General features: G+C 42.2%; 2 protein-coding genes, 1 non-coding gene and 1 pseudogene across 20 annotated transcripts; 3 read left to right on the top strand and 1 right to left on the bottom strand.

The window, feature by feature from the left end:
• The first annotated feature begins 2,869 nt into the window (after window positions 1-2,869).
• CYRIB (CYFIP related Rac1 interactor B) lies at window positions 2,870-179,901 on the top strand. Of its 18 annotated transcripts, XM_063726268.1 has the most exons (15): window positions 2,894-3,172; window positions 49,042-49,094; window positions 108,438-108,483; window positions 116,655-116,741; window positions 117,898-117,936; window positions 141,811-141,893; window positions 149,810-149,931; window positions 158,986-159,091; window positions 165,615-165,751; window positions 167,014-167,091; window positions 169,098-169,214; window positions 170,465-170,544; window positions 172,005-172,131; window positions 174,556-174,626; window positions 179,164-179,901. In XM_063726268.1, exons 6-15 carry the CDS (start codon window positions 141,821-141,823, stop codon window positions 179,225-179,227), a joined length of 975 nt encoding a protein of 324 aa, XP_063582338.1. In that variant the 5' UTR covers window positions 2,894-3,172; window positions 49,042-49,094; window positions 108,438-108,483; window positions 116,655-116,741; window positions 117,898-117,936; window positions 141,811-141,820; the 3' UTR covers window positions 179,228-179,901.
• On the top strand, window positions 14,884-14,935 carry LOC112134783 (U7 small nuclear RNA; annotated as a pseudogene).
• LOC129047546 (cuticle collagen 8-like) lies at window positions 69,656-80,043 on the bottom strand. The gene is made up of 3 exons (XM_063726805.1): window positions 79,668-80,043; window positions 73,308-73,526; window positions 69,656-72,031 (listed from the first exon to the last, which is right to left on the bottom strand). The coding sequence occupies exons 1-2, from the start codon at window positions 79,994-79,996 to the stop codon at window positions 73,511-73,513; spliced, it is 345 nt and encodes a 114-aa protein (XP_063582875.1). The 5' UTR covers window positions 79,997-80,043; the 3' UTR covers window positions 69,656-72,031; window positions 73,308-73,510.
• LOC112134799 (small nucleolar RNA SNORA25) lies at window positions 152,563-152,689 on the top strand. The gene has a single exon (XR_002916150.1). It is a non-coding gene; the product is annotated as a small nucleolar RNA SNORA25 (small nucleolar RNA).
• Window positions 179,902-220,953: the final 41,052 nt, after the last annotated feature.

Genomic DNA, 220,953 nt, shown 5'->3' with positions numbered 1-220,953 from the left:
GACAGTGCTCTCTATAGGATGCTGGACTTCTGCCTACCATTGTCAGGGTTGACATCCCGGGGAAACAGAGCAGTCACTACAGACTTGCCAGAGGTTTCCCCAGGTATTATTCCCAGGTTCCCAATGGCTTGAATTGGTCAAACCTATCAGGATGAGAGTGAGCCTAGGCTCATGCTGTCAGCCTCACTGTATCCAGTGAATGGAGACTTTCTCCTCTGAGACACACACATCAGAGTTAGACTCTCCATCCCACGTATTTCAGAATTCAGTGGAGTGCAGGCTAGCAGGGATCCAGGCCCTGTTCTCACCTTCACCTATTTTCCCTGCTTCCAGGAACCCCCAAATTTGCATTCCATGTTACAGTCACATCAAACTATTTACAGATCCCAAGCTTGCCTGAAAGTTCCTTACCTCATGCCTTTAACAATTATTATGGTAGGCCAGGCGCAGTGGCTTGAGCCTGTAATTCTAGCACTTTGGGAGGCTGAGGCGGGTGGAACACTTGAGCTCAGGAGTTTGAGACCAGCCTGGGCAACATGGCAAAATCTCGTCACCACAGAACAATACAAAAATTAGGCTGGGTGCAGTTTTTGGGAGGCTGAGGCGGGCGGATCACCTGAGGTCAGGAGTTCGAGACCAGCCTGGCCAACATGGTGAAACTCCACCTCCACTAAAAATACAAAAATTAGCCAGGTGTGGTGGTGCACATCTGTAATCCCAGCTACCTGGGAGGCTGAGGCACAAGAATTGCTTGAACCCGGGAGGCAGAGATTGCAGTGAGCCAAAATTGTGCCACCGCATTCCAGCCTGGGTGACAAAGTGAGACCCTGTCTCAAAAAAAAAAAAAGTTAATTGTGACAGTTATGATAATAATAACAATGGTGATTGCTTTCTCCTGGGCCCTATCCATATTAGGTTCTATATATTAGCTATTTCATTTACCCCTCACCATAACCTATTGAAGTTATTATTATCCATTCCATTTCACAGATGAACAAACTGAGGCTCAGAGTGGCCAAGTGCTTGGGCTCTGGAGTCAGACAATCTAGGTACATATTCAGCTCCACCGCTGTCTAATCAGTGTGACCTTGGACAAATCTCATCTCTCTTCCAGCTGCAGTATCTTAACGCATGACACTGGGCCACGATAAACCTGCTTCATGGGCCTGCGCACATTTGGCGCCTGCTTAGTACTTTATAAATGTTCAGAATTGTTAATGCTCATTTTATAAGCAGCTCAGCTCTGCCTGCTTCCAAACCCTTTTCCTGCTTCTCCTCAAGGTCATAGTTCAGGACCCAGTGGTTTCCCACCTACTTCTCAGTCCCCACAGCAAGGTGGACATTAGTTCCCTTCCTTTAGGAATGAAGGCACTGGCGCTCGGGTAAGCTTAGAGAGCAGTCCAGGGAGTACTGCTGAAATGGCACCATCTCAGCACCCCCAGCTCCGAGAACTGGGCCTGGCCAAGAGAAGGCTCAAGGCATCTTTGTTAAAGAATTGGCGAGCTGGGTGTGGTGGTTTATGCCTGTAATCCCCACACTTTGGGAGGCGGAGGCAGGGAGGATCCCTTGAACCCAGGAGAAACAGGCCAGCCAGGGCAACACAGGGAGACCCACCTCTACAAAAATCTATAAAAATTAGCTGAGCATGGTGGTGCATACCCGTGGTCCCAGCAACTCGGGAGGCTGAGGTGGGAGGATCGCTTGAGCCCAGGAATTTGAGGCTGCAGTGAGCTATCGCATCACTGCGCTACCTAGCCTGGCCAACAGAGCAAAATCCTGTCCTAGACAAAAAAAAAAAAAAAAAAAAAAAAAAAAAGAAATGGAACAACTGGCTCCTAATCAGGTAACTCAGCACTGAGTATGATGTGAGCATACCCCAACCCCCCTATAGCTGGAGGTGGAGGTGGAAAGACAATGGAAGCTTTTGATGTGACCCTTTTGATACCCTGCTAGAGGACAGCAGAAAGATACTTGAGAGAACGTTGTCTATCTTCCCGAGAAATTTCTGGCTGAATGTCAAGTTAATGATAGGATGGGCTTCTGGGCCAGGGGAGCAAGGCAGAGGGAAGGAGAGTATCAGTTTCCTAGGCGCGTCCTGTTACAGGGAGAAAAACACAGTATTTTCCATTGTAGACCAGGGGAAAGATGAGGTCTCCCATAATACCTGAAACTGGAATTACGGCGAAGAGCTTTTTATGTGGGAATTTCTGTACTAAATTTAAAGTCCTTGGAGAACCGCTTAGGGCAGCACCGACAGCCCGCACCCTCCCCTCACCCCGCTTTATTTTTCCTCTGGCACAGCACTTAGCACCATCAGACCCATCAGATATTTACGGCCTGTTCCCGCTGCCCCTCCCGGGCAGGGATTTTGTTTTGGTTCGCAGCTGCAGCTCCAGGGCCTAGAACAGCCCGGGCACTTAGTAGGCCCGGTAAGTATCTGCGGGAGGGCTGAATGGGTGCGTGGACAGCATTTCTCTCATGACCCCGCTGCGAGGTGAGCCAGGCAGGGGCTGTCACCATTCTTGAAGTCCAGGTGAGGGGGAAGCGACTCAGGGATGGGAACCTGGCCGGCCCGAAGGTCTGGAGTCCGGGGTTCGAGCCCGAGCCCTGCCTGACAGGCCGTGACCTTGGGGGTCACCCCTGCGCCTCTCAGGGCCGGGTGTCCTCCTCGCACAATGAGGGCGATGACCCCCAACCGCAGCGCGCTCCGCGGTGACTTGCCCAAGGTCACCACCGTCCCGGGCCCGTGGCGCTCCGGCTCGGGAGGACACGGGCCAGGCGGGCGCGGGGTTCTGGGGTGGGGGCCGGCGCGGGGCGGTCCCGGGGCGCGGCGCGCGCTGACGCCGGGGCCCCGCGATGCGGCGGGGACTGGGCGCGGGGGGAGGCGCGTCGCGAGGCGAGCGTCCTCCTTTTGTGCGAGCGCCGGCGGCTCGGCTTCTCGAAGGTAAACAGCGCTTCCTCTTCCTCCTCGCCGCGCCTCTTCCTTTTATAGTTATTTCTCGCCTGGCACTCGCCTGGGCTGCTGCTGCTGCTGCCGCCGCGGCGGGGGCAGCTCGCAAACCTGTGGCGGTGACGTGAGCCCCGCCAACCCGGAAACGGCGGCGGAGGCACCGGAGGCTCCGAGGCTCCTGCGCTCCCGCGCCGCGCTCCCCTCGCCCGCCCGGGCCGCCAGGTACGTGCGGGGGCTCTGAAGGCGCCGCCGCCCGGCCGGCTCGCGCGCGCGCCCCTGGAGCCGATTTGCCCCCAGAGAGGGCGCGGAGTGCGGGGCGCGCGCGTGATCGGTGCGGGGAGAGGCGGAGGTACCATCCGGGCCCCCGGGCCGGGCGCTGCGGCGGGGGGACAGGGGGCGCCGCCGTGGTGGGGGCGTCCGGGCCGGCGGGCGCGGGGGTCCCGGGGGAGGCGCCTCGAGTGCGCGGGGGGCGGCGGGCGGACGCTAGGGGAGCGCGCAGCGGGGCCGCCGCCCGGGTCCACCCAGCAGCGGAGCCGGCGCCTTGTGCGCCTCGAGGCAGGGGGCGCTCAGGTCGGGGTGGCTGGCCCCGGGCAGACCCTTTCTGCGAGCCAGGTGTCGGTGCGGGGACTGACCCGGGGAGCAGCGCTGGCCCCCGGCCACCTCCCATCAGGGGCTTGGAAGGCCAGTCGCATTCGATTTTGAGGAACTAGAGGGGGGTGAACAAAATCTCCACTGGCCTCAAGACTTCCTCCTGGGGTAGCCACCGGCCTGTGTTTAAAGAGCACTTCCTCTTCGCCTGTTATCTTTTCATCATCTTTCTTTTTAAATGGAAGTTCAGTGTTAGCGGGTGGGTGCCCTTGCAGCCTGCAGGGCTTTCCTGGGGCTGTGTACACACACTGGGGGTGGGAGAAATCTGTGTGTCCTTTGAAACGTGTGTCCTGTGTCAGGAGTGGAAGGAAGGGGGAATCGAGGTCTTACCATGCTGGAGGTACTTGGGGTGTGCCTTTGCTACCCACCCTGCTGCAAGAGGTGGAGGGGTGCGGAGGGATAGAGTGGGAAGCCGGGGCTGCGGGGGAGTGTCACGTGCACTTTGCACCTATGTTTAATTCCTGGCTCTGCCGCTTACTAGCTGTGTGACCTTGGGCAAGTCGCTTACCCTCTCTGAGTCTTAGGGTCCCGTCTGTGAAATGGGCTGCTGCGAGTGGGGCCTTGAGAAAACGAGCGTAGATTTCCTGGCCTGGAGGGGGCGCAGTGATAGAAAGTGTCATTGCCAGTCACCTTGAATTTCTGCATCCCCAGCACCTAGAAAGGGTGCCTTGGAGCACGTGGGAAGCACCCCATAGATAATTGTGAGATGAACGGGTGGGTGGTGAATTTTGAGAGGTGAGTTGGTGTGCTTCCACATTTTAGCTTCCTTGCCCTGTAACATCCATCCACGATCCCCAGGGAGCAATTTTGCTATCTGGTTTGGATGGACTCCTCCCCTCTCTGAGAAAGACCATCTTGTGAAAATACTGACTCCCTTGTGAGAAAGGGCTTAAACTCTGACTTTGAGACTCTCCCATTCTTGGAAGATTGCACTGGGGAAAAATAAAAAGAAGGCGTCATTTTGATTGCCACTGCCAGGTGACTGGCTGAGGCCAACAGCCAAGACTGAGCCAGGGCTGACGGCTGGGATGGTTTCCCAGGCCTGGGGTTCCTGTAATATGGGGGAAGCCCGGAAGAGGTGGCTTTTCTACCTTGGTCGGCATGCAGAAGTGGTCAGCTGGCCTGAGTTTTCTTCCTGAGGAGGCACATTGGAATTTGCACTCTAGATCCTTGCTGGGCTCACAGCACGGAGAAGGGCAGAGTGTGTGATGCAGGAGGCTGAAGTGGGTTCTAGCACAGGGAGACTTGGAAATGGTTTTCAGATAAAGGCGGATATATGTTTCTGCCCTTCACTTTGGGAGATTTTCAAGTAATTTTGCTCTTTCTGACAGCCATCCCTTCTCCTTTCTCAGCTCCCAAAGTCTTCTGTGTGCCTCTCTTAGGATCCTTAGCTATGTGGGTCCCCCAACTCCCGACCCCCGTAAGTGCTACTATTATTTTTAAGAGACAGCGCAGACCCTTCTGTGCAGCAACATGCTGCAGTTTGAGCATGTGCAGATTCATTTTGTTTGTGTTTTGACAGGGTCTCACGGTATTGCTGAGGTTGAAGTAGTGCAGAAGTAGCGTGATCATGTCTTACTGCAGCCTTGACCTCTCAGGCTCAAGCCATCCTCCTACCTCAGCCTCCCAAGTAGCTGGGACCACAGGTGTGCACCACCATGCCCAACTAATTTTTTAATGTTTTGTAGAGATGGGGTCTCTCTATGTTGCCCAAACTCCTGGGTTCAAGGGATCCTCCCTGCCTTAGCCTCCCAAAGTGCTGGGATTACAGGTGTGAGCCACTGTGCCTGGCCCAGATTCATTTTTAATGACTGAACTGTGGAGTGGCCAGGGTTACCTGTAAAGGAGAGCTAGGGTTCTCGTTTTCCTGAGACTTAGAGAGAGTGCAGGACTTGGCTCAAGACCTTCAGTCAGGAAGGGGCAGATTGAGGGTCCTCGCCTAAGTCTTCGGCCTGCAGAGCTCACTTTTCTTCTTGCAGACGCTGAGTGGTCTTCGTGCTTCCTCTGGCACCTGACCTGCTGCCTGGCACATGCAGGAAACAGTACGTGTCTTTTGACAGAATGGGCAGAAGAATGATGGGTTCCCCTTTGCTCTTTGAGGATGTACATTCTTTTTCCATCTCAAGGTCAGCGCACTGGCCTGCAGTTGACCTTGAAATGGTTGTCCCGTGATTCCTCCCTATGTGGAATCCTGGTCCCTGACAGCTCTTATATCAGGATCCAGAGACCCATGCACAGGAAGCACAGGAAGGACGCCCGAGGGACGCGGGTGCCAGGAGGTTGTGGCCTCACCCGTGCTCAGCATTACTGCCATCTCGTTAATTGAAGAGACCGCGATTCATGTGGCTTTGGCGGTCTGGGACTTGGCTGTCTTCAGCGAAATCGTCCACCACTGAGCATTGTAAAAGAAGTGTTGTATAGCTGAAAATTCAGATTTTAAGTATGAATTTTATCAGATACACCTTCATTATCTCTTGGCTGTGCAGCCTTCTAGAGGTCACTACACTCTTGGAACCCTCTTTTCCTCATCTCTAAACAGGCAAAAGAATCCCCGTTGGTCTCCCAGGGCTCCTGAGTAAGAGAGTAAGATCCAAATTCATGCCTTGGTTTTCTTTCTCACTGCTTGTGTGCATGGAACCAAGTTTGTTCCGTTCTTGGAGCCTCAGTGTTCTCATCTGTGAAATGGGCGCATATGTCATGGAGTTGTGTTGCTCCTGGCAGTGGCGTAAGCGAAGCCCTTAGCATAGGCCCCTGTTCCCATTGCACACCCCGTGTAATAGTGATCACCATCCATGATTATTGTTATCATCGTCAACAACAGTAATAATCACTGTTTCCTCAGCAAGCGTATAGGCATCTCAAAGGCCAGATTCATCCCTCTGTTTTAGCTTGAATTGGAGCTTCTTGAAAGAAAGAAATTCGGGTGGGAGGAGTGAAGGATTGATTGTTTTTTTTTCTCTTCCCTAATGGGGATACTTGATAAAGGCCTGTTGAAGACAGATGCCTTGTGATCTTGTTTTTCATCCTTCTCTGGGCTCTCAAATGGATCAGGTCCTTTTGCTTCAGTAGAACTTTGGCAATTAAGTCTTTGATAGTCTTAAAACGGGTGATTGGCCTCACCAGGCTGAAAGAAAGGCAACTTCGTTAGCCTAGGATGCATGAGGTTAAGAGCAATATTGTTTTTTCCTCCCCTCCTTTTCTCCTTCTAGAGGCAGTGAAGGTTTTGGGGCCCTATAGCCTGGGTTCACATCCTGGCTCTGCCACTCACTAGCTCTGTGCCCTTGGCCAAGATACTTCCTTTCTCTTTGTCTTTCTCTTCATCTTTCAAATGAGGACTAACAGTCGCCACCTGGAAGTGTTGCTGTGACGATCAACCCAGAGGTTGTATGGAAAGTGCCCAGCAGAGAGCATGACACCTAGTAGGTGCTCAGCAATGTCTGTTTCTTCCCTCAGCCCCTGGTGCTCTTTCTGTCCCTCCCCTGGTCCCATCATCTGTCCCCACATCCAATATCTTGCCCTCCCCTGACAGAGCTTCAGTTTCCTTTGGGAATAGAGCCCTTGGCTGGCAGGTCATTCCTACATTAAACTTGGAGCCTCCAAGCTTTATGAAGTCCAAGTGTGCTATTTTAAACCAATTGTGGACTTTTGTGTGACGCTTCCGCTGAATGGAAAGATAATTGTACCAGAGCTTGTCGAGAAGAGTAAATGGACGAGTCATGGAGCTTACATTCTGTCCCATTGATTTTTTTTTTCCTTCTTTTGGAGGACTTACTAGCTGCCATCTGCTCCTTGAACATCGTGTTCATAAATATATAAATAATCGAAGTTGATGAGGAGGTTTGCTTAAAGAAGTGTTGCTGAGAGTGATTTTTATAAATATTTAAGATAATCTGAAATCATTAAAGGAATTGCGGGGTTTATTAAAAAACTGAAGACGTGTTTTGGAAAGGATCCTTTTCTTTACAAGCTGAATAAATGTCAAGAGTAGAGAAATGAGGGAAGAGAGCCTTCTGAGCGTGGACATGGGATCCGTGCAGGTGAGTGGGCAGCCAGTCTGTCTGACTTTGCCAGGCCTCAGCGTTTTTTTTTGTTTTTTTTTTTTTAATTATTTTTATTTTTGAGACGGAGTCTCGCTCTTTCGCCCAGGCTGGAGTGCAGTGGTGCGATCTCGGCTCACTGCAAGCTCCGCCTCCCGGGTTCATGTCATTCTCCTGCCTCAGCCTCCCGAGTAGCTGGGACTACAGGCACCCGCCACCATGCCCGGCTAATTTTTTTTTTTTTTGTATTTTTAGTATAGATGGGGTTTCACCGTGTTTGCTAGGATGGTCTCAATCTCCTGACCTTGTGATCTGACCGCCTCGGCCTCCCAAAGTGCTGGGATTACAGGCGTGAGCCACCATTCCTGGCCTAATTTTTATTTTTTGAGATGGAGTCTTGCTTTGTTGCCCAGGTTAGAGTACAATGGCATGATCTCGGCTCACTGCAACCTCTGCCTCCGGGTTCAAGCGATTCTCCTGCCCCAGCCTCCCGAGTAGCTGGGATTACAGGCGCGTACCACCACACCAGGCTAATTTTTGTATTTTTAGTAGAGACAGGGTTTCTCCATATTGGCCAGGCTGGTCTCAAACTCCTGATCTCAGGTGATCCACCCGCCTCAGCCTCCCAACGTGCTGGGATTACAGGTGTGAGCCATTGTGCCTGGCCGCCTCAGCATTCTTGAAAGCTTCCTGGGCTTCCTTGAGGGTCGGAGAGGGCCAGTGAGTAATGTGTGCCAGGAGGCCCCCCGGGGAGCACACATTTCAGATTCTGCTTGTGAGAGTCAGTGGCGGGCTTCTAGAAGGTTCCTAAGGCAGATCTCTTTTGGTTAATGACAGGCTATGTTTTAGTGAGACCTGCTAAGGCCTGCAGTTCTGTAGGCTTCTCGGTGGTAGAAGCAAGGGAGGGAGGAGTTGGAAGAGAACTTTCTGAACTTGAGTGTGCTGCGCATCACGTGGGGATTCCCTTGGAGGTTCTGAGCAGGGGCTGGGGCAGGCCGAGATGCTGCATTTTGAACACTTTTGCACATGATGTGATGCCTCTGGATAGTAGACCATACTTTGAGTGCAGTGGGCCAGGAGATCATCCAACCTGACCCGCTCCCCTGCATTCATTCAGGAGCCACGCTGACGCTGATGGTGCAAATCTGTACATGGCCCTGGAGGTTCCCAAGGTAGCTTAGTGGAGGAGGCAGGCATGCGAAAACACATATGACAAAGTGACGAAGGCCTAGGATGGACCTCAGGACAGGTGACAGTGGGAATAGGAAGGGGTGGGAGAGAGACCACCTTTGTCTGCCAGCAGGTGCTGAATAAGCCGAGGAAGGCCTAGATGCTGTGAGCCATTGAGATGGGGCTGCCTTCAGGGAGCAGGGGAGGAGAGGCAGTGTGAGCTGAACAGCTCCTCCACTTAATGGTGTCCTGTAAGGACTGAGCCGAAACCCCATACTCAAGAGTTTCAGGCCTAAGCATCCAGTACTCTAATTTTAACACACAAGGGAACTGGAACCCCCTGGGGGGAAGCATCTTGACCAAGAGGCACAGTCAGGACTGGAACCTAGGCCTCTGGCTCCTGAGCCTGGTTTTTGCTCACTGCTCCACAGTGCCACCCTCTGCATCCACTGCTATGTTTAGCAGTAAGGCTGTGAGAGCAGGAGGATGCTGAGGACTTTCCCTAGTTCAAAATGTACCTCTGCCCTTGACCTTCCTTCAGCAGGGGACTAGGCACTTAAATCCACAGTGAAAAAGAAGGCCCAACGTGGGAAAAGTGACAGCTTTGAAATCAACATAAACCATGCCAGAGACTAATCCTCTTTCTGTCTTTTCCCCCTCCCGGCACCAGCATCCTTTGATAAGAAGGTGGGGGAAGGACAGTGAGGGCCCCGTTGTGCAGAGGAGTTAAGGATGGGAAAGGCTTGGGCGGTAGGAGGAAGAAAAGCTCCATTCTTTTCCTCATCTGCCTAATAGAGTCTCCTGCACTGGCTCTGTCTGGCCGCTTTAAGCTCTTCAGAATTTACATCCAGTGCTCACTCAACAAAGCCTATTGCATGGCAGGGCTGATGGAGCCCTGGCCCTGCTTCTCAGCGCTGCATGACCTTGGGCAAATCACATCCCACTGCAGAACCAGAATTGTCATTGATGAAGCTGGGCTACTATCACCTGCTTCCCTGGAATGTTTAGAGGATTGAGTGGGATAATGTGTATCGAAGCATCTAGCATAGTCTAGCAGAAAGCCTCCATATACAGGTCCTTCTCCCATGGGGCACAGTCACAGGTGGGTGAGAGCTATATGATTTGTCCAGGGCTATCCTTCTGGCAGAGATGGGATCTGAATTTAATGCAGGGGGACAGTTTTTCATGATGCTTTTGGGCCGGGCGCAGTGGCTCACACCTGTAATCCCAGCGCTTTGGAAGGCCGAGGCGGGTGGATCACCTGAGGTCAGGAGTTCAAGACCAGCCTGGCCAACATGGTGAAACCCCGTCTCTACTAAAAATACAAAAATTAGCTGGGCGTGGTGGCTGGCACCTGTAATTCCAGCTACTTGGGAGGCTGAGGCAGGAGAATTGCTTAAACCTGGGAGGCAGAGGTTGCAATGAGCCAAAATTGTGCCATTGCGCTCCAGCCTGGGTGACAAGAGGGAAACTCTGTTCTGTCTCAAAAAAAAAAAAAAAAAAAAAACAAGAAGATGCTTTTGAACTCAGGTGGCTTTATGAAAAATGAAACACTTTGCCAAGTTAGTGGTTGGCACCTTTGAAAAAGGACAGTGGCAGGTTGAGAAGCAAGGATCTTGGAGCCAAGGAGATCTTTGATTCAGACCCGACTCCCTGACTGTGAGTCTTTTGCACATTGCATAACCTCTCTTGGCATCTCAGTGTCTGTTTTCCAGCTTGTTGTGGCTCTTAGGTCAGAAGATGTCTGAATATGCCTGACATAGGGTCTAGCATCAGTGGGTGCTCAGTAATTTGAGTCCCTGGTCTACAGAGCCTCAGTGCTGGGACTCAGGGAGAGGAACATGTAGACTAAGGGAAGTTTCTTTACCAGCCCCAGCTTTGCTCAAAACCAGAGTTGAAGTAGAATGCAGAAGACAACGTGGAAGTGAAACTTGGGCAATAACTTCCTAAAATGTCTGCTTTGCTCCCCTGAACTCTGGTTTTGTGTCTTGCCCTCTGCTTCTGGGACACCAGAGACCAACCAGTGTGTAGACAGATCAAACAGGCTTGCAAATGAAGGAATCAAATGGAGATTTCTATGTTTTCTGAAAAGTGGTATTTTACAGTCATTCCTAAACATGCCTTCATAACTCTCAAGTTTTCAGGTCTTGAGGGAGGAGTGAGATTCATCCTGCCATTCAACAACAGAACAGTCACTGAGTGTGCGCCTCCTGTGTGCTAGGCCCCGTGATGGATCCACGTGGGGAATGATAGTGTGCACCCCACAGTCACCCCACACATGTCCCTGAGGTCTGAGCAGCTTGGAGAATGAAGGAGTTTGGGTTTATTTCTTTGGGTTAACTTAAACTCAGCCCTTCTAGGCCCATTCTTCTCACTCAGGAATTGGATAAGCTTTTCTGAGGGGTTTGGAATGGGACGGCAGGGAGTGTCACCAGACACCATGAATGACAGGCCAGCAGGTTGATGGTGGCGAGTGGAGCAGGAGCTAGGGAGTGAGGTCACATTTCTGGACTATGTGTGCAGGCAGCTATGGACATGGCAGAAAGCCCCTCTATTTATTTATTTATTTAGAGACAGAGTCTCACTCTGTCATCCAGGCTGGAGTGCAGTGGCACGATCTCAGCTCACTGCAACCTCCACCTCCCAGGTTCAAGCAATTCTCCTGCCTCAGCCTCCTGAGTAGCTAGGACTACAGGCGCCCGCAACCATACCTGGCTAATTTTTGTACTTTTAGTAGAGATGGGGTTTCACCATGTTGGACAGGCTGGTCTTGAACACCTGACCTCAGATGATCTGGCCGCCTCGGCCTCCTAAAGTGCTGGGATTACAGGCGTGAGCCACCATGCCTGGCCTGAAAGCCCCTCTTAACAGGGCTCCCATCAGGATCACGTTGTGGGTTTCTGTGATTTTTTGGTCTCCTTTATGGCAATATTAACTTTCTTTTATGGCGCATGGAACAGGTGTCCTGTACTTTGTTGTTGTTGTTGTTGTTGTTTTTGGAGATGGAGTTTCGCTCTTGTTGCCCAGGCTGGAGTGCAATGGTGCAATCTCAGCTCAGCACAACCTCCGCCTCCCAGGTTCAAGCAATTCTCCTGCCTTAGCCTCCCAAGTAGCTGGGATTATAGGCCTGTGCCACCAAGCCCAGCTAATTTTGTATTTTTAGTAGCAACAGAGTTTCACCATGTTGGGCAGGCTGGTCTCGAACTCCTGACCTCAGGCGATCCACCTGCCTGGGCCTCCCAAAGTGCTGGGATTACAGGCGTGAGCCACTGCGCCCGGCTGTGTCATATACTTTGAATATTTTATTTCTTACTTGCATGGTAACTCTGTGAAGGCAGGTAATATTATTCCCATTTTACAGATGAGGCAACTGAGAAAACCTGGAGGCTGATAAAAAGCAGAGCTGGAATTCAAACATACCAGGCCAGCTTCAGTGCCCACCTCCTGTTTTCACTACCTCCTTTGGGGTGAACCTCGAATGTAACTGGAAAAGTCTATGAATGGAGTTGTGTAGCCGAGAGCAGACACTGCTCCTGCTGGACCCTGCTGGGAGAGGGCGGTGGTTTTCTCATGGGCATCTCATGACGACGGGCATCTCAACAGCCCTCAGGGCCAAGAACCACCTACTGCAAACTCGTCAGCCAAGGAAGCTCAGAATTTATAATTGCGGTTGTAAGTAGATTACTTGAGCTAATGTGAGCAGTGAGGTTTTTGGTAAAGTTAGTGTGAAACTGACTCATACTAATAATCTACCTCTTGATGCATTTGGTGTTGCGATTTGTAGCACTTTGCATTGTCTGCATACATGCATCCCCACAAGAAAAGATTTGGGGGAAAGAAAGGTCCTGAGACCATACACTCTGGGGGATTGAATTTGAAAGGAAAATTTCAATGTTTGGATGCTCGTCTGTGTAGACTTGAGCAAATGAGGTGCACATAGGATTTATATCTCTGCTTTCAAGTCTCCCCACCCATTTTCTATATGTGACCTTGCCAGCATACTCTATGCACGTGTTCCCTCTTCTGCCGGATTTCTTTAATCTGCTCATACCTTGGGTGTGCTTACGCTTCCTGGGTGGGAGGGTCCAGCTATATATATATATCTAATTTGTGTTTTTAGTAGAGACGGGGTTTTACCATGTTGGCCAGGCTGAGCTCGAACTCCTGACCTCAGGTGATCCACCTGCCTCGGCCTCCCACATAAATAAATAAATATATATTTATTTTATTTTATTTTTTGAGATGAGAGTCTTGCTACGTTGCTCAAGCTGGACTCACTCTCCTGGGTTCAAGTGATCTTCCCACTTCAGCCTCCCAGTTAGATGGGACTATAGGTACACACCACTGTACCCGGCAAGCCAGATTCTTTTTTTTCTTTTGAGACAGAGTGTCGCTTTGTCACCCAAGCTGGAGTACAGTGGCGTGATCTCAGCTCACTGCAACCTCTGCTTCCTGGGTTCAAGTGATTCTCATACCTCAGCCTCCCGAGTAGCTGGAATCACAGGTGTGGACCACCACACCTGGCTAATTTTTGTATTTTTAATAGAGACAGGATTTTACCATGTTGGCCAGGTGAGTCTCAAACTCCTGACCTCAAATGATCTGCCTGCCTCGCCCTCCCAAAGTGCTGGGATTACAGTTGTGAGCTACCGTGCCCAGCCTGGAGTCATATTTTTAATGAGCATTCTAAGTGATTCTGATGCAGAAGTCCCTGTCACTGGGTTAGAGAAATCCCTATTAGGGGTAATTTGCCCGTTGTCATCTATTCTGAGTGTGTTGGGCATGGGGTGGCTGGTGTGAGATGGAAAGGACAGTGGAGATCACCTAGTCCCATCTTTTCCAGCCTTTACATTTTTTTTTTTTTTTTTAAGAGATGAGGTCTCACTATGTTACCCAGGTTGGTCTTGAACTCTTGAGCTCAAGTGATCCTCCTGCCTCGGCCTCCCAAAGTGCTGGAATTACAGGTTCCCAGCTTTTAATTTTTAAGGCACAGATGGAGCTGTGAAAGAGGAAGCATCTCCCAGCTAGAGGTGACCCACCCGGGGACCCCATCACCCTAGATGCTGAGGAGGTCAGTATCTCACACAGTGTAACCTCTTGTTAGAATCTTGCATTTGGGGCTCTGATTCCAGTCGAAGGTGGAAGACTGTTCAGAGGCAGTGGAAGCCCAGAGAGGTGATGTGTGTTATCCAGTGTCACACAGGAGTGTGACAATCATCTAGGCCACTCTTCATTTAAAGAAGGAGGGACCAGGCCAGGCACGTGAAAGCCCGCTAAGGGACCTAGCAGTGAGGAGGGTGAGTTCTCTTGACCAGATAGCCTGTCCCTGGGAGGCGGGTTGTGAAGCCACAAGGCCCTGCCCTGGCACCCACCAGCCTGGGTCCTGGTTTCCTGTTCTGATCTGAGCTGGGCTGATTTTCTGCTAGTTCCTAACAGACAGACACATGCCCCCAAGACCTAAAAGCACCAAAGGAGAAGAAACTCTGCTCAATAGAGTCACATCTTCATGGTGAAGTTCAGAAGTCAGCACAGTAGGCAAAAAAAATAAAAAATAAAAAATTCTGTGAAGTTCAGAAGTCAGCACAGTAGGCAAAAAATAAAAAATAAAAAATTCCTGGCCAGCCACGGTGCCTCATGCCTGTAATCCCAGCACTTTGGTAGGCTGAGGCAGGCGGATCACGAGGTCAGGAATTTGAGAACAGCCTGATCAACATGGTGAAGCCTTGTCTCTACTAAAAATACAAAAATTAGCCGGGTGTGGTGGCACGTGCCTGTAATCCCAGCTACTTGGGAGGCTGAGGCAGGAGAAACGCTTGAACCGGGGAGGCAGAGGTTGCAGTGAGCCGAGATTGTGCCACTGCACTCCAGCCTGGGCAACAAAGCGAGACTCCATCTCAAAAAAAAAAAAAAAAAAAATTCCTTACAATCTCCCGAGTTGCTGCTGAAGGTTGGTTTTCCATGCACTGGTTTTGTGTGTGTCATGCTGTACAGGAACATCAGTGAGTCAATGCATAAAAGAAACTGCAGTAGACAATATATCATAAAGTACAATGCACGATATACAAAAAATAGGAAACAGAGTGCTATAGCTCTTTTAGAATTTGTCCAGCAGGCTTTCTAGTTTTCCCACACTAAAAAACAAAAACAAAAACAAAAAAACCCGTAGAAACAAATACAAATAAATACAATAGGCAAGATACACTTTTATATTATTTAAAGTTTTTAAAATGAAACAAGAAAAGCATTTGGCCCTTTGAGTATAGCTGAATTGGGCTCAGTGAAATGAGGGTATGGCTGGGTGGCACATGCCTGCCGTCCCAGCTACTCAGGAGGCTCAGGTGGGAGGATTGGCTGAGCCCAGGAGTTTGAGACCAACCTGGGCAACATAGGGAGACCCCTGTCTCTAAACAAAAAATAAAAAAGAAAATGAGGGTACAGAGGAATCCCATTGATTTGATGCACTGAGGGCATCTTCGGAATATGCGAAGTTGTCTTGATACCCAGTGGGGGTGTTACCTGTGTATGTGTGATTATCTCAGGGTCTCTCATGCTTGAGTGTGATAACCTTGGAGAGAGTTTCTGGATGTCTAGTTGTCTGCTGTGAGAGACAGAGTGGACAGAGGGAGACAGCCTTTCTTGACCTGGTGAGGCCAAAATAAATAAATAGATAAATAAATAAAGCAGAGTCTCTTTGGTTACCATAGCGCCTAGATTTAGGCCCCTTCTGACTTTGTCATTGTTCCTGCACATCTCAAATCTGCAGTTGAAGGCCCCATCCAGGAGTTGATCTGAAAGGGCTTCGGCCTCCTGGGCCTTTGGATTTGATCCCATAGTCCTTAAGGCCCTGCCTGAGGGGACCTGTCTCAGAATAAATGAGGAATAAACGAGGTATGACCTTTGAACGTCCCCCACTGTCCCCCATGATCATTGTGGTTGGAAAATGCTTCTCTATCGATAAACTCATCATTGTCCCAACACCCTGGACACCTAAAACCAAAAGAAGAGGAACCTGATCTTTCGTTTTCCCTGATCATCCCCAAATAACTGCTGGGTGAGGAGGGAGCATTTGATTCCACCTTGGAGCTTATTCTCGAATGCATTATGGAGCTCTCATTCAGCAGGGCAGAGCTGAAAAGCACCTGAGATTGTGCAGCTAATGTGCAGAGACCAGAATGTTCCATAAGAACTCACTCCAGAGAAAACCCAACAGGTGTCCCTGACCCTGCCCTGTGATGCCTGTGAAAGGTGTCACCCCAGTGAAGGTGCATGCATTTTCTTGCTGGTGGCCAACCAGGTCTTTGAGTGACCCTTCTGGACAACTGTTGCAATTGATGTCAAGAGCCATGAACATCTTCATAACCTTTGACCCAGGGAACCCGCTTTGGGAATCTTTCCTAAGAAAAACAGTGAAAAATATGGACAAAATGTTGCATAAAGATTTTTAGCTCAGCTTTATGTTGTTGTTGTTAAGACAGGGTCTCACTCTGTCAGCTAGGCTGGAGTGTAGTGGCACGATCATGACGCAGCCTTGACCTCCAGGGTTCAAGCAATCCTCCCACCTCAGCCTCCCGAGTACCTCAGTTTTCAATTCAATTGGGAACAGCAGTGGTTCCTTAATTTGATTCCATAGGCTTCCTCAGAATCCTCTGGAGTAACTACAGATACTCACATAGATTGGCAAGTGCCATCTCTAGAGGCAGAAGCTGGGACCACAGGTGCCTGCCACCACACCTGGCTCATTTTTTTATTTTTAGTAGAGATAAAGTCTTGCTGTGTTGCCCACACTGGTCTCAAATTCAAGCTCAAGCCACCCTCCCCGCTTGGCTTCCCAAAGTGTTGGGATTACAGGTGTGGGCCACCGCACCTGGCTAGCTCAGCTTTTTACAGTAACAAAATAAATTGGAAATAATCTAAGTGTCTGACAGTAACCACATACTTAAATCAGTTATGCTTTAGCCACATGGTGGAATATTACACGGCCCCTCAAAGTCAGGGCCATGGAGGCTGTGAGGAGACTTAGAAAACCATCTGTCATTTATAGGAAACAAGACTTTGAGGAAATAGACGAAAATGGTGTCAGAGGTTGTGTTAGGGAGATAAGAATATGGAGATATTCTTTCCCTTTCTCTCGTTTGCACATTTTTTTGTAATGTGATTATGTTACTTTTATTGTAAGAAAACCTTCCTTTCTCCCTTTCTTTTTTCGTCTCCACTAAGAGTCTCCTCTTCTTTTCTTCTCTTGTTGCCCAGGTTGGAGTGCTGTGGTGTGATCACAGCTCACTGCAGCCTCGACCTCCCTGGCTCAGGTGATCCTCCTGCCTCAGCCTCCTGAGCAGCTGGGACCACAGGTGCATGCCACTACATCTGATTAATTTTTTAATTATTTGTAGAGATGGGGTCTCCCTATGTTACCCAGGCTAATCGAGAACTTCTGGGCTGAAACAGTCCTCCTGCCTTGGCTTCCCAAAGTGCTGGAATTACAGATGTGAGCCACTGAGCTTGGCCTCTTTTCTTCTTCTCTAAGAAACCTAGAATACTGCTGCTTTCAGGAAAACAGAGAAAACCAAAGTTTAGATGACTCTTCAGAAAAGATATACAACAAAAACAGTTCAATTAATAAAACTTAGGCCTAGGCATCCCTGAGGTGAAATACGAACAGGCCTGATTAAAGAAAGACAGCTAGCAATTGCTGAATATAACAGCCACCACAGACCATCTCCTAGGTCGATGCAGAAGACGTTATTGTTGCCATTTTATAAATCAGGAAACCTGGGGTCAGAGGGAGGTCACAAGATTTTTCTAGAATCTCACCATTCCTTCCAGGCGAACAGCTGATGGGATTAAGGAATCTAGAGACATCCGCATACCAGTACCCATCTTCAGGTCCTATAGAAATTATTTTCAGGGCTGGGTGTGGTGGCTTGCACCTGTAATCCCAACACTTTTGGAGGTCGAGGCGGGCAGATCACTTGAGGTCAGGAGTTTGAGACCAGCCTGGCCAACGTGGTGAAACCCCACCTCTACTAACAATACAAAAACTAGCCAGGCGTGGTGGCGCACGTGTAGTCCCAGCCATTCGTGAGGCTGAGGCAGGAGAATTGCTTGAACCCAGGAGGCGGAGGTTGCAGTGAGCCAAGATTGCACCATTGCAACCCAGCCTGGGTGAGAGAGTGAGACTCAGTCTCAAAAAAAAAAAAAAAAAAAAAAAAAAAGAAATTATTTTCAGGGAAAGATAAGATGAATGAGAGTCACTGATGAACAGTTGCCAAGTGTTTTCTGTTTGGGGGCTTTATGTAATTTCCAAAGCGAAATGAACTTTGGTTCAGGTGGTGGGAGCTGTGTTCAGTGTGTTCTCAATGGAAGGTGAGCAACCTTACGGCTCCAAGCACCTGACCAATCTCTCTGCTCCTGCCTCCTGGACGTCCAGGGAGCAAGGGTGCAGAGGGTGCACCCAACTTCTCTTGGGGAGAGGGACCACTTTTCAGAGCCCTCTTCCTGTGCTCTGTGGTGGGAGGCAGGGGCAGAAGAAAAGGATGCATCTGCCTCTGAGAAGCCCATACGGAGCAGACAGACGAAGGCACCCCAGCGGCTGGCTGAGCTATAACCGTTTATGGGACTGCAAATTTCCAGACAGACTCTTATGGTGTGTGATGCAGCCCACTTGTCATCTTTGCCTGTGTTTTGGAAGGGTTTGGATTCAATGCTCCTCAGCCATTTTTTAAAGGGAGGCACCAAATATAGAAAGTACCTGGTAGGTAGGTACCAAACATATGTTTGATGAATGAGTATATGAGTTAATTTTCTACTTTGGGTGGACAATTATTTTTTTGGGAGGACAATTTTTTATTATTAGATTTTTTTTTTCTTTTAGAAACAGGGTCTTGCTCTGTTGTCCAGGTGCAATCATGGCTCACTACAGCCTCTAACTCCTGAGCTCCAGGGATCCTCCCACCTTGGCCTCCCAAAGGGCTGGGACTATAGGCTCTCTCCACTGTGCCTGGCTGATAATTTAAATTGACGTCTTTATTTATTTATTATTTTATTTTGAGACAGAGTCTTGCTCTGTCACGCATTCTGGAGTGCAGTGGCGCAATCTTGGCTCACTGCAACCTCACCCTCTTGGGTTTAAGTGATCCTAGTGTCTCAGCCTCTGAGTAGCTGGGACTGTAGGCTTGAGCCACCACGGCTGGCTAATTTTTGAATTTTTAGTAGAGATGGGGTTTCACTATGTTGGCCAGGCTGGTCTCGAACTCCTGGCCTCAAGTGATCTGCCCGCCTCAGCCTCACAAAGTGCTGGGATTACAGACGTGAGCCACTGTGCCTGGCCTAAATTGGCATCTTTAAAAATATTCATTTCATGCCCAGGATTTATCATTTTGATGTGTGCCTGTAAGTATTTCTGTGATTAGATGCAAAAGGGGGACATGTCTTAGCATCTCAAATAGGCATTTATTAAATGTCCAGAAAAAACCCTAGGTTTGCTCATTGTCTTCCCCATCTCTATCCCTTACCCCACCTTTCGCTTGTCCTCACATCCGGGCACTCTGCTCCTCAGCATCTGGGAAAGGAAGTGATAAGTAAGTCAGGTGCTGTGGCTGAAGGAGTGAGGAATGAACCCAGCTACTTGCTGAGCTGGGCCCTGGGCTCACCAAGCTGAGTCATGCTGAGTCATGCAGGCTCCTTGTCCTTACAGTTTCGAGGGTCAGAGGAAGAAAATGAAGGACTAAAACACAAGGGGGACACGGTAACAGTAGAGGTTTCTGCTGGGTGTACATCATCTCATTTAATCCTCATCAAAACCTTATGGTAGTCTGGGTGCAGTGGCTGATGCCTGTAATCCCAACATTTTGAGAGGCAGAGGCGGGAGGATCGCTTGAGTCCAAGAGTTCCAGAGCAGCCTGGGCAACATCAGGAAGCCCCCATCTCTACAAAAAAATAAAAATATTATCTGGGTGTGGTAGCAGTCATCAGTAGTCCCAGCTATTTGGGAGGCTGAAGTGGGAGGATTGCATGAGCCGGGAGGTCGAGGCTTCAGGGAGCCGTGATCGTGCCACTGCACTCCATCCTGGGCAACAGAGTGAGACTCTGTCTCCAGCATATTAAAAATACAAAAGCACAAAACTTTGTGGGAGATTCCATCCAACTTAGCCAATCGCTGGGGGTGCCCACCAGGCAGGAAGCAATTCTGGTAAAAGGTTTAGTTCTGGGAGGAGTTGGGGCCTGTGGCAGCTCCAAGGTTTTCATCACCTGAGGGTGTCAATTGCATCTGCTCCTTGGGTGTGTGGTGCACATGGGCCTCGCCTCTGCATCATGTCCCTAGCCCTGCCATTTGCTCACTCTGTGTTGCTGGTGGGTCATGTCACTTGTCTGAGCCTCCCTTCCCTTCCCTGTGGACAGGGATCCCGAGATGGGCCTGGTGGATGCAGTTCAGCATGTTTGTTGCAGGCCCTGGTATGTTGCGGGCCCTGGTGACTAGGGTCGGCTCCTCCCCACTGGCCATACCTGGAGGGTGTTGTCACCTTGCTGCTCTCTCAGAGGAGTGTGGCTGCCTACTCGGAGGCAGCTGGGGTCTCTTCTAGTCTGTCCCTGCTCCTCTGCCCCTCCTGCCTCCCACCCCCCGCCACGTTATTCTCAGAGCATGGGACAATTCCTCTGTTAGGGTGAATAATTGAGCGTTAACTCTAGGAACAGACGGCTATGAATAGATGTGAGGGAAGAAAGCGTTTTGCCAAGTTTGAGCTGAGCTGAGGATTGTCGGCGCTGAATTAAAGATGAGCTTCCTGGCTCTCTGTTCTACTTAGCATTGATCAAGCACCATGTCTTGAATTTTCAAAAAAAGAAGAAGGAGAAGAAAAAAGTCAGAAAGGGGTTTATATATTTCACTTGAGGTCAGGAGTTCGAGACCACCTTGGTCAACATGGCAAAACCCTGTCTCTACTAAAAATCCAAAAATTAGCCGGGTGGGGTGGCACATGCCCATAATCCCAGCTCCTTGGGAGGCTGAGGCACGAGAATTACTTGAAGCTGGGAAGCAGAGGTTGCAGTGAGCTGAGATCATGCCACTGCACTCCACCCTGGACGACAGAGCAAGACTTCATCTAAAAAAAAAAAAAAGAGATGAGTTTCCTTAAGACGTTGCAAAGCCAACAACCCTCCCCCTCCCCCCGGGGGAGCCAGATTAAAGCAGCAATGGGAAATTTCGTCAGCAGTGCTTAATCAAAGGCATTGATTGTTTTCCAGGCCCCACTGGTTCCTGTCCCATTGTTGTCCTTAATTGTGGAAACTTGTTCATTAGGGTTTCATTAAGGCTGGCCCTGGCTGTTACCCCTCCTTTGCTCTCTTTGATCTCTGCAAAGTCATCCGCTTCCTTGTGGAATCCTCAGGGTTCCTCAACATCTTTGCCACTCATGTTCAAATTCAGACCAGACCCCCATATGTTTCATAACAGGGTCCTCCTCTGTACCCAGGTACCTACTTGGAAGGACCTAGTGTGTGAGAAGCTGTTATTGGGAGGGACCTTAGCCAGCATCTGGTGCAGTGGCCAGATGTGGACACTGAGGTCGTCCTGAGATGAGCTGACAGTGCTCTGGAAGGGGCAGCCTCCGTTTCTGAGGTGTTTTTTTTTTTTTTTTGAGACAGAGTCTCGCTCTGTCACCAGGCTGGAGTGCAGTGGAGTGATCTCAGCTCACTGCAACCTCTGCCTCCTGAGTTCAGATGATTCTCTTGCCTCAGCTCCTGAGTAGCTGGGACTACAGGCGTGCACTATCACGCCCAGCTAATTTTTGTATTTTTATTAGAAACAGGGTTTCACCATGTTGGCCAGGATGGTCTCGATCTCTTGACCTCATGATCCGCCTGCCTCGGCCTCCCAAAGTGCTGGGATTACAGGCATGAACCGCTGCGCCTGGCCTGTTTCTGAGCTTCTTTAGGTGCCTCTTGCAATTTGAACGCAGTTTCTTCCTCCAAAGGCTGTCCCCAAGGAACCTGCACATCCACAGGATTTTTAAATGCAGTCTTGACAGGCTATGTGACAACCTAGTGGCAGGAGGGGGTGGGGAACCCACATTAGCTGCATCGTGATTCTCTGGCTCTGTCCAGAGGAACTTAGCACGTATCTCCCACCAGGGACTCATTAATTCTGCAGGAAGTTATGGTTTACATTTTCCCCTGGAAGCTCAGGCCCTGCACACATTTATGTGCCTTGGCCCTCAGAGCATCCTCCTGCAAGTTTTGTTTAATCACAGTCATGATTGAAAATGCACAGTATTTTCCCGTGATTTTATTAGCTAGTCCTTACCCACATTTCATCTGCTTTCTCTTAAACACTTTTTTTGGGTCTGTGTTTATAGACCCTGAATAAACACAAATCCTTGACTTTAATTAGGAAGCCAGCAATGGCCAAAAAAGGAGGCTCATTCTGTCTGTTTCTCTTCTACTGTGGATATTGAAAGGACAGTGAATGAGGACAGGGTATCCTGCAGTAGATAATAGAGTGGTCTTGGGGTGAAGGATTGTGTGGTGTCTCCTCGCCCCCAATAGACCATGTTCCGTGGGTGAGCTTAAGTGACGTCTTGAATAGATCACTTGGTGTTCCTTCTCCCTCCTTCCCTCCCTCCCTCCTTCCTTCCTTCCCTCCCTCCTCCTTCCTTCCTTCCCTCCCTCCCTCCTTCCTTCCTTCCCTCCCTCCTCCTTCCTTCCTTCCCTCCCTCCCTCCTTCCTTCCTTCCCTCCCTCCTTCCCTCCCTCCCTCCCTCCTTCCCTCCCTCCCTCCCTCCCTCCCCCCTTCCTTCCTTCCTTCCTTCCTTCCTTCCTTCCTTTCCTCCCTCCCTCCTTCCTTCCCTCCCTCCCTCCTTCCTTCCCTCCCTCCTCCTTCCTTCCTTCCCTCCCTCCTTCCTTCCTTCCCTCCCTCCCTCCTTCCTTCCCTCCCTCCCTCCTTCCTTCCCTCCCTCCCTCCCTCCCCCCTTCCTTCCTTCCTTCCTTCCTTCCTTCCTTTCCTCCCTGCCTCCTTCCCTCCTTCCTTCCTTCCTTCCCTCCCTCCCTCCCTCCCCCCTTCCTTCCTTCCTTCCTTCCTTCCTTTCCTCCTTCCCTCCTTCCCTCCTTCCTTCCTTCCTTCCTTCCTTCCTTCCTTCCTTCCTCCCTCCCCTCCCTCCCTCCTTCCTTCCTTCCTTCCTTCCTTCCTTTCCTCCCTCCCTCCCTCCCTCCTCCCTCCCTTCCTTCCTTCACAAAGGCATACCGGCTTTTGATAACACCATTTCGTGATGGTGTCTTAGAAGGCAGTGATTTTTGCCTGTGTTCACGCTGCTGTCTCTGCACTTAGAATAGAACATACTCTAGGTGTTCAGTAAATATTTGTTTAATGAATAAGTGAGTTCCTGCCATTCCATCGTTAGGAATCCTTTTCTTTCTTTTAATCCCAGGCTTCTATCTTCAGGGTATCTTAAGAAAATACCCTGGAGGGAGGGTACAGAATACATTAGATCCCAAACAGTAAGTTGGTCACGGGAAGAGAGATGGAATTCTGCGGGCTGTGGGGGAGGGAGGGCTCAAAGCTGTCTGAGATGTAGAGAGTTGGTTTGGAAATTGGTATGAAGAGAGTGAGTGTAGAGACCCAGCTACTTTACTAGCAGTAATATTGTGGGCAAGTCCCCCAAGCTCTCTGAGATAAATGTCCTAATCCACAAATGAGGAGGGAATGATAATGCCAGATTCTTACCTTGAGTCTCCCCTGCCCTTTCCCACTTGGCCTCTGTTTCCCCACGGCCCCTCTGTCCTCCTGGGTCTTCCCACTGGCATCTCCTCAGGACATCCGTTCTGCTTCACTGTGTGCCAGGCACTGTACCAGCTCAGGGGATGCAGTGGTGGATGGGGTAGGTGAGTCCCTTTTGCATCTAAACCAGGAAGTTTAAATAGAAAGAGACCCAGTGCTGACACGGGGAGCTGTGATGTAGGGAAGTCTGGGCTGCCGTGGGCCTGTGGGGTGTGAGGTGGGGGTTGGGGGACATTGATCCCAGCCTGAGAGGTTAAGGAGGGCTTCCCATAGGAATTGGCAACCAATCGGGTAGTGGCTGTGTTTAATTACTCTTTAGATTCTTAGCTCTAAGCAAAGTGCCTTGGTGTTCAATGAATGAATGAAGGAGTGGATGCCTGTAAAAGTGTCTTATAAACTGGAGTGTGCAGTGCAAATGGTAAGTGCTGGTATTATGATTGTGGAGGGTAGAGCAGGGGCACCTAAAACAAGGTTCATCTCCCAGTTTCCTGAGGACCAGCTGCTGACCAAGAGCTAAGGTCTGCCCAAGAGCACAGCCAACTGGCATGTTGGGGTCAGCCTCTGTGTCTTGTCTTCCACCCAGGGAAGCAGATAGTCATCTACCATGTAGACATCTTTAGCCTACCCGGTAGCCCGCAGCCCTTCCTAAAAAGACCTAGGTTTGCATATCCAGGCCTAGTCCTCTGGACCATGGTCCTAGGGCTGGTGGCTGACTAAGGAGGTAACTGACTGGGAGGAAGTGTGTGTGTGTGTGTGTGTATGTGTGTGTGTTTAGAAATGTGTGATGCCCAGCAAATGCTAAAAAACATCTGGAATGCATATTCACATCACTAACCTCTAACCCTCCGTGACAGTTGCCATCCCCAGCGAAGCCTTCTCTGTTGTCCTCTCCTCCAGCTTACTGAGCTTGTGGTCAGGCATGGCAACTCATTCATCTTTGTAACTCCAGTGCCCAGCACGAGGCCAGGCACATCTGGGTCTTAGGACAGTTTGCTGAATGAATGAACAAGCTTCAGATAGTGTTATTCACAATGTAGCTGATGCTGAATGGCTTCTAGGGTAGGGGAAGAGGGATGTTTCTGGAAATGACCTTTTGCTACTACTTTAGATGTTTTGCAATAGCAGATGCTTGAAATTCTGCTTCACACTTGTTCTCTGTGGTAAGAGATGAAGAAACACTTCCTTTGTTCACACTTGGCTCTGGGGCTGTGTAGACATGCAGAGGCCTCTCCCTCACTTCCGCCACCCTGGGAGCCTGAGTCCATTCTGTAGGTCTCTGTAGGACTCAGTCATGGTGTGATGGCACTCGGGGATCTACCTTTACTTAATTCTGCAGCTTGGTGGGTTGGTAGGTCTCATGGGTACTTTTTATATTTTGGGGTGCTCAGCATTCCACACACCTTCCTGGTTGGGGGAACCCTCAGTATGGAAGTCTTGGAGGGAGGCAGAGCCTCTTCTGCCAGTATGGAAGCTGAGGTGGACCAGACATTCCTTCTCACAGCCTGTGGCCTCAGCTTGGCCACATGACCACTGCCACCCTCTGCTCTGACCCTGGGCTGAGTACTGCACAGATGCAGGTGCAGGAAGAGGTTGTTTAGAGTCGAGGCCCAGTAGGAGGGGCAGTGTCTGCAGCAGACGTCCTGTGACGTGGCCTTGGCCACATTTTCCCCCTGCACAGTATCCGTGGTCCTTTGTCTGAGCGTGGCTCTGCACTTTGCCTGTTGATTCTGGGAGTTTCTCATATCTTCTCATCAAAATCCTCTATTCCATAAAATAGTCATAGCTGATTTCTGTTGTCGATGTTCCATAGCCCTGACTGGTGTGTACCGCCAGGCTGTAGCAAGGCGCCCTGTGCCTGCTGTGGGCCTTGGTGACATGGTGAGACGGGCAGCTTGGGTGTCTCTCTGCACCTGCCTCCCATTCTGGGAGGTAGACGGTCCCGCAGCCTGATGCCGTGCCTTGAACACCCAGGCTTCTGCGGTTCAGTTCCATAGAGGTGAACCCACCTTCTGTGTGACAGGCACTGTGCTAAGCACAGGCATACAAAGATAAAGAAACCTGTATCAGCTTCCCAGGGCTGCTTTACACATCTCACAAACTGGGGACTCAACAGACATCTACTGTCTGAGAGCTGTTCTGGAGACTGGCAGTCCAAGGCGAAGGTGCCGGTAGGGTTGGTTCCCTCTTGGGGATGTGTGGGAGAGTCCGTTCCATGCCACCCCCCCAGCTTCTGGAGTTTTGGGGGCAGTCTTTGGCGTAACTTGGCTTGTAGGTGTGACACCCTCTGCTCGTGTTCACGTGGCCTTCTCCCTGTGTGTGTCTGTGTCTTCACGTGGTTATCACATTAGGGCCCGCCCTACTTCTCTACGATCTCATGCGAACTCATTACATCTGCAAAGATCCTAAATCCAAATAAGGTTACGTTCTTTGACATTAGGGGTCAAGACTTCAGTGTATGAATTTTGGGGGACACAATTCAGTATATAACCAAGCAGTGATCTTGGACTTGAAGGAGCTTACAGTCCAGAGGTGGAGAGAGACACACAATTAGATGATGGTGTCCAGATGGTGGGAGAATTGAGGGAGGTAGGCAGAGGTGCTGTGGTGGCACAAGGACTCCTTTTTTGTTTTGAGACAGGGCCTGGTTTTGTCACCCAGGCTAGAGTGCAGTGGTGCGGTCTCAGCTCACTGCAACCTCCACTTCTTGGGTTCAAGTGCTTCTCCCACCTCAGCCCCACGAGTAGCTGGGACTACAGGTGTGAACCACCACATCCGGCTAATTTTTTTTTTTTGAGAGAGAGTTTCGCTCTGTCGCCCAAGCTGGAGTGCAGTGGTGTGATCTTGACTCACTGCAACCTCCGCCTCCTGGGTTCTAGCGATTCTCCTGCCTCAGCCTCCCGAGTAGCTGGGACTACAGGTGCCTGCCACCACACCTGACTAATTTTTGTATTTTTAGTAGAGACTGGGTTTCCCTGTATTGTCCAGTCTGGTCTTGAACTCCTGACCTCAAGTGATCTGCCTGCCTTGTCCTCCCAAAGTGCTGGGATTACAGGCGTGAGCCACTGTGTTCAGCCAGAGTTCTTTTTTTGTTTTTTTCAGGCAAAGTCTTAGTCTGTCACCCAGGCTGGGGTATAGTGGTGTGATCTCGGCTCTCTGCAACCTCTGCCTCCTGGGTTCAAGTGATTCTCCTGCCTCAGCCTCCCAAGTAGCTGGGATTACAGGCACGTATCACCACACCTGGCTAATTTTTGTATTTTCAGTAGGGACAGGGTTTCACTATGTTTGCCGGGCTGGTCTCGAACTCCTGACCTCAAGTGATCCGCCCGCCTTGGCCTCCCAAAATGCTGGGATTACAGGCGTGAGCCACTGCACCCAGCGGGGAAGATGTTGAGTTCTGTAATGAACAAGATGAACGAGAGGGTGCTTGCACCCACGGTTACCCTGCTGACCCCAGCCTTGCCCGTCCACAGTAGGCCCCACCTTTGTTTTGTAGAATTTAAAGGCAGCCAGGAAACGCTGTGCTACCAGAGAGGAAAGGTTGCTCTTCCTTCTTGCCATGTATTCCTTTCTTCCCTGGCTGCCAGGAAGCTCAGAGCCAAATTTGCGCTTAGTCACAGCAGCTGTCACCAGCCCGCAGGTTCAGGCCATTTGCTTTGTCATGGTTCCCACTATCATATTTTCTTCTGTTTGTAATCCTCATGGGTTCTTTTCTTGTTGTAAGCGATCTCAACTGTCTCTTGGAAAGAGGCAAGGTATAATAAACACATACATGATAAAGAAAGGTAGAGATACGAACAATGGGTGATCAGGGCTCTGGAGCTCTGCCCTCTTCCAAAAAGTATTGGTCTGAGTTAAATGCTTCTCTGGAAAGACTGGCTGATCTTGGAGATTAGGGATTTTAGGCTCTTAGAAAACAGGGTCTGTGTGTCCTTCATCTCAGGGTCTCCAGCATTTATCACAGCGCCTCACAGTGTTCGTTAAAGAGCAATGAAAAACAGTGAACTCATAATAATGATGGCTGAAACTCTGTTATCTTTCTGAGTGCTGTTCCAAGAGGTGGTGGCAGTAGGGTCATTTCTTGCTCTGACAAGTGGGCAGGGTCCTGAGGGGACATTTTCCCCACTTCCAATTCATTTTCAGATTGTATCAGATTTTTAAAAAATGTTTTTGTTTTATTTTTTATTTTTATTTTTTGAGGCAGGGTCTTATTCTGTTGCCCAGGCTGGAGTGCGTTGACTGCCTGAACTCAAGCAATCCTCCTGCCTCAGCCCTTCGAATAGCTGGGGCCACAGGCATGCATCACCACACCTATCCAATTTTTCTATTATTTGTAGATACAGAGTCTCTCTATGTTGCCCAGGCTGGTCTCAAACTCCTTGGCTTAAGCACTCTGCGTGCCTCAGCCAGGCCTCCCAAAGTGCTGGGATTACAGGCATGAACCACCGTGCTCAGCCTAAAAAGTGTTACTCGGATCATACCATACCTGTGCTTAAAACCCTTAATAGCTTCCTGTTGTCTCTTTTTTTTTTTTTTTTTTTTGAGACTCTGCTGTTGCCCAGGCTGGAGTGCAGTGGCGCAATCTCAGCTCAGTGCAGTCTCCGCCTCTCAGGTTCAAGTGATTCTCCTGCCTTAGCCTCCCAAGTAGCTGGGACTAAAGGTGCGTGCCACCACACCCAGCTAATTTTTGTATTTTTTGGTAGAGACAAGGTTTCACCATGTTGGCTAGGTTGGTCTCGAACTCCTGGCCTCAAGTGATCTGCCTGCCTCGGCCTCCCAAAGTGCTGGGATTACAGGCATGAGCCACCGTGCCTGGCCAGAAATTTATTTCTTACAGTTCTGGAGGCTGAGAAGTCCCAGGTGGAGGGGCTGCATCTGGTGAGTCTTTTTGCTGTTGGGGACTCTCTGCAGAGTCCTGAGGCTATGCAGGGCATCACATGGTGAGGGGGCTAAGCTTGCTCACATTGGTAGCTCAGGTCTCTCTTCCTTTTCTTCTACAGCCACCAGTTGTCCTCCCATGATAACCCTTTAATCCATTAACTCACCAACCCATAATCCATGAATGGATTAATCCATTCACAGGGGCAGAGTCCTTATGATCCAATCACCTCATAAAAGCCCTGCCTCTCAATACAGCCACATTGGGGATTACGTTTCAATATGAGTTTTGGAGAAGACTTTCAAATGTCCATTCTATTCAGCCAGTATTTATTGAGCACATACTTAGTGCCAGGCAGGCACTGTGTTAGGGCCTAGAGATACAATGGAGAACAAAAGACACAGTATTTGCCCTCCTGGAGTTTTCATTTCAACTCCTCAGCTTGTTGTACCTTTTTTTTTTTTTTTTTTTCCTGAGACAGGGTCTCGCTCTGTTGCCCAGGCTGGAGTGCAGTGGTGCGATCTCAGTTCACTGCAACCTCCACCTCCCGGGCTTAAGCGATTCTCCTGCCTCAGCCTCCCGAGTAGCTGGGATTACAGGCGCCTGCCACTGCACCTGGCTAATTTTTTGTCTTTTTAGTAGAGATGGGCTTTTGCCATGTTGGCCAGGCTGGTCTTGAAAAACTGTTCTCAGGTGATCCGCTCGCCTTTTGGCCCTCAAAAGTGCTAGGATTATAGGTGTGAGCCACCGTGCCTGGCCTTGTTGTACCTTTAAACCATGTCTTGGCTGGGCACAGTGGCTTGCAACTGTAATCCTAGCACCTTGGGGGCTGAGGTGGGAGGACTGCTTGAGGCTATGAGTGCAAGACAAGCCTGGGCAACATAGTGAGACCCTGTCTCTAAAAAAATAAAAAGGAAATTAGCTAGGTGTAGTGGCACATACCTGTAGTCCCAGCTACTTGGGAGGCTGAGGCAGGAGGATCGCTTGAGCCTGGGAGGTTGAGGCTTCAGGGAGCTGTGATCCTGCCACTATACTCTAGCCTGACAGAGTGAAACCCTGTCTTGGGGAAGAAAAAAATATATATATATATATACACACACACACACGCATGCACACACACACACATCATATTGTTCTTTACCTATTCATTTGCTCAGCAGCATGAAATATTATACATATTACATATATACCAGTCATTTACTGAACACCTATTATGTGTTATAGATGAAACATACTTTATCTAGATATATAAAGCATGCATATGCATGTGTGTGTTAAGACTACATAAAACAAGCGTTTATTGAATGCCAACTATATGCTACAAATAAACACGTTTGTATGTATAAAACATGCATATACAGTATATACATATATGTATATTCACGTGTTTATGGAGCACCTACTTGGTGCCCACACTGTGCTGGGCACCAGGGAGAGCACAGCCTAGTAGAAGAGATGGAGAAGAAAACTGTGCTTTCATAGATGGGGAAGTGCTCTAAAACTGAGAACAAGTTGGAGAGGTGGCCTTCTTACTGCCTCAGAAGTCAATGATGTGAAATAAGAAAGGGCACATATATACAGCATGGAATACTATTCAGCCATAAAAAATGATGAGTTCATGTCCTTTGTAGGGACATGGATGAAGCTGGAAACCATCATTCTCAGCAAACTATCGCAAGAACAAAAAACCAAACACCTCATGTTCTCACTCATAGGTGGGAGTTGAACAGTGAGAATACATGGACACAGGAAGGGGAACATCACACACCGGGGCCTGTTGTGGGGTGGCGGGGGGGGGAGGGATAGCATTAGGAGATATAACTAATGTAAATGACGAGTTAATGGGTGCAGCACACCAACATGGCACATGTATACATATGTAACAAACCTGCACGTTGTGCACATGTACCCTAAAACTTAAAGTATAATAAAAAAAAAAAAAAAAGAAAGGGCATCAGGCTTGTGAGGTCCTGAACACATCCTGAGGCTGGGGTGGGAGTGACTTCTGGTTGCGCTGCTCTGCTGCCTTCATGAGGACCCCCTCTGGCCATGCACCTGCTACCTACACCCCGGTCCCTGCAGAGGGAACGACTCAGAGTGCCCCTTACGTGTTGATTTAGGTGCTTGCCAAAATCAGAGATTGTCTGAGGAGTAACTTGAGTTCCTTCAAAAAAATCAGTGAGATGGAAACTTGAGAACAGCCTTGGTCCGCTTTGGGAAGTAGAGACCGCCTTTCATTGCTCAGTGGGCAGCTGCCATCTGTGCTGCTGTTGTTGGCAATATTTACGGGTAGGAGAGTGGGTGAGAGACCACGGAAAGTCTAACGCCTGGAAGGCTCCAGTCGTCCTGCTGGTAAACACGGAGACCCCATTTTCCAGAGACCCACTGAGAGGTGGTGCAAAGAGCAGAAAACACATATGCTTCTCTGTGGCTTCCATTCTTGAGTGCATAATGAGTGTTGTAATTAAGAAAAGTGAAAATGAAGATTCAGTTATTAATAAATGTTGAGGGGGAAAGACAGAACCTGGTGTTTGTCCTGGCAGGTCAGCCTCCTAGCTGTGTGATGCTGGGCGGTGATTTCACTTCTTGAAATTTCAGTTTCCACTTCTGTGAAATGGGAAGGTTGTACTAGAAGATCTCCAGGGTCTATTTTGAAATGAACTCTCCCAACGTTGTGATGATAAGCGCTCTCAGTTCATGTGCAGCGTTGAGAGAAGTTTTCTTTGTAGACTTTTTCTTAGGACTCTTGCTGAAATGTACACATCTGGTTGTTTTTCAATTAAAACAAGGAGGAAAAAAAAAACCCACCCGCCATAATTTACTTAACAAGGACGTATTGAACTCAGCCTCTTTCTGTCCCAGTGTGGGTGTTAGACAGCTTGGGGGATTATGGGCCTTGGTAATCACGGAGGGGAAGAAGCTATGTTTATGAGGTCCTTTCAATATTTATCCAACGCCCACAGGGAGCGGAGGCTTTGACCTCAGTGGACTGGATGTGGGTTATAGAACATGAGGAGTTACCCTCATCCTCAGAGAGCTTATGGTATAAAGTGGGCTTGCTAAGACTCCTAAACATTTGGAAACACTGTTCCTGTCAGGTGACACGTGCAAATGCCTGGAGGTGGGAAGGATCTCAGCATAGTGAGAACATTCACAGGTCCACGTGGCTGAATTAGAGGGTTCCTGAGTGTAAGATTCTCCCCGGGGCCTGAAAGCTTAAGGAGATGAATAACTCCTCCCTTCTCAGGCCCAGTCCCTGGGCGCAAGGCTACTTGCGTCAGCAGCGTCAGCAGCGTGCGTGAACAAGATAGCGGAATCAGGGAGAGAGCCGGCCGGAAGACACCTGCCCTGGCCGGAAGATACGTACCCCTGAAGATCGAGAAAGAGGCCATCCGGGTACCACGTAGCAGTTTCCTACGACTAGAAGACTTCTTGTTACAGGAGACTATGAAACCTTTGCTCCGTCCTCACTTGGGGCTGACGCCATTTTAGGCCTCAGCCCGTCTGCAACCAGGCGCTCATTAAAACAGCATGTTGCTCCACACCGCCTCGTGTTGTCTGTTGGCGTGCTCGCAGGGTTCCAACCGATACAAAAACTTTACATTGAAGACATCAGGGTCAGGTGATGGTGGCTTTGTAAGCTGTGTTAAAGGGACTTGCGTCCCAATCTGTAGGCCGTGGGAGCCAGCGGAGGATTTGTGTACTAGAAACGGTGGGGCCCCGGGCGCGATGGCTCACGACTGTAATCCCAGCACTTTGGGAAGCCGAGGCAGGTGGATCACTTGAGGCCAGGAGTTTGAGACCAACTTGGCCAACATGGTGAAACCCCATCTCGTCTCAAAATACAAAAATTAACTGGGCGAGGTGGCGCCTGCCTGTGGAATCCCAGCTACTCAGGAGGCTGAGGCAGGAGAATCGCTTGAACCTAGGAGGTGGAGGTTGCAGTGAGCCAAGATCGTGCCACTGCACTCCAGCCTGGGCGACAGAGCGAGACTCAGTCTCATAAAAAAAAAAAAAAAAAAAAAGAAATAAAAGGTGGGAGGTGGCAGATGAGAGAATGGAGTCCGGGGCCCACAATGAGAGAGGGATGGTGTGTTTGCATGAATGGAGGGCTTGGGGACGTAGCTCAGCCTCCCAGGTGCCATCAACAAGCCACAGTCAGACCCGAAATGGTAGCCAGGGTAGGAAGTGGAGCCTAGTAGCAACCAGCAGCCTCTCATTAACCCACAGAACATTGTGTCAGTCAGCGCTGTGTTGCAAGTGACAGCAACCAAACTCAAGCTAGCTTAAATCTAGAAAAGATCATTTATTGTGTCAAGTCACTACCTGGTTAGGCAGCTGATCCAGGGGCCCCAACTGTGTTGTCTCCTGTGTCCTGGCCCTGCTTTTCTTTCTTGTTTCTCAAGCAGTCTCTCCATTCAAGATGGCAAGAGGCCATCAGCTTGGATTCAGGTTTTTATCCACTCATGTTAGCAACCCTGTAGGGTAGGGGGAAGGTATCCCTTTCCTAGTGGCTAGAGCCAAAGAGTGAGAGAGGTCTCTTATTGTCCAGTTAGGGGCATATGGCTGCATTTGAGCCGTCTATGGGTTCTGGAGGTTCCGTGCTTCGACTGTCCTCCTCTAGGTAATGTGCCACCCCTGGAGCATGAGGGGAGGGTTAGGGGATGCCCCAGAGGAAGACAGTGCCGTTACCAGAAGGGGCTTGGAGGCTGGCACGCAGTGCTGGATTTGCTTTTGCCTGGTGTCTTGTCTGTTATCTGTTGCTTACAACAGAATACCTGAAACTGCGTAACTTATAAAGAAAAGGAAGCTATTTCTTACAGTTCTGGAGGCTGAGATGTCCATGGTTGAGGGGCTGCATCTGGTGAGGGCCTTCTTGCTGGTGGGGAATCTGTGCAAATTCCTGAGGCTGTGCAGAGCGTCACATGGTGAGGGGCTGAGAGAGCTCATGTGCTAGCTCAGGTCTCTCTTCCTCTTCTAAAGCCACCGGTCCCACTCCCAAGATAACCCATTAATCCATTAACCTATTAATCCATGAATGGATGAATCCATTCACAAGGGCAGAGCCCTCAGGATCTAGCCATCTCTTAAGGTCCCACCTCTGAACACTGCCACATTGGGGATTAAGTTTCAACATGAATTTTGCGGGGGACAAATGTTTAAACTGTAGTACCTGGCTAGGGAGACTTCTGCAGTGGTGACCTGAACTGGGATAGAGTGAGTGGCCTAGAGGAGGGAGGTGTGGGCAGTTCTGGGGCCTGTCCTCGGGGCCACTGAACTAAGACTTGAATCACTTTCCCTTCTCTCTCCACTTCACCTGCTTCCCCCTCTCTTCCTTTAGCAATCATTTATTGAAACCTTGTCCCTCTTCTGAATCCCCCAGAATTTCGTTTGCATCTTCATGCCCCTTACTGGTGCTCAGGGGTGATGGCCAGAATATTTAACCTCAGGCACAGATCGCAGTACTTTCTGGAAGCCTCTGCTGGTGCCCCGACACTAATTCTTTCCTTGCTGCATCCTGGAGGAGGTCTGGGAGTGCTGGGGGAGGGACACTTAGGGTGAGGACTCCTGGGGCAGCAGCTACTTCCCAGCCTGTGTGGAAGGACTCAGTATTTTAACAGCTGGGCAGCCATGCCGGTGGGAAGTGGCTGGTTTGAAAGCATTCAGGGTAGGGCTGGGGTAGACTGTTCTTCCCCTCCATCCCTTCCCAACCCCTGCTCACCCTCAGGGGCTTTTCAGTGGGCCTTTTGCAAAGTGAATGTTGCATTGATTTGTTGTGGAGGTGGAATGAGAAAAGTGGAGGGCGACTGCTCTGGGCTGGTGTGGTTGTTCAGGACCTGCTGCCCTGTACCCCGAGGTCCCACCAGACCACCTGTGCCACACTCACTCTATTTGCTCTGAAGCATTTTTTTTTTTTCTGAGAGCAATCAGGTTTATAGGCTTTGGAGAGTGTGCAAATATTTGATTTTAATTAAGGAAGTCTGGAATGGGGAATAGAAAAAGGTTACTTCTCGTTTACTATTTCTGGGGGGTGGGCGAGGATGTGGTACCTCCAGCCACATAGTGGGTCACCATTGTCTCCAGGGTGGACCAGGCACCTAAGAGGAATGGCAAGCGAGAGGCAGTGGGTCACCGGCTCATGGAGCCGGGGGAAATTTCAAGGGGGTGAATAAGGCAAGAGGGTGAGCAGTGTGGAGCTTTCCCGGGCCAGGTTGGAGCATGGAGAGGCTGTGAGAAAAACCGGCCTTCTGGATAGTGGCACCTACTGCCTGTTAGTACTTGCTGCCAGCTGCTGTGGTGCCCATCCCATCCACTCGATTATCTCACCTAATAATCCTCACCACAACCCTTAGTGGTAAATATTATCAGTCCCACTTTACAGCAGAGGAAACTGAGCCCAGAGACGTTAAGAAACTTGTCCCAGATCACCCAGCTACTGAGTGGCAACCCTGGTGTGTCAGGCTTCAAACCTGTGCTAAAAACCACCACTTGGGTTGGGCGCGGTGGCCCACACCTGTAATCCCAGCACTTTGGGAGGCTGAGGCAGGCGGATCACCTGAGGTCAGGAGTTCGAGACCAGCCTCAACATGGAGAAACCCCGTCTCTACTAAAAATACAAAATTAGCCTGGTGTGGTGGTGCATGCCTGTAATCCCAGCTACTCGGGAGGCTGAGGCAGGAGAATTGCTTGAACCTGGGAGGCGGAGGTTGCAGTGAGCTGAAATCGCGCCATTGCACTCCAGCCTGGGCAACAAGAGCGAAACTGTCTCAAAAAAAAAAAAAAAAAAAACAAAACACAAAACAAACCAAAAAAAACCAAAAAAAACCCCACCACTTGGTGGTTGGAGGGCATTCCTAGAGGACCCAGGACTATTTTGAGGAGGACAGGTGGGGTCCCTTGAATTAAAGCCCTAGTGTGTGCAATGAATGAAGTGTTATCCTGACTGGTAGAGCCTGCCTGTTTTCTGTAAGAGGGAGGAAAAAAGGTGTTGGGGGAGGGCAGGGCAGTGGCTGCATCCTGGGGTACAGGGAGGAGAATGAGACCTAGAGCCCAGTGTTCCTGTGCCAGCCCTGCCCCCAGTATCATGTGGCCTTGGGTGACTCATCCCATCTCTCTGAGCCGGCTTCTTTCCCAGTGAGATGAGGGTAGCAACCACAGTAACAGCAGTGACTGTGGGCTTCCTAAGTGCCAGGTGCATGGATTAGGCCTCCCGCACTTGGATGCTCAGTGGGTGGGGAAGAGGGCCTCCCTGCCAGCCCTGCCCGGGAGACACTGGATGGGGAGGTCCTGGGCAACTGGAAAGTGCTCAGCCATCTGCAAGGAGAGGGAAGCAGCTTGTGTCCCGTGTCTGGCTTCAGGCCCCTGCAGCCCTCTGACTGTTGTCCCTGCAGCCAGAGAGAGGCAGGGGACTTTTAAGGATAGGACTTCTTGCCACAGCCCTAAATAGCGCTTGTCTCTGCTGGTGGGCGGTGCTCCCCGCCTTGGCGGCTCAGCAGGATCACCTCCTCAGGCATTCAGAGGAAAAATACACAGAGGCCCCAGCTGTGCAGCACCATCACCTGGGAGCTGTCTGTAAACCCTGATCTCCGATTCTGAGGAACAATATTTTTAAAAAGCTCCCCGGTGATTCCAATCAGAGGCTGGCTTCTCCTAGGACCTGCTGCCGGTTCCTGCCAGTGGGATGTATTCATTAGGGCCTGGGAGGGGCCCCGGAGAAGATCGGCTTTATGGGGCAGCGCTTCGGCCTCTTGCACCCGCTTCCGCACCCAGCGGGAGGGAGAGGGCTGCGTCCTCTGCAGGCCTCGTGGAGCCCGGCGATGCGCAGGACGTGCTCCCGGGCGGTCCCCGGTGTCCCCGCATCCCCGCGTCCCCGCATCCCCGTGGCTGGTGCAGAGCGCACGTGAGCGCTGCCTTGTCCCTCCTCTGGGACTGGCCTGGATCCCTCCCTGCCCTGGATCCCTTCCTGCTGGTGGGGCTGTGTGGGGCCACACTCAGGGTGACCTGGCACAGTAACTCCCACCCAGTGCCTGCTGCCCAATGGTGTCTTCTTATTTAAAAACTTCTTTTTGTTGTTAATTTAGCAGGTTTAGAAGGGTATTTTTTTATATCTATTTTTTTTTATTTATTTATTTTTCATTTTTTTTGAGACAGAGTCTTGCTCTGTTGCCCAGGCTGGAGTGCAGTGGCGTGATCTCGGCTCACTGCAAGCTCCCCCTCCCGGGTTCTCGCCATTCCCCTGCCTCAGCCTCCCGAGTTGCTGGGACTACAGGCGCCCGCCACCACGCTCGGCTAATTTTTTGTATTTTTAGTAGAGATGGGGTTTCACCGTGTTAGCCAGGATGGTCTCGATCTCCTGACCTCGTGATCTGCCCGCCTCGGCCTCCCAAAGTGCTGGGATTACAGGCATGAGCCACCGCGCCTGGCCTTATTTATATGTTTTTTAATAGAGAGAGCGTCCTGCTGTGTTGCCCAGGCTGGTCTTGAGCTCCTGGGCTCAAACAATCCTCTCTCCTCTGCCTCCCAAAATGCTGGAATTACAGGCATAAGCCACTTACAAGGGCATTTTTTTTTTTTTTAACAGCTCTACTAAGGTATAATTGGTATATGAAAAAAATTGCACATATTTAGTGTATACATTTTGTATTGTTTGTACATTTGCATGTTTGTACCTAGACTGTGTTGACTGCGGTACCTTCTGAAGTGGCTTGGTGACAGCCAGCTGCAGGCCTGGGGACAGAAATTAAGATGTGGTGAGCCGAGCTGGACGGCCATGACAGTTTAGAATGAGAATTTAAAACAGGCAAGGGTTTTAGAGATCTGCTGGAAATGATGCTCATGCATTTGCTTTTTTGGTTCAGAATCAGATTTTTCTCGCATTTGTACATATATTTGGTTTAGTTGTTTCTAGAGAAATCCTATTTCTTGACGTTCTGCTATTAGCCAGTCACTTCACTTTCCATACATTGTTGGAAAGTAAGTTTGTGAGGATTACAGATGAAGAAACGAGATTCCCTAAGAAGTGCTGTATTGGTAAATGAGTCAGGACTTGGATCAAGGTCTGTCTGGCTTTAAAGTTCATTCCTGTGTGCAGCGATGGCACACTGATTCCATAAATGGAAAACCAGAATCGAATTGTCCAACAGATTAGCAACTAGCCACATGGGGCTAGTTATGTTTCGGTTAATTAAAATGAAATAAAATTAAAAATTCAGTTCCTCAGTCACAGTAGCCAGAGTTCAAGTGCTCAGTAACCACATGTGGCCCAAGCTAAGGTATTGGACAGTTCAGATAGAAATCATCTTCATCGAGGCAGAAGGTTCTATTGGACAGGGCTGAACTGGCGGGACCCCATGGCACAGACAGGGCTCTGGGGCCTGGGCTGGGTGTTGGAGGACGGTTAGAGAAGGGGAAAGTGTGACGAGGCTGTCTGATCCTGTTAATGTCACTACCAGTGACCAGCCATCTTGGTTGAGGGGTTTTCCAGGACTTGGGACTTGCATTGCTAAAGCTAGGAAATTCCCTGGCCAATGGGAACAAGTTGATCCCCTGTTCACTACACACAGTGTCCATGTGATGTCATTACTGCACTCAGTACCAGGACACAAAGAGGAATGCCCACTCGAGTTACTCTCAGTCCAGCGGGGAAGCTAGATGAATAGATGATGGTGTCCTTCACCTATAGCGTGAGGAATGCTCTGAGAGAGGGGGACAGTGGTCGGGTGGACCAGCGGGGGCACCTGTCTGGACAGCAGGCTCCCTGAACTGAGACCCGAAGCCTGGGAAGCAGTTCACCAGGTGAAGGGCTTTGGAAATGGGAGGAAGCTGAGTCAGGAAGCTTGGTCCTGGTCCTGCTCTGCTGTGATCCTGCTCTCAGGCCCCAGGCGTGTTCTTTTCTTGCAGACTTTAGATTCCCTCACCTATCAAATCAGGGAGTTGGACCAGATACCCAGAAATAATATTCTCTATCTCTGCAAATGTCACATTTTCAACTAAATAGTGACATACCTTTAAAAGTGATACATCCTTACGCTGGGGAAGTATTTGATAATCAGTTCTCCATTGCTTCAGAAACATCATTTTTTATCTTGCTCGTCTATTAGTGAGCTCCTGTCCATGTCTCCACTTAAAAAAGGGTGGGGCTGGGGCCAGGCACAATGGCTCACACCTGTAATCCCAGCGCTTTGGGTGGCTGAGGTTGGCAGATCTTTTGAGTCCAGGAGTTCAATACCAGCCTGGCCGACATGGCCAAACCCCGTCTTTACCAACCAACAAACAAACAAACAAAAATTAGCAGGGCTTGGTGGCATGTGCCTGTAGTTCCAGCCATTCTGAAGGCTGAGGTGGGAGGATGGCCTGAGCCCAGGAGGTGGAGGTTGCAGTGAGCTGAGATTGCACCACTGCACTCCAGCCTGAGCGACAGAGCCAGATCTTGTCTTGAAAAAAAAGGTGGGGGGTGGGGAGCTAACTCTATCTCTCAGTTTAACTGAGATGGTATTGGGATCTGGCTTTTCAGTACACAATAGTTCGTTTCCTTTCTCCTCTGTCTCCTTCCCATCTTCATATTATGTTGTTTTGTTGTTTGTCTTGTAAGTGTGTGTGTGTTTTTCTGAGATAGTGTCTCACTCTGTTACACAGGCTGGAGTGCAGTGGCGCCACCTCTGCTCACTGCAATCTCCACCCCTCAGGCTGAAGCGATCCTCCCACCTCAGCCTCCCGAGTAGCTGTAACCACAGGTGTGCACCACCACGACCAGCTAATTTTTTTGTATTTTTGGTGGAGATGGGATTTCACTATGTTGCCCAGGCTGGTCTTGAACTCCTGAGCTCAACGGATCCTTTCGCCTTGGCCTCCCAAAGTGCTGGGGTTACAGGCGTGAGCCACCGTGCCTGACCTCATATTATTATTATTATTATTTTTTTTTTTGAGACAGAGTCTTACTCTGTGGCCCAGGCTGGAGTACAGTGGCTCAATCTTGGCTCACTGCAACCTCCGTCTCCCAGGTTCAAGCGATTCCCCTGCCTTAGCCTCCCAAGCACCTGGGATTACAGGCGTGAGCCACTGCGCCCAGCGCATATTGTTTATTAAATCAACAGTGTGCTGAACTGGACTTCTTGAAAAACAAGACTATGTATTAAAGTACACAGTAATAATTAATGTTATTGGTTTAAACAGATGATTGGCCTAAAGAGTCAAAAAACTTCTTTTGAACATTTATCAACATGTTAAGCACCACGCTATGTAGTTGTCCTCCCCCACTGCAAAAATCAGATTTCTTGAAGGCAGATTTATCACTTGGACATAGAACTGCAAGTACTATGGCTGTTTTTTTTTCTTTTTTGAGATGGAGTCTTGCTCTGTTGCCCAGGCTGGAGTGCAGTGGTGCAATCTTGGCTCACTGCAACCTCCTCCCCTGGCCCATTAAAAACAATTTTAACTATGTAAGCAATAGATCATGATACTGTGGAAAAATGAAGATGTGTGTCTTAAGCTGTGATCAGCCTATGCCAGGAGTATGGTAGGCAAAATGTAGAAACTGTGTTTTTATTTTTATCATGCATCAGAATTTGTTCTGGAAGATGGTTCATGTTTCCAGAAGAGAATGAGTTTAAACTTCATTTTATTTTATTTTTTGAGGTGGAGTCTTGCTCTTGTCACCCAAGTTGGAGTGCAATTGTGTGATCTCGGCTCATTGCAACCTCCGCCTCCTGGCTTCAAGCAATTCTCCTGCCTCAGCCTCCGAAATAGCTGGGATTACAGGCGCCTGCCACCATGCCAGGCCAATTTTTTTTTTTTTTTTTTTTGTATTATTAGTAGAGACTGGGTTTCACCATGTTGGCCAGGCTGGTTTCAAACTCCTGACTTCAGGTGATCTGCTTGCCTTGGCCTCCCAAAGTGCAGGGATTACAGGCTTGCGCCACCACGGCCAGGTGGGAAATGATAATTAATAGACCCTCCTGCTGTTTATCATCTTTGAAAGAGAACGGCCCAGTATTATAGCAGTATCTCCCCAGGTCTTGGGCCCCAGTTCTGGGCGAAAGGTGTACTCTGGGCGCTGTTCTCACTTATCCTTCCAGAAGAAGTTTCTAGCTAATAGTGGTTCAACCTAAAAGGTTATAGTCTCAGAGAAGACAGTTTGTGAATAAAAGAACCTCTAATAGGCTTTATTCCTTCATATGTTAGCACAGCAAAATGTTACGCTACTATTGACAGAAAATCCAAGCCAGAGAATGTTTATAAACTTGTGGTGGAGCCAAGAATCAGTTATGTTATTTCCAAGGCATCCCAAAACGTGTATGGGATTTGCATCTTGGTGGTAAACATGCATTGAAAATCAGAAGTACTTTGTGTTTTCCTGGTATTAGGGTTGTAAAACATTGATATATTGTTTATTTATTTATTTATTTTGAGACAGAGTCTCACTCTGTCACCTAGGCTGGAGTGCAGTGTCACGATCTCCGCTCACTTCAGCCTCTGCCTCCCGGGTTCAAGTGATTCTGTTGCCTCAGCCTCCTGAGTAGCTGGGATTACAGGCGCACACAACTACGCCCAGCTAATTTTTTTGGTATTTTTAGTACGAGATGGGGTTTCACTATGTTGGCCAGGCTGGTCTCGAACTCCTGGCCTCAAGTGATCTGCCCGCCTTGGCCTCCCAAAGTGCTGGGATTACAGATGTGAGCCACTGCACCCGGCCAACATTGATATATTTTTAAAAAGGTGTGTGTGTGCGTGTGCGTGCACGTGTGTGTGTGTGTGTGTACACGCACTTAGCTGGTTAGCACTAGTTATGAATAGGAAATTAAACACCTGGGAATGTGTTTCAAAGGACACTCCCCAACCCCAATGTATTAGCATATTTTCTGAACTGCATACTTGGGAAATAATAATAATAACATACGTTGACGGAGCGGTAGAGAACCTGGCTAATATAAAAGGACATGTTCTGAATGGATCGAGAGATACTTTAGAAAACTCTAGCACAGGTGAGGATTCCTCCAAATGCATTCATTTTCGAGGTGCATCTTTTGTTCTGTATGATCCTGGCACATGCCTGGGGAGATGCTGCCCACAGCGCAAGGCTCGAGTCTCTAGGGATTCTCTCTAAATCTGTTACAGTGGAGGTTTCAGATATTGCGGTTTTTCCTACAAGTTCAAGTCAACCAAGACAAATTGGAATCACTTGTGTGAAACCTGCCCCACAACCATCTCACAATAGTCATTTAGTGCTTGGCTGATCGAATATTAAATGAAAACATAAGAAAGAGAAGTTTTATTATTCAGGTAATCTGGTTGTCTAGCTATATAACACACTATAGACAATTCAGTTAAGAGGATCGAAACTACAATTAGACTGGGCACGGTGGCCCACTGTGGCTTTGGGAAGCCTAGATGGGAGGATTGTTAAGGCCAGGAGTTCAAGATTGACCTGGGCACATAGCAAGACCTCGTCTCTACATAAAATAAAAAAAAATTAGGCATGGTGGCACACGCCTGTACAACTGAGTAGTACCCCAGCTACTCGGGAGCTTAAGGCAGGAGGATCTGTTGAGCCCCAGAGTTTGAGGCCACAGTGGGATATGATGGTGCCACTGCACTCCAGCCTAGGTGACAGAGCAAGATTCTATTAAAAATAAATAATAAAATTAATACTTCTACTACTGCTAATACAAGGTGTCCACCCTCAAGGTGCTTATGATCTCATTGAAAGAGTGAGGACAGGCCGGCATGGTGGCTCATGCCTGTAATCCCAGCACTTTGGGAGGCCGAGGCAGGCGGATCACGAGGTCAGGAGATTGAGACCATCCTGGCTAATATGGTGAAACCCCATCTCTACTAAAAATACAAAAAAATTAGCCAGGTGTGGTGGCGGGCGCCTGTAGTCCCAGCTACTTGGGAGGCTGAGGCAGGAGAAGGGCGTGAACCCTGGAGGCGGAGCTTGCAGTGAGCCGAGATCGCGTCACTGCACTCCAGCCTGGGTGACAGAGCGAGACCCTGTCTCAAAAAAAAAAAAAGAATGAGGACAAATATTAGGTGATAATACCAAATGGTATAGGATGGGAGTTGGCCCATGTGTGATCATTTTGTACCTTATTATTGACGTTTACATACAGAGACGTGCACATCGTTATTATTTTTGGCTGGGTGTCAAGTCCAGTTGATTTAAAACATGAAGTGGCAGACTTTGGGAGCTGGATGTCCTTAGGAACTGAAGCAAGCAGAGTTCATGTGTGAGCCATACGGAGGTCTACTGTGAACGAGTGTGAATCTTGAGCTGAACATGGCCCAGCTTCCCACATACCTGTTAGATGCCTTCTCTGTCTGGCACAACGCAAGAAAAGATGACTGGGGCAGTTTGTGCCAGCAAGGCAAGACATTTGGAAATGGCCTTAATAAAACCTCTTTGTTCTGGCCAGGCATGGTGGCTCACGCCTGTAATCCTACCACTTTGGGAGGCCGAGGTGGGTGGATCACTTGAGGTCGGGTGTTCCAGACCAGCCTGGCCAACATGGTGAAACCCCGTCTCCACTAAAAATACAAAAATTAGCTGGGCGTGGTGGCACATGCCTGTAATCCCAGCTACTTGGGAGGCTGAGGCAGGAGGATCACTTGAACCCAGGAGGCGGAGGTTACAGTAAGCAGAGATCGCGCCATTACGCTCCAGCCTGGGCAACAGAGCCAGACTCTGTCTCAATAAAAAAAAAAACAACAAAAAAACCCCCCAAAAAACCAACAACACATAAACACACACACAAAAACTCTTTGTTCTGATTCAGAAATTCTATTTCTTTTTTTCAAACAAATGTTTGGCTTCTCAGAACTGAGGGGTAATGTAAACATTAAGAATCACCTTCCAAATTCATGCTCAGAGAGGCAGCCGTAGGGAGAAATTGGAAGGAAAAACCACTTATAACTAATTGCTGTATTAGCCTCTCCAGGTAACTATGGGAACAGCTGAGCAAGGCCCCCTTGAATGGGAGATAAGTTCACCTGTGTAATGACTGCATTTAGTTTTTTCCCAGGAAATTATAAAAAAGAATTGCTTTGCTTAAAGGTCTGTTTTCTTAAGTTTGTTAAACATTGCCCTAATAATTTTTTACATTGTTGCTAACTGGTCCTAATAATGTGAAATAAATTTCAGTCTAGTTTAGAAAAACGGTCATGAATTCTGAATTAAAGTAATTCTGAATATCCATTATTATTATAAATAGCAGATGTTTATTGCATATTTGCTATATATTAGCCACTGTACTGGGGGAAAGCTTTATTAAATAAAGCAATAAAGGGTTGTTAGAAATATTACAGAGCTCTTGTAATTGAACAGGATTATAGGTATAAGTTTATCATTTTATTAACAGGGATAGAATTAATCATGGTAAAGAAAAAAACCAAGTGATAAACAAGCCAATAAAATAACAAGATGAATCCACTGAGGGGAAGGAGTAATTATTTAAATTATTATTTTTTGTTTAATTAACATTTATTGTCTTCTGGGTAACGGGCACTGTTAGGGACTTTTACATCTGCTATTTTATTTAATTACAAGAGTTCTTCATTTCCAGATAAGATTTCCCATGGGCTTCCTTTGACTAATGAGTTATCTTAGCCTGGTGCTTCTCAGTCCCAGCTGCACATGAAAATCACCTGAGGAGCTTTGGAGCAATATGGTGCTGGGGTGCTTCCCCAGAGAGTCTGTTTAATTATGCAGAGTGGGGACCCGGCTGCAGTGGTTTTAAACTCTGGCCAAACCAGAGATGTCATCTCACTTGCAGGAAAAATACAGCAATAAGCAACTGCTGCAAACTTCGGCAGTAGAGCATGCTATGCCAAGCAGAATAAGCAAAACACCTGTTTTCCTTTGTCTGTTTCCTATTAAGTGGGATGTGGAAAGTGTCAGAATAATTATGGAATGAAGCAGGCTAGAAAATGTTGCTTTAAAAGTCTCAAACCCAGAATTTCCAGGTGCTCTTAACTTGTAGCCTGGGTTTTGCTCCGTGGCGTTTATCAGAAACATGGTGCCAGTGACTTGCATAATAAAGTTTTTGTCTTTTTTATTTTTTAAGAAAAAAGGAAACTATTTAACAATCTTTTATACTAAAGGTAATGTGTTTTAATGAAATACATACAGATGTCCAGAGTACAGAACTGTGGATAAAAAAGTTTAGGAGGACACAGAATTGTAAGGAATTATTTCTTTTGGTAGAGGGATTATGGGTAGAAATGTCTTCCTTAAAAATCATTTGTTCTGGGCACAGTGGCTCACGCCTCTAATCCCAGCACTTTGGGAGGCTGAGGCGGGAGGATTACTTGAGGTTCCGAGTTCGAGACCAGCCTGGGCAATATGGTGACACCCTGTCTCTACAAGAAATAAAGAAAATTAGGCCAGGTGCAGTGGCTCACGCCTGTAATCCCAGCACTTTGGGAGGCTGAGGTGGGCGGATCCCGAGGTCAGGAGTTCAAGACCAGCCTGGCCAATATGGTGAAAACCTGTCTCTATCGAAAACACAAAAATTAGCTGGGCGTGCTGGCGGGTGCCTGTAGTCCCAGCTACTCGGGAGCCTGAGGCAGAAGAATCTCTTGAACCCGGGAGGCAGAGGTTGCAGTGAGCTGAGATCGCACCACTGCAGCCTGGGTGACAGAATGAGATTCCGTCTCAAAAAAAAAAAAAAAATTATCTGGGTATGGTGGCATGTGCCTGTGGTCACAGCTACTTGGGGGACTGAGGCAGGAGGAGCACTTTGAGCCCAGGAGGTTGAGGCTACAGTAAGCCATGTTTGAGCCACTGCATTCCAGCCTGGGCAACAAAATGAGACCCTGTTTCAAGTTAAAAAAAAAAAATCATCTGTGATTTTTTTTTTTTTTTTACTTCTAGTAAAGTTGTTTAATAGCAAAACATTTTAAAATAGCAAAACATTTTTAAAAACCAGGAAGGATCTAAGTGGTTTGGGAGGCTCAATTGTTTAAAAAATTATAGCCTTAGATCACATAATAGATAATTAACTTTAAAAATGATCCATAATCAAAAATATATCCAATCCCTAAAACAATTCCTGGTCACCTTTGTAAATAGATTTGCTTCAGTGGGAACTTTTTATTGCTGCCTAGAGCATCCCAGCAGTCATGAAAGTGTGGCGAAATTGGTCAGAGAAAGGAAAGCTTCCATTCGACTTGCAAACATTAAGGGTTTTCTTCTTAAAATAAGCAATGTTTCTGGTAGGGGTGATAGATAGGCTTCCATTTAAGCGATGTTTTGCTCCTTTAAAAAAACCTTATATCCCATTTGCTGAGAGACCTTGGGCAAGTCATATCATTCTTTTGGGCCTGAGGTTCTTTGTTGATAAAATGAGGGAATTAGACTAACATAGCCGTCAGTTTTCAAATTGGGATTCACAGGGCAGAGTCTCCTAGAGAGTGCTTGGGGGAGGATTGTTGGGTCGGCTGGATTCTGGGTCTCCCGCCTTGGCCTCAGACAAGCTGCCCTGTGGGTGGGCTGTGGGCAGTGCTCATTTGCAGGAAGGGAAATCAGTTTGGTTCTGTCTGCATTTGGGGGATTCACTAGACATCAGACATAGTACCAGGTGCAGGGGACACTAGGATGACCAAAACCTAGCATGAGCCCTCAGGTGGCTTAAAGCTTAAAGTCTCTTGGAGGAGCCAGATAAGGACACAGAGAAATCCAGCATTTTTCAGCTAGGTGAGGGACTGGGTGAGAGAAAGGAGGGAGTTGGTTAGAAGGCTAGTTGAGTATAGGAGCCCTGGGTGTTTTTTAATTTTTATTTTTATAGAGACAGGGTCTCACTATGTTGCCCAGGCTGGATTTGAACTCCAAGGCTCAAGTGATCCTCCTTTCTCAGCCTCTAGAGTAGCTGGGACTATAGGCGAGTATTTTTTAAAGAACTAAATGACAAATAGAGGACAGCTCCCTTCCCTGAGTCATCGTCTGGTCACTGCTGAGAGGAAACAAAAGAGGAAGGAGCAGGAGTCCACATGAGGTGGTTGGGACTCCCCTTGTCCTCTGGAGCCGACTTCAGCGTGCTGATGAAAAGGCTGTCAGGGAAGGAGAGGACCTGGGCTCTGAGAAGACGATAGAATCTGCCTTGAGAGCTGGGAGGGACCTTGCGGGGGCACCTGGCCCAGGCTGGTAACCCTGGCAAGCCCACCCTTGACATACCGAGGCCCATCCCTCTTCCACCTCCTGTGCTTAACTGAATGGACCAGCAGTCTAACCTGCCGGCCTTTGCCTGTGCCGAGAGCTCTGCCTGGATCCCTTCCTGCCTCTGGCCAATTCTAACTCAACTTTTACTTCTCAGCTTCAATATCACCTCCTTGGGGAAGCCTTTCTTCGATTATCCATCACTTTCCATCCCCTGCTGAGTTAATTAAATACCCTTTCAGAGATTGCCTCATCCCCTTTCCTTCAGAGCATTCATCTGCCTGTAATTGCTCCCCTAATCTTGGAGAGCTCCTGGGTGGCTGGGACGGTTTAATTCATGGAATTATGTCCATGGCCACAATGCTTGGCACACAATAGGTGCTCAGTAGCTATTGAGTGAATGAGTGTCCTCACTTTATAACAGAAGTTAAGTGACTCGCCCAAGTCAGATGCTCTGAAAGACTGAGAAGGGATGAGACCCATGCTATGAGGCTGAAGAGTGGGCTAGATCTGGTTTCTAGAGCTGTAGTCCAGGCTTTCTGCCTATAGCTTGGAAATGAAAAGAAGCCACACTTGTTTAGAGGCCCATGTTGTTTCTATCAGAGCCACACTCTATGCCCTGGATGTGCTGGGTGTGTGTCTGAGTGATGTGGGGTGTGTGTGTATGGTGTGCATGCGTGTGGGGTATGTTCCTGGGATGTGTGTGGGGTGTGTGCATGGGATGTGTGTACGGTGTATGTGTGGTGTGTGTACATGGAATGAATGTGTGGTATGTGTGGAGTCAGTGTGTGTACATACGAGGACATAGTTTGTACGTATGCAGTGTGCTTAGATGGTTCTTTTTTTATTTTGTTTGGAGACTTTATTTTATTTTGTTTGTTTGTCACCCAGGCTGGAGCACAGTGTACTTCATGGCTCACTGCAGCCTGGACCTCCTGGGCTCAAACGATCCTCCTGTCTCAGCCTGCCAAGTAGCTGGGACTACAGGCGTGTGCCACCACGCTCAGCTAATTTTTAAATTGTTTGTAGAGACGAGAGCTCCCTAAATTACTGGGCTCAAGCGATCCTCCCACCTCAGCCTCCTAAAATGTTAGGATTATGGGCGAGCCACCGTGCCTGGCCTAGATGGTTCTTAAATCCTCTTCTTGGCCACTGAGCAGTTCGGTGATTATTATTTAAAAGGGAATGTGAAACCACACTCATGCCATAACAAGAAGAACGACAGAAAGAAAACCTACACTGGCAAACAAAAAGAGAGCTGCAAAAGCAGCTGAAGTGGCTGAAATTATCAGCAGATAGGGTTCTCTCTGGACAATTAGACATGGCCCCTAAACCTTTTGTGAATAAAACAAGGCTGGTTAAGTGGCTTCCGGTAGTTTCAGCACCCAATGAAAAGCAAAGAGAAAACACTAAGGCAGCTAAAGATTTAATCAGAATAAAGGCCAGAGAAAAAGTCATCCTGTTTCTCTTCCATTCAATAGTAAGAGTGTCTAGACACTGCCGACTTCGCTCTGATCTTCACACTAACTGCTGGCGAATGCATTAAATAGGATGTTAACTGTGGTTTTATGAAAATTCTCTTTAATTCATCAGCTTTTGTTGCTGTAGGAGATTTTGGAGGGTGACAAGGCTGGCGTAATGTACCTGTTTGTGTTTCTCTGCAAAGTAGAAACCTAAAACAGGAAGTGATTCAGGGGACAGAATGACTAAGACCATTTTAAACTCAAGTTGAACTGAGCATTTTGCTGGGACCAAGACTTGATGCTGCAGCCAAGGGTCCCAATATCCTTTATACTAAATCTCCATGGATAGCCCTGCCCCACCATATATGCTCCTAAGGACAACACAGTCCAGCCAAACTGTCCTTCAGTCATAGGAGTTTGGTTTAGGTCTTTGTTCTTTACTTGCTGTGCAACCTTCAGCAAATTATTCAACTTCTCTGAATCTCTATTTATTTGTAATATACCAGACTGTTTTGAGCATTAAATGAGAAAACTGTTTGCAAAACAATTCAGTGATATAATGGACTGTACAAATGCTATCTGGGGCCGGGTGCAGTGGTTCATGCCTGTAATTCAGCACTTTGGGAGGTCAAGGCTGGCAGATCACTTGAGGTCAGGAGTTCAAGACCAGCCTGGCCAACGTGATGAAACCCTGTCTCTACTAAAAATAAAAAAATTAGCCAGGCATGCTTGCTTGAACCTGGGAGGCGGAGGTTGCAGTGAGCCGAGATCGTGCCACTGCACTCCAGCCTAGGCGACAGAGCAAGACTATGTCTTAAAAAACAAACAAACAAACAATCAAACAAACCAACGCTATTTGGAGTTGTTATTCCCAAACTGTGCCTCTACTATGGGAAAAAAACAATAGCTAGGATTTACCGGGGGCTTTCTGTGTACTGAGAACTGTTGTAACTTGCTTAATCCTTGCTATAACTCTTTTACAGGAGAAGAAACTGAGGCCTGGAATTTGATTAATTCTTTCAAGGTTACCCAGTTGGTAAGTAACAGAGCTGGAATTTGACCATGGTCATCTGGCTCCAGAGCCAGCACTCTTAACCACACTTCCTATGAGGAAAAATTAAAGTGGATGGTGATGGCTACAAGATGGATTTCAGTTGCATAGAAATAAGAACCTCCTACCTCTGTTGAAATCAGAATACATATACATCCCTTCATTCACTCTATGAATATTCATTCACTCCATGAACCTACAAGGTTTTTAGGTCAAATTATTAGTTTAAATAAGAACTACAGGCTGGGCGCAGTGGCTCACACCTGTAATCCCAACACTTTGGGAGGCTGAGGTGGGTGGATCACTTGAGGTCAGGGGTTCAAGACCAGCCTGGCCAACATGGTGAAACCCTGTCTCTACTAAAAATACAAAACTTACTAAAAATACAAAATACTCGCTTGAACCCAGGAGGCAGAAGTTGCAGTGAGCTGAGATTGTGCCGCTGCACTCCAGCCTGGGCGACAGAGCAAGACTCCGTCTCAAAAAAAAAAAAGAAAGTCAGTGCTCTTAACTAATGTAGTCTTGTCAACCCTATAAGGCCCTTCACGGAAAACCATTGACTCTTGGAGCCTGGGTGCCCTCTGTCTGTGACAGTGCACTTCCCTTTTCTACTTCTTTTTTCCCCTGGTTTCCTAGACTCCCTACTATCCTCACTGGTGAGGCTTAACCATAGGATGGGGACCTTTGGCAAAATACTGTACAGCCATTTCTACGTAGGCATGCTTTTAACTTTTATTTTAATCGAGCTGTCTCACATGCTGTAAAATGCACAAATCTTAATCGTACAGCTTGGTGAAATTTTGATATGTTACACCCATCTAACCACCACCCAAATCAGGATATACAATATTTCTAGAAAGTTCCCTCATGCCCTTTGCACTTAGTATTGCCCCAGAGATAAGCACTATTCTGACGTCTGTCAACATAGAATCATGCTTCCACCTTAGCTGTATCCAAATATACTTGCTCAACAAAAGCAAAAGGATAAAAACACCACTTTAAATAGTGTAGGTGATCATGTCATTCCACCCAATGGGCGTCTCTCTTGGAGTGGGTGTGAATGGCAGACATGGATCTGCTATTCCGTCTGTTGGTCTTTTGTTCTCATGGCTTTTTAGGATGTGAGCATCTTGTGCCACCAAGTATGTTTCTCATATTTGTGGATTTTAATTATCACACAACATGGCCCCTAAATCTAAGCTAGTTATTACATATGGTGCCCAACCCTAAGAAACCAAATCCGGTGCTGAAGGAAAGACTGGCTGTGTTGGACTTCATGAAAGATGGTTTGTTTGTCTCCAACCTGAGACCTTATTGTGGGATTTTTCAAGGGGAATTTTGGCTTCTTTCAATTTTCACACAACACGCTGGCTTTAGAAGCTAACCCTTGAGTAGACACAATTTTAATGTGGGCAGAACTCAAGTGTGGGTAAGTGGTTATATTAAATTTAGTGACCTGGAATACTTCTGGCAACATGGTGGACTAAGCTGACTTGTGTGAGTCCTTCCTGGTAGGAATACAGAATTGATGGAAATATAAGAATTTTATCTAGGGGAGCGCTGAAGAAAGGGAAACCTGCAAATGTCAAAAATGAGGATAGGCCGGCCGCGGTGGCTCACGCCTGTAATCCCAGCACTTTGGGAGGCCAAGGCAGGCAGATCACTTGAGGTCAGGAGTTCCAGACCAGCCTGGCCAACATGGCGAAGGCCTGTCTCTACTAAAAATACAAAAATTAGCCGGGTGTGGTGGCACATGCCTGTAATTCCAGCAACTCAGGAGGCCGAGGCAGGAGAATTGCCTGAACCTGGGAGGGGAAAGTTGCAGTGAGCAGAGATCAAGCCACTGCACTCTAGCCTGGGCGACAGAGCAAGAATCCATCTCAAAAAAAAAAAAAAGGAGGACAAATTTAAGCTAAATGGTGGCATGTGAGCTGAAGCCATGACTACTCCTGGGGCTTTTGCACGGAAGCTATAGAGCCTGGGGGCCAAAGTTTTAATGCCACAGTGGCTTTAGGAAGGAGACCTGGGCCCAAGGTGGAATTGAGTGCTCTGGAGCCTTGAAGGTCTGACTTTTTCATGAAAAGGGGCTAGAAAAACTTCAATAGTTGGAGAAATAGAGAGGAAGCTTGACTTGACTGGAAAAAAAGTTACCAGCAAGAACTTAAACACATGGGATTGTACCATATGTGGTTGTGGAATCTGTATTTTTTATTACTTATGAGGTATGAGACCCTTCAACCTGAAAAATTAACGTAAAAACTGGTCTAGTACTATGGAAACCTCTACTGCAAACACAAAATCATTCCATAGGCATATTTCAACAACCCATACCTAACAGCACTCCCACAGTGAAAATGACCTCTGAAGACGAGTTCACAATGAAAAACTCGTCTTCAGGAAACCATTCCAAGTTGGAAATAATAAAACCATTTATAAGAGACTATAAAAATGATATATTTAAAATGATTAAGATGTCTTAGTTTAGGTTCACAAGAAAAAAGAAAAAAAATGGTTAAGAACTAAAGATGATATAAAAAATGTAAAGAAAGATGGAAAAAGAATAGGTGGACTTGAAGAGCGCTGAATTGAAAGGAAAAATAATCATTAAAATTGAAATCCAACAAAAGAGTTAAATGACAGATTAGACATAGCTAAAGAGAGAATTAATGAGCTGGGAGACAATGATAGTTAAAATTTGTTAAGTGCATACATAGTACATGCCATTGTTCTGTGTACTTTATTTGCATTAACTCATTTACTCCTTAGAACAAAATTATGAGGAGGCATTATTATGATCATCTGAATTTTATAGACAAAGAAACTAAATAGCAGTTTAAGCCACTAGCTCATGGTCACATAGCTGGTAAGTGATGGATCTGGGATTTGACTCCAGGCTGTCTTGGGTAGCCTTGAGTCTGTGTTTGCAAGTATTATACTATGGGAAATCACCAAGAGTAGGCACTAAGCGATAAAGAGATGGGTATATGAAATAATGGTGAAGAAGTATCAATGGCACTATTACATCTACACAGAGGGACTAAGGGAGAGGCAGTATTAGAAGACATAAGGATTAGATGTCCTTTCAGACATCTTCCAATCCTTAGGTTCCAAGAATTTGTGACCAGATCACCATCGAGGGCAGAATATTCAAAGGAGGGTGGTATACCCTCAGTTTTCACTGTAGTCTACATTGGTGTGCTGGTAAATGTTTACAGTGATTTAAAAAGAAAAGAAAGCTGGGCACGGTGGCTCACGCCTGTAATCCCAGCACTTTGGGAGGCCGAGGCAGGTGGATCACGAGGTCAGGAGATCGAGACCATCCTGGCTAACAAGGTGAAACCCCGTCTCTACTAAAAATACAAAAAATTAGCCAGGTGTGGTGGCAGGCGCCTGTAGTCCCAGCTACTTGGGAGGCTGAGGCAGGAGAACGGTGTGAACCCGGGAGGCAGAGCTTGCAGTGAGCCGAGATCGCGCCACTGCACTCCAGCCTGGGTGACAGAGCGAGACTCCGTCTCAAAAAAAAAAGAAAAAAGAAAAAGAAGAAAGAAAAGAAAAGAAGCCCTAATTTGTAGCATTTGCTGATTCCTATGGTGTGAATACTTCTACCATGACCAATTTCAAGCTACCAACATGATGCCACTGAACACGGAGTTTGGAAGAAATGAACATGGTTAGGACTCTTGAGTCAGTATAGCCACCTTCCGAACACCACTGCCTTTGGCATTCATTTTATTTTAAACTCTGTTTGTTGTTGCTTTTTTATTTTTCAGATACGGCCTCTCTCTGTTGCCTGGGCTTGAGTGCAGTGAAGCGATTATGGGTTACTGCACTAATGTTTTAAAAAACACTCATGGATAATTTTTTAAAAAATGTATTTTCGTCTGTGCTTGGTGGCTCATGCCTGCAATCCCAGCATTTTGAGAAGCCAAGGTGGGAAGATCACTTGAGCTCAGGAGTTTAAGACCAGCCTGGGCAACATGGCGAAACACTGTTTCTACAAAAAATATATAAATTAGCTGGGTGTGGTGGTATGCACCTGTATTCCCAGCTACCTGGGAGGCTGAGGTGGGAGGATTGTTTGAACCCAGTTGGCAGTGAGCCAGGATTGGTCCTCTGCACTCCAGCCTGGGCCATGGAGTGAGGCCCTGTCTCAAAAAATAATTAATTAAAATTTAAAAAATAAAGTAAAATTTATTTTTTATAGAGGTTGGTCTTGAATTCCTGGACTCAAGTGATCCTCCTGCCTCGGCCTCCCAAAGTGCTAGGATTACGGGCATGAGCCACTGCGCGTGGCCTATTTTAAACTTTGATCTCTGGGTTTTGCATCCAGGGGTGGAATTTTTAAGGAGTAGTCATGTCATTTATGATATCACAGGGGCAAGAAGAGACAATGGGACAAGAGTGAGCTCTGCCTTTCTTCTTTTGTATTTAAAAACAAAACAAAACAACCTTTTGTGGCTGTGGTTGGAGAAACTGGCATACTCTTTCTACTACTGATGAAAGTGAAAATTAGTACAACTTCTTTGGAGGGCCATTTGGCACTGTCTACCATTTTAAGTGCACATACCCTCTGATCCTGCAATTCTGCTTCAAGGATTTTGTCTTATAAATTCTGTTTCCTATAGTTATACATGTGTATGAAGATGCATGTAACATATATTCATTGCAGCATTGCTAGTAATAGAAAGACTGTGGAAGCAACTTAATGTATGTCAATAAGGAATTGATTTAGGCTGGGCGCAGTGGCTCATGCCTATAATCCCAGCACTTTGGAAGCCGAGGTAGGCAGATCACTTGAGGCCAGGAGTTTGAGACCAGCCTGACCAACATGGTAGAAACTGTGTCTCTACCAAAAAATACAAAAATTAGCTGGGTGTTGTGGCCCACACCTGTAATCCCAGTTACTCGGGAGGCCGAGGTAGGAGAATAGCTTGAATCTGGGAGGCGGAGGCTGCAGTGAGCCAAGACTGCACCACTGCACTCCAGCCTAGGTGACAAAAGCAAGACTCTGCCTCAAAAAATGAACAAACAAAACCCCAAAACAAAAAGTAAGGAATTGATTGAATGTATATTCTTTTTTTTTTTTTTTTTTTTGAGACAGAGTCTTGCTCTGTCACCCAGGCTGGAGTGCAGTGGCACGATCTCGGCTCATTGCAAGCTCCGCCTCCTGGGTTCACGCCATTCTCCTGCCTCAGCCTCCCAAGTAGCTGGGACTACAGGCGCCCGCCACCACGCCCGGCTAATTTTTTGTATTTTTAGTAGAGATGGGGTTTCACCATGTTAGCCAGGATGGTCTCGATCTCCTGACCTCGTGATCTGCCTGCCTCGGCCTCCCAAAGTGCTGGGATTACAGGCGCCTGGCCGGAATGTATATTCTTAAAGTAGATTGCTCCGCCACTGTTTAAAATAGTAGGTCATATCTGCTAAGAAGGAATGATTTTCAGGATATATTCTTAAGTTTAAGAATGAAGCAATTTGCAGGAAAGTATATGTGGTATGCTGCCAGATGTAGGAAAACAAGAAGAGGGTATAAGTGTTTATACACACCCACCCACACACATACTCATGCTTGATTATGCCTAGGCGATTGCTGGAAGGACACACACACGCACACACACACACAGTGTCTGGGGGAATTCTGTATACCTCTTGGAAAAGCTTAGGGGATTGTGGGTCTTGGGTGGGTGGAAGATATCCTGCTATATGTCCTTTTATGTTTCTTTGAATGTTTATAGAGGAGATTTAGCAGGTCTTCTTGGTGGGGTTGCATATGGCCCATGGGAAACCAACATTTATTGAGCATTTGCCAAGCACCAGGCCATTACCTGTGTTATCTGCTCACAGGTAAGACAGATCACACAGGTGAGGATGTGAGGATGTGTCCTCACACATCCATAACACTGGAGTTCTCTCCATTGCCTGCTGATACTTGGACTACAGAGCTGCCCAGTAAATGTGTGATAAATGATAAATCTCATTTTCTTTTCCTTTTTCTTTATTTCTTTGGAGACAGACTCTTGCTTGATTACCCAGGCTGAAGTGCAGTGGCATGATCACGGCTCACTGCAGCCTCGACCTCCCAGGCTCAGCCTCCTGAGTAGCTGGGACTACAGGCATGTGCCACCATGCCTGGCTCATTTTTTTCATTTTGTAGAGACAGGGGTCTCCCTGTCTTGCCCAGGCTGGTCTTGAACTCCTGGGCTCAAGTGATCCTCCTGACTTGGCCTCCCAAAGTGCTGGGATTACTGTGTGTGAGCCACTGTGAGCCACTGTGTGAGCCACTGTGCTTGGCCCGATAATCCCATTTTCAAGAAAATGGTTGGTACCTTTGTTGTGCAAAGTCCTGTGGTGTGCAGGTAGGGGAAGGGAAATTCCGTGACGGCCTGCAAGGTGTTTTGGAAACAGGGGTAACCCAGCTGCTTCATAGAAATCTGAGTTATCTGAGAGGCATCTTAACTTTGTCTCTCCTGACACTAGTCCCTGGCACCTCTCTTGAGTCCACACGAAAGTATTCAGTCAGTACTAATTTTTCCAACTGTAAGATTCTTTGTTCTGGAAAGCTGTAGCTTGTGTTTATGGACCACATGAATTGCTGATGTATTTAGAAACAACAAAGGCAAGGAGAATTTGTCCTGCAATGTCCTCGTTTCCTGAATTATTTTATCTTTACAACTTTCCCGTTGAGTATGCATCATCAAAGGTCTAAGAGACAACAGCTTCTGTTCACTTAAAAAGACTGACCTTTAGGGGTCTTTCTTCTCAAAACAGATTTTCCCAGAGGTGCTTTTTATTGTTGTTATTGTTGTTTTCTGCAATCAGCCACATTTCTAACCCATCAGGAAATGTTTTATAGAACCAGAGGCTTTCTCTCTTCCCCTTCCCTTGATCATCTGGAAATAAATTCAGTAAGTAGGTTATTCATCTTGAAAGGGCTGTTTTGATGCTGTTGTGATGTGATCAACACACAAATGGACAAGAAATCCAAATGGTCAAGAAGACTGGAATGAAAATTTAAGCGTATGGAATCAAAATCACAAAAACTGACCTGGGTAGTATTTAAGAGCGTTCCATTATCTGCACAATTCAGATGAAACACTTGCAAGTGAGAGTTATTTGACCTTAGCACTTTGCTGGTCTCTTGAGACAGTATTTTGTAGGCTCAGAGAGAGCTGTTAAGAGCTTTAAGTATCATCGCCCTTCTGTGCAATGTGGGATGTAATGGTTTTAGTTTACTGTAAGATGAATGTGAATCAACAGTGTTATCTGACTCCTCCAACTAGTAATTCCATCTTCACTGCCTGAATAGAGAGAGGGAATAGGTTTAATCGCCATTGCTCTGTGCGGCCTTCCTGGACCCAGGTGCTTTGCTGTGCTCATATTGCACTGTGTAGTATTTAATTAAAGCAGTTATCTTATTGGCTTTAAATAACTGTAGTTGTTTGTAGCTATCTCCACATCAGCCTGTGAGTGCCTGGAAGGATGGTATGGATCACCTTGCTTCATCTGTGTATAGCCAGCATGCAGCATACACCACAGCACTTCGGATTTCATTAGTCAGGATTCTGTCGACCTTGAAACAGAATCTCGCCTCGAACTGGCTTCCGCAGAAAGGGGATTTGTTGGTTTATGTAATTGAAGAATCTAGGAATGAAACATAAGGCCTGGAGGATCCAAGGCTTAAAGTGTTGCCAAGGCTTACACAGTTTTTCACCATCTTTAACGCTGCCTCCCTTTTCTTTTGGATTGTGGTCCAAAATGGTTGTCAGCGGTTCTAGCAGGAGGTAAAAAAAGGCCACTGTTCCAGTAGTTCAACAAGTCTTAGAACTGAATCCAACTGTCTTTCTGATTGGTCTTTTCTGTGTAACATGCACAGCCCTGAACCAATCGCTGTGGCAGGCAAATGCGACGCTCTGATTGGCCATCTTGGATCAAATGCCCTCCCTCTGAGGGAGATTGGGTGCAGCCTGCACCTGCTCAGGTACAGAGACTGAGAATGAGGGAAAGCTTGCAGGTTTCCAGGGAAATGCGGGTACCGTTTGTGAATGGTGGGTAGGCAAAAGCCAAGGATGTCCAATATAGTAGGTTTTTAATCAGTGTTTACTCAGTGAATGAATTAACAGATGAATGAGCAAACAGGAGCGTGCTGCTGATTCTGCGAGCTGGTTATGCAATACCCCGAGTGGGGTTTTAACAGATGGAGCCTTTGCAGAGGGGAGGGATAGAAGAGGGCTCTGAAATCAAGTCATTTAAGGATACCATTAAATTAGCTGAAATATTTAACAAGAAATAGGAGACAGCGGAGACATATGATAGCTGTTTCCAAACGTAAAGAGCATTCATAGGGAAGGGACATTTTCTGGGTCCCTATTTTATGCCATAGATGCTGGGCTAGACACTTTAATTGACATCACCCCACGTTTATTTTTATTTTATTTTATGTTATTTTATTTTTTTGAGACAAGCCCTTGCTCTGTGGCCCAGGCTGGTGTGCAGTGGTATGATTCTAGCTTACTGCAGCCTCAATCTCCCAGGCTCAAGCAATCATCCTGCCTCCCTCCTGAGTAGCTGGGACTACAGGCACACATCACACCTAGCTAATTTTTTTTCTTTTTCTTTCCTTCTTTCTTTTGTTCTTTCTTTTTTTTAAAGCAGGGTCTCACTCTGTTGCCCAGGCTGGAGTGCAGTGGCGCAATCATGGCTCACTGCAGCCTTGACTTCCCAGGCTCAGGTGATCCACCTTAGCCTCCCCGAGTAGCTGGGACCACAGGCAAGCACCACCATGTGTGGCTAATTTTTTGTATGTTTAGAGAAGGGGTCTCCCATGTTGCTCAGGCTGGTCTCGAACTCTTGGGCTCAAGCCATCCTCCCGCCTCGGCCTCCCAAAGTGCTGAGATTACAGGCACGAGCCACTGCACCTGGCCGCAATTAAAAATTTTTTATTTAATCTTGATAATTGTGTTTGTTAAAGAAACTAGCTCAGAGAGTTTAGGAACTTGCCCGAGGTCATAGGCCTGGGCTCTGACAAGGCCAGAATTCAGTCTAGGTCTGCTAGTTTCAGAAGCCCCTTGCATTGCCTGGTATTTGATTTAGCTGCTGCATAGCCAGCAGTCTGTACTAAATAATAGAGTTTTGCCATAGTTCTTTTCTGAGATCTTGATTTCATCAATATTTGTTTATCCACTCATTCATCTTCACTCATGTACTCAGGAAATATTCCATTGATTGCCTACTGGGTACCAGAGATGGACCAGTGAATGATTCAAGCCCCTGCCCTCTTGGAGCTTACAGTCTGGTCAAGTTCCATATTACTTCTAAACGGTTAAACGACAGCCTCTAAGGTTGTACAGATCTATGATAATGGGAGTTGCACGAGTCCCACCCCTCTGTAAGGAGGCAACCAGCAAAACCAAGAAGCTGGATGGCCCAGTTTTATCTATGCTGTCTGCCTAGGATGCTGCTCCTAAAGGGACGGATGGATGTTGAGGTATGGGAGGCTTAGGGTGTACCTCACCTGTTCTCACCCTCCCTGGGCTGGCTCTGCTGGGTGATCTGGGCTGTGTCCCACCACTCTGTCCATATGATGACTCCTGTTTCTGAACCCCAGAGCAGAACCCATGGAATGAAGCAGGGTTAGCTGAACAGGGGGGAAATAAATATTTCTTGAATGAGACCTCCCCCTGGTTCTTTGACATGGCTCCTCCTGCCCAGGGAAATAGGTATTATTGTCCCTGTTTTTCGGGGGAAGAAGCCGAGGCTTATTTAGAGTCATGATTTGAGCCCAGGCCTGTCTGATGGCTCCAAAATCATATGGGCTTCCTCTTGACCCTCCTTTGATCCAGGTAGGTCTGGAGAGTAGGGCTTTCAAAGCTTCTGAAATGTGAGGTGATTCGTAAGTTTCCTAGTTTCTTTCTTTCTTTTTTTTTTTTTTTGAGACTGAGTCTTGCTCTGTCGTCCAGGCTGGAGTGCAGTGGCGTGATCTTGGCTCACTGCAACCTCCGCCTCCCAGGTTCAAGCAATTCTCCTGCCTTGCCTCCCGAGAGCTGGGATTACAGGCATATGCCACCATGCCCAGCTAATTTTTGTATTTTTAGTGGAGATGGGGTTTCACCATGTTGGTCAGGCTGGTCTCGAACTCCTGACCTTGTGATCCGCCTGCCTCGGCCTCCCAAAGTGCTGGGATTACAGGCATGAGCCACCATGCCCAGCCTTTTTTTTTTTTTTTTTTTTTTCTTTGAGACGGAGTCTCGCTCTGTTGCCCAGGCTGGAAAGCAGTGGCTTGATCTTGGCTCACTGCAACCTCTGCCTCCCAGGTTTAAGTGATTATCCTATTCTCCTGCCTCAGCCTCCTGAGTAACTGGGATTACAGGTGCCCACCACCATGCCCAGCTAATTTTTGTATTTTTAGTAGAGGCAGGGTTTCGCCATGTTGACCAGGCTGGTCTCAAACTCCTGACCTCAGGTGATCTGCCCACGTTGGCCTCCCAAAGTGCTGGGATTACAGGTATAAGCCACTGCGCCTGATCGTGATTTGTTAAGTTTCATTTCATTCATTTATTTAAAAAAGTACTTACGGAGGGCCTGTGTACAGAAACTCTGTTTGGCCCTGGGTGACCAAGATTGACCAGGGTTTCTGCTCCCAGGGAACTTAAAGTCTGAGTTAAATAATTGGAAGTGGTGCAATCTTTCATTCAGTGATTTATTCAGCCATGCACCAGGATGTATCAGTTAGATGCTTTGAATTGCAAGTGTCAGAAATCCCAGTTCAAATGGGATAATTGATAAAAGCGGTTAAGTGGCTCACATAACCAAAAATTGGAGAGGTAGGATAGGTCAGGGCTCCGTCTTCCTTTCCTTGTGATCCTCCCAGCTCTGTACTTCTGTCTGTGGCCTCTGTTCTCAGGTTGACTTCCTTTATAGTCGTGAGAGAAAAGAGCTACCATCTCTCCCTGGAGCCACTGAACAAACTTTCTGAACTTTGTCCTGATTGGATCATTTCAGGACATGCATTCATCTTTCAATTAATTGTGGTGGGAAATGGGATAATACTGACTGGCTCAGACCATTCAGGACCTGCCCTTGGAATTGGAGGTGAGGTGTGCTTGACTGAAGAATGCCTCTTGATGGGGAAGGAGTGGAGTAGATGTGGTAGGATTGGCATACAAAGATGGGTAAAAGTATTATCTCTTATTAGACACTCACCTTTTTCTTATTTTTTAAAATATTAATAATAGAGATGGGGTCTTGCTAAGTTGCCCAGTCTGGTCTCAAACTCCTGGGTTCAAGCCATCCTCCCACCTCAGCCTCCTAAAGTGCTGGGATTACAGGCGTGAGTCATCACACTGGACCAGAAACTCACCTTCTCTAGTACGGTTCCTGAGAAGGGCGTTCACCTAGTCTTAATTGAATGCTAGGTACTCTACATGTATTTTTCAGAGTAAATTCTCATAATATCCTTGTCAAATAAATAAATATTTCCAGTTTGCAGATGAGGAAACAGGTTCAGAGAGCTGGAGTTGCTTGCGGGCAGTCACACACCAGACACACCTAGGAGGCAAGTGGGGTGTGGCTGTGGCTGTGGCTCCTACACTACTTCCTCTGCTTTTTTGTGATGGGGGTAGAGAAAATAAATTGTTAATAGAGACCCTAAAAAGATTTGTTGAATGACTTTTCTACAATAAGCAGGGCCTTGGGAGTAGTTACTGCTTTTCATTTCAAGCTTTTATTAGAGAAATCCTGCCTGCCTTTTTTTTTTTTTTTTTTTTTTTGAGACAGAGTCTCTGTCGCCCAGGCTGGAGTGCAGTGCCATGATCTCGGCTCACTGCCATCTCTGCCTCCCAGATTCAAGCAATTCTCTGCCTCAGCCTCCCAAGTAGCTGGGATTACAGGCGCCTGCCATCACAGCCGGCTAATTTTTGTATTTTTAGTAGAGACGGGGGTTTCACCATCTTGGCCGGGCTGGTCTTGAACTCCTGACTTCGTGATCCACCCGCCTCAGCCTCCCAAAGTGCTGGGATTACAGGCGTGAGCCACCGTGCCCAGCCTCTTTTTTTTTTTTTTAAAGTGGTAGATGGGAGGAAAACTCTGCTTCCAGGTTCAGGTAAATAACAGAAATTGAATGAGCTCAAGAGAAAAAGCAGAACCATTGTCAACTGACAATGTCTCCAAAGAGATGATTGCATCAGATAATTTCACAGAAATGGTTTCTTTCTCCTTTTGACTTTTCTGCCCGAGGTTGCCATTAGGTTTTAAAGTAATAGAGTAGCCATTATGTAATTGTATACAATGCTTCCTTCCCTTGGGCCCATGTTAACTTGTGTCTTCAAAATACAGAATTCAGTTTTTTTGGTAAAGAGTTTATGTAAAGCCAGTGTGATTCCTAAATTAAACTGCCAAAATGAGGGCAAACAAGCTGGGTTTTCTGGTTTTCTCCAGATTCTGCAGAGACGTAACATCCGACAGATCAGGAAGATGATTTGCCAAAAGTCATTTGTGTGCTGGTGCAGAATGTTTTCACATTGCTCTGCCTCCAGTGTGTGTGTACACACTTCACTGCCCAGTGGAAAGGCCCTCTTTTCTTCATAGGTCCCCCAACCTCACCTACTTCCATTCCACCCCAGCAGATACAATTTTATCCAGGGAGAAATTAATAATTTTTTTTTTTTCCAGAGACAGAGTCTCACTCTTTGCCCAAGCTGGAGGGCAGTGGCACGATCTTGGCTCATTACAACCTCCATCTCTCGGGTTCAAGCGATTCTCATTCCTCAGCCTCCCAAGTAGTTGGGATTACAGGTGTGCGCCACCACGCTTGGCTAATTTTTTTTTGTTTTGTTTTTTTTTTTTTTTTGAGACGGAGTCTCATTCTGTCGTCCAGGCTGGAGTGCAGTGGCGTGATCTCGGCTCACTGCAAGCTCTGCCTCCCAGGTTCACACCATTCTCCTGCCTCAGCCTCCCAAGTAGCTGGGACTATAGGCGCCCGCCACCATCCCTGGCTAATTTTTTGTATTTTTAGTAGAGATGGGGTTTCACAGTGTTAGCCAGGATGGTCTTGATCTCCTGACCTCGTGATCCACCTGCTTCGGACTCCCAAAGTGCTGGGATTACAGGCATGTGCCACCGCGCCGGCCAATTTTTTGTATTTTTAGTAGAGACGGGGTTTCACCATGTTGGCCAGGCTGGTCTCGAACACCTGACTTCAAGTAATCCGCCCACCTCCACCTCCCAAAGTGCTGGGATTACAGGCGTGAGCCATCGTGCCGGCAATAAAAAAATTTGAAATTCAAATGGTGGTTGGTGACAAGTTGATAAATACGGTTTTCAGCTTAGATGCTGTGCTTTTTGAGTTCTTGTGTCTGCTTTTCTTCTAGGTTATTACTGATGATAACTGATTTAACTATCCAAATTTCTACCACATTGTGTGCTGTGTTTTAAGTCTTGGGGACAGAGAATTGAGCAAAGTACAGCCTTAAGTACTGATAGCCTTTAGTGGCCTTCCTCTAACCAGATTTCCCCTAAGTCTGTCCACATTGGTGTCATCTTTGGGTGCTGATTTACTCGGGGCCAGGCAAACTTTAACTGGACTTGGGGAAAGGTATGAAGTAGAAGTAAATAGAACATGAGAAAGGTCTGAGGATAAAATGCAGAGGCTTAGGCCATGCACGGTGGCTCATGCCTGTAATCTCAGCATTTAGGGAGGCTGTGGTGGGAGGATTGCTTGAGCCCAGGAGTTTGAGATCAGTCCTAGTAACACAGCAAGACCCTGTGTCTACACACACAAAAAGAAAATAGAAAAGAAAAGAACAAAAATCAGCCAGGCACAGTCGTGTGTGCCTGTAGTCCCAGCTACCTGGGAGTCTGAGGTGGGAGGATCACTAGAGCCCTGGAGGTCAAGGCTGCAGTGAACCATGGTCATGCTACTGCACTCCAGCCTGGGTGACAGAGCAAGAGCCAAGAAAGAAAGAAAGAGAGAGAGAGAGAGAAAGAGAGGGAGAGAGGGAGGGAGGGAGGGAAGGTGGAGGGAGGGAGGGAGGAAGGAAAAATAGGCTTAAACGTCAAGTAAAGACGGAAAAAGAAAAAAGAATAGGCTTAACTGTCAGGTAAAGACCAGAAAAACAGGGCTTCTGGGCTCATTGTGACCCTGCAGGGGTGATCAATTGGTTTTCATTAGGGATGAGATTCAGGGGCTCTGTTACCACAGCATAACCCAGCTCACCCTAAGTGATATAACCACTACTATCATACAGGGAGCACGATTCATGGAACTTGGGAGCAGGTGTGTGTGTGCGCAAACACAAAGACATGTATGTGTATATATGAATCTTGCTGCCTCTTGAGGCTGGTTTCCAAACTTGTCTACACTTTGGAATCACCTGGCAATCTTTTAAAATCCCAAGCCTAAGGTCATACACTAGATGAATTACTTCATAGACTCTAGGGGTGGGACGCAAGCATTAGTTTTTTTAAGCTCTCCAGATGATTCTAATGTTCAGGACAAGTTAAGTTCAGGAATCACTGCTCTGTGAGAATTATAATATCATTATTATTATTATTTGAGAAGGGGTGGGGATAATGGAAGTGACAGTGGTAGTAGCCATCATTATTATTTACTGGCTGCTACCTATATGCCAGGCAGCATTCTGGATGTTTTACAAAGATAATCACTGATTCTCACTGTGCTCCACGAGACAATTTTGTAGGTTGTTGGAGAAGGAAAGGAGAGGGTCATATCTTTCAAACTTACGTAAGCCACAGAGTTGGCTAACCAGATTGTCAGGTGAAAATGAGAAAGATGGGGCTGCTGGGCTTACCTTCTTGACCCCAGAGGGACCATTGTGGTCATCCTTAGGGATGAGATTTAGGTGTTCTTTGTTACCACAGCATAACCTATCCCATCCTGGTGGATGCAACCATCCTTTTAATAACCACAGTGGATTCAGGCATTGGTGCTCAGAAGCACATTTTGCAACATTATAAATTGAGGGTGAGTTTATTTTGGCTTGTGGCTTGGAAAGAGAAAAGAGTGCAGTAAACCAGGCTATTAATCTTGGGTTTGTTGGTTCATCTATCAACACCACTTTGTATATGTCTCAAGGAATCAGATTTAATAAATTAATAAAATGCTGCCTTGTGTTTTTGTAGCACTTTTCTCAATGGAATAGACAGTGCTATGCAAACCTCTTACTGTTGTTAGTCTTTTTGATACACCATAGAATGCCTGTAAGAGGTAAATAGGGCTGTTACCATAAGGTAAAATGAGGAAATAAGTTACCTTGAAATGCTTATCTAATATCTCTATAGATTTCTGATGTCTGTAGAGATTTCTGATGGGAGCCTTGATGTGTAGGTAGGAGTTTGGTTGGGAAATGTGGGAGTGTTGTGGAAGGTGTTCCTAGCAGAGGAACAGCATAGACAAAGGCAGAATAGTAAGAAACAGTATTTACATGAACTCTGTAAGCAGGTTAGTGTTGTGACCGAGAAAGATATCATTCCTCACTATTATGGATGATTGGAAAATCTCATAAAGCCTGCATTTCCACTTATTTCTTCATCATGCAGCACATACTCCTTTTTTTTTGAGACGGAGTTTTGTTCTGTCACCCAGGCTGGAGTGTAGTGGCACGATCTTGGCTCACTGCAACCTCCGCCTCCCGGGTTCAAGCGATTCTCCTGCCTCAGCCTCCCGAGTAGCTGGGACTACAAGTGTGCACCACCACGCCCAGCTAATTTTGTGTTTTTAGTAGGGACAGGACTTCACCATGTTGGCCAGGCTAGTCTTGAACTCCTAAACTCAAGTGATCCGCCCACCTCAGCATCTCAAAGTGCTGGGATTATAGGCGTGAACCACTGCACCCAGCCACAGCACATACATCTTCTAACATTTTGCAGTGGTGGAAGAGATTTGTGTGTTGTGTGTAGTAAGGGCCGAATAAGGACAGCAATTAATTTACGTACTTTTACCCTGAAAGATCACACCAGATACCATACCAAATGTTGCACACTGCTTGTTAGTATAGATATTTCACAGGACTTTACTGATGCCTCAGTGATGTAGACTAACCTTTGGAAATAAAGACAGTATAGACATAAATCCCTCTAATCTTCCCCCTGGGTCCAGAGTTCATGACTGGGGGATTGTGCCCCTAGGCAAGTTCCTTTACCATTTGGGCCCTGCATTTTCATAAGCAAAAATATTAGATTGAAGGTGAATTCCAAACTTTCTCCCACTTCTAAAATTAGTTGATTTCATCCAGAAACTCTGATGTAGGCACTTATAAGTACAAGCGGCCTATTAAATTAAAAAACTAGGCCAGGCGCAGTGGCTCAAGCATGTAATCCCAGCACTTTGGGAGACTGAAGTGGGCGGATCACCTGAGATCAGGAGTTCGAGACCAGCCTGGCCAACATGGTGAAACCCCATCTCTACTAAAAATACAAAAATCAGCTGGACACTGTGGCAGGCACCTGTAATCCCAGCTATTCGGGAGGCTGAGGCAGGAGAATCGCTTGAACCTGGGAGGTAGAGGTTGCAGTGAGCTAAGATCATACCACTGCACTCCAGCCTGGGGGACAGAGCGAGAGTCTGTGTCAAAAAAAAAAAAAAAAAATTAAAAAGCTAAGTAAATACTGAAATGGACTATAGACATTTTCTCCAAGTCTGTGGGTTGAGATAAGACCAGAGCTTGGGCAAGTTAACATTGTTGCTCTCTTCTGTGTATTACAACTTTGGGAGAGGGATGCATTCTCATTAAACCTGTGTTCTAACATGAAATCAGCACCAGGATTTTAGAACGGAAGCTTGCTAAACCAGTTACACTTCTTCTTAACTGGACCATTTTTTTTTTTAAGGCTTATGCAATATCTTTCCTTCTGTAGCCTTAAAAAGTGACTGTGAGAACCTAAGCTCTTTCAGACTTTTAGTTTATGTTTGACTTTTTCCTGTCATTCTGTCTAAATCTCTGTATTTCAAATACTAGGTTACACAGTAGTGACCTGATCATTTAGGCTAATTTTGGGTGAGGGTTCAATCTTACCTCCTTGTCTTGCTTATCTGATTCCCTGGTTCCAGCTCTGTGACCATGCTGGGGATTCACAGTAGCGTTAAAACCTAGGCCTGTGCTGATTCAGGCTGGACCAATGCCATCTCCTTGACCAGCTGCAGCTGTTTGTTGAGTGCATGCCTTGTGCCAGGCTCCATGCTCTCACTGGGGATATAGTGGTGACAAAACAGTGTGGCCACTACCGTCCTGGAGCTCACTTACAGTGATGGTGTGTGCTGTAAACAAGAAGCACAGAGGTTGAGAGCACCTGCACAGGGGATCTGACCTGGTTTGCTCAAAATGGCAAATGCATGGCCGTGATGAGGAACCCAGGCAAGCAGCTGGGGGCTGGAGGCATTAAGAGCAGCAAGTGATCTCAAGTACAAGCTGGGACCAGGTGAAGGGGTCAAGAGTCCACTCATGAACAGCACTAGGGTCCCTGTTACTGGATAAAGTGCAGGACAAGCCCTTCCCTGGACATCTCCCTGCCCCCTCTCCCCTGACCTTCCCAAGCTGGAAGGAACTCTTCTAGCCCTTTAATTTTACAGGATATATCATCCGTGTCATTTATTTTGCAGTTGTGTGTTGGTTTGTATTGGAGTAAGTAGTGTGCCTTTCATCCCCTGGAAGAAAAGTCTGTTTCCTACACTCTGTGTTCCCCCAAGTAGGTGGCCCTAGATGAAATGCTTGATGGATCAGTTGGCTAATGAAAATGCCTGTGGCATTCAGTTAGTCTTAGAATGTGGGCCTCGTTCTTCTTGCCTCCAAAGCAGCAGATCAACAGAAGGTTCAGAATGAAGAACAGTAACACATAACAGTTCCAAGTGTTCCTTTGTGCTGAAATTTACCAAAGCTTCTGTGGATTGAGGCAGTTAATGGGGGAAATTCTATCAACCTAGGAGTAGTTTAATAGATATTAGCTTGGAATTAAAAGTTCAAGGTAAATTGTCTTTCCTTTATCTACTTACTTTTCTTTCTGCCTGTGTGATTCTATTTCCATTAATAGAGTAACTACCAGCCATGAGCCTTCTGTTTGCTTTGGCCCCTCCTATCTTTCCTGATTTTTCTCCATCAGGTTCTCTCCCTTGGCCATGTGTGCTTCCTTTTCTCTTCCATCTTTCTCCTGTTCACACTCTTCCTTTTTAAAATGCCATCTTTTTGGACAAACAAAATGGTTCAAAATGTTAAAGGAAAATGAAAAAGAATATTATTTCATTCCCACATTCATCTTGTTATCACTGAGTTTTACCTTCTCTGATCCTCTCTATCATTTCTCCATGGGGTACATATTTTATATTAATTGTATATACAATTTTGCATTCTATTATGTATAACTTTATTACATATTTATTATATACATACATATACATGTAATATACATAATTATAAATGTAATTTTTGGCCGGGTGCGGTGGCTCATGCCTGTAATCCCACCACTTTGGGAGGCTGAGGTGGGCAGATCACCTGAGGTTGAGAGTTCGAGACCAGCCTGACCAACATGGAGAAACCCCATCTCTACTAAAAATACAAAATTAGCTGGGCTTGGTGGCACATGCCTGTAATCCCAGCTACTAGGGAGGCTGAGGCAGGAGAATCGCTTGAACCTGGGAGGTGGAGGTTGCGGTTAGCTGAGATCGCGCCATTGCACTTCAGCCTACACAACAAGAGCAAAGCTCTGTCTCAAAAAAAAAAAAAAGGTAATTTTTGCATTTTATGATATATGTAGTTTTGTACTTTGTTCTTTTAACTTAATATTCACATTTTTAAATTCAACGAATGCTAACTGAGCTCCTACTATATGCCAGACATTGTTCTAGGGGCTGGGGACACATTCGTGAAGAGACCAGCCATAAACTCCTACTGTCATGGGCTTAGGTCTAGTTCATGGAGAAAGACAATACACATAGTACAAATGATGTTAGGAGGTGACAGATGTTATGGAAACAAAGAGTAGGGTGAAAGAAGATTGGGAATATTAATTTATAAAATGGTTTCTTGTGTTTCTACCATTTTCTTTCTTTTTTTTTTGAGACGGAGTCTCACTCTGTCACCCAAGCTGGAGTGCAGTGGCACAATCTTGGCTCACTGCAACCTCTGCCTCCCGTGTTCAAGCAATTCTCCTGCCTCAGCCTCCTAAGTAGCTGGGATTACAGGCACGTGCCACCACGGCTGGCTAATTTTTTGTATTTTTAGTAGAGACGGGGTTTCACCATGCTGGCCAGGCTGGTCTTGAACTCCTGACCTCATGATCCGCCCGCCTCGGCCTCCCAAAGTGTTAGGATTACAGTCATGAGCCACCGCAACCAGCTGTTTCTACCATTTTCTTATGTCCTCAGTTGTATGTTGTCCTTGAGGTTGATGGATTTTAATTTATTGAGAACCTTAGGACTATATAACTTTATTATCATTTTTTTTGCTTTATTTTTCTTTTGAGATGGAGTCTCGCTCTGTCACCCAGACTGGAGTGCAATGGCACAGTCTCGGCTCCCTGCAACTTCTGTCTCCCAGGCTCAAGCGATTCTCCTGCCCCAGCCTCCTGAGTAACTGGGACTATAGGCTCCCGCCACCACACCTGGCTAATTTTTGTATTTTTAGTAGAGATGGGGTCTCGCCACGTTGGCCAGGCTGGTCTCAAGCTCCTGACCTCGAGTAATCTGCCTGCCTTGGCCTCCCAAAGTGCTGGGATTATAGGCGTGAGCCATTCTGTCTGGCCAGGACTATGTAACTTGAAATCATGAGAAGACGTGGGAGTCATTGAGAGCAAACCCTTCATTTCTGAGGTGAGGAAACAGGTCCAGAGAAAAGAAATGACTTACTCAAAATCATACTGCCCCCAAGTAGCAAAGCAGGGGCTTACATTGTAATTAAAGTGATTTTCATTAATTCTAAAGATGGTTCTTTCAGAATCCTACTATGCCCTTTCCCTACAGTGGGAAATTTAATTTGTGTCTGGCTTTTATTATAAATAATGCTGCAGTGGGCAGCTTTATACAAATAGCATCTTAGTGAAAGCAAGTCTGTTAATAAAAACAACAATAATAATAAATAATAGAAAATGTTAATATTTACTGAGCTCTTAAATTTTCTGTGCCCTGTGCTAAGCACTCTACATGAAATAATTTACATCTGACAATGAGTACCATTAGTTTCTTCATTTTTTTTTTTCTTTGAGACGGTCTTGCTCTGTCACCTAGACTGGAGTGCAGTGGCGCGATCTCTTCTCACTGCAACTTCCACCTCCTGGGTTCAAGTGATTCTCCTGTCTCAGCTTCCCAAGTAGCTGGGATTACAGGCGCACGTCACCACGTCTGGCTAATTTTTGTATTTTTAGTAGAGATGGGGTTTTGCCATGCTGGCCAGGCTGGTCTCGAACTCCTGACCTCAGGTGATCCGTCTGCCATGGCCTCCCAAAGTGCTGGGATTACAGGCGTGAGCCACAGCGCCCGGACACTTTCTTTATTTTATAGATGAGAAAATGAAGGGATTAAAATTTAAGCCTGACCAAGCCCAGGGTCTGACTGTCAGCTTCTATCATATACAACTTTGTGAGTTTGAATATTAAAACAGCAATCGTCAACAAAAATGGCCCAAACTCTCAAATTAAAAGAAAAAAAAGCAAATGTCAAAAGCCAAGATAATCAGGTACATACATTTATTTAAGAGTTTACCAAACATTTAAGTTTTACCCAAACTTTTACTGATTATGTTTCATATGTAATTGTTGCTTTTTATAGCCAAAGACAGTTGGAATTGGCAATTTCCTAAGTTCTACCTATTATTGTAGTCAGTGCTCACAATAACACAGTGATAATTGTGGCTGTCTTATAGATGAGTAGTGTAGTATTATTATTTTTTAAGATGGAGTTTTGCTCTTCTTGCCCAGGCTGGAGTGCAATGGCACGATCAACCTCTGCCTCCCGGGTTCAAGCGATTCTCCTGCCTCAGCCTCCCGAGTAGCTGGGATTACAGGCATGCGCCACCACGCCCGGCTAATTTTTGTATTTTTTTTTAGTAGAGACAGGGTTTCTCTATGTGTAGGTCAGGCTGGTCTCGAACTCCTGACCTCAGGTGATCTGCCCACCTCGGCCTCCCAAAGTGCTGGGATTACAGGCATGAGCCACCGTGCCCAGCCTTAGTGTGTCATTTCAGGTGGCGCTTGGACACTGAGGGATTTAGTTAATGTTTACAGAAAGGAAAACGGGGTGGGGAAGCAAGGCAGGTGTAATGATTTATGCAAAGCAGGGAGCTAAGACTTGGTCTAAAATCCTGGTTCACCTCCTCGTAGGTAGGTAACCTATGGCAAAGTACTTGAACTGTTTGTCTCTTCATTTTCTCATCTGAAAACAGGGAAGTAATAAAATATCTTTCATAATGTTGTAAGGATTGCATTATAAATGGTAGAAATCACTTTCTATAATACTGGCAGAAACTAAGCAATTGATCAGAGATATTGGTGGTAATAGTTCTGTCATATTTCACATTAAATCCTTTTGTCTTCTAATGATAGTATTTCTGTAAAACAACAAATCTTTTTTTAATGGCATTGATAAATTAATATAGTTTATCGATCTTTTAAAATGTCATTGAAAATTAATGACTATGGACACAAGAATTCTCTTTTTCTTTTCTTTTGAGACACGGTCCCACCCTGTCGCCCAGGCCAGAGTGCAATAGTGCAATCACGACCCACTGCATCCTTGATCTTGTGAGCCAAAGCAATCCTCCTGCCTCAGCCTCCCAAGTAACTGGGACCACAGGCTCACACCACTGTACTCGGCTAAGTTTTCTTTGTTTTTACATTTTTTTCTACATACAGGGTCTCATCATGTTGCCCAGGCTGGTCTCAAGCAATTCTGGGCTCAAGCAGTCCTCCCACCTTGGCCTCCCGAAGTGCTGGGATTACAGGCGTGAGCCACCACACCTGGCTGGAATTCTCTTTTTCTATAGGCAAAGATTTAATTCTGATGGTATGCTATGTAAGGTGGGTGGAAAAGCAGAGATGAACTAACCTCTCCATAGGTTTTGGGGTTACAGTGGGGCGAAGCTCAGAAATCAACAACCCACCCAGCCGTTTTTCTCCCTTCCGTTCCTCTGGAGCCATCTATGATTTTATGGCATCTTGTCCCTTCCTTCAGGTGGCGCCCTCCTGTGCCTGTGCCTTTTCCTGATGGAAGGAATGGGACTGTCAGCTAAACATGCCAAGTGAGCAGTCCTTCGTGCTGCTGAACCACACCAGGGGCTGAAAGAGCTGTTCGTGGAAGGGGTGGCACATTCTGAGCATGGCCTCTTGGATTTTTTTGCAGCCAGTGAGTCTGTAAATGGAGCCATGGGCTTGGTCTGCAAACTGCTTACAGCATCAGTCAGCATGGGAGGGGGGAACAGCCTATCCCTTGGGAAAAACCTCTCCTCAAGGGTAGGGCTTGGGAAGAAGTGAAGGCATGCAGAAAATCTTTTCCTCTTCTCCCTATTCAAATCTTGGCAAGAAAGCACACTCTTCATTTCTGTTTCCTGTATCAGCAGCACATTCCCAATTTGAACTTCAAGGCATCGTCCTTGCTTCGTCATACGTCAGCTTTTCCGGCTGCAAACAATTTTGCTTCTCTAGTTGACGAGGACTCTAATAACTCCAGGTGGTGAATGGGCGGTGGGGAATACAGTTCTGTAGAAATACAGCTCTAAAGCAATACAAACACAGAGGGAAAAAATGGGAAGCTTGGCAAGGGGGAAGTGCTGGAATAAAGCATTTTACCTTTATTGATATTGAAGAAACCTCCCTTCAGCTGAACTTCAGAATCATTCAACACTTCATGGTTTAGCTGCACAGCAGAGTATTATATAGCCTTTAACAGTGATGTGGCTGATGTTCCTTTATTAAGGAAGGTTGATAAACTGTGAGGTGAAAGACAGCAGATTACAATTCAGTAAATGAACCATTTTAATAAAATGTGCTGCCTTTATATAGATATAGACAGGAAAAACATTTGGAAGGGTATCCACTTGGTGTGGGTGGTTGGATCTTGGGTGTTTATTTTTTCTTTCATTTGCTCATATGTATTTTCAATTTTTTTTGCTGCAATCAATATGTATTACTCATATAATCAGGGTGAATAGTGCATCGGGGCACCTCATTTACTGCTCGGGTCCTCCCTTTTTTTATCCATTCATTCAACATATTTAGGGAGGCTCTCCTAGGGGCCGGGCACCATGGCAGGAGCTGCAGTAGGCACGGTGATAGCTCTGTCTCTGCCATCACAGCTGACATTGTAACAAGAGGTGGTTTTTGGTTGTTTATTTCTTTGGGTTTTTTTTAGTTAAAACATTTTTAAGCTGAAAATGTAAAATAATTAGAGGCTGGGCATAGTGGCTGACACCTGTAATCCCAACACTTTGGGAAACTGAGGCAGGAGGATCACTTGAAGTCAGGAGTTTGAGACCAGCTTGGCCAACATGGCAAAACCCCGTCTCTACTAAAAATACGAAAAAATTAGCTGAGCATGATGGCGTGTGCCTGTAGTCCCAGCCACTCGGGAGGCTGAGGCAGGAGAATCACTTGAACCTGGGAGGTGGAGGTTCCAGTGAGCCAAGATCGCACCACTGCACTCTAGCCTGGGTGACACAGCGAGATTCTGTCTCAAAAAAAAAAAATAAATAAATAAATTAAAAGAATTAGAGTTTGTGATAAGCGCTGTGAAGGAAAAACACCATTGACATGCTAGGGAATGAGTGAAGGTAGGTGGGATTCACCTTTGGAAGGGTGATGGGGGGGTTCACCTTTGGAAGGGTGATGGGGGGTTCACCTTTGGAAGGGTGATGGGGGGTTCACCTTTGGAAGGGTGATGGGGGAACTGATTTGAATCTGAAGGCTGACAAACAGCCAAGTGAAGAGACTGGAAAGTGTACTCAAGGTACAGAAGGGAACAGCCAATGTGATGCAGTGGGACCCTTTTTTCTTCCTGCAGGTCACCTGAAGGGCTGGGGAAATGAGACTTGGAGTTGCCCCACTTGTGAGAAATATGTTAGATTTGCAAATGTGATGGAGGCTCATAGATAAACCTTATAACTCGGGGGAAATATGGCCCTAAGGACAGTTTTATGGCTCCTATGAGACTGGTTAATGTTTTGCCAAATAACAGGAAGGTGTCAGTTTGATTGGTTGCCTTCTTACTTGGGTTCTTTTTGAATAGCGGCTCTGATGTCATCTTTCAATGCTGGATGAGCTTCTAGCCCTTCCCAGGGGATTCTCAGGCCTCTGTCCCCTGTCCTCTTCCCCTTTCTTCGTTAAATATCCATGGAGTCCTCAGCCCTAAGGCAACACTGGAGTCCCTGACTATGGTGGAAATGTTTGGAGCTGTCTGTTTTCTAAAGGATTCAGTGTTCATTCATCCTGTGAAAAGGAAGAGAGAAACAGTTGATAGAACTCCCTGAATGTTCAATTGAGGAGTGAGACTGGATACAGAGGCAGCAAAAACTATACTCTAGGTGCTGAAGCGTATTGAAAGATGTCTTTGAGTGAAGGCTGGCAGCAAAATATAGAGTCTTCTCTAAGGACAATTGGGCAATAACAAATCAGGAACCAAAACATTTTCAGATCCTTTGACCCGGTAATTACAATCCAGGGAGCTTATGCTGAGGTCAGAGTTTTTTTGAAGGGAAAAACAGAGAAAACAAAATGTCTCTAACAAAAGTTAACAGTCAATAATGACATAGTGCTTTGGAGCTTTGAAAGTATTTTCTTATACAGTCTTCATGAGAGCTTCCCAACATTTCTGAGAAGTAGATTGTCTTATCCCCATTTCACAGATACGAAGCAAAGATCAAGTGAGTGGGTCTAGTTCACTCTGGCACATTCAGGACCTGAGAGCTCCAGCTCATGGATGGCTGCTCAGTGGGTTTGGTCAGAAACTCAAGGTACAGCTGGGTGCAGTGGCTCACGCCTATATTCCCAGTACCTTGGGAGGCCAAGGTGGGCGGATCACCTGAGGTCAGGAGTTTAACACCAGCCTGGCCAACATGGTGAAACCCCGTCTCTATTAAAAATGCAAAAATTAGTCGGATGTGGTGGCTCATGCCTGTAATCCCAGCTACTCACTCAGGAGGCTGAGGCAGGAGAGTCGCTTGAACTCGGGAGGCGGAGGCTGCAGTGAGTGGAGATTGTGTCATAGCCCTCCAGCCTGGGGCGACAGAGCAAGACTCTGTCTCAAAGAGATAAATAAATAAAAATAGAAAAAAAAGCAACTCAAGGTACAGTGGTGGGAGTCAAAAAAGCATAAGGAGAAAACCAAGACTGAAAACGGTTATTGAGCTTAGTCTGTGCCTAGTTCAGTCCCCAGCATTTTACAAGTTTTCTCTGAGTTAACACAACAAACTTGTGGGGGAAACTGAGGCTTTCAGATGTTGAATAACTTGTGTAAGTTGTAGAGCAGGTTTCAGAGCCTGACCAGGTTACATCCAGAGCATAGAGGTGGTTTCAGCTCTGCTGTGTTGCCCTCTGCATTCACAGGAATGCTTTGTAGAAGGAGTGAATACATGAACACATGAATGAACAAATGGATTAGGGAGTTAGGACATGAAAACCAGCTTCTGTGGAAACCTGGACCTCAGGCTCCCCATGGATGACAGGTTCTTTTCCATAGTTCTGCATTTTCTACCTGCAATACAGCAATGCGGTTGCCCAGGCCCCTCCCAGGAGAGTTGCAGCTTCCCCGGAGGCCACACTTCTCCAACACCTTTTGCCTAAAGGCTCTTTTTCCCTAAAGGCTCAACTCATCCCTTGCAAAATACCCAAAGCCAAATGAGTCTAGAGGGTAAACCAGCCACACAGGATGTGGACCTTTAGCAACTGAAGGAAACTGAGGTATTTCAGTATGATGAAATACTCTGTAGTCATTAAAATGATAGATGTGAGTGTGTAGAAATATGAAAAAGTATTGGGAAAGAGTTGCACTTATCTGAAGAAACCAATGAAAGCAATGTGCATTTATTTATTTATTTTTGTTTTTTATTTTTTTGAGACAGAGTCTCACTGCATTGCCCAGGCTGGAGTGCAATGGTGGGATGTCGGCTCACTGCGACCTCTGCCTCCTGGGCTCAAGCGATTCTCCTGCCTTAGCCTTCAGAATAGCTGGGAATACAAGCGTGTGCCACCATGCCTGGCTAATTTTTGTATTTTTAGTAGAGACGGGGTTTCACCATGTTGGTCAGGCTGGTCTCGAACTCCTGGACTCAAGTGATCCACCTGCATCGGCCTCTCAAACTGCTGGGATTACAGACGTGAGCCACCGCGCCCAGCAAAGCAATGTGCATTTACATGGAGAAAGATTGGAAGATAAGAGGAATGAAAACTGTGTAAAAGTATTGATATCACATGGTGTCACCATCCAGTTTGTCTGCTAAGCCAGGAGCCTCTGGGTCATCCCGACAACCCCAGTCTCCTCTTCCCCCAGATTGAACTTGCAGATTCTGCATCAGTTAGCATCTTAATTCCGGTGCCTGTTCTTCATCCTCGCTACCAGTTTCCTTGAGCAGGCTCTCCTTATCCCTCTCCTGGACCCCACAGCAGCCTCTTAACTGCTTTGCTGGCCCTGTGTTCTCTCTACCACTGTAGTCCATATTGGACCCTGTGGTCAGAGTGATCCTGGTATAAAACATACCTGATTATGTGTCTCCCTTGGTTAGAAGCGTCTCTTTACTTGTTGTTGCCTTCAGAAGGCAAGTTCAAATTTCTTAGTATGGTGTATGATGTCCTTTACAATCTCAGTGTGTCACAGCACCCCCACAATCCCTGCCAACCCTTGGCCCCCTGCGTTTTCTCCTTGGCCCTTTCCCCTTCCCTTCAAGACCAAGCTAAGAGGTCTCACTTTTTTTTTTTTTTTTTTTAAATGGAGTCTCACTCTGTTGCCCAGGCTGGAGTGCAGTGGTGCAACCTCTGCCTCTTGGATTCAAGCGATTCTCCCACCTCAGCCTCCCGAGTAGCTGGGATTACAGAGGCGCGTGCCACCATATTCGGTTAATTTCTTTTTTTTTTTTTTTTTTTTTTTTTAGTAGAGATGGGGTTTCACCATGTTAGTCAGGCCATCTCGAACTCCTGACCCCAAGTGATCTGCCTGCCTCAGCCTCCCAAAATACTGGGATTATAGGTGTGAGCCACTGCACCTGGCCAAAGGTCCCATTCTTTTTGAAGCCTTCACAATTGTCCCAGGGAAAGCTGGTTCCTCTACCCTTCTGAATTACAACGAGTCATGCTTTGTTTTAAGTGCAAGATGACAGCCTGTCCTTTCACTAAACTCTCAGCCCCTCTGGAGCAGGGACTTGGTGTCTTACTCTCCTTCTTCCCAGATCCTCAGCTTGATGCCTAGGACCGACACAGTGCGGGGCGGGGTGGGGGGGAGTGAATCAATGATTGAGTGAAACCATTTATTCTCTATGGTGTTTTAAAACTGATTTAATAATAAATAAAAATTTCCAAGAAAACAGCACTGAAGGAAAGCCACAGGACCTTGTGAAATTTAAAAAAGTAGACAGAGACAATGCAGTGTCCATAGAAGCTGTGGAGTTGACAGATTGGGTTTGAATCCTGGATCTGTCACATACGGAGTTTCGGTTGCCTCATTTATAAAATGGGCCTGATAATAGTACCATATAGGATGGTTGTGAAAAAGCAAAAGAGGAAAACAAGTCAAGAGCTTAGAGCTTAGTACAGTGCCTGGCACATTGTAAGGACTCACAAAATACAGCTAGCCACAATGCTTAAATCATTAAGAGACTAGTGCTCTTATGTAAGCCCCTTTTTTTTTGCATCCTTTTATTCAATTTTTCAACATAAATCTTTGAAAGCTTTGACCTCAGCAAAAATGTGATCACATTCATGCAGAATGACGAAGAAAAGATTATAGAAGAATAAATTCAGCATTTCTCACAGGAGTCTTGTTTTCTGAGCCAGCTCCCCCTTTTAGGGAATTCCCACGTGGGGTAATGGAAGAACTTACTTGTGAGTTCTTGTACATGGCAGGAATGGGCCCAGGGCAGCTAAGGAGAAAGGTGCATCTGAGAGGGGATTCCATGTTCCTCACAGGACTCATTGTATGTTGTTATTATTATTATTTTTTGAGACACGTTTCGCTTGTCATCCAGGCTGGAGTGCAAAGGCAAGATCTCGGCTAACTGCAACCTTCACCTCCTGGGTTCAAGCGATTCTCCTGCCTCAGCCTCCTGAGTAGTTGGGATTACAGGCGCCTGCCACCACGCCCAGCTAATTTTTGTATTTTTAGTAGAGACGGGGTTTTACCATGTGGCCTGGCTGGTCTCGAGCTCCTGACCTCGTGATCCACCTGCTTCGGCCTCCCAAAGTGCTGGGATTACAGGTGTGAGCCACTGCACCTGGTCCAGTATTTTATTATTATCACTTCTCAGTGGACTGCTTCTTTGCTGGACTGTAAGCTCCCTAGGCCAGTGTCATGTCTATATTGCTCTCCATAGAGAAAATTAGGACCAGTGGATGAAAATAGTTGTGCATCAGATTTTTGCTTACTGTAAAAGAGGTTCCTCACAATCAAAGGCTGATGATTGCAGTAATGAGCTCCCTGTAGTTGGAGATATTGGAGCTGAACTAGATATTCATGTGTTGAAGATACTATGAAAGATTTCTGCTTTTGGTGGGAGATAGGGTTAGAGGTGTGTGGTTACTCAGAGCTCATATCTAAGGGACTGTGCACATGTATGAACTCCTCCTCCGGTTCACATTGAGGACAGTGGTCCATCTGGACCCAGGTTATCTGAGGTTGGATGTCAGTATGTCAGACAAGTGGACCAAGCTTCTTGGATTATGAGGACTTTTCTATCAGCATCAACATTTGCAAAACATCATCTCCAGCTGGGGGCGGTGGCTCACGCCTGTAATCCTAGCACTTTGGGAAGTTCAGGCAGGTGGATTGCCTGAGCTCAGGAGTTCGAGAGCAGCCTGGGCAACATGGTGAAACCCCGTCTCTACTAAAATACAAAAAATTAGCCAGGCATGGCGGTGTGCGCCTGTAATCCCAGCTACTTGGGAGGCTGAGACAGGAGAATCGCTTGAACCTGGGAGGTGGAGGTTGCAGTGAGCCAATATCGCGCCACTGCACTCCAGCCTGGGTGACAGCGAGACTTCACCAAAAAAAAACAAAAAAAAAAACAACTCCTTCAGTTTCATTGAAATTGACCAGAATTATAATAGCTACAATATAGAACCCCTGAATTCTCCTGAAGTATGATAATTAAGGTAAAAGTCTGAGGCCTAGGAATGTTGCCCTTAGTGTGTCCCTTGAAAAAGCCACTTCATCTCTCCATGACTCAACACGTTTCTAAGTAAATTGGCCCACCATGTTACATACCATTTGGTTTCTACATAACTCAAGAGGAAGACAAAAAGGCTAAGGTAAGGTCTGCCCTTCTGTGTTTTGTGGCAAGGAGTGATTTCTTGGCCCCATACAGTAAGGCGCAGATAGTTACTGGAACCTTAGCTCTTTGACTAGAGCTTCGTTCATACTCAGAAAATCAGAATTTCATGGATAGGCTCCCTGGTTGCATGAAACTCCTGAAATTTTATGCAAACGTGTGTGCATGTCTGTATTTTCCCGGGGGGAAAAATCCATACTTTTACGGTATTTTCAGTTGGGCCTGTGACCCCAAAATGTTCATAATCATTTACCTCCATCTTAGTGATCTGCTCAGCTGTCAAACTGAAAACAACCCTGGGAGAGATAACATTGTCATCTTTTACCCTTTAATGTTAATGAAAAAAAATCAGCTTTATAACAGGATTAGGAGAAGCTAGCTAGATGGGATGTTCTGTTTTTGTCTGTAAAGGGAAAGGGATCATTTATGTTCAAAGAGTGAAAGGAGAATTAGGGAAGTAATTAAGAGGCTGCGCCCTCTGTCACATACAAGTTTCTGCCCACTAGATATTTTTGCCCAGAGTCGACCCCAGAACAGGGGTCTGATTTATCTGAGAGTGTTGTAAGTGGAGTCTAATTGTTGTTCTCAGAATGATCATTTTTCACCTCCCAAGGGCGTCTCCGCGATACCATCGCAGGCGGTAACGGTACAGTCTCCTGGCGCTGGGCGCCTGCCAGGAACACGTGCCGCGCCGGGAATCGCGGGCGAGGCTCAGTACCTGACCCGAGGTGGAGAGGAGCGCCCGCAGCCTAGCGGTTCCAGGCGTGGGGGGAATATGGCAACTTCGCAGGGCTCAGCATCGAGTCCCGAGGTCCAGTTACTGCCATTTCCAAGCCCGCTGACAAGAGGCAGGTCACCGCCACCTCTGAACCTCCGTTTCCCATCTGTACATCTGGAAGGCTGGAACACCCCAACCCACTCAGAAGCTATCTCGGCGCGAAGGTGCTGCCCCTTTAAGGAGGCCGGGGGGTGCAAGGGGGGTGGCCACGCCTCCCTCCTCAGCACGCCGCGCCTGCCGACCACCTGTCTCCGGCTTCGCCCCGCCCCTTCGGGAGGGGCGGGGATGAGGGGCGGAGAAGATAGGCTAAGGATTTACCTTGCGGGGCGGGCGTGCGGCGCATGCGCACGGCCGGACAGGTCCGCGGCGCCCTCACTTCCTGGCATTCCCTCCTCCCCCTCCTCGTCGTTACCCTGTACATCCGGGTCACTTGCCCTCCCCTCTCGGAGCTGCCGCCTGGCTTGTCGCGGCTCCGCCACAGGGGCAGGTGTTGAGGGGCTCCCGGTCCGGCTGCCGCCGCTCCCCCGCTCCGGACCCGGGGCTCCCCCTAGCGCCGCTGAGGAGCCGCCTCTGCGGCTCGAGGAGGGCGCAGGAGCGGGACTGAGAGCGCCTGGAGGCTCGAGCGGAGGGTGAGTGGTTTTTGCCATTTTCCCCTCTTCCTTCACACTCCTAGCTTTCCTGCTCCGCGACCCCATTTTGGCGAAGAGGCGGGTACGGCGGGGCCCGCGCTGGCGCGGGGCTTCCTCCTTCCCAGGCGCGCTGGGCCCGCCCCCGGCCCCGCGGCGCCCGGGGGCCGCTTCCTCTCCGGCCCCGCGGCCCCGGCCTGCCCTCGGCGCTCATTCATTCGGGTCTTCCTTTCTTCCGCCCCCTTCCTTCCACTGGCACCTCCACGCGCGCTCTTGCCGCCCCCTCCCACCTCAGATCCTGCGCCCGCCAGTGACTCCTGGCTCGCCGGCTCGTCCCTTCCCGCGTCGGCGTTGTCCCCTACCCCCCAATCTTGGTTCCCACCACTCCTTCCTCTTCGCGGCCGCTTTTCCTCCTTCTCATCCCCTGTTCCCATCCCCAGCTCCACACCCCCTTCTCCCCCGGGCTTCGCCACGCCTCGCCTCGCCTCGACACCCAGCCCTCCTGGTCCCTGATGTTGAAGTTGGTGTCTTTATCGCTCCCCATCACTTCGCCTTCCACCTGCGCGGCCAGACTTTCCAACTTAGATACTGCGTTGTCCTTTTAATTAATGATCAGCGTTTAAAGTCCAGATTCTCAGTCTTAGGGTGTGGTCTTAGTGTGTTTCCAAACACACAATTTCTACTATAATTACCCAAATCTATAACTGTCAAACTCTAGTGGAAGTGGCAATTGCTGTGTGTGTGTGTGTGTGTGTGTATGTATGTGTATGTGTTTTAACCTCATGGCTATTCTGGGTCATACTGAGTACCTTTTTTATTTTTTTCATGGAAGACTTCTATGATGTATTAATTTCCTCTGAGTGTAAAATTTGGCAGAAAATTATTCTTCTTTCTACTCCTCTGGATTTCTCCTCACATGGTCCCTTGACTGATTTGCAACACTACTTGTTAATACGTTGCTGTAGAAATGTTTGTTGGTGAGACTTTCTTGTCTCATCTGTTAGCAGCATTGTTTGAGTACCTCTATGTGCGAAATACTGATGAAATGCCTGAATCCTTGGAGTACCACAAAGTGCCATTCTGGATAAGACAAAAGTTTTTGGAATTTGCTTACACGTTTTTTACTACTTCTGTGTAAGTGTATTGAGTTTGCCACCTTTTTACTCCTTAATCTCTATGTGAAAAATGTATGTCAATCAATTTTGTGTGTTTTAAGTCTTACGGTGTGGGAGATCGGCATTCCAGAGGAGTGTTTTATATAGCTAAAAGAATTTCAGTCACTCGGGTGTTTGGTGACTTACTATCGCAAATCATTTTAGACTAATATACCTCAAGAAAAACACACTGATCCTTTTAATTCTTTAATCGTATTTAGTAATAGAAGCTTTGTGTCTAGAACTGCTTGATAACTGGGGTTTATTTGATAGCCTGTTTGCAAAGTGTTGCAGTTAACTGAAACTCCCTAATCAGCATTCATAAAATGAAATGACAGCACTTTTTTTTTTTTATGTGACTTTCATATCCATAATAACGAACTCGAAGAGAGGCTCTTAGTCCTAAAGTACACCTACCTGCATGTCATTATGATGATGCTATTGCTGTCAGTATTTATGGCAGCATATTCTAACAGCTTCGTTTTTGGGGAGCTTGGTGTTAAAAAGGTACCTGGCTGTTTGTCCCCGCTTAGGTTTTGGATAACCATTTCAGCAGTAAGATTTCTTAACTCATGAGAGAGAGAGAGAGAGAGAGAATGTGTATTTGCAGAACAGTTTTGCTAGATAATAATCTTTAAGAATTCTTTAAAACTTTAATAGTGATGTAGCTGTTTGTGAGGAAACTCTTGCTTTGTAAAATGTTCTAGGATATATAGTATGAATTCTAGATTATATAATTGGGTAGAAGCTAGATTTTTGTCTCCCAAGAAAGTGGTTGGTTGATCAGAGGGAGGCGTGGTTAGTAAGTTAATTCTAGTTGCCCCAGAAAAAGTATAATTTCAGATGTTGAGTAAAACTAAGTGAATGCAGTTTATTTTTGATAGATTTTTGATTGACATTTAAATTAATCCAGTTTAAAATTTATTTCTCTGAACTCTCCAGGAATAAACGGGTTTTAAAAATTTACAGGTTAAATTAGTGTCCCTCTTGAGATTATTTGACTCATATTTGAAATGGTCATTTATCTTTACATAGTAAATAACAATTGATGGAGAAGTATAGAGGGGTGCTTATTTTACTCCAAGTCTCCATGGGGGAAGATACTGGATTGTCACTTATTTGAGGTTACTTGACTCTTACTAAGTATTAATGCATTCAACTGTGAGAACTTAGAATTTTCTCTTACATTGTTTAAGGAAAACAAGACTATAATAGTTGGAAATAGCTTAGTGGCATACCTCCTATTTTTGGTCTCTTCTTTTCTGTAACTACACCAGAGTTTAGCACAGTGCCTGCCTGGTGCATAGTGGATACTCAATAATTATGTTTTGAACAATTGAGTTAATGGCAAGGTCAAAGAATCTTAGACTGTAACAGCATTTTGTAATTATGTGGCAAAAAATTTTGAAAAAGATGTTGATTGCTCTGAGCTGTAGTTTTTTCAGGTATCTTGTATATTTTTAAGACTGCTGGCTGGGCGCAGTGGTTCACTCCTGTAATCCCAACACTTTGGGAGGCCGAGGCGGGCGGATCACAAGGTCAGGAGATCGAGACCATCCTGGCTAACACGGTGAAACCCCGTCTCTACCAAAAATACAAAAAAATTCCCCGGGCGCGGTGGCGGGCACCTGTAGTCCCAGCTACTCAGGAGGCCAAGGCAGGAGAATGGCGTGAACCCGGGAGGCGGAGCTTGCAGTGAACCCAGATCTCGCCACTGCACTCCAGCCTGGGTGACAGAGCAAGACTCTGACTCAAAAAAAAAAAAAAAAAAAAAAAAGACTGCTATATTGGATTATTTAATTTGCTTTGAGATCTTTGGGTGAGGAAGTATAGACATGATTTTGTGTTATACTTTAGTTCATAGAATGGATTTGTTTGCTTAGAATGGGCACTTGATATGTGTATCTTGTCAGCATTCATGAACAGCAGTGAATTCAAATAATTTCTTGGGCATTTAGAGTTTCTAAAATTATACATAAATGTTCTTGGATGTGTGAACTCATTCTATATTATGATCAGTTCACTAAATCCTGGCTCTTAATTATGCTGTAGTATTGAACACCTACTGTTTGCCAGATTCCTTATAACCATTAGGTTAGTTTTATAACAACTCTGTAATGTGTAGGTTAACTTTTATTTAATTCCTAATTAACATTAGGAAAGTAAGGCTTAGAGAGCTTAGGTTAGAGGTATGCCATTAATCATAATTAAATATTTCCAATTAGGTATACTTGTTCAAGTATGCTCCCAAGTGAGAGATGTTGAAGACTGGCATTTGAACCCATCACGTTTACTTAAATTGTATTTCAGCGTACTAATTTGAGGTCTTATATTTTATATTAAGTATTTGTAAAACATACTTAAAACAGCTCATCTCAAAACTTTTTCTTTTTCAGCTGCCAAGGAGGATGGATAATGTTCACTTGTTCTGTACTCTCCTGTAAGCATATACAGGATTGACAGCTAGCTATAGCTTCACCCCTTTCCCACTTATGCAAGTAATTAGAATGCAAATGAGTCACATTTGTAAACTTTTTAAACAAAGAAATCATTCTTAGAATTTTGATTATTTAAATATAAACATTTCTTGCAACACACCTTCACATCTGGATAATGGTACCATGGGTCAGAATGACTACTGTCAAAGATGTCGTGTGATTTTGTTTAAGTAGAAGACTTAATGCAGAGATATATTTTTGTAGCTATTTAATTCATTTTGAAAAGATTGATCATCAACATTAAGGTACTATTGTATGTGACACTGTGAAGCCTGAGTCCTGTACAGTTATTTTTTGCTAATGCAGTAATCTCTTCTTGGTATATTTTAGTTGATGCATTATGTATGATATATATTAAATTCTAGATTGATACAGACCCTTTCTACTGTGTCTAGAGCAGGGGTCCCCAACCCCTGGGCCGTGGCCTGTTTGGAACCGGACTGCACAACAGGAGGTGAGCGGCATTACTCCCTGAGGTCTGCCTCCTGTTAGATCAGCAGAGATAGCATTAGATTCTCATAGTAGCGTGAACCTTGTGAATTGTGCATTAGAGGCATCCAGGTTTTGTGCTCCGTGTGAGAATCTAACGCCTGGTGATCTGAGGTGGAACAGTTTCATCCTGAAACCATTCCTCCTGTCGCCCTGTCCGTGGAAAAATTGTCTTCCACGAAACCATTTCCTGGTCCCAAAAAGGTTGGGGACCATTAATCTAGAATATTTATTCCTTCCGGTCATACATTGGCATGTCTTCAGATAATCCAAATTAACCTGAATACTACTTTAGGTCAAGCATTTTCAGAAGACACTTGCTAAGAAAGAAATTATGACATAGTCCCGGATGTCATAATGTGACATAATATGTCATACTGTTTCTGGACCAAACTGAGGATCACTCTGCTATTTCTTGTGGTCCAATAACGAGATGCAGGTGAACTGGAGAGGAAGCGAGTTTTTATTTTCTGCAACCAGTTATAGGGAGAAGGCCTGGAAATTATTGCCAGACCAACTCAAAATTACAAAGTTTTCCAGAGCATATATGCCTTCTAAGCTATATGTCTATGTGTAAGTGTGCATTCATCTAAATACATAAGTGATTAACTTCTTTTAATCTATAACTAAGGTCTAAGTCCTGAAGAGCCTCCTCTGGACCCTCAGTAAGTTTACTTAATCTAAATGGGTCCAGTTGCTGGGGGTGATTACCCTTATGTTGTCTCCTGCGAAATCATGAAGGTTTGGGGAATTCCTTCGGACCCCCAGTAAACTTGTTAGTGAAGGCCTAGGGAGTTTCTTCAGACCCACGATAAAACTTGTTTAATGCTAAATGGGTCCTCTTAAGAATTCCTTCATTATTTTGTCATGCTTTAAGGCCTAGGAAAGGCCTAGGCAAAACTCGTGATGGGCTTTTGTTAATCCCAGGCTTTGTTTAAGGGCACTGGCTTTTAATATTTAACTTAACCACTTAGTCAGTACTGAAACAGTTGTTGTGGAGGCCTGCATTAGTGAGACCTGGTCAGCCGCAATATGACATAATATATCATAATATATATTATGACCTATCATATGACATATCATAATGTGATATTATAATTTAAGGATTATTTATGCCATTTCTCTGTCTTAGTGAGGATAGTAGAGAATTGAATGCACTAGTTTAAATGAAATCTGAAATCTGTGACTTGGGGTACACTTTTATAGTTTGTTGACTTGTTGACTTGACCTTTTGCCAAATCCTCTAATCAGTAAAAATCCTCTAATTGAGAGATTCTTCTCATTGTAACATTCTAGTATGTATGGACAAAAACATTGAATTTAATTTGACAAATTTGCTTTATGTGATAATATGAAGATCCTCAGATTATTAAATGGGAATAATGTCCCTCTTACATGCCTCACTAAACTGTTGTGAAATTTTTATGTTAATTTCAATTCAGCATAACAAGGAAGGCAGCATATAATTTTCCTAATGTATTTCTAAGTCAGAGATTATTAAACATAATTTTGTTTTTGATCACCTGGCACAATATGTGGTATATAGATTGCCATTAACTACCCAAGTAGTTATCGAGCACATAAGTGGGGTTATATCACAGTGAATAAATCATTTGTGGTTCTTCCTTACAATGAATAGAAGATACAGAAAGAGTATGAATTCAGTGATACATGTTACATGGGTACCTAATCTTTTTTTTTTTTTTTTTTTTTTGAGATGGAGCCTCACTGTCGCCAGGCTGGAGTGCAGTGGCGCGATCTCGGCTCATTGCAGCCTCCGACTCCCTGGTTCAAGAGATTCTTCTGCTTCAGCCTCCCCAGTAGCTGGGATTACAGGCATAAGCCACCATGCCTGGCTAATTTTTGTATTTTTAGTAGAGATGGGGTTTCACCATGTTGGCCAGGCTGGTCTCGGATCTTCGGACCTCGTGATCTGCCCGCCTTGGCCTTGGGTACCTAATCTTAACTAGTAAAGATAAAAGTCCCTGTTGTAATGTCATCTAAACTCTGACCTGAAGAGTAGACCAGTCAGTCAAGAGGGAGAGTTTACGTGGGGATAGGAAGAGAGAGTGTGAGCTAAAAAGCCTGAAGATAAGAGAAGTCGTGTTAGAAACTGATACTGGTTATAGTATGACAGCAATGGAGGTTGTAAAGGAAGAGTGGGAAAGAGGAAGCTAAAGAGGTGGAGGAGAAGTAAACCATCTGCATGAGTCATGTTAACAAGTCCCATTCAGTTCCAGCTGCAGGCAATGGGGAAACTATTATAGGATCTTAATAGGGGAGAGTAAAATACTCAAGTTGTCTTTTGGAAAGATTGTCGTGACTGCTTTTGGAGAATGTATTAAAGGTGAAGTGAGATTGGATACAGGGAGACAAGTTAAAAGGCTGTTGCTAAAGTCCAGGAAAGAATATTGATGATGTCAAATCTATAAGATGTGATGATTTACTGGATGTGGGCTTCATTGAGCCAGTAGCTTTGCCTCCAGTGGTAGAGTAGGGGATAAAGTTTTCCCCAAAGGGCTAGGTGCCAGCCCTTTTTCATGTAAAGTTGAGATCCTTCTTGGGGCTAAGCCTAAGCCAGGTGTGTTTCACATAAGCATTTTCCATTGATTTACCGCATTGTTAGTCATTGAGTGTAAGCTGACCCAACTCGAAATAGGATCATCAGGCTGGAGACTCCATGAGGCCTCCATGAGTTAGGCATTCAATTTCCACTGGAATCCAGAAGCAAGCTAATAGCTGCTTTTTGGAAGACGTAAACTTGATTGCTGTGTCAGGGGGGCAAAGCGTTCAAAACCCCAAGGGGCACCTGTAGGTGGAGGCTGCCTCCTTTTGCCAAATCCTCTAATCAGTGAAATCATGAGACTTATGGCTCAAAGTGATCCTTAGGATTGTGGGGCCCCAAAGGTACTAGTACACTTTTATACGTACAGCCCTTTCTGATTGGAAAAACCCTCACTAGCTCTTGAGTGAGTCTTTAAAGTACAAGCACATAACACATCAGGTTCTTCTTCTTCTTCTTCTTTTTTTTTTTGTGACAGAGTCTCACTCTGTCACCCTGTCACCCAGGCCAGAGTGCAATGACGCAATCTTGGCTCACTGCAACCTCCGCCTCCTGGGTTCAAGTGATTCTGCTACCTCAGCCTCCTGAGTAGTTGGGACTACAGACGCATGCCACCATGCCCAGCTAATTTTATATTTTCACTAGAGACAGGGTTTCATCACGTTGGTCAGGTCTTGAACTTCTGATCTCAAGTGATCCGCCCGCCTCGGCCTCCCAAAGTGCTGGGATTATAGGTGCGAGCCACTGCACCCGGCTTATCAGTTCTTACTATACATTATGATGTAGAGGCAACAATAAGCACATTGAATTGGTCCAAAACATCCCACCCATAAGTCACATTTATTTTCCTAACCATTGTAAACCCTGCCCAGACCCTGTTAGCTTAATCTGGGTGTCCATCTGACAGGACTAGATAGAATGGTTACCTGGGTGCCTATTTCCAAGAGAACCATAAAATTTTGAGTCTCTCCCTGAACTTCTCTGGGCAAACCTCCTTGTATGTCTGGCCTTCAGTCCATCTTGGGGACCAGGGAGACCTCAGCCCCATTCCTAACCATCTTTCTCATTAAAGCAGAAGAGTTTGGGGGTGGGAGCAGAGAGGGATCAGGGAGTGTGGAGGGGGAGAGAGCAACTTGGTGCTGGTAATCAAGGCTTTACATTCACTTTGGGTCGTTCTCTCGCAGTTTAATGTTTCTGGTCCACTTGAAGCTCTGTAGTTGGCAGCAAGGTCATCATTACTTACACCATTTCTTTTAGTTTAGGGGATTCCTTGGCTCAGCAGTCATAGCCACAGCCTTTCACGTGGGACCATGGGGCCTGTTGCCCTTATTGTTATGATACTCCCGTCCTTCCACCAGCCCAGAAGATAGTGAACAACTACCAGCCCACCATTTGGGTGGCTAATTTCAGCCTCACTTCTCACTGCTCAGTTTCTAAACATTAATTCCACCCTGTTCATTAACAGGTAAACAGGTGGGGGAGTCTTTATTCCCACCTTCTTCCCATCCACCACTAGGATCACTCTCAGATTCCAGGGTATCTTCCCTTGTCCCAGAACTCAGTCTGCAGGGCCTTTATCCTTTCTCTTAGAGAATTATGGCTATGTCAGCATCCCATCCTCTTTCCCCAGAACTGTCAAGAACCATGATAGTCTGAGATTTTATCCTACTTGCAAGCTAATAAGTTATCCTGCCACATTTTCATGGAATCTGGTAGCAGACGTGAAACTCCTGTGTTAAAGATCAAGGGCAGATTATTATTCTCTATAATAGTAGCAGCCAGAGTATCAGCATTTGTGCTGGTTTTCTGAGCCTCAGTCTACAGGATGACATGAAGAGGACCAGGTAGTATTTGTACACACAGTGGGCTATCTTGTTGGAGAGAAGCCCTGAGTTAAGGGAACCCAGATCTTTTCTAATGGGCAATAAGCATGCCTGCCCTTTGCTCTGGAGGGATACATTATATTTATTATACTGAACAGACAGTAAGCATGCTTGTCCTTTGCTCCAGAAGGAGATGCTATCTTTATTTCTCAAGACTGTTCACTCTACAAACATTCTTGAAAAGATAACTCTCTAGAGCAAAGGGCAGCTGGTACCTCTGCCTGTACTGTATGCAAAAGAGATACCTATGAAGCAGCCTCCCCAACATGGCGAAACCCTGTCTCTACTGAAAATGCAAAAAATTAGCTGGGTGAAGTGGCGAGCGCCTGTAATCCCAGCTACTCAGGAGGCTGAGGCAGGAGGAATCGCTTGAACCTGGGAGGTGAAGGTTGCGGTGAGCCGAGATCGCGCCACTGCACTCCAGCCTGGGCAACAAGAGTGAAACTCCATCTCAAAAAAAAAAAAAAAGAAGGTACTTATGAAGAATCATTTCCTAACATATATAAATAATACCTCATTAAATCTGACATTTAAAGAAGTGCCAGGCATACTGACGCACGCCTGCAATCCCAGCACTTTGGAAGGCTGAGGTGGACAAATCACTTGAGGCCAGGAGTTTGTGACCAGCCTGGTTGATATGGTGAAACCTTGTCTCTACTTAAAATACAAAGATTAGCTGGGTGTGGTGGTGCACGCCTGTAATCCCAGCTACTTGGGAGGCTGAGGCACAAGAATCACTGGAATCTGGGAGGTGGAGGTTGCAGTGAGCCGAGATCATGCCACTGCATTACAGCCTGGGTGACAGAGGGAGACTCCGTCTCAAAAAGTTCCTGGCATGTGATAAGAACACGACACATATTATTATTATTGGTGCTGTTCATTTTTTAATCTGTTTTTGAGGGCAAAGTTATATGTAATGACCTTGGTGGAAATTTGAGATTAATTTTCTCAAAGATGAGTTGGTCACTTTAATAACATTTACTCAAAAAGTAATGACTGACATGTTCATACATCTTTCAATTTGAAAGAGATCACAGGGTTTTGAGAATTTCAAGGACATTGAATTTAAGTGAAATATGAGAAAACCATCTTGGGATGCAAGGTATGAGATTAGTTTGCTTTCTTTATATCAAACCACAGTTCTCTACTTCAAATTCTGGCAAATTCCGACAAACTAAATGATGTTAATTAAGAACATTTTCAGGGAGGCTTCTTTCCCTTTATATGTATAGATTTAGGTAAATGAGAGGCTAGCATGGTTAGTGAAGGGAATGTTCAAATTCACAATTTTTCTTTGTTTTTTTTTTTTTAGGGGAGTAGGGCTCCATTTTATTTATTAGCATCTTATAAATTATCCTCCCAGTTATTTTCTGTAAACAAGTCTTGTAAAAATGTTATTTTGAAAGCTAACTTGCTGAAGATTATTTGTTGTATTTGAATTTATTTTGATTTAACTGTTAAATACTAAATGTGTCCTGGTATTTAGTAAATATATTTACCGAGTTTTTTTTCAAAAGTATGGAGAAGTCAGCTTCATTTATTCCATTCATTTGGGTTAAAGCATACATGAATTTAGAGACTTGGAAACTTAAAACAATCTTCTTGCTATGGAGCTAGTTCTCAGTTGCCAGTGGGTAAAAGCAGGTGGATCCCTGAAAATGAGGGATGAAGCATTTTGGAAAGTCTTTTTGATAATTGGAACTGCCTGTATTAAAATGTGAATATAGTTAAACTAAAGCTTTGTCTTTTTATTTATAGAACAGTATGTTGAAGCAGTAGTCAAAATATGTAGCCTGGTTGGCAACCTTTTGAAATGGGTGTGCCAGAGTTCCATTGTGGTATGTGCGATGGTGACAACTGGCCAGTGTTCAGTCTTTGGTATGTGGCACTGACCTCTTAGTAGTCTATTAACATTTTAAATGTGTATCTTTTAAGAACTTAGTTTTAGCAGATTTTCATTGTTCATGCCTTATAAGCAACTTTTAAAAATAGTGTTTTATTAAAATTAAGGTTTTTAAACCATTTTCAGTATGCCTAGTTTGGGTAGGAAGGTAGCCTATGGATTTAAATAATTTAAAAAATATATATAAGCACTTCACAATTCTTCCTAGTTGAGGTCTGCAAGTGGAACTTTTTGTGAAGTTCTTTTACTGCCCCTTGTCTCTCAGATCCCTTCTAGGATCTTGTTAGGGTCTCATAAGTAAGAGATGAATGAACAGTTTTGTTTATTTGTTTGTTTGTTTTTTGAGACAGAGTCTCGCTCTGTCACTCAGGCTGGAGTGCAGTGGCGCGATCTCGGCTCACTGCAAGCTCTGCCTCCCGGGTTCAAGTGATTCTCCTGCCTCAGCCTCCTGAGTAGCTGGGATTACAGGCACGTGCCACCATGCCCAGCGAATTTTTCTATTTTTAGTAGAGATGGGGTTTCACCATGTTGGTCAGGCTGGTCTCGAACTCCTGACCTCGTGATCCACCTGCTTTAGCCTCCCAAAGTGCTGGGATTGCACGCATGAGCCACCGCACCTCGCCAGTTTTGTTTTTAAAAGCATAACTGGTTAACTGTATTATAGAAACTATCCTATGTCATAAAGTAGGACTAAACAGGTACCGGTACCCTAAGACAATTTATTCCAGGTAGTTTTAACCACTGTATCCAGGTTACATTGCACATAAAGTCTTGTAACAAATTCCTGTACCTAATCATGACCCTTAGAAGTATTCCACTAAAAGGTAGAAAGTGAAAATCACTTATATAATGGGGATAAGTGGTATGTGTGCCATTTTGGTATGCTATTTTAATTTATGTTTTCATTTAAAATGTTTTGTTTTCTCACTGGTTTTTGGCTTTGGCATCTAGAGAAACCTAATCATTCCTTCAGTAAACATAATTATGTACTAACTTTTTTTCACCATCTTTTTAAAAACAATTTTATTGAGGTATACTTTATACACCATAAAATTCATCCATTTCAAATGCACAATTCAGTGATTATTAGTAAATTTATTCAGCTTTGCAACCATTACCATAGTCTAGGATATTGTCTGTTAACCCAGTAAGATCTCTTGAAATCGTATTCATCTTCCATACTACCCCCGCCCCAGGCATCCACTTTCCTATCTTCTAGCTCTTACACACCGCCCTTCCCTTCCTCTCCCTCTCCCTCTCTCTCCCCCTCCCTCTCCCTTTCTCTCTCTCTCCCCGTCTCTCCCTCTTTCCCTCTCACACTCTCTCCCTCACTCTCTCACTCTCTCACTTTTGCTTGATTATTCTTTCCTGGACATTTCTTATGAATGGAACATACAGTATCTTTTATGTCTGGCTTCTTTCATTTAATTTGTGGTTCATGCATGTTGAGTGTATCAGTAATTTGTTCCTTTCTATTGCTGAGTAGTATTCCATTCTGTGGATATGCCACATTTTGTTTATTCATTACCAGTTGATGGGTGTTTGGATGGTTCACAGTTTTTGGCTGTTATAAATAATGCTGCTATGAACATTTGTATGCAGATATGTGTGGACATATGTTTTCTTTTGCATAGATGCCTAGGAATAGAATTATTGGGTCATATGGAAAACTTATATAATTTTTAAAGAAACTGCCAAAACCAGACATGTCGGTGCTATTTTATGTCCTACCAGTAGTGTATGAGGATTTCAGTTTCTCTGAATCTTCCCAACACTTGTCATTATCTTTTTGATAATAATTACTCTACTGGGTGGGAAGTAGTATACATTGTGGTTTGAGTTTCCCTAATCACTAATGATGTTGAGCATCTTTTCAAGCCATTTTCTTCTTTTCTTTTCTTTTTTCTTTTTTTTTTTTTAAAGAAAGGATTTTACTTTGTCACTCAGGCTGGATTACAGTGGCATAATCACACCTCACTGCAGCCTAGAACTCCTGGGCTCAAGCGATCCTCCTGCTTCAGCCTCCCAAAGGGCTGGGACTACAGGTGTGCGGCACGAAGCCATTTTTTCCGTCTGTTTTGGTGAAATGTCTGTCAGGTCTTTTTGCCCATTTTTAATTGGGTTGTCTTGTTACAGAGTTGTAAGAGTTCTTTATATATTTTGTATCCAGGTCCTTTGTCAGACACATTATGTGCAAATATTTTCTCTCAATCTGTGACTTGTCCTTTTATTTTCTTAATGGTGTCTTTTTTTTTTTTTTTCTTAAGAGATGGGGTTCAGAGTTGAGGTCTTGCTGTGTTGCCCAGGCTAGACTCAAACTCAGGGCTCAAGTAATCCTCCTGCCTCTACCACCTTAATAATTGATGCTACAGATGTGCGCCACCACACTTGGCTGTTAACAGTGTCTTTTGAGGTGTAAGGGTTTTCACTTGGTAGACTCTAGTTTAACTTTTTTTTTTTTTTCCTGTTAAGAATGGTGCAGTGTGTGTCGTATCTAAGAAATCTTTGCCTAACCAAAGATTATGAGATTTACTCTTGTGTTTTCTTCTAAAAGTTTTTTAGTTTTGGTCCTTACATTTAGGTCTATGATCCATTTTTGTTAACTTTATGGTGTAAGTTACTAAGTTCAACTTTTTGCATGTGGATATCCAGTAGTCTCCGAACCATTTTTGAAAAGACTATCTTTCTTCTACTGAATTGCCTTCATATCTTTGTTGGTAATCAGTTGACCACAAATGTTTGGGTTTTTCTATAGACTTTTATGTCTGTTTCATTGATCTATCATTCTGCTAGTACCACATGGCTTGATTACTGTAGCTTTCATACTGTATTTTAATAATGGAAATTCTTGTAAACATACATGCTCATATTTATAAAAAAAATTGAAACAATATAGAGTAGTAAAAGAAAAAAACAAAAATCACCATCTAGGTAGTCGCTGTTTTGGTGACCATCTTTCCAGCCATCTTTATGCATATATATGTGTTAGATGACTACACATACATACTCTCCACATTTATTCATAGAGACACATCAGTATTTGCCTACGCTCATTGTTCTTGTGTACTTTTTGAGTGAATACATTTATTGTCAGCTTTAAGAGAGAACTGATTATTTTTCTTTCTGCGGGGACTTTTGTAATTTTGTGCATTTTTACTGACTTAAACTTCTCAGCAGACCGAAGCCTCTTTGAGCTAAGAACTATGAGTGCATTTTTCTTGGTAGCATGTTTAAATGGAATTTACTTCTCACTTCATCTGGTAAAAGATGACTTTAAAACTTTTTTTTTTTTTTGGGAGACAGAGTCTCGCTGTCGCCCAGGCTGGAGTGCAGTGGCGCAATCTCGGCTCACTGCAACCTTCGCCTCCTGGGTTCAAGCTATTCTCCTGCCTCAGCCTCCTGAGTAGTTGGGATTACAGGCACGCACCACCATACTTGGCTTTTTTTTTTCTTTTTTTTTTTTTGTATTTTTAGTAGAGACAGGGTTTTACCATGTTGGCTAGCCTGGTCTCAAACTCCTGATCTCAAGTGATCTGCCCACCTCGGCCTCCCAAAGTGCTGGGATTACAGGCATGAGCCACTGCACTTGACTCTAAGACAGTTTTTTAAATGTGTGCTCTATGAATGGAGCACATTATATGTAGAACTTGTAACAAAATTAATTCCCAAATCCAGTTTTAGACATTTAAAGTTTTTATAAATCTGCTCTTGAGTATTAGATTAACTTTTTGGCAGTTGGTGATAATGAGTGTGGAGCCAGTAGATACCATGTGTAGTGATACAGAATTTTATTTGCAATCATGTGAGGACTGATCCCCACTGCAAGCTTAGTTTTATCATGCTAATAAAGGAATAGCCACCTTTGTTCTTTTGCGTTTCAGAATTTGGTCCCAGTTCTTGTTGAAAATATCTCAGGATCTAGCTTCACTGAGGGGTTACAAGGTTGAATTCGCAAATTCTGAAATGTTTCTCTCCTGCTACTAGTGTAGGTCACATCGCATTATTAGGAACTCCTCTGACACCTGCATTTTTCTTGTAGTATGATTTTATATGGTGCATACATGGTTCAACATCATATTTAGAGATGTAACAGCTCTAGGAGACTGTGTAGATTACACTTTTTAAAAGATTGAAGTTTAATCTCTGGTAGGGAGCCATTAAAGGGTTTGGACTTCAGAGTGGCACAGTGAGACAAATTTTAGAAAGAGCAACACACTAATTCAGTGGAAATTTGATGCTTAAAAAAGGTAATGTGCTTAAATTAGGTGATAAACTGGATTGCTTAATGAAATTATATAAATGAAGTGTTATTGTACAAGGTTTTAAAAATTTAAACTTATATTTTTAAGTGGCATAAAGGGACAGTGTTAACAATGGCTGAGTGGTAAGGTTGTGGATTTTTATTTTCATCCTGCTTTTCATGGAAAATTTAGAAAATACAAAATATGAAATAAGGTGCTAAAACGGGTGGAACTCTTGTATTCTGAGTTTGACCCTAAGTCGACAGATGCATATTTCTAAAGTGAGTTTTAAGGACATCATGCAGGTGTTCAAAAGAGAGCCAGAAAATGGATCTTGTGACTTCTAATACATATCCATCTGTTGTTGTAAAAGGTTTCATTCAGAAAGTTGGAAATTGGAAAAGAGTTTTTGACGCATTGTTAGAAATTGGAAAAGTTTTTTAACCCAGTTGTTGGTATTCTAGGAGTCTTTCCTAACCTCTTTCCTCCGTCTTTGTGGGAGGGACGGAAAGTACTCCCCCTCCAGTAAAGATAGAAGGGCTTTATAGTGACCACTTGGGGAGCTTAATATGTAGCTCTTGCAATTTGGGGGACACAGTGGATTGATGTCTGTCTAACTCATACCTGGAAATTTTCAAGGGTGAAGGAGAGACTATCTGCTTTGGCAGCACAGCAAATAAAGCAAGGTTGCTGTATAGATGGACTGCCAGTGCTCCCAAAGTTTTTTGGACTAAGAGATCTGTGTTTCCCATAGATCACATGAGGGCCACCTGAGAGAAGTGAGACCACATAAGGGAAAACCCAAAAGAGTAGGGTATAAGGGGGACAGGATGGAGGCTGGATTCCCAGAGGAGATGCATTACAGGAATTGGAGTGAGAGCTCCCAGCTTTCAAGGAACCCCTGAAAGCATTCCTGAACAGAATCAGCTTTAAACTTTATTATCATTATTATTATTACTATTTTTTAAGATGGAGTCTCGCTTTGTCACCCAGGCTGTACTGCAGTGGCATGACCTTGGCTCACTGCAACCTCCCTGGTTCAAGCAATTCTCGTGCCTCAGCCTCCTGAGTAGCTGGGACTACAGGTGCACACCACCATGCCCGGCTAATTTTTGTATTTTTAGTAGAGGCGGGGTTTCCCCATGTTGGCCAGGCTGGTCTAGAACTCCTGACCTCAGGTGATCCATCTTCCTCGGCCTCCCAAAGTGCTGGGATTACAGCTGTGAGCCACCGCGCCTGGCCTAAACATTTTTTGAGTCATGAAGGTGTCTAAGCTCTCTGATAGCACATAATTGCCTCACCCAGGGTTAGCAAGGTGGAAAGGAGTGGAGTAAAAACGTAGTGCTCTTGTACTGTGTAGGGCTGAGCTGGGAAAGCAGAGAAACTAAATGAGAAAAATTTGACGATTATACTAAAGATCTTTCAGTCACTGCAGCCTCAACTTCCCAGGCCTGAGCGAGCCTCCCACGTCAGCCTCCTAAGTAACTGGGACTATAGGCATGCACCACCACATCTGGTTTTTTTTTTTTAATTTTTTTTTTAAATTTTTTTGTAGAGACAGGTTCTCCCTATGTTGCCCAGATTGGTCTCCAGCTCCTGGGATTGAGTGATCCTCTGTCTCAGCCTCCCAGATTGTTGGGATTACAGGTGGGAGCCACTATGCCCAGCTGGATCTTTCATTTTTAAAAGTCAGGTTGTTTTTATAACTTGGGAGTGACCAAAGTCATGATCATTAGCCTAAATGAAAGTTCAGGGACATTAACTATGGCTACAGAGTAACTTTAAAGGCTACAGAGTAACTTTAAAGTCGTGGACAAAAAATTATTTTTTATAGTTACATCCCACAGGTTCAGCTTGTTCAGTATAATGGTTACAATTGTTTTTCTAATAAACAAATTAACGAGAATGAATTTTTAGAAGAATGTGCTCATGGAGGCATTTTGTTGTGAATAAAGTGGCATCAACTTTGGGATAGGCAGATCTGTTCTGGAAACAGATCTACCCCTTATTGACACTGACCTCTTATTAGCACTGATGTGAGGTAAGTAACACCCCCCCACCTTTTTTCCTTTTTGAGGCAGGTCTCACTCTGTCGCTTGGGCTGCAGTGTGGTGGCATGATCATAGCTCACTGCAGTCTTTACCTGGTTTCAAGCAGTCCTCCCATCTCAGCCTCATGAGTAGCTGGGACAGCAGACACGTACAACCACACCTGGCTGTTTTTTTTTTTTTTTTTGGTAGAGATAGAATCTCACTTATTGCCCAGGCAGGTCTCAGATTTCTAGGCTCAGGCAGTCCTCCTGCCTCAGCCTTGCAAAGTGTTGGGGATACAGGCATGAGCTACTGCAGCTGGCCTAAACCAGTTTTTGAAATTCATTTTCCTCATTTACTTTTTGTAAAAAGGTAACATCACCGGTTTTGCAGTGTTTTACAAAAAAAATTATCGTCTATAGCAGAATGCATGGTACATACTAGATATTCACATATATTCGTACTTTTTCCTCCTTAAAGCAAATATTCCCTATTAAGTGTTTTTACTCTTTTTCATGTTTTACTTCTTCAAAATGTATTCCTTAAAAATACTAAATGGAGGTAGGGAGTTTAGTACATAAATGATGTACTATCAAGGATGTAAGAAATGTTTAATCTTTAGTATAGCCAAAAATTATACTTTTGATTTGAAATGTGAAAAGTTTTCAGAAAGAATGAAAAGTAGTTTTACTGACGTGTGAGGGAAGTGTATGAAATAAGAGACTAAAGGTAGACTTGGCCGGGTGCAGTGGCTCACACCTGTAATCCCAGCACTTTGGGAGGCTTAGGTGGGTGCATCACCTGAGGCCAGGAGTTTGAGACCAGCCAGGCCAACATAGTGAAACTCCGTCTCTACTAAAAATACAAAAATTAGCTGGGCGTGGTGGTGAGCGCCTGTAATCCCGGCTACTTGGGAGGCTGAGGCACGAGAATCGCTTGAACCTGGGAGGCAGAGGTTGCAGTGAGCCGAGATTGTACCACTGCACTCCAGCCTGGGTGACAAGAGTGAAACTCTGTCTCAAACATACATACATACATAAATGTAGACTTAGGTGGAGATTTTTTTCTTTTTCTTTTTTTTGAGATAGAGTTTCACTCTTGTCGCCCAGGCTAGAGTGCAATGGAGTGATATCGGCTCACCACAACCTCTGCCTCCCAGGTTCAAGCGATTCTTCTGCCTCAGCCTCCCAAGTAGCTGGGACTACAGGCATGTGCCACCATGCCTGGCTAATTTTGTATTTTTTTTTTTTTTTTTTTTTTCATTTGAGACGGGGTTTCCCCTGCTGATCAGGCTGGTCTAGAACTCCCGACCTCAGGTGATCCGCCCACCTCTGCCTTCCAAAGTGCTGGGATTACAGGAGTGAGCCACCGCGCCCAGCCAGAGAATTTTTTCATTACTGTTCGTAGTAGGAGTAGTTTGGAATGTATAAAACAAAGTAAAGCATCTTTTTTGTTTTTTTTGGAGATGGAGTCTCACTCTGTCGCCCAGGCTGGAGTGCAGTGGTGTGATCTTGGCTCACTGCAAACTCTGCCTCCCAAGTTCATGCCATTCTCCTGCCTCAGCCTCCCGAGTAGCTGGGACTACAGGCGCCCGCCACCATACCCAGCTAATTTTTTGTAGTTTTAGTTGAGATGAGATTTCACCGTGTTAGCCAGGCTGGTCTCGATCTCCTGACCTCGTGATCCGCCCGCCTCAGCCTCCCAAAGTGCTGGGATTACAGGTGTGAGCCATCGCGCCCGGCCTTTATTTGATATTTTTTAAATGATCTTGGTGTTTTGCCATTTTTTCTGGATGTTCTACTTTTATATTAATGTTCAAATTTTATGTTTTGAAACAAAGTTTTCTTTTTAATTATCCTGGGACCTCTTAAATATCTCAAAAAACTGTTCTATACCATCTTTAATTTTTGAATATCTTTATTATCTGTATTTATACTTCAGAGTTATATTTGTAACATAAATTCTGCTTGTTTGTAGGAATGGCTTTAAATTGGGAAGGAAATTACAGTTAGTTTTCTATTCGAGACCAGAATATTCTTTATAATTCATTAACGGGTCCTTGGTTGCAAATAGCAGAAACTGACTAGGTAATTTGGATATAAAAGGAATTTATTGGGATGATGACAGGTAGGTTACAGAATTGATGGAGAGAGTGGGAACCCAGGTTCACAAAATGAGCAATAACCAGAGGCAGATGAGCAGCAAGAAAATACGGCCCAGATTATGTTACCATAACAGTGTGGTTAGTGCACTGTGGCCACTGGTCTCTTACTGTTGCCACTGTGAACCATTTCAAGTGTCCTTGGTCTTTGGATACAAAGTCCTGGGGTGTAGATAAAGTATTTGTGATCTGACCTCTTCCCTGAACTCCATACTTCCGTATCCATCATTGCCTTCTCAACATCTTCAGATTGGTGGCTCATAAGCCTCTCAAATTTAACGTGTCCAAAACTGAACTCCTCTTCTTTTTTTAGTCTTCACACCTGCTCCTTTTCATCCAGGCAAGCTGTCTGATAGAAAATATTTCATAATCAAGATTTGTCTGCTTTGTTTCTTGATAAATAGAATCAGTTTATATATACCTGACAAGTTTATTACATAGGGTAATGTTGAATACATCCCGTTGCATTGCATCATCAGGCATATAATGTCTGTCACATTTTTGGTGATACTAAATTTTATCCCTCAATTAAGATGGTGTCAACCAGCCTGGGCAACATGCTGAAACCTTGTCTCTACAAAAAAAATACAAAAATTAGTTGAGTGTGGTGGTGTGATCCTGGGAGGTTAAGGCTGCCGTGAACTGTGATCGTGCCGCTGCACTCCAGTCTAGGCAAGAGAGTGAGACCTTGTAAAAGGTCTTGGTTTGGTGATACTTTCAAACCATGTGAATATCTGGTTGCCCAAAACTTTTCATTGAGTAGCCTAACATAGGAGAGGACAGACACTCAAATAATGGCTATTAATGTATATCTGAATAATAGCTATTAGTTATTATCAGGAAGTTAGGGAAGAAGAAAACCTTCCTGTTTTAGTTTCAGTTTGTAATAGTGTAGAGGAAAGATAAGTAAATTATTATGAATCTCAAATTCTGAAAAGAAGCATTAACAGTCATTCTCCAATATGGACTGCAAAGGTGACAAGTGATGGCTACATACAATTTAACTTTTTTTTTAATAGATAAGACTCATGTCTGAGTAAAAGGTACATTAGGAAGGAGGCTGAAAGAAATGGCTAAAATAAATATTGGTGATCTGTTCACTTCAGTGATCAGTACTTTCTCGTACATCATTTAGCATAGATCAACATTTTTCTCCATTTTTGTGGTTTTAGTACTTACAATTTTTTTCCTATTCTTGCACTTTAATATTTTTTCTGTTAATTCAAGGAAGCAAGGTCTACTTCCCAAATGACTGAAATTTTGTCTCGTTATAAGAAATCTATCTCTGTAGATAAAATAAATTCCTAGATACTGCAAATAGTAAACTAAACAGTAAAATCTAGAATACGGAAGTGCTCCTACATTTGGTGGAAATCAAATGAAAGGTGAAAGGGAGAATTTCTAAAATGTACAGGTTTTTGTAAGGTATTAAATTAGTGAATGAGGAGGGTAGCAGAAGGTAAAACATCCAGGATGTTATGAGTTAATGGTTTCAGAATTTATTTTAAAATCAAATTTTGTTTATCTTTTCCAGTCTGAAATACCTAGGTAAAAATTACTGATGATACGGAAGTCTGTCACATAGCAGTTGAAGTACAGTTATGGCACTCATTCTGTTTGTTGGTGACTATCTGTTAAAAATCATTTAAACTAAGATGTTTAAGTCTAGGAAATAAAGAAATAGCCAAAATCTGAAAATACTGAATGTTTTCTGCTTAATTATCTCTATGAAACTTCTAAATGTTAGGAAAAATAAAGTTCTTCTACTGAAGAATTATGAGCTCTTTTGAGAAATGAACCTATCTGATATGATATATTTATAGTTGTGTGTATTGATGTCTTGTCTGTTGAACCCATTAGATTCCATGTGGCTACTAATGAGCACTTGGGAGAAAAGCTCATAAGACATGTAAGGTAGTTTTTAAAAGAGGAGAAGATAGACAAGCACCACTTCATAGGACATTTAACAGGCTGGACTTATGTGTTTTGAAGATAAAGGTTTACTATATAAATATATACTCTGACCATGAAAGAGTAATTTTTAGAACTGTACATTTTTTTTTTGAAAGTGTTTTCCCCAATTTGGTTTGTAAGTTCAGACTTGATAGTCCAAATTTGGAATTATATAAGCTATCCAATAAGTAGAAATAACAGAAGGGCAAACAGATTAAGGTTCAAACATGGATAGCAAACGGGATAGAAATTATTGAAGAAATCAGTGCAGTTTTGTATTTATTAGGACTGAAAAATCTTACCTGGTGTTCTTCTGAATTCTTGGAGTTGTCTCAGTCTTAGTTTAATAAAGCCTTTTTCTTAAGGATTTTAGTATTATTTATAATGTTACCCCATTGTTAACAATCATAGGTAGTAATTAAAATGCTTTGTATAGGAGAAGATTTTCCTTTTCCGGTTTAGTGTGTATGCTAACATAAATCCTAAAATTAAGTTATTTGACTTAATTTGAAGCATATAAAAATGTCTTTGGAAATTGTTAGTAGTACTGGTGTTTTTTTAAGTATGTAAGGCACCCAGACATCTCACTTCTCTAGCTTTCTCTGACATTCTCCTCTAGACATAATGAAATTACTCCCTCATCTGTTTTCCCATAGCAGTTTAACCACAGAACTCCAGCATAGCATTTTATTTAATTGTACTGTATTGTAGTAATTTGTTTACATGTCATCTCATAGACTATGAGCTTTATGAGGACAGATCTTGTTTTTACACAGCATTTTGTACTTTGCCATACATAGAATGTCTGGCCTATTGGGAGTCTGTAACTGATCTTTGTTGAGTTTTGAGGACGTTTTTAACACTATGTGACAAAGTATTTTTCATAGTCTTAAAATCTATTGTTTTATTGCTACCAAGACATGCAGTAATATATATTACCACATATCAGATATATAGTATCATTCCAAAGTGGTTATCTATGCCTGTTGGTGCAACTGAGTTTTATCAGTCCAGAAAAACTATATCTATCTGTAGGCTGGGTGGGCACAGTGGCTCACACCCACAATCCCAGCACTTTGGAAGGCCAAGGCCAATCACTTGAGGCCAGGAGTTCGAGACAAGCCTGGCCAACGTGGCAAAAACCCATCTCTTAAAAAAATAAATAAAATAATTTAAAAACTGTATCTGTAAAACCGTGGTAGACACACCTTAGAGTATTTCATTTGAAGTCTCTTTATTTAATTTTTAATAGGAGAAATTACATATTTTTCTAAATTTTACCAGTTTTCTGCTAACGATACATTGACCTCTCCTTATCTCTCTTTTCCCCAAACAAATCATTTTAGCAGAATGACAGCCTTTTGGAACCTTAACTTTAGATGAGTTGCATTTATTCTAATGTACTTATATTATTTATGATGTTTGCTTATTCACTCATTCAGCATCTATACTTTGGAGACTGTGATGTTTCAGGCATTGTGCTTAGTGCAGAGCAGAGTATAATAACAATGAACAGCCTGTGATAGCCACTTTGAGTCATAGGAAAGGGTCCAGCGTTTTGATGAGTGATATGATGTGCTGTGAGGCCTACTGAGATTTTTAACTTACACATGGAATATACCTTTATCTCACACTGTCCTGTTCTCTAAATTTCTGTTGTAATTGTAGTCTGTAACAATACTTTGGTGTTGACAGAATTATTATCAATTTGTTACTTTTTATATATGCAAGTATTATTTCCACAGGAAGTCATTAACTGCTTTCAGAATAAAGATTGTTGTTTTCTTTTTTCAATGCTTAGAAAATGTAAAAAGCATTCTTAGTGTGCAGGTTGAACAAAAAGCCATGGGATTAGGCATGGTCTGTGGGTGGTTTGCAGACCCCTGCTTTAGATAGACAAAGCAATATTATCATATCTGGTCACTTTTCTATGTAAAGTTTCTTAATCTGTGATTGGGCAATCCTGGCTATATATTGGAAACATTGTGTGGCTTCTTAAAAAAACAAATACCATGGCGTACCGTAGACTTGGTGAATAAGAATCTGCTGTGGTAGCTCTGTGGCATGCATAGTTAAAAACAGGGTGGTGGTGTTCCATGGATGATTGTGGTGGGCAGCCATTATTGATAGTATGTACTGGCCAGTGGTCACTCGTAACACGTGAAAATGAAGGAATACGAGGTAGGGTGGATTTTCTTTTTCCAATTTTTTTGTTATTAAATCACTGCAGTAGTAGGGTAGATTTTCTAATAAAACTAGAACTGAGGTATTTAAAGAAAGAATTAAATTTCTTAAAAAGCTGCTTTAACAATACATAAAAAAGACTTTTTTTCTTTTTTGAGATGGTGTCTTGCTCTGTCACCCAGGTTGGAGTGCAGTGGTGTGATGTCGGCTCACTGCAACCTCCACCTCCCAGGTTCAAGCAGTTCTGTCTCAGCCTCCTGAGTAGCTGGGATTACAGGCATGCGCCACCACACCCGGCTAATTTTTGTATTTTTAGTAGAGACGGGGTTTCGCCTTGTTGGTCAGGCTGATCTCAAACTCCTGACCTCATGATCCGCCCGCCTTGGCCTCCCAAAGTGCTGGGATTACAGGCGTTGAGCCACTGCACCTGGCCAAGATATTTAAGAGAAATCTTGGAAATTTTTTTTTAAGAATTGAGTCAGCCTGAGATCTCTGTGTCCTATGCCATTACAATTACAGATATAGACTAATGGGAAGGATGATGTGTAGATATGTGATCAGGTTTCTGCATTAGAAGGATTATTCTAGTAACATTATGGAGAATTAGTTAGAAAGGATTAGAGATGGAGCAGTGAGACCCAAATAGGCTATAGTAGGAGTCGTGGCTTGAGCTGCTAGTTCAGTGGCTGTGTGAGTAGAGATCTTCAGGAAATAGAATGGTCGGGTTTTTCAGGTCTTACAGTACAGGTATGAATGATGACTGGTGTTTTCTAACTTGGATGGATGAATGGTATTGGTATGTATTAATACATAAACTTCTTTAAGATCAGTGCTTAAATCTTAAACAGTTTGGTATTTCTAGAACCTAGTACAATATCTGCCACATGGTGGATATTTAATCTGTGTTGCTAAAAATAGCTACAACTAAGTGAATGTTTGTGATTTTTCCTAAGCACTAAACATGCATTCTCATTGAATCTTATTTAATGCTTGCAGCAGTGCTGTAAGGTCTGTTAACTCCATTTGACAAATGGGGAAACTAATGCTTACTAGCTGTGTGATCCTGAGTTATGGTAATTGTCAGAACTAGGATTCAAACTGGTATTTGACTGGTTTCAAATCCTCTAGACTAAAACTTTTCTACCTATATATGCTATGCTGTTTCCCTTCGTTGTAAAATACTTAAGCACTGCATATTAAATAGGGAACAAAAGACTTGAGAAACAGATTTTATCTTCCCTCATTTATACAACTAACATCTGCAACCAGTGAGTAGCAGTGTACTATTGGATGAAAATGCTTTAGAATTATAGGGATTGATGTGGGCTGGAGTCCTCGGGAAAAGCCTGTTGTAAGTAGGAATAGCTTTAAATTGGCCTTTTAAGGATAAGAGCCTTTTTAGAAGGAAGAAAGGAATGCCTTTTTAGGAGGAAACAGATTTCAGGACTGGAATGGGCATAGGCTGTTAGGGGGCTCTGCTCTAGTAGCATGTTTATTAGGAGTAGCCTGAAATCAGAATGGGTATTCATTCCTAAGTGTGCCAGTTTGAGAATGTATTCTGAAGAGTATTGGGAGCTATTAGAAGTTTTTTTTTTTTTTTAATAGAGCAGTGATGAGATAAAATTAGTGTCTCTTATAGTGCTTGACTAATATTAGGTACTCAGGTATTTTGTGATAGAAATAAAGTGGGGAGAGAACTACAGAAGTAGGTTAACCGTTTAGGAGATTATTGCAGTGGTTAGGAGTGAGAGCATAAAAATCTGAGCTACGGAAATGACAAAGAATAAATATGAATTTAGGAGAAATTGAAAGCAAAGGAATAGAAGCCTTTTTAGAAGAAAGTTGGATAGAATTTCATTTCAGAAGAAAGTAGAATAGAAGATTTGCATTTTATTACTGACTCTGCCCAAATTTAACCTTTCTGGGTCTCAACTTTCCCATTTGTGAAATGGAATTGGGACAAGATATGATTTTAAATTGAAATCATAAAGCTTATTTTTAGCTTTAAAACTTTTGTCTCTATGGGCTTTTCTTTTGTTGAACTATTTCAGAGATCACCTGTATATCAGATTTCAAAGTTAAAATATAAATACGAATGTAATAGGATGTCTTGAGTTCTAAAGCTTGAGTGAGATAGTTCTTCTGGAGACTAGGCATTACAGAGTAAATACATACATTAGAGTAATGTGGATCTTGGAAAATGCAATTTCTCAGGCTTGACCCACAGAATTTAGTGGGTTGTGGCAAGCCTGAGAATCCACATTTTTGGCAGATGCAGATGGTCCATGGACCATTTTTAAAAGTTTTATTAAGCATACAGTTTGTTGAGCTTCAACATAGTTAATCACCCATGAAACCATCACCACAATCAAGATAATGAACATAATCACCTTCAAAGTTTTTTCCTGCCTGCTTCAAATCTATCCACCCTACCTGCCCCTAGACCCCAGTCAACCACCTGTGCCCTTTCTGTCATTATTAGTTTGCATTTCCTAGAATCTTACTTTTTTATTAATTAATTTTTTTAGAAACAGGGTCTCACTGTGTTGCCCAGACTTGACTCCTAGAATCTTATAATGAGGACTCATGCAATATATATTCTTTTATATCTGGCTTCTTCAACTCAGCATAGTGATTTTGAGATTTATACTTATTATTGGATGTGTCAGTAACTTGTTTCTTTTATTGCTGAATAGTATTCCAGCATATGGAAATACCACAGTCTGTCCATTCATTTGTTGATGAACATTTGGGTTGCTTGCAGTTTGAGACTACTACAAGTAAAGTTGCTATGAACATTAGTGTATGATTCTTTGTATGAACATAGTGCTTTCATTTTTCTTGGATAAATACCTAGATGGAATGACTGTGTCATATTGAAGATGTATATTTAACTTTTTAAAGTGGCTTTGCACAAGTGTATAGGAATTCATTTGCACTGTATTCTCACCAGCACTTGGTATGGTCATTTACAGTATTTTTTTAGCCACCTAGCATGTTTTCAGTTTGTATTTCTCTAGTGCCTGATGGTGTTGAGCATCTTTTCAAGTGCTTATTTGCAATCCATTTAGCTTTGGTGAATTATCTGTTGAAATCTTTTGCCTGTTTTTAGATTCAGTTGCTTTCCTTCTTAGGTTGTAAAAGTTCTGTATACAGGCAGTTCTCATTTTGTGCTGTGGAAGGTAAAAATACTTGTGCAGACTTAAATTTTGCAAAGCAATCTTAGAAATTGTGTTGTTCATGATTTTTAGAAATTTTCGTCAAAACATACTCTCATTGTTGCAAAATGTATAGGGAAATGGATAAAACAGTAAAACTAGTATTTACTTAGTACAGTGTAATTTAAACCTTGAAAATTAAAGTGTTTTATTTCTTTGTAAAAATCTTTTCAAGAGTAATTAGAACTGTGCCTGTTTTCTTCTTCCCTGTTGTACAGTGTGGAGTGAGCATCATTTCTAGGCCTTGGACAAGTTGTTAATACTTCTAAATTTGGATCAGCTTCAAACATTTTATCCATTACATCGTGAATATCAAGAAGTGTATGTAAAAGTTCCTTTAATATGAAGGTTTTTTGCTGGCGTGACTTCCTCTGAGACATTGTCCTCCTTTTCACCATAACCACTCTCTTCTTTTATGTTGCTCAGTTTACCTTCAGAAAGTTCCTCTGGCTGCATATTTAGTCTCCCTGTTGGCAGCAGTGTCAACATTCTCACAGTCAACTCTTTTGTGACTCCATTTATATTCTATTAGAATTTTATTTCCAGCATTATCGCTTTTGTTTCTTTGCTTCACTTTTGTCTTTGTTGGCAAATCTTCTCCTTCAGTTACCCATTTTAAAAAAAAGTATCCCATGGATTTGTCACTGGGGGACAGGGAAGTAACACAGCTACATGCTCTGCAGCCTGTACATTTGGTGAATAACAGGTGTGCAGTGACTAGTGACTGACTTTAAAAGAAGTGATATGATTGGTCATGAATCAGGATATAAAAAATTGGAGAAAAAGATAAAACTATAAAGAATTCTGTATTTTCGGTATCTTCATTTCTCATTACATTTAAAATAGACAAAAACTAGACATTTTAGAAAAAATGTATTTATGGTTATGATCTATACAATAGTAATAATGATAATAACATCAACTTTCATTTATAGAGTTCTTATTTGGCAGGGACAGTTTTAAATGCTAGACATATTCTTATTTAATCCTCATAATAACCCAGTTAGGTGGTAGGTATTAATATTATGCCCACTAGAGAGAGAGAAACTTTTCCAAGGATGAGCCTCACAGTTTGGCTCCAGAGCCCATGCTTTATTTATACTAGTGCTACTCAAAGTGCACTTTGCAAACCAGCACTGGTTCATAAACTGTTCACACGTTGTCTGTGAAGAATTGGAATTTGCATTTTGTAAGTTTTTAAAAATTAAAAAAAATTCTTTTTTTCCTCTGGTAATTTCTACAAAAACATTGGATCATAGTGGCTGGAAAATACTCTAGCAATGGCTTGTCATTGAAGAATGTGCTTTGGTTTTCTTAAAAAGAATTAGCTAATGAATGCACGTGTATGTATTTTAAATGTTTCTGTCAGTAATTGCAATTAATTGAACAACTTCTAGTTCTGATTATTATGGAAAAGCTTTTACTGTAATTACAACACTGTGGGGAAAGACAAGGTTTATCTCAAGAGCTTCTGCTTATGTAGGCATGATTTTGAAAGTGGAGCAGATTCCAGGGGTGGCTCATGCCTGTAATCCCAGCACTCTGGGAGGCTGAGGCAGGTGGATCATGAGGTCAGGAGATGGAGACCATCCTGGCTAACACGGTGAAACCCTGTCTCTACTAAAAATACAAAAAATTAGCCGGGCGTGGTGGCTGGCGCCTGTAGTCCCAGCTACTCGGGAGGCTGAGGCAGGAGAATGACATGATCCTGGGAGGCGGAGCTTGCAGTGAGCCTAGATCGCGCCACTGCACTCCAGCCTGGGTGACAGAGCAGACTCCGTCTCAAAAAAAAAAAAAAAAAAAAAAAAAGTGGAGCAGATTCCTGAAAGTCAAGGTATTGCATTGTAGGATTCACTTTTGCGCTTCGTATTTAAATTTATCAGCAAGTAGAGATAACTTTAACAGCAGTAGAGAACACACTTGTTTTCTGTCAGCATAAACATGACACACAGATTAGGAATTCACTGAATCATTTTACCTGAACCACTCTTTAATATGCCTTCAATAGTTCATCCTGTTGATTATCATATAGAATTGTTTGAAAAAAAAATGACTTGCAAGAAAAGAAAGCCCCAGCCTGGGCATCCTAATAAGACCCTGTCTCTAAAATAAAGAAATAAAGAAAGGCAAATTTAAAAAAACCCAAGTCTTTGTTTTCATTCAAATGCACCTTCTCTGTTCCCAGTCCTCCGCTTCCCGCAACCCCAGAGTGCATCTCTGCATCTTTTGAGGTAATTATATGGCTTTTTTCTTTTAATCTGTTAGGGTGGTGAAAACAGTAGGTATTCTGAACAAACCTTGTACTTCTCAGATAAGCCAAACTTGGTCATAATTAAAAAAAAAAAAAAAAACTTTGTAATTTCAGATAACTGCAGCATAGGACTAGGGGTGGAGAGAGTGGTGCTGGGGGAGTGGTGAAGCAAGGTGAGAAGCTGGAAGGAATGGTCATTTCAGTGCTAGTGCAATTTGCAACTTCAGATAATTTTGGAGCATATATATATATTTAGCAGGATATATAAATTCAACTATTTGATCTTTTATGAAATTGACCCTGGGGTAAATTTGGAGCGTGTATATATATAAACTGTAAAGCTTTATTTGCCTTATGTTATTACCTCTGTTTGTATTTACCATTCCTTTAAAATTATGTGTGTAAATGTTATAAGGGGGTTTGAACATGTGGGGTAGATTAAATGAACGCTAAAAACTCTATCTTTTCTTTTAACTAGCATTTAATTTTACAGAGTTTGAGCTTATAGAGCTGCAAAATAAGGTACTTACTTGTTTTCACAGAACATATCTTAAACCTGTGTTATCTTTAGGTTAGCACGATTGCAGCACCTGCCATCAAAAATGCATTTTACAGTCTCTCCATGGCTGTATGTTCCAAAACTTAGCAGAGTTGAAGTATCAGAAAAGTCCCATTGTAGATGGTCAGTAATCAGGGCAAGATGTTGACAGTAACCAGGAGATCCAGAAGTAAGAAGGTTCTGTATAATGTCCCCAAAGCCTGGTGAGCCTCTTAATCTAGCTCTTGCCTTTTAATTTAGCCCTTGCCTCAGGTTTTTCATAATTGAAAACAGCATAATTGCTGTTGTAGGTTTTGTTTGTTTGTTTTTATTTTTGTTTTTTTTTTGCACACCACAGTCGGCTAATTTTTGTATTTTTAGTAGAGACAGGGTTCCACCATATTGGTCAGGCTGGTCTTGAACCCCTGACCTCGTGATTCGCCCACCTTGGCCTCGCAAAGTGCTGGGATTACAGGTGTGAGCCACCAGGTCCGGCTGTGGGTTATTTTTTTAAAAGAATCATTTTTAATTTTACAATAAAAGAAGTTAGTGGAAAAGTAGTATTTGTTTTACAGGAAATCACATTTACAGAAAGGAATATTATAATAAATATTGAACAAGATTATTTCCTGAAAAGTAATTTTCTCCCTCTGTTCCCTTCCTCATTTCTGTCCCTTCCCCTCCTTTTCCCAATTCCTTACCCTCTAGTCATGACCTTGGACAAACTACTTAACCTTTTAAAGCCTCTGATTGCTCATCAATGAAAAGGGTTTAATTTTAACCTATTAGGTTCACAGGCTTATGTGAAATACATCGTGCAGTTCAGTGTCTAAAACACAGGAAGTACTTGGAAAAAGGCAGCCGAGTAGAAAGGGACAATTTTAAAAGACTGTACCTCATTTTATACATTTATATTGAGTATCTGATCAAGGAAGTTCAGATTTGATAGTTATTTCCTTAAAAATACATAAGGCCTTGATAGAAAATGGGAAGGACTAAGTTACACAATTGTGGAGAAAAAAATAGCTGGCCTCAGTAGTTAAGAAAACAATGGGAGAGAGGCCAGCGCTTTTGGAGGCCAAGGAGGGAGAACACCTTGAGGCCAGGAGTTCAAAGTTACAGTGAGCTGTGACTGTACGACTGCATTCCAGCCTGGGTGACAGAGCGAGACCGTGTTTCTTTTGTTTGTTTTTAGAATTAGGGTCTTGTTCTGTCGCCCATGTTGGAGTGCAGTGGCACTCATAGCCCACTGTGGCCTTGAACTCTTGGGCTTAAGCCATCCTCCTTTCTCAGCCACACATGTAGCTGAGACTACAGTTGTATGTTACTAGACCTGGCTCTTCATTTTATTTTTTGTGTGTATATGGTCTTGCTATGTTGTCTCGTCTGTTCTCAAACTCCTGGTCTCAAGTGATCCTCCCACCTCAGCTTCCTGAAGTGTTGGAATTATAGGCATGAGCCATTGCACCTGGCCCTTATTTCTTAAAAAAAAAAAAAGTGAAAGAAGGCACCACTTGTCAAGGATGCTGTGAAGTTGGCCAGTGCATCATTCTGATGGTAATGTTAATTAGAATATATCTTTGGACAGCAATTTGGCACTAGGTATGAAGACCTTGATGTATCCTAAACATTTTTAAGTTATTTCAACAAAGATTTATGTTCATAGCTAAGATAATTATTCAAGGTGTTCACATGGCCCTCTGCACAAGGGGTGCCACACCTGTGGGTGTATCAGGCATGAGATAGACATGTCACATTTGAGAAGATCGTGGGTGAGTGAAGGGATTCTGGGCCTTCTGGCCACATCTTGGAGCCAGGAGTTCCAGGTTACAGTGAGTTGCCTGGTACGTAAACCCACACTAGCACCTATGGCATGCAAAGACTCTGGAGAGCTCCTGTGCGGACACTCTGTCCATGCAGTTGGTTACAGCATGGTCTTGTCCAGACTGAGCTCCAGACTCCAGGCATCCCCTGAGATGATTTCTTTCGCTAACTTGCCCACCACTCCAGCCTGACAGAAACTGATCTGGTAGTCTCGTTTGAGACATTTGGGGCAAGGGTGCCTGGAGTCTGACAGAAACTGATCTGGTAGTCTCATTTGAGAAATTTGGGGCAAGGGTGCCTGGAGTCTGACAGAAACTGATCTGGTAGTCTCATTTGAGACATTTGGGGCAAGGGTGCCTGGAGTCTGACAGAAACTGATCTGGTAGTCTCATTTGAGACATTTGGGGCAAGGGTGCCTGGCACTGGCTTAGGTATGTTTATGTGCCTTAATGTTCAGGGATTATGTTTGTCAGTAGGCAAGAGTGTGACCCTTGTGTGCAGGGGCATGTGTATGCACAGCCAGGGTGTTTGCTTGCTGGGGTTCTTAAACCCCAACCCAGGCAGAGCTATATTGTGTAGTTGTTGAGGTTGTGTAATAAAATAATAGTTCATAAACATTTTTATATTAGACTGGGATAACTTTTTCTAACCTCACAAAGTCTTTATGTGCTTGTGGAAGTCTTGGGCATAGCATTGTTTAAAAGAGCAAAAGGTTAGAAAAACCTGAATGTCCAGCAGTGAGAAAATGCTTGAAAAAATGTGGTACAACCATGTGATGAGTTGGTATGTAAAGACTAAAAGTGGTATTTTGGCAGAGTTTTTAATGATGTGAAAATATTGCCCATGATATGAATGATAAAAAGCAGTACAAATAACAAAGAAATGGTGGTAAATTGTATAAAAATATACATAAAAGAAATTAGAAGAGAATAAATTGTTAAAGCTTTGGTTGTGGGATTATAGGTAGTGGTACTTGTTTCTTTCCATTTTCTTTATGTATTTTGTGTAGTGAGCATGTTTTACCCTTATAATAAAGGGGAAAATTAAGATTGTAAGAACTTTTTAGACTCTACAAAAATCAAGTCATGTTCTGAAAGCCTGGCATTACCTAGGCAACCGTTACTGGCAATTTACTTTTTCTTGGAGGTAATTAAAAAAAAACTTTAGAGATAATGAGAAATGTTGGTATTTCAAATCTTCTGGAGCATGGGTTTACAACAGAGATTAAGAATTTCTTGGTCAGGCATGGTGGCTCATGCCTGTGATCCCAGCACTTTGGGAGGCTGAGATGGGAGGATTGCTGGAGGCTAGGAGTTCAAGACCAGCCTGGTCAACATAGCAAGACTCCATCTCTATTTTGTTTAAAATCTTTATTAAAAAAAAGAATTTATTGATATTGTATTAATATTATTAATATTTGCACAATATTAAGATTTATATGTATCATATATGCATTGATATTTGTTTTTATATAGAAAATGTAGTTCTAGGTATATTAAGGAGGGAGGATCTTAATGTAACCATTGTGCTTTCTTCTGATCAAACTATTTTGTGATAGTGAGCATGGTGTAGGATGGCATAGAGGAATCCTCAGGTGTTTGAGTTCTGGTGCGTGTTAGACATGGTTTTCTTAAGAGTACTGTACTTGAGATTTAGTGTCAGTAGAGAGATACATATTATTGTAATTTTAATATTAAATACAAAAGGTAATGACCATGTTCAGCAAAACTAGCATTTCCATTAATCTACACATTTTGAGTTTATTTTTGCTCTTTTACAAAGGAAAAGGATGCATAGATAACCTAATTTAAATAAGTGAAAATGTGCATTTTACATATAAAGATGCTCAAATAATAATTTAAATAATTGGAAATGCAACCCAAGCCTATCTCATTTCAGAACCAGTTCTCTAAACCATTTTACTATATTTGCTTTTTATTATTAGGGAGTATACATTTTTTTCATAATTTATTGTTTTGCCTCCCTGTTACAAATTATCAAGTTTATTTTTTTCTGTTGTCTTCATGTGATTTATATACACTCCCATGAACTATTTTAAGACATTTTGGTATCCCTTATCTTTAATTTTTACATGATTGATTCATCTTTCCATTTTAAATTTCTTATAGTGCTTTATATTTTAGCATATTATTCCTCCAAAGATAAGTAAGATTCTTTGTTCTATTTTCTGAGATTTAGTTTTGAGAAATTAAACTCGAATCCATGTGTAATGTATAGTTTGAGAAGGGTCTGTCTTAGTTTTCCATGGAGTTATTTCAACACCATTTACTTATTTATTTATTTTTTGAACAGGGTCTCACTCTGTCACCTAGGCTGGAGTATAATGGCGTGATTTCAGCTCAGTGCAATCTCTGCCTCCCAGGTTCAGGCAATTCTTGTGCCTCAGCTTCCTGAGTAGCTGAGATTACAGGCATACACCACCATGCCTGGTTGATTTTTGTATTTTTAGTAGAGACAGGGTTTCGCCATGTTGGCCAGGCTGGTCTCAAACTCCTGACCTTAGGTGATCCATCCACCTCGGCCTCCACTTCTCAAACTCCTGACTTAGGTGATCCACCCACCTCGGCCTCCCAAAGTGCTGGGCTTACAGGTGTGAGCCACTGCACCAGGCCATCATAGGTACCATCATTTGAAATACTACAGAGCTATAAACATGGTTGACAGAATGGTCTGAAGTAATAACTCATGTCTTGCTGGAGACAAGTAAATTTTTTTCATATATATATATAGATTTCTTTTATTATACTTTAAGTTCTAGGGTACATGTGCACAATGTGCAGGTTTTTTACATACGTACACATGTGCCATGTTGGTGTGCTGCACCCATTAACTCGTCATTTACATTAAGTATATCTCCTAATGCTATCCCTCCCCGCTCCCCCCACCCCACAACAGGCCCCGGTGTGTGATGTTCCCCTTCCTGTGTCCAAGTGTTCTCATTGTTCAATTCCCACCTATGAGTGAGAACATGCAGTGTTTGGTTTTTTGTTCCTGCGATAGTTTCCTGAGAATGATGGTTTCCAGCTTCATCCATGTCCCTACAAAGGACATGAACTCATCCTTTTTTATAGCTGCATAGTATTCCGTGGTGTATATGTGCCACATTTTCTTTATCCAGTCTAACATTGTTGGACATTTGGGTTGGTTCCAAGTCTTTGCTATTGTGAATAGTGCCGCAATAAACATACGTGTGTATGTGTCTTTATAGCAGCATGATTTGTGATCCTTTGAGTATGTACCCAGTAATGGGATGGCTGGGTCAAATGGTATTTCTAGTTCTGGATCCCTGAGGATCTAGAAGACATTGTGGCAGACAGTGAGGAATCGCCACACTGTCTTCCACAATGGTTGAACTAGTTTACAGTCCCACCAACAGTGTAAAAGTGTTCCTATTTCTCCACATCCTCTCCAGCACCTGTTGTTTCCTGACTTTTTAATGATTGCCATTCTAACTGGTGTGAGATGGTATCTCATTGTAGTTTTGATTTGCATTTCTCTGATGGCCAGTGATGATGAGCATTTTTTCATGTCTCTTGGCTGCATAAATGTCTTCTTTTGAGAAGTGTCTGTTCATATCCTTCGCCCACTTGTTGATGGGTTTTTTTTTTTTCTTGTAAATTTGTTTGAGTTCTTTGTAGATTCTGGATATTAGCCCTTTGTCAGATGAGTAGATTGCAAAAATTTTCTCCCATTCTGTAGGTTGCCTGTTCATTCTGATGGTAGTTTCTTTTGCTTTGCAGAAGCTCTTTAGTTTAATTAGATCCCATTTGTCAATTTTGGCTTTTGTTGCCATTGCTTTTGGTGTTTTAGAAATGAAGTCCTTGCCCATGCCTATATCCTGAATGGTATTGCCTAGGTTTTCTTCTAGGGTTTTTATGGTTTTAGGTCTAACATGTAAGTCTTTAATCCATCTTGAATTAATTTTTGTATAAGGTGTAAGGAAGGGGTCCAGTTTCAGCTTTCTACATATGGCTAGCCAGTTTTCCCAGCACCATTTGTTGAGTAGAGAATCCTTTCCCCATTGCTTGTTTTTGTCAGGTTTGTCAAAGATCAGATAGTTGTAGATGTGTGGTATTATTTCTGAGGGCTCTGTTCTGTTCCATTGGTCTATATCTCTGTTTTGGTACCAGTACCATGCTGTTTTGGTTACTGTAGCCTTGTAGTATAGTTTGCCTCCAGCTTTGTTCTTTTGGCTGAGGATTGACTTGGCAATGCGGGCTCTTTTTTGATTCCGTATGAACTTTAAAGTAGTTTTTTCCAATTCTGTGAAGAAAGTCATTGGTAGCTTGATGGGGATGGCATTGAATCTATAAATTACCTTGGGCAGTATGGCCATTTTCACGATATTGATTTTTCCCCTATCCATGAGCATGGAATGTTCTTCCATTTGTTCGTATGGAGGCAAGTAAATTTTAACACTTGAAGAATCTCTAGGTTTGTAGATTTTAGGTGCCTGGATTATCCAATTTAAATATTAGTTAATATTTACTATTTGTGACCTGATATTTGATTTCTAAGGGTGAATACAGTTACAAGTGTTTTATTGTGTCTTGATTTATTAAGAATAAATAATTGAATTTTCCCTCATGGTTTTATGCGAAGTGGCACTGTTTTTTCTGCTGTGGTTTATAAAAGTGGTCAGTCAAGCCACTTGTTTTGTTTATTTCTGGGAGCCTTCAGGGGGCCTTAGGGAAGGAAGTTTTATCTTTGGCGGAAAAAGCAAAAAAAGTGTTTATTCATTTCACTTCTAGTAATATTGATCCAAGGCAAGCTTTTGAGAAAAACTAGAGCGGTTAGGCTTTGAACGTGACTCCCATTTGTGAACTAACTCAGAGAAAAGTGAAAGATTGTAATCCCAGCACTTTGGGAGGCCAAGGTGGGCAGATCACGACATCGGGAGATGGAGACCATCCTGGCTAACATGGTGAAACCCCATCTCTACTAAAAATACAAAAATTAGCGGGGAATGGTGGCAGGCGCCTATAGTCGCAGCCACTCGGGAGGCTGAGACAGGAAAATCGCGTGAACCTGGGAGGCAGAGCTTGCAGTGAGCTGAGATGGCACCACTGCACTCCAGTCTGGGTGACAGAGTGAGACTCCGTCTCAAAATCAATCAATCAATCAATCAATCAATCCAGCCTGGGCGACAGAGCGAGACTCTGTCTCAAAATAAATAAATAAATAAATAAATTTAATTAAATAATAAATTGTAGACAACGTGAGGTTCTGGAGCAGAAGTCGCAAACTGGTGGTTCATCCACGTATAGCCCTTAGACTGTTTCATTTGGCCTATTGAGTGTCTGACTTATTTCATTAGTTGCTAATGTCTAAAATCTGTTTTTACATGGATATTGAGCTCTGTATCACCTGTATTTTTTGCATGGCATGTTGATAGCAGTGGCACCATTTAGATAAACACACACATGTTTATTTGCCTGGTTAACACTTATCTAAGGTGGCCCCAGCCAGCCAACTCCATATGCATTTTTGCAACCTCTGTTCTAGTCTCTTCAATATGAAGTAGTAGTAGATCTGATAATGCTCAGGCAACAGAATCTTCTGCCTTGAATTAGTAGGAGATAGTAGGCACAAGGATTTTAGGTAGTGAGAATTTGGGTGGAATATGGGGTGTGCAAGAAAGTGTAGTCGAAATTAAGAAGGAGCGTCCAGTGAGGTAGGATGAAAAGGGATTATGGTATCGTGGAAATCAAGTGTCTTGACCTAGTTTCACTCCAAAAGCAGAAACTGAGACGGGTGCTTTCTTACAGGTAATTCATTTGCACACCTGTTAGCAAGAAGCAGAAGTTGAAGGACTGGAACAAGTGAACTAGGAAAGAGGGAACGCCAATCCAAGGGTGCGTTATTGAGCTGCTCACTTTTGTGAGCAACTGGGGCTTGATCCTGAGGAAGCCCTCTGAGAAAGCAATAAAGATATGCCTTTTGCTGGGAAGAAGGTGGTATTTATTTGCTAGATCCCATCTCTCATTGGTCAAGGGTTGCCCATGGTGTTAACACCTTCAAATTTTCAGGTTTGTTTATATCTCTGGATAGCTGAAGAATTCCTGTAGACGTCTCCTATTGCAAAGCCCCAGAGCAGAAAATAAACCACAGATAGTGCAATCAGGAGGAGGTACCTCAGCTACAGTGAAAACGTGAGGCTTTTTCCTGATAGAGTGATCCATACCTTCTTCTCCAAGGGGTTAATGTCTTTATTTGCTTCTTATAACCTTATTTGCAAAGTTATACTCATTCTGAAGATTCCATTTTACCTAAAATTGTGTGTTTGAAATAGTAAAACCAAGCCCGGCATGGTGGCTGATGCCTGTAATCCCAGCATTATGGGAGGCCAAAGCAGGAAGCTCACTTGAGCACAAGGAATTGGAGACCAGCCTGAGCAAAATAGCGAGACCCTCTCTCTACAGAAATAAATGAATGAATGAATGAGTGAAATAATAAAACCAATCCTAGAGAGGGCTTTGTGGTTCACTTGAATTTTGCCAAATGTGTCCCTGGCAAATAATAGGTTATCGTCACGGAATAAGGATTTTAATACCTTGAGTAAAACTGATTATTAATACATTGAAACTGAATGAACTTAAACTGTGATAAGAATATATAAATATGCCTCTTTTGATAGTTTTAGGCCCCTGCTGTGTAAGACTAAAGAGGAATTACTAACTTTCGTTTTCTTACCCTTTGCTTCATAAGCTATGATGAGAATTGCGTACTTGTCTTCGTACACTTTTTACTCTCTGAGTATATTGACGGTGACAACTGGGTTGTCTTACCTATTGTTGTTTCCAGGGCTTAATATGATGCCTTACTCTAGATAGGTCCTCCATAAATGGTAGTTGAGTTAATCCAAGGAAATAAATAAATATATGTGTGTATATATAAAATGTGCATGTGCATGATGGCATCCGTAAACTTTAAAGTTAACTGTAGTAAAAACTTGTTTTAAAGTATAATAATGTTTTAGACTTTCTTCCTTTTTTTTCTTTCTTTAAACAGATAGAAGGACAAGGACAGAATCACCAGCACTGGCTGAAGGTAAATATGTCTTTGGGGGAAATGATTATTCAAATATAAATGAAAAGTTATGATTTCAGTAAAAACTTATATTAACTATATATAATTTAAGGGAAATGTTCTATACACAATATTGAGTTAGGAAATATTGATTGTTTAGTTTTTGGCTTAGAATAGGACCTGGTGGGGAAAATGTAAATTAATTAGAACTTTTTTTAACAGCTTTCTTTCAATAGGAGAGGTATGTGTTTTCCTTTGAATTAAGTCATTTTAGCCGTCACCAGTATAGTTGATCAAGAAAGTTCTAAGCCGTAATTTTAATAGTTTAAAGTATATGTATGTACATATAATTTTTTTTTCATTGAAAACAGAAAGGAAGACACTTTACACATAATCTTAAGAATTCTATCCGTTACTGGTTTTGGTCCTTTTTAAAAAAAAATTTTTTTTAGAAACAAAGAATCGTTAGCGTAAAAGGTAGTTACTGTTAAAGGGTCCTGAGTACTTAAACATTTGTAATCCTGCAGTTGTTTTAATTATAACAAGTTATTAAGTATTCAAAATGTATTTTTTTTACAGACAGACTTTGTGTTCTTAAGTGAAAATGACTAGCTTAGAATCCCTTTCCGTGTTCTTCTTAGTTATAAACAGAGTATATTTTTTTCAAAACTAGCTCATCAGGCCGGTTGTGGTGGCTCACCTGAGCCTGGGATATCCTGAGCCTGGGATGTCCAGGCCGCAGTGAGCCAAGATTGCATCACTGCACTTTAACCTGGGCGACAGAGCAAGACCCTGTCTCAAAAAACAAAAACAAGGGTGGGCACGGTGGCTCATGCCTGTAATCTCAGCACTTTGGGAGGCCGAGGTGGGTGGATCACCTGAGGTCAGGAGTTCAAGACCAGCCTGGCCAACATGGTGAAACCCCATCTCTACTAGAAATACAAAAAATTAGCCAGGTGTGGTGGCGTATGCCTGTAGTCCCAGCTACTCGGGTGGCTGAGGCAGGAGAATTGCTTGAACCCAGGAGGCGGAGGTTGCAGTGAGCCGAGATCACGCCATGCACTCCAGCCTGGGCAACAGAGTGAGACTCTGTGTCAAAAAACAATAAAAACAAAAATAAAAATCCAGCCCATCATTTTATTAGAGCTGGTACAACAGTTACTACTATGACAGTCCTTCAGAATTGTTATCACCTTGCTTACTCTGTATTTTACAGTTCAGAGGTTCTTAACGAATATTTTTTGTGCCAAGGGCCTCTTTGGCAATCTTATGAAGCCTATGAATCCTGCCTCAGAATAATGATTCTAATAATGATTCATGATTGTATGAAGTAAGCTACATAGGATTAAGAAGGAAACGTTACATTGAAAAGCCATTAACAAATACTAAATACAAATTAGTGATAAGTAATATGTGTGCTTCTTACATTAATATGTGTGTTTCTCATGTTGGAGAATAAGCATTAGGAGTAAATATACTGTATATCATAATTTTAAATAGATGTTGTGTGCAAAAATTGTAATACGAAAATACCCATGGTTTCTATTAATGACAAATTCATAGGTTTTCTAATACTACTGTAGTTTGTTACTTATATTCTTGATTGAAGGAATTGTTAATTTTTGTGTAGAGGTTAGTGAAAAGGTTCCCATCCATATTCACAGATCCCTGAATTCTCTATGGACCTCCATATCAAGAACCTCAGTTAGTGAAAATTCAGCTAGACCTTTCTCCATCATACTTCAGTAAGTGTAGTTTTTCACATTCTATATGACTAATCTTAAAGAAGTAGTTACAGGCCGGGCATGGTGGCTCATGCCTGTAATCCTAGCACTTTGGGAGGCCAAGGCCGGTGGATTGAGGTCAGGAGTTTGAGACCAGCCTGGCCAACATGGTGAAACCCCGTCTTTACTCAAAATACAAAAATCAGCCAGGCATGGTAGCACCTGCCTGTTATCCCAGCTACTCGGGAGGCTGAGGCACGAGAATCATTTGAACCTGGAAGGTTGCAGTGAGCGAAGATCTCACCACTGTACCCCAGCCTGGGCAACAGAGCTAGACTCTGTCTCTCAAAAAAAAAAAAAAAAAAGGTATCCTAGTGGCGTAGGCTAGAAGTTTTGTGAAATAGGTTTGAAGAAGTCTCTATTTGCTGGTCCATAATAACAGAAACCCCATCTCTACTAGAAACACAAAAAATTAGCCAGGTGTGGTGGCGTGTGCCTGTAGTCCCAAATTTTGTGGAGAAAGAGAGTAGAAAATAAGTGTTAAGCCTTGGCGAGTGCCTGCCTTCAAAGAACATGAAATAAATATGTAAAAAACAAGTATCAGGGCTGGGCACATGGTGGCACATGCCTGTAATTCCAGCACTTTGGGTGGCCGAGGTGGGTGGATCACTTGAGGCCAGGAGTTCAAGACCAGCCTGGCCCACATGGCGAAATCCCATCTCTACTAAAAATACAAGCCGGGCATGGTTGTGCGCACCTGTAATCCCAGCTACCCAGGAGGCTGAAGCACGAGAACCGCTTGAGCCCGGGAGGCGGAGGTTGCCATGAGCTTAGATCATGTCACTGCACTCCAGCCTAGGTGATAGAGCAGGACATTGTCTCAAAAAAAACCGCCCTCCCAAAACGCAAATATCAGTATGAGACACCAAAATTTTAAGAAGAGAAATGCCATCATTGCCATAGGAAGGATAAGAATAGTAGTGCTCTGGTAATTGTGTTCTGAAAACAAGAAAAAGGTAGAGACTTGCAGAAAGGCACCAGCTGTTTTGCAGTTCCATCAGCAGTATAAGCTGTACGGTGGTAAGTTTCAGCCTGATCTAGAAAGAGCCTAGAATGATGTCCCCGAATCCCAGTGTTTGCCCAGCAACTGACACTGACTACAAATTGAATGTCAGGTCTGTTGAAGTTTGATTAACAGCAAAAACAGCATTAACAATCATTTTAAAGGGGACATAGTGGGGAACCTGACTTTCGTTTTTGTTTCCTTTGTTGTGGTGGTACTTGATTCTTTTGATGTGATCTGGCCCTGATGCCATGTTTTAGAGGTTCTCAAAAGCTGCACTGCCAGAGTCAGTGGATTAAGCCCCACATTTTTTTTACTCATTTGCTGCTTTGTCCAAGTCACCAAGTTTCTCTAGTCTTTATTTCCCTTCTTTCATAAAATTAGGGAGTTGAGCTCATTCAAGTCATTTCACAAACCCTTTAGTCTGGGCTCAGATTTTCTATCCTTTGTCATCCCCTTTCTCCGTTTTTTTCTCCCAGCAACTTTAGACATGTAGTAGTGAAAGTCTTCAGAATCAGAATGGAGTTACTAATGTTAAGGAAACCCAGGGAAGCTGTGTACAGAGCCAGGGAAGGCTGTGAAGAGAGTGTTCTCACACGTATGCCTGATAATGAAAGAGATTACAAAGACCATATCCTTACACAAAGGCCATCACCACCTTACACAAAATAATACTTCTGCAAGGACATCTGCCCAGCAACTGCCTGTTCAGCCTCCAACTAGTGTCACCTTTGTTATTGATCTTTGTAGCTAAGGATATTTATTTCAAAACTGTCATATAAACCTTGTTTTTTCTTTAAAAACCTTTGTCTTCCTTTACCTCCCTGAATATGTATGGCATAGTTTACTGTGTCATGCATATTCCTATTGCAATGCTCTGTTCTGAAATAAACATCTTTTCTTTGTGATCCTCTCTCTGTTATGTAGGTTGAAAGTAAAAATTCAAAGTCGTTTAGTGATTTGACCTTTGATTTATATAAACATTCCCTTTTTATATGCTTTGTGAAACTGGAAGCTGTAATAATTAATGGCATACTTAGTTAAAAAAATTTATATGATATGCACATACTGCATTTGGTCCTAATAATGATCTCAACATTTCATTTACAATTAGCTTATTCCACAGTATTAAGAAAACATAGGTTTCTTCCTATTTTGTATAAATCAGCCTTTAAAATAAAACAAACCAGCTTATGCAAAATTATTTACAAAGATACCTGGCCTTGTCATTTGTCATTTGAAAATAATTATGGGACCTGCTTTTTAAATTTATTGAGGGGGATCTCTTTCTGCTGTAAAATTTTACTTCTTTCTGAAGTAAAATTGTATTTTAAAAAATGATATAATGAAAGGCCAGGCACAGTGGTTCATGCCTGTAATCCCAGCACTTTGGAGGCTGAGGCGGGTAGATCACCTGAGGTGTCAGGAGTTCGAGATCAGCCTGGTCAACGTGGCAAAACCCTGTCTCTACTAAAAATACAAAAATTAGCCGGGCGTGGTGGCACATGCCTGTAATCTCAGCTACTTGGGAGGCTGAGGCACAAGAATCACTTGACTTGGGAGGCAGAGGTTGCAGTGAGCCAAGATCGTGCCACTGTACTCCAGCCTGGGCGACAGAGTGAGACTCCAAAAAAAAAAGAAAGGCAAAATAAAAATGTATATTCAGTTATAATTACCACCTCCTTGGCAACATGGCAACATCAGAATGTAAATGAATGACCTCTGCTGGACTCTTTTTAGCACTGTAAGAGATACTGATTTATTAATGTAGAAAATTATTCAAGTACATATCTTTAAAATTGTATTACCAAGAGAAGAAAAATACGCTTTTGTATTCTGTTTGGTTACGATAAGCCTGGAGGAGATACATTTAAGAGAATGATTTTAATTTTAGTTCAGTTAAATTAAGTTCAAGAACCAGGAAAACATTTGTGCCTTTTGTAATTTCACTTGTATTAAATTCCGTTAGTGTACAAGGCTCAAACAGAAAGACCTGACAAACTTGAAAACTATTTAAGAACATTTCTTAACATCCATCTTCTTTTCCTAATAAGCATACATTTTTCTTTTTTAAATTTATTTTACTTTTAGCTTCTGCATCCAACCGTCCATAACATACTTACTACTTTTCTTAAAAAAGTTTTTTCCAGTGATTTTTTTTTCTAACTTAGAAGTTTTAGTACTAATTTCTTTTAGGAACACTTGAAATTTTTCTTAATTGTTTTTGGATGAATTGTATGTGCCACAATAAGTGTTCATTTATTAACTTAACATTAGCACTAACGTCATGCAAAGCCCTCTGCAGGGTGCTTTGGAAACAGAAGTTAAGATCACAGGGAAAAAAGTTTCCACTGCCCTTGGTTCTTTAGCCTATAATGTTTAACAAGGTCTTTGTGATGAGTATTCCCTTAAAAAAAAACAAAAAAAAAACAAAAAAAAACAACTTAAAAAAAATTTTTAGATGGGGACCAGGCACAGTGGCTCACACCTGTTATTCCAGCACCTTGGGAGGCCGAGGTGGATGGATCACCTGGTCAGGAGCTCAAGACCAGCCTGGCCAACATGGCGAAACCCCATCTCTACTAAAAATACAAAAATCAGCCAGGCATGTTGGCAAATGCCTGTAATTTCAGCTACTTGGGAGGCTGAGGCAGGAGAATCACTTGAACCCAAGAGGCAGAGGTTGCAGTGAGCCAAGATTGCTCCACTGCACTCCAGCCTGGGCGACAAGAGTGAAACTCTGTCTCAAAAAATAAAAATTTAGATGGAGTTTCGCTATGTTGCCCAGTCTGGTCTCGAACTCCTGGGCTCAAGCAATCCTCCCACCTCCACCTCCCAAACTGCTAGGATTATAGGCATTAGCCGCCCACCATGCCTGTCCCTACCTAGAAAATCACTTATAAACTCTACTCAGAAGCTAAATTCTCGGCTGGCATTAAGGAGATGTCTTGTTTGTAACTTTGCAAATGTGAACATACGTAATCTGATGGGTAACTGTCTTTTGACCTCATTTGACTGTTGTTTTAAGATACTTCATATATTTAATGGTTTGTTAAGTAGCACAGGGATTGTGTTTAGTTTATTTCTAGGAGGCCAGAGAATTTAAACCAAGGAGGAGAAATTAACAAATGGGTGAATTTCAGTTTAATACAAGGATTGTATGGTTTTCGAGGGTAGAATTCATGTCTTAATTGTGCTTATTCAGTCATTGTCTTAAGTTTCTACAAATTTTTCTAAAAATTGACCAAAGTCTAAAATTTAAGTCATGTAGAGTATTTAAGCAGTGGTGAGATGGCTACTTGGTGTGGATATGTTGTAGAATAGATTCATACTAAGGTTAAATAGTCAAGGGTGAGTCTTCCATTTGACCGTGAACGGTCCCTTCCTGGTCTGAGATTCTCTTATTTATTGGTAATGGGATATAAAGCCATTCTGCCTGTTGTCTTTCACTCTTCACAGTGACTGTAGTGTTGAGAAGAGCCCCTAGTCAACCCCAGAAATTAAGGGATACTTAATTTCGGAGAATACCTTATCTTTTAACTCAAATTATGAGAGAAAGCAGAACAATTTTTAAGAATCTCTTATCCATTTCAGTCATAGTGAGATGACTAGGAATGACACTTTACTTCTATATGCCAAATTCTGGCAGATTTCCTTTCAATTGTAGGCCTCCTGTTTCCCGCACTTTCTCCTTTTCCTGTGAAATCTCCGAGGAGAAGAAAGAATGATGGACAGTTTATCCTTTCACTGCCACAAGGCCTGTTTACTTGGCAGTAGGTCCTTAAGTTCCTTGCTTTTTTGCTGCTGTTTGGTGACTGGAAGAGGCACCAGAGACTCTCACTCTGGGGAGGTGGGTGGCATGTTTATAAGAAATGGATGAGAATGTCTCTGTAGCCCTTAGTTATTCTCTGTGCAGAAACAGAAAACTAAAATTGCTACTTCTGAAGATGGCTGTTGGTCATCAGGATTTTTAAGGATTTGAACTCTCATTGCGATAATGCATAAGAACATGGGAAACACCATTGAAGATTAGCTCAGAGGTGGTAAAGAGTATTGTGGGAAAATATCATTGCTGTCCAGGCCAGCTTTAATGTTTTAGCAGTAAACCTTTGCTTGTTAACCTTGTCCTTGATTTTCTTGATGTTTATAGAGCTTGTATTTGAATTATCCCTTCGTAGGTAAGACTAAGGGATTATTCCATAAAGTTAGTCCCTGATTTATTAAGTTGCACTTTGTTTCATTTGACCTAAACCTACTCTTTTTATGGGATGCCCTTAGTTTAGGTATTCTCTTTTTGGATAAATAAGCTGCTTTTTACTTGAATTGTTCATTCATTAATTTGACAAATATTTATTGAGTACTGGCTATGTGACAGAATGTCTGTTAGAGGCTGGAGTTTCAAAAACGAAACAGATGTAGGCTTCTTAGATGTTTGGAAGAGCTTTCCTATAAAACTCACTGAGTAATTGACACATTGTATTGTTTATAAATGGTTCTAAATAATAGGAAAAGTCTATGTATAAAAATAGGCTTGACAGCAAAACCAGACGGGAACAGAGAAAAAAATTACAGGTCAGTCTTACAAAATAATCCAAGGTGAAATGTTAGCAAAACCAAATCTAGGAATATATTTTTTTAAATGACCAAATAAACCAGGCACAGTGGCTCACGCCTGTAATTGTAGCACCTTGGGAGGCTGAGGTAGGAGGTTTGCTTGAGCCTAGGTGTTCAAGACCAGCCTGGGCAACAGAGCAAGACCCTGTTTCAAATTTATTCATTCACCCTCATTCATTTATTCATAAATAAATAAATAAATAAATAACCAACCCAACTAGACTTGATCTCAGGAATGCAAGAATGGTTTAGCAACAGAAAATGAATTTATGTAATCTGTCATATTCATAGATTAAATGACAAAATGATTGAAATTATAGAGATGGCAATTATATATTTAATGCAAAATCAAATCAAAATCCCATCAGATTTTTTCTGTAGAATTTAACAATCACATGAGTGAATAAAAGGGCAAGAATAAGGCAATTTTGAAGAATTATTATTTAAACAGTAAGCACAGACCGTGAAGAAAAGATGAAAAACTGGACTGTTATATGACAAACAACACCATAAACAAAGTTAAGATATGTTAGAGCCTAGGAGAAAGTATCTGCCTTGTATATAAGCATTAAAAGGTTGGTATCCAGAATTTCTAAAGCTGCCAGGTATGATGGCTCATGCCTATAATCCCAGCACTTTAAGAGGCCAGGGTTGGGGAGGATTGCTTAAGGCCATGAATTTGAGACCAGTCTGGGCAACACGATGAGATCCTGTCTCTACAAAAAAAACAAGCAACAGCAATATTCCCCCTACCCACCCCCGCCCCCCCCACACACAAATTAGCCGAGCATGATGACACAGGCATGTAGTCCCAGCTACTCAGGAGGCAGAGGTGGGAGGATCGATTGAGCCAGGGTGGTCGAGGTCTCAGTGAGCTGTGAGCACACCACCACACTCCAAGCCTGGGCGACAGAGCAAGACCCTGTCTCAAAAAAATAAATTAATTAAAAAAAAAATATATATATATATTTCTAAAACTCAGTTTGAAAAAAGAAAGAGTGGTATGACAGTTGAAGTTAGGAAAACTTACCACTCTGGATATTTCAAACAATTTAATATAGAAGATTGGTTACAAAGATACTAGAAAAGCTGGAAGAGCAAAAGGAGCAAGGGAGAGAACAGAGTAGCAAAAATAAAATAAATTGTGATGCTGCTTTTACCAGAGACAAGCTGCTGCCACCACTAGGCTGGAACCTACAGGCTGCATCTGTCCCTAATTAGGGTATTGGATACTGTTCACACTGCTCCTACAACAACTGCTAGCCTGTTCTAATCAGTAACTTCTCTCTTCCTCCTGTCTTCTCACCTTCCAGTTCCTCCTAACAGGAACCCAGCTGGCAAAGATGTCTGGGAAATGTCATTTGCATTCTCAGCCCCAGCAGTGCAGGAAAGGTAGGAGTGGGGCTGTGAAACAACAGAAAAATAAGGACCATAGGTGGCAAAGGAAATGCATATACACTTCACAGATGGCCCATAAACATATAATACAAAGAGGTGCACATTTTTACTGATAAGAAACTACAAATTTAAACATCAGTGAGACATTTCAGACTCTAAAAATTAAACTTGACGTTTTGGAGGACAAGAAATAGGAAATCTTTCTACCTGTGGAACAGAATTGATGGAAGTACTTGGGAGAGCAATATAGCACCATGTAGTAAAGTTACAGTTGCCTTTTCATTTTCAGATAGCTGTCTTATAGGACTCTTGTACATGAGCTTAAGTATATGTAGTGTATGTATGTAGGTGTAAAGCATAACTGTTAATATTTAAAAGTGGAAAATAATCTCGTCAGTCAGTAGAGAAATGAATAAACTGGTTTCTTTGAATAATCAAATAGTATGTAATAGCTAAAATTTTAAATTTAAATTTAAAATTTAAAAATTAATTTAAAAATTAATAATTTTTAAAAACCATTGAGTGAGAAAATCCAGTTTTCAAAGAATATGCACAGTATATCATGTATGCAAGTTGAAAAGCAGAACAATACTGTATTGTTTATGATGAATATATACCTTTGGAGTAAAAAATCTTAAAATATGTTTGGCAAGGAAACCATGCTGGAAAAAAAAAAGGCCTAGTGTGATGGCTCATGCCTATAATCCCAACACTTGGAGTCTGATGTGGAAGGATCGGTTGAGGCCAGGAGTTCAAGTCCAGCCTGGACAACATAGCGAGAACCCATCTCGATCTAATAATTTTTTAAAAAAGATACTAATTATCTTCAGTGAGAGAGGAGGGGAGGGGAGGAAAGTTGATTGAAAGAGGTTGGGAGGTCAACTGCACACACAAAAAAGTAGCCCATCTGAAGCAACTATTGCCAGATTGTTATAGTTTTAATCTGGGTGACAGACTGTGAATAGTATTTTTTTATACTTTATGTTGGAATTACTTCCTAATTTAAATAAATAGCAAACAAGAAAGAATTAAGAATCAGCCCCTCTGGGAAGCTTTTATTTACTTTACCAAGACTGGGTTAGGTATTCCTTTTTCTATGTGTTCAGAATGCCCTTTGCTTTTTTCTTTGTGAAAGCATACCCACACTTGCTTGTCTGGTCTCTTCTACTTGTCTGTGAATTCCTCAGCACCAGATATTCAGTATTCATCATAGCCATTGGCAGACAGGTGCTAAGTAAATGTTGTTTGATTTAAAACAACTACCACCACTGATACTGTAAAAGCTAAATATATAGAAGTATCTGAGGCTTATATAATGATACATTTTAAAAAACTGATCATCCATGCATTGTAGCATGTGTATTAGAAAGAGGTAGGCACCTGAATTCCATTCTAAGCTTTTTTGTTGGGCATCTTTCAGTGAGACATACGTGTTGTTCTCTGAGCATCAATGGCTTTACATTTTAAAACATTTAAAATTACTGATTCATACAAGAGTGTGCATACTTCATTTGTAAATTGTGAAGCCTAAAAATAAACCTCCCACGAATCCACCACTAATTGAGGAACTAGAATAATTCTCAGGTCTTTAAAGTTGCCCAATCCTATGATTGTCTCCCCCTATATAAATAAGCAGTATCTTTAATATGGTGTTTGATGTAATGGTATTATATTGTGTACAGTTTTCTGATAGCATTATAGTTCTCTTATATTTATTGTATGTAGCTGGAGTTAATTTGTTTGCACAGTATTATAGTTCATTATGTGAATATTGCACATGAACCTCAGAAGGAATGTCAGATTAATTTCCCAAACTTGTCATAGTAGTTTACACTTCCACCCAATTGTGCCCATTGCTCTTGCGTTTTACATCAGCCTAGTGTAATTTTGAAATATATAATGAAATGAAACTTTTCTAAAATAAAATATTTCCAGAAGTAATCATTGAAACTATTGGCGTATATTTATTTTACAGCATGATATATAAAGAAAGCCATAGTTAAAAGCAGAATGCTACTCCACAAAAAAAAAAAAGTCTGACAATTTTGGTAATTAAATGTGACAGTGGACTTGTGTGACCAGGCTTTTCTTTTGAGTTGTTGACATGAAATAAAATTTATTTTGCATTCATAGATTTTAAAATAATGTTTGCAAAATGAATTCAGAATACTATATTTGTCTAATGATAACGTATTTTCAAGAGAAACTTTCATAGTAAGTCCTTATAAAATAGGTCATTTTGAGTTGTTTTGCATATTTCCATCATATTCCATTCCAGAAACTTCTGTATTACTTGCCTTGAGCCTTTGTACTAGCCCTTCTCATACTCTTTGTCTGTACTCGATGCAAACCATTGTAGCAGAATGTGTTTCTGTGCTTTCATGGTCTAAATATGTGGCTCTGACAGTAATTTGAATTGGTGGTTAAACTATTCTTTTTCCTACCTCCTGTAATACAGGTTTTTTTTTTAACATTTAATGGCTGGAATCATGGAAGAGTGCCAGTAATCTTTGAATCAGATTCAAAGATACCATGACAATCTGATCTAATACTACTTTATTGTGTTTCACTTCCATGTAAGGAACAGTATTGGTCTCCTAATTTATTATATCCATTGCACATGGCCCAACAGAAATAGGTGAAATAAGATTTTTCATTCTATAATATGAAGTCTAAGTGTATCCATCCACTAGATGTCAGCATTAGGCAAGATGGAGTGGAATGGATGTAGAATAATAGCCAGAAGCTCAGTAAGAGATTTAGTCTAACAAGTAAACTGACTTGTATAAAGTCACACATTTTATGATAGAGTCAGGACCAGAAATCAAGTCTCCCAATTTTTATTCCATTGTTATATCACATTTCTTTAAGTCAAGTGACTTAACTGCATGTAATTTAGTAGCTAAAATTAAAATATATGGATCTTAACATTTGCTAGGGCTTCATGGGGAGATTTTAGTACTAGTGTGTTGATATTAACGCTGGCATCCAGGAATACCTGAATCCTGTTGTACTAATCTCTCTGTCTCTTCTTTTACATTTCACAAAAGATGGAGAATCAAAGCATCACTTTATTAATAGCTAAACTAGTACTTGATAGCACTGAGTTAGATAGTGTTAGTAAGGTTAAGGATTAAGCTGTTCTCTAGAACTTCCCTGATATCAGTCAAATTCCAACCAGGAAAGCAGAAATCATTTTAAAACGAGGGATTTTAATATATGTATTTAGTTCACAAGTGTTGGAAACCTGAGCCAAAAGAGATTGCTGAGGTAACTTAGATATTAATAGAAACCACAAGAAGCAGCAGTTACTTTTAGGGCTGAGGGAACAAAAGAGAAAGATGGATTTGGGAGAATTTGGGAGCCTGAAGGAAGAACCCCATAGGCCTGGAGTCTCAGACCTTTGAAGGGGGCCAGATAATGCACTGCTGCTGGGAGTTCCACAAGAAGCTAGAGCTTGGAGCCCTAGCTGTCTTACTGCTGGAAGAAATTATGACAGGACTTGAAAGGTCCCTTTGTTTTTCTTCTTCCCACCTTTTCATTTCCTTTTGGTGACATTGCTTGCTTTCTCTTCTCTTCTCTTCTTTTATTTTTTCTTTTTTTAATTTTATTTTTTTTGGTACGGTCTCACTCTGTTGAAGAGTGTAGAGTGCAGTGGTGCGGTCTTGACTCACTGCAACCTCCGCCTCCCACGTTCAAAAGATTCTCATGCCACAGCCTCCTGAGTAGTTGGGACTACAGGTACGTGCCACCACGCCTGGCTAATTTTTGTATTTTTAGTAGAGACGGAGTTTTGCCATGTTGGCCAGGCTGGTCTCAAACTCCTGACCTCAAGTAATCTCCCCACTTTGGCCTCCCAAAGTGCTGGGATTACAGGTGTGAGCCACCGCGCCTGGCCTGCTGTCAAGTGATGGTACAGTTTCTTAGAAGCAGTTCAATAAGCAGACTTTGGGCAATGTTTGATGAGGGTGGTGCCTTGAATATTTTCAGAAGGGTTACTGAGATTATTGATATGATTTGTGTCTAAAAAACAGTGTACATACCTTAATTTAAAAATACTTTATTGATAAAAAATGCTGACAGTTATCTGAGCCTTCATTCAGCAGTTCTTAACCTTTTTGCTAGTGGAGGGTCTTGCCTGGATGTTAATGGCTTCAGACTGATCAAGGTAGTAGCTGCTGAAGGTTAGGTGGCTGTGCAATTTTCTTAAAATAAGACAAAAACGAAGTTTGCCACATCAGTTGACATTTCCATGAAAGATTTCTCTGTAGCATATGATACTGTTGGGTAACATTTCACCCACAGTACAACTTTCAAAATTGGAGGCAGTACTTTAAGACCTTGCCAGTGCTTATCAGCTATGTTCATGTGATACTCATTTTAACAGTCTAAATAACATCTTCACCAGAGTAGATTTCATCTCAAGAAACCATTTTCGGCTAGGAGTAATGGCTCGCACCTGTAATCCTAGCACTTTGGGAGGCCAAGGTGGATGGATTGCCTGAGCTCAGGAGTTTGAGACCAGCCTGGGCATTATGGTGAAACCCTATCTCTACTAAAATACAAAAAATCAGCTGACTGTGATGGCTTGCACCTGTAGTCTCAGCTACTCAGTAGGTTGAGGCATGAGAATTGCTTGAACCCGAGAGCTGAGGTTGCAGTGAGCCAAGATGACAAAGTGAAACTCTTGTCTCAAAAAAAAAAAAAAAAAAAGGAAAGGAAAGAAACCATTTTCTTTGCTTATCCATAAGAAGCAACTCCTCATCCACTCAAGTTTTTATCGTAAGATTGCAGCTATTCAGTCACATCTTAAAGGCCCTTCTAAGATGAACTTCTACTCTAGTTCTGTTGGTATTTCCACCACATCTGCCATTTCTCCAGTGAAGTCTTGAACCCCCCTCACAGTCATCTGTGAGAGTTAGAATCAACTTCTTTCAAACTCCTATTGATGTTTGACCCCTTCCCATGAATCACAAAAGTTCTTAATGGTATCTAGAATGGTGAATCCTTTCCAGAAGGCTTTCAATTTACTTTCTCAGATCCATCAGAAGAATCCATATCTATGACAGGTTTAGCTTTAAGAAATGTATTTCTTAAATAATAAGACTTAAGAGCCAGAATTACTTTGTGATCCATGAGCTGCAGAGTGGATATTGTGTTAGCAGCATGAAAACAACATTAATCTCCTTACACATTTCCATTAGAGTTCTTGGGTGACTAGGTGTATTGTCAGTGAGCAGTAATTTATTGAAACGAGTATTTTTTTTCTGAGGAATAGGTCTCAGTAGTGGGCTTAGAATATTGGGTACACCATGCTGTAAACAGATGTGCTGTCATCTAGGCTTTGTTGTACCATTTAGAGAGCACAGGCAGAGTGGATGTAGTATAATTCTTAAGGGTCCTAGGATTTTATTTTTATTTTTATTTTGAGACAGAGTCTCGCTCTGTTGCCCATGGAGTGCAGTGGTGTGATCTTGGCTCACTGCAACCTCTGCCTCCTAGTTCAAGCAGTTCTCCTGCCTCAGCCTCCTGAGTAGCTGGGATAACAGGCGCCTGCCACCCTGCCCAGCTAATTTTTGTATTTTTAGTAGAGATGGGGTTTCACCATGTTGGCTAGGCTGGTCTCAAACTCCTGACCTCAGGTGATCCACCCACCTTGGCCTCCCAAAGTGCTAGGATTACAGGCATGAGCCACTGTGCTCGGCCTGTCTGTTTTTAATCATGTATTTTTTCAGCAAATACTTATGAATACCAGCCACATCCCAGGCATTGTTCTAAGTGCTCAGGATAGAGTAGTGTACAAAACAAAATCCCTGCCTACTCAGAGGAAGACAGAGTAAATAGGTAAGAGTAATAGGAATGTGTGTTAGATGGTACGAACCATCAATTTGGGAAGGGGATAGAGAAGAGGATGGAAGGGGCATTTATAGATGGGTAGGTAGCTGAAGGATTCTCTCTGAAGAGGTGAGGCCTTACTGAGCAGCAGAAACTGCAAGCAGGCTTTTGTGGTTAGATGTGCATGTGTGCAGTGGAGAGTGAAGGGAGATGAGGCCAGAGTGTGTTGGGGCAGATTATGTAAGATTTTGTGGGACCTCTGTTTTAGTCTGTTCTCGCATTGCTATGAAGAACTACCTGAGACTGGGTAATTTCTAAAGAAAAGAGATTTGATTGGCTCATGGTTCTGCAAGCTGTACAGGAAGCATGGCTGGGAAGGTCTCAGGAAACCTTGAATGGCAGAAGACGAAGAGGAAGGTGGCACGTCTTACATGGCCAGAGCAGGAGGAAGAGAGATGGGGAGGTGCCCCACCCTTTAAAAGAACCAGATCTCATGAGAACTCACTATCACAACAGCGGCAAGGGAGAAGTCCACTCCCATGATCCAGTCTCCTCCCAGCAGGCTCCTTCTCCAACACTAGGGATTACAACGCGACATGAGATTTGGGCAGGGACACAAATTCAAACCATATCATTCTGTTCCTGGCCCCTCCCAAATCTCATGACCTTCTCACATTGCAAAATATAGTCAACCCTTCTCAGCAGTCCCCCAAGTCTTAACTCACTTCAGCATTAACTCAGAAGTCCACAGTCCAAAGTCTCACCTGAGGTGAGACAAGTCCCTTCCACCTATGAGTCTTTAACATCAAAATGAAGTTAGTTACTTCCAAGATACAATGAGGGTACGGGCATTGTTTAAATACTCCCCTTCCAAAAGGGCAGAATAGGCCAAAACAAAGGGGCTTTAAGCCTTATACACATCTGAAACCTAGCAGGGCAGTTGTTCAGTCTTAAAGCTCCAAAATAATCTCCTTTGACTCCATGTCTCACATCCAGGCCACACTGATGTAAGGGGTGGGCTCCTAAGGCCTTGTGCAGCTCTGCCTCTCTTGCTCTGCAGGGCTTACCTCCCATGGCTGATCTCAAGGGCTGGCATTGAGTGTCTGTGGCTTTTCCAGGTGCATGGTGCAAGCTGTTGGTGGATCTACCATTCCGGGGTCTGGAGCATGGTGGCCCCCTTCTCGCAGCTACGCTAGGCAGTGCCTCAGTGAGGACTCCAACCCTACATTTCCCCAGTGCACTGCCCTAGTAGAGGTTCTCCATGAGGGCTCTGCCCCTGCAGTGTACCTTCTGCCTGAACATCCAGGCATGTCCATACATCCTCTGAAATCTAGGCAGAGACTCCCAAGCCTCAACATTCTTGCTGTCTGCACACCTGCAGGCCTAACACCCATGGAAGCTGCCAAGGCTTATGGCTTGCCTGAACAGCAGCTTGAGACATAATCTAGGACCCTTTTAGCTGTGGCTGGAGCTGGAGTGGCTGGGATGCAGGGAGCAGTGTCCCCAGGGCAGCCAGGCCCTGGGCCTGGCCTATGAAACCATTCTACCCCCCTAGACCTCTGAGTCTGTGGTGGGAGGAGCTGCCACAAAGGTCTCTGAGATGCCTTCGAGGCATTTTCCCCATTGTCTTTGATTTGTCATTGAATTTGGGCAGAGACACAAATTCAAATCGTATCAACCTGGTAAAGAATTTGGATTTTATTATGGGTGTGTTAGTGAGTCATTGCATGGCTTTGAGCAGAGAAAGGATGATTTATATGTTTAAAAGAGTATTTTGCCTCTTATATGTGGAAGAGATTGTAGGAGGAGGCTGGATTGGAAACAGGGAGACCAGCAACCTTAGCAAGAAGTGAGGGTAGCAAGAAGTAGGGAGGTGTGGCAGTGGGGGAGGTGAGACGTGCTGTCCTTTAAGCTAATGATAAAAGTGTGTTGAGGAGGATGAGGGGAGTGTCAGGGCAGATGCTCCTGACAGGCAAGGTAAGGTGTAAGGGCTGAGTATTGACACTGGAGTTAGCAACGTGGAAGTTACCTGATGGCCTTCCCAGTGCAGTTTTGGTGGTGTGGGATGGGGATAAAAGCCACATTGCAGTGGGTTTAATAGAGAATGAAAGGAGAGAAATAAAAGATGCTGAGTGTTAGATTATTCCTTTTAAGGAATTTTGCTGCAAAGAGAAGCAAGGGAATAGATAGGGTGGGAGCTGGTGAGGGAAATAGAATCAAGGTACATTTCTGTTTATGTTTTAAGATGGAAGAAATAAATGTATGTATGCCAAACAGAAGGGTACTGAAAAAGAAAAACTGAAGTAGGAAGGAAACTCAAGATAATGTATTGTTCAGAATGTAAAATTTTGAAGAAAGTGTTTTCAGGAAGGCGTGGGTGATAACTGGGTCAAGAGCTGCTAGTTCAGTAAGTTGAAGTGTGAGAATTGTCCTTTAGATTTAGCCAAATGCAAGTTTTGGTGACTTTGACAGGGACAGCTTCATTGTAGTGGGCATAACAGCGAAACTGGAATGAGTTGAAAGAATAGGAGTTTGAAAGGTGGAGAGAAACATCTGCAGACAGTTCATTTGACAAGCCTTGCTATAAAGAGGACAGGAAAGATGATGTTGTAGTAGAGGGCACATGAAGTCCTTGAGGAGACAAAAGCAGGTGGGAGAAGTAGTGCCCCAGAGGAAAGGTTGTCCTTCAGGAAACAGGTACAGAGGGTGGGTGTATGGTTACTGAAGAGAGGGTGGTAGAAAAGATAGATGCTTCTGTGTTTTGTGTGTGAAAGATACAGTGAGGTCATTTCCTGCAAGTGAGAATGGAGGATGGGTTGTTGGGTTTTTGTGGTTTTCTTCTTCTTCTTCTTCTTCTTCTTTTGAAGAGATCATGAGAAAGGTAAGAATTTTTTTTAATGTGTGGAATAATCACCTGGGAAAGTGGGAGAGGAGATTGAGTGAGGTATCAAAACTGAGGGTGCACTTCAGGTTGGTGGTCATATGTTAAAAGCAGCAGCTTTCAACAACAGGCAGTTTTGCCTCCCAGGGGGCATTTGATAATGTCTGGAGGCGTTATTGGTTGTCACAGCTGCGAGCAGGGGTGATAAGAGGTATCTGGTGGGCAGAGGCCCAGAATACTGCTAAACAACCTACAAGGCACTAGACAGTCCCCCACAGCAAAGAATTGTACAGTTCAAATGTTAGTATTGCTGAGTTTAAGAAACCCTGATTTAAAATGAAGCTGCTTAGTGTGTTTGTTACTTTTCTTTCTTCCCCCTCCTTCTCACTGGCCACTCACAAATCTTTAATACGTTTATAAGCTGGATGTGAGGAAAACTGATACTAAACAATTAAGAGAAATTCAGATTGTGATAAATATGCTTAAGAAATAAGTTGGGTGAAGAGGTAGGTAGAAGATTATCACTAGAAGTTGCAACCGGTGCAACTCCTTTGAGGAGGTTGGCAGAGAAAAGCCTCTTCAAAGAGATGCCTTTTGAGATGAGCCCTGAAGGATGGAAAGAAGCCAGTCGTGGGAAAATCTTTGGGACTAGCATTCTAGGAAGAGGAGACAAAATTAAAAAGTACCTTGAGGAGGAAAAAGTAAGTGAAGTAACAGCATCTCTTAGGAAGTTTCTAGAAAGATAGAGGAAATATTATAGTAATTGTAGGGTATAGTTGTTTCTATTGGCTATTATTCTGTAAGGAAACTTCTTTTCAAATGTTTTATGGGAAAATGGTCTAATGTATTTAAGTGCCTTTTGTTAGCTTAAAAATACATTCCACAGACTACCGGCCAGGAAGGGCGTGTTGCTTTCCAGATAAGTTGTCAACGTGGAAACAAATGTCTAATGTAAGGGCTCATGGTAAAAAAACTCCACCAGAAGTAGGACAACTCCTGAGGTAAACCATGTCTGGTTTCTGTGTATTAAATTTGTGTTAAATTTATTTTTAACTTATTTAGTAAATACAATATTTAGTTTAAATCGAAGGATTACAATAAAAATAATTTGGAAGAAGATTCTTTAGCTTTTCCCTTCTAAATTCAGATAGTAAGACTTAGTTTATTATTCTAAATGATAATATTTGTTACCTCTAAAATATATCAATAGTGTTTTGGGTCTGCTTTATATAGTCTGCTTTAAAATCTTAAATCTGGCCGGGCCTGGTGGCTCACGCCTGTAATCCCAGCACTTTGGGAGGCCGAGGCGGGTAGATCACCTGAGGTTGGGAGTTTGAGACCAGCCAGACCAAGATGGAGAAACCCTGTCTCTACTAAAAATACAAAATTAGCCGGGCGTGGCAGTGCATGCCTGTAATCCCAGTTACTCGGGAGGCTGAGGCAGGAGAATCACTTGAACCTGGGAGGCGAAGGTTGCAGTGAGCCGAGATCTTACCATTGCACTCCAGCCTGGGCAACAAGAGTGAAACCCTGTCTCAAAAAAAATCTTAAATCCTTTGGTATCTTTCATATCAAATGTATTTATTCATCCGAAACTTAGAAATCTTACTAGTCTCCTTTAGATGGCAGAAATCCAACTCAACAGCTAAAAGGGGTATTGGTTTAAAAAAACTAGGGTATCTTAAAACCAGAGGAAAATCAAGCAACTGGACTGAGAGAAGTGACAGCTGGAACTCGGGAATGAATGGAAGGAAATTAATGACTCCAGGACACTCTTTGAGACCTTGCACTGTAATATTGGTTCATTCTCTTGTGACAGACTGCCATCCTCTAGGGCAGGAAGTATGACTGCCACATCCGCCCACGCCTCACATTCCATAAGTTCTGCTGCTGGGAACAGAGCCCCTAGTTAGGTTGCACTGACAGCTGCAACAGTGATAGTAAATAAACTGCCAGGTATGGAACTAAATGTGGTGCTTATATTAACCCATTTAATGATTTTAGGAACCCTCTGAGGTGAATATTATTAATATGCACCTTTTACACATGAGAAAACTGAGGAATGGAGAAGTTAAAAAACACTTGACTGAAGTCACAAAGTTTGGAAGTGGCAGAGCTGGGTTTCATACCCAGGCAGTCTGGTCCCACCTAAGCTGATGATTAACCACTGTCATATTAGTTGAAAACAGTCACAGTGAGAGGACAGCAGGGTTTTGTTTGTTTGTTGGTTTGGTTTTTGGCCAGGTTAAAATATAGCAAGATAGGGTTATGGTTTTAATTTTTTGTTTATTCTTATAAAGGATAGGAGAACCGATAATGTTATAATGGGACTGTTTTTAGAGCTTTGAAAACTTCTATGAGTTTTTGTTCAAAGAGACATTGTGATATGGGCTGCCTATGTAGCATCTGTTCTGTGTGCTATGTGGTAGAGCGAATTTTTGTGCTGGACAACAGTTGTTGTAGTGATTCTCAGTCGGGTGATTTTGCCCCCAGGAGACATTTGGCGGTATCTAGAGACATTTTTGATTGTCACAGCTTGTATGGCGGGTAGCTGCTGGTATCTAGTGGATTGAAGCCCAAGATGTTGGTGTATTTCCTACAATGTGAGACAGACTCCAATAACAAAAGAACTCCTCAGCCCAAAGTGTTAATAGTGCTGAGACTGAGAAACACTGTGTTAGATAAACTGAGCCAATTCCTTTTTTTTTTTTTTTTTGAGAGGGAGTCTAGCTCTGTTGCCTAGGCTAGAGTGTGCAGTGGCGTGATCTTGGCTCCCAGCAACTGCCGCCTCCTTTAGTAGAGATGGGGTTTCACTGTGTTGGCCAGGCTGGTCTCGAACTCCTGACCTCGTGATCTGCCCACCTTGGCATCCCAAAGTGCTGGGATTACAAGCGTGAGCCACCGCACCCAGCCAACTGAGCCATTTTCAAACTAAGTGTTTGTGTATGGGATAAATAGGCAAGAAATTCTCAATCCTTAGGAGAGCAAATAGGTCAGGACCAAGTCTGATGTAGTGGTCATACTCCCAAGTATGAGGAGGGGAGGATCACATTAGCCTCGGGTGCCTGGAAAGAAGAACCATATACAGAGGAAGAAGTTTACAGAATGAGCTGTAGGAAAATGGAGCAGACATACATGGCTAGTTCCAAAATTTTCCCCAAGGTTGGACTGTGTGCGTACAGGTAAAAAGGTAAGGAAACCTAATCTCCCTCTTCTCCATGCATACCTGATGATGGTTTCCTGTTAATAGAACTAATTTTAGGACAACATTTCAGCAATATTCTTGACAAATATGGGCTTCGTTCTGATTTATAACATTGGAATGTGTTGGTAAGGACTCAGGTTTATGTTAAAAGAAATAGAGCCATTATTCGTTTTAAAAGGTTATTTTGTGATATTTAGGTTTTAATTACAGCAACAGCCAATATTTATTAAATGTTTTCTGTGTGCCAGACACTAAGCTGAGTCAGTGCTTAATCTCATTTAACCCTCATAATAGGAATTTAAGATATTTACTATAATTACCTGTGTTTTACTAATCAAGAAATGAGTCCCCAGAAGGGTTAACTGCCATCCTTAAGGTCAAACAGCTAGTAAGCTAGAGTCGAATTTCTGGTTTGATTCCATAGATTAAACTCCTAAAACCAAATGGCAGTTTTCCTACTAAAAATAATTATAGTCCTTTCTCATGATATATTTTTCATCTGTAGTTGCAATTTTGATACCACTAGGTAATTTTTTGTGTATTTGGTCTCAGTTCTTGTTAGTGAGAAAATTTATATATGTTTGGATACAGTCATTCCATATATGTTGGAAAGCTTTTAAAAATTAAAGCTGTGAAATAATGCTACTTCCAAATGGTTTCTTCCAACATCTATTGAATAACTTTAGTAACCAATTCGAGATAATTATTTGGGTGTAATGATTTAGGAAAAATGTTTATCTTTTCCTTTAATATAAAAGCTTGGTATTATTAAATGTTTTACAATGTATAAGGTAATTAAGACGAAATATTAAATATTTCCCTCTTAGCTTAATGTCACCTAATCCACTTGTGTAAAGTATTGTACAAAATCAGACCATTGAAATTCTGTGTAATAGAAATATTAATATAAAAAGAAGATAGATCTCCACCTCCCCCATTGGGGGAATATTGTTTCGAAAGGGAAGAACCATTCAGTACTTACCATATATGAATAAATTAGATTGCTTTTAACATTTTATAAGAAATTTGTGTTTCCATACATCAGACTTTGACCTCTAAAGCAAATAGCTGTTTGTATTTCCTCGTGGGAAGCTTACAGTTAGAAACATGCTGATGTTGGAGAGTAGGTAGAAGAGGGGGATGCCACAGGTGACAGGAAGTGCTAACTTTTTTCAAGCTTCTTATAATGAGAGTGAGTGGCAAGTTGTCTTTTTTTCTTAATAAAAATATTGTTTTATGTTTTGCCTTATTTACATTTGCCAGCAACGGGATCTTTGGAGAAAAACACATAGCAATTGGAGGAAAAGTACAGCAGTTGGAGGGAGGAGGATGTGGGTAGCCGTGATACCATAGTTTGCCTCCCCTTTTTTTACTCTACCTTCCAGGTTTGAACCTGGTTTCCTGGATGTTTCTGACCCCACTTCCCACTTTCGTCCTCACTGCATTATGGAAATCTTGGGCAACATTTATGCCAATGCAGTATTTTCACTTTTTTTCCTCTGCAAACCTACTAAGTTGTGATAATTGTTGGCTCCCTATTGTACCTGTTTGCTGTGTTAACTTTTAAGTTCCATACATGGTATAGTTGTGTATAGTTGATTATTCAGTCTAAGAGTTAAATAATAAGTTTGATTAATCTTAGGAGATAGAAGATATCAAAAACATTTTATGTGTGGTAAAGTTTTTTTAGATGGGTCATTAATTGATAACTTTCTTTAGGCTTTAATGGTTAAATGTGGTTTGAATACTTTCTTCTTTGTATTCCCAATAGGATTTGACTCTGCAAGAAGGAAAATATCCCTATTATTTAAAAAAAATGGTTTCTATATTTACTTATTTGAGACATCTAGTTTTGCTGTTAATTTAAATTGAGAAATATATGCCTCAAAAATTTTAAAGGAGTAACACTAACATAGATAGTAATAAAATGTAAATATTGCAAGTTATATGTCAAAATCTAATCTTTTTTCCCATCTTGCTTTATGTAACTTTTTTGATATGTGGAAAAGAGGGACAGGAGCTATAAACTCAGAGCCAAATGTGCTTTTGTTGTTCCAAATTCTCAATGCCAAAAGCATATAAACCTGCACCTGTTGATAATTATGAGCAAGCCAGCCTTTGCCAAATCCCAGGCCTCTGCTTAAAATTTTTTACTGGAACTAAACGATGTTGCCATTTTTATTTTTAGGTTTGCTGGCATGGGTAATCTCATTAAGGTGCTAACCAGGGACATAGACCACAATGCAGCACATTTTTTCTTGGACTTTGAAAGTAAGTCTCTTTAGCCCTTCACAGCTGGTGCATAATGGTAAAGGTGAAAGATGAATTATACTCACCACAGTGAAGGCCAGCCAGAATATTTGTTAATTAAACATGGGAATCAAACAAAGGTTGCATGATTTTTTCTTAATCGTAGGCAAACATCACCATCATATGTATAATTTAGTTTTTCATTTGCTAAAATCATGTTGAGTCTGTAGCCAGTGCTGTCCTTTCATTAGTCCATGAAGCAAGTAGCCTTATGATGAACATTCTAATAGTATGCTTTAGTGACTATATCAAACAATATTCGCTTGTAATCCTATAATAATTTTATTTTAAAAATCAGAATTGTGCTGCATATCTTGAATCAGTAGTCTCCGTACCTCCACAAATTATTGACAATCCAAATTTGGTTAGAAATATATGCTTTATTTAACTGCATGCGGGAAGAAAGTTTTATACTGTTTTAAGATGAGATGCAAAGGTGAGACATGGCCAAATGTATTAATATTTGGCTTTGAAATAAATTGTTGTTTCAGTGCTATACTAACAATACTACATGTAAATAATTCTTGATCAGAAATTTCTTTTTCAGAATATTAGCACTATTGGAATACTTAAAGAATTTTTCATTATAAGGCCATTAATGAAACTTGTCTTGGGAGAATTTTGAGAAGAATTAGAGCAACAGTTGTGCCATTGTGTACAGGAAAACCACATTTCACCTCTAGGTCCTACATATCAACATCTTGAGAACCCGATTTGCTGTCTGCCAGAGCACAGTCTGGGTAACCTGAAGAATGAATTCATGGCCTAATGAACATTTTCCCTGTTACTATTTTTCTTTAAGTAAACTTCAGATGTTCTTTTTTATAAAGGGATATTTTCTCTTTTCTCATTCTTGTCTTGACAGGTACCTTAACATGGGGAATCTTCTTAAAGTTTTGACATGCACAGACCTTGAGCAGGGGCCAAATTTTTTCCTTGATTTTGAAAGTGAGAAGATGATTTTATATCTATTTCTCTTTGCCTGCAGTAGACTGCGTTTGTCTTGCACTAAATGAATGTTTCCACTTTGCCATCTTTTTAACTGCTTTGCATGACTGAGCTATGAATTGTTTGAGTAAATTTCTGGTGCCTTCTAGAACTGGAAGTCCTATTTTATAGATTAAATTGTGATGATAAAATGTCTTTGAGTTTTTATAAGAGATTTCATATCTCTTAGTTGGAGATTATTTTGTAATTTGCAATCTATTCTCTAATGAAAACATTTTTATGAAAAAATTTTGTTGGAAAGGACAAGTACTACCTCAAGATTTATTAATAGAAGCAATATTTGGGGAAAACTTATATTGTAGTCAAGAAAAATCGACCAGGTTTCAGTTATTCTAGGGTACATATTTAAGTATTTCAAATATCAATCTGTTCATGAAGGCCATTCAGAGCTCAGTAATTTGGGCATAATATTAAAAGGTAAGTGTGAACCTAAATTATTTAATCTTTGCAGATAATTTGAAAAGTTAAAAAATGGAATGTATTTATTTCAGGAATTTATTTTTTCTGACTCTAAATAAAAGGAAAAATAATGGGTTCACAGACCTTTAAGTAATTTGCCTTCTGTTTGTTTTATGTTGCATGACCTATTGTAATATGGTCTAAGAGTGGCAGGTAAGTGTCATTGACCTCGGTGCATGTTGCAAAGCTTTTGCTTTTTTTGGCTGTTGATATTGCTTTAGCTTGTCTGGTTGTTAAATTGAGAAGAATTATTAAATTGGTGTTTTAGTGTGAATGATGCTATTTTAACTGATCAATAGAAAATTGTTAGGAAAGGGTGAAGAGGTATTCCTTAGGTTTTTAATCACGTGATCTCTTATATTTTTAAGTGTTAGAATGTATTTTTATATACTTAAAATTTAAGATGTTTTCTGATTTTAAAAACAAAACAAATAAATCACTTAAAATAAATCCCCAGAAAGTCACTGCCTTTTCCTCCAACTTCAGTTTAGTTTTTACAATTTTATGTAATTCATTCAATTTTATGAATCATTTTAAACCATGGCAGTTCATATGAACACATCAATTTATAGCCATCTCCATTTTGTAGAATAATTTGTGGTCTCTGGTTATTTTCTACTTTTATTCCATTTCTTTAAAGGATCTGTTACAGTTTGGGTACTGTGTACAGGCTAGTAAAGAGTAGTAAATCAATATCAGGTCCATGGGAAATTGGGTTTCAGGGGAAATTGGGTTTTTAGGGGAAATACTATTAAATATTAGATGAATATTAGTTTTCTTGACCCTTCTCAACAATTTACCAGTGCTATGTTAAGTGCATGTTTAGCATGACTTTTAATCAGCTTGAGGATGTTGAGCAGATTGCTGACTTGAAGATATTCTTTCAGATGAGGCAACTTACATTAGAGCTGTATTTTAGTTTATTTGCATCTGTTTCAAACTTGGTCTTGTGTCTTTTTCTGCTATTCTGTCTCCCTTTTCCTCTTTGTCTCAAATTCCTTACATTTACAGAATCTTGACTTTGATAGTCAAGATCTTGTTCAAGACTTGGCACTTGATCTTTTTGTAAACCTAGCATTATGTTATGGTCAAGTGGGAAGCATGAATTTAAATGTAGTATTTAAAAGATTACTTGGTCTTGGCTTTCCAATCTATGGGAGTGTTTGGATCATTTTATACACACACAGACACACACACAGACACACACACACACACACACACACACACTTTTTTTTTTTTTATATGAGGTCTCACCCTGTCACCTAGGCTGGAGTGCAGTGGCGCAATCTTAGCTCACTGCAACCTCTGCCTACCTGGCTCAAGGGATCCTCCCACCTCAACCTCCAGAGTAGCTGGGACTACAGGCACATGCCACCAAGCCCAGCTAATTTTTCATATTTTTGGTAGAGATGGGGTTTCACCATGTTGCCCAGGCTGGTCTCAAACTCCTGAGCTCAAGTGATCCACCCACCTTGGCCTTCCAAAGTGCTGGGATTACAGGTGTGAGCTACTGCACCCAGTACATTATTATAATCTAATAATAGTGACAGGAAAAGGTAAAAATTGCAAACAACAATAATAACCAATAATGCAGAAATACATATAAAATGTTAACTGTAAAGGCAGATCTTGTTGCCTATATCAGCCAATGTAGATCTTCTGGCTTTATACTTGCTGGTATACTATAAATGAAATTTAGTGACAGCATACTGTATACCAAACTAGAGTTTACCCATTGTTATTTCTTATTTAGATTTTTAGATACATTTTCTTTTGATTCTAACATTGGCATTATCTTAATTTAATCTCTAATCCATTTGTATATTTTTCTTCTTTTTGGAAATACGCATTTGTAAAAGCTTACCTTATAAGCTACTATAGTGACCTTGGCCCATCAGATGGGTATTCTCTTAAACTGTTTTATACTGCTTTATACCAGACTCAAAATTGCCAACATAGTTATCTGCTGATTCTCAATAACTTAAAGCCACATTATTTTTGCTAGAGTAATTATTACTACATTGTTTATTTCTAGATGCACTTTAATATTCATGTCACCAGAGTAATTTAGTTTTACTGTTTTATTAATTTGATTGGTTAAGTCTATCCCAATATGTCTCTGCAGTTGGGTAACTATAGAAATAATTCATGCAGATTACCTGGCTATTTGTATCATACTATATACAAATGACATACTCTAGTGCATTTGAACCATAATTTAATGGAATCTTGTAGTTTACAAAATTAAGATTGTCTTTAAAGTAAATCATTATTCTTTTAACTTGCTCCTCTCATGACCCCTGTAACTGTTTTTCACTTCAGTTCAACATACATTTATGCCTTGCCTCCTGTATACCAGCCAGTAGGTGCTGGGGATGCAAAATAACTAAGATACAACCCATACATGCTGGGAGCTCTCAATCTAGTAGGAGAGGATAGAAACGAAAGCTCATAATTTTGTTTTGTTTTGTTTTTGAGACAGGGTCAGTCTCTGTCGCCCAGGCCGGAGTGCCGTGGCATGATCTCAGCTCACTGCAGCTTTGACCTCCCAGGCTGAAGTGACCCTTTCACCTCAGTCCCCAACAGTAGCTGGAATTACAGGTGCCCACCTGCCAGAAAACTCAGTTTTACTTAAATTATTTATTTTCAATGTGTAGCTCATGAAGATACTAACTTTAAATGGCAGTGAGTAGATTGAGAATCATCATGGAAGACCTTTTTTTTTTTTTTTTTTTTTTGAGACGGAGTCTCTCTCCGTCACCCAAGCTGGAGTGCAATGGCATGATCTTGGCTCACTGCATCCTCCACTTCCTGGGTTCAAGCGATTCTCCTGCCTCAGCCTCCCAAGTAGCTGGGATTACAGGCATGCAGCACCACACCCAGCTAATTTTTTTATTCTTAGTAGAGATGGGGTTTCACCATGTTGGCCAGGCTGGTCTCAAAACTCCTGACCTCAGGCGATCCACCTGCCTCGGCCTCCCAAAGTGCTGGGATTACAGGTGTGGGCCACCACACCTGGCCCATCATGGAAGACTTTCTGATGGTGATGTTTGAATTGGGTTTTGGAGAGTGAATTAGAATGTTTTGAACTAATATAGTAAAGGACAGTAGAAAGAAGGAACAACGTGGACAGAGACCTTAAGGCGTGAAATGTTATTCTGCATTCAGTCAAACGTTTAGTCTTGATAGAAGGATTTTTTCCTTAGAACAGATTACACCTATATGATAAGATTTTATTTTGTTTTTATTTAGTAATAGTTCAGTTAAAATATAATCCCAAAATTGCTCCATAAAATTTGGCAGCAGTTATGCTATTGACAGCATATAAAAAGCACTCAATCAAGCTAGGTGCAGTGGCTCATGGCTGTAATTCCAGCACTTCGGGAGGCTACAGCAAAAGGATCACTTGAGTCAAGGAGTTTGAGACCAGTCTGGGCAACATGGCAAGACTCTTATCATGGCAAGACTCTTATCTGTACAAAAAAAAATTTTTTTTTAAAATTAGCTGGGAATAGTGATGTGTGCCCTTGCAGTGAGCTGTGATTGCTCTACTGCACTCCACCTTGAGTAGCAGAGTGAGACTGTCTTTGAAAAAAAAAAAAAAAAAAAAGCACTGAATGGGGGCCTGCATAGCCTCTTCTAGTTGTTGGAATTTCCTATTTTATAACAACAGTGTTAATTTATAGCTTATTCTAATGACAAATCTTTACCCTCAGTAACTCCTATATCTGCTAGCTCACTAAATTCTAGTTCTTGGGAGAAAAGAGACTTTTATTTAGTTTTGTGTCCTTTCCCAATCTTAGCATAGTGCTTTTTAAATGATAGAAGTTCAGTAAGTATTTTTTAAACTTGACTCACTTACCTCCAGGGAAATCAAAATAGGAGAGTAAATAGAGGTAGTCGTTTGTTAAGGGAGAAATAGAATTTATTTTCTCTGATTCTGTTATAGTGCCTTTCCATTGAGTCATGCATTTCCTCTATAGTTCTTGTGTCCTTTGTGTTACTTGTTTCCCCCTTATCATTTAGAAATATTGGGACCTACTCTAACTTATTTTTTCATTTATCTCTTGCATAGTTTCAGTTGGTTTTGCCCTGTACTTTGAAATATCTTTATTCTGGTGTCATCTTTCTTATATTTATTTTTTGAAAATGATATAGGATCCTATTTATTCAGAGATCAAAAAGCATAGTAGTCTCCTTTAATTCATGCCAGAGGCTTATTTATTTATGTCTCTGTACCCTCTCATTCATTCAAAATGTATTACAGAAAATCTAGGTATTGAGTTTACATATGTACCAGTGGTACGTACTGTACATTCTGGTCTCTGTCTTGATGTAACTTACCGAGATAGATTGCATAGGTTTATTAAATGAATTAATGTAAAATTAAAGCAGAAAGACCCCTTATCACAATTATAATTTTTATGTTGACTTTTTATTTTTTCATTTCATAGTTAATCTTTGCTTCTTTTCATATTATAACGACTTCAATTTTAGCAGTTATATTTAGTGACTCTTTTTCTACCCTCCACCCTATAGGAAATTAGTGTGAAGTTACTAAAATTTTTAATTTACCTTCAATAAGAACAATTGAAACATGCCTTAATTTCCCTTGAACAGCTTTAAAAACTAAGCTTGATGAGTGATGAATATGTCTACTTTCAGTAGTAGATACATTATTTTGCAATTTTGAATGTCCTTTTGTAAGCTGACTAAATGGTACTTTTTTTTTTTTAAATAGTAAAGCCATTTTTTTCTATGGAAAATCAAAGTGACAAGTCTTGGTTGCATTATATAGTACCGTTTTTTGAAAAAAAAAAATAAAATAAATAAAAAGCTTTGTTTTATACAGCTTTTCCCCCTTCCTAGTATTTCACCCTTTTGCATGACTTGCTTTCAGTAAAGTAGTGCTTACTTGTTTGCTATTTTCTGTTTGTCTTTGTTTCTATAGCAGTCTTCAGCAGCTTTCAAAATTATAAATGTGACTTTCCTGTGACAGTCTAAAAAATGTTTAATCATTGTGGTGCTGGGTGTTTTTCTCACCCTAAAGGGAAACTTAAATCTTCTCCTCTATTTTTAAATTTCTTGGTAGTTATTAAACCTTTACTAGTTATTAACCACTTACAAGGTCTACTTAAGTCTACTTGATAATGTTTCGTTTGTATGTTAAGTCTCAGTGTCACATTTTTATGTTAACAGCTAGTCACCACACCTAAAATACATAGTCTAGCATTTTCAAACTTCACAGATACCTTTGATATATAATAGCTAAACTATTGTCCTTTGTCATGAATTCCCACTTCATGAATTCAAACTAAATACGTGTCTACTATTGATGTTATGTCTGTAGTTTCACAATTCCATATGAAAAAGTGTAAGATTGTTGTTTTTTGCATGTAAAACATATTTTTCTCTACTGCATCTGATGTAAGTATAAAAGTTATGAAGTGTGCTTTTTTAAAAAGAGTGTATGTCTAACTATTACATTGGAAAATATGGTCTGGCTAAATGTAAAATATTTAGCAGTAAATTGTTACTGCTAAATAGCAAAGCTTGATCTATAAGAAAGCTAACCATTTAGTTGCAATATCAGTATTTGTTCCTAGTGATAATACCTTTGTAGCCTTGGATAGAGAGTCTTTTTAATTTTTCAATTGGATCCTCTTGTATAATTATTTTGTCACAGTATTTTCTTCCTAAAAAATGATTTCTGAAAAGAAATTTGAAAAATAAGGGAACAGATATGTAAATACATTCTTAAGTTGACTTTACATATGAATGTTACTTTATTGTTGCTGTAGTACTGTTTTACATATGTTGAGTTTAAAATTTGGTAATGTAATTATTGAATTAAAAAAAAAAATGTTGTATATTTTTGACTATTTGGCAGGTTTAATAGGTAGAATTGAATTATGACTTGCTCCAAGCACAAAGTAAAGTTACAGTTTTTAGGGATCTTTACTCCCAGTTTCATGTGTAAACAAAGTTTCTTTACAATGTTCTAAGTAAAGGAATAAAGAAATTGTGTATTTGTGGTGAAGTAGAAAGGAGCAGAAAAGTCTAGTTAACTAATTTTATATGATTGGTAGACAAAGATTTACCAAAAACCTTCTTGTTTGTTAAAATATTTTTAAACTTAAAGACCAGTGTGATAGTATTAAAAACGTTCTTACTTCATCTTATAAATTTGGACTGATTCCTTTTCCCTCATAAGAGAAAATTTTAGCATGGAGGAATCTGCCAGTCATTTTTCTCTAAAATACAATAATCATAATGTTTATGATTTTAAGTGCTTTATGCCTTACCTGTGGTGCTGAATGTGGCCTAGTTGGAAAGATTTGTGAAGAAATCTTCATTTCCTCTTAGAGTCCACCTTTTTTCTTAAAATATAAAAGATTTGTCCTTAGAGAAACAAATGACCAGTATTATTAAAAGCAAGATTTCTGTTAACTTGAGTCAAGCAGTGAGAAATCCAGATTTAGTCATTCATTAACATATGTTTTGCAGCTAACACCACAGGTGGTGAAAATGCCCATATGTTTGTGTCCTTGATTCTGCTTTTTATAACTGTAATTCTTCCTTCATTTTTCTCTTACTCCCGAGTGTGTAGGAACTCAGATTTTCTTTAGTATTTCAAAATTTCAGTAATAGTATTGTAGTGTAGCTTAAAGTATCTAGTTTCCAGCAGCTGAGTAATTGTGGAGCAGTTTTATAACTTGAACTCCTCTGCACAGGATTCCTGACCTTCCGTTCATCAGCAGAATAGTTCAGTGATACTCTCTTGGGTTTGTTGTTAGATATAGATATCCTCTCTTCTTTAACCTATAATATCATATGTGTTGAGACACTTCCGAAGTGATTCCTGGAAAAGGGGGTGAGCACCTAAAAACTATTAAAGTTTTTTTACTTTTTTATATCAAAACTCAGTCATTAAAAGTAAAATGAACTTTATAGGAAAATAAAAATAGTTTGTCTTAAACTATACATGAGCAACATGTTTTAGTAGGCTTTCTTTTGCATTAAAATCTGTGATTTCTGATGCATTTGCAGTGATAGTGATGAATGTAGTAGAAAAAGTGATTGTTAAAACTATCACAATTAAAAATTTTAATTATAATTCTCAGATTGGTTTAATATACCAAGTACTAATTTGGAACTTAAACTAAGTTAATAATGTTGGTGTTCCCTTGTTTTCTGTGATATCTATAAACTTCAAACTAGTCATTTAAATGTAGAACTATGGAAAAAGTATTAGTCTTTTCTTAAAAAGTTCAAAGTCAACATTAACTAGAATTAACTCATCTTTGGAAATTTGGGTTGTTAATTGCTTAGAGTTACACATGTATTTTAAAAAATTCATGTCACTGTAAATTTTCTTGTGCTTTCCTGCTGTTTAGATGCCCAGCCTACAGAGTCTGAGAAGGAAATTTATAATCAGGTGAATGTAGTATTAAAAGATGCAGAAGGCATCTTGGAGGACTTGCAATCATACAGAGGAGCTGGCCACGAAATACGAGAGGTAAAGCACATTTATGTATTTTCTAGTTAACTAAAACTTACCGTCCCACCTCTTTTTAATCTCTATTGTTTTCTAGACTTCAGAATTCTGTATTTCATATTAAGTATTATATTTGAAGGATGCTCACTTGGCATTGTTTCAGAAGTGATTGCAGTGAAATGAGCATAAAAGGAAAAACTGTATTCCATAAATAGGTAGTTTTTGTACATTAAGAAAATGTTATTTACTTTTTGGGTTGCTCTTATACCTGAAATTTGCAGTATTTATATGGTGCTTCTTAGGAGAAAGTGGAAATCATCCTTACAGTCAGTACAGCTTCCCCATGACTTTACATCACAAAGAAAATATGTAGTGTGGTCTCCCTCAACTTTCCTCTCCCAAACTGCTGAACTTTTTCAGGTTTGCATTCATCTCATTTTTTGTTTCTTTTGTTTTTCAGAAGAAGCTGTGTCCCTGCTTCTTTCCAAGACTGACTTCTTTACCTTTGTTCTTCATCCTGTTCTGAAACTTTACTCTCTTAATTATTTCTTCTCTTAATTAAATCTTCTATCTTTTTTCTTTTACTGAATTCTTCCCCGTAGCACGTCCATGTTTAGGTGTCCAGAACTACGCAGAGGAACTCCCTGTCCCCTGGGCCTTCATCTCTCCCCTTCTCATTACTGCATTTCTTGAAGCCATTGCCCGTGCTGTGTTTCTTGATTTTTCCCATCCTCTGTTTTGTTTATTATTGTCTATAACAAAGAGTGCAGAGGTCATCAAGGTCACTCTTTGGGGCATACATTCCATATCCACCTTGATTTCTCTTTTGACATTTGGGGTACTAGTGAAGGCAGAATCAAGTGCAGACACCAGAAGGTGGTGATTCAAAACATGTGTTGGTGATTGACCAAATGTTTAGGGTAAGGGAAGAGAGAGAGTTAAATGATTCCATGGTGTTTATTTTATTTTGAGACAGGGTTTAGCTCTGCCACCCTGGCTGGAGTGCAGTGGTGCAACCACAGCTCACTGCAGCCTCAACCTGCTGGTCTCAAGTGATCCTCTTGCCTCAGTCTCCCAAGTAGCTGGCACTCACCACCATGCCTGGCTAATCCCCCGACAAATAGAGGCAGGGTTTTGCCATGTTGCCCAGGCTGGTCTTGAACTCCTGGCCTCAAGTGATCCCCCCCTGCTTTGGCCTCCCAAAGTGTTGGAATTACAGGCATGAGCCACCATGCCTAGCCCTTGTTTTTATTTTACAATAGCAGATCGTAGTGTCATTAACTGAGGGAAATTCTGGTGTGAATTCTGTTTGTTGATATGCACCCTTCCTTTGTTTTTGTCTGGAATGCCCTTCCTTTCATTTTTTTCTTCAACACCCCCCCTCCCCCCCCAATAATCTCCTACTTCCTCTTACTCTTTTGCCCACTTTACACAGTTTCTTTTGTGGGAACCATTCTTTTTTTTTTTTGCGGGGGTGGGGGGAGGTAAACCATTACTATTGAGTGTTTATGTCTGTACCACTGTACTTCCAGCTTGAGGAAGGTAAACCTGGTTTCTTATATATTTTGTTATTATCAGCACCTAGTACATTGTAAACTTACAGCACTTAGTAAGCGGTTAGCTGTTGAACAAATAAATACAAGGGCTTTGGTCTTGGCAATGTTATTGGCTTAAGTAAAACCTTAAGATTTCAGTAACTAAGGCATAGAACCATTTCTGTGAAATTCAAGTTCTCTAAACATTTAAACGTATTTTGAAAAATCAAACATTTGTGGAAGTGAAAGTTTTAAATGATTTAGTAGGATCTTAATTAATTGGTAAATTTTTTTATGATGGTTATCAGTGCTACAAATTAGTTTAAATTGTTTATAAGTGTTAGGTCATTAAACTTCTTTAAAGCTTGTTGTTATGAAGAGAAAAATCTTACTCGCTAGAGACAAACGCTGTTCATTACCTGTTTGATTTTTTTTTTTTTTTTTTTTTTTTTGAGGCAGAGTTTTACTCTCGTCACCCAGGCTGGAGTGCAGGGGCACAATCTCGGCTCGCTGCAACCTCCACCTCCCAGGTTCAAGCAATTCTGTCTCAGCCTCCCAAGTAGCTGGGATTACAGGCGTGCACCACCATGCCCAGCTAATTTTTGTATTTTTAGTAGAGATGGGGTTTCACCATGTTGGCCAGGCTGGTCTTGAACTCCTGACCTCAGGTGATCCACCCACCTCTACCTCCCAAAGTGCTGGGATTACAGACGTGAACCACCATGCCCAGCCTTTCTTTTTTTTCTTCTTCATTTTTTTTCTTCATCTTTTTTTTAAATATAGAACTCTTAGGCTTTTTTTAATGGGGTTTCGCTCTGTTGGCCAAGTTGGTCTTGAACTCTTGGCCTCAAGCAGTCCTCCCGCCTCAGCCTCCCAAAGTGCTAGGATTATAGGTATGAGCCACTGTGCCCAGCCCGGGGTTTTTTTTTTTTTTTTAATTGCAGTACTTCCCATTGGGAGAATTATTCTGCTTCTGTGTGTGGGAAGGCTTTCTACAATAAAATAATAATAATAATAGTGTTTTCTCTAAAGTCTGTTTATAGATTTGATTGAATGCATATTAAGATTCATTTGTAATCTTCTGGAATAGAGTATAGTGGTAGAAAAGTTTATATATAGGATATATCAAAGAGACTTTCTAGGGCTGTGAAACCAGGATCTCGTAATGCTATGACCAGAGATTGAAGTTTTGCATAGGATACCATAGTCACTCAATAGTGCTGTTTTCCTGAGGAAATACAAGACATAGCCATGCATAGCTCACTCAAAAATAGTCCATGATTGGTGATGTGAGAAAGTAAGTAAGTGTCTCCAAGTTTAAAAGAAAAGAGAAAGTTTACATAGAAAAATAACATTGAAGAACACCAAAATATAAGGGAAAAGTAAAAAGCAATGGTAAGTGATACATCTTACCAGGCTTGAAACAACTTATAAAGGTACCATTGTTAAACGTTGATAAATGAAGTAATAAAAGAGAAATAGGCATTGAAATATAAAATATGTAAGCTAAAAAACTGAAAAGCTGCATTTAAATCTACTGTAGATCGGGGACAGATATGTAACTATTCAAACAGTTGAAATTTTTGTTGAGAAGTTGACGCAGGTTTAATGATACAAAGAGAAAATATTTCTGAAGAGTAGAGAAACAAATTAAGAAAGGAAGGTACAAATAAAAGATGAATATACACCAAATATACAAATAACTGATGGTTACAACAGTCATAGGTCAATAATTAAATTCCTAATAGTGTTAATTAATAAGACTTAGAGCAGCCAACTATTCTACCCATAAAAAAGCACAGACAACAGAAAAAATGGTCAGCTATGCTAGTAAGTGCACATCACTGTGAAGAAGTTTTAGTTGGTTGGTTTGTGAAGAAACAGTAATCTCAGTCAGTGCAAGAAGTATTGTAAAATGGGTAGTCTTTTTGGAGGTTGGTTTGGAAGTATAATTAAAAAAAAAAACTATAAAATTGTTTGTGCTCTTGCACCAGGTACTTATATTTTATAAAACATTGCAAACAACTGTAATTTAAGAGGAAATGTCAGTGTAAAAACTGGTATGGCCGCCTTATTCATAGTCAAAAATGTGGAAGCAATTCACAGAGTTATTATGAAGATAAAATTAGACAATCCATGTAAACAGCATAGCACTGTGTCTGATACAAAGCTAACATAGAGTTTTCTTATTATTACTATGCTAATGATGTTGAATTATATATTAATATATTTTAGTTTAAATAATTTTTTAAACATTGTTAAATAGAATAAAATTTGATTTAAGATAGAATCTATTAAACAATGCTTATTGTCTAGGATTAACCACCTAGAGGGAAATAAGTACTTTCCATTAATGTAATATGTCCATAACCGTTTTAACTTTGTTTTTGTAAATTTTAAAAAAATAAATAGCCAGGTTTGGTGGCACACACCTGTAATCCTGGCACTTTGGGAGGCCGAGATGGGTGTATCACCTGAGATCAGGGGTTTGAGACCAGCCTGATTAACATGGTAAAACCGCATCTCTACTTTAAAAAAAAAAAAAAAAAAGAGGCCAAGTGTGGTGGCGCATGCTTGTAATTCGAGCTACTTGGGAGTCTGAGACAAGAGAATCACTTGTACCTGGGTGGCGGAGGTTACAGTGAGCTGAGATTGCACCATTGCACTCCAGCCTGGGCAACAAGAGTGAAACGCCATCAAAATAAATAAATAAATAAATAAATAAATAGAGAGAGAGAGAGACAGACAGAGAGACAGACTTGCTGTGTTGCCCAGACTGGTCTTGAACTCCTGGCCTCAAGTGATCCTTCTGTCTCAGCGTCCCAAAGTGCTAGGATTACAGGCGTGAGCCAGTGTGCCCAGCCAGTTTTAACATTTTTGAAAATGAGTTATACCTGCTCCGTAATAACCTCACCATTGACGTTTACTAAGTGCCCTTGTGCATGTTGGGCTATAATGGGTGTTGACCCAAAACCTTATCTAACAGTAGATTATTGTGAGAGGACAAGGAATTAGAAGTATAAGGAAGAACCATAAAATGTTTATTATAAGAGAGCAGCCAGTGTCTTCAGTTCTAAATCTAGACAAGGCAAGGCCAGGGAAATAGTTATCTCTGTCCAGTTATGAAAATGGGTGACATTTGCTAGAGCATTTTTTTATTGTGAGAATGAATTGATATTTAGAAAAGGATTTTTAGATCCTTGCAAGAAAATAGAATTGACTTCTTTAAGAGAAGAAAATAAAATTTTAACTTTTGTCTATTTGCTTTTTTGTTGTTGTTACTATTTTTAGTTTAATAGACATTTATTCCTTTAGTTGAACAATCTCTATATACAGTCAAAATGTATGGTTTAAGTTATTATTTTTTTTTTTTAGTAGAAAGGAATTTAGATCTCAAGAACTTCTGTGAACTTTCTATGAATATTCCCTGGAAATCAGTTAACCAAGCCTTTTGAATCCCATAGAGAAGATAGGAGAAAAATTAGTCCACAGAAACGAGTATTTAAATTAAAGCCAGCAAATCCAGAATTGAGAAGAATTGTGCAATTCTTTTTCTGCATTTCCTTTACACTCAAATTTACCCTGGGAGACAGTAGCCTAGTCTATGGAAAAACGTGATAAAAACAAATGCAATGCATTGTGGTGGTATGTAAATGTTGGCACATACCTGATGTTCCAGCTTTGTGGAATGATAAGGATTTTAGGGTAGTTTGAGCAGGGACAAGAAAAATAACTGCACACAACACATACGGTTAGATTGGAAACCAGGAACTTATATTGGCTTCAATTATGACTTTTCTCTGTAGCCTGTGAGTGTGGACAGAGTGGGTTGGCTCAAGATGTTTTTATTTGTAAGGCTAACTGGTCTAAGAATGATGTACATACTTCTGAATAGCCAACTATTTTCCCCGATGTGACTGAAGGGATTCATAATGGTCACAAATTAGTGTTACTGATAAGTATTTTAAAAACTTGATTAAAGTTGACTTTTTCTACCCTCATACTTGAAAGGTATTTATCTAAAGCTTACTGGCTTCCCATCCTAGCATTGATTAGTAGTTTGTAAAAGTTAAGGTTAATAATTCATATTTATATAACATTCAGTTTCACAATACACCAGTGTAAATAGCCCTACTGACTACTCTCCATTGATTTCTATAGAGCTAAGGCATTGGAACTTTTATGTGAACTTAAAATGCTACTGTGGAGACTGAGGCAGTTTTGTTTAGGTTAACCCAGATTTGTTTCATTCCTAAGAAAAGCCTCTTGCAACACGTTTATTATTCTGAGAAATGGTGGCATTTTTGGAAACTTTTCTCTCAGAAACAGGAGTCATACAAATGGAACAATAGATTAAATTCAAAAATGTGGATTCTATTTGAGCTCATGTTTTTCTACATATGATCACGACATAGTGTTAAGGTATCCTCCTTCCACTCTACAAATGTCTAAAGCAAAACTAAACTTAAAAAGTTTGTATTTGCCAAACCCAGCCACTTGAAAGTAAACCAGCACAGTGTTGCCATCACCCCAACAAAGCTGTAAGATTAATCACATGCACCAGACAAATCTGCAGAGCTAGTTAAAGGATTTATTTTAAACCTCCTGCACCACACAGCATGTTTTAAACACTTGACATGTAACTCCAAAGTTTATCTTACTAGAAAGAAGACATACTATCACTTTAAGTTTTATGATTTGACAAAGCATTCATGAAATAATTGCAGACTGTTTTTGACAAGTAACACCTGTAAACAGACATAACTATCCAAATTGTTTATTAGATGTTAATTATACAAACATACATTAGTGGTGAAGGTGGAGCTGGAGAGTATTGTACCTTCTCCAAGCTGCATGGCAAGAACCAGACACAGTTTTGTGGAATTTAGGGACCATCCAAGCCATTGCTCTTTCAGCTGGCAGATGTCAGCCCACGCATCACCCTGTGCTTATAGACTGGTATAGTGATCTATTGGGTGTCAGGACTTCTTCTATAGTTTTATGGAATTGATCAATGAGGAAAACCTCAAAAATGTGTACGTGGAATCTTCACCAACCCAGTAAGAATTCAGGACGCGGCCCCACAGTGGTGTCCAGCTCACTCCTTAGCAATGTACTGAAGGCTTCCAGCAAACTTCAGCAGATTACCACTGTAAAGGACAGGCTACCTGTACATTGCACCCTTAGGAACTGGGCATTTTCAGCCGCCACAGTACACACGAATCCTATATATGACATAACCTTGTGTGGCCTAGTCTGCACACTTTATTGGGCTGGGTGGGGCCAGGATCTCTGTGGAGAGAAGAGAGCTGATGGTACTGCCAGCAGTGGACCATCAGTGAAAGCACACTACATCAAACTACTTCTTCCTCCATGCCTCCTGGATGGACTTGTGTGTACCCATCTTGGCTTATTTGATGGCTGCCACCAGACAGAAAGGCTTATTTACTTGTTTGCTGAATAACAAATACAAGAAACAAATTTTTACTACCTGATAGTAATCATTACCAAGTCTGGGCCTGAGGCCAAAGGATTTTTTTTCATATATATCAGCATATCAAGGTCTCTTTGAAATGTTCTTATTACTATAGAATGTGAACAAAGGATTGTTACATGTTGTAATGTCAGATTTTCTTCAATATTACAATATTTCTAGATTAATGACATAAGTAGGATTGACTTCAGGCTTCTATTGGGTTTAAGCATCATTTAAAAATATTGAATAAAACATCAATTTGAAAATGGTGCCAAGCTTGTAAAGTAAATTTCTTAACCAGTATATAGCCCATTAATTCAGTTTACAGCTAATTTGTTCAGAGCATCGTTTAGATCTGTCTGGGTTTAATATTATTTTGCTTTCCTGATTTTTTGTTTTTTGTGTGGATGGAGTCAGAATACTAGTGCCTTGGGAGTATCGAGACATGTCATATAACCTCTTGATAGTGTTTATAAGCAGGTCCCTGCTTTAGTTCTGAATTTCAGATGGTATGTTTAGTTTGTTTCAAGATATTAAAGTAAATCAGGTTGTTGAAAAACATGTTAACTTCTGTAAAGGAGTAGAAAAAACATCTATAGGCAAATGAAAGATAAAGACAAAAAAATGTATTTTTGGAAATAGCCCTCTCTATTCAGAAAAGATTACTTAATGATTTGAAAGACTGGGTATAGAAGAAGTCATTTATATTAAGGATCTCTAGATTATATTTTCTTCCCTTTCAGATTTGAAACTAGTTTTTTATCTTATTCAGGAAAGCCTGAGAAAAGTTGTTATGTAGAATAGGATAGGATTTTAGTTACAGAGAATAAGTGTCTGTGACCATTCTTTTTTTTTTTCTTTCTTTTTTTTTTTTAAGACAGAGTCTCACTCTGTCACCCAGGCTGGAGGGCAATGGCATGATCTCGGCTCACTGCAGCCTCCACTTCCCGGGTTTAAGCGATTCTCCTGTCTCAGCCTCCTGAGTAGCTGGGATTACAGGCACACACCACCACGCCTGGCTAATTTTTGTATTTTTAGTAGAGACGGGGTTTTACCACGTTGGTCAGGCTGGTCTGGAACTCCTGACCTCGTAATCCGCCTGCCTCAGCCTCCCAAAGTGCTGGCATTACAGGCGTGAGCCACGGCGCCCAGCCGACAATTCTTAAATCACAGTTTCAGCTTGATTTAGGTTCTTAAGTCGTAGGTAGTTTTCCTAATGCTAGTTTGTACCCTGGAATTTTAATTATTGGAAATTTCTTAGCCTGTTCCCAGAGTTGGCATCTTATTGTCTTACTTTTTGAGTTTTCTTTTCTACTGCTAAAATAATTCTTTGACAAAGAAATACTAAGAGACTCTGTCATATGGGAAACATATGCAGTATTTTTTTTTGTGGATCTGCTGGGCACCAAGGCATAATATATTTAACAAACATATTGGACCATTTTAAAATTTTCATTATGTTCATATCTATTGCAAGGATAACTAAGAATGTATTATGTTAGTTATGTATCTAACTAAGGTTGAAGTATCTATGGAGCTGAGAAGACCCACTCTTAGCACTCCTATGGAGCGTCTGTGGAGTTGAGAAGACTCACCCTTAGCACTCAATATAGAATATTCAACACTCAGCCGTGCATGGTGGCTCACGCCTATAATCCCAGCACTTTGGGAGGCCAAGGTGGGTGGATCACCTGAGGTCAGGAGTTCGAGACCAGCCTGGCCAACATGGCGAAACCCCATCTCTACTAAAAATAAAAAAATTTAGCTGGGTGTGGTGGCGTGTGCCTTTAGTCCCAGCTACTTGGGAGGCTGAGGCAGGAGAATCACTTGAACCTGGGAGGCAGAGGTTGTAGTGAGCCGAGATCACGCCACTGCACTCCAGCCTGGGCAACAGAGTGAGACGCTCTATCAAAAAAAAAATATTCAACGCTCCTAGGTTCAATATTCTATATTTTATAGATTATACCAAGGTTTCCTATGTTTGCTAAAGCCTACATTTTAATGTAAAAATGAACCTTTTTTTTTTTTTTAAATCTAACTATTTTTATTTTTCGGATTTTGAAGGCAATCCAGCATCCAGCAGATGAGAAGTTGCAAGAGAAGGCATGGGGTGCAGTTGTTCCACTAGTAGGCAAATTAAAGAAATTTTACGAATTTTCTCAGAGGTTAGGTAAGTTGAAAGTTTCGTAATTGTGACTTCCCTAGTGAAAAAGATGTTTATTCATTCCAGAAGTTTAGAGTTTTTTATGTTCATAATGCTGAATTTGGCTTAGTATCTGTTTTATAAGTAAAGCAAGCTTGTTAGACTGTAAGATTATGGTTAATCTTCTCTCAATCCTGGCCTTTTAATTCATTTAGATCATTTTTGTCCACAAGTTATTTTCCTCATCATCTGTCGTTTTACATACATGAATCTGAGCATTGATTTTAAATGATTTTAAGAACACAAAAGTTTAACTAACCAAGGGCCTGAGGATTACTTTCCCATATATGGGAAAAGGACTTACTGTAGAGATGGAGAGAGATTCTACCAAGTGATTTCTCATAATAGGACCCTTTAGCATCCAAAGAAATCAAAGAGGTTTTCTTGAAATTTTTACTGGTTACGCTTAATTCATGTATCTAAAACTGTAGAAGATGAGAAATAGGCTGGGTGTGCTTGCTCATGTCTGTAATCCCAACACTTGGAGGCTGAGGTTGGGAGATTGCTTGAGCTCAGGAGTTCGAGACAAGCCTGGCCAACATGGCAAAATCCCATCTCTAAAAACAAACAAACAAACAAAAATAAGCTGAGTGTGGTGGCACATGCTTGTGTTCCCATCTACTCTGGAGGCTGAGGTGGTAGGATCACCTGAGTCCAGCAGGTCAAGGCTGCAGTAGCTGTGATCACACCACTGCACTCCAGCCTGGGCAACAAAGTGAGACCCTGTCTCAAAAAAGAAAGAAAGAAATAGAAAGCTAATGATATACCCAAACTTGTCTAGGGAGTTATTAAAGCAAAAAGAATTCAAAACAGTTTGCTTTTTCCCTTGCTTGGGAAAAATTATTCAAAGGTCAGAATTGTGTCTTCAATATGAGTAAGCAAAATTGGAGCTCCCTTTATTGGAGGAGGAGGAGGCAGAGCAGGTGAGATTTAGCCAGTTAGCTCTTTGTTTGATTTTAAAGTTGTAAGTGTGAAGCACTTTATTTTGTACAGTGAATAGACACAGGAGAGGAATACTATAGATGTGTGTCAGAAATTAGGACGATTTGAATGTAGTTAAAACACGTACTTCCATATAGTTTGAATTTTTGAAATGTATAAACATTACAAATTAATCATAAGAAAATCATACTGTGATTGTTTGTTTTTTAAATACATAAGCCGGAAACCAGGGGATATATACTATAAGATTGAAGTCAAACTGGGGACCCAAAAGCTAAATTTAGACTTGAAAGATGTGATTTGTCTGGCCCACATAATTTTAAAAATTTCTAATTAGTTGCCAGGTTTAACACTTGGTCACTGTATGGTTGTTTTTTTTTTTTTTTTTTTTTTTTTAAAGCCTCCAACTAGCAGTAATTGATCTGCATGTTAGAGAGCCAGAACTACATGGCAAACCATCTCTGCCTCCATTAGTTAGGACTTGTGCTTTCTAGTTTGTAATAAGTTTTTATTGCTTCATGTTTTTTAATATCTTACTATATTTATATTTGCTATTTGGCCATTTGTATTTGTAACTTCTGAAGTTGAAGTTCCATTTTTAAAAAATGCCTATGTTCTTAAAAAAAGTAAGACAATTGCTGTTTTTCCTTTAGATGCAGTACAGCCTGTTAAATGTAATGTTAAGACAGACAATAGTTTGGATAGAAATATTGTATAAATTATCTTTTTCTTACTGGAAATAAGAATTGTAATTTATTTTCCCAATTTTAGTATTAGTTATTTTACACTATTTGTCTTTCAATCAAGTGTCTCTATAGTCTGTAGCTTTGCACTTTATAACCCAATCAGCCTAGGTTTTCTGTCTTGGTTGTCTTGTCTACTATATACAGCTTTTCTTATGCTGGTTTCTGGCTGCATTTATAGTTAAATTGCTTTTGATGGTGCTCAGATGCTATTGAAGCTCATCTTGGTCTTTTAGCATATCCCAATAAACAAAGAATAATTGTAAAATAGGCCAAACTAGTTGGACTATTTGTCCAACTATAACACTATAAACCAAAAAGTGTTATATTTTTACCATGGGAATTCATCGGTCTCGTGGTGTATGTCCCATCATGGGTGCTATTCCAGCACAAACAGCACCATGGAGCAGCATGCAACTATGAAGACACACATGATCCTTCAGAATCTTGCAGTCCTAAGGAGAAGGTTTCTTGGCCTGAGCACTACAGATACACCTTCAGAAGAAGGACCCTGATCCTTTGCCAGTTTGCGTACTTACAATGGGACAGGGCAAGGATTACCTGCATAATTTGAAGATACTCAGTTTTGCTGACACGGTTTAACTACACTGCCCTGGTAAATGTGGGCAGCAAGCCACCCAGGTGCCAAGGCAAGAGACTGAGGACACGAGCTGTTCCAGTATAATAAAATATAAAACAAGAATAGTTATACCAGATATAGATCTTAGATATGATTATATATGAATATCATTAATCATTAGTTGGTAGCAATTACTCTTTATTCCAATATTATAATAATCCTCACTCTATAATCATAACCTAGGAAAAGCCAGGCCATACAGAGATAGGAGCTGAGGAGACATAGTGAGAAGTGACCAGAAGACAAGAATGCGAGCCTTCTGTTATGCCCAGACAGGGCCACCAGAGGGCTCCTTAGTCTAGCGGTGACGCCAGCGTCTGGGAAGACGCCCGTTGCCAAGCAGACCGTGGTCTAGCAGTAGCTTCAGTGTCAAGGAAAAACACCCGCTACTTAGCAGACTGGGAAAGGGAGTCTCCCTTTCCCCGGGGGAGTTTAGAGAAGACTCTACTCCTCCACCTGTTGTGGAAGGCCTGACATTAGTCAGGCCCACCCTCAGTTATCCAGAGGCCTAACCGTCTCCCTGTGATGCTGTGCTTCAGTGGTCATGCTCCTAGTCTGCCTTCATGTTCCATCTTGTACACCTGGCTCTGCCGTTTAGTTAGCAGTAGCAAATTAGTGAAAGTACTAAAAGTCTCTGATAAGCAGAAATAATAATGTAAGCTGTTTCTCTCCTCCTCTCTCTCTCTGCCTCGGCTGCCAGGCAGGGAAGGGCCCCCTGTCCAGTGGACATGTGACCCACGTGGCCTTACCTATCATTGGAGATGGCTCACACTCCTTATCCTGCCCCTTTGTCTTGTATCCAATAAATATCAGCGCAGCCTGGCATTCAGGGCCACTACCGGTCTCCGTGTCTTGGCGGTAGTGGTCCCCTGGGCCCAGCTGTCTTTTCTTTTATCTCTTTGTCTTGTGTCTTTATTTCTATACTCTCTCGTCTCCGCACACGAGGAGAAACCCACCAACCCTGTGGGGCTGGACCCTACAGTAAACTTGCCATACTTGCTTGTTCTGTACTTGCTTGTTTTGTTCTGAGGCCTTGGAGCCCCTCCTGTTGAGGCAGATACCTAAAAGAAGGTTGTATGGTCAGGCAGTAGGACAAACTGCTTTGTCTCCCCTCAGTCTTCCTCATGCTTTAGGGGCTTACATTAGGGACTGCCTCCAAGGGTCATAATGAGTAAGTCCCTCCAACATGTTAGCTTCTTTTCACTGGACAGAATTTATCAAAATGTATTTTAAAGGCCCCAAATGCCCACCGTAATTGTGGTCATGACTCTTGGTTGTCTTTTAAATCCTTTAGAATCCATGTCCTCAGGTTCTCTTCTGAGGATTTGAGAGTAGATAGATGGCAGTTGATGAGAATAAATTACTGTTGTCTCTATAGGGACACTCTTCCCAGGGGCTTCCTCTTCCTAATCAACTAGTTATTCTTCCCTGTCCTAGCTTGTGGACTGATTTGTCATCTTTATCATTCCTTCTAGTTGTCTTTTCCTTGCAACCTCCTTCTATGGTTTTGGCTCCTGCACTCATCTGCCAGCTTCCTTTGGTTCTTCCAGAACTTAGGGCTTAATAGACTATTAATTTTCTCCTGGTCATCTACTTTTTAAAAAATCATAATCTCATGGTTTTGTTTTAGGAGCTTCATCTGAGTCCAATCCCAGGCATCTTTTCTTTGTCCTCTCTTTCTCTCCAACTCATCCAGAGACTTCTGGGACATTTTCTGTGGGGTTGTCTCCAGTTTCTCTCTTGAGACAGAGCATTGTAGGCTAGTAGGACTGACTTGTGCCAGCACAGGCCTGCGGGGTGAGGCTGATCTAGCTGCTTCAAAGGCAGATTAGCAGATTTATCACCTTGAGCTTCCCTTTCATCGTAGATCTACCATTGAGGGTCTCAGCCATTCATAGACAAAAGTTCTGCAACTACTGGTCACTGACCATCCCAACTTAGCCAAGCGACCTGACTCCAGTCCCAAAAGTGGTAGAGAACTTGGAATGCTGAAATTAACCCTGAGACTTGATAAAGTCTAGGCAAATGCATTTTTCTTTTTTTCTTTAACAGACTATAATAATATTTTGTAAAAATGTTTTTTTCTGTTCGGTGTCTCTCTTACTTAGTTTTCCAGTTAACACCAACAGAAAGAATGAATCTTGGAAGAAGTAAACCATTTTTAAAATATAACCCAAAATGTTTGACTTTTAATTGATCATCTTCACATCCACTGTTACACCTCAATACACCATCCATACCCCTACAGTCCATGCTGCACACTGCAAATGAAGTAGCATTTTAAAATGCTAATCTGATGATGCCACTCCTCTGCTTAAATGATTTCTCTAGGGACGTTAGGATGCCAAAGCCAGAGTACTTAATGTGGTACACAAATTATATGTGTATGAATTATCTTAGTCCTGGTTACCCTCCTCTTTGCCCTCTGTGCTCCTATATTGGTGGTCTTGCAGTTCCTCAAGTATGTCATGCTCTTCTCAGTTCAGGGTCTGGCTCCCTGCCTTTCTGTCTGCAAACTCATGTTCATCCTTACTACCTACTTCATTCTCAGTCCAGGAGTCACTTATTCAGGGAAATCTTTTCCTAGGCCTTCCATTAGGTGAGGTCTTATTTTTATACCTTTCCACAGTACTGTGTACTTATTTTCAGCACATATCACAACTGTAATCATTTGTCTGTCTTCTCTCTATATAATAAGGCTCCATATGGGCACAGGGAGCATGTCTGTCTACATCCATTTTCCCAGTGCTTGGCACAGAGTAGCCAGTCAATACATTTTCTGACTTACTGGAAAAAAAAAGGATAATAGCTGTCATTTGGAGTTATTGTATGGATGAGAAATAATGTCTGTGAAGAGATAGTTCAGTACCTGGTATCTAACAGACACTCAGGAAGTACCTACTATTGTTTTTAATCAGTAGATTAATGTTTTGTAGGGTTACAGAAGTAATTGGTACTATTGGTAGTAATCAGGAGGTTAATGTTTTATAAGGTTACAGAGACTACGTACAATGTTGCTTTATTTCAGAGACAGTTTATTGTGGTAGAAAGAATAGGGCTTTGGAGTCAGAAATACCTAGCATTTACTAGCTATAACTTTGGGCTGTAAGCTCTTTGAAACTCTTTTGATCCATCTGCAATGACCATGTCATAGTTGATGGTAAAAATCAAATGGGAGACTATATTCAGTGTACAGTAGATGTTGACTCATATGTAAATCTTCATAAATAGGAAAACTGGGTTTTTTTTTAAGTTACGGGCTGATGACCCGACATAAAGTTTTAAATTTATCATTAATATTTGTTTATTAATCTGACATTTATTAACGTCAGATCATAATTTAACTCTGTAAGCTCTTATTTTCCCTGACCAGAATTTAGCAGCATTTTCCAGTTCTGTGATCTGTAACTGAATTCATTTGATTTCTATGGCTTTTTGAAATATTGAAATGAAATATTAGTATTTAGTATTTAATATTAGTATTAGTATTTAGTACTTCCATTATCAAACATGGTATTTATTAGCCTGGCATCCCAAAAGTAGCACTTATTTCAAAGGGACCATTTTGCTCACATAATGAATTAGAATATTTATATTGTAGTCTTGAGATGTCAAGTTCTAAGACAAGAAGCTTATTGAACCACATATTTTGTTCTCTTTAGTAGCTGAAAGCAAACAGTTTGTGGTTATAAATAAACGACGTATTGAAAGTATGAGAAATTGGTAATTGATTCATGGGCATATACAGACAGTGTGGACACAGTGCCATTGAAGAAAGTTACTCAGTTGTAGATAATAGTTACCATTTCATAAAACCAAATTCCACACTGTGTGAAGTGATTAAAGTAATATAAAATTTGCCCTTTGATCCTGGTGTTGAATTCAAATTCACTTCTGCACTATTTTCAATCTGGGTTTACAGAATTATAAACCCTTGAATTAGTCCCTTTGAGGTTTTTATTCTGTTAAATAGTATTCAGAATGTGTGTAGTACATTAGCAATGGCAACATTGAAACTTCTTAATTAGTTTTATTATATTTAGATCATCTGTTTTTTTTAAGAGAACTTTTCTGGGAATTAACATTTATGAATTGTTCACTTTTTAATAAACAAATATCACACAGATACAAACAACTTAATGTTTTTTTCAATTTTTTTCTTTAGAAGCAGCATTAAGAGGTCTTCTGGGAGCCTTAACAAGTACCCCATATTCTCCCACCCAGCATCTAGAGCGAGAGCAGGCTCTTGCTAAACAGTTTGCAGAAATTCTTCATTTCACACTCCGATTTGATGAACTCAAGGTAGAATTATCTATTGGCCCTGATTGTTACGAAAATCATGAATCTTTTAATGAGTACTAGGAGGAATAGCCGGGAAACATTGTTAAAATGTATTTAAATGATGTCTGCTAGACCTTAATAAAAATGGAAAACTGGATTTAGAAATTATGACAGGTATTTTGATACATGGCAAAGAGCAAATTACTGAGTATTCAGTCTCAATCTTTTTTTTTTTTTGAGGCAGAGCCTTGCTTTGTCACTCAGGGTGGAGTGCAGTGGCGTGATCTCAGCTCACTGCAACCTCTGCCTCCTGGGTTCAGGTGATTCTCCCACCTCAACCTCCCGAGTAGCTGGGATTACAGGCATGTGCCACCACGCCTGGTTAATTTTTGTATTTTTAGTAGAGACAGGGTTTCACCATGTTGGCCAGGCTGATCTCGAACTCCTGACCTCAGGTGATCCACATGTCTCAGCAGTCTTCGTTTAACCTTGTTTAAAAATTAATCTCCGAAACGAAATGTTGAGCTTCTTTTCCAATATTTTTTCTTTTCTGCTCACACCCCCTACCCCCGTTTTCCAACATTCTTTTATATTAAAATGTTGCTAAAATTTCTTTTTTCTCCCTTCCTCCTTTCCTGCTTTCTTCCTTTCTTTCTGTTTCTTTTTTCCTCTGTCATTGTTTATAGTGTTAGGAACTATAAATACCTTGTTGTTAAAAAGAATGAATGTAAAGGAATAAGCACTAGGTCTCATATCAAGAGACCTGAGTTCCAATTTATACTCTGCCATAGTAACCCCAGTCATGAGACGCTGGGCAGGTCCTTTGATTTTTCAGGGCCTCTGGTACCCTGTCTAGAAAATGGAAGAGCTGGATTCCAAACTTCAGCATTTTATAATTGTATCACAGTCAGATTTGTATGTAAAATTCTAGTTTGAGGATTGCTCTGTTGACCATATCTACATACTTCTATCGTAATAACTAAAAACAAGTGCCTAAACAGTCCTTTTTGTTTTTGTTTATTTGATAAACAAGCTTTTAGTACATTACCTGAAATTAACTGAAAAGAAAAGGGAAAGTATACTGCCTGTGGTCTTTCGTTTTATATGTTCAGTAAGGACTGAATACAGTTATAAGCCACCTTGGATTATACCAGTGCTAGTTCTTAAAATGATACTATGAATTATGGAATGTTTTATACTAATTAAAACTGAAGATTTTTTACTTAATTTTTTACATTAGCATTTAGTACATAACATTTTTTTTCCACAAATGTCTTCTTCAGATGACAAATCCTGCCATACAGAATGATTTCAGCTATTATAGAAGAACATTGAGTCGTATGAGGATTAACAATGTACCGGTAAGTTAATGCTTTGAATTAGGGGGATGGTAAGAATAACTTAGTGCTCAGCCTGTTCATTTTATTATTTTGTTTGTTCATTCAGATAGTGTTAAAGCTAGTAATAAAGTTAGTAATTATGGGCAGCCATAGCTGTAGGAGGAAAAGCAAACTGTAACAAACCATATGGTGTTTACCTGTTTTTCTTCACAGTCTCTTAAATTCCCACAACTACTTCAACAAAATTGCTTATCTGTATAACGTTGATCCTTATAAAATTTCGCAGTGTACTCTCATTTTAACTGTACAGAAATTCTGTGAATTCATAGTTACGAGTTTTTTGTCTCCATATTCTTAGAATGGAAGAGTCTTGGAGAGAAATTGACGTGGGTTAATTTCTTGGAGAGAAATCTTGAACCCAAGTCAGTTTTCCTCCAAGAAATTAATGGTTAATGCTGGCAAGAGGTGATAGTGAGGTCATGGCTTGTTAACACATCTGTGCCTGATATAGCTGTTTGAGAAAATGGCTTGTGCCTGCTCCTTGGCTAGTATAGCATTTCTTCTGGCTTCTTTAGGTCTGTTAACTTCTTACCATCCTCCTCTTAAGCTGTTTATTACTCTTTTCTACCTCCCAGGAACTAAATACCATAAGTAAAACTAGAGTGGAGGAAAATATTAACTTGTTCTCTGTGTTTCTGAGAACCTTATAATTGGTCTGAAAAATTTCAAAGATCAACCCTTGTTTCAAATAGATAGTTTAATAGAGAAATACTGTAACTATGTAAGGAATGATAAGTGGTATAAGAGATTTAAAAAATATATATCAAAGACTATAATTCATTTTCTTTTTCCTTGAAAAAATATTTTAGGAAGCACTTGCACTAAGGCACTGAGTTGGAGGAAAAGATTCCTCTTTACGAAGCATCTGTAATTTGCATCAATTTGATTTTTGCATAGACCAGTTCCTGGTGTGAGACTGACCTTAACATCTGTCTTTTTCATACCTACCACATAAAATAAGATAAAAGCAAAAAGCAAAGCAGCCAATCCTATACTATACCCATCCTTGCCGTCACTTAAAGCTAAAGACATTAGTCATCTTGGTTCTCCCTTTTACCCTCAATAATTACAGGTAAAATCCAATTTTTTTTGAGTGAAATATCTCTGAAATGTCTTCTCCATCCCCCTTTCCATCTCCTCCTCCCACTGTTCCAACAGAGAGCCTAATTCCCACTCTTTCTGGCAGTCATTCTGCACAGCATAACTCATTTTCGGACCTACAAGTCTTTTTCCATTTTGGTACAATCCGCCCACGATCATCAGTTAATTTTCTTTAGGAAATTGACTTAGTTGTCATTCCTTTCATCCAACACTCTAAATGTCTCCCCATTCCATATGGAAGAAAAATATGAACTTAAGCTAGCATTTATGGCACTATACAGTCTGACCCCAACCTGTATCTTTCATTGGTTGCAGCCCCTTATTACACTGAATATGCTGAATTACTCTTTAGGGAATCATTTGAAAACATACTCTTTCCCCTGCCAGATTGGAACCTGCCAGATTGGAATACCTTGTTTACCTGCCCAATATCACCTGCAAAAGGATAACTGTTTTTCTCCTTAGTTTCTTCTATTCCAACTTAATGTTCCTCTGACTCCCTTTTTGTGTTATCACCTGTTAGAATCTTACCATGGATGTTGTATGGATACTTACTGTTCATAATGGAGGACAGGGTACAATTTTACAATCATTTTTCTGTCCTCCATAACATTTAGAATCTCTTGTATGTAGTAGACAGTTCATCAAGGTTTTATTTAAATTCCTTAATATTATTTAAAATATTTTTGAAGAGGTTAATCTTTTTTTAAAAATATAACCTTTTTTTTAAAAGAATATTTAAGTATTATTGATACATGAGAGTCTAAAATGTAATTGAGGCAGGCACCCTGCCTGAGTCCTTTTATAATTGTTATTGTATGTAATAATTTGTGAACTAACATCAAGTGCTTTTACCTTCCCCACAGGCAGAAGGAGAAAATGAAGTAAATAATGAATTGGCAAATCGAATGTCTTTGTTTTATGCTGAGGCAACTCCAATGCTGAAAACCTTGAGTGATGCCACAACAAAATTTGTATCAGAGGTAAGCATTGCCTAGGCAGGTACTCTGTGTTGTTATTTATCCCCCTGTTGCAGATGTGATCTCAGCAAGCCCAAGACATTAAATACCATCTTGAAACCAACAGACTCCCAGATGTATGTGTTGAGTCCTGACTTTTTTCTGAGGCCCGCGTGTGCACACCTGTCCACGTATTTGCAGTTTCTCTGGAGGGGATGGTGGACACCTCAGTGATAGCTGATGGCACGGCCAAACCAAACTCTGGGTTGCCTTTTCCAACCCTGCCCTTTCTTTAGTTTTTGCTTTCTCAATTAATAGTACCAGTGCAGGCAAAAACTTACAACTTATGTCATCCTAAATTCCTTTCTTTTTTTTTTTTTTTTTGAGACAGAGTTTCACTCTTGTTGCCCAGGCTGGAGTGCAATGGCGCGATCTCAGCTCACCACAACCTCCGCCTCCCGGGTTCAAGCGATTCTCCTGCCTCAGCCTCGTTAGTAGCTGGGGTTACAGGCATGTGCCACCACGCCTGGCTAATTTTGTATTTTTAGTAGAGACGGGGTTTCTCCATGTTGGTCGGGGTGGTCTCGAACTCCCAACCTCAGGTGATCCGCCTGCCTCAGCCTCCCAAAGTGCTGGGATTATAGGCATGAGCCACCGCGCCTGGCCATCATCCTAAATTCCTTTCTATACCTCGCTCCCTACATGTATTCCATCAAACAGTCTCATTGGCTTTCCCTCCAAAATACTAATATATCATGAATCTGAAAACTTAAGTTACTTTCTTGCCACCAGCCACATCAGACTTCTCATCTGGATTACTGCATTCATGTCCTGACCATTCTTCCTCCACTCTTGCCCCAATATAGTCGTTTCTCCATAGAGCAACCAAGTAATCTTAAAACATAAACCATGTTCCCTCCCTCCTCCATGTAAAATGTTCCCAGTGACTTCCTAGTACCCTTAGGATAAAATCCAACTATTGCATAGCCTATAAAACTCTACACCTTTGACCCCCTGTCTGCATTGTTGCAGTTGTTCTTACATTGCTGGAATGCAGGTGCCTTTCAGAAGAGTACTGCCTTCGCTATCTTGCTCATAGCTGTATCCCCAGTGCTTGGAACAGCTGCTTAGAGTCTAGTGCATTATTTAGAAAATTAGGAGTAGGAACCAGGTTTTAAAGTTGCTAATTTTTCATATTACGCTAAATTTTAAATTGTGCTTAAGTAATAATGTTTGTTACTTTTACTTTTTTTGTTCTTCATATACTTCTACAGAATAAAAATTTACCAATAGAAAATACCACAGATTGTTTAAGCACCATGGCTAGTGTATGCAGAGTCATGCTGGAAACACCGTGAGTATCAGCTAATCTTTTTCACTTTAACAGTGCTGTTGAGATGACTGATATTTCAAAACATGTTCATATATGAACATGTTTTATCTGGAAGGTGGAAAGTAAGTATATTCCAAATATTGAATGTTAATATATGAACAAACAAAATAATTTGGCTATTTAATGTAACTTCTGGTTAAGTATAAAATAGAGTTAGTTGGTCTTCAGGTACCTCAGACCAGTCAGACTGACTCAGACTCTTAGTTGTCTTCTCAGAACAGAAATGTGGTGGTGGTTTTTTGGTGACTGGGATGTAGGAGAAGAACTTTAAAGCTCCTTGGTTATACTTAACCATAAATGTTCTTTTTCCATATTTAGTAAAGAATCTTACCCTTTTGCCAAAGGGCTGGAATTATTCTTCTGTTTATCCCTTTTTCTCTCAATTATTAATTGTCACTCTTTTTTTATTTTTTCCAACATGAACCTGAATTCTCTTTTTTTTTTCCTCTCCTCTCTAAAGCATATATGATGTATGATACAGTGTGTCCTGGCTGGATTTTTCCTGTTAGCAGGCAGAAAGAATCCCTCCTGGATTCCAGAATAATAAATACAGTCATGTGCTGCTTAATGACGTTTTGGTCAACAATGGGCCACATATATGATGGTCCAAAGCACTATACTGTACATCATCTCATTGGAAAACCTTATGAAATAGGAGGGCAACTATCATCATAATCCTCTTCCTTCCCCCCACCACCAACTTCAGGGAGTGAGGTCCTGGGAAATGAAGGGACACTATCCATGTGCTTGGATGTCTCTAACCTGGTTCCGTACTCTTTCCGCTATGATATACTGCCTTCTATATATAGACAAAAGTTCAATTTTCTTTTTCACAAATGAGAAGAGAATATGATTGAGTTTTAGTAAAACTGATATCCAGTAATACTGTAATGTATTTAGATCAAGTTAGCACCTAAATAGCAAACCTGCTTGCTCTATTAAGCTAGTGATTTTTCATCATAGGTGGTAACAGCCTTTACGTAGCATCCATTCTCTAAAATTGTTGCCATTGGTCTAGCAGAGGAGCAGTACACTAATGTGGGTGCCGATATTACAGAAACCAGAATACGTGGGTGATGACTGCTCCACTCACCATCTTCTCGTCTCTCTGGGGATCTCATTGTGGAGTAAGGGGCATAATGTTAGTATCCCTTTCAGAGATCAAAGGGGCAAGTCAGCATCAGCTGAAAGTTGAATCACCTCATTAAAGAATTTTGTATCTCCTTCAGGGGGTTGATTTGGAAAGGAAAACAGACATAAGATTTGAATGTATCAGTGTGGCTACTTGTGAACATACTGCATTTAACTAATTGATAGAAATTTGAATAAAATATTTCAGAAGAGGTTTTTCTTGTGTGTGTGTGTTTTTAAAAATAATTTTGTAATGCACTTCTTCCATGCATATCTTATCTACTCTTCAGGGAATACAGAAGCAGATTTACAAATGAAGAGACAGTGTCATTCTGCTTGAGGGTAATGGTGGGTGTCATAATACTCTATGACCACGTACATCCAGTGGGAGCATTTGCTAAAACTTCCAAAATTGATGTAAGTTATTATTTTATATAAATAATTTCAAATGAGTTTCTCCATGGAAACCATAGGATTTTATTTTATGATAAGAGCCAGCAAACTGGACTCTCACAAAACTCAGATTTATAGTTTGTGAAATGGTGGACTTTCATCTCCTCTGTTCTTGTGCTGTATTTCTTGTGGCCTGTATTCAGGTGGAATAGAATGATCAAAGGATGACTGTATTGTCTACTGAGTACCTCCTGGAAGGCTTCTAGTACATATTTGGCAATATAAATAGATAATTAGATATAAGGAATTTTGAATCATGTCCTTTAATTCCTTTGGCCAAAGGCCATTTCAAATAAAATGTTTATTTCAGAATGCATATAAAAAGTCAGTAGTGCTGCCGGGTGTGCTGGCTCATGCCTGTAGCCCGGCTCATGCCTGTAGCCCAAGCATTTTGGCAGGCTGAGGCAGGAGGATCACTTGAGCCTGGGACTAGAAGACCAGCCTGGGCAGCATAGTGAGACCCCCATTTCTAAAAAAAAAAAAAAAAAAAAAAAAAAAGAAAAAAAAAAAAAAAAAGAAAAAATTAGCCAGGTGTGGTGGCACACATCGGTAGTCACAGCTACGTTGAGAGGCTGAAGTGGGAGGATCCCTTGAGCCCAGGAGTTCCAGCCTGCAGTGAGCCACGATCACACCACTGCATGCAGTCTGGGTGAGAGAGAGAGACCCTGTTTTGAAATTAAAAAGACAGCCAGTAGTGATGCTCCAGTGGAAAAAGATGAAGACTTTATGTATTTTCCCTCCCCTACCCAGTCATAATAATTTGTGACTGTAGTTGGCTCTCAGCTTTTCTTCTCTCTGTAAAAGTTTGTATTAGAAATAGTTTTCTGATTTCTCTACTTTGTAGTTTCTTTCCCCAACTTCTCACATCTAGTTCATTAATGTTTGGTGAGAATTGTCTTCCTGTTTCCCTTTCATAGCTAGTTTAGGCTCTTAGCATTTCAGATCTCGATCACTGATTACTAGCCAAGCTTCTTGCCTTCATGTACACCTGTCATATGTAAAGAGAAGTGAGTTAATATTTACTGTATGGTTGCCATGTCCCAGGAATTTTACATTTGTTCTCCCTTGTGACTCTGAAAATACTCTAAGGATGTTAGATGTCATCTCCCTTTACTGATAGGGCAACTAAAGTTTAGCAGATTAAGTAATAGAATTGCTAGTAGGCCGGGTGCAGTGGCTTATGCCTGTAATCCCAGCACTTTGGCAGGCCGAGGCAGGCGGATCACCTAAGGTTAGGATTTCAAGACCAGCCTGGCCAACATGGTGAAACCTCATCTCTACTAAAAAAAAAATACAAAAATTAGCTGGGTGTGGTGGCACACATCTGTAGTCCCAGCTACTCGGGAGGCTGAGGTGGGAGAATCGCTTAAATCCAGGAGGCAGAGGTTGCAGTGAACCAAGATTGCTCCACTACACTCCAGCCTGGGTGACAGAGCGAGACTCCATCTCAAAAAAAAAAAGAATTGCTAGAAAAGGTAGACCCCACATTTTCTGGCTTCCAAATCCTGTGTTCTTTCTGCAGTATTATGTTTTTTTATAACAACCAGGCTAATATATCTTAAATACTATCGTCATCAAGTGATTACCTTTTAAAATAACCTGTGAGTCCCCTGCTGCCAGGCATAACACTTCCTATGACTCATCCTGGCTTTCAGCCTCTCATAACTCCAGGTGCAGTGCTGAAAAATTCCTATCTGTCCTCTGTGTGATACTTTACTCTGTGGGGTTTCTCTACCTGAAAGCTCCTCTTTTCCTTACTAACATACTCATTCTGTCCTTTATTTTTTATTTTATTTTTTGCAGCAGAGTCTCGCTGTGTCGCCCAGGCTGGAGTGCAGTGATGTGATCTCGGCTCACTGCAAGCTCTGCCTCCCAGGTTCACGCCATTCTCCTGCCTCAGCCTCCCGAGTAGCTGGGACTACAGGCGCCCACCACCACGCCTGGCTAATTTTTTTGTATTTTTAGTAGAGATGGGGTTTCACCGTGTTAGGCAGGATGGTCTCGAACTCCTGACCTTGTGATCCGCCCGCCTCGGCCTCCCAAAGTGTTGGGATTACAGGCCTGAGCCAATGCGCCCAGCCCATTCTGTCCTTTAAATCGCCACTCATCACCTTTTCCAGGAAGTCTTCCCTTAGCAAACCCTTTGTTTTTCATTGCATGTGTGGTACATTAGTTTGACTGATTTTGTTCTGAAAAAGATTTTGTTCTCACTAAGTGAGAATAATAACACTTAGGTTGGGTTTTTTTCTGTTCTAAGAATAATTAATTTACATAGTATGTAATCTCTTGAGTTCCATAGTTATGGTCTTGATTTATTTTACTATTTTGAAAAGGAATGTTACATGAAAAAAATGGCTGTTTTACCTTTTCTGTTTTCTTTTTCTTTAGATGAAAGGTTGTATCAAAGTTCTTAAGGACCAACCTCCTAATAGTGTAGAAGGTCTTCTAAATGCTCTCAGGTGTGTATATGTACGCGTACATATGTACAGAAAAAAATCTGTAAGGAAAATGGTTTATGTTTATGTAAAGAAAATGCATTAAGTGTGAATAGGATATAAAAATAAGTGTTCAAGCTAGAAATATGAAGATCTTATTTTGTTTATTGATAATCTTGCTTCCAAACACTGGTTACAGTATTTTATAATGAGGAATGTGTGGGACACATGACAATAGCAGCTTCATTTTCTGGTTGAAGATTTTGGCTTTTACTTATTGCTTCTCTTCAAACAGAGATTGCTTGTTTTTTTAATAAAAGTGTTATATACCAGTTATAAATAAAATTCAGAAAACATAAGAAAATGTAAATAAAAAGAAATAATGTAATCTCACCATTTTGAGATAAGCCACTATTAGCATATAGCCTTCCAGAGTTTTTTCTTTACATATGTAGATAATAGCTCTATGTAGTAGTTATCTTTTTACAAAATAATATCATACAAAGTGGCCTTAACTAGCTCTTTCCTCTTAATAGAATATAATTACATTTGTGTTCAGACTTGTGTTTTGTTATTTTTATGTATTTCCTACAATAAAAATTAAGTAGTCATTATTTAATGTCTTTTCTTAGATTAGTTTTACTTAATTTAGTTGCTCAAACTTCTACGAATGCTAGAACATTATTTCTTTATTTAGAGATGGAATCTCGCTCTGTCACCTAGGCTGAGTACAGTGGCACGATCTTGGCTTATTGCAACCTCGGCCTCCCGGGTTCAAGTGATTCTCCTGCCTCAACCTCCCGAGTAGCTGGGATCACAGGCGTGTGCCCGTATTTTGTATTTGTAGTAAAGACGGCGTTTTACCATGTTGGCCAGGCTGGTCTCAAACTCCTGACCTCAAGTGATCCACCCATCTCAGCCTCCCAAAGTGCTGAGATTACAGGCGTGAGCCACTGTGCCCAGCTGCTAGAACATTTTTAAATGAAAATCTCAGTACTTTATAACATTTGACTACAGAGATTTAATTGGTAGTATTCACATGACATAAAAGATGATGTCCCATTACTTGATTTTTTTGGGATTTAAACACAAAAATTACATGAACACAGAAATATTTATATAATGATATTTACCACATAAAATGTAGGCTGTATCATTTCAGCTAAGTGGAAATGTCAAATGATTTTATTAAGATTATGAAAAAATGTTTAAAAATAGTTTTTAAAAGATTATGAAAAGTGTTGCATAAGCGGTAACTGCCTGAATAAAGGTGATCTATTCTAAATGAACATCAGCAAGATTAAGGAACATAATTTAAAATCCTTATAATGTCAAACTATTTTAACCATAAGCCTAGTTTTTATTTTTCGAATTCTGTATTGTTGGGGTTTTTACAATGCATACTTCAGTGGTTTTGCCAATATTTAATGATATCATGAGTCTTTCCTCCTTGGTTTCTTTCTGAATACTCCCTGTGTCTCAGTCAACCTGATTTTTCTCCCAAGCCTTTGTCTTTCTGATTGGTCAGTCTCTTTGAAGCCAGCAAGTGGCAGGAAATCTTTTTTAAAAACTTAAAGGTAATTGAGATCTAGGAGGTTTTAGGATTCTTTCTTGAGCTTGAAGGTAGTATGCCTAACTCAGAATCTGCGTCTCACTTTAAGGGTAGTTCAGTTTCCTTTTCCTTAGAATGAAAGCAAGGAGGCCAGTGATGGCGAGTGAAAGACAGGGTTGAAGTCTCCCACAAAGTAATCTGTGTTTGAGGGAGAGGGGAGGGAAGGAAAGCACCAGGGAGGCAAGAGTCGCCTGTCAGTTTGGTACATTTTCTTTCCTATTATAATAGATGATGGAAACTAGAAAATAAAATGTTTCTTTTAGAAACAACAAAATCAGGTCTGACTTGAGACTCAGGCACTTTCCTTTTAAACAAACACCCTAGCTGATGTAGATAATGCTGATACTTTGAAAAATATTTCTTAAAGTAAATCCATCTAGCCTTTAATATGTTTTACTGACAGCACATGTTTAGAAAGCATTTTGTAACCCCAAAAGTACGAGTGTTACACACCTCCACAAAATAGAACTTAATGACCAAAAGATTTTAAATGAGAGAATAATTCCATATGTATATGTTTGTTTTGAATGCTTTTCTGTAGTAATTATTTATATAGAGCTTCCTGTGCTACTAAGAGAAGGCATCAAGTCATATGTCCATTTTACAGGTGGAAAAATGGAACCAAATACATTTAATCATAAGAGGGAAAGAAGAAAAGAGAGCTGGGAGTTCAGATTCAGTAGTAGATAATTGTCTTCTTTATTAAATTTAAGAGTAAAGGTAAATAGTAATTGGTTTTCTTTAGTAAAACAGTCATGCACTTGGAAAAAAAATTTGTTTTTGTGCACAAAGGAAAATAATGCCATATATCTTCGTGTTTTATTTTCGCATATATTAGATAATATTGGCCTTTTCTTGATAAGTGAGTGTGGTGATGCAGTGTGCTCTGGATTGGCTTTGTCCAAAGAAGGAAGCCAAGATCACATCCCACAGAAGGAGGGAGAACTTGTGTCGTGGGTAGAGAGGAAAACACCACTCTTCGAATAGTGCAGTACATTGCTGAGTAGTGATACTTTTAACTACTCTGCAGTAGAAATTTTACTGTGCACATTGCTTGGCTCTTTCTACTATTTAGTTGTATAAATAAGTGGAGGAGAAACAAATGAAGAAATGGATTTTGAGAACTACGAGACGTCTGTAGGATTTTGTGTAATTGTGTATACTTTATCTACATAAAGAGAACAAAAAGGTTAAATCCTTGCGACATCACTTAGCATTTAATGTCAGTATTCCTTTATGGATTTTTTTTTTTCTTTCCAACCTGGCTGCTTATCTTGTCTTCCTTCCACAAGTATTTATTGAGCACCAATTATGTGCCAGGCACTCTGATACCTATTCAAAAACATGAGAACAGTTTGGGAGTGACTTCTCAGTAACATTGTAGACAGTATATCAGGTACTTAATAAGCATTCTTCAGTTTTTAAATTAATTTGAAATGAACCTAATAGGAATTGGGTTTAAATTTCTTAAACACAGAAAGATCTGTGTGGACCTGCTGAAAAGGATGTAGTCCTAGCTGGGCATGGTGGCACACACCTGTCATCCCAGCTACTTGTGAGCCCAAGGCAGGAGGATTGCTTGAGCCCAGGAATTGAAGGCCAGCCAGGGTAATACAGCCAGACCTTGTCTCTAGAAAAAACGATCTAGTCCTTAAGATTATATGTGGAATTCTTGTGAACCAAGTTTGTCTGTCTGGGTTATCTCCAAAATACAGTCCACATTCACGCATTGAACACCTGTCTCCATTGCTGCTGTAATCTGGCCCAAGCCTTGACATCTGATTATTTCACACTTGGTGCTCAGTAACAGCCCCCTTATTTAATGCCTCCCTCAACAGCCAGAATGATAACACTTAAGTGGCATCACACCCCTCTCCTGCTTAATATGCTCCACTGGCTTTCACTGCACTTAAAATAATCTCCAAACTCCTTACTATGTATGGCCTCTGGGTGTCCATGTGAGATGGTGTTTCCCTGTCTCTGTATGTAGCCTCTTCTTGTTATACTTCTCTCCTTTGCTGCTAGGCTTTACCCTGTCACTAATATTAATGTATTGTTATCGTTCTCCGTCTGCTAGGTTGTAAGCTCCTTGAACAGTGCCTGAGACATAGTAGGCTTGCTTAGTGGATTTTTACAGTTTAAAGGAATACTGTTGTGAATCTTTATAATATATAATCACTCTTTGTGATTCTCTTTTGGATTCTTATGTTGGATTTGCATGCGTGTAGCAAAACACATGCCTAGAAATAAGGCACTTGGAGAATCGAGACATTTTAGAGATATAACAGCTGTAGTAATTGAGGCATCTTAAATACAGAATAGAAAAGGGGTTGGAACACTTTTCTGTAAAGAGCCAGAGAGTAAGTAGATATTAAAGGCCTTGTGGGCCGCATGGTTTCTGTTACAGCTCCTCACCTCTGCCACCATAGCAAGAAGGTAACCATAGATGGTACAGGAATGAATCAACTTGGTGTGTTTCAGTAAAACTCTTATATGTAAGCACTGAAATTTGAATTTCATAGAATTTCCACAATAACACATGAAATATTACTAATTTCTTTTTTTGTCTTCCTTTGCCCCCCAGTCATCCAAAAGGTTAAAAAATAGAATTAGCTCACGGTCCACACAAAAATGGGTGGATTGGATGGCCCGTGGGCTATAATTTGCCAGCCTCTGGGATAGAACAGCATTTTCTTCTGAGTGAGAAGTTACAGCTAATTGTTTACTTGAGAGATTAACCAATCATTTTAGCAATGTAGTTGTAAGTAAGTTAAAAGGGGGTGAGGATGACAGGCTGTGCAGAACCTGAACAGGATTAAAGCTACAATGAGAAGCCATAATTTTGTGAGTTTTGCTGTGACCAATTCTCCATCCTGTCATAATTAGAGAACCCGATGCTGATTCTTTTTTAAGTTCCTTAAATTGATCTTTTTTCTTTTCTTTTTTTAGGTACACAACAAAACATTTGAATGATGAGACTACCTCCAAGCAAATTAAATCCATGCTGCAATAACAATTCTGGAATAAGCACCTGCTGTAGACAGAAGACAGTATTCTGCAATGACTGAGAATGCAGTTTTTTAGTGATTGCAATTACTATCTCATTTATTCTTGCTTTTATTTCTTTCCTCTGTTCCTCTTCCCTCTTTTTTAATCATGTTCTTGTTCTTAAGACTTCTTTTCTGTGCCAAAATCAGTAAAGTTACACTCTGAAGGGATATCATCCTTTCAAATGGGCCATCTAAGGCAGCTAATTATGCATTGCATTGGGGTCTCTACTGAGAAAAATTCTGTGACTTGAACTAAATATTTTTAAATGTGGATTTTTTTTGAAACTAATATTTAATATTGCTTCTCCTGCATGGCAAAACTGCCTATTCTGCTATTTAAAAACCCTCAATGACTTTATTTTCTACTGCCGCCTTTTTCATGTGCAACCAAAATGAAAATGTTTAAATTAACTGTGTTGTACAAATGGTACCCAACACAAACTTTTTTTAAATTAGTAATACTTTTGTTTAAAGTTTTAAGTTTGCATTTTGACTTTTTTTGTAAGGATGTATGTTTTGTGTTTAACCTTTATTAACGTTAAAAACTGTGATGTGTGCGTAGAATATTACGTATGCATGTTCATGTCTAAAGAATGGCTGTTGATGATAAAATAAAAATCAGCTTTCATTTTTCTAAGTGTGGCTTGGTTTACTGATGTTTTGTTTTGAGGCTTCTGAAGTTTTCCCCATGTATGTTTTTATGGAATGCATATATACATTACATGATTTTTTCTTCTTTTAGGGGAGAGCTGGGTCTTTTCATTAGAATTTTGATCAATGTCTATGTATATACTTTTAATTGCCGTTAAAATTTTGCTAAGCATATTAAGACCAGTGATCTTTTCATTAACTGGACTTTTATTCTTGATTTACTCTTGTATGGATGTAGTAATGGAAGGAAAACCGCATCCTTGCTTGATTCTCCATTTCTAGGAGAGCGGGTAGCAACATGAAGGCAGAGTAGCCGTTTAATCCTGGGAAGAGAGTGATTATAAGAGGGACTTCCCAGGAGAAAAGCAGAGGCCATGATCTCACTAGTGGTAGAAAACTAACGTGTTTGAGTTTAAGATCATAAAACCTAAATCATGAAATCTAAATCTCATGGTTGGAACAAACTACTTAAAGGTTGTCTAGTTCAACCATGCCAGTGGTTTAAATATTTAGGAATATCCGAGGTATAATACAATTAAAATGCTTAACCATGGAAGAGAATCACAGAGGCTTCCATCAGACCCTTCTGGATTAATAGGGCCAGATCGTGGCACACACAGCTTCTCAGGATCACATCCCTGCTGATCTCTCTGGCCCTCGTGATCACTGCTCCCCCACTTCACACCCTGTTCTGCAGCCAGGCCCTACTGCTTGCTGTTCACAGATTGTTCCATGCGATGTCACTTCCTTAGCTCTGGCTGGTCCCTGAACCTGACATTCCCTTCCTCCCCTTGTGACCATCTAATGAACGCCAACTTTCATCTTTGAAGGGTTAGCTTCTATTACCTCCTTCATGAAGCCTTCTGGATAACATTGGCCATATCCTGCTAGGCATCTTCTAACAATAGTGTAATAGGCTGAATAGTGGCCCCCAGGAGATACATTCACTGGCAATCTGCACGTGTGATGTTACTTGGAAAAAGTTTTTGCAGATGAAATCAAGGACCTGGAAATAAGATCAACCTGTAGTAGGGTGGGCCCTAAATTCAATGACTGTCTCTTATAGGAGAAAAGAAGGGGAAATAGACACACAGAGCTGAAGGCCTTGGGAAGATGGAGGCAGAGATTAGAGCAATGCATCTATGAGCCAAAGAACCCTAAGAATTGGAGGAAGTCACTAGAAGCTAGGAAAGAAGCATGTCACAGATTCTCCCTCAGAGTCTCGAGAAGGAACCAACCCTACCAATATCTTGATTTCAGACATCTGGCCTCCAGGATTGTGAGGGAATGAATTTCTGTTGTTTTAAGCCATGCAGTTTGTGGTATTTTGGTACAGCAGCCTTAAGAATCTGATACATGTATCTCGTAAAACACCTCTGATACTTACCTGCGCTTGTGGCTGTGTTTTCTGATACTATGACAGCCGTAGTATCTGGATACTGGAGAGTCTGTGAACTTGAGAGAAGGGCCATGTCTGATTTTCCTTCAGTGTCCCAAGGAAGGATCTTGCACAGTACCCAGATTTGGAGAGGTATCAAGTGAATGCTTCGGTGGACTGAATGAATACAAATCAAAAATAATGACGCAGCTGGAATGGATGCAGTAAGATTGCTGTGGCCTATGCAGTTCACATAGTTCACACTCTGCATGTTGAAGAATAAGTGGACGGATCTCTTTAGCCCAGGGGCTAGCAAACCGGTCTGTGGGCCAATTTACCCACCATCTGTTTTTGTACAGCTTGTGAGCTAAAAATGGTTTTTAAAAAGGTTGAATACAATCAAAAGAATAATATTTTGTGGCATGAGAAAAGCATATGAAATTCAAATTTTAGTGTTCATAAATAAAATTTTATTGGAACCTAAGCCTCACTCATTTGTTGACACATTATTTGTCGAGACTTTTGCATGACAGCAGCAGAATTGAGTTGTGACAAAGACCATATGGCCCTCAAAAGCTAAAATATATTTACTATCTGGCCCTTTCCAGAAAGAATTTTCGTCTCCCTCCACTAGATCCAAGAGTAGGTTTATCTGAGAACCTAGTGTGATTGAAGCTGAGGGCTGCAGTGTGATCAAAGGAGACAGCTCTGCAGCCAAAAGATGATTCAACGTCAGATCTAGTACTTGCCAGTCAGATAGCCAAAGAGAGCAAGCAGGCATCTTCTCTGCCAACTCTGTCTGTAGTTCTCGTGTCTGTCCTTGGAGTGAAGTATTATGGGGGGTAGGCATGGACTCAGCCAGTGTATTAGTCCATTTTCACACTGCTTATAAATACCCCAATACTGGGCAGTTTACGAAAGAGAGGTTTAATTGACTTACAGTTCCATGTGGCTGGGGAGGCCTCACAATCATGGGAGAAGGTGAAAGGCACATCTCACTTGGTGGCAGATGAGAGAAGAGAGCTTTTGCAGGAAAACTCCCCCTTAAAATAACCATCAGATCTCATGAGACTTACTGTTATGAGAACAGCACGGGAAAGACCTGCCCTCGTTATTCAGTTACTTCCCACTGGGTCCCTCCCACAACACGTGGGAATTCAAGATGAGATTTGGGTGGGGACACAACCAAACCATATCAGCCGGGATTAATTACTGCCCACTGGAGGGAGGTATGAGTCTGCTCTGGTGTAGGTAAATCCTTTGAACCCCAGTCTTGTCTCTAAAACGCACCTGGTTAGTGTGCCTATGCCCCAGCCTTTCTTCACAATTTAGAGAAATCCATTGCCTCATCTCTTCCACCAAACATGCCCATAATTAATTCACCACTGCCCCATTTCCACAGCCCTCAACATAGATAAGTGGAACTTTGCAACTGGCTGGCTTCTCACTTCAAATATTTGGGCTAGGAAGCATTCTGGACCATTTTAAGATTGCTGCAAGTATTTTAGACTTGTCATAAGGATTAATGACATTTGTACTCAAATCTAGGTCTTTTGAGTTGAAATGTCATTCTGGTTCCATTTGAGATTGCAGTTAACTGCAATTTTGAAGTTCTTACTGTTCGAAGCATATTTCAAACTTCAGAGTAAGATTCAATCATAGAAGATGCAATGCGCATATCTGTGGGTCCAGGGTCAGGAGACCCAAGCCATATCTCTTCTTTGAAACTCTATTTTCCTCATCAGGAAAATGAGAGAATCGAAACAGATGATCTCTTAACACTGATTCCATGTCTCATATACTGTCTGCAAAGGCAGTAGTAGTGTGAATACTTAAAAGACAGGCTTTAGGCAGTGGAGTGTAGTTTATTCTGGTCTCCCTCTTTAACTCCGTGTGACTTTGAGCAAGTCTCATGTGTCCTCATAGCAGGGAATACTCAAAATACCTACCTCTCTAGGGTGGTCCTGAGAATTGTGCTAGTTTAATGCCCACAATGTCCTGTGCATATCAGAAGTTTTATTCTGGCCATGATGACATTTGACTACATTAAACGCAGTAGGTATTATATCCATTAACATGTATTGTTTCCCATTTCTAGAGTAATCTACAGTAGTAGTTTAACTACTTTCCTCAGTCAGTGTGGGTGCTAGGCAAACCTGCACAATTTTTTTGTTTGTTTTGTTTTGAGACAGAATCTCGCTCTGTCGTCCTCCTGGCACATACAGTGAAATGTTCTGGGTCGGTGGATCTAGGATGAGTCTCTAATCTCCTCTCCTCTGAGCTGTTGGTGGCATTTTGTTCACTCGTCTGTGATAGCACTGGACATTGAAGCAAGCGTCTTACTTCAGTGGGCACCAGGGAGCCCAGAAGGTTTGTGAGCAGGGCAGCCACCCAGTATACTGGGCCCAAGGCCCACAATATATATTGAAGGGCCATGAAAACATTTGACTATATTTTAAAATCAGAAGAAAAAATACACTTGTAGGTTTAAGAGAATGTCTTAATGCCTAAGATAAAAATGTACCAATATATTCTTTATACCAACACAGTCTTAAGTGATAACTTTTCATATTTTTCTGGAGGAAAGGCCCCACAAAGGCCAAAGTGCCTGGGGTCCCCGAGAGTCACAAGCGTGGGGAGCAGGAGGCAATGACCCAAGAGGGGCCTGTTTCTGGGGGTGCCAGAGGTGCGCCCGCTGGGCAGTGGGGAGTAGTCAGGGAGGGGACAGCTGCGCAGGTGCCACCCAAAGTCGGGTTCCGCCTCAGGTGGGCGGGACCAAGGGAGAGGGTCTCCAAAGGCCACCGGGCCAGAGAGGGGCGGGGTGAGGGCAAGGATGGGCAGGTGGCTACGCTAATGCCCCTTGGCCTGCTCTCCTCAGAGGGGCCACCTGAGGTACCATCTAGGTCCAGGCCTCTGGCAACCCTGTACCTGAGGCTCTGGATCGCTGCTCCAGGGCCCAGGCTGGGCCCCACACGGGACCTCGCTGGCATCCTTGGCCTGGCTCAAGCAATCCTCCAGTAGCTGGGACCACAGGCAGGCACCACCACACCCAGCTAACTTTTTTTATTTTTTTGAGATGGAGTCTCATTCTGTCATCCAGGCTAGAGTGCGGTGGTGTAATCTCAGCTTACTGCAATCTCCACTTCCCAGATTCAAGCAATTCTCCCGCCTCAGCCTCCTGAGTAGCTGTGATTACAGGCACCTGCCACCACGTCCGGCTAATTTTTGTATTTTTAGTAGAGACAGGGTTTCGCCATGTTAGCCAGGCTGGTCTTGAACTCCTGACCTCAGGTGATCCACCCTCCTCGGCCTCCCCAAGTGTGGGATTACAGGTGTGAGCCACTGCGCCCAGCCACAGCTTTTTATTTTTTGTAGTGATGGGGTCTCACTGTGTTGCCCAGGCTGGTCTTAAACTCCTGGGCTCAAGTAATCCTCCTGCTTGGCCTCCCATAGTGCTGGGATTATAAGCATGAGCCACCACACCTGGCCACAATCAATCTGAGAAAATTTCATCACCCCCAAATAGACCCTCCTACCTCCTTGCCATCCCCTTTCCCTCCCAGCCCACCCCGTTCTTGCTAGCCCTGGCCTTGAGGCAGGAGATCAGCAGGACTTGTTTTCCCCACCTCGGCCACCACCCTGCTGATCAAAGCAGACTGAACTAAAGCAAAGAAACTAGCCCACACCAGCTAGGACCAAGAAGGTCATGAAAGCGACCTCTCATTGCTCTAGTTGTTCATTATACACTAATTATAATATGTTTGCATAAGACACTCCTACCAGTGCCATAGCAGTTTATGATGTCATGGCAATAACCTGGAAGCTACCTTATATGGTTCTGGGAACTCCCCGCCCCTTTCCCAGAAAGTTTGTGAATAACCTACCCCTTATTTAGCATATAATTAAGAGTGGGTATAAATATAGCTAGTCCACCAGCAGTCCGCCAGTGCTGCTCTGGGCTTCTCTGCCTATGGGGTAGTTCCGCTTTGTGGAGCAGCTATTTTGCTGTATGCTGTTGCTCTAATAATCTTTCCTTCATCCTTTTTTTTGAGACAGGGTCTCACTCTGTTGCCTAGGCTGGAGTGCAGTGGGATGGTCATGGCTCACTGCATCCTCCCACCTCAGCCCCCTGAGTAGCTGGGACTATAGACGTGTGCCACCAGCTGGGCTAATTTTTGTATTTTTAGCAAAGACAGTGTTGCACCATGTTGCCCAGACTGATCTTGAACTCCTGGGCTCAAGTGATCCACCCATCTTGGCCTCCCAAAGTACTGGGATTACAGGAGTGAGCCACCACACCCGGCCAAACTTTCTTTCTTTCACTGCAAGCTGGCTTTTGAATTCTTTCTTGGGTGAAGCCAAGAACTCTCCATGGGTGAGCCCCAATTTTGGGGTTCACGTGCATCATCTGTGGATTTGCCTATTCTGGATATTTCGTACAAGATATGGTCCTTTGTGTCCATCATCTCTTAAATAACAAGCTTGTGTTGCTAATCAATTGCTGAGTCTTAGAAAGTATCCATGGATTGACCACGGAAGATGAGGATCTGGGGCCCCCTCTCTCTGTACCACGCACAAATCCCGTCCCTCATCTTTCCAGTGGAGTTACACTGGTTCCCGCTCACCCACCTGGCCATATTCCAAGGCCCCCAGTGGATGCTGGCAAACACAGATAGTAGCGACTCCTGTATCTGTTGTTTTTCTGATGTGATAACCCCTATAGCTACTGAGTGACTGATGGGCAAGTAGTGTAGACAGTGTGAAGATGCTGAACAGAGGGATGATTCATGTCCCCGCAGGACAGAGGAGGACAGCACAAGCTTTCATCATGCTACTCAAAACAGTGTGCAATTGAAAACTTATGAATTGCTTATTTTTTGACTTTTCCATTGAAGATTTTTGGGGTAACAAATCACTAAAGCAAAACCTTAAAGAGAGACTACTATACATCCTAATTTCCTGTGTTCATTATTATTTTAAAGACTAAAAATGCTATTCATTCAATCCAGGAGCTGGTTTTTTGAAAGGATCAACAAAATTGATAGACTGCTAGCGAGAATAATAAAGAAAAAAAGAGAGAAGAATCAAATAGACACAATAAAAAATGATAAAGGGGATATCACCACTGATCCCACAGAAATACAAACTACCATCAGAGAATACTACAAACACCTCTACGCAAATAAACTAGAAAATCTAGAAGAAATGGATAAATTCCTCGACACATACACTCTCCCAAGACTAAACCAGGAAGAAGTTGAATCTCCGAATAGACCAATAACAGGATCTGAAATTGTGGCAATAATCAATAGCTTACCAACCGAAAAGAGTCCAGGACCAGATGGATTCACAGCTGAATTCTACCAGAGGTACAAGGAGGAGCTGGTACCATTCCTTCTGAAACTATTCCAATCAATAGAAAAAGAGGGAATCCTCCCTAACTCATTTTATGAGGCCAGCATCATCCTGATACCAAAGCCTGACAGAGACACAACAAAAAAAGAGAATTTTAGACCAATATCCTTGATGAACATTGATGCAAAAATCCTCAATAAAATACTGGCAAACCGAATCCAGCAGCACATCAAAAAGCTTATCCACCATGATCAAGTGGGCTTCATCCCTGGGATGCAAGGCTGGTTCAATATATGCAAATCAATAAATGTAATCCAGGGTATAAACAGAACCAAAGACAAAAACCACATGATTATCTCAATAGATGCAGAAAAGGCCTTTGACAAAATTCAACAACCTTCATGCTAAAAACTCTCAAGAAATTAGGTATTGATCGGACATATCTCAAAATAATAAAAGCTATCTATGACAAACCCACAGCCAATATCATACTGAATGGGCAAAAACTGGAAGCATTCCCTTTGAAAACTGGCACAAGACAGGGATGCCCTCTCTCACCACTCCTATTCAACATACTGTTGGAAGTTCTGGCCAGGGCAATTAGGCAGCAGAAGGAAATAAAGGGTATTCAATTGGGAAAAGAGGAAATCAAATTGTCCCTGTTTGCAGATGACATGATTGTATATCTAGAAAACCCCATTGTCTCAGCCCAAAATCTCCTTAAGCTGATAAGCAACTTCAGCAAAGTCTCAGGACACGAAATCAATGTACAAAAATCACAAGCATTCTTATACACCAATAACAGACAAACAGAGAGCCAAATCATGAGTGAACTCCCATTCACAATTGCTTCAAAGAGAATAAAATACCTAGGAATCCAACTTACAATGGACGTGAAGGACCTCTTCAAGGAGAACTATAAACCACTGCTCAATGAAATAAGAGGATACAAACAAACGGAAGAACATTCCATTCTCATGGGTAGGAAGAATCAATACTGTGAACATGGCCATACTGCCCAAGGTAATTTATAGATTCAATGCCATCCCCATCAAGCTACCAATGACTTTCTTCACAGAATTGGAAAAAACTACTTTAAAGTTCATATGGAACCAAAAAAAGAGCCCGCATCACCAAGTCGATCCTAAGCCAAAAGAACAAAGCTGGAGGCATCACGCTACCTGACTTCAAACTATATTACAAGGCTACAGTAACCAAAACAGCATGGCACTGGTACCAAAACAGAGATATAGATCAATGGAACAGAACAGAGCCCTCAGAAATAATGCCACATATCTACAAGTATCTGATCTTTGACAAACCTGACAAAAACAAGAAATGGGGAAAGGATTCCCTATTTAATAAATGGTGCTGGGAAAACTGGCTAGCCATATGTAGAAAACTGAAACTGGATCCCTTCCTTACACCTTATACAAAAATTAATTCAAGATGGATTAAAGACTTAAACGTTAGACCTAAAACCATAAAAACCCTAGAAGGAAACCTAGGCATTACCATTCAGGACATAGGCATGGGCAAGGATTTCATGCCTAAAACACCAAAAGCAATGGCAACAAAAGCCAAAATTGACAAATGGGATCTAACTAAAGAGCTTCTGCACAGCAAAAGAAACTACCATCAGCGTGAACAGGCAACCTACAAAATGGGAGAAAATTTTTGCAACCTACTCATCTGACAAAGGGCTAATATCCAGAATCTACAATGAACTCCAACAAATTTACAAGAAAAAAACAACCCCATCAACAAGTGGGCAAAGGATATGAACAGACACTTCTCAAAAGACATTTATGCAGCCAAAAGACACATGAAAAAATGCTCACCATCACTGGCCACCAGAGAAATGCAAATCAAAACCACAATGAGATACCATCTCACACCAGTTAGAATGGCAATCATTAAAAAGTCAGGAAACAACAGGTGCTGGAGAGGATGTGGAGAAATAGGAAGACTTTTACACTGTTGGTGGGACTGTAAACTAGTTCAACCATTGTGGAAGTCAATGTGGCGCTTCCTCAGGGATCTAGAACTAGAAATACCATTTGACCCAGCCATCCCATTACTTGGTATATACCCAAAGGACTATAAATCATGCTGCTATAAAGACACATGCACACATATGTTTATTGCGGCACTATTCACAATAGCAAAGACTTGGAACCAACCCAAATGTCCAACAGTGATAGACTGGATTAAGAAAATGTGGCATATATACACCATGGAATACTATGCAGCCATAAAAATGATGAGTTCATGTCCTTTGTAGGGACATGGATGAAATTGGAAATCATCATTCTCAGTAAACTATCGCAAGGACAGAAAACCAAACACCGCATGTTCTTACTCATAGATGGGAATTGAACAATGAGAACACATGGACACAGGAAGGGGAACATCACACTCTGGGGACTGTTGTGGGGTGGGGGGAGGGGGGAGGGATAGCATTAGGAGATATACCTAATGCTAAATGGCAAGTTAATTGGTGCAGCGCACCAGCATGGCACATGTATACATATGTAACTAACCTGCACATTGTGCACATGTACCCTAAAACTTAAAGTATAATAATAATAAAAAAATAGTAAAGTACTGGAGAAAAGAACAGAAGAAAAAACAAAAAAATGCTATTCATTTATTAGTAAACTGTGATTATTTTTCCTTTCTTGGTGAATTTTTGTTTTACTTCGTCCTTTTCTTTTTGCTTTTTTCCTTGTTTTCTGTGCACTTATGTATATCTAATTAAATTCAAACTCTGCTAATTGCATAAATCTCCTAATATGCTCAGATTCAAAGTATTAATTTCGCTTCTTGGAGAAATCTCTCGGGAACTCAGTATCATCTTGGGAATTCCTCTGTCTCTGGTCTATGTAAATCTCCTTTTCCTAGTGTCCAATGTCTTCCTCTTCGATTTCTTTTAACTTTGGTATGTCACACCCTCTTACAGCTTTCTGGTAATGAAAACATGGGAAGCATTAAAAAAAAACTTTATCTGAAAATGTCCTTATTCTACCTTCAAGCTTGGTATAGAATTCTAGGTTGGAAATAATTTTCCCTCAAAATTTAGGAAGGGATTACTTCTAGTTTCCTGTGTGGTTGTAGTTTAAAGTCATTCTCACATATGGTCTTTTTTAAGTAACTTTTGTTCTTCTCTCTGGATTTGTACATTGTTTGAATGTTCTGAAATGTCATGAAAATATGTTTTGTTGTGAACCCAACTTCCTCCATTTGTGTCAGGAACTTGATGGGCTCTTAGATCTGGAAACTCATATCTTAAGTACGGAATATTTTCTTGAATTATTTTGTTGATGATTTCCTCTCCATTTTTAAAAATGTATGTGTTCTTTTATTTTGGAACTTGTTTCATTCAGATGTTAGCCTTACTGAACAGCTGCTCTAAAAGTCTTGTTTCTCTCCTATTTTTCGTCTTTTGGCTTTTTGCTTTGCTTTTTAGGAAGCTGCCTCAATTTCATCTTCTAATCCCTCTATTGGATTTTTTTATTTCTCCCATCAGAGTTTGAATTTCTAAGAGTTCTTTTTATGTTCTCTCAGTGTTCATTTAAAAATATCATCTTGTTATTATTGCAATAATTTTTCTTCTATTTCTCTGAGGATGTCAATGATGAAAAAAATACAATATATACTTTCTTCTTTCTGCATGCATTCCTCCGATCTGCTTTTTTGGTTTGTTTTGGTCTCTGTCTGTTTCTGAGATATCTGGTGATCCTTGTCTGCTCCCACTTTGGAGACGGGTGTTAAAAAGCATATCAGGGGTACTGAGCAGATGAGCAGTGCTTATTAACAGTGAGATTCACCAAAGGCCAATGGTGCCCAACTTGGTTGAGATTAGAATCATCTAGTGCTTTTGAACTTCTCAATGCCCTTACCACAGAACAATTAAACCAGAATTGTGGGCTGGACCCCAGGCTTCAGTTTTTTTTTTTAAAGCTCCCCAGTGGATTCCTGTCTGCACCTAGGGCTGAAGCCTCTGCTAAGGGTTTCAGACCAACTGCCCCGCTGTTTCCTCGTGGAAATCAGATGTCTCAGGGAAACCAGATGTCTGTATCAGTTGGTCTTTTTCTTAAACTGAGTCCCCAGGGAGGAATCTTCCAGTCTTCTGCCTGGAAGGCAAAATCCTGGCTGCCTGCCTTTTGGGAACCCAGTAGAAGCTGGGCTGGATGGAAGTAGCCTTACAAGTGTAAATGATCACTTATTCCTTTCTTTTCATTTCTTTTCTTTTTTCAAGACAGGGTTTCACACCTGTTGCCCAGGCTGGAGTGCAATGGCATGATCTCAGCTCACTGCAACTTCTGCCTCCTGGGCTCAAGCGATTCTCCCACCTCAGCCTCCTGAGTAGCTGGGACTGCAGGAGCACACCACCACACCCGGCTAATTTTTATATTTTTAGTAGAGATGGGAGTTTCACCACGTTGGCCATGCTGGTCTCGAACTCCTGAGCAATCCTCCCGCCTTGACCTCCCAAAGTGCTGGGATTACAAGCATGAGCCACTATGCCCGGCCTATTCCTTTATTTTCAGTTTGATACCATTGTTCACAGTTGTGCCAGGTGATCCCCAGCCTAGTGACTCTGTCTTCTGCTCAAGTAAGGGAGGGGCAGTCTCCAGCTATGGAGTAAGGGAGATCTGAAGATCTGATCTGTTTCTTAACAATACTTTTTCAAAGATTATTTTAGCCTCTGTGCCCCGGACCCCCTATTTCCTCCCATGACCCCCTCCCTGAGATACTGGATCCTCTGGAGGACTCTGCAGTCTGTGGCCTGCAAGAGTCGGGCTGCACAGTAGGAGGTAAGTGGTGAGCGAGGGAGTGAATCTTCATCTATATTTACAGCCACTCCCCATCACTCACATTAGCACCTGAACTCCACTTCCTGTCAGATCAGCAGAGGCATTAGATTCTCATAGGAGCATGAATCCTCTTGTGAACTGTGCATTTGAGGGCTCTAGGTTGTGTGCTCGTTGTGAGAATCTAATGCCTGATGATCTGTCAATGTCTCCCATCACCTCAAGATGGGACTGTCTAGTTGCAGGAAAATCAGCTCAGGGCTCCCACTGATTCTACCTTATGGTGAGTCGTATAATTATTTCATTATATATTACAATGTAGTAATAATAGAAATAAAGTGCACAATAAATGTAATGCACTGGAATCATCCCGAAACCATTCCCTCAACATCTGTGGAAAAATTGTCTTCCAGGAAACTGGTCCCTGGTGCCAAAAATGTTGGGAACCACTGCTCTATAGGCTCTAGGGGAGAATACTTCCTTGCCTTTTCCTGGCTTCTGGATGCCGGCATCCTTGGTGTTCCTGGGCTTATACGCATCACTCCAACTTCTGCCTCCATCTTCACACGGCCTTCTCTTCTCTGAGGGTCTCTGTATTTCCATCTGCTCTTCTGTAAGAACACCAGTCATTGGATTAGGGCCCACTTTCACTCAGGAAGCCCTGTTAAAGAAAAATTTATTCAAGACCCTTATTAAAGAACGGTATGGAAGGCTTTACACAGGACCACTGCCATAGGCATAGGGACCCCTAAAGTGGGGTTTTGCAGTAGAGGAGAGAGATTAGTCTCAACTCCAAATACAACAAAGAAAAGTGGGAATTTACAGTCAAGTAACAGAGTAGTGGGGTTGGTGGATGGAAAATTGTTTAGAGGAAACATCAGGGGAATTCTTACTAAACAGACTGATAGGGTTTGGCTGTGTCCCCACTCAAATCTCATCTTGAATTGTACTCCCATAATTCCCTTGTGTTGTCGGAGGGACCGGTGGGAGATAATTTGAATCATGGATGGGGCAGTCTCCCCCATGGTGTTATCTTAGTGAATAAATCTTACCAGATCTGATGGTTTTATCAGGGATTTCTGCTTTTGCATCTTCCTCAAGATCTCTTGCCGCCACCTTGTAAGAAGTGCATTCCACCTCCCGCTATGATTCTGAGGTCTCCCCAGCCATGTGGAACAGTAAGTCCAATTAAACTTCTTTTTCCTCCCAGTCTTGGGTGTGTCTTTATCAGCAGTGTGAAAATGGACTAATATAGTAAATTAGTACTAGTAGAGTGGGGCATTGCTGAAAAGATATCCAAAAATGTGGATGTGACTTTGGAACTGGGTAACAGGCAGAGGTTGGAACAGTTTGGAGGGCTCAGAAGAAGACACGAAAATGTGGGAAAGTTTGGAACTTCTTAGAGACTTGTTGAATGGCTTTAACCAAAAGCCTGATAGTGATATGGACAATAAGGTCCAGGCTGAGGTGGTCTCAGATGGAGATGAGGAACTTGTTAGGAACTGGAGCAAAGGTGACTCTTGTTATGTTTTAGCAAAGAGACCAGCAGCATTTTGCCCCTGCCCTAGAGATTTGTGGGACTTTGAACTTGAGGGAGATGATTTAGGGTATCTGGTGGAAGAAATTTCTAAGCAGCAAAGCATTCAAGAGGTGACTCGGGTGCTGTTAAAGGCATTCAGTTTTATAAGGGAAGCAAAGCATAAAAGTTTTGAAAATTTGCAGCCTGACAATGTGATAGAAAAGAAAAACCCATCTCCTGAGGTGAAATTCAAGCCGGCTGCAGAAATTTGCATAAGTAACAAGGAGTCAAATGTTAATCCCCAAGACAATGGGGAAAATGTCTCCAGGGCATGTCGGATGTCTTCCCAGGGGCCTAGGAGACAATGATTTTGTGGGCTGGGCTGTGCTTTGTGCAGCCTAGGGACTTGGTGCCCTGAATCCCAGCCGCTCCAGCCGTGGCTGAAAGGGGCCAATATAGAGCTCAGGTCATGGCTTCAGAGGGTGCAAGCCCCAACCCTTGGCAGATTCCACGTGGTGTTGAGCCTGTAAGTGAACAGAAGTCAAGAACTGGGGTTTGGGAACCTCTGCCTAGATTTCAGAAGATGTATGCAAATGCCTGGATGCCCAGGAAGAAGTTTGCTGCGTGGGTGGGACACTCATGGAGTGTGGAAGGGAAATGTGGGGTTGAAGCCCCCACACAGAGTCTCTACTTGGGCATTGCCTCGTGGAGCTGTGAGAAGAGGGCCATTGTCCTCCAGACCCCAGAATGTTAGATCCACTGACAGCTTACACTGTGCTCCTGGAAAAGCCACAGACATTCAACTGACCAGCCCATGAAAGCAGCCAGGAGGGAGGCTATACCCTGCAAAGCCACAGAAGCGGAGCTGCTCAAGGCCATTGGAACCCACCTCTTGCATCAGCTGACCTGTTGTGAGACCTGGAGTCAAAGGAGATCATTCTGGAGCTTCAAAATTTGACTGCCCTGCTGGATTTCAGACTTGCATGGGCCCTGTAACCCCTTTGTTTTGGCCAATTTCTCCCATTTGGAATGGCTGTATTTACCCAATACTTGTACCCCCACTGTATCTAGGAAGTAACTAGCTTGCTTTTGATTTTACAGGATCATAGGTGGAAGGGACTTGCCTTGTCTCAGATGAGACTTTGGACTGCGGACTTTGGGGTTGTTGCTGAAATGAGTTAAGACTTTGGGGGACTGTTGGGAAGGCATGATTGGTTTTGAAATGTGAGAACATGAGATTTGGAGGGGCCAAGGGCAGAATGATATGGTTTGGCTCTGTGTCCCCACCCAAATCTCATCTTGAATTGTACTCCCATAATTCCCACGTGTTGTGGGAGGGACCTGGTGGGAGATAGTTTGAACCCTGGGGGTAGATTCTCTCACAGTGTTCTCATGGTAGTGAGTAAGTCTCATGAGATCTGATGATTTCATCAGGGGTTTCCACTTTTGCATCTTCCTCATTTTGTCTTGCTACCACCATGTAAGAAGTGCCTTTTACCTCCCACCATGAGTCTGAGGCCTCCCCAGTAATGTGGAACTGTAAGTCCAATCAAACTTCTTTTTCTTCCCAGTCTCAGGTATGTCTTTATCGGCAGCGTGAAAACAGACTAATACACGGACCCAACAGTATTCTTGCTGAGGGCAGGCCAGAGTGATCCCACATCACCTGGGGGGGTGGTGGGCAATGAGGAATTTGGTCAGACATTGAGGGTGCCCAGATATTGAGGGTGGGGGTTCTGGCTAAACTGACTTAACAGGATTCTTCATAAAATTTGGATAATGCAGGACAGATATGGAAGTCCAAAAGTCAAAGCCTAGTTGGAAAGACGATTAAGAGGAGCCTGACTAAAGTTTGGTTAAGGAGAAACTCTTTGTCAGACCTCATTTTAGTTTAATTATATCTGCAAAGACCCTATTTCCAAAAAAGGCCACATTCTGAGATCGCTGATAGACAGATTTTTGTGGGGGTGACACTATTCAACCCAGTGCAATATCTTTATACACATTTTTCTGAAAAAAAAAAAAATACTGAGATAGTGTCTTTTAAAAAATCGCCTGTATTTCCTGATTTTCTCATTCCCTTCCCACCCAATTTAGGTAAAAAAAATGGACTCTGCTCATTGTCTCAGGGGAAGGAGGGAGCAGGGCAGAGAACATGGGGGCTGGGGAGGCTGCCAGATTTGGCACCTAAAGGTCCATGAGCCAGAGAAGGAGGGTCTTTGGGGGTAGCTGCAGAATGCCTTCTCCTGAGTCTCACTGCCAAGGCCTGGGGTATCTTTATGTGCCTTGTTATTTCTTTTGAGATGAATGAGGCGGGGAGAGAATGTTCCAGAATAATGTCATCAACTGGTGGGTGGAAGGGAGGAATGGAAATAAACACATGGCCTGTTACTGACTGATATTAATTAAAATTTGAGTCATTCTTTACACTTCACAATTATTTTCACATCCACAATCACATTCAAATGTCATGAAAATTCTGTTACTGAAGTAGATGAGTAAAATATAATGAAAGTTATCTCAATTTTACAGAGGAACAGAGAGGTTGAGAGACTTGACTAATGACACACAGCAGTACTAGGGTGTGAATTCTTTTTTTCTTTTCCTTTACTCTAAATCAGTTCTACCCAATAAGAATATAATATAAGCCACATATATAATTAAAATTTTCTAGTAGCTACATTTAAGAAATAAAAACAAATAAAATTAATGGAATATGTAACATTTTATGTAACCCAACATATTAAAAACATTTTACCACATCATCAATATAAAAATATTAATGATGTCTTTTACATTATTTTTTCTCATCCTAAACCTTCAGAATCTGGTATGTAGTTTAGTCTTACAGCACATCTGAATTTGGGATAGGTACATTGCAGGTGATTAATAGCCACATTGGCTAATTGCTATTGAATTGGACAACACAGATCTAAACCATGTGCTATTCTAATTGCATTATCCTGCTTACCCCTGAAGAACAAAGAGAAACAAAAGCTATTGAAACATCAAGTAGTATGAGAACAGAAAAGGCTTGTGTCTTCACTGGTTGCCCCAGGCTGAAGTGACTGTGACCATCTCATATGAAACACTTCTTGCCTTGTATAATAATTGTTGTGCTTTTGTGTGTTCTAGCAGTGGATGCCCCAATTTTCTTCTAGACACTTCTGATTTGAAATTTTCTGTCCTGAACTCACCAGGAATTTTTGGAAGATCCAGGTATTACATTATTTTGGCACCTGGCCTTCCTCTCCCTACCTGCCTCTTGCCCTTTGTGTATCAAGTCTCCTGATATCTCTCTCTTTCTCTTTAAATATATTTAAAAGCAAGAGAGAGAGAGAGAGACAGAGACAGACAGACAGACAGACAGGGTCTCACTCTGTACCCAGGCTGGAGTGCAGTGGTGCAATCACGGCTCACTGCAGCCTTGACCTGCTGAGCTCAAGTGATCCTCGCATCTTAGCCTCTGGAGTAGCTGGGACCACAGGTGCACCCAACTAATTTTTAAATTAAAAAACTTTAAAAGCCTCCTGAGTAGCGGGACCACCATGCCTGGCTAATTTTTAGATTTTTTGTAGAGACAGGTAATATGGTTAGGCTTTGTGTCCCCACTCAAATCTCAGCTTGAATTGTAATTCCCATAATCCTCACGTGACATGGGAGCGACCAGGTGGAGGTCATTGAATCTTGGGGGCAGTTTCCCACATGCTGTTCTCATGATAGTGAGTTGTCACGAGAGCTGATGGTTTTATAGGGGGCTGGCTCTTCACCACCTTCTCTCTGCACTTCTCCTTCCTGCTGTCTGGTGAAGATGGTGCCTTGCTTCTCCTTCACCTTCTGCCATAATCGTAAGTTTCCTGAGGCCTCCCCAGCCATGCTGAACTGAGTCAAGTAAACCTCTTTCCTTTATAAACTACCCAGTCTTGGGCAGTTCTTTATAACAGTATGAAAACGAACTAATACAACAGGGTTTTACCATGTTGCCCAGGCTGGTCTTGAACTCCTGAGCTCAAGCAATCTGCCTGCCTCAGCCTCCCAGGTTGTTGAGATTACAGGCGTGAAGCACTGTGCCCTGTGCATCCTAATATTTTTGTTGCTAAAAATTAAGGGCTATATGAGGACACCTGACCATTTCCCATCCAAAATCAGGAGTCTCCATCTATTTACTGCAGTGGCTGGCAAACGTTAGCTGCATCAGAATCACCAGGAGGGCTCGCCCCCAGAGTTTCTGAGCAGGTCCAGGATGGAGCCCCAGAAGGTGCAGGCCTAACAAGCCCCCACCCCACCCCCTCGGGAGGCTGGTGCTGCTGCACTTTGAGACCCAGGACAGAGGTGGCTTGGGGTCAGCCTGAGAGTGGAGGGGACTCTGTTCTCTCCAAACCCTGCCCCCCAGCTCCGACTGCCTTAATTGACCCAGAGTCCCTCAGTGTGACCCCTCAGGCCCAGGCATCTTCTGCTTGAAGAAGTGCTTTTCCTGCTGTTAGTTCCATAAAGGGGCACCGGCTGAGCCAAAGCAACTGCACCTGGGGGGCCCATCTGAGCCCGTCCCAGGGACTCCTGGACCAGGCCTGTTTGGATGGGGGAGGCTTGGGGAACCTGAGTGTAAAGTTCCCTGGAGGCCATCCCGGAACAGTTTTGTATACGAACACAAGCTCTCGCTTTCTGAGTGCGAAGTCCCAGCCAGGTGCTTCACATGTCTTAGGTGATTTACAACAACGCGATGAGGTTGACTATTATCATCCCTATTTTAACAATAGGAATTTGAAGCACAGGTTCAATTACTTGCCCCTGACACACCACTGGTAAGTGACAGCCCTAGGGTTTGCACCCAGGGCAGTCTAGCTATGAAGTTTGCAGTCTTAACCTCTGTGCTGTACTTAAATGAATAAAAAGCCACCACCAATAAAAACCAGCTTTAAAATCGCTGAGAAAATAGTGCATCTTTATTGCTGCTCTCTGCTGCCGCCCTGCGGTTATACATTGAGAAACTATTTCCGCTTGAGCCTTCTTGTGTAGTCCGAGTTAACAGAGCAGGAAGAAATAGCCTACAACCGGGAGGAGCCGATGGTGAGTTGGCAGAGCACGGGTGGGGGCCACAGGCATCTGGCAGGGACAGCCCCAGGGTGGCTGTTTGAGCTTGTGGCCACTGCTAATGCGGCTGACGAGGGTGACCTGCAGCGCCGGGTTTCAGTAGGATGGGTCCTGCGTCGATGAGGACTGCCAGTTCTCATGCCATTCGCGCGCCTTGCATTTGTTCTCCTGTTCTCTCCAACTTTAACATCTAGGTTGCGGCCGGGTGCAGTGGCTCACGTCTGTAATCCCAACACTTTGGGAGGCTGAAGTGGGTGGACCACTTGAGGTCAGAAGTTCGAGACCAGCCTGGCCAACATGGTGAAACCCCGCCTCTACTAAAAAGTACGAAAACCCTTAGCTGGGCGTGGTGGTGCGTGCCTGTAATCCCAGCTACTCAGGAGGCTGAGGCAGGAGAATCGCTTAAACCGGGGAGGTGGAGGTTGCAGTGAGCTGAGATCGTGCCACTGCCCTCCAGCTTGGGTGACAGAGGGAGACTCTGTCTCAAAAAAAAAAAAAAAAAAAAAAGAAGAAGAAAAAGATCTGGGTTTCCAGCTACCAGCCCTGCAACAAACAGCACAGGGCTGCATTTGGTTTCCCTTTTGTTGTGGTCTGAATGTGTGTGTCTCCTCCAAATTCATACTGAATCCCTCACAGTAGAGTGACAGTATTTGGAAATTAGGCCTTTGGGAGGTAACGAGTTAGATGATGTCATGAGGGCGGGGCTCTCATGATGGGATCAGTGCCCTTATAGGAAGGGACTCCAGAGAGCTTGTTGTCTCCAGAGCTCTCACTGTCTCCACCAGAGGACACAGTGAGAAGGTGGCCTTCTACAAGCTACGACAAGAGCCCTCACCAGACCTGACCATGCTGGCACATTGATCTTGGACTTCCCGCTTCCAGAACCGCGAGAGAGAAATTTCCATTGTGTAAGCCACTCAGTCTATGGTATTTTGCAATGGCAGCCTGAGCAGATGAATCTGTCCTCCCTGTAGCATGGATGTTCATAACCAGGTTGGGCTCCGTGACATCCTTAGTGGGAGATCTACATAGAGAGATGGAGGAGCAGGCAGTGCTGTCTTTCTGTTTAGGAATAAAGGTGTGCATTTGGTTGGAGCTTCTCTTGTGCAGTGTCTCGGGGACCCGAGGAAGATTCATAAGAAGAGAATGTCCTGCTTTGACCCGGTGGCTGGTGTTCCTTGACCACCGACCGCTTCCTCCCCAGGCCACTGAGCCAGGGCTCCATCTAGGCCTGGCCGCTACCTCTCCTCCTCAAGTGTTGCTGGGGCTACATCTGGAGTTTCCAATCTGCTGCTCTTTAAGCACAGCAGAGCCAGAGTCAGAGAAACCTTAGTTTGAACCCCAGCTCTCTTTCTCACCAGCTTCATGACCTTTGGAAAGTTATTCTACCCAAGGACGGTGGGAAGGAAGGGCCTCAGTACGCACTCCTGGCATCACTGGTCTCTGACTGCTGTGGGAGCCTGGGACAGGCTTCCTTGCCCAGCTCAGTCACCAACCCGTCTCGTGACATGGAAGGCATTGCAGCTACCTCACTTCTCTGAGCTTCAGAGAAGCAAAGGAGTAGGCTAAGTGATCTCTAATTACCTTCTAAAAATAGATAACACAACTCCTGTGAACTCCTGACTTTTTCTTCTTGTGTTCTCCATGTAAGGTCGAGGAGTGCAACCTTGGCTCGCTGCAACCTCTGCCTCTAGGTTCAAGCAATTCTCCTGCCTCAGCCTCCTGAGTAGCTGGTCTTGAACCCCTGAGCTCAAGCAATCTGCCCACCTCGGCCTCCCAGGGTGTTGAGAGTACAGGCGTGAAGCACTGTGCCCTGTGCATCCTAATATTTTATTGCTAAAAATTAAGGGCTATATGAGGACACCTGACCATTTCCCATCCAAACCATATCATTTCACTCCTGGTCCCACAAATCTCAGGTCCTTCTCACATTTCAATATATATTCATATCTTCACAGTAGTCCCCCAAAGTCTTAACTCATTCCAGTATTAACTCAAAAGTCCCAAGTCTCAAAGCCCAAAGTCTCATCTGGAGATAAGCTCCTTCTGCCCATGAACCTGTGAGATCAAAAACAAGTTACTTACTCCCAAGACACAATGGGGGTACAGGCATTGAGTATACATTCCTGTTCCAAAAGAGAGAAATTGACCAAAATAAAGGGGTAATAGGCCCCATACAGGTCTGAAACCCAGCAGGGAAGGCATTACACATTAAAGGTCCAACATAATTCTTGACTCCATGTGCTGCATTCTGGTGTGAGGGATGGGATCCCAAAGCCTTGGGCAGCCCTGCCGCTGTGGCTTTGGGGAGTGCAGCCCTCACGGCTGCTCTCATGGGTTGGAGTTGAGTGCTTGCAGCTTTTCCAGGCAGAGGGCATAAGCTGTATGAAGCTACCACTTTGGGGTCTGGAGGGCAGTAGCCTGCTTCCCACAGCTCTACTAGGCAGTGCCCTGGTGGCAACTCTGTGTGGGCTCCAAACCCACATTTCCCCTTGGCACTGCTCTAGTAGAGTTTCTCTGTGGGGGCTCTGCCCCTGCGGCACACTTCTTCCTGGATACTCAGGCTTTTCCATACGTCCTCTGAAATCTAGGTGGAAGCTGACAAGCCTTCTTCACACTTGCATTCTGAGCATCTGCAGACTTAACACCATGTGGAAGCCACCAAGGCTTAAGGCTTGTGCCCTCAGGAGTGGTGGCCCAAGCTGTACCTGGGCCCCTTTGTGCCAAGGAAGGAGCTGGAGTGGCAAGGACGAGGGAAGCCGTGTCCTGAGAATGTGCAGGGCAGTGGGGCCCTGGGCCTGGCCTATGAAACAATTATTTCCTCTTAGGCCTCTGGGTCTCTGATGGGAGGGGCTCTCAGATGACTTCTGAAATGGTATCGAGGCCTTTATTAGGCTGTTCTTGCATTGTTATAAAGAAATGCTTGAGACTGGGTAACTTATTTTTTAAAAAGAGGTTTAATTGGCTCATGGTTCTGCAGGCTGTACAGGAAGTGTGGTGCCAGCATTTGCTTCTGGTGAAGGCCTCAGGAAGTTTCCAATCATAACGGAAGGTGAAGGGAAGCCAGTATGTCACATGGCAAGAGCAGGAGCGAGAGAGAGAGATATTAATAGAAGGGAGAGGTCCTAGACTCTTTTAAACAACCAGATTTTTGTATGATCTAACTAAGCGAGAACTCACTTATCACCAAGGGGGTGGAACTAAACCATCTGTGAGAGATCCGCCCTGCCACCCCCCACCCCGCCCCCGCCCAATCCAATTACCTCCCACCAGGCCCCACGTCCAACATTAGGAGTCACATTTCAACATGAGATTTGGAGGGGACAAATATCCAAACCTTATCAGCATCCGAAGTGGGTCAGGGTTCAGCAGGGCCCAGGGTCCAGGCAGAGGACCTGCCTAGCTCTGAAACTCCGCTACTTGAAAGATTTTGTGCTTATTGTCATCTGAGATGAGAAGACTGGCTAGAAGAAGAAGCTGCCTGGTTAAGAAAGCAAAGGGATGCTGAGGTTATTGCTGCTTAGTCTTTCATGGGCTCTGCAGTCAGCCTCCCCAGCTCCCTCTGTCAGACCAGGTGTGGCAGCTTTCCTCGGTGTGGCCTGGCTCCCCACCCCTGGCATTAGAATCATCTGGAATGATCGTTAAATTGATCTCTGACCTCACTGTATCTTCTGAATCAGGCTCTCTGAAAGAAGGCCTTACAACCTGCGTTTATTATTTTCTTTTATTTTGATGGATTCTTGCTCTGTTGCCCAGGCTGGGGTGTAGTGGCATGACTTTGGCTCACTGCAACCTCCGCCTCCCAGGTTCAAACGATTCCCCTGCCTCAGCCTCTCAAGTAGCTGGGATTACAGGCATGTGCCACCACACCAGGCTAATTTTTGTATTTTTTTAGTAGAGATGGGGTTTCACCCTGTTGGCCAAGCTGGTCTTGAACTCAAGTGATCTGCCACCTTGGCCTCCCAAATTGCTGGGATTATAGGTGTGAGCCACCACGCCTAGCCGGAATCTGCATTTAAAATAGGCCCTTCTAGTGATCATTCTGCCCTCTAACATTGGAGAACTGCCTTTATAAGGTAAAGAAGATCGGCTTCCTTCCTCCCTTTTCATGCAGGCGTGTCCTCCTGTTGCCCTTGGTCTTGCTGTCATGGGACCTCCTTCTCTCCTCCACTCCCAAGCTCGCCATCTTCTTGGGTGATTTCAGATTCATGGAGAGAATAGTATTGAGGTCTGAAGGTAGCATAAAACTGAAAGTTAAGTGTTCAGGAGGGGAAAAGGGCCTTTGAAAGGGACAGAATAGAATCCAATAAAAAGAGACCCCACAGACTGTGGTGTCTTGGTATCCAGGGAGAAGAGAGTTCCTATGATGGAGTGATCAAGCTGTGTTTGTTAGTGGCTAATGAGTAAATTCACCGTAGGGTGGCCTGCAGTGGCTGAGGTGTATGGAAATGCCAGGGGAGGAAGTGACAACCCAGCATGTAAATGACTCGTGAAATATGTCGGCTGTGAGGAGACAATGGGCGGGAGGAGGTGACAACTAATGCGGTTGGGGGGGGGGCGGGGGGTGTGGCGGGGGGAGGCACTTGGAAAAGAGGATTTATGGCAGAGACCTGAGCGTGTTGTCAGGTTAGGGGAAAGATCCTGTTGAACTGGATAAGGTGAAGATAAATTGGTATCAGTTGCATTGCTGGACATGTAACTCCATTCCTTGTGTCAGCCAGGGAGAGAAGGTCTCATTTCCATTATTTGCGAGAGAAGGCTGTTTAAGTACAAATAGAAATTAAAAATAAGGCTAATTCTCCCAATTGAACATAAGGGAAGAGAGTTTCCTGGCCTCCTTTTTCTTTTTTTTTTTTTTTTTTTTTGCTGGAGCAGAACTTTATTTCATTATGCAATTCTTTTTTTTTTTTTTTTTTTTTTTTCTTTTTTTTTTCTTTTATTGTAATTATTATTATTATTATTATTATACTTTAGGTTTTATGGTACATGTGCCCAATGTGCAGTTAGTTACATATGTATACATGTGCCATGCTGGTGCACTGCACCCACCAACTCGTCATCTAGCATTAGGTATATCTCCCAATGTTATCCCTCCCCCCTCCCCCCGACCCACAACAGTCCCTGAAGTGTGATGTTCCCCTTCCTGTGTCCATGTGTTCTCATTGTTCAATTCCCACCTATGAGTGAGAATATGCGGTGTTTGGTTTTTTGTTCTTGCGATAGTTTACTGAGAATGATGATTTCCAATTTCATCCATGTCCCTACAAAGGACATGAACTCATCATTTCTTATGGCTGCATAGTATTCCATGGTGTAGATGTGCCACATTTTCTTAATCCAGTCTATCATTGTTGGACATTTGGGTTGGTTCCAAGTCTTTGCTATTGTGAATAATGCCGCAATAAACATACGTGTGCATGTGTCTTTATAGCAGCATGATTTATAGTCCTTTGGGTATATACCCAGTAATGGGATGGCTGGGTCGAATGGAATTTCTAGTTCTAGATCCCTGAGGAATCGCCACACTGACTTCCACAATGGTTGAACTAGTTTACAGTCCCACCAACAGTGTAAAAGTGTTCCTATTTCTCCACATCCTCTCCAGCACCTGTTGTTTCCTGACTTTTTAATGATTGCCATTCTAACTGGTGTGAGATGGTATCTCATTGTGGTTTTGATTTGCATTTCTCTGATGGCCAGTGATGGTGAGCATTTTTTCATGTGTCTTTTGGCTGCATAAATGTCTTCTTTTGAGAAGTGTCTGTTCATGTCCTTTGCCCACTTTTTGATGGGGTTGTTTGTTTTTTTCTTGTAAATTTGTTGGAGTTCATTGTAGATTCTGGATATTAGCCCTTTGTCAGATGAGTAGGTTGCGAAAATTTTCTCCCATTTTGTAGGTTGCCTGTTCACTCTGATGGTAGTTTCCTTTGCTGTGCAGAAGCTCTTTAGTTTAATTAGATCCCATTTGTCAATTTTGGCTTTTGTTGCCATTGCTTTTGGTGTTTTAGACATGAAGTCCTTGCCCATGCCTATGTCCTGAATGGTATTGCCTAGGTTTTCTTCTAGGGTTTTTATGGTTTTAGGTTTAACATTTAAGTCTTTAATCCATCTTGAATTGATTTTTGTATAAGGTGTAAGGAAGGGATCCAGTTTCAGCTTTCTACATATGGCTAGCCAGTTTTCCCAGCACCATTTATTAAATAGGGAATCCTTTCCCCATTTCTTGTTTTTCTCAGGTTTGTCAAAGATCAGATGGTTGTAGATATGTGGCATTATTTCTGACGGCTCTGTTCTGTTCCATTGATCTATATCTCTGTTTTGGTACCAGTACCATGCTGTTTTGGTTACTGTAGCCTTGTAGTATAGTTTGAAGTCAGGTAGCGTGATGCCTCCAGCTTTGTTCTTTTGGCTTAGGATTGACTTGGCGATGCGGGCTCTTTTTTGGTTCCATATGAACTTTAAAGTAGTTTTTTCCAATTCTGTGAAGAAAGTCATTGGTAGCTTGATGGGGATGGCATTGAATCTGTAAATTACCTTGGGAAGGATGGCCATTTTCATGATATTGATTCTTCCTACCCATGAGCATGGAATGTTCTTCCATTTGTTTGTATCCTCTTTTATTTCCTTGAGCAGTGGTTTGTAGTTCTCCTTGAAGAGGTCTTTCACATCCCTTGTAAGTTGGATTCCTAGGTATTTTATTCTCTTTGAAGCAATTGTGAATGGGAGTTCACTCATGATTTGGCTCTCTGTTTGTCTGTTATTGATGTATAAGAATGCTTGTGATTTTTGCACATTGATTTTGTATCCTGAGACTTTGCTGAAGTTACTTATCAGCTTAAGGAGATTTTGGGCTGAGACAATGGGGTTTTCTAGATATACTATCATGTCATCTGCAAACAGGGACAATTTGACTTCCTCTTTTCCTAATTGAATACCCTTGATTTCCTTCTCCTGCCTAATTGCCCTGGCCAGAACTTCCAACACTATGTTGAATAGAAGTGGCGAGAGAGGGCGTCCCTGTCTTGTGCCAGTTTTCAAAGGGAATGCTTCCAGTTTTTGCCCATTCAGTATGATATTGGCTGTGGGTTTGTCATAAATAGCTCTTATTATTTTGAGATACGTCCCATCAATTCCTAATTTATTGAGAGTTTTTAGCATGAAGGGTTGTTGAATTTTGTCAAAGGCCTTTTCTGCATCTATTGAGATAATCATGTGGTTTTTGTCTTTGGTTCTGTTTATATGCTGGATTACATTTATTGATTTGCGTATATTGAACCAGCCTTGCATCCCAGGGATGAAGCCCACTTGATCATGGTGGATAAGCTTTTTGATGTGCTGCTGGATTCTGTTTGCCAGTATTTTATTGAGGATTTTTGCATCAATGTTCATCAAGGATATTGGTCTAAAATTCTCTTTTTTTGTTGTGTCTCTGCCAGGCTTTGGTATCAGGATGATGCTGGCCTCATAAAATGAGTTAGGGAGGATTCCCTCTTTTTCTATTGATTGGAATAGTTTCAGAAGGAATGGTACCAGCTCCTCCTTGTACCTCTGGTAGAATTCGGCTGTGAACCCATCTGGTCCTGGACTTTTTTTGGTTGGTAAGCTATTGATTATTGCCATAATTTCAGCTCCTGTTATTGGTCTATTCAGAGATTGAACTTCTTCTTGGTTTAGTCTTGGGAGGGTGTATGTGTTGAGGAATTTATCCATTTCTTCTAGATTTTCTAGTTTATTTGCATAGAGGTGTTTGTAATATTCTCTGATGGTAGTTTGTATTTCTGTGGGATCGGTGGTGATATCCCCTTTATCATTTTTTATTGCATCTATTTGATTCTTCTCTCTTTTTTTCTTTATTAATCTTGCTAGCGGTCTATCAATTTTGTTGATCCTTTCAAAAAACCAGCTCCTGGATTCATTAATTTTTTGAATGGTTTTTTGTGTCTCTATTTCCTTCAGTTCTGCTCTGATTTTAGTTATTTCTTGCCTTCTGCTAGCTTTTGAATGTGTTTGCTCTTGCTTTTCTAGTTCTTTTAATTGTGATGTTAGGGTGTCAATTTTGGATCTTTCCTGCTTTCTCTTGTGGGCATTTAGTGCTATAAATTTCCCTCTACACACTGCTTTGAATGCATCCCAGAGATTCTGGTATGTTGTGTCTTGGTTCTCGTTGGTTTCAAAGAACATCTTTATTTCTGCCTTCATTTCGTTATGTACCCAGTAGTCATTCAGGAGCAGGTTGTTCAGTTTCCACGTAGTTGAGCGGTTTTGAGTGAGATTCTTAATCCTGAGTTCTAGCTTGATTGCACTGTGATCTGAGAGACAGTTTGTTACAATTTCTGTTCTTTTACATTTATTGAGGAGAGCTTTACTTCCAAGGATATGGTCAATTTTGGAATAGGTGTGGTGTGGTGCTGAAAAAAATGTATATTCTGTTGATTTGGGGTGGAGAGTTCTGTAGATGTCTATTAGGTCTGCTTGGTGCAGAGCTGAGTTCAATTCCTGGGTATCCTTGTTGACTTTCTGTCTCGTTGATCTGTCTAATGTTGACAGTGGGGTGTTAAAGTCTCCCATTATTAATGTGTGGGAGTCTAAGTCTCTTTGTAGGTCACTCAGGACTTGCTTTATGAATCTGGGTGCTCCTGTATTGGGTGCATATATATTTAGGATAGTTAGCTCTTCTTGTTGAATTAATCCCTTTACCATTATGTAATGGCCTTCTTTGTCTCTTTTGATCTTTGTTGGTTTAAAGTCTGTTTTATCAGAGACTAGGATTGCAACCCCTGCCTTTTTTTGTCTTCCATTTGCTTGGTAGATCTTCCTCCATCCTTTTATTTTGAGCCTATGTGTGTCTCTGCACGTGAGATGGGTTTCCTGAATACAGCACACTGATGGGTCTTGAGTCTTTATCCAATTTGCCAGTCTGTGTCGTTTAATTGGACCATTTAGTCCATTTACATTTAAAGTTAATATTGTTATGTGTGAATTTGATCCTGTCATTATGATGTTAGCTCGATGTTTTGCTCGTTAGTTGATGCAGTCTCTTCCTAGTCTCAATGGTCTTTACATTTCGGAATGATTTTGCAGTGGCTGGTACCGGTTGTGCCTTTCCATGTTTAGCACTTCCTTCAAGAGCTCTTTTAGGGCAGGCCTGGTGGTGACAAAATCTCTCAGCATTTGCTTGTCTGTAAAGTATTTTATTTCTCCTTCACTTATGAAGCTTAGTTTGGCAGGATATGAAATTCTGGGTTGAAAATTCTTTTCTTTAAGAATGTTGAATATTGGCCCCCACTCTCTTCTGGCTTGTAGGGTTTCTGCCGAGAGATCCGCTGTTAGTCTGATGGGCTTCCCTTTGATGGTAACCCGTCCTTTCTCTCTGGCTGCCCTTAACATTTTTTCCTTCATTTCAACTTTGGTGAATCTGACAATTATGTGTCTTGGAGTTGCTCTTCTCGAAGAGTATCTTTGTGGCGTTCTCTGTATTTCCTGAATCTGAATGTTGGCCTGCCTTGCTAGATTGGGGAAGTTCTCCTGGATAATATCCTGCAGAGTGTTTTCCAACTTGTTTCCATTCTCCCCATCACTTTCAGGTACACCAATCAGACGTAGATTTGGTCTTTTCACATAGTCCCACATTTCTTGGAGGCTTTGCTCGTTTCTTTTTATTCTTTTTTCTCTAAACTTCCCTTCTCGCTTCATTTCATTCATTTCATCTTCCAGGGCTGATACCCTTTCTTCCATTTGATCGCATCGGCTCCTGAGGCTTCTGCATTCTTCACGTAGTTCTCGAGCCTTGGTTTTCAGCTCCATCAGCTCCTTTAAGCACTTCTCTGTATTGGTTATTCTAGTTATACATTCTTCTAAATTTTTTTCAAAGTTTTCAACTTCTTTGCCTTTGGTTTGAATATCCTCCCGTAGCTCGGAGTAATTTGATCGTCTGAAGCCTTCTTCTCTCAGCTCGTCAAAGTCATTCTCCGTCCAGCTTTGTTCCGTTGCTGGTGAGGAACTGCGTTCCTTTGGAGGAGGAGAGGTACTCTGGTTTTTAGAGTTTCCAGTTTTTCTGCTCTGTTTTTTCCCCATCTTTGTGGTTTTATCTACTTTTGGTCTTTGATGATGGTGATGTACAGATGGGTTTTTGGTGTGGATGTCCTTTCTGTTAGTTTTCCTTCTAACAGACAGAACCCTCAGCTGCAGGTCTGTTGGAGTACCTGGCCGGCCGTGTGAGGTGTCAGTCTGCCCCTGCTGGGGGGTGCCTCCCAGTTAGGCTGCTCGGGGGTCAGGGGTCAGGGACCCACTTGAGGAGGCAGTCAGCCCGTTCTCAGATCTCCAGCTGCGTGCTGGGAGAACCACTGCTCTCCTCACAGCTGTCAGACAGGGACATTTAAGTCTGCAGAGGTTACTGCTGTCTTTTTGTTTGTCTGTGCCCTGCCCCCAGAGGTGGAGCCTACAGAGGCAGGCAGGCCTCCTTGAGCTGTGGTGGGCTCCACCCAGTTCAAGCTTCCAGGCTGCTTTGTTTACCTAAGCGAGCCTGGGCAATGGCGGGCGCCCCTCCCCCAGCCTCGCTGCCGACTTGCTGCTTGATCTCAGACTGCTGTGCTAGCAATCAGCGAGACTCCGTGGGCGTAGGACCCTCTGAGCCAGGTGCGGGCTATACTCTCCTGGGGCACCGTTTCCTAAGCCCGTCGGAAAAGCACAGTATTCGGGTGGGAGTGGCCCGATTTTCCAGGTGCCGTCTGTCACCTCTGGAAGGGGAACTCCCTGACCCCTTGCGCTTCCCGAGTGAGGCAATGCCTCGCCCCTGCTTCGGCTGGCGCACGGTGCGCTCACCCACTGACCTGCGCCCACTGTCTGGCACTCCCTAGTGAGATGAACACGGTACCTCAGATGGAAATGCAGAAATCACCCGTCTTCTGCGTCGCTCGCGCTGGGAGCTGTAGACCGGAGCTGTTCCTATTCGGCCATCTTGGCTCCTCCCTCCTCCTTTTTCTTAAATTTAGAAAACTTGTAAGTACTTTCTCTTCTCTTTGAAATGTATGGGTAAGGCGTGGTGGCTCACGTCTGTAATCACAGCACTTTGGGAGACTGAGGCAGGTGAATCGCTTGAACTCAGGACTTCAAAACCAGCCTGCGCAACACAGTGAAACACTGTCTCTACAAATAATACAAAAATTAACCAGATGTGGTGTTGTGTACCTGCAGTTCTGGCTATTTGGGAGGCTAAGGTGGGAGGATCGCTTTTGCTTGAGAGTTAGTGACTGCAGTGAGCTGTGATTGCACCACTGCAATCCAGCCTGGGTGACAAAGTGAGATCCTGTCTCAAAACAAAAAACAAAAAACAAAAAACAAAAAAAACCTCAAAAAACCGTATATAAATCCTTTTGAAAACTAGATAGGTTGTTTATCAGCTTGACGACTTGGGAATGTCTTTCTCAAGGACCTGAGAACCTACCTGTCTTTTAAATGGAAACAACCGTATCTTCTGTTTTCTGTGGGAAGATAGGACCCTAACTGGGCGAGGTGGGGAGGGGGTGTATCTTGCTTCACATTTCAAAATTACCTCCTGCCATAAAGATATTAGAGGTTTGTTTTTTCTCTGGATAAAGCCAATTCGCTAACAGGTGGTCACACCAATTTCCAGGTGAATCTGGGATGCACCATGTCTGACAGATGGTGCTGTCAGATCCTCATACTTGGGGATTAGTTATTGCTTATCTTGAAAACAAGTATGTAATTGGTGATATCTGCTTGTATATATAAAGGGTACAATTTTATCCTTGTCTTTGCAGTCTCTTAGTAGATTGCTTGTGGTTTAATGCTTATTCAATTAAAAAAAGTGTTTTCTTTTTCTACTACCTATGGATACAGGTTTTCTGGGTTGGAAGAAGATTTCGTTTTTAATTATATTTTCCCAACAGCTGATACTTAAAGAGGGATTCGAATTTCCTCTGACGTTACACAGCAGAGGCTATTGGAAATTATTGAACAGTTTCACACAGTATTTTCCTTCTTGACTTGCTATGACGGTTAAGTCCCTGGTGTCGGGCCAGTGTTTCCTGCACGGGCACAAGCCAGGTTGGTTCCCTTGTTCCCTAGGCCTGGATTGTGTTCAGAGACGCCTCGCTCACCTCCTAGTGGTCAGGTCGTGAGTTGCAGGCTCTGCTATGAGATTAACCTGACTTGATTCATTTCCCGCTTGTCAACACATACGAAATATGCTATTTTTGAAAATGGAGTTTCTTTTCTTTCCCTCTCTAAATTAAAATCACCATATGGTTCACCATGATCTTGAAGAGCACCACTATTTCCTGGTGCCCTCGGCAGGAGTCTCTGACCTCTCTCTAAAGTGTGAATCCGATTCTTATGCCGACTCCTCATTAGAGAGCTGCTTTGGATATGGTTGGTCTTTGTAGAAGCAGAGTCTGCTAAGTGCACAAGTTTGGAGGGTTTAGCCTTTTTCTGTTTATGGCCACCAATAGGTGGTAACTGACACCAGGATGCTCCCTTGACCAGATATAGTGACGTTGTAGATATAGGTAGCAGAGTGTGAGAGTGAGTGATGGGGTGAGAGCATTCCCTTTTCTCAGAGGAGCTGAGCCCCAGATGAATCAGGATGATCTCCAGCTGGGACTCAGCATTTGGGAAGGGAGAGGACAAGGACTCCCTCCCCACTCTGCTCTTGGGAGGGTCTCCAGGATGCAGAATAAAACTTAAGTTATTGTGCCAACTTAATTTCCATAATTTTGGTAATTTAGGTACCCTCAGTTCTTTAGTATCATAATAATGCCATAATAAGTATCTATACCTAAATATTTGTTTAACTTTTGGATTTTTTCTAAGACATATTTGTATGTGCAAAATTACTGATTCAAAGAACATGAACTTCAAAAAATGATTTTAATACCTACTACTACAAGCTTAGAAATATTTTATTAGCTTATGTTCCCACCAATATTTAGATGAGTTCTGGTTTTACTATATTATTGGCAGCACTGCAGAGTATTTGTATTTTTAAAAAACTTTAATCTGGATGTGGAGGCTCATGCTTGTAATCCCAGTATTTTGAAAGACTGAGGCAGGTAGATCACTTGAGCCTGGAAGTTTGAGATCAGCCTGGGCAACATGGTAGAACCCAGACTCTACAAAAAATAAAAAAATTAGCTGGTCATGGTGGTGTGCACCTGTAGTCCCAGCTACTTGGGAGGCTGAGATGGGAGGATCAATTAAGCCTATGTGGTTGAGGCTGCAGTGAACTGTGATTAATCCACTGCATTCCAGACTGGGTGACAGAGCAACAGACTGTTTCAAAATAAACTAAACTAAAATAAAAAACTAACTTTCCTAAATCCAAGTGAAATCCAAGTGAAAATGCAATCTCAATATTATTTACTTTGATTGCTAGTGATCCTCAAAACTTTTAAATGTTCATTTGTTTTGTATTTCTTTGATGAGTTATCTACTTTTGTCCTTTACTCACTTGTTAAGTTCTGTAGTTTAAAAAATTTTATATGGCAATGGTATTGATTCTGTCATTTTGTGGCAAATAGTTTCTTCAGTTTACTCTAAATTTTTCTTTATGACTTTTTCAGGCACCCACAGTTATTTGATATAGTTAAGTCAACTGATATACTATTTTTTTATTGCTTTTCCCTTAACTTACAAAATTGCACAACTTTCATTTTCAGTCAAAAGCATGAAGAAGTGGAGTGGGAATTCCAGCCCTCATCTTCCACAGAGTCATTGATTTAATGACGACATGTGGACAAAAATACCTTTATGAAACGTCCAGAATCCAGTTAAGAAGTTGTGGTAACCCAGATGAGCACAAAATGAAGAACAGCTGCATTGAAATAGGTAAGAAGAGAAATTTCACTTTACCTGAGTCAGCCCTCCTCCAAGCCAGCAAAGCTCTATGCTGAGAGATCACCTTGGCTCATGACTTCTTTAGTGGGTAAAAGAGAGTGAAACCTTTATTCAACACCCCAGCCTTTTGTGATCCTGTGCAAAGGACTTGTTTCTGTCCTTACTGAAAAGCTGCAAGCATAGTTTGAATGTCTGGAGGCAGCCAAGGACAAAGAAAAGGGATAGATGGCTTACTGTAGGCAGCAGGGCTCTGCAAGATTGGAGGAAGGTGCATAACCCTGAGATCCCTCTCCAAGGAGAGAGGAAGAATAGTAGAAAGTGCATTAAATGTCTCAACCTTTCAGTGCACTGCCCTAGGGAATAGGGGCAGATGGCTTAGTGCAGTCAACATGGCTCTGCAAGTTTGAGAGAAGGTGTGTAACCTTCAGCTTTCTTTCCCAGGAGAGATGGAGAGATGTAGGATGTGAACAACCATAGAAAATGTTTGAGAGGCTTTCAAAATCTCTAGCCAGGCTGATTAGTGAAAGTCTTTCCCTTTGAAGCCATTCCATAAAGACTAGGAGAGGTGTCTATTTCTTCAAATGTGTCAACACCAATACAAAGTGATAAGGAACATGAAGCATGAGGGAACTATGACATAACCAAGGGAACAAAATAAATATCCAGTTACAAACCCTAAAGAAATAGAAATCTGTAAATAGCTGACAGAGAACTCAAAACAATAGTCTAAAGGAAGCTAGAGAGTTACAAGACAACATATCCAGACAACTGAATGAAATCAGGAGAATCATAAATGAACACAATGAGAATATCAACAAAGAGATAAAAACCAAAAAAAGAAAACAAACATTAATTCTGAAGTTGAAGAATATAATAATTAAACTAAAAAATCCAATAGAAGGTTTTAACAGACTTGATGAAGCAGAAGGAAGAAACAGCAAACACAAAGAAAGATAATTTAAAATTATATAGACAAATAAAGAGAAGAAAGAGTTAAGACACCCCAAGGGGGTTGGGTGAGGTGGTTCAAGCTTGTAATCCCAGCACTTTGGGAGACTGAGGTGGGCAGATCGCTTGAGCTCAGGAATTTGAGACCAGCCTGGGCAACAGAATGAGACCCTGTTTCTACAAAAAACACAAAAATTAGCTGGGCATGGTGGTGTGTGCCTGTGGTCCCAGCTACTTGGGAGGCTGAGGTAGGAGCATGGCTGGAGCCTGGAGGCAGAGGTTGTAGTGAAATGAGATCATACCACTGCACTGGGTGACAGAGTTAGAACCTAGCTCAAAAAAAAAAAAAAAAAAAAAAAAGCGAGAGAGCCCAAGGGACTTCTGAGATACCATCAAGTAGAAGATTCTAAATAAATATACACTGAGAAACATTATCTAAAATTGTCAAAGGCCTCTTCTGAATTTTCTTGTGAAAAAAATTTAAAAATTATCAAAAGTCAAAGATAGAGACAGAATTTTTACAGCAGCAAGACAAAAGCAAATCATCATGTACAAGGAAACCACAACAGGATAATCAGTGGATTCATTAACAGGAATATTGGAGGCCAGAAATGAGTGGGATGATATAGTCAAAGTCCTGGAAGAAAAAACCACTGCCAACAAATAATGCTATATCTGGCAAAAGTGTCTTTCAAAAATGAAGGAGAATATTTTGCTCCAGATAGCTGACTATAAGCAGTTAGTGTATTCCTCTTTTATGGAGAGAAAACTAAGTGGCCACTAAATTTTAGCTCTTTAAGTGAACCATCTAAGAGATCATGCTGGGATTCACCAAGGAAGCAATGGGATCCATGAACAACAGAGAGAAATGAAACTGGGTGGCTGCCCAACTGGAACGGGGGTAGAGCTGGGGGAAGCTCCCTAATGTGGGAATGATTCCCCAGTGTATCCACCCTTCTGCCATAAACCTTTACAATTCTGGGCATAGGAGAGCCACCCTGACTCCCCTGGGTTTCCAGACCAACACAGAGTGCTGTCTGGAGTCTGTGTAGAGGCACTGCTCAAGACCATATATAGCCCTATGGCTTTTGATCACTGAGCAGCCCAGCACCAGCTGACACAGCCTCACCAACAAGGAAGGACAAGCTCTGTTGCATGCTCCTAGGACAGATGCTACAGTCATGGTACTGAATAGTGGACAGACCATGTGACCCTCCTCACCACTGCTGCTCCTCATTAGACAAGACCTGCCAGCTTGGGCTCCCAGTGCAGGCACCCCACCCCACCTGAACACTGCAATTGGTTGTGGCTCTGTGTTCCTGTGGGACCAACCTTCCCAGAGGTAGCTGACAAGCCCTTCATGATCACCTTTGCCATTGCAGCTGCCCCTGCTACACTCAGGCCAGGGAGGAAACAAGAAGATTGGGCATTTTTGTTCACCATCAGCACTGATGTCACAGCCAAGATACAGAGGAACAATAGGGAGACTGTGCACCCCACAACTCCCCACCCATATATTGGGTTGAATGATGAGGTCCTGTCCTGAAACCATTCTAATAGAGAGTCACAAAACAGGCATTTTTCATGGCTCTTAACCACATTGTGGTCTAGAAATAGACTACAGTGTGCTCTGACCTAGGAGTCATGAGCTCCAGAACAGGGGTGTGATAGGGAAACAGATCACATTCTTCCTATCTAAAAGAAGGAGACTGTGCAGCCTCTACTCCGCCTAGAGAGACATCAGTGCATTTCACCAGGAATGCCTTCCAGCCGCTGTCATCAGAGTTGATGTCTGCACTCACTATTGGTGTCTTTGTGGGCAAGCCAGGGGCTCCAGTTCTGTTAAGCTGTGTCCCCCTACATCCTGGGAAGAAGAAGCTCATGGCATTAGGCAATCCACTGTCCAGCCCATCACCTGAAACAACAGAGAGTATCTCATAGTAAACAAAGATCAAGTATATACACATCTGCCTGGGAAGCAGCTGGCTTTTACTTGTAAGCACTGTCTACTGACTTGTAGGCCAAACTGCAAAATCTAATATAAAACCTGCTGACAGACATACACAGGGGTATAGAAGCAAAGCTGCAAGACCTTACTCAACATATTCTATAGTCACACATCCTAGGAAGGGGCAGGAGAAGGAAAAGAAAAAATATATGAAGAAAGAAAAAAAAAATCCATCTGTAAGAAAATAATTAGAAAAATTAGAAGTGCTAGCCTCTCCAGATGAGAAGAAACCAGCATAATTCTGGCACCATGAAAAATTTGAAGGCTGTGATGCAACTTGTATTAGTCTGCTGCTAATAAAGACATACCCAAGACTGGGTAATTTATGATGGAAAGAGGTGTAATCGACTCACAGTTCAGCATGGCTGAGGAGGCCTCAGGAAACTTACCAATCATGGTGGAAGTGGAAGCAAACAAGCCCTTCTTCACATGGCAGCAGGAAGAGAAGTGCTAAGCAAAGTGGGAAAAGCCCCTTATGAACCATCAGATCTCATGAGAACTCACTATCTTGAGAACTCACTATCATGAGAACAGCAGCATGGGGGTAATTGCCCCCATTCAATTACCTCCCACTGGGTCCCTCTCACAACACGTGGGGATTATGGGAACTACAATTCAAGATGAGATTTGGGTGGGGACACAGCCAAACCATATCACCACTAAAGGATCACACTAGCACTCCAGCCATGTTCCTAACCAAAATGGAAACCCAGAAATGTTAGATAAAGAATTCAAAGCGTGGATTATAAGGAAGCTCAATGAAATCAAAATTAATATGAAGAAACTACTAAGGCAATTCAGGAAATGAAAGACAAGATAAACATCACAAAAAATCAGCCAGAAATTCTGGAGTTGAAAACTCTCACTTAAGGAATTATTTTGAAAGCTTTCTCAATAGACTAGACCAAGCAGAAGAAAGAATTTTAGTGCTTGAAGACCAATCTTTTGAACTAACCCAGTCAGATAAAAATAAATAATTTTAAAATATGAACAAAGTCTTTGAGAAATATAGGATTATGTAAGGCAACCAAACCTATGAATTATTGGCATTCCTGAGAGAGGAGAAAAAGTAAACAACTTGGATAACAGATTTGAGGGAATAATTCAAGAAAAATTTCCTCATCTTGCTAGAGAGGGAGACATCATATATAAGAAATCCAGATTGGGAGGCTGAGGTGGGCAGATCACGAGGTCAGGAGTTCAAGACCAGCCTTGCCAACATGGTGAGACCCCCATCTCCACTAAAAATACAAAAAATTAGCCAGGCATGGTGGCACATGCCTGTAATCCCAGCTACTCGGGAGGCTGAGGCAGGAGAATAGCTTGAACCCAGGAGGCGGAGATTACAGTGAGCTGAGATTGTGCCATTGCACTCCAGCCTGGGTGACACAGCAAGACTCTGTCTCAAGAAAAAAAAAATCCAGAGAATACCTGCAAGATACTATACAAGATGAACATCACCAAGGCATATAGTCACCAGACTATTCAAGGTCAATGCTAAAGAAAAAATATTAAAGGCAGCTAGAGAAGAGAGTCAGATCACTAACGAGGGGAACCTCATCAGGCTACCAGTAGATTTCTCAGCAGAAACCTTACAAGCTGCGAGAGTTTGGGGGTGTATTTTCTTCATCCTTAAAAGAAATTCCAAACAAGAATGTCATATCCCATCAAATTAAGCTTTATAAGTGAAGGAGAAATAAAATCTTTTCCAGATGAGTAAATGCTAAGGGAATTCATTACCACTAGACCAGTCATACAAAAGATCATCAGGGAGTTCTAAACATGGAAATGAAAGAACAATACCTGCTACTGCAAAAACACACTTAAGTATATTTACAGATCCTATTAAGCAACTTCACAATCAAGACTACATAGCAACCAGTTAACAACACAACTGGATCAAAACCTCACGTATGAATATTAATCTTGAAGGTAAATAGTCTAAATATTCCTCTTGAAAGATACATAGTGGCAGCTATTGTCAAGAGACTCATCTCACGGTAACAACTTCCACTGGCTCAAAGTAAAGGCTTGGAGAAAGATTTATCATGCAAATGGAAAACAAAAAAAAAAAAAACAGGGGCCACTGTTCTTATATCACGTAAAACTGACTTAAACTAACAGCAACCAAGAAGTACAAAGAAGGGCGTTACATAATGATAAAGGGTTCAATACAATAAAAAGACTTAACTTTCTTAAATATGTATGTACTCAACATTGGTGCATCTAAATTCAAAAAACAAGTACTTCTAGACCTATAAAAAGATTTTGATAGCCACACAATAATACTGGGGGACTTCAACACTCCCCTGACAGCATTAGATTATTGAGGCAGAAAACTAACAAATTCTGGACTTAAATTTGGCACTTGACTAATTGGACCTAATAGAAATCTACAGAATACTCCACCCAGCTACCACAGATTATATATTCCTCTCATCTGCATATGGAAGATACTCTAAGATTGACCACATGCTTGGTGATAAAGCAACTCTCAATAAATTCAAAAAAATTGAAATCACACGGAACACACTCTTGGACCATAGTGGAATAAAAATAGAAATCAATACCAAGAAGATCTCTCATAACCACACAATTACATGGAAATTAAACAACTTGCTCCTGAATGACTTTTGGGTAAACAACAAAATTAGGACAGAAATCAAAAAAATTTTTGAAATAAATGAAAACAGAGACACTTATATCCACATCTCTGGGATGCAGCAAAGGCAGCGTTAAGAGGAAAGTTTATCATGCTAAAACACCTACATCAGAAAGTCAGATAGATCTCAAATTAACAATCTAAAATTGCAAGTAAAGGAATTAGAAAAGCAAGAACAAACTAACCCCAAAGAAATAACCATCAGAGCACAAAAGAGTGAAATTAAGACCTAAAAATTCATACAAAGGATTGATGAAATAAAAACTTTATTCTTTGAAAAGGATAAACAAGATTGATAGACTGCTAGGCAGAATAACAAAGAAAAAGAAAGATCTAAATATGAACAAATGAACGATCAGCAATGACAAAGATAACATTATAGCCAACCTCACAGATGCAAAATTTCTTCAGAGACTATTATGAATACCAGTATGCATGCAAACTAGAAAATCTTGAGGAAATAAATAAATTCCTGCAAACACATAAACTCCCAATATTGAATCAGGAAGAAATGGAAGCCCTGAACATATCAGTTATGAGTTCTGAAATGAATCAGTAATAAAAAATCTACCAACCAAAAAAAGCACTGGACCAGATGTATGCACAGCCAAATCGTATCTGACATATAATGAAGAGCTGGGACCAATCCTATTGGAACTATTCCAAAATATTAAGGAGGAAGAACTCCTCCCTAAGTCATTCTATGAAGTGAGCATCATCCTGATACCAAAATCTGGCAAAGACACAACAAAAAAGAAAACTATAGGTCAATATCCTTGACAAACATAGATGCAGAAATCCTCAATAAAATACTAGCAACGAAAGCCAGCAGCACATCCAAAATTAATTCATCACGATTAAGCAGGCTTTATTCCTCGGATGCAAGGTTGGTTCAACATATGCAAATCAATAAATGTGACTCATCACATAAAAAGTATTAAACACAAAGACAGTATGATCATCTCAATAGATGCAGAAAAGGGTTTTGATAAAATCCAACATCCCTTTATGATAAAAACTCTTAACAAACTAGGCATTGAAATAAAATACATCAAAATAATAAGAGCCTTCTGTGACGAACTCACAGTCACATCAAGCAAACAGGCAAAAGGTAGAAGCATTCCCTTTAAGAACTGGAATAAGACAAGGATACCCAGCCTCACCACTCCTATTCAACATAGTACTGGAAGTCCTAGCCAAAGCAGTCAGGCAAGAGAAAGAAATAAAAGGTATTGAATAGGAAAAGAAGAAGTCAAATTATCTCTCTTTGCTGATGATATGATTCTATACCTAGGAAACCCTAAAGGCTCTGCCAAAAGGCTCCTAGAACTGATAAACTACTTAGGTAACATTTCAGGTTACAAAATTGATATACAAAAGTCAGTACCATTTCTATACACCAATAATATTCAATCTGAGAATGAAATCAAGAATGCAATATTATTTAAAATAGCCACACAAAAAATAAAATACCTAGGACTACATCTAATGAAGAAGGTAAAATATCTCTGCAAGAAGAATGACAAAACACTACTGAAAAAAATCATAGGTGACACAAACAAATGGAGAAACATTCCATGCTCATGGATTAGAAGAATCAATATTGTTAAAATGGCCATAAGCAATATACAGATTCAATGCTATTCCTATCAAACTACCAATATTATTTTTCACAGAATTAGAAAAAAACATTCTAAAATTCATATAGAATCAAAAAAGAGCCTGAATAGGGAAAGCAATCCTAAGCAAAAAGAACAACAAAGCCAGAGGCATCACATTACCTAACTTCAAACTACACTACAAGGCTACAGTAACCAAAACAGCATGGTATGGGTACAAAAAAAGACATACTGACCAATGTAACAGAATAGAGAACCTGGAAATAAAGCCACACACCTACAACCATCTGATATTCAATGAAGTCAACAAAAATAAGCAATGTGGAAAGGACTCTCTATTCATAAATGGTGCTAGGATAACTGGCTAGCCATATGCAGAAGAATGAAACTGGACACCTACTTATCACCATATACAAAAATTAACTCAAGATGGATTAAAGACTTACATGTAAGACCTAAAACTATAAAAAACTCTGAAAAAAAGAACCCTGGAAATACCATTCTGGACATCAACTTTCACAAAGATTTTATAACTAAGTCCTCAAAAGCAACTGCAACAAACACAAAAATTGACAAGTAGGACCTAATTAAACTAAAGAGCTTCTGCACAGCAAAATAAACTATCAATAGAGTTAATAGATGACCCATGAGAGGGGAGAAAATATTCACAAACTATGCATCTGACAAAGGTTTAATACCCAGAATCTACAAAGAACTTAAACAATTCAATAAGCAAAAACTGGCTGGGCACGGTGGCTCACACGTGTAATCCCAGCACTTTGGGATGCCGAGGTAGGCATATCACCTGAGGTCAGGAGTTCGAGACCAGCCTGACCAATATGGTAAAACCCTGTCTCTACTAAAAATACAAAATTAGTTGAGCATGGTGGCACATGCCTGTAATCTCAGCTACTCGTGAGGCTGAGACAGGAGAATCACTTGAACCCAGGAGACAGAGGTTGCAGTGAGCTGAGATTGTGCCATTGTACTCCAGCTTGGGCAACAAGAGTGAAACTCCATCAAAAAACAAAACAAAACAGAAAAACACCAAATAATCCCATTACAAAGTGAGCAGAAGACATGAATAGACACTTCTCAAAAGAAGACACACAAGTGGCCAATAAACATATGCAAAAAGCTCAATATCACTAATTATCAGAGGAAGGCAAATCAAAACCACAAGGAAATACCATCTCACATCAGTCAGAGTGTCTATTATTAAAAACTCAAAAAATAACAGATGTTGGCAAGGCTGTGGAGAAAAGGAAACACTTATACACTGTTGGTGGGAACTTAAAGTAGTTCAGCCACTGTAGGAGGCAGTTGGAGATTTTTCAAAGACTAAAAACAGAACTACCACTCAACCCAGCAATCCTGTTACCTTTCCTTTTGGTATATACCCAAAGGAAAATAAACTATTCTACTAAAAAGACACACGCACTCTTATATTAATCACAGCACTATTCACAATAGCAAGGATATGGCATCAACGTAGGTGTCCATTAGTTGTGGACTGGATAAAGGAAATGTGGTACATATACATCATGGGATACTACATAGTTATATAAAAGAATGAAATTGTGTCCTTTGCAGCAACATGGTTGCAGCTGGAGGCCAATATTCGAAGTGAAGTGTTGAAAAACTACCTATTGTGTACTTTGCACACTACCTGTGTGATGGGATCAATCACACCCCAAACCTCAGCATCACACAATACACATTGTAATAAACCTGCACATGTACCCCCTGAACCTAAAATAAAAGTTGAAATAGACAAAAACAAATAC

Source organism: Pongo abelii, chromosome 7 (assembly GCF_028885655.2).
Source record: "Pongo abelii isolate AG06213 chromosome 7, NHGRI_mPonAbe1-v2.0_pri, whole genome shotgun sequence".
NCBI lineage: Eukaryota > Metazoa > Chordata > Mammalia > Primates > Hominidae > Pongo > Pongo abelii.
The sequence above is the reverse complement of the archived record's forward strand: the minus strand, read 5'-3'. Positions and strand labels throughout refer to the sequence as shown.

Excerpts from the sequence above, each read along its gene's own strand:
- CYRIB (XM_024250511.3), top strand. The coding sequence starts at position 141,821 with ATGGGGAATCTTCTTAAAGTTTTGACATGCACAGACCTTGAGCAGGGG. Across the intron at positions 149,932-158,985 it reads CTGGCCACGAAATACGAGAG|GCAATCCAGCATCCAGCAGA; the intron begins GTAAAGCACATT and ends CGGATTTTGAAG. Across the intron at positions 169,215-170,464 it reads CAACAAAATTTGTATCAGAG|AATAAAAATTTACCAATAGA; the intron begins GTAAGCATTGCC and ends ATACTTCTACAG.
- LOC129047546 (XM_063726805.1), bottom strand. The coding sequence starts at position 79,996 with ATGGCAAAAACCACTCACCCTCCGCTCGAGCCTCCAGGCGCTCTCAGT.